The sequence below is a fragment of the Phoca vitulina genome, unplaced genomic scaffold (assembly GCF_004348235.1).
Source record: "Phoca vitulina isolate PV1807 unplaced genomic scaffold, GSC_HSeal_1.0 scaffold8, whole genome shotgun sequence".
NCBI lineage: Eukaryota > Metazoa > Chordata > Mammalia > Carnivora > Phocidae > Phoca > Phoca vitulina.
In genome coordinates this window covers 43,469,774-43,713,870 of record NW_022589711.1, presented here as the reverse complement: position 1 = coordinate 43,713,870, position 244,097 = coordinate 43,469,774, and the positions used below count along the sequence as shown (strand labels likewise).

General features: G+C 38.3%; 5 protein-coding genes across 8 annotated transcripts in view; 3 read left to right on the top strand and 2 right to left on the bottom strand.

Annotated features, from left to right (window-relative positions):
• The first annotated feature begins 16,602 nt into the window (after positions 1-16,602).
• On the top strand, positions 16,603-115,461 carry GOLGB1 (golgin B1). 3 transcript variants are annotated; one of them, XM_032406653.1, is made up of 22 exons: positions 16,603-16,843; positions 42,310-42,404; positions 43,217-43,369; positions 43,581-43,733; positions 52,409-52,537; positions 54,961-55,086; positions 57,327-57,431; positions 58,516-58,629; positions 60,262-60,664; positions 62,510-62,619; positions 72,040-72,154; positions 75,027-75,100; positions 78,180-83,368; positions 84,211-86,125; positions 99,496-99,674; positions 104,640-104,805; positions 105,007-105,144; positions 111,476-111,619; positions 112,428-112,525; positions 113,102-113,236; positions 114,585-114,690; positions 114,950-115,461. In XM_032406653.1, exons 2-22 carry the CDS (start codon positions 42,312-42,314, stop codon positions 115,082-115,084), a joined length of 9,780 nt encoding a protein of 3,259 aa, XP_032262544.1. In that variant the 5' UTR covers positions 16,603-16,843; positions 42,310-42,311; the 3' UTR covers positions 115,085-115,461. The 3 variants fall into 3 exon arrangements, with proteins under 3 accessions (XP_032262544.1, XP_032262543.1, XP_032262545.1); XM_032406652.1 differs by having other exon boundaries at positions 57,309-57,431; XM_032406654.1 differs by lacking the exon at positions 57,327-57,431.
• A 2,506-nt stretch (positions 115,462-117,967) lies between these two features.
• On the top strand, positions 117,968-145,543 carry HCLS1 (hematopoietic cell-specific Lyn substrate 1). Of its 2 annotated transcripts, none has more exons than XM_032406650.1 (14): positions 117,968-118,555; positions 121,107-121,190; positions 121,807-121,880; positions 132,956-133,085; positions 134,922-135,032; positions 136,762-136,816; positions 140,988-141,098; positions 141,935-141,990; positions 142,570-142,639; positions 143,290-143,501; positions 143,899-144,003; positions 144,522-144,732; positions 144,871-144,939; positions 145,139-145,543. In XM_032406650.1, exons 1-14 carry the CDS (start codon positions 118,538-118,540, stop codon positions 145,273-145,275), a joined length of 1,443 nt encoding a protein of 480 aa, XP_032262541.1. In that variant the 5' UTR covers positions 117,968-118,537; the 3' UTR covers positions 145,276-145,543. The 2 variants fall into 2 exon arrangements, with proteins under 2 accessions (XP_032262541.1, XP_032262542.1); XM_032406651.1 differs by having other exon boundaries at positions 117,969-118,414.
• A 2,038-nt stretch (positions 145,544-147,581) lies between these two features.
• FBXO40 (F-box protein 40) lies at positions 147,582-164,731 on the bottom strand. Its single transcript, XM_032406145.1, has 4 exons — positions 164,645-164,731; positions 154,995-155,027; positions 152,217-154,127; positions 147,582-149,778 (listed from the first exon to the last, which is right to left on the bottom strand). The coding sequence occupies exons 2-4, from the start codon at positions 154,995-154,997 to the stop codon at positions 149,563-149,565; spliced, it is 2,130 nt and encodes a 709-aa protein (XP_032262036.1). The 5' UTR covers positions 154,998-155,027; positions 164,645-164,731; the 3' UTR covers positions 147,582-149,562.
• A 52,078-nt stretch (positions 164,732-216,809) lies between these two features.
• The window catches only part of POLQ (DNA polymerase theta), a 126,132-nt gene continuing 98,844 nt past the window's right edge, over positions 216,810-244,097 (top strand). The window contains exons 1-12 of the mRNA XM_032406649.1: positions 216,810-217,095; positions 217,569-217,748; positions 219,719-219,849; positions 221,268-221,424; positions 223,312-223,420; positions 226,110-226,329; positions 228,797-228,944; positions 231,703-231,849; positions 234,773-234,985; positions 238,926-239,068; positions 240,634-240,838; positions 241,152-241,294. Coding sequence (XP_032262540.1) covers positions 216,918-217,095; positions 217,569-217,748; positions 219,719-219,849; positions 221,268-221,424; positions 223,312-223,420; positions 226,110-226,329; positions 228,797-228,944; positions 231,703-231,849; positions 234,773-234,985; positions 238,926-239,068; positions 240,634-240,838; positions 241,152-241,294 — 1,974 coding nt within the window. The 5' untranslated portion in view covers positions 216,810-216,917. The remainder of the gene's footprint in view (positions 217,096-217,568; positions 217,749-219,718; positions 219,850-221,267; positions 221,425-223,311; positions 223,421-226,109; positions 226,330-228,796; positions 228,945-231,702; positions 231,850-234,772; positions 234,986-238,925; positions 239,069-240,633; positions 240,839-241,151; positions 241,295-244,097) is intronic.
• LOC116633873 (60S ribosomal protein L37-like) lies at positions 232,099-232,416 on the bottom strand. The gene has a single exon (XM_032406648.1). It carries the CDS (start codon positions 232,414-232,416, stop codon positions 232,138-232,140), a length of 279 nt encoding a protein of 92 aa, XP_032262539.1. The 3' UTR covers positions 232,099-232,137.

Below are 244,097 nucleotides of genomic sequence, written 5' to 3'. Positions count from 1 at the left end.
ATGGGGATTAACATAACAATAAAAAAAATTAAAAAAAAAAAATCCTAGGATTCAGTGCAAGAAAAAAAAATCCTTCAGATAAAATTATGTTAAACTATGAGAATTATATAATTCACCGGTTCCCTTTGTCTTATCTCCTTTGACTCAGAGCTAAATAACAATGGTTAACTTCTGTTATGATCCTAGGTACCTATATATTTATTTGGTTCCAACCTAATACTTTCTGATTTTTCCTATTTAACTTTAATTGTGTTTTAATACCAGAAGCTGCTGCTTTTTTTTTTTCAGAAGCTACTTCTATTTGTGTTTGTAACAATATGGATTTTAAGTTAAAAACAATTAACAAATCATGGACTCAATACCATAAGGAACCTGGAGGGTACTTTTTGTATAAATGAGTGAAAATACCAGTATTTCTGGATGGGAAGACCAAATAGTATAACGTCCAGTCCTCCAAAATTAAGTTTAGTAAAATTCTAGTTAGTATCCTCATGTAATCATTATTCATAGTTGGGAAAGATATGTATATAATTCATCTGTGATAATCAGGTGGAAGTTCTGGTTTCACTGAGAATGTAAAAAGCTATGTGAAAATGTTGCTCCCATGTTAAAAAAAATGCCAGATAATCTACAAAAATAATTTTTCTTCAGCCTGATAGTTGAGGCCTCAAGACAGCCAAGTAAATTGAGATGGGACTCTATCTGTGAAATGAGCTATTTCATCTTTATTTTTTTAAAAGATTTATTTATTTGTCAGAGAGCACAAGCAGGGGTGCTGCAGGCAGAGGGAGAGGGAGAAGCAGACTCCCAGCTGAGCAAGGAGCCCCATGTGGGACTCAATCCCAGGACCCTGGGATCATGACCTGAGCTGAAGGCAGCCGCTTAACCAACTGAGCCACTCAGGCGTCCCAGCTATTTCATCTTTAGTAGAGCACAGGAGACAAAGGTAGCTGGATAAGAAATCAGTTAAAATTTTAACAAATTCTTAAAGGCCAAGTATGGGGTAGCATGTCAGTTTAGAATGTCTAAGAGCCTCAGACAGAATTCAGACCTTCACCAAATACAGGAAAGGCTGGGAGCAGGGCAGCAGGTCTGAAGAGACACCCTTCATGGTTCCGGCAAATGTGATCGGCTGCTACTGGGTGACATGTTTCTGAACATGGCTAAAAGCCAAAGTCCTGCCCGTTTTCCCAAACCCTTCTCTTAAAAGCCTTAGGCCACAGGAGCAGGGGCAGTAAGCCCTCTTAACCTCAAGGCTCAGAGAAAATTACACTGCATGTGAGGAAGAAAGAAAGAAAAACTATCTGCCTCTTGGGGTGGGATAGGAAACACTAGCCACAGACACAAAAGAAATCTAGCGTTGCTAAGGGAGGGAGGGAAACAAAATTCCCCTTCCGAAAGAGAGACAAGAAATCATCTTAGCCCCAGAAATCCTACACAATACAAAGCAGATGTCTGCTAATGCTGGGGAGGAAACTTGCCTGCCAAAGACCACCACAGATAATGACTGCCATGGGGTAGAAGGATAGAAACCCTGAGAAAGCCCCACCTCCAATCACAGGAAGAAGAGATCTGCTTAAGATTTAGGCTAGATCAAGACAACACAACACCCATGTCCCAACAACTAGCCTAGCACCAAGTAATAAGCAATGGCAGTTTATCACCAGCATGGAGAGAAACCTCTGTGGCAAAAGCATACAGGGACAGCTAAAAGTGGAGGGTGGAGTCATAACACTGAAAAACCTTCAAGCTACCCAGATCCCACTCTAAGCACAAGGTAACAGCAGCTAAAAAATAATTTTAAGTCTATGGTATATTGAAGATAAAAAAGAAAACCATGCTGGCTCCTGCAGGTGGCCATGTGGTTATGCTGGTGGGGTGGTTGGGTGAGGGAAATGGTGCCTGCCAACTCATTTGTTCCTGGCTAAGTCCCTCAGTGAACTCTGAGATCAGTATCTTTCCCATATACCCTGGGTGTTTTCAAAGGCTGCTTCAATGCTGTATCTCCATGGGCTGTTTGCTGTCTCTTTAAAGGTGGGGACTCAGCTTCCTATCGCCCTCTGGGCTCTCCTAGAACTGAGCTGATTTCTTAACAGTCCAGGCTTTAAGTCTCACTGGTTGTAAGAACTCACGGAATTCAGCCCTTTCTAATTTTCAAAGCCAAATGCTAAGAGGATTTGTCTTCCCTGTGCAGTCTCCTTGGTGTGATAGTTTGTTTCTCGCCCGTGCACCCACAGTTCCCTCCCTCCTGTGGCGGACCCACTGGGTTTAGCTCCCCACCACATCGCCACCCTTACTACCCACTTTGATGTGGCCTCTTCTCTACATTCAGTTGTCGAGTTTGTTCTGCCAGTCTTTGGGTTGTTTTCTGGGTTATTTACACTAATGTGTGTGTTACTTAGTTGTATCCGTGGGACAAGGCAAATTTAGGGTCCTCCTACTCCACCATCTTCCTCAGAAGTCTAATGTTCTGAGTTTTTATTGTGGTTTCATTAAATAGGGGATTGTTTGAATCATTGACCAGGTGACTGAACTCCATCTCCAGCCCTCCTTCACCTCCTCAGAGGTTGGGAGGTCAGGCTGATATGTGGCTCAAAGCCTCAACCCTTTAATCGCATAGTTGGTCTTTCTGACATGATTCTCCCCCTATTTTGCATCCTTTTCTTAGCATAAACTCACATGTGGTCCAGTGGCCTAACAGAACAAAATGCTCCTATCACTCAGGAAATTCCAAGGGTTTAGAAGCCCCATCCCACAACATGGGGCAAAGAGTAAACAAATTCCTTATTATAAAATAGCCCACACTTACTGTCTGATCTAAAAAGAGTTGTACTCTTATCTGGGCATAAGTAGTATCTTCCTTAGTCTTTTTATTTTATACATGTCTGACATTAAGTAAAAAATTGGGGCACACAAAAAATCTAGGGAAGAAAATAACATTTTTCAAGAGATAAACAACTAAACCCAGATTCAGAGATGACTCAGACATTGGAACTCACAAAAAGACCTCAAAAACGATTGTTAATATGTTAAAAGAACTCAAAAGTTGACAACATGCATAAACAGATGGGGAGTTTCACAGAGATTGAAACAATTTTAAAAAGATCAGTGGAAGTGCTAGAAAAAGGACTATATTAGCAGTTAATTCCTTTGAGAAATTCATTAGCAGACTAGAATTGGGCAAAGAAGACAAATTTGACAATGGATCAATAAAAATTTTCCAAACAGAAACATGAAGACAAAAAAGGAATAAAGAAGGGGTTGGGGGAGGAAGAGAAGAGAGCCTTCAAGAAATGTGAAACAATATCAAATAGTGTAATGTGGATAACTAGAGTACCATGAATAGAAGAAAGAGAAATGAGGCAGAAATAGTTGAAGTAAAAATGGCCAAGAATTTTTTTCAAATTAATGAAACCACAAATCCAATCCTAGAGAACCCCAAGCAGGATAAATAACAGAAACCTCACATTGCTTCAAATAAAAAATAAAGAGAATATCATAAAAACAGAAAAAAGAAATGTAGAAAAAAGAAAAATGATGTGCCAAGGAAAAAAGGTAAGACTTTCAATAAACTTCTTATCAGAAACCATATAAGCCAGAAGACAGTGGAATGACATCTTTAGAATGCTGAAATGTGGTATTTCTTTTGTTTTTGAAAAAATTATCAACTGAGGATTCTATATACATCAAGAATATCTTTCAAAAACTGAAGGCAAAATAAAGATTTTTTTTCCAGAAAAACAAAGCTGATTATATTCATTGGCAGTGGACCTGTACTATATAAGAAATGCTAAAGGAAGTTCTTCAGGCAGAAGGAGTAAGATATAAAATAGAAATTAGACCTACACAAAGAAATAATGAGGGAAATAGTAAAAATAAAAGTAAAATATGTTTTACTTTTAATCAATGTAAAATTGTCAAATTAGTAAGAATATATTTTTTTAAAGATTTTATTTATTGTATTTGAGAGAGAGCAAGCATGGGGGGTGGGGGGCAGAGGGAGAAGCAGACTCCCCGCTTAGCAGGGAGCCTGACCTGGGGCTTGATTCCAGGACCCCGGGATCATGACCTGAGCAGAAGGCAGAAGCTTAACCCAGGTGCCCCAGTAACAATGTATTTGTGTTGTAACATATGTAGAAGTAAATTGTAGGATAGTAATAGGCCAAAAAATGTTGAAGGAAATATAATTGTTAAGGTTTTAAAACTATAAATGGAGAGAGATAATATTATTTTTAGGTAGACTATGATGAATTGTGTATTATGTTTTGCAAACCTTAAAGCAGCCACAGATACAATAAAAGATGAGGTATAACTTAGAGGGCAGTTAAAATAGAATCATAAAACAACTAGCAAAATAATAGATTTAAACCTAACTATATCAATAATATATTAAATGTAAATAAATCATCTAGGTTTTGACTTGGAGAATCTTCTACCAAAAGGGTAGATGGGAGATGAGAAATGTTTTTTAAACTTGTCTTGGACCCTCTAAACTCCCTTTAAATTATGCTTTTAAATTGGCCTATTCTTTCATTAGCTCATTATTTTCTTATATCCTCACCTTGTAGAATATTTTTTCCTGAAAGTTTTATTTAGATAAACTTATTTATCTAAATTCAAAAGTTTGTTAGATAAATTTTCACTCTGCCAAGTTTTTGCGGGGATAGGTTTATAAATAAATAGTTTCACTACTACCTAATGTAAGTTGCCAGTTTTCCAGTCTCCTTGCAATTTTTCCAGCCTACCCCTGCTGCCTGGTCACAAAGCTAGTGCCACGTATTGTAGGTTTTTTTCATGGCAGTATCCCATATCTTGCTATCAACTTCAGTATCATTCATTACTGTATCACAAACTACCCCAAAACTTAGTAATTTAAAGTAACAACCATTCCATCCAAGATTGAGTGACATATTGACCCCCCACCTAAAATCTGCATTTGAATAAAAACCTTAGGTAATTCATATTTACATTAAATTTTAAGAAGCGCTGACTTAGGCTGCTTTTAAAAATTCAATTGTTGTGGCCCACCTCTAGTTTAATTATCCTAGGGTGAGTACCAACCATCAATGTTTTTTAAAAGCCCTTTGAGTGATTCTAATTTGCAGCCAGGGTTGAGAAACTACTACTTGTTGAGTTTTGGTATAGAAAGAAGAATATCCACAATTTTCTGAAAAGGCTATTAAAATGTTCATCTATTTTCTAATGACCTGAGGCTGTATTTTCTTCAAATGCTTTGAGCAAAACAACATATCACAACAGACAGAATACAGAAGCAGATATGAGAATCCAATTTTCTTCTCTTAAGCCGAATATTAAAGAGCTTTGGAAAAATGTAAAAAAGTGCCCCTCTTTTCTTCAAAACTTTCGTTGGGAAAACATACTTATTTTCATAAAAATATTTTTATGTTAGCATGTAATATTTTATTATTACTTTTTAATGCATCATTAAATAAGTATTTTTAATATTTGTGTTTTAATTCTTTTTTATTATGTTTTAATTCTAATATGGTAAACATCAAGAGAAATAAATAGTAGTTTTCTGGATCCTTCTCTTACTGGTTTTTACCAAAGCTGATTGTTAAAATTTTCAGGAATATTATGAGCTAGTTGTACCATAAGAATAAATTATATATAGAGGATTCAAAGAAGATGTTGGAGTAGTAAGCACCCGGAATCTGTCCACCCACCTAGACAACAATTGCACTGGCAGAATATGTGTCATGTGACTATTTTGGAACTCCCGAGTCTATGGAAGGTTTGCAACTTCTAGGGGGAGGTTTGGAAGATAAATTGTAGTTAATTTTAGTCAATTTCAGCTCTAAGCACAAGAGTAGCTACCTTTCCCTCCACCTCTGCTCCCCACCCTGGCACCCTGGCAGGTAGCTTTGCGCATTTCTGGAGCAGCTTGCATACAATTTGTCCGAGCCAGGGTGAGCAAGAAGGACCCTGTCCAAATACTGGTGACTTGTGCTTTGATCAATGATCGCTGCAGAGAGGCAGACAAAAAACTGGGTGGTCATTGTTGTTGTACCTACCCACATTGTTGCAAGTCACTCCCCCCTGGCGAAGTGACTTACAGGGGATTTAAAGGGATGGCACCCCTTTTTACCTTCCCCTCATTTTTTTCTTCTTCCCCTTTTGGAAGCCAGACATCAAAAACTAGGACATTCAAAAGCAACTATGCATGAAAATGGCCCATCCACTTTATGGAAGCCCTCTTGAGAGCTTATAGAATGGTGCCTTATATACTTTTTTAGTCTCTCCACTATGCATTATGCACTTTGAGGTGCTCAATTAGTAACTGTTAAATAACTGAGTTCTCAGCATTTGGCTAAATGTCTATTACGTCAGATGTTTAACCCTAAGATGCAGCTGTTCATTCAATGAATACCTTTAAGCATTTATGATATAGAAGAGGCTGCGCTGGGGCGCCTGGGTCGCTCAGCTGTCATGTTCCCAGGGGCCTGGGATCCAGCCCCTCATCGGGCTCCCTGCTCAGCAGGAAGCCTGCTTCTCCCTCTCCCACTCCCCCTGCTTGTGTTCCCTCTCTCGCTGTGTCTCTCTCTGTCAAATAAATAAATAAAATCTTAAAAAAAAAAAAAAAAAAGAGGCTGTGCTAAATGCAAAAGACAGATACAGTATCTGGTAATGGAGCTTGTGTAGAGATAACATTAAACAAGTAAATGATTTAAAGTATAAGGATGATTATTTTGCAGGGAGTAATGTGTACATGAGAGTCACTAACTTAGTCTAGGAGATGATCAGAAGAAGCCCCTCGAAGTGAACTGAAGAATAAACTGACCAGTTGGAGTAGAAGGGGAGTGTTCTAGGTAGAGGGAATGTAAAAATACCATCTATTCAACCAATTTATTATGAAGGAGGCACTCAGTAACAATTTGTTGAGTCTAGATTTATTTAGCACACATGGGCTTACCTTGGCATTAGGAGATCAAGTGCCCTGGGTGTTCATGTAATACACTCTCAAGAATAAATAATAAGCAGAATAGAAAGATTAATAAAAATAAAATTAAAGTAATAAATATGGAATGAATAAGTTAGTTTCATAGAATGCCCATACAACACAAAGAAGAGAGTTGGGGCAAGCTCTTTAGAATGTACAACTCTCAGCACTACACAGGCATAAAGAGGAAGTCAATATCTTAATGGAAAAGAGTCTCCCAGGGAGCAAAGACTCAACACCTGTGTCCCCATGGGAGTCCTGTGAGGTGTCTTATTACTGGGTCTATAAATTATGCAGCCAAACCCTTCATTCAGATTAATCAGTCTGTATTTCTTTTGTCTGTCGGCCTATTTGAAATGTGTGCAAGGAAAGTGAATGAGAAGGTTGGTAATCTGAGAGAAATAAGGCAGAAGACAGAGGCTGGGGCTGCATTTCCTTCAGGGATCAGAAGGGAGGCTGTTAATTGCTGTTTATACAAAACTTCTTAATAACTTGGTTTTGGTTCCAGAGTGAATACACCTTCCTAAATGGTATGCTTAGTACTATAAAGTAGTAAATGGATAAAATCTCTTAATTGTTAAGAAATCTGATAAAAAAATCAAGGGGGAGTTTATTGAGTAGGACATACCTAAGACAATTTAGAGATAATTAGGAAGTACCTGGGCACCTGGATGGCTCAGTCGGTTAATCTTCTGCCTTCAGCTCAGATCATGATCCCAGGGTCCTGGGATCAAGTCCCGCATCGGGCTCCGTGCTCCACAGGGAGTCTGCTTCTCCCTCTGCCTGCTCTGCCTGCTACTCCCCCTGCTTGTGCTCTGTCTCTCTCTCTCTCTCAAATAAATAAATAAAAATCTTCAAAAAAAGGAAGTCCATAAACTTTCTTACGATATTGCTATATATGCAAAGCTTGACATTTATTAGTTATATCTGCAATGGGGGGGTGACTTTGTTAATCTTGGTGATGCTTTAGTGATAGAGTCCTTGAAAGTACCTAGGAAACATCTCAGAGATGTCAGTTTGATATGTAACTTGAGTTCCAGTGGCCTTTTTATGTTAACATAATTCATTAAGTACAGCTGTATCCTGAGGAAATTTTATAGTATTGGGGAGTTCTCCAAAAGAGGGCCCTGCTACATCCCCTAAGATACATGATAAAAGGTTCTTCAAACTGATGGCCTGGAGAAGTCCACATCACAAAGCTTGCTTAGAGGCCTGGAATTCATTCTTAGATCCTAGATCAAAAATAAGCCACCTCAGTTCCTGCCTGGCACATGGTCTGTACTTAGTAAATATTTGTTGATTGAGTGTTGAATAAGAGCTTTGTGGTTACACCTCCTAGGAATTTTCCACACTTTGATTTCAGATTCCTTGTGCCCTTGGCTCTAGGTGCCTCAGGTTGAGAAAGTCACCATTTCCCCGCATATGACTTCCTCATGTATTTGTAAATGCTCAAACAATTCATATAGAAATGGGATCCGAGTTCCTGTGGCATGAATTCTGCTCCTTCTCCACAAAATACCATGACTTCATCCCCTGGAGAGAACAAGCCCACTTTGAGCCATTCCCCACCCTTTGACTACCACGTCTTTCAAGGTTTTCTGCCCGCCACCACATGTTCCATGAAGTACCCAGAGCCTGCTGATTCTGTGGGGGAATACTCTTAAAGTTAGAAGAAGCCTCAGTCAATTCTTCGGGAGCCTGGACTATTCAGGCCTTTGAGTCAAATAGCTCTAGGATCTCTAGACCCTGTAAGCACAATGGGAGTTTTAACAGTTGTCACTTCCTCAGCTGTCGAAGGAGCAGCTCCCAGCCAGACAGTGGCTGGGAGACAACCTGTGCCATCTCCAGGGTAAGGATGCCTGGCCTCTTTAGCTCTCCTGATCTTCCATGTGCCAGGGTTCCTGCAGGGTTCCTGCTTATTCCTGCCTGCCTTTGGGCAAACTGGGGCTGGTTGAAGATGCTTAGCTAGAGCTGAAAGATAGGCATTGGGACCTTGACCTCAGGTAGGAAAAGAAACTGGCAAGTTTCTGCATCCTTCAGGCATCTCTGATGTCTCTAAGAACACTGGAACCAGAACACCAGCTCATTCTACACTTACAGCCCTTCAAAGACTCAACCTGCCACCCTTGCTCCCCATCTCAGAGCTCACCCAGCAGGAGCAAGGAGGCACCTGCAGCTTCACAGATGGAACAGGCCCCAAATCTCAATCTCTTCCATCCTCAGAGATAGATGATATGCAAAGACCTGTGGAGACCAAAGCCTGGAGTTGGGCAAGAAAATACATATTAAGGGTTGCTGTGCATTCTGAGTTTTAAGGAGTACAGAGGATGAAACAAAAAAATCGTCAGATCTGGTCTCAGTTTTCCTAAAGCCAGCTCAGTCTCCCAGGGTCTAGTGCCTAGTCAGGAGTGTCAACATTCCCAGGAGGAAAGTCAGGAGAACAGAAGTCCTGATTCCCATAGAGTGTCATCTCTGGCATCTGTTGCTAGGAATCAATTTGTGTGAAGTTGTGTGAAGAATGACTACGGACAATAATATGGAGACAAATGGTCTGAAATCTAGGTCATGTCATATTGGCCTCCTTGGGATACAAGAACAGATCCCAAAAATTTCACAGAGGAGCAATCCCTCAGTCATCAGCATAGGTGGGACACCTGTTCCCATCTCCTGCAGATGCAGTCTGCAGGCCGGCAGGTTCTACTCAAAAAATGGACACTGAAGTATGAACAGGTATATCTGTACTTCCCAGAAGAGACACCCATGACTCATTACCTATGAGTGCCAGGAAATTCAGAGGAATTATCTTTTCTTAGGTTTTGAGTATGGGTCAGTATACTCTGTATCCTGCGATTTTTGCTAATGTAGGGGAATGTAATCAATAAAGACCCAGTGCTCTGCAGAGCAAGTATAAGCAGATATTTTCATACAAAATCCAAATCTCATAATTTAGACTTTACTTCACCCCTAGGGAATCCTGATTAATGAGGATTTTATTTGATGACTGTATTTAAATATAACTCACCAAGACCAGCTATGTGGTAGATTTGCAGATCAAGGAGAAGTTTCCGCCGTCGATGCAGGCTGCTGAACGCCTCCGCCCTAACCAGCTGCAGTTGGTACTCAGCAACATTCTCTTGCATAATTGGCCTCAGTTAGAAGATCTTGGAGAGACCGCAGAAGATGTTCTAAACACTGACTCGTGCGTGTTGGCCTCTGGAAGGGCTGTCCTGGCTCTGTGGCTCTAACTGGGCTCTTAGTTCCTGTAGCCTTGCCTTTGGACCAGCACTTGATTGCCCACCGTGGCTTTGACCCTCTTTCTCTTCAAAGGCCCCATGAAGCTCCCTTGAAAATAGCCTGTCATCTAGCACTTTTATGTTTGTAAATAGTAGCTTCAGCTAGAATAAATATGAGAAAGAGAAGTAGTAATAACAAAGATAATCATAATTAAACTAGAGACTTTTTTAAAGCCTCAGTTAACTGGATTATGCTAGGTTTTTTTTGTTTGTTTGTTTGTTTTACTTACTTGGAGTATAGTTGACAAAGAATGTTACATTAGTTTCAGGTATACAACATAGTGATTCAACAACTCTATATGTTATGCTGTGCTCACCACTAGTCACCATCTGTCACCATACAACACTATTACAATACCATTGACTATATTCCCTCTGCTGTACCTTTTATCCCCACGAATTATTCATTCCATAACTGGAAGACTGTACCTCCTACTTCCCTTCAACCATTTTGCCCACCTCCACCCTCCCTCCTCCTCTGGCAACCATCAGTTTGTTCTCTGTATTTGTGGGTCTGTTTCTGCTTTTTGTTTGTTTGTTCATTTGTTTTGTTTTTTAGATTCCACATACAAGTGAACTCATATGGTATTTATCTTTCTCTGACTTATTTCACTTAGCATGATACCCTCTAGGTCCATTCATGTTGTCACAAATGGCAAGATCACATTCTTTATGATTGATATTCCATTGTGTATATATATATATACATGAATTATGCTAGTTTTTAAAAATTAGCTAGAAGTACCATGTTTCTATACTCTGTGTAGATTATCTAGCATAGGAAGTATCCGTTCATTGGAAATCCCAAAAGCATTTCCCTGTAAAACTGTCTGGGCTGAAAAAGTATATTTATTTCAAGAAAAATTAACAACTTCTCAATTTTTTCTCTACGGTAATGGGCTGTCAGGGTTTTCTACTTTTGTTTTTTAAGCCAAATTTGGTAATGTGTACACTCACACACACACACTCCTTTATTTTTAGTAATTTTAGATGTACAGAAAAAATTGAGCAGATATACAGTTTCATATACTCACCCCCTCATCTTACCATCACCCAGCAGTTTCTCCTTTTATTAACATCTTGCATTAGTGTGATACCTTTGTTGCAATTGATGAACAAATATCAATACATTATTAACTAAAGTTCATAGTTTACATTAAAGTTCACTCTTTGTGTTATATAATTCTATCAATTTTGACAAAGGAATGTCATGTATCCACCATTATGTATCATACAGAATAGTTTCACTGCCTTAAAAAATCCCCCCTGTGCTCTACCCGTTAATTCCTTCCTGCCCCTCCAAACCCCTACCAACCATTGATCTTTTTACTATCTCTAGTTTTGCCTTTTTAAGATTGTTGTATTGTTGGATCATACAGTATATAGCCTTTTTAGACTGGCTTCTTTCACTTAGAAATACACATTTAAGTTTCCTCATGTCTTTTTGTGGCTTAATAGCTCATTTCTTTCTTTCTTTTTTTTTTTTTTTTATCACTGAATGATATTCCATTGTATGTATGTACCACAGTTTATCCACTCACCTACTGAAGGACATCTTGGTTATTTCTAGGTTTGGGAAATTATAAATAAAGCTTCTATAAACATTTATGTGAAAGTTTTTCGATGTAAGTTTTCACTGATAAGAGTAAATACTTAGGAGCATGTTTGCTGGATAGTATGGTATGGATAGTATAGATACTATGTTTAGCTTTACAAGAAACTGATGGGTAGTATGGATACTATGTTTAGCTTTATAAGAAACTGCCAAATTGTCTTCCAAAGTGGCAGTACCATTTTGCATTCCCACCAGCAGTGAATGAGAGTTCCTGCTGCTCCACATCCTTGCCAGCATTTGATGTTACCAGTGTTTTGAATTTTTGTGTTTCTAATAAGTATGTGGTGAAATCTAATTGTTATTTTAATTTGCAATTCCCTAGTGATATAGGATGTTCAGCATCTTTTTATATGTTTATTTTCCATCTATATACCTTCTTTGGTGAGGTGGCTGTTTAGATCTTTAGCTTACTTTTTAATTGGATTGTTTTCTTATTGTTGAGTTTTAGGAGTTCTTTGTATATTTTGGATACTTGTCCTTTACCAGATAGGTGTTCTGCAAGTATTTTCTCCCAGTCTGTGGTTTGTCTTTTCATTCTCTTAGCAGAGCCTTTCAGAAGATTTTCATTTTAATCAAGTCCAACTTATCAGATCACCCCCCCGCACACACACACACATACACAGCCTCCCATGAACCATGCTTTTGGTGTTGTATTTAAAAAGGCATTGCCAAATCCAAAGTCATCTAGATTTTCTCTTATATTCTAAAATTTTTATAGCTTTGCACTTTACATTTAGGTCTGTAATCCATTTGAGTTAATTTTTGTGAAAGGTATAAGTCCTATTTATTTTTGCATATGGGTGTCTAATTGTTCCAGCACCATTTGTTGAAAAGACATTTCTCCACTGAATTGCCTTTGCTCCTTCATCAAAGCTCAGTTGGCTATATTTGTGTAGGTCTATTTTGGGGCTCTCTATTCTCTTCTGTTGATCTATTCTTTCTCCATTACCACACTGTCTTGATTACTGTAGCTTTATAGTAAGTCTTGAAGTCAGCTAGTGCCAGTCCCCCAACTTTTTCCTCCTCCTTCTTCTCCCCTCCCATGTCTCTTCCAACTTTTTCTCCTTTATTCTGTATTCTGTTGGTTATTCCAGATTTTTCTTCCCATATAAACTTTAGAATTAGTTTTTTTGATATCCACAAAATAACTTGCTGGGATTTCAGTTTGGATCATGTTGAATCTATGACCAATCTTACTGTTCTTATCCATGAACATGAAATATTTCTATTTATTTAGATGCTTTATGTCTTTCATCAGTTTTATGGTTTCTCTCATATAGATTCTGTACATGTTTTGTTAGATTTACGCATAAGTCTTTCTTTCGGTCCTAATATAAATAGCATTGTTTTTAATTTCAAATTCCAGTTGTTCATTGCTAGTATATCGAAAAGCAATTGATTTTTGTACATTAACCTTTTATCCTGCAACCTTACTATAATTGCTTATTAATTCCAGGTGTGGGTTTTGTTGTTGCTTTTTATTTTTTAGTTTACTAGGGATTTCTCTACATATATAATCATGTTCTGCAAACAAAGAGTTTTATTTCTTCCCAATCTGTGTATCTTGTCTTACATTAGATAGGAATTCCAGTAAAATGTTGAATAGGAGTGGTGAGAGAGGACACCCTTGCCTTGTTCCCAATATTAGGGAAAGAATATCTTGTTTTGTTTTGTTTTTACCAGTAAGAATGATGTTAGCTGTGGGGTTTTTGTAGATGTCCTTTATCAGATTGAAGCAGTTCCCTTCTATTCCTAGTTTTCTGAAGGTTTTTTTGTATGAATGGCTGTTGAATTGTCAAATTTTTTCTTCTTTGATTGACATAATTGTGTGATTTTACATGTATTTTTCAAATTATTGTCCCCCAGAGAGGATTTTTAAAAATTTCTTTTATTTATTTGAGAGAGAGAGTATGAGCGAGAGGGAGAAGCAGACTTCCCACTGAGCAGGGAGCCTGATGCAGGGCTTGATCCCAGGACCCTGAGATCATGACCTGAGCCAAAGGCAGACTCTTTTTTTTTTTTAGAGATTTTATTTATTTATTTGATAGAGACACAGCAAGAGAGGGAACACAAGCAGGGGGAGTGGGAGAGGGAGAAGCAGGCCTCCTGCAGAGCAGAGAGTCCAATGCGGGGCTTGATCCCAGGACTCTGGGATCATGACCTGAGCTGACGGCAGACACTTAACGACTGAGCCACCCAGGCGCCCCCAAAGGCAGACTCTTAACCGACTGAGCCACCCAGGCACCCCAATTTTATATTTTTGTTTATATATTTATCCTATATTTCTCAAGAAATTTTTATTTCTTTCAGATTTTAAGATTGGCATAGTTATATATCAGATTCTTAAGAATTTAAACATTTATTCATTTAATAATTATTTATTGAACATGTACTCTGTTGAAGATATTACCTTAGGTATGGAGAATACATTAATAAATAAGGCTGTATGAAAGTTTTGGGATAAATTTGTATTTGGCGTAAGGGAAGGTGAGAATGAGGAGGAAAGAACTGGAAAAAAGAAGACCAAGAGGGAACTGGGCAATAGTAAATCAGAGAGGATGTGACATTTCCTGTCCCCCAAACTGTTCTCACTGAACTCTTAATTGAGGAATGGTCACTCTGTAAGGGACAACTAACTGAGTGATGATAGGCTTCTGTGATTTCTGCAGTCCCTAACTGCTCTAGAGTTCGAATAATATCCAAACCCCTTACCACAAAATATCACACACCACTTCATGACCTACTCCTTGTCTACCTGTTCATATTACTCATGTCGTTCCTCAAACAGTCCATGCACATGCTGCTCCATTTGCCTCCACTGTTCTTTTCCCTTTTATCTGATGGGTCAACTCCTAGTTATCTTTTATTATCTTGATCACTCTCTCAGGGCCTAAACTGCTTCCATTAAATTGCATTCTAAATAATTTCCAGTCTTTCAGTGCCCTTTGGAAAAAAACTCAGTTCAGCTCTTTAACCTCCACCCAGTACTATTATTCCTTCAATTGCCTAGTGTTCACTGTAATTCTCACTGAATGACCAGTCTGTGCTGACCCAAGAATGAAAGGCAGGGCCTTAAGAAGACCTACTTACTATATAGAAAATTTTCTAATCTCTTCTCCCATAAGAAAATTTCATTATGTTAAAACTGCTAGGTCTGTTCTGTTCTAAGGCTGAATGTGGAAACAAGGAAGTATGGAGAAAGACTGTTTGTGTAAGGGAGTAACTCAATAGGACTCCAGACAGATGGTTTCTATTTTCTCTGAGATAAAAGTAAATTCATCTGCTGGGAATGGGAAGAGGGTGTTAAAGGTTTGAATAACTGTTGTGGGAAATGGGAGAGGAAGCTGAATAAACACCAAAGATTTGGGAGTGTGCTGAGGACGGAGTGAAGATGGAAACTGAATGTGTAGAAGTAACCATCTCCCTGATGTCAAATTTTCTCCTGCAGCATTCTGCACTCCAAAGGTAGGAGCCAAGACTGGTGGTTGCACTGATTCAGGCTTTGCTGAGTGGGTACAATCAGGGATATGAGAATATAATGTACTGACGAAGTACTCAGCTTTGGCATTTGATAGTAACTTCAAATCCTGGCTCTGCCCCTCATTATGTGAATTTATGCAAATTACTTAATCTCTTCAAGCCTTATTGTCTTACTGTGTCCAATGTAAGATGGTGATAATCATATGTACTTCACAGATTCAAAAGATACTGAGTGCTCTACTGCATACTGTTCTTGGACCTGGAGATATAGCTGAGATCAAGAAGCAAAAATTCCTGTCTTTTGGAAATAATTATTTAGTGAGGAGAGAGAAAATAAAGATAAATGAAATAAAGATGGCAAAGTGCTTAGGGAAAACGTAAGCAGAGATAAGGTATAGTGCATGCAGGGAAATGCTATGAAAGGTGAGTAGCCAGCGAAGGCCTTAGTGAGCTGATGTTTGAATCTCAAAGAGTTATGTAAGCATTAGGGTGAGGATACATAGAGTGGGCTAGCAATAAATTCAAACTAACAGTCTTACTGTCCAGAGTGCCTTAAGTCAAGGGAGCTGGCTTTCCCCCCTTTCCTTAGGCCTTAAGGAGAGCATGCATGATTTCGGTGACTATTACTGGACCTTCTGTCTCCCATTCCAGACCTGCGCCCTCAAATCTCACCTTTTGCTTAAGTCCCAGCTCAAACGCCACTTCCTCAGAGGCACTTTTCTAGTAGTAGTCACTATTCTCCCACTCATGTCCTTAGAGACATCTCAGATCCTCTTTCATAAAGCCGCCAGGTTCTAGTCCGAGTTCTAATCACTAAGTCGCTATTTGTCTTTGGGTGACTCACTTTAATCCGGTTCTCATTTTTTATCACTAAAATGAAAAAATCATATTAGACGATCTACTTTCGGGCTCATAATATTTTACGATTCTAAGAGCAAAACCCATATCCCCACTCCCTTCTCACAGCTCATTCAACAATCTTTTGACACCTGGTACTCGCAGTACGGGGCTCCGCAAAAGCCCAAGCCGTAGTTTGGGTCAGTCACCATCAGCACCGCAGACGACCTGGAACCCAGCGGCCCAGCCACTTCACACTAACACCTGACCCACCGCAGAAGGCCCGCCCTCCCGGCATTTCCGGTTCTTCCGCAGATCTTCTTCCGGAACACTTGCTCACGTCTGACTCCGCCCCTCCTCCACTGTTAAGAGACCATTGGCTCTTTCTTTGAGGAAGCAGAGAATTTCCTGGCGTTGATTGGTTTCCGTCATTGTTGATGGGTTAGTTACAAACAAGGCGTGCCTGGTCTCCCTGGTGACGCTCTGCCGATAGCCCGGATTGGTTCATGTCCTAATCCCATCTTCCGTCCCAACTGCGAGTGGTTGAGTCCCTTGACGGGGCGCGGCGGTGGTAGGTGTCGCGGACGGGATTCCCGAGCTGACGTGGCTTAAATTTGGAAGGGGGCAGCTGGTGCCTCCGGCCGCAGCCTCTTCCAGGTGAGTGAGGGATACTCCCCAACTCCTCCCTTCCTTGAGTGTTTTAACGGTCACCCCCTGCGCAGGGGCTGCCGAAGCGGCCACATTCGGGTCCCCTCCCTGCCCCTCCTCCTCCTCCTGATTCGGTCCGGGATCCGGCCCTACACACGCCTCCCTTCACCTACCAGGCCTAGTTCTAGTTGCTCACAAGCAAGCTGGCCCCGTCAAAGGGCTTCGGGGTCTCCCTGCGCGGCCTCGGGGCACGTATGCGCGGTCCGCCCCCTGCCCAGGACGTTTCTTCTCCGGGAGCAACGGAGAGGGCTCTCGGGTCAGTCCTGTCTGCTCGGCCTTGTTCCCTGAGCGGCCTGCTCAGGCCGCCCTAGGTACGCAGTAGCTGACGTCGGAGAGAACCTGCCCGGCCCCTGCGCTCAGGCCCTAAACAAACTTTGTGTCCGGAAAGGGAGGCGGGACCCAAAGGAATCAATGTTCCTGAAGGCGGAGATCACAGAAACAGTGGAGTTATAACACAAAAAGGGGGCCTGTCAGACGATCCTGCTAATGAATTCCTGGTGAGATTCGGAGAGAGGAATGATCTTGGTCATACCATCAGCACTTAAATCCCAGGAATCAGAGGTGGACAGGCAGTTAGAGGAAAGGGAACCCTGAAGAAAGTTCTGGAGAAAAAGAACTTGATTTGGTGGTGTGCAGGATATTTATGTGCTTAACGGGAGTGCTGTGTAGTGGGGAAGGGGAGGGTGAGTCCCTTGACAAATGAGGAAAATATTTGTCTGACTTATTTAAAGAGTTCCAGTTGGTCTATGGGGGAAAGGACGGTTTAAGTGTGGGACAGAGATATTTAAAGTCACTGGATAAGTACTTTCACTTTTGGCGATAGTTGGAAGCTTTCCTAGCTTTTAAAGAATCTTACAGTTCTTTGCAAGATGGCAGTGGAGTGCTCTTTACAGAAAGCCTCCTAGGCCTTTCCAGAAACATGAAGTAATTAAATTTGTGTGGTCAGAATGACTATGAATAGTCAAACCCAGTAAATGTTAAGCTGAAAATGGCAGGATTTGGTCATGGAATAGATACAGGAAAAAGTTGAAGAGAACTAAAAAGTTGCAAAACATTAGACACTGATCGTTTCATAGCTTTTACTTTTCATCCCTTGACCATGGAATGAACATCTAATGCTTTCCTCTTCACTGCATTACATTTGTTTAACCATATCAGTAGTTCCCAAACATTTTTGCACACCCTATCAGTAAAACATTTTTGAGCAAGCGTATTGCAAATATGTTATATTTAATTATGTATAACGGTGTGCATAGCACAGTAAACATATACAAAAACATATTTAAAAGGATGAAAAATGAATTCTTGCCTACTCTCTATGACACTCCCAACCCAATTTGGGAACTACATAAAGTTGTTTACTTATTTTACAAGAAGGCTGTTTACATTTCTAAGGACCTTCAGGCTGGATGGGGGAACCTTTTTTTTGAGGACCCCCATTCTTCTGGGATAGAACCTCCTAAAACCCATCTTTAGGAGATAATTTTTTTTCCCTTCTGTTTGACTCTTAAAAGGCCCCCTCTCCTTTCCCCCCCTTTGCATTAATGGATTAATTAAAGGGATATTGATTTTACTTATTTATAAAAATAATAAATCATAAACTTCTCTTGGTTAAAAAATACTAGGAATGAATCACTTGGAACGCATCTCATCACTGATCATTACATACCAGTCTGTTGGTAAGAACCTGTACACAAAAGGAGGCTAGGCTCAATAATATTATATTTTTAATTAAGCCATGTAAAAATAGCAATATGTATTTTTGGTAAAATGAAATGCAATAAAAAAGGATATAATATAACAACAAAAATCTTTCTCCTCTAGCTACTGACCTTTTTCCCTATTCCCCACTTCCCAGAAGTAAAGCACTGTAGATAATTTCTTGTTTTCTTAAGAAACTTTCTGATCATACTCAAGCACTTATATATATCCTCCTTCTTTTTCTCTCCCACAAGTGGAATCATGATACACATATTGTTCTCCACTTTTCTTTTGCCACTTAATACTATATTAAGATATTTTTCTCTGTCCATAAGTATTAAACTACCTCATTCTCTTTTTTTTTTTTCAAATATCATCCCTTTTATTTTTTTTAAAAGATTTTATTTATTTGTCAGAGAGAGCGAGTGCACAAGCAGGGGGAGCAGGCAGGGGGAGAAGCAGGCTCCCTGTTGAGCAAGGAGCCCAATTCGGGACTCAGTCCTGGGACCCTGGGATCATGACCTGAGCCGAAGGCAGACGCTTAACCTACTGAGCCACCCAGGCATCCCTAAACTACCTCATTCTTTTAAAAAACTATACAGCATTCCCTGCAGAAATATAAATATGTATTTAGCGTGTCCCTTATTGGACATCGGATTGTATTGTTATTAACCATCACAGACACTGCTGTACATTCATGTACATATATCCTTGTGTCCTTGTGTGAACATATCTGTGGTATAAACGTGGGATTCTTTGGGCCATACCACTCTGAATCATTTTATTTTAGTTTATGTACTGCTCGAAAAAGAGTGCTTGTAGAACTGTATGTAAGTATATGAGTGCTCTCATGGCCCCAGCTCTATTTTCAGCCCCAGTGAAGAATGTTGGGTGATGAGGTTACTGAGAACATAGATTATCTTTTGTATATCTCTTCCAACCAAGAAGCTTTATGGAGCTCTGTTACTAGTCAAATTAATCTCCCTTATGTTGTAGTTTATTCATCTTAAAACTGGGGATATTGATAGTACCTCCTTGTTGGGTTTGTTTTAATAATAAAAAAAGTAATGAGATTAAGTTTTTATATGTAAAGCTATTGAAACAGTACTTAGTGCATAGTGCTGTGTATATAAATTATTAGCTACCATTTAGTTCTGAATTTGTTAATGAAAGTAGTTTTTTGTGTCATGAAAATTAGCTTTACATTTTGTAATTGTAAAATTATGTCATAATATTGGATATGATTTTCCCCTGCTATATAGTACCATTTCCTCTTAGCTCCTCAAACTGATTGAGAATCACATTGAGAATTAAGAAAAACTACTGCAGCTCAACGAAGTACGCATTAAATAAATTAGAGGAGTGGCTTGGAGATCTCACCATTTTCTGTGTTGTTTCTATGGGAAAATATGTGATATCAATTCCAAAGCAAACAGATGTGCACCCAGGCATGCACTGTCTTCAGTTATTTCCTTTATTTTTTTTTATTTATTTTTTTAAAGATTTTTATTTATTTGACAGAGAGAGAGACAGCGAGAGAGGGAACACAAGCAGGGGGAGTGGGTGAGGGAGAAACAGGCTTCCCGCGGAGCAGGGAGCCCAATGTGGGGCTCGATCCCAGGACCCTGGGATCATGACCTGAGCCGAAGGCAGACGCTAACGACTAGGCCACCCAGGCGCCCCAGTTTCCTTTATTTTTTCATGCCTTTGTACTACGTACTCTGTGCTTAGGGACATGCCTTATATTTCTTTTTATATTTTTGTGGCTCCTGGGATTATGCTCCATGCCAAGTGGGTATTTTGAAAATAATTATTTATAGCAAGCAGTGAAGACTGTGAGAAAATAATACTTATTAGATTCCAGGTGCCACCTCAACATACAAGTGTTGAGATCCTGTGGCAGCATTTGTGGAAGGTGTGGTCAGCAATGACTTTGGAAGATTGTTTTACTTGCCTAAGTGTTTTATTGAAGGTTGGCCTTGGCTTGAAGCCCTTTATTTTTTTCTTTTCCCAAGTTGGTACCCATGATTCTGTGCTTTATAAAACAGTAGCAAGAGCATTTTTTTGTCCAACAGTCACATATATTCCTTACATGAATTTACTACTGTGAACATGGGCATTTTTCCCTTTACTAATTTTTATATATGCATTTGTCCATTTCTGTCCTATAGTGAGCCTAAAAAGAGGGGGAGATCCATCTCTTTCATTTAGCTTAAGCATGGGTACTTAGTGTCTCTTTTGCCCTCTAGTTCTCAACCTTCGAATTACCTAAAGCACTTAACTGTGCTTGAGATGCCCTTCCCAAATGTAATTTCCATATTATTCCTTTTATGACAACAGCTATACAAATCACTCTTTTTTTTTTTTTTTTTAAGATTTTATTTATTTATTTGGCAGAGAGAGACACAGCGAGAGAGGGAACACAAGCAGGGGAAGTGGGAGAGGGAGAAGCAGGCTTCCCGCGGAGCGGGGAGCCCGATGCGGGGCTCGATCCCAGGACCCTGGGATCATGACCTGAGCCGAAGGCAGACGCCTAACGACTGAGCCACCCAGGCGCCCCTACAAATCACTCTTGAATCATGGAGTCATAATACTGGTCATTAGAGTGCTTCTTCTCAGTCTTCTTCATTTGAAGATAAGGAAACTGTAAAGTAACTTACGCAGCAGAGTACAGCCTCTTTCTGTTGGAGCCAGAACTGAAAGCTCAGTTCCTGGCTCCTGATTCGATGCTCTTTCCACTATACTACCTACTTTCTCATGGACCTCTTGGATTATTGAATCAATCTATGAGAAACCCCTTTTACTTTGACCTGAAAAGGTACATCCTTAACAGTGATCTTTCTTCAGATATACATATTTTTAAGCAGTTATGTGAGAAAATTAACCCATTTTTCATTTGAAGAGCTTTTTTATCTTATTCAGTAATGCTTATTTAGCAGACAGACTTTGAAATGTATTAATTTCTCTGAGTGTCAGTTTTCCTTATCTTAAAATGGTGATGATGATAATACTGATCTTGCAGATTTTGTGAGGATTATAGAGAAATGTATGTAAAGTGGTATGTATTGCTCAATAATTGTTACCATTAGTATTATCATTGTCCTTTGTTCATCTGTATGTGTCCTTCTTGTGCAGTAATCTTTGGTAGGATGCTGGTGGAGACACACACTCCTAGAGAGGATGAGTCAGAATCTCATGGATGGTAGTGGTGGATACCAGTGGTGGGGGGAGAGGAAGATGGAGTTTTAGTTTGAGAAAACATTCAGGATTTTAATTGTGTATTTGGAAAATGAAAAAATACTTTCCCAATTGAGATTACATAACCATAACAATGTTATCGGCTAATGGTGATGTACAAAAGATTTTATTTAGGGCATACCACCTTGGACGTGTACATATGTGCATATGTTTGCCCACACATGATAGTTTTACATTTCTCTAAAGGGCTATGGTTTTAAAATGATTAAGAACATTGCCACAATGTCTGAAATCTCAGTACTTTTCTATTTAGCCCTGAAGGTAGTAGCAGTAGGATCCAAACTCCTTAGAGCAGAAAGTGTGGGTGCAAACAGCAGGGCCATGATAGAGGAGAGTTGGGGGTTGGTTAGAGAATTTGAAGTGAAAATCATGGAAAATGGCCAGTGATTAAGGTTTTTGTAGGTAATGGTATGTGACCAGTCCAGAGGTTAAGTCCAGTAACTCCCTTATGGACAGCTCTAGCTATTAATTGATCTTTTTAAAGACCTTTTTATTGTAAAACAAAAATCAAGTACAAAAAACAGACCAAAAAATATATAGTTTGATGAATTATTAGGAGATGAGCATTCTTGTCATAACTATGAGGTCAAGAAATCTAACTTTGTTAGTCATCCGAGAAACTCCTCCATGTGCTCTCCCCTTCTTTTCATAGGAATCACCTCCTTGTGGTTTCTCTCTAGTTTTATCATCCAAATGTGAATCTTGCCCCCTCCTTCCCCCCTTTTTAACTTGGTATCTCTTAAGACTTTTCCTTACAATTTCTGTTGAAGAACTTAGACTTTTTGACCTGTGGAGTTTCCCACACTTTGAGAATTTCTCTTTCATGGGGCAATTCAGCATATTCCTGTGTCCTTTGCATTTCTTGCAAATTAGCAGCTGGATCCAGAGGCTTCCCCACCTAGACTGAGGTTTGATCTCGTCAAGGCTATAGGTGGTGGTATATTCTTTTATCAGAAGGCTCATAATGTTTGGTTTTGTTTTTTTAATGTTATCAGCTGTTGATGCTCAATGTCTACATCCATGAATTCACAAGGAGATGCAAAATAGTAGACTAAATATTCCAGTTCTACCATTTTGTTTTCATTTGTTAGCTGGAATAATTTTATAAGGAGATGGATCCCCTTATTTGGTTCCTGAATGGTAAAGTTCAAATAGAAAAGACCAGATAAATCCTTTACTTGGCTAGTTTTCAAGATACTTAGTTTAGATGATGACTAGTTTAATATTATGAACTTGTGGATTTAAATATTTTTCATGGGTTTCAATATATTGCAATTCATATTCCTCTTAGAAACTCACTTATTCCTTTGAATTGTGAGAACCAACCCAATTTGGCTCCCAGGTCTCTTGACATGACTCTAGTTAATTTTTGATAGCTTCCTTGCTATTTTGTATGACAAGATGTTTCAGGCTCATTTTATACATTTCCTACTTCAGAACTGGAATTAGCCATTTCTCTAAGAAGCTCTGCCATTTAAAAATTTTTTTTAATGGGAAATAGTATTGCAAGACCCCAATCTAGCACTAGAGATGTTCATGGCTTCTTAGTTTGTCATTATTTTTAAGCCTTTTCAGTGGACAGAGCTAGGAAAATAGATGTACTAAAGTAAAAATACCGTGTAAGTTCATACTGATACTTTCAACTCAAATTCAAGATCAGTTTTTATCTTTAGGTTCTTAATTTCTTCTGTTTTATACCTGTATTTCCTTTTTTCATACTGAAAATCTGATCTGATAGAATTACTATGCCCATTAATTGCTCATTTACCTTAATTCCACATGACACATACAAATTGTCAAGGAATAACAGTACTGATACAACCACCACTAATTTTGGTTATTGAAAACAGTTCTAAAAGGTTTTTTTTCATATGCTATTCACATTCTTCCCAGTTTTTCTTTATAGTAGCCCTGTGTATTGTCAGAGCATATAATCATTAAATATTATGTTCTCTCCATCCCAGTCTTAGTTCTACAAGTAACTATACTTAGTGCTTACCACCAGTCTTTATGATGATGTTTCTTTTTTTTTTTTTTGAAGATTTATTTATTTATTTGGAAGAGAGAGAGAGAGAGCATGAGAGCAAGAGAGCGCAAACAGAAGGAGAGGGTGAGGGAGAAGCAGATGCCCCGCTGAGCAGGGAGTCTGATGCAGGGTTCTATCCCAGAACCCTGGGATCATGACCTGCCCCAAAGGCAGATGCTTAACTGACTGAGACACCCAGGTGCCCCATGATGATGTTTCTTTAGTCATTTTGGTTGTCTCAAGCTTTCTTTTTAATAGATGCCTTAGGAAAAGCTCATGGGAAAATTGTTCATGAATTATCTTGCTTGCTTTTAACATTCTCTCTGTGCTTTTTATATCTGAAGGTCATTTTTGCTGAAAATAAAATACTTGGCTCACATTTTCTTTCCTTGAATATCTCAAATCTGTAACTCCAGTTTTTTTCTGGCAAAAACATTGCTGTTGAAAAGTCTGAGAGTAGTCTTTTCTTTCTTTCTTTCTTTCTTTTTAATTTTACACATGATCTTTTGGCCTAAATCTCAAAGGATTATTTTTAAGTCCATTAATTTTACAGGAATGTCTTGTTGATCATTCTAGGTTGATACTCTGCTACATGCTGGGCTTTTTCAATATGTAGCTTCAAACTTCAGGAATTTAAAATTTCAGTTAAGTATTCAATTTTGTTTTTTTGTGTTTTTTTCTGTAACTTTGCTTTGGTTTTCTTCAGGGAATTTGACTGTCACATTGATTATCATCAATCTTTATCACTTTCTCCTGATTCCTTTTTTATGGCCTGACTTTAAAAATTAAAAAATAATAAATTATTAAGAATAATTTTAGGTTTACTATAGAAAATATGCAAAGATAGTTTAGAGTTCAGTATACTCCTGACCCAGTATTCCCTAATGTTAACATATTACATTAGCAAAGTGCATTTGTCAAAACTAAGAAACCAGTATTGATTCATAGCTAAACTCCATATTTTCTTCAAATTCCATTAGTTTCTCCATTAACTATTCCAGGATCAAATTGTAGGACATCGCATTGTATTTAGTTCATTTCATTATCTTTCTCTTTCTTTTTAGAAATTGAGATGATTATAGAGTCATATGCAGTTGTAATAAAATAAAACAGAGATCCCTTGTACAGTTTGTTTTGTTTCCCTCAACGGTTAACATTTTAGAAAACTATTGAATAATATCACAATGAGGATACTAACATCAATATATTCCCAGTTTTATTTGTATACTTGTCTGTGTGTGTGTGTGTGTGTGTATGTAAGTTCTGTATAATTTTATTACTTGTGTACGTTCATGTATCTACCACCACAGTTAAGATATGGAACAGTTCCAACACCACAAAGACCCCTTGTGTTGCTTTTTTATAACTTTAGCCACCTTCTACCCTCCTACCTCCAACCCCTCCCTAAGCACTGGCAACCACTAATCTGTCTTCCATTTCTAAAATTTTGTGATTCCAAAAATATTATATAGGTATAGGACTATGTAGTATGTAACTTATAGAAAATTGGCTTTCTTTTTTTTTTATTCAGCATAATTGGAGACTCATCTAAGTTATTGGGTGTATCAGTTGTTTATTCCTTTTTATTGCTGTGTAGTATTCTGTGGTATGTATGTACCACAGTTTGTTTAACCATTTTCTTGTTGAAGGACTTCTTTGCTGATTACAGTTTTGGGTTCTTACAACCGAAGCTGCTATGAGCACTTATGTATAGGTTATTGTGTGAATTTAAGATTTCATTTCTCTGAGATAAAATTGTTGGGTCATAAGGTAGTTGCATGTTTAGCTTATAGGTAATTCCTTTTTGATTTGTAAAATTATCCTTTATCTTAACTTTCTATTTTTCTTAAGGCATGATTTATTATGACTATTCATTTTCCTGTTTTTTTTTTTAATTTTTAGTTTCATCTTCATTTCCAAAATGATTTTTTAAACTTTTCATTACTTCTTGAATTTCCTCTTCATTTCTGGGTTTTTCTACTGTGGGAGGTAAATTGATAAATTTGTTTTGTTTCAAATCAAAGAAAACATATGTATGTGTTCAGCAAAGTGTGTAAGTAAATATGATACATATCTATCATATACCTACTGTTAGATGGTATATAAAATTTATAGTTAGCTATTAATTTTTGTTAAGAATGTTTTAATATGGAAGCAGATACTGTCATTGTTTTGAGCTTTATTGAGGTATAATTGACAAAAATGTATATATTTAAGGTGTACAATATAGTGTTTCACTATACATATACTTGTTAAATGATTATCTCAGACAAGCTATTTAAAAAATGGAAAATGCCCATCACCTCACATAATTGCCCTTTTATGTGTGTGGTGAGAACATTTAAGATGTACTCTCTTAGCAAATTTCAGGTATCTAATGCAGCGTTATTAACTGTAGTCACTATGCTATATATCAGATCCCCAGAATTTATTCTTCCTGCATAACTGAAAGTTTGTATCCTTTGACAAACATCTTTTTATTTCCCTTACCCACTTTTCCCTGGCAACCACCATTTTACTGTCTGCTTCTACAAGTTTGACTTTTTCAGATTCCAGCATAAGTGAGATCGTGCAGTATTTGTCTTTCTGTATCTGGCATTTATTTCACTTAGCATAATGTCCTCCAGGTTCATCCATGTTCTCATAAATGACAGGATTTCATTATTTCTTTAGGGCTGAATGATATTCCATTGTGTATGTACAATATATTTTCTTTATCTGTTCATCTATCAATGGACACTTAGATGATTCTATATTTTAGCTATTGTGAGTAATGCTGCAATGAACATGAAATTGCAGATATCTCTTTAAGATACTGCTTTCATTTCCTTTGGATATATACCCAAAAGTGGGATTGCTGGATCATATGGTAGTTCTATTTTTAATTTTTTGAGGAACCTCAGACTGTTTTCTTTAATACCTGTATCAATTTATATTCCCACCAACAGTGTACAAGGGTTCCTTTTCTCCATATTCTGGCCAGTGCTTATTACTGGTTGTCTTTTTGATAATAGCCATTCTAACAGGTATGATGTGATATTGTGGTTTTGATTTGTGTTTCCCTGATGATTTTTGGTGTTGAGCATTTTTTCACATACGTTTTGGCCATTTATATGTCTTCTTTGGAGAAATGTCTGTCCAGTTCCTTTGGTCATTTTAAAATAAGATTTTCTTGCTATTGAGTTGTTTTGAGTTTCTCATATTTTGAATATTAATCCTTTATTAGATATTTGCAAATATTTTCTCCCATTCTGTAGGTTGTCCCTTTATTCTCTTTCCTTTGCTGTGCAGCTTTTTAGTTTGATGCAATCTCATTTGTCTTTTTTTGCTTTTGTTATGTGTACTTTTGAGGTTGTATCCAAGAAATTATGTCAAGACCAATGTCAAGAAGCTTTCCCCCTATGCTTTCTTCTACTAGTTTTACAGTTTCAGATCTTGCATTCAAGTCTTTAATACAGTTTGAGTTGATTTTTTTTATGTGGTGTGAGATAAGGATCCAGTTTCATTCTTTTGCATGTGGATACCGATTTCCTCAGCACCATTTATTAAAGGGACTATCCTTTCCCCATTTTGTATTCTTGGCACCTTTTTTGATCAATTGGCTGTAAATGTATGGATTTATTTCTGGGCTCTTTATACTGTTCCATTGGTCTGTATGACTGTTTTATGCAAATATCTTAATGTTTTGATTGCCGTAGCTTTATGGTATGTATTTTTCCCCATTTCATTTTATTTATTTAAAATTTTTTTCTAAATTTAAGTTCTAGGTAGTTAACATACAGTGCAATATTAGTTTCTAGAGTAGAATTCAGTGGTTCATCACTTACATACAATACCCAGTGCTCATCATAACAAGTGCCCTCCTTAATACCCATCACACATCTAGCTATGGTATATTTTGAAATCAAAAGTGTGATGCCTCCAGCTTTGTTTCTTGCTCAAGATTGCTTTGTCCATTCTGGGTCTTTTGTGGTTCCATATGATTTAGATTTTTAAAAAATTTTTGTGGAAAAAAAAGGCTTTGGAATTTTTTTTAAATTTAATTTTATTTTATTATGTTAGTCACCATACAATACATCATTAGTTTTTGATGTAGTGATCCATGATTCATTGTTTTTGTATAACACCCAGTGCTCCATGCAGTACGTGCCCTCCTTAATACCCATCACCGGGCTCAGCCATCCTCTCACCCCTCTCCCCTCTAAAACCCTCAGTTTGTTTCTCAGAGTCCATAGTCTCTCATGGTTCGTCTCCCCCTCCAATTCCCACCCCCCTCCTTTTTCCCTTCTTTTTCCTAATGTCCTCCATGCTATTCCTTATGTTCCACAAATAAGTGAAACCATATGATAATTGACTTCCTCTGCTTGACTTATTTCACTTAGCATAATCTCCTCCAGTCCCATCCATGTTGAGGTAAAAGTTGGGTATTCATCCTTTCTGATGGCTGACTAATATTCCATTGTATATATGGACCACATCTTCTTTATCCATTCATCTGTTGAAGGGCATCTGGGCTCTTTCTACAGTTTGGCTATTGTGGACATTGTTGCTATGAACATTGGGGTGCGTATGGCCCTTCTTTTCACTACATCTGTGTCTTTGGGGTAAATACCCAGTAGTGCAATTGCTGGGTCATAGGGTAGCTCTATTTTTAATTTTTTGAGGAACCTCCACACTGTTTTCCAAAGTGGCTATACCAACTTGCATTCCCACCAACAGTGTAAGAGGGTTCCCCTTTCTCCACAACCTCTCCAACATTTGTTGTTTCTTTCCCTGTCCATTTTTGCCATTCTAACTGGTGTAAGGTGATATCTCAATGTGGTTTTGATTTGAATTTCCCTGATGGCTAATGATAATGAACATTTTTTGATGTGTCTGTTAGCCATTTGTATGTCTTCTTTGGAGAAGTGTCTGTTCATGTCTTCTGCCTATTTTATGACTTGATTATTTGTTTTTTTGGGTGCTGAGTTTGAGAATTTCTTTATAGATCTTGGATACCAGCCCTTTGTCTGTAGTGTCATTTGCAGATATCTTCTCCCGTTCTGTAGGTGCCTCTTTGTTGACTGTTTCCTTTGCTGTGTAGAATCTTTTTATCTTGATGAAGTCCCAAAAGTTCATTTTTGCTTTTGTTTCACTAGGCTTTGGAGATGTATCTTGAAAGAAGTTGCTGTGGCCGATGTCAGGGAGGTTACTGCCTATGTTCTCCTCTAGGATTTTGATGGATTCCTGTCACACATTGAGGTCTTTCATCCATTTTGAGTTTATCTTTGTGTATGGTGTTAGAGAATGGTTGAGTTTCATTCTTCTGCATGTGGCTGTCCAATTTTCCCAGCACCATTTATTGAAGAGACTGTCTTTTTTCCATTGCATGTTTTTTCCTGCTTTGTCAAAGATTATTTGACCATAAAATTGAGGGTCTATATCTGGGCTCTTTATTTTGTTCCATTGGTCTATATGTCTGTTTTTGTGTCAGTATCATGCTGTCTTGGTGCTCACTGCTTTGTAATATAGCTTGGAATCGGGCAATGTGATGCCCCCAGCTTTGTTTTTCTTTTTCAACATTTCCTTGGCAATTTGGAGTCTTTTCTGATTCCATATAAATTTTAGGATTGTTTGTTCCAGCCCTTCGAAAAATGTCATTGGAATTTTGATCGGGATGGCATTGAAGGTATAGATTGCTCTAGGTAGCATAGACATTTTAACAATGTTTATTCTTCCAATCCATGAGCATGGAATGTTTTTCCATCTTTTTGTGTCTTCTTCAATTTCTTTCATGAGTGTTCTGTAGTTCCTAGAGTATAGATCCTTTACCTCTTTGGTTAGGTTTATTCCGAGGTATCTTATGGTTTTTGGTGCTATTGTAAATGGAATCGTTTCTCTAATTTCTCTTTCTACAGTTGCATTGTTAGTGTATGAGAAAGCAACTGATTTCTGTGCATTGGTTTTGTATCCTGCCACATTACTGAATTGCTGTATGAGATCTAGTAATTTGGGGGTGGAGTCTTTTGGATTTTCCACATAAAGTATCATGTCATCTGTGAAGAGAGAGAGTTTGACTTCTTCTTTGCAAATTTGAATACCTTTTATTTCTTTTTGTTGTCTGATTGCTGTTGCTAGGACTTCTGGTACTATGTTGAACAATAGTGGCAAGAATGGGCATCGTTGTCGTGTTCCCGATCTTAAGGGAAAGGCTCTCATCTTTTCCCCATTGAGGATGACATTCGCTGTGGGTTTTTCATAGATGGATTTTATGAACTTGAGAAATGTTCCCTCTATCCCTATACTCTGAAGAGTTTTAATCAGGAAAGAATGCTGTATTTTGTCAAATGCTTTTTGTGCATCAATTGAGAGGACCATATGGTTCTTCTCTCTCCTCTTATTAATGTGTTCTGTCACATTGAATGATTTGCGAATATTGAACCATCCTTGCATCCTGGGGATAAATCCCACTTGGTCGTGATGGGTGATCCTTTTAATGTATTGTTGGATCCTGTTAGGATTTTGTTGAGAATTTTTGAATCCATATTCATCAGGGATATCAGTCTGAAATTCTCCTTTTTGATGGGTCTTAGCCTGGTTTGGGGATTAAGGTAATGCTGGCCTCATAAGATGAGTCTGGAAGCTTTCCTTCTCTTTCTATTTTTTGAAACACTTCAGTAGAATAGGTATTATTTCTTCTTTGAATGTTTGGTAGAATTCCCCAGGGAATCCATCAGGCCCTGGACTCTTGTGTTTTTGGGAGGTTTTTGATCACTGCTTCAATCTCGTTTCTGGTTACTGGCCTATTCAGGTTGTCAGTTTCTTCCTGTTTCAGTCTTGGCAGTTTATAGGTTTCCAGGAAGACAGTCATTTCTTCCAGGTTGCTTAATTTATTGGCATATAGTTGTTGATAGTAATTTCTAATAACTGTTTCTATTTCCTTGGTGTTAGTCGTAATCTCTCCCCTTTCATTCGTAATTTTATTAATTTGGGTCCTTTCTCTTTTCTTTTGGGTAAGTCTGGCCAGTGGTTTGTCAATCGTATTAATTCTTTCAAAGAACAGCTTCTAGTTTCTGGTTTCCAATTCATTGATCTCTGCTCTATTCTTAACTATTTCTCTTCTAATGCATGGCTTAGGCATCATTTGTTGCTTTTTCTCTAGTTCTTTAAGGTGTAAAGTTAATTGGTGAATTCGGAATTTTTCTATTTTTTTGAGTGAGGCTTGAATGGCTATGTATTACCCCCTTAGAATCGCTTTTGCAATATCCAGTAGGTTTTGGGCTGATGTGTTTTCATTCTCATTGGTTTCCATGAATTGTTTAAGTTCTTCTTTGATTTCTTGGTTGACCCAAACACTCTTGAGCAGAGTGGTCTTTAGCTTCCAAGTGTTTGAATTTCTTCCAAATTTTTTCTTGTGATTGAGTTCCAGTTTTAAAGCATTGTGGTCTGAGAATATGCAGGGAATTATCTCAGTCTTTTGGTATCAGTTGAGATCTGATTTGTGACCCAGTATGTGGTCTATTCTGGAGAAAGTTCCATGTGTGCTCGAGAAAAATGAGTATTCTGTTGTTTTAGGGTGGAATGTTCTATATAGATCTATGAGGTCCATCTGGTCCAGTGTGTCATTCAAAGCTCGTTTCTTTGTTGATTTTCTGCTTAGATGATCTGTCTGTTGCTGAGAGAGGAGTACTGAGGTCTCCTACAATTAATGTATTGTTATCAATATGACTATTTTGGTTAACAGTTGGCTTATGCAGATGTCTGCTCCCATGTTGGGGGCGTAGATGTTTACAATTGTTAGATCTTCTTGTTGGATAGACTCTTTAAGAATGATATAGTGTCCTCCTGTGTCTCTAACTACAGTCTTTAGCTTAAAATCTAATTTGTCTGATATAAGAATTGCTACCCCAGCTTTCTTTTGAGGTCCGTTGGCATGGAAGATGGATCTCCATCACTTCACTTTCAATCTGGCTATATCTTTAGGTTCAAAATGAGTCTCTTGTAGACAGCATATGGATGGTCCTGTCTTTTTGTCCAGTCTGCAACCCTGTGCCGTTTTATGGGAGCATTTAGGCCATTCACGTTGAGAGTGATTATTGAAAGATATGAATTTATTGTCATCATGTTGAAGACCTTGTTTCTATAGATTGCCTCTCTATATTTCTGTTCTATATCACTCTTGGGGTCTTTCTCCTCTTATAGGACCCCCCTGCCCCCTTAATATTTCTTGGAGGGCCGGCTTAGTGGTCACATATTCTTTCAGTTTCTGCCGGTCTTGGGAGCTCTGCATCTCTCCATCCATTCTAAATGACAGCCTTGCCAGATAAAGTATTCTTGGCTGCATGTTCTTCTCGTTTAGTACCCCAGGATGTCTTGCCAGCCCTTTCTGGCTTGCCAGGCCTCTGTCGATATGTCTGATGTTATTCTAATGTTCCTCCCTCTGTACGTAAGGAATCTCTTCCCCCTAACTGCCCTTAAGATGGTTTCCTTGGTTCTAAGATTTGCAAGTTTTACTATTACATGCCGGGGTGTTGTCCTGTTTTCCTTGATCCTGGGAGGGGGTCCTCTCTGCCTCTAGGATATGAGTGTTTCATCCCCCAGATTAGGGACGTTCTCAGCCACGATTTGCTCAAATATATCTTCTAGTCCTCTCTCTCTCTCCACCCCCTCAGGGATCCCAATAATTCTGACATTAGAACATTTCACTGTGTCACTTCTCTGATTCTATTTTCATGGACTTTGGGTTGTTTTCCCTGGCCACCTCTTTTTCCTTCTTGTCTATTAATTGGTCTTCTAGATCACTAATTCATTCTTCTGCCTTGCTTACCCTAGCTGTTAGATTATCTAGATAAGATTGGATCTCAATGAAAGCATTTTTAAGTTCTGCCAGTTCAGCTTTCATTTCTGCCCTTAGAGACTATGTTGGCATTAATTGATTTCTCCATTCTAGCTATTGTCTTCACAATTGCTACCCTGAATTCCATCTCTGACATCTTTGTTATATCTGAATCCATTTGTAAATCTGTGGCAGAAGTCACAATCTCTGAGTCTCCTATTTTGGGGGTTCCTCCTCCTAGTCATTCTTTTGAGGAGTGGTTGAGGGAATGTACAGAGTCCAAATTATTGACCACAGCCCAAGCAAAATGCACCTGTTTTTTTTTTTGCACCTGTTTTATAGGGACCTTAGGGTTGCTGGCCTCTTGTTTTCCCAGCCTGTCTTCTGGGGGAGAGGCCTGCCACACTCTTACTCAGGCAACACTGTTTGGGCAGAATTGCCCTGCCCCCTGTGGCAGGTGATGGGCTCAGTGAAAACCAGTTTTTTGGGGGCTTTTGTTCTCTGGTGGCTTTCCCTGGCGGCTTTCCGAGTCTCTTCTGAGAGTCAGAGCAGAAGAGATTGTTTCCAACCCTCTGCCTCAGAGTAGAGAGATCGCAGTCTGTTCTTCAGTGAGCTCTCCAGGCCACACTATCTCCGTTTCTATCTGTGCTGCTATAAACTGCAGTCCTGGGTCTGTGCCCCTCAGCAGCACTCCCAGTCCTCGCCTCCAGGTTGGGGCATGTCTCTGCCCTTTGTGCTTCTAAATCCGCCAGCCACCCCCAGTTTGCACGCGTGGCCCCGCCACTCCAGGTTTCAGTCCAGGGGGCTGCCCTAAAGTCCTTTCCCCATTGCTACCAGTCTGCGAGTCTGTGCCCCGTCCCCGGGATGGGAGGTTTTTGCGCTCCTGTGTTATTTCACCTTCCCAGCACCAGTGCTTATGGCAGCTCCCTCCCCGTTCCGTTTCTCCTCCGATATCTGCCCACGAAATCACGGCTCCCTGCTTCATACCTCGAAACCAACTGCCTGCGATATTCTGTTTGTAGAGGTCCAGATCTATCTTCTTACATCTGAGGCTGATTTTGTGGGTGTTCAGAGTGGTCTGGTAGATATCCAGCTCAATTCCGGGGACCGGTTGGAATAGGGTCCCCTACTCCTCCACCATCTTTTCCTCTCTCCGAGGCTTTGGAATTTTGATAGGATTGCATTGAATCTGTAGATTGCTTTGAGTGGTATGGACTTTTAATAATGTTCTTCAAATCTGTGAACATGGATATCTTTCCATTTGTATGTTTTTTCCGAATTCCTTTTATCAATGTGTTACAATTTTCAGTGTACAGATCTTTTACCTCCTTAGTTAAATGTATTCCTAAGTACTTTATTTTTTTAAATGCTGTTATAAGTGGGATTGTTTTCTTAATTTGGGAGGGATAGTTTGTTGTTAGTATATAGAAACAGTGATTTTTTTTAAGGAGTTTTTTTATTTATTTGACAGAGAGAGACACAGTGAGAGAAGGAACACAAGCAGGGGGAGTGGGAGAGGGAGAAGCAGGCTTCCCGCTGAGCAGGGAGCCCGATGTGGGGCTCAATCCCAGGACCCTGGGATCATGACCTGAGCCGAAGGCAGACGCTTAATGACTGAGCCACCCAGCGCCCCAGAAACAATAATTTTTGTATATTGATTTTATGTCCTGCAACTTTATTGAATTCATTTTTTAGTTGTAATAATTTTTAAAGAAGATTTATTGATTTGAGAGAAAGAGAGAGAGAAAAGGGATAAGCAAGGGGAGGGGCAGAGGGAGAGAAACTCAAGCAGACTCCATGCTGAGCGCAGAGCCTGACGCGGGCCTTGATACCACACCCCTGAGAACATGACGTGAGCCGAAATCAAGAGTTGGACACTCATCCAACTGAGCCATCCAGACACCCCTAGCTGTAATAATTCTTTGGTGGAGTCTTTAGGGTTTCCTATATGTAAGATCATGTTTTCTGCAAACAGAGAACATTCTACTTCTTTTCGATTTGGATGCCTTTTATTTCATTTCCTTGCCTAATTGATCTGGCTAGGACTTCTAGTACTACATTGAATAGAAGTGGTAAGAATGGGCATCCTTATATCTGATTTTAGAGGAAAAGCTTTTAGCTTTTTTGCCATTGAATATGATGTTAATTTTGGGCTTGTTGTATATGGTCTTGATTGTATTGAGGTACATTCCTTCTGTACCTAATTGGTTGACAGTTTTTATCATGCAAGGATGTTGAATTTTTAAAATGCTTTTTCTCCATCTGTTGAGATGATCATGTGACATTTATCCTTCGTTCTCTTAATGTAGTGCATCACATTTATTGATTTGTGGATGTTGAACCATCCTTGCATCTTAGGAATACATCCTACTTGACATGGTGTATGATTCTTTTCATGTGATGTTGAATTGGGTATGCTAGTATTTTGTTGAGGATTTTTGGATCTATTTTATCAGGGATACTGGCGTATAATTTTATTGTAGTGTCCTTCTCTGGATTCAGTATTCAGGTGATGCTGTCCTCATAAAATGACTTTGAAAGTGTTTCCTCTTCTTCAGTTTTTTTTAGAATAGTTTTGAGAAGGATTGGCATTAATTCTTCTTTAAACATTTTTTAGAATTCACTTTAGTGAAGCCATCAAGTTCTGGGTGATATATGGAATTGTTGAATCACCATATTGTACACCTGAAACTAATACAACACTGTATGATTGTTAACTGGAATTAAATTTTTTTACATCTCAAAAAAAGAAAAGAACATAAAAGAAGAAATAAAATTACTATTAATATGCAAAAAAAAAAAAAACACCAAGAAGTAAACTGGAAAATTCACAAATATGTGGAAATTAAACAACATGCTCCTGAACCAATGAGTCAAAGAAAAAAGCCAAAAAAGAAATAAAAAATTATATTGAGACAAATGAAAATATGACATACTTATGGAAAGTTAATGAGATGCAGCAAAAGCAGTTTTAAGAGGGAAATTTATGGAGATAGACTCCTACATTAAGAAAAATGAAAGATCTTAAATAAATAACCTGTCTTGACACCTCAAGTAACCGGGAAAAGAACAAACTAAGGTGAAAGCAGAAGGAAGGAAATAACAAATATCAGAGCAGAAATAAAGGAGATGGAGATTAGAAAAATAATAGAAAAGACAAATAAAACTTTTTCAACAAAACTGGTTTTTGAAAAGATAAAATTGACAAACCTTTAGCTAGACTAAGAAAAGAGAGAAGATTCAATGAGTAAAATTATAAATGATGAAGGAGACACTACACTGATAACGCAGAAATACAAGGAATCATAAGAGACAACCATGAATAATTATATGCAAGAAATGGATGAATTCCTAGAAACATACAACCTACCAAGACTGAATCACAAGAAACAGAACACCTGAACAAACCAATAACATAAAGAGATTGAATCAGTAACCAAAAGCCTCTCAATAAAGAAATGCCCAGAACTTGATGGCTTCACTAAGTGAATTCTAAAAAATGTTTAAAGAAGAATTAATGCCAATCCTTCCCAAACTATTCTAAAAAACTTCTCTCCCTCTCATGACAGTTTTTGACTAAAAGTCTATTTTGTCTTTTAAAAATATAGTTACCCTTGCTTTCTTTTGGTTACCATTTGCATGGGATATATTTTTCCATCCCTTCACTTTCAGCCTGTCTGTAACCTTAGGACCAAAGTGAGTCTCTTGTAGTGGGCATATAGTTGGATATTGTTTGTTTATTTATTTTAAAGATTTTCTTTATTTATCTGAGAGAGAGTGAGTGAGAGAGAGCACTAGCAGGGGCAGCAGTAGAGGGAGAGGGAGAAGCAGGCTCCCCAGTGAGCAGGGAGCCCGATGTGGGGCTTGATCCCAGGACCCTGAGATCATGACCTGAGCTGAAGGGAGACACTTAACTGAGCCACCCAGGTGCCTGGATATTGTTTTTTAAATCAATTCAGCCACTCCATGTCTTTTGATTAGATAATTTAATACATTTAAATTTAAAGTAGTTATTGAAGGACTTACTATTGCCATTTTGTTAATAGGTTTCTGACTATTTTGTGGTTCCTTTGTTCCTTTCTTCTCTTGCTGTCTTCCTGGGTTTTTCAACTTCTGATGTATGGCTTTTCATGTCTTATATAATTTTTAATGCCTTTTAGTCCTTTTGGTTGATTTAGTAGGTTGTAGTTCTGAGTTATTTTGAGCATGGCTCTTTGACATGCTTCCATTTTCTGTATGGATATTATTTTGCTCTTTTTCTTATAATAACTTTGTATGGAAATTGTGTAACTTTTCAGGTGCTCATTTTTATGTTAATGTTGCTGAATTTTTAGAAGGAGATTTATTTTGGGTAGCTTTTCTAACTTTGCAGAGCTCCCTCTTACATTGTTTTCCAGTGTTGGTTCAAAATATGGCCATTGGATTTCTGAGATTTCCAGACTCTTTTTCCACTATCTCCAGCTCATTCTTTATCTGGGTCTTCCTTTGTTCTCTGTTGACTCTGACTTGATGAATCTTGATTCTACTCTCAGTAGAGGCCCTGTTCTGAAAGAGACCCCCGACTCTTTAGTTTTGAGTGTTCATGGGGCCCAGACTCTTTAGCCTTTTCAGACCTTGCAGGTTCCTTGCACTTAGGTGCTACTGGAGTAAGGATATACCTTCCTTTTTCAGTTGCTGTTCTTTAATTGGCTCAGCACATTTTCCAGTGAATACCCACTAGCTCTTTTGTGGTTCTCTTGGTATCCTGTTTGTCGCATTCTTATAGCTTCTGTAGGGGAGCATTATTTTACCTCTATCCCCTTAAGGTTTTTACTGGGCCTGAGAATTACATTTACATAGGACAGATTAACAGGGAAAGCATACAGATTTATTTAGTATAAATTTTAAGTGACACTGGAGCCCTCATAAAGAAATGAAGACCAAAAGAATCAGAGTAGAACACTTAAATATTGAGTTGGACAGAGAGCAGTAAATTGTGATAATGATACAAGGCAAAGGGATAGTTAATCATGGAGAAGTGACTAGGAAGATAAGGATTCACATACAAGATTTGTTTGTACAAATTCCTTTTGGCCTCAACTCCCCATTCCTGGAGATAAGAATGTTACTTTCCTCCTAATATAGGGAGGACATCTTCCACACGGGGTTTTATATCTTGCTTTCAGGAAGAAAAAGGGGAGGTCAGAGCATCCTTCTTGTACCTGCGGTTTTTCAAGTGCCTTTAGCTCAAGATAATCTTTATGCCAAAATGGCATAGTAGGGGTGGAACATTCTGCCCACCCCCGCTTCACTTCCCTCTTCCCACATGGACAGCAACGACATGCAGATCTTGTGGCTGTTGGTGGGTTGTCTATATCCATGTTTATTTTAGAGTTTGTGGAAAACTTTGTCACATAGTTTTTGTTTTTTTGTAAAGGCTGTATATAGGTTTTTAGTTTTGTTACCTAGTTGCTTTGTCAGTTTTTATGTGGGAATTCAGGAAGATCCACAATCAGTGATGTCTCCTACTGCCATCTTCTCAGAGTCCCATCAGTTGGTTGATATGTGTTGTGTGTGCTTGTTCCTAATGTAGTCTGAAAAATCTGAAGATAAAGTGAATCTTGATAAATTAGGTTCTGCTATGACTTTCTTTGATTAATGCAACTCTCTATGCCTAATGAAGACTCTTTAGTTTTGGTGTTCGTTTCCTTCATTAATGATTATTATAGAAAATTCAATCTCTAGAGTTGAAAAGAAAGTTTAGTCTATGTAATGGTGAGTTGTGATTTTTTTTTTTAAACTGACTATAGTTATGAATTTCACAGCTTGAATGAGTGGTTATATATGGTCCTATATACTTAAATGTGATCCTATGTTGTCTTTCTAGTAGTTATATATACTAATACATGGCCGTATGTTGCCCTTCGAGGAGTGGTTTTCTTTTTCCTTTCCTGTTTCACACATCTTTTCTAAATGTTATATGCTAGTTAGGTTATCCAAGATAACCTGTTATAGAAACAAACTCCTCACCACTTCTTTCTTAATTAAGGACCACGATTGCCCTAAACATTATTACTACTCAGAGTAGAAGAAAACTTTAGCAGAAATTGGTGTTATTCAAGTGCTTATTTTTTTTTTTTAAAGATTTTTATTTATTTATTTGAGAGAGAGAGAATGAGAGAGAGCACATGAGAGGGGGGAGGGTCAGAGGGAGAAGCAGACTCCCTGCCGAGCAGGGAGCCCGATGCAGGACTCGATCCAGGGACTCCAGGATCATGACCTGAGCCGAAAGCAGTTACTTAACCAACTGAGCCACCCAGGCGCCCCTTCAAGTGCTTATTTTGTACAAGAGCTCTTACATTTCTCCCTACTGAGGCTTTTAAAGGCCAAATAACATTTTATCATTAAACATAAAATTTAGCATAATTACTTATGCTAGTGCTATGCACAGTACAGTTCTGTTTTGATTTTTCCTAACAAAGTATTAATAATTTCACTTTCAAAGAGTTTATGGACTAGCCATTGACACTGATCTGAATGAATAAATAAGTAAAAAATAAGGGATGTGTGAGTATGTGTATATGTGTGTGTGTATTTAGGTTGTCTTTTTCTTCTATAATGAGTTTTGTTAGCTTGTATCTTTTAAGGAATTGTCCCATTTTTTCTGTGTTGATGAATTTATGAGCATAGAGTTATTTGTAGTGTTACAATATTTTAATGTATGTTATATTTTAATGTATGTTAGATCGATAGCGATGTCTCCTTTCTCATAATTGGTATTGATAGTTTGTGTCTTCTCTTTTTTTTCTTGGTCAGCCTGACTAGAGCTTTATCAATTTTTTTTTATCTTTTCAAAAAACCAATTTTTAAAAAGTTTATATTTTAATTCCACTTAGTTAACATGTAGTGTTATATTAGTTTCAGGTGTACAATATAGGGATTAAGCAATTCCTTACATCACCCAGTACTTATGACAAGTGTACTCCTTAATCCCATCACCTAATTAACCATCACCCCCTCTCCCCCACCTCGCCTCTGGTAACCATCAGTTTGTTCTCTATGATTAAGAGTCTGTTTCTTTGTCTCTCTCTCTTTTTCTCCTCTTTGGTCATTTGTTTTGTTTCTTAAATTCTACATATGAGTGGTATCATATGGTATTTGTCTTTCTCTGACTAACTTACTTCACTTAGCATTATACTCCCTAGCTCCATCCATGTCATTGCAAATGGCAAGATTCCATTCTTTTTTTATGACTGAATAATATTCTATTGTATATATATACCACATCTTCTTTATCCATTTATCAATTGATGGACACTTGGGCTGCTTTCATATCTTGGCTATTGTAAATAAACAAAGGGGTACATGAATCCCTTTGAATTAGTGTTTTTATATCCTTTGGGTAAATACCTAGTAGTACAATTGCTGGATTGTAGGGTAGTTCTATTTTTAACTTTTTGAGGAAACTCTATACTGTTTTCCAGAGTGGCTGCATCAGTTAGTATTCCATCAACAGTGCAAGAAGGTTCCTTTTTCTCCACATCCTTGCCAACAACTGTTGTTTCTTGTGTTGTTGATTTTAACTATTCTGACAAGTGATATCTCATTATGGTTTTGATTTGCATTTTCTTTATGGTAAGTAATGATGAGCATCTTTTCATGTGTCTGTTGGCCATCTGTATGTCTTCTTTGGAGAAATGTCTCTTCATGTCTTCTGCCCATTTTTTAATCAGATTATTTGGTTTTTGGGTGTTGAATTTTGTAAGTTCTTTATACATTTTGGATACTAACCCTTTATTGGATATGTCATTTGCAAGTATCTTCTCCCATTCTGCAAGTTGCCATTTAGTTTTGTTGATGTTTGTTTGCTGTACAGAAATTTTTTATTTTGATGTAGTCCCAATTGTTTATTTTTGCTTGTTTTCCCTTTTCTCAGGAGATGTAGCTAGAAAAAAGTTGCTACGGCCAATGTCAGAGAGGTTACTGCCTGTGTTCTATTCTAGGATTTTTATGGTTTCAGGTCTCACATTTAAGTCTTTATTCCACTTTAAATTTATTTTTTTGTATGGTGTAAGAAGGTGGTCCAGTTCGTTTGTTTCTTTTCAAGATTTTTTTTTCCTTTCAAGATTTTATTTAAATTCAAGTCAGTTAATGTATAGTGCAGTGTTAGTTTCAGGGTTAGAATTTAGTGATTCATCACTTGCATATAACATACAAGTGCCCTCCTTAATGCCCATCATCCATTTACACACACACTGTTACAGTGTGTCATTTAAAGCCATTGTTTCCTTGTTGGTTTTCTGTTTAGATAATCTGTCCATTGATGGGTTGTTGAAGTCCCCTGCTATTGTATTATTATGGATTAGTTCCTTTATGTTTGTTATTAATTGTTTTATGTATTTGGATGCTGCTAGGTGGGTGCATAAATATTTACAATTGTTATGTCTTCTTGTTGGATTGTCTCCTTTATTATTATATCCTGTCATTCATTGTCTCTTGCTATATATAGTCTTTGTTTTAAAGTCCACTTTGCCTGATATAACTATTTCCACTCCAGATTTCTTTTGACATCCATTTGCATGATAAATATTTCTTCATTCCCTCACTTTCAACCTGCATGTGTCCTTAGGTCTGAAGTGAGTCTCTTGTTGGCAGCATATAGATGGGTTTTATTTATTTATTTTATCCATTCTGCACCTTGTGTCTTTTGGTTGGAGCTAAGTTTAGTCCATTTACATTCAGAATAATTGTTGACAGATATGTATTTATTGCCATTTTATTACTTGTTTTGTGGATGTTTCTGGAGCTTTTCTCTTACCCTTTCTTGTCTTTCTCTTATGGTTTGCTGATTTTCTTTAGTGATACATTTGGATTTATTTCTCTTTATTCTTTGCACATTTATTAGTGTTTTTTGATAGGTCGTTTAAGATTGAACCCATTCTCTAAGAACCAACTTTTGGTTTTACTGATTTTCTCTATTTTTGTTTTCAATTTTATTAGTTTCTCCTCTAATTTTAATTTCTTTTTTGTCTGCTTATATTTGTTTTAATTAGCTCTTTTTCTGACTTCATACAGAAGCAGCATAGGTTGCGGAGGTAAATCCCTTTTCCTTCTTTTCTAATATGTGAATTTAATGCTGTACATTTGAACAAATATCATATTTAAATTTTAGCAAAACCACATGGTTTATCAGGAAACCCTCCTGAAAGAATGGGGTTCATGGGGCTGCATAAAAAGAAAAATTTTGCTGCATCATGGGTTTATTTGGCAAAGTAGAAGAGAATAACATTCTGGCTGGAGAAGGAATGTTAGAAGTTCATGTTTGTAAATGAAGTTATGATGAAAGAAAAGGGATTAAAGATAACTTTAAAAATATTATTTGCCACTAAACAATTATATATTTTATTTAGAAAATATTAGTGGTGGTAATTGAAGTGCAGTGCAGTTGCCACTGAAAAGAACATTGTGTGACTACACTGTACATACTCAAATGTATTTTTAAAGATATCGTCATGCTATTGTCTGTGTCTAATATATATCACCTGTACAGTTTATTTCACTTATAGATGATATAGTTACCAGTACAAGGGAAGCCTGTATCCATTTTACTGATTGTTATGTTTTCTTTTCTTGCAGAAATGCTGAGCCGATTGTCAGGATTAGCAAATGTGGTTTTGCATGAATTATCAGGAGATGACACTGATCAAAATATGAGGGCTTCCCTAGACCCTGTGAGTAGCTCTATTCTGAATTAAACTGATGAGACATATATTTCATGTTCTTCTGAGGGAAAGAGTTTAAGATAGAAGGTTTTGAGCAGCCTCCATTTTGCTAGGTGGAAGAGGGGATTAAGAAAAATATTGATACTTTATAAATGATCCTTCTCCTGTAAGTTTGTAGCGTATGAGCCACAGTGACGGGAATCAAGTCCTGGATGAGATTGGAAAGATCTTTTTCATTTGTCCCTTGAGCCTTGTTTAGTGGTAGATTGTTTTACCTTCTCCTCAGGTGTATATCCTGTTCCCTAGGAAAGGATTGAATGGTAAGTGGCAGAACTGGGGCACCTTTCAGGTTTGAAAATATGTTTGCTATTATAAATTTATTTACATTTCTCTTATAGTTTATATTGTATTTTTTGATAGCCACATGGGGAATCAAAAGAAGTCCTTTAGTTTTCTGAAAGACAAGCAGTATTGCCTAGTGGTTAAGAGAATTTTATTCAACTGCTGTCTTAAATTTAAATTTTGGGCTCTTCCACTTAATAGTTTGTTATCTTTGCTTCCTTTTATTTTTCTCTTTGGTAAAATTAGGATAATATCATAAGTGAGATAATGTTTTGTTTGTGAAATGCTTAACATTTCCAAAATACTCAATATATTTTAATGGCTATGATGATAAGAAATCTTTCCAACTCTGATCCAATAATAATTAAGAATGGAAATGAGATGGGCAAAAGATAAGATGAAGTTGGAATGAAGAAACTCTTTTTTGGACACTAGTATTTTTCCCCTGATGCATTGGTAACTTTTTGTCTAAATACTAGGCATTACCCCAAGAATCTGACATGGAATTTAACGATAGGACACAAGAGGATGTACTGGAGCGCCTGGCTTATGCTGAGCAGTTGGTGGTGGAGCTAAAAGAAATCATTAGAGAGAAGGACATTCAATTGCAGCAAAAAGATGAAGTTCTACAGGTACCAGGGTTTTTCTCCTTTCTTGCCAAGCATTTGATAAAAGATGGACACAATATTCACTTAGATTTTTCTTTTCACTTAGATTATTGGAGAGTGTGATTCTTATTTTCCTAATACTGTAAGATGATGCCTCCTGAGAATTAACTTTTGTTATGTATTAGGCACGTGATGAATAAACATTTATCTATTTACCGTCATTGTTCTCTGACAGGAAGAAAGAAAAGCTGCTGATAACAAAATAAAAAAACTAAAACTTCATGCTAAGGCCAAATTAACTTCTTTGAATAAACACATAGAAGAAATGAAGGCACAAGGAGGGACTGTTCTGCCTACAGAACCTCAGTCAGAGGAGCAACTCTCCAAGGTATGGTAATGGGAGACACTACACATTTTCTGAGTGGAAATGCCTCCCATGATAGCAGATATTCACTAATCACAAAAATTTATGAAGCTACAGTAGTACAGCACTAAATGCTGTCCTTTCTTATCGAGCTTGCAGTCTAGCCGGGCTCTGGGTCACACACAGAGAGAATAAAAGGCCAACAGAAAATGTAGAAATGAAATGTGACCTAGACTTTCAGAGAATTAAAAAAGGCTAACAGGATAAGTAAATACCGCAGTGAGGCATTTGGATAGGAGAGGCACATACTTTATGGAGGGATTTCATCTTTGGTTAGAAGATTAAACTAGGTGGTGTGTAAGGTTTCTGCCAGCTCTGAATTCTTTAATTCAGTGACTTGACACAGAATATTCTGTGTCCTCATATGGCCCCACAGTAGCAGATTAAAGTTTCATGCATTGTAACTGAATCAACTAGATTGCCTTGGGGTCCCTGTAAGGGGTGCTTTCTAGGTTTATGACTGCCACAGCAAAATAATTTAAGGTCGGGGTTAGGAGTAAGGAAATTGGTGCCTTTTGAGAAATAGAGTATTGTCCCAATACTCATTTTCATTAATTTCCTATATGGTTAAATCCCAAATATTCACAAGCAGTCAGCCATTTAGTGAACAAGAATCTTCAGTTTTTTGGAGTTTGGTATAGAATACATGGAGGCTGGCATTATCCCATGTGCATACTGCAATTGGCCTAGACTTAACTCTGCATAAGAAATCTATTAATTTTTATTTTTTTAATTATACCTTGTTTTACTCTTTGATTCACTAGTATTCTTTTTTTTAATTTAAATTCAATTAGCCAACATATAGTACATCATTAGTTTCAGATGTAGAGTTCAATAATTCATCAGTTGCATATAACACCCAGTGCTCATCACATCATGCGCCCTCCTTAATGCTCATTCACTAGTATTCTTATCTCAGTGTTTTTAGTTCTTGGGAAATAAGGTTGTAATTGATTCTGTAGGCACAACACTGGGGTCACTGGTTAGTTTCCTAGTACCCTGATTAGTCTTTCCATTCTGGGTCTAATGCTCAGAAGAAATTACTTTCCCTGATTAATAGCTTTATTTAACTTCTCAAAGTTTATTTTAGAAAGCTTATTTTAGGAGCTTTCTCATTCTTCTCAAATAACTTGTTCATCTTGATTCTTTTCTTATTTCTTGGTTCTTCCTCTGGTAATTCTTTTTTCTTGTAGCTGTGGTACCAGCCTGTCTCTCCCCATGTTGCTTTGTTTCTTCTAACTGTCCCCCTACTATGATTTTTAAATTATATATTTTATTTTATCTTTTTTTAATTTAAATTCAATTAACCAACATATAGTACATCATTAGTTTCAGATATACAGTTCAATAATTCATCAGTTGCATATATAACACCCAGTGCTCATCACATCACGTGCCGTCTTTAATGCCCATCACCCAGTTACCCCATCCCCCCACCCAACTCCCCTCCAGCAACCCTCAGTTTGTATCCTATAGTTAAGAGTCTTTCATGGTTTGTCTCCCTCTCTGATGACTTCCCATTCAGTTTTCCCTCCCTTCCCCTATGATCCTCTGTCTTGTTTCTCAAATTCCACATACCAGTGAGATCATATAATAATTGTCTTTCTCTGATTGACTTATTTCGCTTAGCATAATACCCTCTAGTTCCACCCACATCGTTGCAAATGGCAAGATTTCATTTTTTTGATGGCTGAGTAATATTCCATTTTGTGTGTGTGTGTGTGTGTGTGTGTGTGTGTGTGTGTGTGTGTGTATACACATATATATATATATATGCCACATCATCTTTATCCATTCAACTTTCTATGGACATCTGGGCTCTTTCCATAGTTTGGCTATAGTGGACATTGCTGCTATAAACATTGGGGTGCAGGTGCTCCTTCAGAACACTACATTTGTATCTCTGGGGTAAATACCCAGTAGTGCAATTGCTGGGTTGTAGGGTAGCTCTATTTTCAACTTTTTGAGGAACTCCATACTGTTTTCCAGAGTGGTTGCACCAGCTTGCATTCCCACCAACAATGTAGGAGGGTTCCCCTTTCTCTGCATCCTCAACATCTGTCATTTCCTGACTTGTTAATTTTAGATCTTGGATAATAGCCCTTTATCTGATATGTCATTTGCAAATATCTTCTCCCATTCCGTCGGTTGCCTTTTAGTTTTGGTGACTGTTTCCTTTGCTGTGCAGAAGCTTTTAACTTGATTAAGTTCCAATAGTTCATTTTTGCTTTAGTTTTCCTTGCCTTTGGAGACGTGTTTAGCAAGAAGTTGCTGCAGCTGAGGTTGAAAAAGTTGCTGCCTGTGTTTTTTAGGATTTTGATGGATTCCTGTCTCACATTTAGGTCTTTCATCCATTTTGAGTTTATCTTTGTGTATGCTGTAAGAAAATGGTCCAGTTTCATTCTTCTACATGTGGCTCTCCAATTTTCCCAACACCCATTTATTCAAGGGACTGTCCTTTTTCCATTGGATATTCCTTCCTGCTTTGTTGAAGATTAGTTGACCATAGAGTTGAGGGTCCATTTCTGGGTCCTCCATTCTGTTCTGTTGATCTGTGTGTCTGTTTTTGTGCCAGTACTGTATTGTCTTAATGATTACAGCTTTGTAATTTAACTTGAAGTCCAGTGTTGTGATACCACCAGGTTTGGTTTTCTTTTTCAACATTCCCCTGGCTATTTGGGGTCTTTTCTGGTTCCATACAAATTTTAGGATTATTTGTTCCAGCTCTGTGAAAAATGTCGATGGTATTTTGATAGGAATTGCATTGAATGTGTAGATTGCTCTGGGTAGCATAGATATTTTAACAATATTTGTTCTTCCAATCCATGAGCATGGAATGTTTTTCCATTTCTTTGTGTCTTCCTCAATTTCTGTCATAAGGGTTCTGTAGTTTTTAGAGTACAGATGCTTTACCTCTTTGGTTAAGTTTATTCCTAGGTATCTTAATGGTTTTGTGTGCAATTGTAAATGGGATTCATTCCTTAATTTCTGTTTCTTCTGTCTCATTGTTAGTGTATAGAAATGCAACTGATTTCTGTGCATTGATTTTATATTCTCCCACTTTGTTGAATTCCTGTATGAGTTCTAGCAATTTTGGGGTGTAGTCTTTTGGGTTTTCCACAGAGTATCATGTCGTCTGCGTAGAGTGACAGTTTGACTTCTTTGCCAATTCAGATGCCTTTATTTCTTTTTGTTGTCTGATTGCTGAGGCTAGGACTTCTAGTACCATGTTGAACAGCAGTGGTGATAGTGAACATCCCTGCCATGTTCCTGACCTTAGGGGAAAAGCTCTCAGTTTTTCTCCATTGAGAATGATATTCACTGTGGGCTTTTCATAGATGGCTTTTATGATATTGAGGTATGTTCCCTCTATCCCTACATTGCGAAGAGTTTTCATCAAGAAAGTATGCTGTACTTTGTCAAATGCTTTTTCTGCATCTATTGAGAGGATCATGTGGTTCTTGTTCTTTCTTTTATTTATGTAGTGTATCACATTGATTTGTGGATGTTGAACCACCCTTGCAGCCCAGGACTAAATAAATCCCACTTGGTCGTGGTGAATAATCCTTTTAATGTACTGTTGGATCCTGTTGTCTAGAAATTTGGTGAGAATTTTTGCATCCATGTTCAAATGGGATATTGGTCTGAAATTCTCCTTTTTGGTGGGGTTTTTGGTTTGGGGATCAAGGTAATGCTGGCCTCATAGAACGAGTTTGAAGTTTTCCTTCCATTTCTGTTTTTTGAAACAGTTTCAGAAGAATAGGTATTAGTTCTTTAAATGTTTGGTAGGATTCCCCTGGGAAGCCATCTGGCCCCGGACTCTTGTTTGTTGGGAAATTTTTATTACTGCTTCAATTTCCTTGCTTGTTATAGGTCTGTTCAGGTTTTCTATTTCTTTCTGGTTCAGTTTTGGTAGTTTATACATCTCTAGGAATGCATCCATTTCTTCCAGGTTGCCTAATTTGTTGGCATATAGTTGCACTTATAATTGTTTGTATTTCTCTGGTGTTGGTTGTGATCTCTCCTCTTTCATTCATGATTTTATTTATTTGGGTCCTTTCTCTTTTCTTTTTAAGTCTGGCCAGCGTTTTATCAGTCTTATTAATTCTTTCAAAGAACCAGCTCCTAGTTTTGTTGATCAGTTCTACTGTTCTTCTGGTTTGTATTTCATTGATTTCTTCTCTAATCTTTATTATTTCTCTTCTCCTGCTGGGTTTAGGCTTTATTTGCTGTTCTTTCCCCAGCTCCTTTAGGTGTAAGGTTAGGTTGTGTATTTGAGACCTTCCTTGTTTCTTGAGAAAGGCTTGTATTGCTGTATACTTTCCTCTTAAGACCACCTTTGCTGCATCCCAGAGGTTTTGAATAGTTGTGTTTTCGTTTTCATTTGTTTCCATGAATTTTTTTTAATTCTTCTTGAATTTTCTGGTTGACCCATTCATTCTTTAGTAGGATGCTCTTTAGCCTCCATGTATTTGAGTTCTTTCCAAATTTCTTCTTGTGATTGAGTTCCAGTTTCAAAGCATTGTGGTCTGAAAATATGCAAGGAATGATCCCAGTCTTCTGCTACTGGTTGAAATCTGATTTGTGACGCAGTATGTAATCTATTGTGGAGAATGTTCCATGTGCACTCAAGAAGAATGTGTATTCTGCTGCTTTAGGATAAAATGTTCTGAATATATCTGTGAAGTCCATCTGGTCCAGTGTGTCATTCAAAGCCCTATTTCCTTGTTGGTCTTCTGCTTAGATGATCTGTCCATTGCAGTGAGTGGGGTGTTAAAGTCCCCTACTATTATTGTATTATTGATGATGTGTTTCTTCAATTTTGTTATTAATTGGCTTATAATTGGCTACTCCCATGTTAGGGGTATAAATATTTACAATTGTTAGATCTTCTTGTTGGATAGTCCCTTTAATTACAATGAGTGTCCTTCCTCATCTATTACAGTCTTCAGTTTAAAATCTAATTTGTCTGATATAAGGATTGCCACCCCAGCTTTCTTTTGATGTCCATTAGCATGATAAATGGTTTTCCACCCCCTCACTTTAAATCTGGAGGTGTCTTTGGGTCTAAAATGAGTCTCTTGTAGATAGCATATGGATGGGTCTTGCTTTTTTATCCAATCTGATACCCTGTGTCTTTTGATTGAACTATTTACATTTACATTCAGAGTACCTGTTGAAAGATACGAATTTAGTGCCATTGTATTACCTATAAAGTCACTGTTTCTGTATATTGTCTCTGTTCCTTTCTGGTCTGTGTTACTTTTGGGCTCTCTCTTCGCTTAAAGGATCCCTTGTAATATTTCTTAGAGGACTGGTTTAGTGATCACAAATTCTTTTAGTTTCCATTTGTCCTGGAAGCTTTTTATCTCCTATTTTGAATGACATCCTATCTGTATAAAGTATTCTTGGCTGTATAAGTATCTGTATAAAGTATTCTTCTGCTGCTATATCATTTAGCACCCTGAATATATCATGCCAGTCCTTTCTGGCCTGCCAGGTCTCTGTGGATAGGTCTGCTGCCAGTCTAATGTTCCTACCCCTGTAGATTATGGACCCCTTGTCCCGAAATGCTTTCAGGATTTTCTCTTTGTCTCTGAGATTTGCAAGTTTCACTATTATATGTCAGGGTGTTGACCTATTTTTATTGATTTTGAGGGGGGTTCTCTGTGCCTCTTGGACTTGGATACCTGTTTCTTTCCCCAGATTAGGGACGTTCTCCACTATAGTTTGCTCCAATATACCTTCTGCCCCTTTGTCTCTTTCTTCTTCCTCTAGAACCCCAATAATTTTAATATTGTTTTGCTTTATGGTATTGCTGATCTCTCAAAGCCTCCCCTCATGGTCCAGTAATTGTTTATCTCACTTTTGGTTTTTTTATTCTCCATAATCTTATCTTCTCTATCACTTATTCTCTCTTCTGCCTCATTTATCCTAGCAATAAGAGCCTCCATTGTTGATTGTATCTCATCAATACAGTTTTTTATTTCAACCTGATTAGATCTTATTTCTTTTATTTTTCCAGAAAGGGATTCTCTAGTGTCTTCTATGCTTTTTTCAAGCCCAGCTGGTATCTTTATAATTGTTCTGAATTCTAGCTCTGACATCTTGCTAATATCCATATTTATAAAGCCTGTGGCAGTGATTACTTCCTCTTGTTCTTTTTTCTGGCAGTTTTTCCTTCTGGTATTTTTGTCCAGAGAAGAATAGATGAACAAGAGAACAAAAAAGAAATAAAAAATAAAAATATCAATCATGACCCCAGCGAAATATACACTAGGCAAATCAGAAGAGATCAGAAACCAAAAAAGAAAAAAAAAGAGGGGGCAGAAAAAGAGAGAGTATAATCAAACAGGTAGACAGTACAGGGTGATACATTTGGTCCTGGGTGTATTTTGGTCTGTTTGTTAGAAGACACTTGATCCCAAAATTGTAAATAAAAACATATATATATATATATATATATATACTAAAATAAAATTGAATATAGTAAAAGGAAGTAAAAAATGAAGAATATATCTGTAAAATGTAAATGTAAAAATGAAAATTAAAAAAAGATTTAAAGAGAGTTGATAAAATAAGCTAGTTGAAAAGGGAAAAAGAAAAAGAAAATTTTAAACTGAAAGACTAAAGAATTGTGAGGAAAAAACCTTGAGTTCTATATACTGTTTTCCCCCAGTGCAGGAGTTTTTCAGTTTCTGTGTGATTCGTAAACTTGGTTTTAGCCTGATGTTCCTGCTGGCCCTCTGGGGGAAGGGCCTTTTGCACTGATTCTCAGGTGTCTTTGCCTGGGCAGAGTTGCACCGCCCCTTGCCATGGGGCCGGGCTCAGTGTAAGCTGCTTTGGGTTGCTTTATGTGGCTTTTGTTCCTTTCAGGCTTTTCATGCTGCTTTAGAGGGTGAAAAAAAAATGGTGGCACCCCAAACTCCAGCCCCAGAGCTGAAGATCAGGGCCCCCACTCTTCAGTGTACCCTCATGGAAAAGCAGTCAATCCCTATTGTGTGTGCCAAACTGCAGACTCCTGCGGTGCACCCCTGCACAAATCCTCCCGGGGGGGGGGGGCGGCCCCACCAGGCTAGCTGCTTTCTGGGCCCCTGCTCAGGGAGCGGTTGCCCCATCATGCGTGCATCCGCGCTGCTCCTCCCTGGGGAAGAAGCAGGGTCTTTGCAGTGGTTTTGCAGCTTGCTGCACTCCTGCTTGGAGAGCGGTCAACCCACAATGCCATGGTTATGTTTATGGCAACACCGAGTTGAGAGGCCACTCTGGGGCTTGCTAATTGTAGCTGGCTTCCCTGCTGTAATGCTTGGGAACTCTGCTGCACACACCCACACCCATTCTTTCTGTGACCCTGGGATCCTGAGACCACACTGTCCCATCTAGGATTCTGTCCCACTTTGCCACCCGAGCACCTTTCAGGCAGGGACGTCCCTCACAGGAGCAGACTTCTAAAAGTTCTGATTTTGCACTCTGCTGCTATATCACTTTCCAGTAGCTGGCTTCCTAAGGCTTGGTTTATCTTCCCTTGGTTCCCTCTAACCCTTGGTTTATCTTCCAATATATCCCGATTCACTTCTCTGCACCTCCTACCTTGCAAAAAAATAGATTTTCTATTTGTAGAATTGCAGCAATTCTTTTCTTAGATCTCAGGTTGAATTCACAGGTGTTCAGAATGATTTGATAGATATCTAGCTGAAGTCAAGAGAACAGATGAAACGAGGGTCCTCTACTCTTCTACCATCTTCCCTCCTCCTCTTAAATTATCTATTTTATACTCTTTTTTTTTTAACGCCTGAGACCTTAAACAAATCAACACTTAGAGCTTCATTTCCTCCCTCTGTTAAATAAGAGGGTCGAATCAAATGATTTCTATGTTTGAGCAATGAGTCATGGCAGCTTTATACTCTTGTATACCCATCACAGAGCTACATATTCTCTCAAACGTATAGTTGAAGAGATGAGGGTAATTCTCAGATGCTTGACCAATATTACGTAGAAGAAAGTATAAAATTATTTTGTGTAGTTCTAATAAGCAGACTTGGTTCATTTGAGGGTGGTGAATTCAGTAGGGAGGGAGAGTCTGGTTCAGTCTGAGGAAGAGCTTTTGGGAAAAAAAAAATAGACTTGAAAGATTTGGATTTCCTCTTACTGGGTCTTGTATGATGTTTTGCTCCTCACTTAACAGCTCCTGTGCTTTCCTGAATTCTGTCCTCTGGTTCTTCAAGGCAGTGGGACTAAGTTTTCTATTAAGTTTTAGTCCTGTGTGGTGCTGACTGGTTTTGTCCTCAGACTAAAAACCATAAAAAAGGAAAACGTTGTGTCATTTCTTCCAAGTATTGACTCCCTTCCAGTATCTTCCTGCTTTTGGTTGCCCTCTAGCATTTTCAAGTAGCTATTTTTCTATCTTGGCCGGAGTTGATAGCTGTTAATCTGAGGGAGGATGAATCTAATAGGAGCTACTTGGCCATACTAAAATGGAAAACTCTTAAGATTCCTTCCTGGTTGTTAGGTCAGGTGTTATTTCTTGCTCCCATTTATAAAACTGTAATCAAATGGTTATATAGGGCAAGTTAGAACAAAAGATCGAATATATGTTAATTATAGTTCTTTTAAATAAATGACCTTATCTCCTTCATTTTCAGCATGATAAGAGTTCTACAGAGGAAGAGACGGAAGTAGAAAAGATAAAACATAAACTCCAGGAGAAGGAGGAACTAATTAGCTGTTTGCAAGCCCAACTTTCCCAGGCACAGGCAGAGCAAACTACACAGGTAGGGGTGTTAAGTCACCTCATAGTCATTAGGTTGATGAATCACTAAGTCCCAATGGATTATTATATGACAAATGCATTTTTTAGATGGCCAACAGATAGTTATCTATGTATGTATCAGTTTACTTTATTTTCCCCTTTCCTCCTCTCACCAACTTCCTTTCCTTCCTGCCTAAGTCTAGTAATTGGTGTTTGCCATTCTTGGTTAATATTTGTGGATACCCAGTATACTCTTTTAATATATGGTTTCACATATTTTTATTTCAAAGGAGTTTTTCTTAAATTATATAGCTTGTGGTATTTGGTCTGTTTTCTTCTCTAGGGACTTCCGTTATCTGTATGTTCCTTCTTTGATTATCTTTAATATTTGTCACTTACTCTCAATTCCTTTTTCTTTCTTTCTTCATTTTATAGTTTCTTCTTTTTGTTGTCCTTCACTTAAGGCGTTCTGTTTGTGTTTGTTTACTTTTGTGTTCCCTCTTGTTTAGACTTCTTTTTCTGAAATTTTTTCTTATATATCAAATTTTCTCTAATTTCAGTCACCTCCTTTCTGATTTTTCTGATTCTGATTATGCTGTTTCTCTGTGTCTCGTATAATTTTCTTTATTTGTTAACACCTTTTGAGATAGATTGCAGTTTTGATTTGTTTTTTGAACATGCCTCTGGTCTGTTATAATCACCTTTAAGCGTGTTGTTCTCCTTAGCTTTTGTTTTTATAGTAACTTTGTATGAAATTTGATCTTGATCCTTTTATGTTCCTTATTTTTGTAGGCAGTTAATTTTTCTAAACTTTTGGAAGGAGGCTTGGTTCAGGAAAACTTTTCTTTACTTAACAGACCTCTCTCTTTTGTTGTTTTTTTGTATTGTGTCCAAAGATTTGGCAGCTGGATTTCTGAGATTTCCTGGTTTTCTTCCTCCTGCCCTTCACTTTGGCCTATACCAACATTGTCCAATAGTAATATAGTGTAAGCCACAGGTATAATTTAAAGTTTTGTAGCAGAAACAGGTAAAATTAATTTTAACAAGTATTTCATGTAGTCCAATATAGTCAAAATATACTTGTGAGATTAATAGAATAATTATTTTTTGTGTTATTTTACTTTTTCTTTTTTTTTGCACTGTCTGAAATTTGGTGTGTATTTTTACATTATATCTCAATTTGGATTATTAAATTCTCATTGGAAATACTTCTTCTCTGTTTGGATTTCATAAAATTTCCAGTTGAGAAAATAGATTCATATACTCAAGTTCCAGACATATTTAAAAGCTTTCCAATAACTGAACTGAGGGCTGAAATATCATTTTTTAATGATCTACATAAGTATCAACTGTGACTCATGCTATCTGCATAAAGTATTCAGATAAATACATTACAGTGTTACATGAGTGTGTAGGAAAAAATCATTCAAACTGAATGAATCCACTGACACTGACTAGGTAGGCAATGTGTTTATTGTAATACTAGGAACAGCATGCATTCTTGTTACTTGTATAACAATTTAAGAGTATTTGACATTATACAATAAAGTGAAATATAGTAGTATTTAATGGGAAAATAATTTATAGTTCAATTAATTACAATTAAATAATATTAATAATTAAACTCCTCATTTGCATTAGGCATATTTCAAGCCCTCTGGAGCGACATGTGGCTAGTTGATAATGAATTATACAGCATGTGTATAGACCTTTTTCTTCTGTTTCTGTTACCTCTATTCTGCATAATTTTTATTTCACTCCTATAAGTTTCTTCTTATTTCTGGTCCATGTCTTAGAAGACAGTCCTGATGAGGCAGTTTTGAAAATTCAGAGGAACTAAGTTGTTGTAGCCTTTTAGTCCTTCTTACTGTGGACCCCTTGCATTTACCCAATATTGGAGAATGGGGAACCCCTGCCAATTTAAGCTGCTGTTCTAAGATTGGCCAGCCGTGCTTTCCAGTAAGAACTTGTTGGCTCTTTGGGGGTTTTCCTGTTCTCAAGGCCATTAATGTTGCTCTGTTGCTGCCTGCTTCCTCTTGCATAGACTCTAATACCATGCAGGTCTTGTGCCTTTTGGTGGTTTGCTCTACCTGCTTGTATTTGGGGTTTTGGGGACTACCTTCCTAATTTTTTTTTTTTTACCTTCCTAATTTTATTATAAATATTGTCCATGGGTTTTTGGTTTTACTATTTAGTTGTATTGTCTGTTTCTATGTGAGGATTCAGAGAAGTTGAAAAAGTGCTGCTATTGCTTCTGTCTTCCTCTGACAAATAATTCTGATAATTACTTTTTAAAAACCTCAGCACATGCAGTTCCCTTTTGTGTTAAGTGCAAATTAGAAGGATATTGGTAGGTATTTTGGGCAGTTGAGAAAGGGAGGTCAAAGAATTAGGAGTGCTAATTCTTTTGTTTAAATAAATATTTTTTCCCTTCTATGTCTTCAGTTTGATAAGAGTTCAACAGAGATGGAAGAATTTTTAACAATGAAGCAACAGCTCCAAGAGAAGGAGGAACTCATTAGCACTCTGAAAGCCCAGCTCAGCCAGACGCAGGCAGAGCAAGCTGCTCAGGTAGGTTGGAAGGTACCTCATAAGCATTAGAATAAAGAATCATGAAAGTCTAACGGTGACAAGCCAATTCAGACAGTCACTTTCTAAAACCTTAGTATATAAAAGTATGGTAGCTAGAATGTTATAGTAGGAATTAGGAGGGTGTAGTAGAAGAAGAAATTAGAAGTGTTATTTACCTTGATGAATTTGCCATAGCCTATTTTATGGCTGTTTCTTAGTTCTACAAGCCTGAAATTTGGTTTTAATAGCACACAGAAATTCAGTCTCTTAGGAATGGACTCACGTTGTTTGAAAGAGACTGGTAGATAAACCAAAAGAAATACAAATGATTAGGTCCATTCTTTCCCTATAGTAAAACCTTAATAGGAAGTTAAATTATAATCAGAAGATTACTTGTGAGCATATAATGAGAAAGTGGTGTAGGTTACGTGATTCAATGTTAAATGGCACTAGTATGTAATATTCCTCATATTTATTTCTGATACCAGGATCAGGCTGTTTGGACTGGCATTCTCAACTCCTTCTGTCTGGCTATTTTTCTAAATTTCCAGTTTGACCGCCCACCTCTCTATTTTTCCTTTGAGAATGCTTTTGACTTGTGAAACTTTTTTTCCCCTGAAGCATCTTTGCATGATAGCTATTCTTTTCCATTGAATGTTTCATTTTTTGATAACTTACGGTATTAATGATGTTTCCTGTCCACGGATGGCCTGCTGCTGTGTATACAGTTAAAATTGTATATCTTGAAATCCTTACTTTTACCTATTAGCTTTTATTGTGTTCTTTTTATGTATAAGCACTATCTACAATGTATGATGGAGAAATGCAAAATGTGATTTTTACCGAGTGGCTTAAAACATGGAAAGCCAATAATATAAATATATTAACAGATCCATCATAATGCAAGCCATTCAGAATAAGTGAATAGTAAGCATCAGCACAAATGGAAAGTATTTTGAGAGGTGAAGGAGGTTACCATGAGTGTGACATCCAAGGAAGGTATATAGAAAAAATTAGGATTTAGGCAAAACTGTGATGGATAGATAATAATCTCAACAAGATAGTTGAAAGTATTCCATTTGTGGGAAATGGTCTCAGCAAGATCACAGAGAGAAAAAAGAATATGGTACGTTTATAGGAAAGGATCTGTAGATGCATTTGGCTAATGAAGGACGCCAGTGCCTGTACACTTGCAACACAGGAGTCCAAATTCATAGTGACGTCAGAATTCAGATAATCAAAAAAATTATGTAGATTTTTTTCCTATGTAGAAGGAGAGCCGAGGTCAATTCAAGGTGTCACAAATTGAGAAATTAGCAATAGTTGAAGGACCAATACAAAATGGGCAAGCTAAGACCAGGTCAGCATGCTCAACTACAGATCTTAAGGAAATAAATCAGCAGGCATTCATCTACAGACACATACATCCTCAAAACAAAACTAAAACACTGATACTAAACAGCTCACGGTCAAATTTTTCCATTTTATTCTGTTAAGAGCCAGTTATAAGTGAGGGTGATCTAGAAACCTGCAAGTAATGACGACTGAAAATAGCTGGGGGAGGTGGTGTGGGTTTGGAAATACACCAAGTTCTTTGGTAGAAGCAGTTCTTTGAAGATAAGACTAGCCAATATCCCTCATGAATATGGATGCAGAAATTCTCAGTAAAATACTAGCAAAACGAATCCAGCAATACATTAAAAAAAAAAAATCACTCACCACAATCAAGTGGGATTTATTCCAGTTGTAGAGAATTTTGAATAAAAGATCTGTTAGTTTGAAGTTTGACTTATAGGGTATGATAATTTCACTGAAAGTTTTAGACCATGAGTGTGCTATTTATGTGCCTAAGATTTAAGAGAAATCTAATTTCACTTTGTAGTTTTAATATTCTAATCTCTGCAGAACTTTTGAAAGATATACCTCGCATCCAAGTATATACCTCTTGTATATTTAAACATTTCTAATAACCATGCAAATATAGTTTTTCATCAAAATTTATATTTGGGCTGATTTCTGAGTTTGATAATAGGATTTCTCTTATATTTGGAAATTCCTGTCAGGCCTCTCTTCCAACATTCTCATCCTTGACATTAAAAATTTAATTAAATTCTATTGTCTATCAGTTCTCAGTGTCCGTCTTTGGAGAATAGTGTGTGAGTTTTGTTCGTGCAATATTCGGGGAGTGTAACGTGTATAGTTTCTTTGGTGTGTGTCTTTAGTTGAGTTCCATGCAGCAGGTGGTCCGAGAGAAAGATGCCCGCTTTGAAACACAAGTTCGTCTTCATGAAGATGAGCTTCTTCAGTTAGTAACCCAGGCAGATGTGGAAACAGAGATGCAACAGGTGTGTTGCTAAAACTTAGTAGAATGACTGTCATTTGGTTAACATTTAATTAAATGATCACAGCCACTTTTTTACCTTTACATACTGCTTTCCACTTGGTCTTAGTGTGCTCCTTAATTGGCTTCTTTTTGATGATCTTGTCTTCTGTTGCATATTAATTATTTATTTTTTCTTGTCCTTACCTTGCCTTTTATTCCTCTAACCAGGTTGTTGGTACTGAAAAGCTGAATTTAATTGGCAAATGTATTTGGTAGTCAGAAATTGGTTTCTCTTCAGTTTGCCAATTGTAGCTTCATTAAAGACCTGAGCCAAAGCTTCAAATCAATGAAGCCAGTTTTAAACTTTGAAAAAATTAAAGATGAAAAGGAGTGATTTTGAAACCATAAAGTCTTTTACTAAATTGATTATTCTTAAAAAAAAAAATAATTGAGTATATTTTGGAAATTGGCTTCATTGTTTTTATCATCTACTAACTGAAAGGTATTTGTTTTTATTTAGTGTGTACTTCAGTGTGGTAACCAAAAGTGCTCCAGTGGTATTTCATGGTTGATCCATTTAATTGTTTTTGGGTGAAAACTTCTTCCAAGTCCTAAGTAATCCTTCAGAATATACTTTTTGAAGTAGAATATTAATGTATACACGTATTATTGATTTATTTATCCAACAAATGTTTATCGAGTGCATGTCCAGTGCATGAAGCTAGAAGAGAAATGGTTCTTGCCTGCAGAGAATGTTCTTTTTGGTGAGTGAGATATACATGTACTTATGTTACTTAGGTGTAGGACATTGACTCTATAATTTTAAAAGCGGATGTATCATTTTCTCGATTATTGAAAAGACTCCCTAATTCAGGGGCTTGCTTGTGTCTCAGTTTAGCTGTTGTCAGTGTACTGGAGAAGGCATTTTTGGAGATTCTTTTTTGCTGCTGGTTGGGGAGCATGGCATGCTGGTGTCCCACTCTTTAATCTGCCATCCTCAACATTCAAAAATCTTAAGTACACAAATCTACATGATCTTTTGAAAGGTAAACAGATAATGGTGCTCATTAGTTTAGCACATTGTATCTAAAACATTTCCTTCTCAGAAATTGAGGGTGCTGCAGAGGAAGCTTGAAGAGCATGAAGAAGCCTTATTGGGCCGTGCTCAGGTCGTGGGCTTGCTGCAACAGGAGCTGACAACCGCCGAACAGAAAAACCAGGTACTGCCTTGTGCGCTTTACTGCCTGCCTTGGGAGTGGAGTAACTCCATTTCCACTTTATTTTTATTTATTTATTTATTTATTTATTTATTTATTTATTTATTTATTTATTTTGGGGTGGGGCATGGGAAGGGGCAGAGGGAGAGAGAGAATCTTAAGCAAGCTCCCCATCTAGGGCAGAGTTCGACACGGGGCCCCATCTCACACCCCTGAGATCATGATCTGAGCCGAAACCTAAGAGTCTGACTGAGCCACCCAGGTGTCCCCATTTCCACTTTAGTTTCCAGGCAGCATGTATAAAATCATTAGGTCTTCTGAGAATTGATGCCATTTATTCATTCTTTCAACAAATACCCTGTGCTTAAGTGGTGGTGATAACAATGATGAGCAAAACGGATAACGTTCCTTCTCTCTATCTTTCATTGTGGCTGTTTTTCTTTGTGCTTTTAGGTCTAGGACCCTAGTTTCTCTAGAATGTCATACTGTCCTCTAGTGAGTTTCCTTTGCTATCTCAAATGGTTCTTGTGCTTTAGGTACTATCCATTGTTTTGGTTGATTCTCTATTCTCTCTCGGCTTGAAGTAATTCACCATGCAATATTCCCCGAATCTAAAGTGATCAGACACTGATGTTCCAAAATCTTAAGGTCAAGTATCTCCTCCCAGGCTGTAACCCATCCTGTTATTCCCTTTCTCAGACTGTCCTGACCTTCATTCTCATTGAGATCCCTCAATCCTTTCACTTTGTTCCTCTGGTATGTTAGTTCCTTCTTGGGCTTTCTCCTTTCCCCGTGTGCTATTGCCCCATGTTTGACCATTTGGACTATTCTTTTATCAGCCCTTGGATTCCCCGTGTCCTTATCTTACCACATCCAAGGAGCCAAGTACTAATGTGGAATCAGTGCTACAGTCCACATTCTCTGCTTGTTCATCTGGGTGCTGCATGCTGCTGGAGGAAGTCCGTCATCTCCTTCTAAATTTTCAACTCTCCTTGGGGAGGACTTTCTTGCATAGAAGCATTTTCCCGTATCTCCCATCCTAATAAAACCTATATCCTGATCCCAAGCCCCCTCTCTCACTGTCATCACATAGTTGGGTTCAAATCTCAGTTGTGCCTCTTACTAGATAGTTACTATATAAATAGTTACAGCTATGTGACTTTTGGCGAATTTCCCTTCTTCTCTGCTCCTGTTAATACCTTTTAAGTATCTCTCTCATGGCCTCTACCGTTTTTGTATTATAATTATCTGGTTAAATGTGACTGTCCCACTGAACTCTGAGTTCCATGAGGGCAGGGACTCCATTCATTCATTCAGTATGTAGTGAGCACCAGGTACTCAATATGACATGTACTGTGCTAGGTGCTGGAGAACAATGATGATAAAACAAAGTCCCTTCCCTTATTGAACTTATTTTGTAATGGGAGAGACAGAAAGTAAGAGATAATGGCACAAGTAAATGTGTATGAGTATAAATTGTTAGAAGTATCAAGAAGCGAAAACAGGGTCTTATGAAATTGTAGGTTAGGTCCTGAGTGTCTAGCCCCATGCTTCATCTAGAAGAGGCATTTCACTATGCGTATTGAAATGAAAGAATGAATTTATGGCTTATGAGGCTTTGCCTTTTTTTCTTAGATGCTCTCTCAGCAGTTACAGCAGATGGAAGCTGAGCATCATACTTTAAGGAACACTGTGGAAACAGAAAGACAAGAGTCCAAGATTCTGATGGAAAAGATGCAACTTGAGGTGGCAGAGAGAAAATTATCCTTCCATAACCTGCAGGAAGAAATGCATCATCTTCTGGAACAGCTTGAGCAAGCAGGTCAAGCTCAGGCTGAACTACAGTCCCGGTACAGTGCTTTGGAACAGAAGCACAAAGCAGAAATGGAAGAGAAGATCTCTCACATTTTGAGTCTTCAAAAGACTGAGCAAGAACTACACTCTGCCTGTGATGCTCTAAAGGAGGAAAATTCAAAGCTTATCCAAGATAAGAGTGAACAGGCAGTTCATTCAGCCCAGGCCATTCAGCAACTGAAAGGTCAGTATTTGATTGCCTTTCAAGTCCTGTTGTCTAGCACCTGAGTAGCTCCTATTTCCAAATTTCTGGGATCTGTTAATGACATGATTTGCTCAAATCAGTTGAATCAGTAGAAGAATTAAGAATTCATCTCTTCTGAATTCGTTGTCATTTCTCCTATCTCTGGCTGGAGTTATAAACTGGCTTAATATTATAATTATCATCACGGTAATAAAAACTATTGATAGTGATGTGTCATATATTAAAAAGAATGCTATGTGAAACATGACTTCCGTCTGAAGGGTTCAGTGACTGAAATGAATAGGATTTGAATTAATTTTTGGAAAACTCAGGCTAATTTGCAGTGACATGGATGGAACTAGAGGGTATTCTGCTAAGCAAAATAAGTCAATCAGAGAAAGACAAGTATCATATGATCTCACTGATATGAGGAATTCTTAATCTCAGGAAACAAATAGGGTTGCTGGAATGGTGCAGGGTGGGAGGGATGGGGTGGCTGGGTGATGGACATTGGGGAGGGTATGTGCTATGGTGAGCGCTGTGAATTGTGTAACACTGATGAATCACAGACCTCTGAAACAAATAATACATTATATGTTTAAAAAAAAAAAGAAAAAAGAAGATAGTAGGAAGGGAAAAATGAAGGGGGGAAATCGGAGGGGGAGACGAACCATGAGAGACTATGGACTCTGAGAAACAAACTGAGGGTTTTAGAGGGGAGGGGGTGGGGGGATGGGTTAGCCTGGTGTTGGGTATTAAAGAGGGCACGTATTGCATGGAGCACTGGGTGTTATACGCAAACAAAGAATCATGGAACACTACATCAAAAACTAATGATGTATGGTGACTAACATAATAAAACAAAATTAATTTAAAAAAATATAAAAATGGAAAACTCAGGCTAGATCTTGGTGCATAGGTAGGGAGACTGAATTGCATGGCGTCATCCTTACTTCTAAAGATGGATCTGAATACTTTTCTTATAGGTGATAAGCTCTTTCTAAGGAAAACTTTTATCCTGTAAGAAGGTTTAGTGAAAACTTATTTTTTAAAAAAGTGTTATTATTAAAGTAATACAGGGGCACCTGGGTTGCTCAGTTGGTTAAGCATCTAATTCTTGGTTTCGACTCAGGTTCTGATCTCATGGGTTGTGGGATCGAGTCCCACATTGGGCTCCACGCTTAGTGTGGAAACCGCTTGGGATTTTCTCTCTCCTTTCCCTCTGCCCCTCCCCCACCAGAGTGCACACACTTTCTCTCTTGCGCTCTCTCTCTCTCTCTCTCAAATAAATAAATAAATCTTAAAAAATAAAGTAATACACGCCTCTAATTTAATTTAATTCTAATAGAATATTTAAAGGAAAGATTTTAGAAAGACTTAAGTTTAAGATCTCTACTGAGGAACTGAACATTAACCAGAAAGCCTCCAGGGGTATTACATGGAAACAGTGTGTTACATGAGCACACTCTCCTCTTAACTGGACTATGTACATGTTTAGAGTTGTGCTATCTTACCTCAGTGGGATTCATAATGCTTCAGTGAAGAGTGAAGAAAATAAAATTTAAAAATACTAAAGGCATTTTCAAGGGGGAAAGGAAAAATGACTTTGTGAAAAATTCTAAGCCCATTTTATTTTACCTTTTAAGGAAGTGGTTTACTGAGATGCCCTTTGGTCCTTCAGAGCATTTAAACAGTTACAAACATGTTGTCATTGGTATCATAGTTTTAATTAAGATAACTGACCTAGAGTGAATAGCATGTGGTGTATCTCTAGAAGGTAATAGCTTACCAAGTTTCAGACTTGCAGCAGAGATCATTTCTCTTTACTTACTTTCTTTTCCTTAGATCAACTCCAGCAAAAATCCAAAGAAATTAGCCAATTTCTAAGCAGACCAACCTTGCAAAAACATGAAACAGCATCTCAGACTTCTCTCCCAGATACTGAGGATACACAGGTAATTAAGTGTATACTTCTAATGAATATGGTGTTTGTCTTTGCTGTATCATACTTGGGTGCTCTAATGGTCCAGAAAGTAATATAAGCTGTCTTTTATCCAGAAAATAATATAAGTCTTTTCTGCCTGATAAGATGCTTTTTTGGAGTTGATTCCATTTGAAAGGAATGATGAAAAACATTAATTTAGTGTCTCAACAATGATTAATGAGAAAATAATAGATAACAAACACCATGATCTCAGGAGCCTTTCTGATTCTAAGGTCTTAAAATTCTGTATTGAAAATAAATCATTGTTTTTGATTTTGTAATCAGTTTTCTCAGCTGAGAAGTCAATTTTGTTTTTGGTAGACTGAAATTTGATCAGCTTTAATGCACATAATTCAGTGTAACCAGACTTAAAAGTCTATTCTAGAAATCATAATCCTCCCATTAATTAATTAACAGTAAAAACTTTAATTACCAATTAGCTGTTGTTTGGCCAGTATATTCTCTTTGCCTTCTCTAAAAATCTCTATGGGAAGCTATATTATAATCACCAGAAGGCTGCTTATAGAGCATGATTATCAGAACAAGGAGAGTTAGTTTGATGATCTTAATTGGCTAGTGTCAAGCTGTGATAACTGGATTTATTCATCTCCATTATAAGATTATACCCTTCCAAACTGACAGACATTATGACCAGCAGAGTTCCATGGTCCCTGGGTAGTACTGTGCACTGATAAAAATTTTTGCTTCCTGGTTTCTAGAATGTAGGCTTTCTAATCTCTTCTGTTCTCAAAATCACAACTTTTTTCTCCAGTGTTTAAGAACATTTTTCAGTAATTGCAAAAAAGTTGAAAGAATTTGTTACTGAACACCTATATACCCACCATCTAGATTCTGTCAACATTTTACTATATTTGCTTTATCAAATATCCATTTATCCATCCACCAATTCATCTTAATTTTTTATGTGTTTCACAGCAAGTTGTAGACATGAGTACCTTTTTCATCATGCATATCATTGACTAAATTTTAATATTTATTAATAGTTCTTTTTCTTTGTAGTAATAAGTTTTACAGAACATGAAATGTATAAATATTAAGTGTACCAGTCATTGAGTTTTGTCAAATGCATACACCTGTGTTACTCAAATCCCTGTCAAGATATATCACTATCACCCTACAGAGTATCCTCATATCCTTTCACAGCCAATCACATCCCAACCTTCTAGGGCTGACCAGTGTTCTGTTTTTTTCACCATAGATTAATTTTGCCTGTTTTACAACATCATGTAAATGTAATCATGCAATATATATGCTTTTTTGTGTAAAGCTTCTTACACTCAGCATGTTTTGAGTTTCATCCAGATTGTTTCATATATCATAATATACTCTTTTATATTGCTGAGAAGTACTCCATTTTGTGAATATACTGCATTTTCCTTTTGCATTATTGTGCTGTAATTTCCTGTTGATGAATACCTGGGCTTTTTCATGTTTTGGCCATTATGAATTAAGCTGCTATAAACATACTTGTACAAGTATTTGTGTGGACATATGTTTTCATTTGTTTTCAGTAAATACTAGTTGAGGAATTGCTGGGCCATAGAATATGTATTTAGCCTTATAAGAAACGGCCAGATCATTTCCCAAAGTCATATTATTTTATATTCCCACCTAAGATATATGAGAATTATAATTGTTCCACATCTTCTCCAAGATTTGATATTGTCAGTTTAAAAAATTTTAGCCATTCTAATGGGTGCATGGTGGTATCTCATAGTTTTAATTTTCATTTCCCTGATGACAAATGATGTTAGACATTTTTTCTTGAGATTCTTGGCCATTTGTATATATCTTCTTTTGATGGAGTGTCTTTTCAAGTCATTCCTCCACTTAAAAAATCAAGTTCTTTGTCCTTTTATTACCAAGTAGTAGGGATTCTTTATATATTCTGAATGCCAATTTATTTTCAGATCTTTTTGGTGACTGTTTTCTCCCATACTATAGCTTCCCTCCTATTCATGTTCTTCATGATGTCTTTTAATTAGCAGACATTTTATAATTTTGATGAAATCTATCATTTATCACTTTTTTTATGGATATCATTTTCTGTCTCCTAACTATGAAACCTTTGCTTAATGCCAAGTCATGAAGAATTTTCTCTTATGTTCTTCCACAAGCTTTATGGTTTTAACTTTCCCAGTTAAGTCTCTGAACCTCACATAAATTTTTGTGTGTGGTGTAAGGTAAGGGTCAAGGTTTATTTGGATTGTTGAGAGTTTTTGGCTATTATAAATAAAGCTTCTGTGAATATTCTTTTACAAATATTTTTGTAGTAGAGACCTATGCTCTCTTTACTCTCAGTAAATATCTCGCAGTGGAATGCCTGGGTCATGTAGGTATTTGGGAGGTTTTAAGATACTGCCAGACTGTTTGCAAAGTGGTTTGTACCATTTTCCATTCCCACCATCAGTGTATGAGAGTTCCAGGGGTAAGCCTCGCTTGGTAATGATATATTATCCTTCTATTTTGTTGAATTACATTTGTTAAAATTTTGTTTTAAAGCTTTGCGTCGTGTGCATGAGGAATGTTTGTCTGTTGTGTTTTTTGTAATTTCTTTATCTGGTTTTGCAGTATGAGTAATGCTGGCCTTTTAGAATGAATTGGGAAGTATTCCTTCCTCTTCAGTTTTTTGGGGGAAGATTTTGTGTAGACTGGGTATTATATTTTCCTTAAATGCTTTGTGGAAATACACCAATGAAGCCATCTAGTCCTGGAGTTACCTTTGTGGGTGCATTTTTCTCTACTAATTCCATTTGTAGTTATATGGCTATTCAGGTTATCTGTTTCTTTTTTACTGAACTTTGGGGTTTTATATCTTTTAGGGAATTTGTCCATTTCATCTAAAGTGTCAAATTTATAGGACTAAAGCTGTTCACAATAGTCCCTAATTATCCCTTTTGATATCTGTAGAACTATAGTGATGTCAGCTCTCTTATTCCTGATATTTGTAATTTGTGTTTTCTTTCTTATACAGGTTAGACTGCCCAAAGGTTTACTAACTTTACTGATCTCAGAAAATCAGCTTTTGTTTCATTGATTCTCTTTTGTTTTCTGTTTTCTATTTTATTGATATCTACTTAATCTTTATTATGTCCTTTCTTTTGTTTACTTTGGATTTGATTTCCTCTTTTCTTAGCTTCTTAAGGTAGAGGCTGAGGCCACTGGTTTGAGAACTTTTGTACTTCTAACATAGGTGTTTTGTACTATAAATTTCTCCCTACAATCTGCTTTAGCATATCCCACAAATTCTGTTGTGTTTTCATTTTCACTTAGTTCAAAATACTAATTTCCTATTTGATTTCTTCTCTGCCTCGGGTTATTTAGTTTCCAGATATTTGGGGATGATGTGCTCAGAGCTCTTTCTATTTCTGATTTTTATTTTAATTCTATTATGGTCAGAACATACTTTGTATAACTTGAATCTTTTAGAATTGATTGAGACTTTTATGGCCCAGAATATTGTCTATTTTGTCAAATGTTCCATGTGTACTTGAAAATAATGTATAGTTTGCTGTTATTGACTGGAGTGTTCTATAAATGTCTATCATGTAAGGTTGGTTGATAGTATTATTCAAGTATACTATATTCTTGTTGCTTTTCTGCTTGTTCTCTCAATTATTGACTGGAGTATTAAGATCTCAGATTATAGTTGTGGATTTATCTATTTCTCCTTGTTCTATCAGGTTTTACATCATGTATTTTCAAGCTGTGTTACTATGGGCTTAAACATTTAGGATTTTTAGGTCTTAATTAAGTGACCCATTTATCATTATGAAATGACCTTCTTTATCCCTGGTGACATTTGTGACATTCTTTGCTTTGAAATGTCCTTTTGTTTGATATTAATATAGCTACTGGACTTTTTTTTTTTTAAGATTTTATTTGTTTAATTGAGAGCGAGAGTGAGAGCGAGAGAGCGCACAAGCAGGGCAAGGGGCAAAGGGAGAAGCTGACTGAGCCAACCAGGCACCTGGCTTTTCTTTATACTGGTGTCAAAAGATATATCTTTTTTTCATTTTGTTACTTTTAACCTATTTGTATCTTTGTATTTAAAGTGCATTGCTTGTATGCAGCACAGAATTTGAGCCTCCTTCTTATCCAGTATGTCAGTCTCTGCCTTGTAAACTGCAGTGTTCAGACCCATTTACATGAATGTTACTGATATAATTTCAAAAGTCTCTCTCCTTGCTATTTGTTTTCTATTTTACCAATTGTTTTCTTATCTTTTTTTTTTTTTTTTACTTTCTCTTCCTTTAAAAAACTAGGTTGAGTACTTTTTATGGTTTTGTTTTTCTCTTCTTACAGGTTATTAGCTATAATTCTTTGTTTTGTTATTCTAGTGGCCACATTATGGATTATAGTCTCTATCTTTATCATAGTTTACCTTCACATAGTATTATGCTGCTTCCTGTATAGAATAAGAACTTTATACTCACATACTTGCATTTCTTCACTTCTGGGATTTATGTTATTATTGTTTTACTCACATATATATTATAAACAAAAAATGCAAAAATATAACATATATAAACAAATTGTTATGTAAATGGTTATTTATTCAATTATTTTTTAAAGACAGTTGAATAATAAAATATTTAACTATCACTGCAGTTACCATTTCTGGTACTTTTTATTCTTTAGGGTAGATCAGGGATTGGCAGTCTGTTTCTGAAAAGGGTCAAATAGTGAATATTTTAGGCTTGTGAGCCATATGGTCTTTTTTGCAGCTCTTCAGCTGCCATTATAAAGCAAGAGCAGACATAGAACAAAGGCAAACAAATGGTTGTGACTGACTTCCAGTAAAACTTTATTTCCAAAAATAGGTAGAAGGCCTCAAAGTTGGTGAACTCTCGTGTAGTTTCATATTCCCATCTGGTATTGTTTTCTCTCTGCCTGAAGGACTTCCTTTAACTTGCCTGTGTGTGTGTGTGCATGTGTGTACATGTGCATGATTGTGCAGGTCCACTGGTGATTTCTTAAAGCTCTTATATGTCTGAAGACATCTTTATCTCTCCATTGTTGTTGAAAGATATTTTTGCTAACTACAGAATTCTACATTGATAGTTTTTTTTTCTTTCAGTGCTTCAAGGCTGTTACCCTACAGTCTTTTTTCTTGCATTTTTTTTTTTTTGACAAGAAATTTGCTATTATCCTTTCCTTTTTTTTTTTTCCTGGCTGCTTTTAGGGTTTTATAACTGGTTTTGAATACTTGGATTAGGCTGTACCGTAGTGTAGTTTTCTTCATGTTTCTTGTGCTTGGAGTTCATGAAGCCTTTTGAATCTTTGTGTTTATAGTTTTCATCAGTTTGGAAAATTTTCCACCATTAACTAGTCAAATAATGTTTTCTGATTCTCTCCCCTCCTTTGGGGAATCCATTCACACCTATATTAGATTACTTGAAGTTTTTCTAGAACCCACTGATGCTCTTTTAATGGTTTTGGATTTTTTTTCTTTTATTTTAGTTCATGTCTTCAAGTTCACTAATCCTTTCTTCCTTAATGTCCAATTTGTTGTTAATCCCATCTCATGTTTTATTTATCTGAAACATTGTAATTTTCTTTTCTAGAAGTTTGCTTGGGCTTTTAAAATATATATTCTATGGTTTTATTTGATCTTTTTGCATATACAGAATGCAGCTAAAACTTTTTTAATGCCCTTATTTATTTATTTATTTATTTATTTATTTAAACTAGGCTCCATGGAGCCCAGTGCGGGGCTTGAATTCGCAACCCTCAGATCAAGACCAGAGCTGACATCAAGAGTCAGATGTTTAACTGACTGAGCCACCCAGGAGCCCCAGCCTTATCTTTTTTTTATTGGAAATATAGTTGACACACAGTGTTACATTAGTTTCAAGTGTACAACATAGTGATTCAACAGTTCTGTACATTATGCAATGCTCACCATACAATGCTATTATAGTACCATGGACTGTATTCCCTATGCTGTGCCTTTCATCCCTGTAACTTATTCATTCCATAACTGGGAAGCCAGTACCTCCCACTCCCCTTCACCCATTTTGTCCCCCCCACCCCTCTGGCAACTATCATTTTGTTCTCTGTATTTATGGGTCTGTTTCTGCTTTTTGTTTGTTTTTTAAATGCCACCTAGAAGTGAAATCATATGGTATTTATCTTTCCTTGTCTGTAAAGTCCTTATCTTTTACTTCTAACATCTATGTCAATCCTGGGTCAGTTTCAGTTGCTTATTCTCTTCATTGTGGCTTATATTTTCCCGCTTCTGTGCATTCCTAATAATATTTGATTGGTTGCCAGACACTATGGGTACTGGGTATATTTGTATTCACATAAATATTTTAATGGGATGCAGTTAAGTTACTTGAAAAAATTTGATCCTTTTGGGTCTTGCTTCTTTGATTTATTAGGCAGGTCTCCATTAGTACTCAGTCATTCCTTGCTACTGAGGCAAGACCTCACTGAATATTCTACTCGATACCTTGTGAAGTCTAAGTTTTCCACATTTGGCTGTGGGAGCAAGCACTCCTCCAGGCTCTGTGCAAGCACCAAGTATTGTTTTCTAATCTCTTCAGATAGTTTTGGATAGTTCTGATAGCGTTGGATGATTTCCTCACATTCATGTCCTGCTCTGTACCCCACCAAATACTTGTTGTGGACCCTCTGCAGATCTCCAGGGTTTTTTCTGTATGCAGCTCTCTCCTGTCTGGTGCTCTGTTCTGAACTTCACTTACCTTGATTTCCCTCCTCAACTCAAGGATTCCACTAGGCTCTGCTTAGGTTTTCCCTTCTTGGGTCACAGCCTGGAAATTGGCTTAATGCATTAAGCTTGGTCAGGTGTAGGCTCACCTCATTCTTTCCCACCTCTTAGGGTTCACTCTTCTTAGTTGCCTGATCCCTAGTATTTTGAAAATTATTGTTTCATTATTTTATCTTTTTTTTTTTTTTGTCGTTGTTTCAGCTGGAAGGATAAGTCTGTTCCATTTTACTCTATGTTTGGCAGAAACAAAAGTCCTCTATTGGATTTTTAGCTATATCTTTTTACAAAAATACTTTTAAGTGGTTGCTCTAGGAAGTATGATACACATCTTTAACTTTTCAGTCTTCTTAGAGTAATTACTTTACAACTTCACCTAAAATGTAGAGACCTTGTCATCATAAATCCTTTCCCTATTCTTTATGCTGTAGGTGCTGTATGTATTATATTAATGAAAGTTAGAAATCCCATAACACAATTTTAACATTTATATTTTAAACAGTCATATGTATTTGAAAGAAATTAAAAGGAAAATATTGACTTTTATACTTACCCATATGTTTACTATTTGTGATGCACTTTCCTATCTGATATCAGATTTCCATCTGATACCATTTTCCTTTGGCCTCTAGAATGTCCTGTGGTATCTTTGTAGTGCAGGTCTATTGGTAAAAAAATTCTCTTAGTTTTCTCTTATCTAAAAATGTCTTTATTTTGCTTTTATTCCTGAATGATATTTTGTACAGGATATATAATTCTGGATGGACAGAATTCAAGACTTTAAAGATTCTGTTTTACTATTTCCTGGCCTACATTTTTCTCCCAACAATTGGTGAAATTATTCAAATTATTGTTCCCCTCCATGTAAAGTATTGTTTTTTTTCTTGGATGATTTTAAGACTTTTCTCCTTATCTTTGTGAATACTTAGTTGTGGTTTTCTTTGTAATTTTCTCACCTAGATTTTGTTGAATTTCTTATATGTATAAACTTATGTTTGGGAAAATTTTTGTTATTATTTCTTCAAATAATTTTTTTCTCTCCATTATGTCCTTGCTCTCCTGTGGTACTCCAATTACAAATATATTGAACCTTTTATTTTCTCACAAGTTCCTGAGGCTCTGTTCACTTTTTCTTTTTTTTTTAAATTTCAGATTGGATAATTTCTGTTGATTTCTCTTCAGGTTCACCAAGACTTTCTTCTTTCATCTAGATTTTACTATTAAGCCTACCCATTGAGTATTTCATTTCAGGCATCCTGTTTTTTAGTTCTAGAATTTCTGGGTAGTTCATTATTTTGCAGTTTCTTTGTACTACTAAGATTTCCTATCTTTTCTTTCCTGTCTTATGAGCATATTTTCCTTTATGTCCTGAGCATACTTATAATAGCTTCTTTAAAATTCTTTTTTTCTACTTCTAAAATCTGCATCATTTTGTGCTTGGTGTTTGTTGATTATGTTTTCTCTTGAGAATAGGTGACATTTCCTTGTTTCTTTGTGTGATGAGTGATTTTGTATTGTAACCTGAATATTGTGAATGTTTTGCTCATAAGATTCTCTTCTTTCTAAAACTCTTTTAAAGAGTTTTGATTACTTTTTAAAAGCCAGTTATTTAGATTCAAACCACAAACTCTGGCCTGTGATAGGCAGCATTCAAAACTCAGTTATTTTTGCCTTAGCTCTTCTGTTTTGAGTCAGCCCTGCAAATGCATGTTCATTCTTCAGCCAGAGATTGGGCTAAGTTTATACATAGAATTTAGGGCTCCCTCTTGCTGAATTTTTTCTCCTTTCTTTGATTTTGCCTCTCATAGTCTGGCAGCTGTGGTTCTCCCAAAGTCTGTCTTCTCATTTTCCAAGTTCTCATTCTGTGGCTTTTCTGTCAGTGTTTTACTTGTTCTGTGTAATGCAAACTGGGAACTTCCCTCAGGATAAAAGTCATAGAATCCTTAAACTCATCTCTTGCCATTTCTTTAAACATCAAATGAAGATTTAGGACTGAGTGAGCTATACAGACCTTCAGGGCTCAAAAATTTTGCACTTTTATGAAGAATTGTATAAATTAATCCCCTTGGAGAAGAAAAACATATAAAATGACATACAGTTAAGGATGTGTCATAATTAGATGTATGCCTCACTAGGAAAACCAAACCAATATGGATGCATAAATGAAGCACAAGATAATTTTTATTTTCCTTGAAAAAAAACAAAAACAGTTATGGCTCTTCTTCCTTTTTTAAAGGTTACATGTTAACTTTTGTTCCTGTCCTTCTATGGGAATCTCTGTTCATGTTTAGTCTCCTATACAAGAGTGACCTTATTATCAAGTGGCATTAATCAAACTTTGTAATATTACTTATGGACCTGAAAATCTTTTTTCATATGCAATAGACTTGAGATTTCTGTCTTTGTAATCCAGCGTCCATTTTTAAATTTGAAAGCCAATGAACTAGAAGTGTGTGTGAAAGATTTTTTATCTAAGGATAAAAAGCATTACTTTAAAGATGCAGATAAGTAGATGCCATTTTTAAAGTATTTTCATGCTAGAGAACTTGTAGAAGACAAAAATGCCAGAGCCTCTCTGGGCATTAGTGTCAAAGTTTTCACTGAGAATCATTAATTTGTTGTCTTTCTACAATTTAGGCAGTCACTGAGGAGAATATTGCCTTTTTGCAGAAGCAAGTGGTAGAACTAGAGAATGAAAAGAGAGCTTTGCTCCTTAGTTCTATAGAACTGGAAGAGCTGAAAGCTGAGAATGGTATGTATAAATGAAAACCATAATTCTCTCTTTTTAACCTACATGTGCCTCTACTTTTATCACTTACATATATAACATGTAGATTTTCTGATTCTATGACAATAAAGATCTTAGCACAGCTGGTAGTTATTAAAGATAGGATTAATACACAATAAACAATTAAAGCACCATACCAGTGTTTATGTAAGTATAACATTTTGCATTATGGGCTATAAATGCTGCAGGATATCTGTATTATATTTATTTTGGAGTGGTCAAGGAATCTTCAGGAGCATGGCTTGAATAGGACCTTAATAAGATGACGAATTTTTAAATAGGCAAAATGAAGAAAGAAAGTACATTCCTAGTAATAAATTTGGGGGATGAGGTAACACAGATCAGTATAAATAAAAGTCCAAAAGTAGAAAACATTTTTGGGTTTTGCTCATGTTGTATACTGCTTAGAACCCTATCCCTTTAGCCAGGCTAATTCTTACTCATCTTTCAGGCCTCAACTAGGGTATTATCTTTTTCAGGAAGTTTACCCTGATCCCTGTCAGTTGGGTTAAATTTTTGTGCCTCTATAACATTCTTACATTCCTTTAACATTGTATTAAAATCATCTGTTTATGTTTATATTTTATTCTATAAGATCTTCAGAGATAAAGTATAAGCCTTTCAAGTGTAGGAACAATTTTTCTTTTTCATCTTTGCTTTACTTTTTACCAAGAACTAGTATAGTCCCTGGCAAATAGTGGCTGCCAAATAAAGTTTTGTTGGATTGAACTAAAGTTAGCATTTTATTCTGGTAGACTGTATGAATAGTTAGTAAAAGTAAATACTTCCTTCCATTTATCATTTACTTGACAAGAACCTTGATGGTTTTAGTAACATGTAGTTAATAGTGCATTAATGATCTATTTTATCCTTGATAAACTGGACTACTGTGCTTTATCTTCTAAGAGTGAGAATGAATTTGTACCATTTCTTAAACTCTAAAGACAGTATTTCCACCTTAACCATTTTTCAGTTCTCCTTAGCTCTAAATACTGGGGATTATATATATTTATTAGCCCGTTCCCACCATTGCTGATACATAAAGAACACCACAAATTCAGCTCATTATTCAACCCACTTGAAGCACTTCTTTGAGACCTTATCCATGATGCTTACTTTGCAGTTTTGCAAACAATACCTATCACTGTCACGTAGCTCGTTACAGTTTAGAGCTGTTACACGAGTTCCATTCTCTTTGCTTTATCCTGCAGGGATCACTGGCCTTAAGATTTTCTGTATTAGTTTTTGTGTTTGGTCTCAGGTTATTTTTGCTTCATGTATCATATTCTATTCAACTCACCTTTTGTACTTCCATTTCTACCCCTGGTACCTCTTCCTCAAATAATCTTGTGAGGTATCTGAACGCATTATATACTGTGTTGAATTTATTTGTTTCATGAATTGTCATTCATTCATTTAGCAGATTTCTATGGTACCTATTCTATGTGCCAGGCAGTAATCTAGTTGCTGCGGATACTGCCCTGAGGATATTAGAGGGGAAGATAGGCCATAAACAGGTATATAAATAAGAACATTTCAGAGAGTGATAAGTATTATGATAAAAATAAAAAGAAAGTGCAGGTATGCCTGGGGGGAAGAGGAAAGCAGCATTAGAGTGGTCAGGGTAGGCCTCTCTGTTAACTTGAAACCTGAATGATGAAAAGGGGACGGCCATGCAAACAGGCTGAGCAAAGAGCATTCCAAACAGAGCAAAAAGGTAGGGCAAATAACCATGAGGTCTGAATAAACTTGGTATGTTTGCAGACAGAAGTAAGACCAGTATTTTGTGGAGTAGAGTGAACAAAAAAGGGGCAGTGCCCAAGAGGAGGTTGTAGAGTAAGTGGGGTCAACTCGTGAGAGCCCATGTAGGTCACATTAAGACATCTAGATGTAGTGTACAAAGTATGCTTTTTTTCCCTTTACTATATCTGTCTTAGCTTCTCAGAAAGAGTATAAACTTCTTGGAGGCATATTAATAATCAGTATTTTTATCCTTGAAGATACTACTACCCTTTTTATATATGTGCATTAAAATAGAACATGGGGTAGAACTTGGAAGACTGGATTATGATCCCAGCTCTCTCTGAACTACCTGTAGGTCATGTCATTCTTTGTTTCCTTAGATGGTCATTGAGGAGAATGCATAGCTCTGTTCTAGTGCAAAAATTTGCTGTCTTTATGAACATATGTGAAAGAACATTGAAGACATTTAAGTGCTATATTAACGTAAAATGTATAAATATATTTTTAAGATTTATTTACTTTAGAGAGGTAGAGAGCATGCGTGAGCAGGGGGAGGGGCAGAAGAAGAGGGAGAGAGAATCCTCAAGGAGACTCCCTGCTGAGCACAGAGCCCAACGCAGGGCTCAATCCCGGGACCCTGAGATCATGATCTGAGCTGAAATCGAGAGTTGGCCGCTTAACCGATGGAGCCACCTAGGCACTCCTAATATAAGATGTATATTATGAACACAGTAAGGTTATGGATAAACCAAGGCAAATTTATTGCCCTAGGAGTCCCAAATAATGCCACAGAAATAGCTGCTACTTGTTACATGCTCTGGCGTCCTTCTTCTTTAAAGCCCTCCACTATTTATATACTTCACTCAGATTAATTATTATCATCTACCACCATTCTTTTTTTCTTTCACCATTCTTTTAGCTCATCTTCTTGTGCCACTTCTTTTTAATAATATAAATCTTTTATCTTCCCAAAACTATTTTATTTCTTTCCCCTTGATGATTTCATGCATCTCCAGTAGCCTCACAATCATACCGCTGTTTTCTCAAACACTCTACATAGATCATCTAAGGATATTTATTTTGTGACTTTCAGAAAAACTATCTTCTCAGATTACTCTCTTGGAGGCTCAGAATAGAAGTGGAGAGGCAGATAGAGAAGTCAGTGAGGTAAGTGATAATGTTCGTAAAAGTAACCAGAATGTGAACTAGATCAAGAGGAGTTAGCTTCAAACCTAAACATTTCTGCAGTTTTCTAATGTTGACTGAGCATTACATTACCTAGAAAGTGAGATCTATTTAAGAAAGTCATAATGGTTATTATTTCCCATTTAGTCTCATTCATTTCTGAATATTTGGAGTTTTTAAATTTGTCCTGAAACAAAATGCAAGTACAGTAGCTATTTATTTGGGATTTGATAATCCATTTCTCATACTGGGGTTACTATTTATCTCAAATTCTTTTCCCATCTCAGAAAAGTTTCTCAGTGAGATTAGATAAAATCTCTAGTTCCCCTCCACTAAATTGGCCTAGGTTCATTTCAGATTATATTAAAAAGGGAATTTTTGAAGATTGGTGCTTTTTATAACCTGAAAATTACTATAAGAAATGTGTGGTTCTTTAATATTTTGTTGATTTAAGATTATTGTTAGCTGTATTGTGCTTAACTGGCTTTATTCTTCCAATCAAGAAGTCCATGATAGAGTCATAAATGGCCTTGAGGAATAATGTAACTTTAGTATCTGCTAAAAAAAAAAAGTATCTGCTTATTATATTAGAGCTCTTCAGAGAAACAAAATAGGGAGTGTGTATATATGTAGAGAGAGATTTATTTTAAGGGAATTGGTTCATGCAAATGTGGAAGCTGGCAAATCCAAAATCTACAGGTTAGGTAGGCCAGCAGCCTGGAGACCCAGGGAAGAGTTACAGTCTGAAGGCAGCCTGCGGGCAGAATTCCCTCTGTTTGGAGGTGGTCAGTCTTTTTTTTTTTTTTCTTGGTTAATGCCTTCAGCTGATTGGATGAGGCCCACTTATTTTATGGAGGGTAATCTACTCAAAGTGTACTGATTTAAATGTTAATCTAACCTAAAAAAATATCTTTACAGAAGCATCTGGAATAATGTTTGACCAAGTATCTGGGTACATGCCCTAGCCAACTTGACAATAAAATTAACCACTACACTTATATTCAGTATCTTTTGATGGGACTACTGATGCTCTGTTCACAAAATTGGCAAAAGGAAATTAAATTTTTTTTTTTTAAAGATTTTATTTATTTATTTGAGAGAGAGAGAATGAGAGAGAGCACATGTGAGGGGGGAGGGTCAGAGGGAGAAGCAGACTCCCTGCCGAGCAGGGAGCCCGATGCGGGACTCGATCCAGGGACTCCAGGATCATGACCTGAGCCGAAGGCAGTGGCTTAACCAACTGAGCCACCCAGGCGCCCCAAAAGGAAATTAAATTTTTGAAAGTTGTAGCATTGTATGGATAAGAGTCAAAGAGTAAAAATGAATCTTGGGCAAGCAGGTGCTTAATGTTTTAAGATGCTTAGCAGTAGTGTCTAGTGAAAACAAGATAACTTAGATCAAAAAAGAGGAACAGATAAGAAAGATGGTAAAAGAAAAAGAAAAACAATACCAGAAGGGAGAACAAATGAACAGAGAACAATGGAAAAGAAAGGGGAAAAACACACACACAGAAATTGCAAAAGGAAGGGTACCTAAGATAATCCTTTGGGATAAGAGAAAGTGAGTAGAAAAGGTTCATAGAATGTGTAAGCTCAACTGAAAGGGGAAGACTAGTATTAACAGAAAAAGTAATGAGAGTGGCTAGAAGAAGCAAAGTTCTCTGGTTCTCGTTCTCTCATTGTGGATAACATTGATTTTTCACTTGAGCCAAAAAGTTGAATTCTGTAGATATCGTAGGGAGCAACAGAGGATGTGACCAAGGGAAGGAGGAGAGTGAGTGAAGTGGCATGACAAAAAGAGGAAATAAGTATACTTAAGGTGAGAGAGAGAACAAGAAAGGAGTTATATTGAAGTCTTTTGGCAGAAGTGATACCTTGACTATATCAGGTGTTTAATGTGTATAGGGATGGATAAAATAGGAATGTGACATGAAGAAATTGTAAAGGAACTTTTTCTATGTGCTTAAATACTGTGTTCAGTTTTAGTCTCCAGAAATATGAGTATGAATAATGCAGAGAGCAAAGAATTTTAAGTGATTAAAAATAATGCTCATGAAAAATAACCTTTCTTAAAATAAATAATTTTAAAATGATGAATATTTTTTTCTTGTTCAGTGGCTGAGAATGTTATCAACATAATAGCAAATAGTCAATACTTGCTGTGTGCCAGCTTTTGCTAGTAAATGGCAGAGCGAAGGTGTGAATTTAGGCAGTTGGGCTGCAGAGCTTGTACGCTTGACCACTACATTATTTGACAGTCCTGTGGGTTTTTCTTTCTTTTTTTTTTTTCTCCTATCAAATTGGAATTTTTTCTGGGGAAAAAAAAAATGGTGCTGTTGGCAAAGGTAGTGATTTTCTTGTGTACACTGTCCCCAGACTCATTTAGTAAAATTCTAATGAAATTTATCAGGAGACTCACTGATTTTGTTTCCCAGGAAGACAATTATAGAAATAATGTATATGGGTTGAGCAGTCTAACAGAGTTACCTTTGTAATAATAGTATTTTGTCAAGCAAGTCTGTAATTTCATACCCAAGCCTCAGCAGAACTCCTTTTTGATTATGTGATCATGGCAATTTATCTTAACCTACTTGTTTGATAATCTACTTACCTGGTAATGGCTATCTTATCTAATAGTTCCCATTTCAATGGATAGTTTAGGAAAAAGAATTATAACTTCCTTTTTTGGTATGGGATGAAACAAAATTTAATGCATCCCACCTCCCTTTTTATTTTTAAGTGGTTCTTAAGAGAACACTTAGGAATTTTAATCCAAAGAAAACAGTTTCCCAAGTAAGGGATATCCAGAAAAGGAGTTCCAGGTTACCATAGGTCTTATGAATGTGGCTTGACCTATATGATTGACAGGGTACCCTCAGAGGTCCAATTTGGGAAATAAAAACTGACTTTAAAAGTATTTAGCAGTTTTATGGTAGGATGTTTTGACTAGTAAGTTGCAGGTTTTGAAAAATGCATGAAATATGAGTTTTTAGTAGGCTCTTTCTTATAAGACACCTGACTGAGGCTTTTCCTTTTTTTTTTTTTTTTTTTTTTTTAAATAGATCAGCATGGTTGATATTACGAGGCTCAATAGGAGCAGCTCTTCTGCCGAGGAGAGTGGACAAGATGTCCTAGACAACACATTTTTTCAGAAACATAAAGAACTGTCAGTTTTATTGTTGGAAATGAAAGAAGCTCAAGAAGAGATTGCATTTCTTAAGTTGCAGCTCCAGGGAAAAAAGGCTGAGGGGGACCCTGAGGTCCCTGACCAGAAAGAAATGAAGCAGACAGAGAGTGAAGGAATACCTACAGTTAGCATGAAAATACTGCCTGAAGATACAGGGCAACATTTTCCCTCGATGTCACATGAAGAGAGCAGTCTTCCAACAGTTGAAAAAGAAGAGCAGATGAGTACTAAACTTCAGAATAGAACATCTGAGGAAATATCTTTAAATGACACAGGAATGGAATTAAAATCAGTCAAGCAGGATGATATTGATAAACCCCCTTCTGCTGTACCAGGAATTTGTCAGTGTCACCAGGATGAATTGGAAAGGCTAAAAATGCAAATTTCGGAGCTTGAAATAAGCTTTCGTAAAGCAGAAGAAATCTATGAGGAAAATTTAGATGAGAAAGCTAAGGAAATCAGCAGCCTAACCCAGTTGATTGAAGAGTTTAGGAAAAACGCTGAAAACACCAACAGCGCATTCACCGCTTTGTCTGAAGAAAGAGACCAGCTTCTTTCTCAAGTGAAGGAACTTAGTGTGGTAACAGAACTGAGGGCTCAGGTACAACAACTGGAAGTGAACCTTGCAGAAGAAGAAAGGCAAAGAAGACTTGATTATGAAAGTCAAACGACTCATCACAACTTGCTTTCTGAACAGATCCACAGTCTTAGCATAGAAGCCAAATCTAAAGATGTGAAAATTGAAGTTTTACAGAATGAACTGGATGATATACAGCTTCAGTTTTCTGAGCAGAGTACACTCATAAAAAGCCTGCAAAGCCAGCTGCAGAAGAAGGAAAATGAAGTGCTTGAAGAGGCAGAACGTGTGAGGGATATCTCAAATAAAATGGAAGAACTTTCCCAGACTCTTTCACAGAAGGAACTTGAAATAGCAAAAATGGATCAACTCTTATTAGAGAAAAAAAGAGATGTGGAAACCCTCCAACAAACCATCCTGGAGAAGGATCAGCAAGTGACAGAAATCAGCTTTAGTATGACTGAGAAAATGGTCCAGCTTAATGAAGAGAAGTTTTCTCTTGGGATTGAAATTAAAACTCTTAAAGAACAGCTGAACTTACTATCCAGAGCTGAAGAGGCAAAAAAAGAGCAGGTGGAAGAAGATAAAGAAGTTGTTTCTGGCCTTAAACAGAATTATGATGAGCTGAGCCCAGCAGGGCTCCTAAGTAAAGAAGAGCTTAAGCATGAATTAGACCTTGTGAAGAAAGAAAGTGAACAGAGAAAGAGAAAGCTCCAGGCAGCTCTTATTAACAGAAAGGAGCTTCTACAGAAAGTCAGTAGATTAGAAGAGGAATTGGCCAAAGTGAAAGATGAGTCTACGAAAGAGATCCCGCTCAATGAGTGTGAGAAGAGGGAAATGGAGGAAGATGAAGAAAGCAAAGAAGACTCAGAAAAATGTATGACTGCTAAGTGTCAAGAATTAGAAATTTCTTTAAAACAGACAATATCTGAGAAAGAGGTGGAATTAGAGCATATAAGGAAGGATTTAGAAGAAAAGGTAGCAGCTGAAGAACAGTTACAGGCTGTGATCAAACAGATGAATCAGAACTTGCAAGAGAAAACAAACCAAATAGATTTGCTGCAAGCAGAAATCACTGAAAACCAAGCTGTTATCCAAAAATTAACCCCAGGTAACAAGGATGTAGGTGATGGAGACTCAGCAACACCTGTAAAAGAAACAGTGGCGATCAGTCCACCTAGTGCAGGTAGTGGAGAACACTGGAAACCAGAACTGGAAGAAAAGATATTGGACCTAGAAAAAGAAAAGGAACAACTTCAAAAGAAGCTACAGGAAGTGTTAACCTCTCGAAAGGCGATTCTACAGAAGGCACAGGAGAAAGAAAGACATCTTAGGGAGGAGCTAAAGCACCAGAAGGATGACTATAATCGCTTACAAGAACAGTTTGATGAGCAGAGCAAGGAAAATGAGAACATCGGAGACCAGCTAAGACAACTCCAGATTCAGGTAAAGGAGTCTATAGACAGAAAACTCCTGGGCATTGACCAGCAGGATCTAGGCTCTCCCACTCCAAGTTCAAAAGAGCCTTTATTCAAAACCACAGAGCAGCAACCTGCTCAACTTGTTTCAGAGTCTGACTTGCCTTCTTATCCTAGAGATGCAGATGCTCTGCAGGGCAGTACTTCTGTTGCCCAGATTAAGACCCAGCTGAAAGAGATAGAGGCCGAGAAAGAGGAGTTGGAATTGAAGGTTAGTTCTGCAACAAGTGAGCTTACTAAAAAATCAGAAGAGGTATTTCAGTTACAAGAGCAGATAAATAAACAAGGTTTGGAAATTCAAAGTCTGAGGACAGCATCCCATGAAGCTGAAGCCCATGCAGAAAGCCTGAGGCAGAAATTGGAAAGCAGTCAGCTAGAAATTGCCAGATTAGAACATCTAAGAGAATTGCAGCCTGAACTAGATGAACTGCAAAAACTCATAGGCAAAAAGGAAGAAGAAGTTAGATACCTTTCTGGACAGCTTAATGAGAAAGAAGAGGCCCTTATGAGAGTACAAACAGAGATAATGGAACAAGAGGATTTAATCAAGGCTCTGCATACACAGCTGGAAATGCAAGCCAAAGAACATGATGAGAAGATAAAGCGGTTACAGGTGGAACTTTGTGAAATGAAGCAAAAACCAGAAGAGACTGGAGAAGAAAGTAAAGCAAAGCAACAAATACAGAGGAAACTGCAAGCTGCCCTTATTTCCCGAAAAGAAGCACTAAAAGAAAACAAAGGTCTCCAAGAGGAGTTGTCTTTGGCCAGAGATACCATTGAACATCTCACTAAGTCTCTGGCAGATGTGGAAAGCCAAGTTTCTACTCAAAATAAAGAAAAAGATATATTCTTAGGAAAGTTAGCTCTTCTTCAGGAAGAAAGAGACAAGCTCATTACAGAAATGGACAGATCTTTAATGGAAAATCAAAGTCTCAATGGCTCTTGTGAAAGTCTGAAATTAGCTCTGGAGAATCTTACTGAAGACAAGGAAAATTTAGTGAAGGAAATTGAATCTTTGAAATGTTCTAAGATTGCAGAAAGCACCGAGTGGCAAGAGAAACACAAAGAGTTACAAAAAGAGTATGAAATACTTCTGCAATCCTACGAGAATGTCAGTAATGAGGCAGAAAGGATTCAGCATGTCGTGGAAACTGTGAGGCAGGAGAAACAAGAATTGTATGGCAAGTTAAGAAGCACAGAAGCAAACAAGAAAGAGGCAGAAAAGCAATTGCAGGAAGCTGAACAGGAAATGGAGGAAATGAAAGAAAAGATGAGAAAGTTTGCCAAATCTAAACAGCAGAAAATCCTAGAACTGGAAGAAGAGAATGACCAGCTTAGAGCAGAGGTACACTCTGGAGGAGGTACATCTAATGATGATATGGAAGCACTTCTTTCTTCCAATTCCAGCTTGAAAGAGGAACTAGAAAGGGTCAAAACAGAATATAAAACCCTTTCTAAAGAGTTTGAGGCTTTAATGACTGAGAAGGACTCTCTAAGTGAAGAGGTTCAAGATTTAAAGCATCAGGTAGAAAGTAATGTGTCCAAACAAGCTAGCCTAGAGGCTTCTGAGAAACATGATAACCAAAGGGATATCATTGAAGGGGCAACGCAGTCTGTCCCAGGTGAGTCTAATGAGCAGGATACTCGGGACATGAGCACAAGGTCCGAAGATTCGGAATCCATTCTGTCAGAGAACAGTGCCAAGAAGCCTGATGAAGGTGAGAATGTCAGCTCACATGATGAAATTAATAACTACCTTCAGCAGATTGATCAGCTCAAAGAAAGAATTGCTGAGTTAGAGGAAGAGAAGCAGAAAGAAAGGGAATTCAGCCAGACTTTAGAAAATGAGAGAAGTGCTTTACGGAGTCAAATATCAGCAAAGGATGGTGAACTAAAAATGCTTCAGGAAGAAATAACCAAAATAAACCTATCAAATCAGCAAATACAAGAAGAACTTGCCAGAGTTACCAAGCTAAAGGAGACAGCAGAAGAAGAGAAAGATGATTTGGAAGAGAGGCTTATGAATCAATTAGCAGAACTTAATGGAAGCATTGGAAATTACTATCAGGATGTTACAGATGCCCAAATAAAAAATGAGCTACTAGAATCTGAAATGCAGAACCTTAAAAAGTGTGTGAGTGAATTGGAAGAAGAAAAGCAGCAGTTAGTTAAGGAGAAAACTAAGGTGGAGTCAGAAATACGAAAGGAATATTTGGAGAAAATACAAGGTGCTCAGAAGGGACCTGGCAATAAAAGCCATGCAGAGGAACTCCAGGAGCTCTTAAAAGAAAAACAGCAAGAAATAAAGCAGCTGCAGAAGGACTGCATCAGGTACCAAGAGAAAATTAGTGCTCTGGAGAGAACTGTTAAGGCCCTAGAATTTGTTCAGACTGAGTCTCAAAAAGATTTGGAAATAACCAAAGAAAATCTGGCTCAAGCCACTGAACACCGCAAGAGGGCAGAAGCAGAATTGGCTAGCTTCAAAGTACTGCTAGATGACACTCAGAGTGAAGCAGCAAGGGTCCTAGCAGACAATCTCAAGTTGAAAAAGGAACTTCAGTCAAACAAAGAATCAGTTAAAAGCCAAATGAAACAAAAGGATGAAGATCTGGAGCGAAGACTGGAGCAAGTAGAAGAGAAACACCTGAAAGAGAAGAAGAACATGCAAGAGAAACTGGATGCTTTGCGTAGAGAAAAAGTCCACTTGGAAGAGACATTTGGAGAGATTCAGATTACCTTGAACAAGAAAGACAAGGAAGTTAAGCAACTTCAGGAAAACTTGGACAGTACTGTGGCCCAGCTTGCAGCTTTCACGAAGAGCATGTCTTCCCTCCAGGATGATCGAGACAGGGTGATAGATGAAGCCAAGAAATGGGAGAGGAAATTCAGTGATGCTATTCAAACCAAAGAAGAAGAAATTAGACTGAAGGAGGAGAACTGCAGTGTTCTAAAGGATCAACTTAGGCAGATGTCCATCCACATGGAAGAATTGAAGATCAGTATTTCCAGGTAAATGGGTAACTTTTTTGCTCTTCTAAAAGTAACTGAAGGCAAAGAAAGCCTCTAAACTATTTTTATTCCCTTTAATATTATGGGCCTAATTTTGGCTTAAATTTCCCTAGAAACTACATTCTCTCTCACTTCTGACTCTTTCTTTTTTTGTTAATGACTTTTGGCTAGTATTAGGTGAAAAATCCATGTCTGCTACTCTTCCCTTCTCTCTGTTGAGAGATCGCTTTGATTTCTCCCTTTCTTTTAATTTTCATTTCCACTACCTTTGTCTGGATTTTTACTGTGGTACTCCCAAATGATTGCTTTAGCCTCATAAATGATCTCCTCTTTTCTCTTCCCCGTATTCCAGATCAATTCATATGCATGAGAGTTATTTTCCTCTAACTTCAATTTTATATCATTTTTCAAGCTCAAGAACTAACAGTGTCCCCCATAGTGGGTACTCCTCCACTTTTAATAGGATTTTTCTGCTCTGAGACAGGTTTTGTCATTGTCTGTCATACCAAGATTATTCCTTTAAGGAGCTAGATGTGAGCTTGTCTGGAGCAAAGTAAAGCAAAATAGGAGAAAATACTGCTTTCTAGAGTGTACAAAGTCATGTCACTAAAATAAGCAACATGGCTTTGGAGTTTTATGACTTTTATACCCTTAGGTGCACTATACCTTTAATACAGAGCATCCAGTAGAGCTAATATCTCTTCATGGAAAGGATGAGCACCTTTAATTATGAATACTGATTCATCTTTAGATCTGAGTAGCATTGTCATATATGTTCCTTAGGCATCAGATAGTTTTTCCTGGAAATCTGTGATTAATGACCTTCTCTCTTTTTCTTCCAGGCTTGAACATGACAAGCAGATTTGGGAGTCCAAGGCCCAGACAGAGGTTCAGCTTCAACAGAAGGTCTGTGATACTCTGCAGGGGGAAAACAAAGAACTTTTGTCCCAGCTAGAAGAGATTCGACAACTATACCACAGTTCTCAGAATGAATTAGCTAAGTTGGAATCAGAACTTAAGATTCTCAGAGACCAGTCAACTGATTTAAATAACTCTTTAGAAAAATGTAAGGAAAATAAAGAAAACTTGGAAGGGATCATAAAGCGGCAAGAGGCTGATATCCAGAATTGTAAGTTCAGTTATGAACAGCTAGAGACGGATCTTCAGGCCTCCAGACAACTGACCAGCAGGCTGCATGAAGAAATAAACATGAAAGAGCAGAAGATTATAAGCCTGCTTTCTGCCAAGGAACAGGCAATCCAAGTAGCTGTTGCTGAACTGCATCAGCAACATAATAAAGAAATTAAAGAATTGGAAAACCTGTTGTCCCAGGAGGAAGAGGAGAATATTGTCTTAGAAGAGGAGAAAAAAAAGGCTGTTGACAAAACCAAACACCTTATGGAGACACTAAAATCCATCAAAAAGGAAAACTTGCAGCAGAAGGCTCAGTTGAATTCCTTTGTTAAATCCATGTCTTCTCTCCAGGATGACCGAGACCGCATTGTCAGCGACTACCAACAGCTGGAAGAGCGACATCTCTCTGTCATCCTGGAAAAAGATCAACTCATCCAGGACGCTGCTGCTGAGAATAACGAGCTTAAAGAAGAAATTCGATGCTTGCGAAGTCATATGGATGATCTCAATTCTGAGAATGCCAAACTAGATGCAGAACTAATCCAATATAGAGAAGACCTGAACCAAGTCATATCAAGAAAGGACTGCCAGCAAAAGCAACTCCTTGATGCTCAACTTCAGCAGAATAAGGAGCTGAAAAGTGAATGTGCCAAATTGGAAGAAAAGCTGAAGGAGTCTGAGGATGGAAAGGAGGATCTGCAGAGGTCCTCTCTTGCTCTAGAGGAGGAGAAACAAGGTTTGTGTAAAGAGATTGAGAGCTTAAAGATGTCTGTATCCCAACTAAAGAGACAATTGACAGCCTTGCAAGAAGAAGGAACTTTGGGAATATTTCAGGCCCAATTAAAAGTAAAAGAAGAAGAAGTACAGAAGTTAAGTACTACCCTTTCCTCCTCTCAGAAGAGAATTACAGAACTGGAAGAGGAATTGGTTCATGTTCAGAAGGAGGCTGCCAAGAAGGTGGGTGAAATTGAAGATAAACTGAAGAAAGAATTAAAGCATCTTCATCATGATGCAGGGATAATGCGAAACGAAACAGAAACTGCAGAAGAGAGAGTGGCAGAGCTGGCGAGAGATCTGGTGGACATGGAACAGAAATTACTTTCAGTCACCAAAGAAAATAAAGATCTCACAGCACAAATCCAGTCTTTTGGAAGGTCTATGAATTCCCTACAAAATAGCAGAGATCATGCCAATGAGGAGCTTGATGAACTGAAAAGGAAATACAATGCCAGTCTGAAGGAGCTGGAACAGCTGAGAGAAGAACAGGGCCTCGTACGCAGGGGGAGAGATGCTCTTGTTTCTAAAGTTGCCCTTTCAGGGAACTCCACTGAGGATAACAGCTTGCCTCACCTCGAGAAACTTAACCAACAGCTTCTGTCCAAAGATGAGCAACTGCTTCACTTGTCCTCACAACTAGAAGATTCTTACAACCAAGTACAGTCCTTTTCCAAGGCTATGGCCAGTCTACAGAATGAGAGAGATCACCTGTTGAATGAACTGGAGAAATTCCGCAAGTTGGAGGAGGGAAAGCAGAGGTCTGCAGCCCAGCCTGCAGCCAGCCCAGCTGAAGTCCAGAGTTTAAAGAAAGCTATGTCATCACTCCAAAATGACAGAGACCGACTAGTGAGTGTCTGCTTCTCTTTCTGATCTTCTTTTGAGAGTTTTTGAGACTTTCTTTAAAAATGTTCATTTCTATAGAAAAGGATGAGCACATTCTTACACATATTATCTGGGGACTCTGGGGCAGTATTATACATCCCACAGGTTCTGTTTGGTCTTAGAGAAACACACAAACATTATTTGAATTACTTTAAATCGGCCATTACCATTTAAAAACAATTACAGATTTTCTTTGCACGAAACTCTCCATTGGTTATAAAAGGACTAAGAGATGGAGGTTGTTTTATATATTTTATACACACATGTAAATAGTTCCAGAATTTGTCATAGTTTAATTGAACGAAGGTGTAGGGGTCATTCGGGGCCTTCTTACAGTGACAGTTTGGCCTTAGGTTATCTGGTAGAATTAAGGGTAGAGAGGACTTAGCTTATCCCATGTATATATCTCAACCCTAATTTGTCACAAAAAAATTTAAATGTAAAAAAGGTTAATTTAAAAAAGTTTAATATCCAAGTTTTTTTCAATCTAAGAGAAAGATAAGGAGGATCTCTCATGCTAAAATTTTGCTTTTAGTAGGATCCAGTAGTTTAGTCCAGGTCGTTTTTCTTAACTTCCGGGTTATCAAGATTCAGAAGCAAAAACTGGAACTACGAGCTAAGCCAGGTTCTACTTTGTGAGATTACTGTCTTCACTTTCATGACAGTTCTTAACTCTTTCAAGGCCATGTACTTAGGCCGAATAGGAAATAAATTGAGCTTCAAAAGGTTGGATTTTCCATTAAAAAGTGACCCATGTCCAGAATATGAAAATTCTAGTTTTTAAGATTAGCCTGAATAAAAAGATCGTAGCCCCAATTATAATTTTTTTTCTAATTTTTCTTTTTCTTTGTAGGCAATGTGTTCATTCATATTACACTTAATATCCAGCATTTATAGATAATTTTTTCACTTTTGTAATCTGAACAAAACCCCTCTTTACAGCTGTGATTTTGACAGCAATATAATGTACACATATTTCTTTATATCTTAAAAATAGTTTCAGTTCAACTGACTTTGTCCTAGGAGCTAAACCTTTTTTTGTTGCTTTCAGAATGCAGATGCAAAAGGTTTTCATCAGAACAGTATATACCTCAAAGTTGTAGTGTATAGCATCTAGGACTTGATTATCTTCAAGGTCAAAATCTTTTTCCTGGAAGCTATTAGGTTAGATTTTGAATACACAAGGTTTCATTTAGTGAATTGCTTTACTCCTCTTATCTGTTCTAAACACTGGGGACAAAACTTGCTATCTCTCAACCCTTTCTATCTCTCAATCCCCATTCCACATTTTTGTCTGCTGGATATGCCAAGTCAGCATGTTTTTACTTCTATATTTCTATAACCCATAGTAATGTTCTTCTGTTCCCTAAGGCTCATAACTGTCTATGATTTTATTTCATTTATCATCAAGGTCTGTCACTTTATTCACAATGGGCCTCAATTATCTCTTTTCCTTTCAGTCATCATCATCTTAGGATAAGCTCTTAACACTGTACACTTAACTGTTGTGATACTGCTTCTCCCAGTTTGTCACTTTCCAGTATATTTTATATACCATCGCTGAATAAATCTGAAGCTCTGCTTTCTTATTACTGTACTGCTCAAAAACCTTTAACAGTTGTATTATCTCTAGAATAGGCTTAGGATTCAAACCTCTTAGTCTGGCATTTGAGACCCTATAATTTGTCTAGTCCTTCTTTCCAGTCTTCCTTGTTACTGCTCCCCTACTCATACTCTTCATTGCAGCCAAACTGATCTACTCATTATGCAATAATCTTACCTAGTACTTGCATATTACCATCTCTGAACCAAAATGTCCTCTCGATTTTCCTTTTTTGGGCGAATATTTCCCGCTATTAAACATCACCCTGGAGCTCAAATTCTCTGGTTACATTTCTAGATCACTTAATTGTCTATTACCTTCTGTACTTCTCTAGTACTTTCATTTGTCCCATATTGTCTTGATGTGTATATGTATATATGTCTATGTGTGTAAGTGTCATGACTTATACTTGTTTGTATTTCCTATGATTTTAACATAGTAATTAATTATATGGTAGATAATAAACAATTGGTGGCCATTCCTTATTTTTGTGGTTGTTACTGAAAACACTCTTCTTTCCATTTGTGAAACTGTCATGTAGGGGAGTTCTGGAAACATTTGCTTTTACATCTGCCATAAATGAAAGCCAACGCAGGGTTATAAATCACATGAAGGCCTGACAGTCTGACTTGGTAATACTACATATGAGGTCCACTGCAGTCTGCTGAAGCCCTTCTGCATACTTTGGAATGTATTGTTAACTGTCCATCAGCTCTTTTCCACATACTTTGTTCTCAGTCTGTGTCCTGGGCATTGAAGTTTATAGTCTCTCAGTCACTGGCTGCATGTATGATAAATACGGGAGCTATCTTATATCAACCACTATCCGTTTAAACATTCAGCTTAGGCCAGCAGTTTATCACCTCTGCCTACACTACACTTCCTTTCCCTCAGGACCACCCCAGAAATGATTTAGATCTGAAAGGGATTTAGCTTGCTTTGGTTCTCTTTTTACTTAGTTATTCAAGGGGAAGTTTCTCAAAGTCTGAGGGTCCAAGTGGCAGAGAATAAGCCCTGGGGATTCTGCTATGGTGTCACAAACAACTCTGAAAACATTCTGGAGTTTTCATATCTGTTTGAACTTCCTTAGGACTTTCCCATAATCAAGTAGGTACTTAGGCAGTTTCTACCTAAAGGGTAGAAAGCAAATCTCCAGAGCTGTATGTATTTATCTATACTCATTTTGTTCTTTTTTAAAAAATTTTTTTGTTTTTAAATTCCAGTATAATTAATGTAGTGTGACATTAGTTTCAGGTATACAATATAGTGATTCAGCAATTCTATCCATTACTCAGTGCTCATCAGGATAAGTGTACTCTTAATCTCCTTCACCTGTTTCACCCATTCCCCATCCACCTCCCCTCTGGTAACCATCAGTTTGTTCTCTGTATTTAAGAGTCTGCTTTTTTGCCTTTTTTTTTCTTTGACTATTTGTTTTGTTTCTTAAGTTCCACATATGAGTAAAATCATACGGTATTTGTCTTTCTTTGACTGACTTATTCCACTTAGCATCATACACTCTATACCCATACAAGTTGTTGCAAATAGTGAGACTTCATTCTTTTTTATGGCTGAGTAATATTCCATTATATATATGCACCACATCTTTATCCATTCATGCTTCTATAGTTTAGCTATTGTAAATAATGCTGCTATAAACATAGGAATGCATATATCTTTTCTAATTAGTATTTTTGTGTTTTGGGGGTAAATACCCAGTAGTAGAATTACTGGATCATATGGTAATTCTATTTTTAATTTTTTGAGGAATTTCCATTACTGTTTCCCACCATGGAAGCACCAGTTGCTTCTAGTTACATTCCCGTCAACAGTGCACAGGCATTCCTTTTCCTCCATATCTTTGCCAACACTTGTTGTTTCTTGTGTTTTTTATTTTAACTATTCTGACCGGTGTGAGGTGATACCTCATTGTGGTTTTGATTTGCATTTCTCCCATGATTAGTGATGTTGAGTATTTTTTCATGTGTCTGTTGGCCATCTGTATATCTTTTTTGGAAAAATACCTGTTCGTGTCTTCTGCCTATTTTTAAATTGAATTTTTTTTTTTGGTGTTAAGTTTTATAAGTTTTTTTTTTTTTATGTATTTTAGGTACTAACCCTTTAGTGGATATATCATTTATAAACACCTTCCATTCAATAGGTTGTCTTTTTTTGTTGATTATTTCTTTTGCTATGCAGAAGCTTTTTATTTTGATGTAGTCCCAATAGTTTATTTTTGCTTTTGTTTCCCTTGCCTTGGGAGACATATCTAGAAAAACGTTGCTAGGGCCAGTGTCAAAGAAATTACTGCCTGTGCTCTCTTCTAGGATTTTTATGGTTTTAGGTCTCACAATTAAGTCTTTAATCCATTTAGGATTTATTTTTGTGTATGGTGTAAGAAAGTAATCCAGTTTCATTCTTTTGCCTGTAGCTGTCCAGTTCCCCATTCAGTTCCCATTTCAGCATTTGTTGAAGAAACTCTCCTTTTCCCATTGCATATTCTTGCCTCATTTGTTGTACATTAATTGATCAATAATTGTGGGTTTGTTTCTTGGCTCTCTGTTCTGTTCCAGTGATCTATGTGTCTGTTTTTATGTCAGTACCATCCTGTTTTGATTACTACAGCTTTGTAGTATAGCTTGAAATCTGGGATAGTGGGGGTACCCCCCTTTTCAAGATTGCTTTGGCTATTTGGGGTCGTTAGTGGTTGCACACAAATTTTAGGATTATTTTTTCTAGTTTTGTGAAAAATGCTGTTGGCATTTTGATAGGAATTGTGTTTGATTATGGATTGCTTTGGGTAGTATTGACATTTTAATATTTGCTCTCCCAATCCATGAGCATGTAATATCTTTCCATTTGTTTGTGTCATCTTTAATTTCTTTCACCAGTGTTTTATAGTTTTCAGAGTACAGGTCTTTCACCTCTTTGGTTAATTTTATTCTTAGGTATTTTATCATTTTTGGTTGCAATTGTAAATGGAATTGTTTTATCAATTTCTCTTTCTGTTGGTTCATTAAGTATATAGACATCAACAGATTTCTGTATTGATTTTTGTATCCTGTAACTTTACTGAATTCATTTATCAGTTCTAGTAGTTTTGGGGGGCATCTTTAGGGTTTTCTATATAGTATCATGTCATCTGCAAATATTGAAAGTTTTACTTCTTCCTTACCAATTTGGATGCCTTTTATTTCTTTTTCTTATCTAATTGCTGTGTCTAGGACTTCTAGTACTATGTTGAATAAAAGTGGTGAGAGAGAAAATCCTTGTGTTGTTCCTGACCTCAGGGGAAAAGCTCTCTGTTTTTCCCATTGAGTATGATGTTAGCTGTGGGTTTTTCATATAAGGCCTTTATTATGTTGAGGTATGTTCCCTTTAAACCTACTTTGTTGAGGGTTTTTATTATGAATGGATGCTGTACTTCGTCAAATGCTTTTTCTTCATTTATTGAAAAGATCATATGGTTCTTACCATTTCTCTTATTGATGTGGTGTATCATGTTGATTCATTTGTGAATATTGAACCACCCTGCATCCCAGGAGTAAATTCTACTGGATCATGGTGAATGATTTTTTTAATGTATTGTTGGATTCAGTTTGCCATCCTCCATTTTGTTGAGGATTTTTGCATCTATGTTCATCAGCTTTATTGACCTGTAGTTCTTTTTATAGTGTCTTTATCTCGTTTTAGAATCAGGGTAATGCTAACCTCATACAGTGAATTTGGGAGATTCCCTACCACTTCTACTTTTTGGAATAGTTTGAGACGAACAGGATTAACTCTTCAAATGTTTGTTAGAATTCACCTGTGAAGCTGTCTTGTTTGTTGCGAGTTTGTTGATTACTGATTCAATTTCTTTGCTGGTTATCAGTCTGCTCAAATTTTCTATGTCTTCCTGCTTCAGTTTTTTTTTTTTTCCTGCTTCAGTTTTGATAGGTTACATGTTTCTATGAATTTATCCATTTCTTCTAGGTTGTCCAATTTGTAGACACACAATTTTTCATAATATTCTCTTATAATCTTTGTATTTCTGTGATGTCAGATATTTCTCCTCTTTCATTTCTGATTTTGTTTGAGTCCTCTCTCCCTCTCCCCCCCTCTTCTCTTTTTTGATGAGTCTAGCCAACATTTTATCATTTTTGTTGATCTTTTCCAGGAACTAGCTCCTGGTTTCAGCAATTTGTCCTATTCTATTTTTAGTTTCCATTTTATTTATTTCTGCTGTAATTTATTATTTCCCTCCTTCTATTGGTTTTGGGTTTTGTTTGTTCTTTTTCTAGCTCCTTTGAGTGTAAGGTTAGGTTGTTTATTTGAGATTTTTCTTGCTTCTTGAGGTAGGCCTATATTACTATAAACTTCCCTCTTAGAACAGCTTTTGCTGCATCCCAAAGATTTTGGATTGTTGTGTTTTCATTTTCATTTGTCTCTGTGTATTGTTTGATTTCCTCTTTGATTTCTTTGTTGACTAATTCATTAGTAGCATGTTATATAATCTCCACGTATTTCTATTCTTTCCAGATTTTTTCTTGGGGTTGATTTCTAGTTTTATAGCATTGTCAGAAAAGGTGCATGATATGACTTCTGTTATTTTGAATTTGTTGAGACTGGTTTTGTGACCTAATATGTGATCCTTTCTGGAGAATGTTCCATGTGCACTTGAAAAGTGTGTATTCCACTGTTTTAGGATAGAATGTTCTGAATATACCTGTTAGATACATCTGGTCCAATGTGTCATTCAAAGCCACTGTTTCCTTTTTTCCTTGTTGATCTTCTGTTTGGATCATCTATCCCTTGATTTCAGTGGGGTATTAGTCTCCTACTATTCTTGTATTACTATCAATTACTTGCTTTATGTTTGTTGTGAGCTGCTTTATCTATTTGGGTGCTTCCATGTTGGGTGCATAAATATTTACAATTGTTACATATTGTTGATTATTCCCTTTATGATTATGTAATGTTCTTCTTTGTTTCTTGTTACTATCTTTATTTTAAAGTCTATTTTGTCCACTGTAAGTATTGTTACCCTGGATTTCTCTTGAAATCCATTTGCATGATAAATGTTTCTCCATCCCCCTCATTTTCAATCTGCAGATGTCTTTAGGTTTGAAATGAGTCTCTTGCAGACAGCATCTAGATGGGTCTTGTTTTTTTATCCATTCTTTCACCCTGTGTTTTTTGATTGGAGGGTTTAATTCATTTACATTCAAAGTAATTATTGATAGGTATGTATGTATTGCTATTTTTGTTACTTGTTTTACAGTTGTTTTGTAGATCTCTGTTCCTTTCCTCTCTTGCTCTCTTCTCTCATGGGTTGCTGGCTTTCTTTAGTGATATACTTCAATTCCTTTTCTTTATTTTTTGTATATCTATTACTGGTTTCTTGATTTGCGGTTACCATTAGGTTTATATATAACATCTTGTGCATATAACAATCTGTATTAAGTTGATTGTTGCTTAAGTTTTTTTTTTTTTTAAGATTTTTATTTATTTATTTGACAGAGAGAGAGAGAGCACAAGCAGCGGGAGGAGCAGGCAGAGGAAGAGGGAAAAGCAGGCTCCCCACTGAGCAAGGAGCCTCATTCAGGGCTCAATCTTAGGACTCTGGGATCATGACCTGAGCCTAAGGCAGACACTTAACGACTGAGCCACCCAGGCGCCCTGATTGTTGCTTAAGTTAGAACCCATTCTAAAAGTGCCAAAATTTACTCCTCTCCCCTCCATGTTTTAGGTATAGTGTCATACTTCACGTATTTTTATTTTGTGAAACCCTTGACTGGTTTTTATAGCTATACTTAATTTTACTGCTTTTGTGTTTCCTACTTTTCTTATTCCTGTTTATGGTCTTTCCTTTCCACTTGAAGAATCCACTTTAACATTTCTTGTAAGGCTGGTTTAATGGCGATGTATTCCTTTTACTTTCATTTGTCTGGGAAACTCTTTTATCTCTCCTCCTATTCTGAATGACAGCCTTGCTGGATAGAGTATTGTTGGTTGCAGTTTTTTTCTTTCAGCACTTTGAATGTATCATGCCACTCTCTTGTGGCCTGCGATGTTTCTGCTGAAAAATCAGCTGATAACTTTATGGGCTTTCTCTTGTATGTACTGTGTTCTTTACTCTTGCTGCTTTTAAAATTCTTTATCATTACTTTTTTTTGCCATTTTAATTACTGTGTGTCTTGGTGTGGACCTCTTTGGGTTGATTTTGTTGGGGGCTCTCTGTGCCTCCTGGATCTGGATTTATGTATCTTTCCCCAGATTAGGGAAATTTTCAGCTATTATTTCTTCAAATAAATTTTCTGCCCCATTTTCTTGGTCTTCTTCTTCTGGGATCTGTATAATGCAAATGTTGTTACTTTTGAAGATGTGGTTGAGTTCCCTTAATCTATTCTCATTCTTTATTAATCTTATTTCTTTCTTCTGTTCAGTTTGATTGTTTTCCCTTACTCTGTCCTCCAGGTCACTGATCTGTACTTCTCTTTTCTCTAGTCTACTATTTATTCTCTCTAGTGTATTTTTAATTTCGTGTCTGGATGTTAGGAAAGGCAGCAACATCAAGTCAGCTGTAGCAAGTAGCAGCCTTATAAAGAAGAGGTCCTATGGTGCTCTGTAGTGCAGTGTCCCTTGTTCACCAGCACCTGGCACTTCCAGGGTGTCTCATGGGTATTGTATATACCCTCCTATTGTGGCTGTGCTGGTTTGCCTTCAGTGTAGTCATCTGCAGTAGCTCTCTTTGCCTGTTTTGGGCAGAGTTGGGCCGCTGTATTGTTAATGGGCCACTCTGGGGCTGCCTTGGGCTTGAGTTGGGTCAGACCAGGTGTTTGCCGGAGTTGTGGTTGCACTGAACTTCAGGGTGCTTTCCCTGTGTTATCCCCTTGGAGACTTTTGTTGGTGGGTGGGGCCTGTAGTCAGACTAGATGTCTGCTCCCAGCCCACTGCTAAGGCTGCAGTTAAACTCTAATGTGTGGTTATCTTCCCCCTCTCCCTTGTACAGGAGTCACTTTAGAGTGGTACTGGTCCCTGTTGGGGCTGCTTGCACAATGCCACACCTGTGGCACCACTTTGGATATACTCCTGCTGAGGCCAGGTTGGAGGGGGTGAGTCTACAGAAGAACCCAGGGGTGGGATGCACTGTTAGCAATCCACGTGGAAAGTGTTTGTGCTGTGCTGGTTCCTGCAGGTGTCTGTATATGTAGGCTGAGGGGTGGGAGGGAAATGGTGCCCGCCAGCTCCTTTGTTCTTGGAAAAGTCTCCCAAAGATCCCTGACTCTCCAGCACACACTCTGAGATTAATAAATGAATCTCCTTCCTGTATACCCCAGGCATTTTCCAAAATGTTGCTTTTATGCTCTATCTCAGCGGGGCTGTTTGTTGTGCTGTTTATTGGCAGGGACTCAGTTTCCTCTTGCCCTCCAGCTCTCCCAGAGCCAAGCTGCTCATTTTTAAAATTCCAGGTGGTAAGCCCAAATGCTTGTAAAAACTCCGGATATTAACCCCCTCTGGCTCTCAAAGCCAAATGTTATGGGGATTTGTCTTCCCAGTGCAGGTCCCTGTGACTGGGATGCCTGGTGTGGAGTCTGCCCCTGTCCCTTCTCTGTGCTTGTAGTGCCCCTCCTTCCCATGGACAGTCTCATGGATCAGCTTGGTTCCCGACTGTGTCTCCACCCTTCCTACCATTTTTGATGTGGTCTCTTCTCTATGTTTAGCTCTGGAGAGTCTGTTCTGCCAGTCTTTGGGTAATTTTCTGGGTTATTTACACTGATGTGGGTTCATCCTAGTTGTATTCCTCAAATGAGGTGAGTTTAGGATCCTCTGACTCTGCCATCTTTCTCGGAAGTCCCATATACTCATTTCATTCTGAAAATCACTTGAAGTAGCATATCTTGAAATTGTTTTCAAGATAATATAATACAGGTAACTGGGAAGGAAGAGAAAATGAGGATAGAGAAAAAGATTAATCCAGGAATAAATTTAATGTCCCTAGGAGATATCAAAATATCTTTTTAGAAAGATGGGTCATCAATTTTTTTTCCCAGTTTTCTGGCAGCCATCAGAAATAAGGAATTAAAGAGCCATATACATGAATTGCAGTGTCCATATTTTAGGGAAAAGGAAGAAAGAAAAGCTATTTGTTTAATATAAGAATAGTTATTCTTTAAGTATTGAGGCCTGCAAGAAATTCCTTCTGTCCATAGAGAGGACTGTATGAAGTTGTAAAACATCCTTTACTTCTCTACAGTAAATACAATTGTTTTATAGGGTTTAGTTTAGCTGTTCCTTGCAGTAACTGCATAGCAAAAGAATTTTGTATAATTTCTGAAAGGTACTTACACAAATGGTTAAAATGCAGTCCCAGACACACAGCTTTTTGATGATTTGGTCTATTTCGAGATTAACATTTAGAGTATCTGGATTAGAGGAGTGAATAAAGAATATATTTAGTGCATAAAAAATATATTTTTGCTTTAAAACAAAACAAAATGTTTTATTTTAATTTTTGTTTAAAAAATAACGTTATGTACATATATATAAGTCCCTAAATTCTGCATGTCACTAAATTCTGCATGTTTGATGAGAAAAACAAACAGCACCTCCACTCCAACTCTCTTTCTCTTTCTCCCGAGGCAATTTGCTTTTAATTCTCTTATTATTTTGGTGTTTTCTCAGTGTCTACATATCACACTTATAATGCATCTTGGATTTTCATTCTTTGCATTAGCTATTGACTTTCTTTTATGCTAACAGGGTTTAGTTCTCTTACCTCCCTCTGCTTCTACAGTACATATGCACATATTCAATATATAGCCTCTTCCCCATTCTCCTGATGTAATTTAAATTTTGGTTAATTCAGTATTTTTGTTTATATCAGTGTTTACATTTTTATGACTACAGATGCAAGCTGAGACGTGTTATTTTTATTTTCCTCAGCATCTTTTTTCCCCTTAGAGTTAATAACTGTGTTTTTGTTGTTACTTACTTAGTTTTCTTTGTATTTATCAATGTACTTTAACTGCAGGTTTACTGCCATTTATCCACATCTCCTCTTAAGATGTTTATTCCTATCAATTTTGTATTTATGAAGAAAATTTGGAGTCTCTTTCTTACATGAACCGGGATACTGTTTTCATCCTAGGATATCTCCCTTCACATCTCTCCTATATTCCTGTTTCTTGTATTCCATGTCTTCCTTGTCTTGGTTTTGTGTCATCATTTTGTTGGAAGAAATCATTTAGTAGCTCCCTAAGAAAAGGTACAGGGGAGGTAAATTTATTGAAAATGTCTTTTCATCTCTCATATTTGATTGACAGTTTGGCTGGGTATAGAATTCTAGGCTGAAAATAATTCCCCTTCAAAACTGTGAAGACGTTAATCTGTTGCCTTTTAGTTTACATTGTGGTTCAGAAGTCTAAAGCTATTCTGTTTCCTGATCCTTTAAATATGATCTGTTTCTTGATCTCTTTCTCCTTCTGTCTCTTTGTCTCTGTCTCTTTCTCTCTTTCTGGAAATGTATAGAATTTTTTAGTCCTATGTATTCTGAAATTTCATGACAATGTACTTTGATGTGGGTCTATTTTCATTCATCATTGTGTCTAGTCCTTTGATTCTAAGAACTCATATTCATCAATTTTGGGAGATTCTTTTGAATTACGTTTTACCATTTTCCCCCATCCTTTTTCTTTGTTGTCTTTTTTTTTTTTTTAATCTGTTATTTAGATATAGGACCTCTTGGATTGGTTTTATAATCTTCTTATCTTTCCTATTCTTTTTGCTATACTTTGGGAAGACTTTCTCACCTTTATCCTTAGAGCCCAGAATTGAGGTTTTCATTTTTGCTATCATGTTCCTAATTTCTAAGGATTTCTCTTTTTTCTTTTTCTTGTCACATGGATATATGTTCTTAATTTATCTCCCCAAGAATAGTGGGGGTAATTTTGTTCTTTGATGTTTTTTCATAATGAACTTTTTCTTTAATATTTTTTCTCCTACAATGTTTCTAATTTCTAATATTCTCTCTTTAGTCTTCAAGTATATTATATTCTTTCCCCTGCTAAACTCTTTTGAATTACTTTTGTTCTAGTTCTTTTCATCCTAGCCTAATGATAGCCATTCTTTAGGTGAGGTTAATCCTTGATTCACTCTTCATGTTTAATCATAAGGTCTAAAAAGCTTGTGAATGGGGCTTACCAACTGTGAGGTTGGCGATTGCAGGGTGATCTTGCTGAGCTTTTTGTGGGTAGTCCCCATGTTGGTATCTTTAGTTCCTCTTGGGCTGGTTAGATTTTCTAGAGAAGACTTCTCATTTCCTGCATGGATGGCAAAGGCCTGGGTGCCAGCACTGTTCAAGTTGAGTAGGGGAAAGGCTTCAAGCATTCAGGAGGCATATATTGACTTGATCACCCTTGGTTTAGAGCAGTACCTTTACCTTCAGTTGTGCCTGGTATTTCATGATCCAGAGACACTTCTTTTACCTTCTCCAAAGAATAAAACTCTAGTTGTCAGAGTTAACAAAAGATGTGGAACTGAGGAGAGTATTTAGGGATGCAATTGTTTTTTAAGCAGCTTTCATCTAATCCTCCTTATTTCAGCTACCACCTTCTCCCTACCCCCATCACCATCTTCTCCAGAGGTACCTGGTGCTGTTAATTCCTGAGCCTTTTGAAGATTCTGCAGAGTAAGTTCTATTGGTTCTTGGCTTTCCTTACTGCCAGCTTAAGATTTGGCTTTCCCAGATCTGTTAAGTCAGTTACCACTTACGCATCTGCTTTTCAGCTTCCAAAATTAATTTTGTTGCTGCTGACTCCTCTCTTGTTCTTCCTGTTCTTGTGTTTTATGCTTATAAAATGATGCCTTTATTGTAGCTTTAATGATGTTTCCAAGAGTGGGTGAAAGAGATGTGTGTTCAAGGCCCCCTTTTAATCCAGATGTCCTAACATTATTTCTCTTTCTACCAAGTTTTAATGAGTACTGGGGATAAAGAATTTGAAGATGCACCTGGAATGTAGATAGGCAGTTTTGTTGGTTAAAGGCAAGTCCATCATCATTGTATTATCATCATCATTATTACCATCACCATCATCACCATCACCATTAATTTTCTCATTTAATTCTCATAATCTAATGAGAAGTACCATAAGGGAGGTAAGGGAAATTAAGGCTCAGGGGGTGTAAGGAATATGCATAGGGTCACACAACCTATGTGGGCAGGATGTTGGACCCCAAAGCCTAAGTGTTCTTAAACCACTGGGCCTGGGCCATTGCTGCCTTCTTTTTACAATCAACATCAGCTAAGCTAGATTAAGGTTGATATCCATATAAGAAAGTTTAAAAGCCTAAGCAGGGCACAGGGCTAAATAGAAATTCAATCTTTACATTTCATGTTTTGGGGAGTTAACACCCACAAAGAAACTGTAGGTCCTTTAAGTCTGTCCTGTGTCTGAGCTTTAGATCTAGAGTCAACCTAGGACCTTGGGAGCAGGGGCCTGGGGTACAAGTTTCAGGAATGGTCAGGCCCTGTAGCCTTGATGGTGGCTCTGTGGGGGTGATTCCCACCAGCTTGGCTGCCTTTATTTCACCATTTTAGAGATTTGTGTTGCAAATCTATGTTAATGAACTTGTTAGGTGCTGACAGTCTGTTGTGGTGTCTGACTGACTTAGTGGGGAGCTGTTGATGACTTACAGCTGGGTGAATGAGACATGCTAAATCACCCTTTTACTTTCCCTTTGGTTAAAGCTTAAGGAATTGAAGAATCTACAGCAACAGTACTTACAGATTAACCAAGAAATCACTGAATTACGTCCACTGAAGGCTCGAATTCAAGAGTATCAAGATAAGACAAAAAATTTTCAGATTATGCAAGAAGAGCTAAGGCAGGAAAATCTCTCCTGGCAGCATGAGCTGCATCAGCTCAGGTATGATAATCCCTGCTTTTTGACCCTTTTCTTTTAGTTTTCTTTTTTTTTTTTTAACTTTTTATTATAAAATAATTATAGTTTTATAAGAAGTTGCAAAAAACAGAGCGCTCCTGTGTACCTTTCATCCAGTTTCCACCAGTGCTAACATCTTACATTACTATAGTATACCAAAATCAGGAAATGAGGTGGGTGCAATTCAAAGACTTTTTTCAGACTTCATCAATTTTACCTTCACTCACGTATGTGTATATGTGTATAGTTCTGTGCAACTTTATCATATGTGTAAGTATGTGTAATCATCACGACAACCAAGATACACAAGTGCTCCATTATCACAAATAATACCCCTTGTGCTACTAATTTATAGTCATAATCTTCCCCCCCATGCCAACATCCCTAACTCTGACAACCACTAGTCTGTTCTCCATCTCTATCATTTTGCCATTTTTGAGAATGTTTTTTTTAAGTTTTTATTTAAATTCCAGTTAGTTAACATACAGTGTTTTAAGTGGAATCCTACAGTATGTAACCTTTTGAAATTAGTTTTATTCACACATCATAATGCCCTTGAGGTCCATCAACATTGTTCGTGTATCAATAGTTCTTTTTTATTAATGAATAATATTCCATGGTATGAATGTACTGCTTTAACCATTCACCCATGTGTGTTAGTTCTGATTTTTAGCTATTATTAATAAAGCTGCTATAAACATTTGTGTATAGGCTTTTATGTAGATGTTAAGTTTCCATTTCTCTGAGATATTTGTCCAGGAGTACAAATGCTAGATTGTATGGTAACTATCTGTTTAGTTTTTCAAGAAACTATAAAATTATATTCCAGAATGACTGTACCATTTTATATTCCTACCAGCAATATATGAGTGATCCAGTTTCAATATCAAATGCTATATCCTTGTCAGCATTTGATATTGTCACTATATTTTAATTTTTTAATAGGTACTCATGCTATCCCGTTGTGGTTTTAATTTGCATAATGGCTAATAATGTTGAACATTTTTTTATTGCTTATTTGACATCCATATGTCCTTTTTGATGAAACGTTTGTTCATGTGTTTTATCCGTTTTTTATTTGGGTCATTAATTTTTTTACTGTTGAGTTTTGAGGGTTCTTTGTATGTTCTAGGTATAAGTTTCTTGTCAGATAGGTGGCTTGCAAATATTTTCTCCCAGTTTGCAGTTTATCTTTTCATTCTTCTTAATTTTGATGAAATCCAATTTAATGATTATTTTTCTCTTTATGCAGATTCAATAATTTCTGTTGCTCTGTCTTCATACTCACTGATTCTTGATTCTTTCCTTCATTACTTCCATTCTGCTATTGAGCCCATTGAGTTAGGTTTTATTTTGGATATTGTATTTTTCAGTTCTAAAATTTCCATTCAGTTATTTATATCTTCTATTTCCTTGCTGAGGTTTTCTCTATTTTTTTAAATTGAAGAATAGTTAACATACAGTGTTACATAAGTTTCGCTCGCCAAGATAAGTGTAGTTACCATCCGTCACCATACAAAATAATTATAGTATTATTGATTATATTTCCTATGGTGAGCTTTTCATTCCTGTGATTTATTTATTTTATTTTATTTTATTTTAAAGATTATTTATTTATTTATTTGAAAGAGAGAGAATGAGAGAGAGAGAGAGGGAGAGCACATGAGAGGGGGGAGGGTCAGAGGGAGAAGCAGACTCCCTGCTGAGCAGGGAGCCCGATGCAGGACTCGATCCCGGGACTCCAGAATCATGACCTGAGCCTAAGGCAGTCACTTAACCAGCTGAGCCGCCCAGGCGCCCCTGTGATTTATTTATTTTATAACTGAAAGTTTGTACCTCTTAAGATCCTTTCACCTATTTTGCCCATCCTCCAACCCCCCTCTCCTCTGGCAATCACTGGATTGTTCTCTGTATTTATGAGTCCACTTCTTTTTTTGTTTGTTTGTTCTTTGTTTTTCAGATTCCACATATAAGTGAAATCATATGGTATTTGTCTTTTTCTGACTTATTTCACTGAGCATAATACCCTCTAGGCCCATCCATGTTGTTATGAATAGCATCTGTCTTTTTTTAGTTGAGTAATATTTCTGTGTGTGTGCGTGTGTGTGTGTGTGTGTGTGTGTGTGTGTGTACACCAGATCTTCTTTATCCATTCATCTATCGATGGACACTTGAGTTGCTTCTGTATCTTGGCTATTATAAATAATGCTGCAGTGAACATAAAGATGCATATATCTTTTTGTATTAGTGTTTGATTTTCTTTGGGAAAATACCCAGTAGTGGAATTACTGGGTTGTATGGTATTCTATTTTTAATTTTTTGAGGAACCTTCATACTGTTTTCCATAGTGGCTGCATCAATTTACATTCCCAACAACAGTGCATGAGGGTTCCTTTTTCTCCACATCCTCACCAACACTTACTATTTCTTGTCTTTATGATTCTGACTGCTGTGAGGTGATATCTTACTGTGGTTTTGATTTGCATTTCTCTGAAGATTATAATGCTGAGCATATTTTCATGTGTCTGTGGTCTATCTGTGTATATCTTCTTTGGAGAAATGTGAAGCTTTCTCTGTTTTCATTTATTTCCAGTGTGTTAGTAATTGCTTGTTGAAGCATTTTTGTGGTGGCTGCTTTAAAATCCTTCTATGATTCTATAAGATATAATTCAACATCTGTGTCATTTCAGTGTTGTAATCTGTTGATTTTCTTAATCAAGTCATGACTTCCCTGGCTCTTGGTATGATGAGTGATTTTCAGTTGTATCCTGAACATTTTGGAGATTATAAGACTCTCAATCTTATTTAAATCCTCTGCTTTAGTAGGCTTCCACTGATACTTTACTGTTAGATGATGGATGAAGTCCAGCGGGCTCCCTACTCGGCCTTCATTGATACCGCAGGAGAGGAGGTGCTTTGATACTGCCAGGAAGAGGCAGAAGTCCAGGCTCCCCACCTGTACTCCACTGATACTGCAGTTGAGGGAAGCAGTGCGTCATTACTGTTAGGTGAGAGTAGAAGTCCAAGCTCCATACATGGACTCCATTGATACCACTGGAGGGGTGTGGAGAAAGGCATTTCACTATCACTGGGTGGAGAGAAGAGAAAAAAATGATTTCTGGTCTATTGATTTTTATCCCCCCTCTCTCCCTGTTTACCTTTCTCTTAGCTTTTCTCTCTTTACCTCCACATTTGAGCAATTTTGAAGAAAAGTAGTTAATTATGTCTCAAGTGGGTGTGAGTAAATTAGGGGAAGGAAAGGAAGACATTTTACTTCACATTTAGAAGGAAGAAGAAGATGAGGACACAGGTTTGATTCCCTGACTTTTTTACCATTTTCTTTAGCTGAATATCTTCAGGACCTGTCTTCTGCTCTTGATCTACTTTGGGGAAATTAGCTTTTCAAACATGAAAAAGCTGGAACATCTTGTTCAAGCTTCTGTTAACCTCAGGGTTGGCTTATTAGGAGAGCCTGGATTTATACCATAACCTTTCTCTTCCCCTTGTGGCTATTGGTTTGCTTATTCTGCTCTGATTCCTGTGCTCTCTTACATAAGGTGGCGGGGGCAGGGGGTAAGTGAGGTATATCCCCGTTATGGCTGAGTTCTGTGAAGTAATCAGCTTTGTTCCTTAGGCCCTATTCTCCATTGAGCATCTCTTTCCACACCATGACCACCTTCCAGAAAAATGGCAGCTTGAAGCTTTTTATGGAAGATTATGATCTTTCTTCTGCATTCAATTTTTAAATTGTTCTCTCTCATTTTTCACAGATATCAAAGGAAGTATTGAAAATCCTGTGCCTTTTACATGTAGTGGCCTTGTAATAAAATTTTATTTTAGTTTCTAAGTTTGCGCTCTGCCTTTTTGAAAAACGTTTTGACTGTAATCGAACTCACTTCTTAGCAAAGCAGGATTATTTCATAACACATATGTGCCGTTTAGAAAAGAAGGGACCATTTTGCCTTATTTCTAGAATGAAAGACAAAAAAAAAAAGATACAATTCAAACAAGACCTTGTACTGTTGGAATATTTAAATAGAGACATGGGTACTATTCAAAGTGAAGAGATACTGCAGGAATGTGATTACAATCCTAATGAGTTCTTTTAGACAGGGAGAGAGAGAAGTAGAACTAAAGAATGTGGCAGAGACACAGTTTTTGCTAGTACTACAAAAAATGAGCTGGGGTCAAACAGAAGCCTCCCTCTTGGCCAAATTTGGGGAATAAATAGAAACAGCAGCTCATATTTGTTGGGTGATTATGATATGCCAGGCTCTGTGTTGGGTGCATGACATACAGTGTCTTATTTAATCTTTAGAATAATCCTAAGGAATAAATAGTTTATTCCCATTATACCAGTGAGGTTCAGAGAGATTAGAAACTTTACTCAGGGTCTGATGCCTAGTTTATAATAGAGCCAGTGTTTGAACCCAGCTCCTTCAAGACTCTACGGTTGCCCTGGGTAGCATTGCATTTTTGTAACTATGATGTTAGTCTGCATCTGGTACTACCTTTCTGAAGAATTACAGTGGTTTCCCATTGTTTACAGAATAAGGTTTATTTAGCATGCTACTCAGTTCCCCACATCATCCAACCTCACTTCTCTATCCTCATTTCCTACCCTATCCACTTTATATACTGTCTGCTACAATTCCAAAATTCAGTATGTATGTGTGTATATATATTCATTTTTGTGCCTTTTGTTCAGTATGTTCCCAGAACCTGGAATGCTTTTCCATGAAATCATCCTCAGTCCTGCCAGTTGAAATCCTTTTATTAGTTCAGCTTCATCATCTTGCTCTACAGTTCAATTTATAATATAAATTTTGCTCTGGTGATATATTTTGTTTACTACATCTCTGCAGCCCATAATACTGTTTTGAATATGTAATTATTCATCCATGTCTCACAAGTATTTTTTTGCCTGCAATTATTTCATGTGTTTTGTAGGATGGAAAAGAGCTCCTGGGAAGCCCAGGAGCGGAGAATGAAGGAGCAGTACCTTATGGCTATCTCAGATAAAGATCAGCAGCTCAGTCATCTGCAGAATCTTATGAGGGAATTGAGATCTCCTTCCTCCCAGACTGAGGCCTTCAAAGTACAATACCAAAGACAGGTGAGTAATTTCAGTGCTGATTGCTACTCAGAGGTAACCACAACCCAGGAAGCATCAGCTTCCTGCAAGCCAAATGCCTGTCTGCCACTCTTAGGCAAGCTGTCTTGTGACCTCCTGTGAGGTGGACAGAGTTCATGAAGGGAAGGAATTAAGCATGAACAGCATTAGGAGGGAATTTCATCAGTATTTTTACTCTGGCAGGCATCCCCAGAGACATCAGCATCCCTAGATGGATCACAAAACCTAGTTTATGAGACAGAACTTCTTAGGACTCAGCTCAATGACAGCCTAAAGGAAATTCACCAAAAAGAATTAAGAATTCAGCAACTAAACAGCAAGGTAAGTGTTTCCTGCTAGACTGGAATTCAGTTTCTTATTTCCATGACCAGAAGCCCAGGAGGTAAGTAGAAGCTGATTAAGCCTAGGTTCTAGCTGTAGTGTATCTCAGGATACAGAAGATCTACTTTTCTTGGAGTCTGGGTTGCTCACCCCAAAGCACTGGACATGGGGCCATTTCCTTTTCCTCATCCTTGGAGCATCCTTGGGAGTGATTTGGAGAAATCTATTCAGTAAGAATAAAAAAAAAAATCCAACTCTTTTAGGAAGCCTTGCTCCCCAGCATTGTCTCCCTCTCTGTACCCATGTTAGTAATATTAAGGGACCTCCCCACAAACCCTCCAATACCTCCTCTCTGTTTCTCACCAGTGTGCAACAAGAAAATGTCTCAGGAAGGAGGAAGGAAGCTTTCCAGATGTGATTAGATAGTAGGGATAGAGGTGAGAGATCTGCTCTTCATTCCACTTCATTTGTAGGCTTCCTCATTGGTGTCTAATGTTCTGGAACTAAAGAAGCCAGCTTTTCCCCAAACCCCAGCCATGCCAGTCCACATACTCTAAGGAAGCATACTGAGATAGATAGGATGTATTTCTTTCTTTCTTTCTTTTTAATTTTTAATTTTTTATTTATTTGTCAGAGAGAGAGAGAGAGCATACAGGCAGGGGGAGCAGTAGGCAGAGGGAGAAGCAAAAACACTGAGCAAGGAGCCCAATGTGGGACTCGATCCCAGGCCCCGGGGATCATGAGCTGAGTTGAAGGCAGATGCTTAACCAACTGAACCACCCAGGCATCCCTTAATTTTTTTATTTTTAATGTTTATTTTTTAAAATTTAAATTCAGTTAACCAACACTTAGTAATCATTAGTTTCCGATGTAGTGTTCAACAATTCATCAGTTGTGTATAACACCCCTGGGATGTATTTCTGTAGGGAAAAGCCACTTTGCCATCTGGTGCCTAGAGCCAATCTCACCAAGGCAAGATTAAAGAAAATTATTCTTGGATGCCTTCTCACATCTCTGTTCTCTCTCCTCATTCATTCTCTGGCTTCTCTTCCTTCTTCATCTGCCTCTCCTCCCCTACCTGCTTACAAATCATTATACTCCTGTTGCTTTCTGACTATTCAAAATATTCTTGAGTGGCACCTCTCTAGTTCTGCCTTCTTCAGAGGAACCCAGCTAGGTAGTTTATGTTAGAACTAGAAGGGATTTAAGAGGTCATTTAGACCCTAGAATACAAAGATTGGCTGTTAGGAGAGCTGTGAATGTCCAAAAATTTATATACAAATTGGTGTGCGTGTTTGTGTGTGTGTGTGTGTGTGTCTAAGTTTATCATCATGAGAACTCATCAGTTCACCAAGGGATCTATGATCCAAAAATGGTAAAGATAGGTAGGCTATATCACAGATAGGGAAACTAAGGCCCAGAGGTATCAAGTAATTTGCCTAAGGTGTTTGGAGGAGGTCATTCTGAGATAAATATGATAACGTATGTGGAAAAGCACAGTACCTAGCTTATGTAGAAGGTATTTATTAGACATTAAATTCAACTAACTGACATTAAAGTATCAGAGGCTGATAACGCTATTAACTTTGGCAGAAAATTTGCATTTTTAAAATTAGGTTTGTTAATCCAAATGAATGGGTAAAACTGTAGACCCTTTATTGGACTAATTATCTGGAAGTTTTCAAGGGGGCTCCAGAGCAGCTCCCATCCAATTCTCATTCTTTCCAAGATCCCATCTCAACCTTGTTACATTTGCTCTCCTGAAAATCACTGTAAATTACTCTGGGCATTTGTCTTTCTATTAATCTTTTTAAACCTGAGATTTAGGGCTATTAGTAGATAATGAGGTCATTTTAGTGAGTAGCAACTAAAAAACTTTTTTTTTTTTTTATTATGTTATGTTAGTCACTATACAGTAGTACATCATTAGTTTTTGATGTAGTGTTCCATGATTCATTGTTTGCATATAACACCCAGTGCTCCATGCACTATGTGCCTTCCTTAATACCCATCACCAGGCTAACCCATCCCCCCACCCTCTCCCCTCTAAAACCCTCTGTTTCTTGGAGTCCATAGTCTCTCATGGTTTGTCTCCCCCTCTGATTCCCCACGCCTTCATTTTTCCCTTCCTTTTCCTAATGTCCTCCATGCTATTCCTTATGTTCCACAAATAAGTGAAACCATATGGATAATTGACTTTCTCTGCTTGACTTATTCACTTAGAATAATCTCCTCCAGTCCCATCCATGTTGATGTAAAAGTTGAGTATTCATCCTTTCTGATGGCTGAGTAATATTCCATTGTATATATGGACCACATCTTCTTTATCCATTCATCTGTTGAAGGGCATCTCAGCTCTTTCCACAGTTTGGCTATTGCGGACATTGCTGCTATGAACATTGGGGTGCATATGGCCCTTCTTTTCACTACATCTGTGTCTCTGGGGTAAATACCCAGTAGTGCAATTGCTGGGTCATAGGGTAGCTCTATTTTTAATTTTCTGAGGAACCTCCACACTGTTTTCCAAAGTGGCTGTACCAACTTGCATTCCCACCAACAGTGTAAGAGGAAGGTTCCCCTTTCTCCACAACCTCTCCAACATTTGTTGTTTCTTGCCTTGTCAGTTTTTGCCATTCTAACTGGTGTAACGTGGTAACTCAGTATGGTTTTGATTTGAATTACCCTGATGGCTAATGATGATGAACATTTTTTGATGTGTCTGTTAGCCATTTGTATGTCTTCTTTGGAGAAGTGTCTGTTCATGTCACTGCCCACTTTTTGACTTGATTATTTGTTTTTTGGGTGTTGAGTTTGAGAAGTTCTTTATAGATCTTGGATATCAGCCCTTTGTCTGTAGTGTCATTTGCTAAAAAACTTTTAGTGTAAATGTTTTATTGAAATAAAATCTATTAAAAGCGTACAAATCATAAATACCCAGCATATTTTCACAAAGTGAAGACACCTGTATAACCAGCACCCGGGTCAAGAATCAGAACGTACCCAGAGCTCAGAAGTCCCTCGTGTCCTTTTCTGTTTACTACCACACCCTTACGACTACAGATACGTGGAATCATATCTTCTCTTTTATGTTACTGCATTTATTTTGTGAGATTCATCCATGTTGTTTTAGACAGTATGATTTTTTTCCATTCTCATGCTATTTAGCATTGCATTGTAGGCATATACTATAGTTTCTCTATTCTGTTGTTAAAGGACTTTGGGGTTTTTCCAGTTTGGGGCTATTGCAAGTAGTGCAAGTAATGTTTTTTCTAAAACAAAATAAAAGAGATTAGAGATATGTAGGGATTATGTAATATATAACAACGAGTCTAGTTTTAAGAAACTTTAGTTTCAGTTTTATATATTTATATACTAAGTTCTGGGTCATAATCAAAGTTATGTTTTCTTTAACAGCTTTATTGAGCTATACTTCATTTATCACTTAAAGTATGAGAAATACTACTTTGGGTCACTGTCATTCTGGGTGGGAAAGAGTTCTTCCTTTAGGCATCTCTATCACTAGTGTCATTCATTCATTCATTCATTCATTCATCAAGCAAATAACTATTATTTGCCTTCTATGAGCTTGGCCATATGTTAGGATACACAGTGGGCTCTCAGGGAGCATATCATCTGATGAGCTTAGAGCCTCACTCTAAATGGGTCCCAGCTAAGTAGGAGAATTGCTGCTTGGGCCCTAGAATGGGATTGTAGTAGACAGGCTATCAGCATAGAATGCTCCTCTCCAAGCCACTGCCCTAATTCTTTCCGTGGATGCTCAGACTTTATATATATTTCTGCCAACATGGTTGGATGTTTGTATGTATGTTTGTAGAAACTTAAAATTTGTAACCTAAAACTTAAAAACAGGAGAGGAATGACTATTGATATAATGTAGTCTAGATTATTCCCTCCTATTCTGTTTTTATAAGTATAGATACGATAAAGCACAACAGCTTAGGAGCTGGAGCAGAGGTCAGCAAACTCTTCCTTAAAGGTCCAGTGGTAAATATTTTCGGTCTGTAGATGATGCGCCTGTTACCACTATTCAGCTCTGCAGCTCTGTCACAAAAGCAGCCGTAGGTGGTACGTAAACAAATAGAGCAGTCATATTCCAATAAAACCTTATTTACAAAAAAAGGCAGTAGACCCTGGATCATAGTTTGCCAACACCTAAACTATAGGGATCTACATCTAATCCTAAACAGGATAATGCAAACAGTATAAAAGGTGGTTTATATGAGGGTGGCTTATAAGCAATTAGATTTCTCCAGTTAAGGGGGTTTTGCTTCCAATGAGCTTTACAGGTCTATCCTTTCTCCTCTAGATCTGTGAAAGAAAAATAGTGTTGTATTTTTCAATAGTGAGAGATTGTTTTTGTTTTTGTTTTGGGGTTGTTTATTTGGTTTTGGTTTTGGTTTTTTGGGACCATTTGGTGGCCAGAAAATTAACTTCCGTTTGTTAGGAGATCATATTACTCTCTGTCTCAGAACCCAGTAGTTGTCATCTACCCCTGTCTTCAGATTAGTATTGCTTCTCAAACATTTATATTCTTTTCTTTACTAACTGCTCCTACTCCCCCCCAAAACCCATAACCTGCTTCATTTCTCTTGCTGAACCCTAGTCGGGATGCCACCACATAGTAGGTAGAGCTGTAGACTTGGAATCAAGAACCATACTTGAGCCCGGGCCTGTCGTCTGTTAGCCACAGGATGTTGGGCAAGTCACTGCTCATTTTTTTGTTTGTTTGTTTGTCATTTGTTTTGTTTGTCAATTTCTCTTCAGAGGTAAGGTTACTCGTGATTTTCATTCTGGCTATGCAAATATTTTTGTTATACCATGTGGATTTCTTTTTTTTTCCTTTAAAAATTTTACTTATTTACTTGAGCAAGAGCGAGAGCAAGAGAGAGAGAGAGAGAGAGCAGGAGCAGGGGGGAGGGGCAGAGGGAAAGGGAGAAACAGACTCCCTGCTGAGCAGGGAGCCCGAAGCCCCAGGACCCTGGGATCATGACCTGAGTCGAAGGCGGACGCTTAACCCACTGAGCCACCCAGGTGCCCCCATGGGGATTTCTTATTCTAGTTTTCTGTATGCATCAGATGTCCTTCCCAGTCAATCAGAGTATCTCTAGAAAAATGTATCTTCTCCTCTCTGAACATTGAGTCAACTTTTTTTCTAATTTAAATTTAAGTTAGTAAACATATAGTATATTATTTGTTTCAGAGGTAGAATTTAGTGATTCATCACTAGTTACATATAACACCCAGTGCTCATTACATCAATGCCCTCCTTAATGCCCATCACCCCATTACCCCATCCCCTCACCCATCTCCCCTCCAGCAACCCATATCAACTTTTTTACACAAGTATTAACCCAGAATACTTACAAAAAGATACTCAGGAAAAGACAGAATATGCATCCAGTTACACCCGTTTCCCTTCACATAATGCTTACGGTCCTACAGTAGGTACTTCGGAGAGACATCTCTATGGTTGTTAATGTTTCCAGATGTTAATCGGAACTAGAACTTGAAACCCGACAGCCTGCAAGGGAGGTATTAGAATTCTAGTTCCAGGGGACTGAATTCAAATCACTGGATAGGAGCTACAATGGGTAAATTTTTTGCTCAATATAAAAAAAAAAATCTGTTTTTGACATGGTGAAAAATAGCTTGGGCTGCTTTGTCAGGAGGTGAACACCCCTGACTCTGGACATGTTACTCAGGTAGTAGAGGAAGGTCCTGCTTTGAGCGACTACAATATTTCCACCCGTGAGAGTGTACTGCACCCAGTGTCGTTTCTTCCACGTACACAGGCAATTTAGGATTTCTTCTGTTTCCCCCCCAACCACACGTTACAATTTCTTTTTCTACTTTCCTGGTAACTTGTAACTCTCTATTGAAGAGTCTGCCCAGTACTATGGTTGTATGAATTTCTAGGTGACAGCTCTATCTCATATTGAGTTCTAAGGATGATAGTCATTTGTTAGTAATTTCATCTTGGACCCACACTGCTGTCTTTTTCCTCTTACATACCTAGGATAGTTTATACTCTCGGATTGTTTGTGGGACCCTGCTTTCTGGTTTCCCAGTCAATGTACTAGGCATCACAAATAAAGTTTCCTACTACTCCTCCAGAATTGTCTTCCTTTTCAGTTGAAAAATTCTGAGTTTCCTCAGTTTGAAGGAACACACAATGCTGTTGTTACCATTATAGAAATAAAGGTCTTACATTAAAAACAGTTAGAACTTTGAAACTCAGGAGAGTCTTCCGAAGCACTGCTTGTTGGGAAACAGTCCTGTGGGATGGTGCTCATCCTCTCCTCTGTTTCAGTTCTCTCAACTGCTCGAAGAGAAAAATACCCTTTCAATTCAGCTCTGCAATACCAGTCAGAGTCTTCGTGAGAACCAGCAGCACTACACTGACCTTTTTAATCACTGCGCGGTCTTGGAGAAGCAGGTCCAGGAGCTGCAAGCGGTGAGCAAGACGGCGGTGAGAGGCTGGGAAAACGGTTAGGAACTTGAGCGCAGATGGCAAAACATAAAGAGCGGCATGGAAGAGGCCGGCGCTGTAGGCTGAAGATAATTAGGTGTCATGGAGGAAAGTCCGAGAGAAGAGCAGAGCGTTTGCTGAGATGGGAATAAGGCCTAGAAAAATCAAAGTGTGAGGGGATGAGAAGGAAAAACATCAGTGAAATGGTGGGAGAGAAATCAAAAAGTGAATGGGAAACAGTGATGACTGAGGCTTTTGGAACTCTGACACTAAGATGGTGTGGATTTTGCTTCAAGAAATAAGAAAGCCGTAGGAAGATTTGGCCCCGAGAAACGAAGCAGGCGGGGCTGTCGAGCAGCTGTAGAGCTGGGGTGCCCTGCCGCCGCGGAGGTGGGGGGTGAGAATTGGTGTGCAGATGACTAGGCCGGGGCAGGAGGAGGAGGTTTGGGAGGGGCAGTGGAACAAGGGAAGGATCACAGTAGCTTCTAGAAAAGCCATGAGCCTCCACTGGAAGAAAGCAGATAAGCTTTTAAGTGGTAAGCCTTTCAACTTCTAAGAGGTGAGATTCAAAAGTGAGAATCTAGGAAAAAAAATCTAATCCAGAGTTTTCAGTAGGAGATTCATCTCCTAGAGCAGAAGATTCTCACTTCTGACTCTGCTCTTGAAGAGGATGACAAGTGGAGCTGTTCCTCTCCGAGGTGTCTCATTCACTCTGGTGTTCAGTGTGTTCTCATTTTGCCCACGCAGTTTCTTAAGTGCTTTCATCACTGAATTACTAAACTTACTGTTCTAGGGGCCGCTGAATATAGATGTTGCTCCAGGAGCTCCCCAGGAAAAGAATGGAGCTCACCAGAAGAGTGATCCTGAAGAACTGAGGGAGCCACAGCTCAGGTAGGGGAGCAGCCCACAACCCTGGTGCGTGCACTGTGTGTACAGAAATGGGCCGTCATCCAGATAGACCTGGAGCCCAGGGTGTGGATTTAATATGTCTTCTTATTAGCCTCACAGGATTGATGTGAGGATTAAATAGTAACAATTTAATAAATCTGTAAAGTTGGAAAGTTTGTAAAGCAGAAGCAGCACAGCAGCGTACACACACACACACACACACACACACACACACCCCACACACACTAATCCTCTGGTATTCAAATGAAAGATACGCAGTCAATACACACACACACACACACACACTCTCTCTCTCTCTCTCTTTCTCTCTAATCCTCTGGTATTCAAAGGAAAGATACACAGTCAATCCCTAAAGTCTCAAGGCATTTTCTGCAGCTTCTTTCGACAACTATACTTTTAAAATGTTCCTTTTTTTATCTTTTCCTTTTTCTCTTTTTTGTGTTTGTATAAACTTCTAGACATTTTCCTGCTTTATAACCTTATGAGGACTTTGAATCCCTTGTATCAGCAACTGTGTTCTGCATCCACTGATGCTGTTTTTGTCCTTTCATTTTGAAGCTTTGCAGAAGCCCAGCAGCAACTGAGCCACACTAAACAGGAGATGAACGAACTGAGGAAGCTGCTAGAAGAAGAACGAGACCAAAGAGCGGCTGCTGAGACTGCCCTTTCCGTGGCCGAGGAGCAGATCCGGCGGTAAAGGGCTGTGGGAGATAGCCTAGCCTCTGTTCACTCCTGATCCTTTCTCGTTACACTGTGTGCATTTCAGTGGCCAGGCTTGGGAGTCATTAGGATCTGGCTCCCATCTTGAGATGGGTGCTGCAGTGCATTTGGGGTCAAGACAAGCCACACTAATCCAAGCTTAGCCCCTCCCCAGTGTCCTCTCTGGCCCTGGTGCAGAATGCAAACTTAGGTAGCTGATCACATGCTGCCTGCCTAGGCCCTGTACTTGCCATTCTCATGTTCGAGCTTCATGGTGTATGTGCAACTCAGTGGACTTGTTATTTAAAAGCAACCAAATATTCTCACCAATATTCCAGACATTTCATTTGTCCTCGGCCTAGCCTACAGAAGCTGACATACTGACCCGCGTCCTGCCAGACTGTGCTGTCCCAGGTCACGGATGCCCCCGAGAAGCTTATCATCTGGAGGAACAGACACAGAAGGTGTACTGTGCAGTCAGCCTGGCTCTCAGAGGGAAACTGGCAGGATGGAGCAAGGCTGTGAACCCTCAGTGTCTCCTTCCAGGCTCACAAATCAGATTAAAGTATTCTTTCTCTCCAGGAGAAAACTCTGTGACTTGCAAAGAGAGGCCAAGAGTGTTAGGCTAACAGACATCCCTTCATATGGAGGCGGGAAGAGTTCCATCCTCCCCAGCACAGTTAAAAAGTGCATCCCTGCAGGCAAATGTTTGATCAGATGTGCTGTGTTACCTGCAGCTCCTCTGATGCAGTTAATGCTCTTGCAAGAAACCATTGAGTGGATAGGGCAGCTTTTTCAGTAAGTGGAGAAGTTCCAGTATTAAACAAATCAGCAAGAAATGAAGAAGAAAGCAGTAGAGGCTGCCAGTTGAGTTTAATTCTAAGAACCCCAGAAAATGCGTTCTTGGATGCTTTTGCCTGTTAGCCTTTAGTAAATGAGAAAGAATAGAATGAGTTTCTCTCGTGTATTGGAAGAAAAGAACAAGAGGTTTAGAGAGAGACAAACCTGGGTTTTGAATTCTGGCCCTACCTCTTACTGTCCGTGCCACCGTGGGCACGACATCTCACCGCTCTCAGCCTTACTTTGAAGAAACGTACGTCCAGCACCCAATCCAGCATCTCTTACGTAGTAGGCATCCATTCCTAGTAGTTAGCGCCACCTTCTCTGCTGCAGAGAGAAACTGCTCCGCCTGCACCCTGCTTGTGTGGGGCAGGAACTGTGGGAGCAGCCTTTGCCGCAGGTCTCTCTTGCCACGTCACACGGCAAGATGACGCGGAAGACTTCACCTGAGCAGCTGCTCGTGCTGGGAGCCAAGCCATGCCTCTTTTCTTTCTCAACACAGGTTGGAGCACAGTGACTGGGACTCTGCCCGGTCTCCCATCATTGGCTCCTGCGGCAGTCAGGAGCACGCACTGTTAATAGATCTTACGAGCAGCACCTGTCGAAGGGTAAGAAGGGGAGAAGCGTGAAGAGAGGAGACTGTACTGTCGCACAGGGCTGGCTGCATCGAGGGCAGGGGGTCAAGGAAAAGGAAGGGGCAAGTCCAGGCACTGATGGATCTCAGAGTTGGAGGAACCTAGTGGAGCTGGCCAAGTGACCCTGAGGGGGACTTTCTCCCAGGATACCTCTTTCCCACAGTGTTTGGAGAAGGGAAAGGGACATATCCCTGTAGGGTAAAACTCTCTGACTTTCAAATTTTTCTTTCAGACCCGGAGTGGTGCTGGATGGAAGCGGGTCCTGCGTTCACTCTGTCATTCCCGGACCCGAGTGCCACTGCTAGCCGCCATCTACTTCCTGATGGTTCACGTCCTGCTCATTCTGTGTTTCACAGGCCATCTATAAACTGAATTCTTACCTTTTCGACCACTCCCCTCAGAACTTGGAATTCCCTCATCTCTAACATCAAAACCATCGATTGTAGTGGAACAGTCTTCCCACTTACAGGTCCTCTCTCCAACTCTCCACAGAAAGTGCCTGCACAAACAGAGGTGGATGTGAGCCCAGGGCGGAGCTGCAGGGACCAGCGAGTCTCCTTTCTCCTACTGCCCGGGGCCTGAACACTTCTGCGTAATCTGAGGAGGCCGCACAGTTGCTCGCTGAGCCTGGGATTTGTTCACATTTTCCAGGGCCCTGATTCTTTGTGGTCCTGTGAAAAATGCTGAGGACTGTCTCTCAGCTGAGAAGATGGTTGTAATAAACCTAATAATCTGTAGTCCAGTATCATTTCAACTGATACTTTCTTTGCCTCATTTACCTTACATTTCCTCCTGCTTCAGAGGGAAGGTAGACCTGCCATAAACGAAGTTCTAGGGAACAGGATCTCATAGAGTAGCTGATTAGGTCTTCTGCAAAATAGGGTGGGAGCTGAACAACTCTCCGGGGGTTTTGGCTGCCGGATCACAGGGTCGGACAGCGTCTCCTTCCCTGGCTGTTCATACATCACTGGAGTTAGATTTGTGGTCCTGGACTATAAGGATAGGATCCTATTGTGTATGCCCTTGATCCCATGTATCCTGAGGTAGTAACTGGCCCGTGCCTTTCCCTTCATTGAAAGGAAGAACTGGCTATGGACGGTGGGAATCAGATTCTTGTCATTCCTGTGTTGTCTGGGCATGCCTCAAATGCCGGCCCTGAAGCAGTATACTCAGAGCTAGTCCTGGGTGAGACACTGACTACCACTGGGGGGATCTGACTGGCCTGGCTTCTGGAGGTACCCAGCTACTCTGCTACTCGTGACAGTTATTCCAGTTTCTCAGCCCATAGTCATCCCTCTATGTAACAGAGCTGAGGCAAGTGGAGGGTGAATATAGAGAAGACAGCATTTCTAAACCTAAGCTGAGAATGGCAGCCAGGATTGAATTCCATTTATGCCTGTTCCTCGCCTCCCCTTCCCCCACCCTTACCTGCTGGTTATTTTCTCATTATGCACATGGTGTGTTCCCTGCCTGCTCTTATCACCCAAAGAAGAGAAAACTGGTGGACTGATTGATCTGCTGTGATCCTTTGTTCTGCGGTGACCAAATCTTGGTCATAGCAACCCAGGAATTTTCCTGAACAACTGTAAAATAATAAAATTATTTTCAGAATCAAAAATTGTGGTATGTACATGTGTATGAATGGATGTATACACGGGTGCTTATGTTCAAGTACTTGCATGCTGGAGAAGAAAGGTAGATAGGGGAAGGAGGGTGGGGCAGCCAGGAATGGATTCAGGGTTAGTAAACTCTACCTATTCAGGCTTCCTTCTCCCTGGCCAGTACCAGTTAATGGCTGCATGTGTCATTCTAAGTCTTAGCCCCTAGACCCCGGGGTGATGAAGTGGAATGAGGAAATTCATTCTAATACTGAGCCAAACAAACTGGGCCTTAGGGCCTGAGATTCATGCTGTTCATGCCTGGCCCTTAGAGAATGCTTATCTGTGTATACTGAAAACATTAGGCCCCTAAGGATCCCTCTGGGTGGGAGTGGGGGGAGGGAAGTCTAATAGGGTATAGCAGAATAAACATCACTGTTATTTTTATATTCAGTTGCTGCTTAGGAAAAGCTAACTTACTTTATCAAAGTATAATAAGTGAATTGAACTAAGGTTTTCTGGCTTCAAAGCCCATGCTATTTCTATGTTGTACACCTCGCTGTCCCATTAGAAATGAACATGGGACATTTGCTAAGGAAAGCTAGGGTTTCTTGGTGTCATCTCTGATTAAATTCTATGGTTTCTCTAGAGAATTGTGTCTGGATGGTGTGTCACAGTATCTGGTCTGATCATTCCCATTTTTGACACTGAATTAGGATTCCAAATGATCTAAAAATCCTTCCCCCCTCAAATTTACTGTTCCTTAAAATAATTGTGGTACTGCCATAAGTAGGTCATGAAGTAGGAAAGGTGAGTAAAGACACTACTACTGCCCCCCCCCCAAACTGGCAGAGAATCCTTAAGAAGTGACTAAAGTCTTATTTCTAATGCAGAAATTACTTCTGCTGTATCTTAGACCACTTTTATCTAGTCTCTGCTTGAGTCCATTGGGGAGGTTAAAACTGAGCAAATCAGGTCAGAACTCTGCATCATCAGGCTTAGATTAGACTAGGTCAGATACGGTAAAAAACACTCCCAATTTTTAGTAGCTAAAACAGCAAAGATTACTGTTTAGTCTACTTGTGTTGTCATCATTCTCAGTTGGGGACCCTGTCACTTGGTGACCCAGGCTGCCATAGGAGCCATTCAAGAACAGCAGTTTGCCTTGGTGAACAGTGGGCCAAAGAGCATGACAAAGCTTGCACTGGTCTTAAAGTCTCCACCAGAAAGTGATGTATTTCACTTCTCACATTTAATTGGCCAGAGTAAGTCACCTGAGCAAGTCTGACTTCAAGAGGGAAGGGAGGGGCAGCAAATCTTGATGAACAGTAATACCAAATGCCACAAAGACCTTCCAACATGTGGTACTATCTAGTTCTTCCAGACTTTCTTCTGCTAACTGGAACCAAATCTTTCTACTGGTTAGCTCAGATTCCTCACTATCCCCTAAACAATCTGAAAATTTCTCTCTCCATGTCTTCCCTTTCCCCTGCGACTTACTCTCTTCCACCATTCAACTGATCAATGTTTATTTGACTGTTGTATGCAAATCCCAGTTTTAAGTGCTATGGGTAATGTAGAAGTGAGTTTCTTTTTAAATCTTAACCTTCAAAATCCACATAAAAATCACTTCTCCCATTAAGCCTTTCTTGATTACTTCGCCCCACACCAAATTACTTTCACCACAAATTCCTTTACCGTACCAGATGTAACTGCCACCTATTTCGGACATGAATGCTGCTCTGCACCTTCTTTTCTGTGTTTTCTGGTTGAATGTTTTGCTTGCCCGACCACATATAAACTCTAAGAGTAAGAGCAGCATTTTTATAACTTCCCCGTGACTCTCAGAGCCTTGCAAAAGATTAGGCACAGAAGCATTTAATCCTTTTTTTTTTTTTTTTTTAAGTGCCTAAGCAGAAGGAACTGACTCAAACTTCAGGAAGTAGCTGTGAGGACAGGGTATCAGGAAATGACAGAAAACCTGAATACGGAACTGAAGCAGCAGCTCAGAGTCTCGCTCTGAAGTGGCAGCACAGAGCGGGAGCCCAGTGACGACGTGAAAAGCTGGGAGCTTAGAGCAGACACTCGCACTACCGGAGGTGGGTACTCTGAGCAGTGGGAACGTCGGGGAGCACAGGGCAAGAGCTGAATTAAGAGGAACCTACCTGGCTCTTAGTCCTCCGTGAGAGATGAAGTCCTTGCTAATAGGCTCTTAAGCTTTTATGGCCAGAGGCCTGGCGGTGAGTGGTTGTGGGTAATGAGCATCTGGGGATGGAAATGGAAATGAGGGTCTGGAGCCCAGGGCACAGGATTCAGCAGCCATCCAGGACCCCTAGTTTCTGCTGACAATCTACAACCCCCTCCTAAAGCCTGTTGCTCCTAGGCACTGAGATGGGAGGAGGACCACAGGAGATGAAGACAGAGTCTCTGTCCTTGGAGAGCACAGGGTCTAGCAGAGAGACAAAACTCACTAGGAGACATTGTGTCAGAGCAGGAAGTAGTTGCTTCTGTGCACCAGTGCTGAGCACCAGGGCAGATGGAGGCCCAGTGAAGGCATGACGGTTGGATGAGGGCTAGCTTCTGTGATTGTAGGATCACATAATCCCAGAATGTCAGAAATGAAGGGGACTGGATGGATTAGCTAGGTTAACCTCTTCATTTATTTTCCACTGGGGAAAACTGAGCATCAAAGATGTTCAATGATTTACCAAATTAGCATTTTAAATTGCCTTCCCTGGTACCTGACAAGTAAGTACATACCTTATGTTGATTCCCTTACCCCTGTTACCACAGGGGCTTAGTAACAGAGCTGTGGTGACCTTCTGACTCAAGGTCCATGTACTTTACTGACGCTATAGGGCAGCCTTGTGATGAGGCCCTTGATTGTGCCTGCAGTCCTGGGCACCGTTGCTCACCAACTTACTCCCCAGTCCCCTACTGCTAATAGCGCCTCTCGCTTTCCTATTTCTGGCCAGTAGCTCAAGGACACCAAATAGTCTCTGTATCAGAAACTTCCCTTTGTTTCAAAAATACATGAGGATGGGAGGTTTTTTTGGGTGAGTTAGGCTGAGGCCTCAGAGGATCAGCAGGAAAGAGGAGAAGACCATCAGTCCTAGTTGCTTCCTTTTTGATCATGAATATTTCAGAAACTTCTCCTTTCCAGTTTTCTGTGTGAAGTCATTTTGTCAAAAAGCAGCCCAGAAGCCAGGACCATAGGCCTTCTCTACCTGCTCTCCCATCCATAATTGTTGCCCCACAGGGGAAGGCAGAGCTGTTTTGGGCAGGGACTCATCCCACAGTGTAGCTGATTCACTGTCCTCTTTGCATCTTTTTAATCAACCTTCCCCCTAATTTCCCTGGGCTAGTTTCCAAGGGGATTCTCTTTCTTTTTTTTAAAAAAGATTTTACTTATTTATTTGAGAGAGAAAGAGAGGGAGAGCACAAGCAGGGGGAGAGGCAGAGGGAGGAGAAGCAACTCCCCATTGAGCAGGGAGCCCGATGTGAGACTTGATCCCAGGGCCATGGGATCATGACCTGAGCCGAAGGCAGACGTTTAACCGACTGAGCCACCCAGGCACCCCTCCAAGGGGATTTTCAAAGAGTATGGAAAAAGATGGAGTTTTCATGTAGAAAGGAAAATTGGAGACTCTGAGGGCCTGTATGGAGACACTATGGAGTCCTAGGAGCAGTTAAGAGGAACTCATTTAGAAGACAGTAAAAGAGCATAGGAAAAGACACCAGTGGAATGAGGAGTCCAGGGAAGGATCAGTAGGGGAGTTGCCAGCTAGCAAGTGGTATCAGGGTCAAGAAGTCTCAGTGTCCCCCAAGCAGATAAGCATTATCCATTGTTTCCTCTTCACGCGGAGATCCAGGATCCCACAGATGCAGAGCAACTTGCTGCTCCTCATGCATAATTGGCAGGGCCAATGGAAACACTGGGGAAGCCACAGTAGAATAACAATTTGGCTCCCCTTCGTACTAGTGTTCTCTAAATATTTCTTTATTGTTTACTTAGTTAATAAAAATCTAATAACTCCTAATGTTCAAAATAAGGGATTCATTACATGTTATCTTTTGAACCAGCTATCTTCCTTAGAAATATAATTGAACTGTTTTTAAAAATTAAAGAATAGGTGATTCATTCCCAGCAAATAATGCTTCCCTATGTGTTATTCAGGATAGGAGTCTCAGCTGACTGCCCTACTGACCTCATGCACCTGTTCAGTAGCTGCTCTTAGAGTGGAGATGGGACAGCAACTTGCACTGGAGTTGGGATTTTCTTGGTAGAATTATGCAGGTTGTAGAGAGGAGTGTAGGTTTTCACTTTTTTCAGAGCTGGACCGATACACATTTCAACAGCTATAACAGGAGTCATGAACAGAAACCTGAGTGGGATGGTGCTATAATTCTAGGGATGCCCTAGTACCCGTCATTGATTGCCACTTCAAGCCACTGCCCAGCTAGCCTTGGGACACAAATGAATGATCCCAGCACTTTATTTAACATTAAAGGTTATTTAACATTACCTACATTACCAACATTTAACATTACCTATACCCAGACTCAGTAGGCTTAGGCCATGTTAGTTTAGCTTGAATAAATCCTCCTCCCCACTCCTGTAACTGAGCAAAAGTATTTTCCTAAAACTTACATCTGCTTTGCCTCAGCTTCTATTTTATTCTAAGAAAAAATAGCAAAACCACTGGACTGCTCTATCATTGACTTCAGCATTCTTGTTTTCCCTCTTCTTGATTTTCTCCTCCTAATTATTCCCATCTCTGTCACCCTCAGATGTGGAAGTCTGTAGTAGGGCATGATGTATCTGTTTCTGTGGAGACCCAGGGTGATGACTGGGACACAGACCCTGACTTTGTGGTGAGTTTGGGAATAGCTTTGCTTGGAAAATCAATAAAAGGTGGAAGTGGGGGGATGAGGGAAGGGCATCTGGGCCACTCTGTCATCTTTGAGGGGGTTTAGAAAGGACAATCTGGGACTGAAATAGCCCTAATGGTAGAACTGACTGGTAGGACAGTTGGCTGTTATGAGTGGGGCATGCATGATAGTTGATGTTGAGGATGGAAGGGGACAGGGGCAGAGGTGTTTGACATTGTGACTGAGGGTGAACCTATGGTGAAGGTGAGGTTATAAACAGGCAGGTTAACCTGGGTCTCCTTTGGCCTGTGAGCCAGGATATGAGCTAGACCCGCGTAATTTGTGGGGATTCAGTAGTTGTAGAAGACCTGAAGGGAGCAGAAAGGGAGGTTTCAGAGCCCACCAGTTTAATGTTAACATTGTGGGGGGCAGGGTCGGGTAAATAGAGGGAGGAGTCTGAGTAAAGATCCTGAGTAAAGACCCTAACTTTACTTTTACAAAAAGTAAAAAGGAGGCAGGAGATGCAGGAGACCTGGAGGGCATGTGCGCCAGCTGCATGGCCTCTCTCCATGTGGCACATCTCTTGCCATCACTTATTGCTCAATGTTGTCTTTTGCAGAATGACATCTCTGAGAAGGAGCAACGGTGGGGAGCCAAGACCATTGAGGGCTCTGGACGCACAGAGCATATCAAGTAGGTACCAAAAAGACTGGGGAATGGGAAAAGGGTGTGGGAGGAGCCTGAGGAAAACTTGGAAACTCAGTGGAAGGTGAGGGAAGAAGGAGGAGAGGAGGGAGTTAATGTCTATGCATCTTTGTGTTTGTTGTTTCTCAAATCTGTCCCTGTGTGTCTCTATGTGTATCATTGTATATTTCTGTTTCATGTCTCTCCTCTTATCCCCTCAACCTTATTCTCTCTCTTATTTCTGACAACTATGCTATTTTCCCCAGTGGGTCTATTATAAGAGATTCCGAGAGGAAGTGGCTCATATACTGAGGTTGTGTCACTTTATATCCACATAAATATGTGTCTAGAATGTCGGTGACTTCAGATGGGACAAGAAGGATTCAGTAAAACATCAAGGTAAATAACTCAGAATAAATATTGTAAGAAGAGGACAATATTAGGTCCCATACCTGGCCTGGATGATTTTTAAAATAAAAATTTGTATTTGGCTACTTGACAGAAGCTGGAAACCATGAATGGTAATATGAAGAAATGTCACACTTGGAAAACCTGTTGATTAAAACTATTTTAGTAATGGTGTTTAGGGGTCTTAAAAGTCATAACCTAGTATTTTATCAGAAATAAAAGCAAACCATGGGGTGCCTGGGTGGCTCAGTCGTTAAGCGTCTGCCTTCGGCTCAGGTCATGATCCCAGGGTCCTGGGATCGAGCCCCACATCGGGCTCCCTGATCGGCGGGAAGCCTGCTTCTCCCTCTCCCACTCCCCCTGCTTGTGTTCCCTCTCTCGCTATGTCTCTCTCTGTCAAATAAATAAATAAAATTAAAAAAAAAAAGAAATAAAAGCAAACCAACAAAACACTCATACTGTAAGAGAGAAGGAACTTTAGACATATCCAAGGGTTTCTGTGGTATATATTGTATATTCACATCGAAAGATTCCCTCTTTTCCTCCATGGATTGTTCAGGATCATCTAACCAGGGCTGTCTGCTTTGGATTGTATCAGAATGTCAAAGGTAGACACAATCAACAGCATAACAAGAGCAAAAATAAAAAAGCAAAAATTAACAATTACACACAAATTGACAAAATTAATATAGCTTAAAACTCCATTTTAACTACCCACACACACTCTAACAGTGTTTTTACCTCTTTTCCCCCTAGATTTTAAAGTGTCAGTGGATGATCACATTGCACAAACAATGCACTATGAAAACTTGGCATATGTTTATATAATTTGATAATATTCAATACTATGCATTGTTGTTTGATCAGACATAATGACTTATCTTATGTAAATGTAATGAATATTGTTCTTAAACAAACCAGGCAATTCTGGAAGCAATTGGAAAGATGAAAAAAATGGAACAGGGACATGGAGGAAGTTTCTTGATGTTCTTTTGCAGGCTCATAGATTAAAAAGAAAAAAAAGATCCTTTCCTGAGTAAAGGCTACTCAGCCCTAATATCCTGAGACCTGTTAAGAGGAGGATACAAATCCTCCTTGTGCCTTTCCCCAACCAGTGCCTGTCTCATGCATAGTAGGAGCAGAACATTTTAAGGAAGACTCCTAAATCTTTGCCATGATCTTATAGAAAGACTTGAGTTTGGGTATCAGATAGATTTAGGTTCAGTGGACAGCCCAGCAGCTACAAGTGATGTGAATTTAGACATATAATGTCTCCAAATCTCAGTTTATTTATTTATCAAACGGGGATAATAATGGCTACCCTGCAGAATATGGTTAGAATTCAATGGGCTAACATGTCTAGTGCAGTATTTAGCACCTCTTAAGCAGCTCAATAATATGTCTTTTTCTTGTTACTATAGGTTAGTTTAAATCAGATTTTATTCCTAAAAACCTAGCATAAACTTGTAAAAAAATGACAGTCTTTCGTCTTCCTAAGTGGTGTTTACTTGGACTGTGGTGTTACACAATTCAGTATATCCATTACCCTGACTCCTGACTCTTGGAATTGTAAAATGTAGTGACTTTGGATGTTACCTTATTAGCCTAACTGGATCTCTATATGATAACATAAATGGTGGAGACATTTACACAAAAACCCACTCCCCTCCCATTTACCCACCCTACCAAGGTGTAAAAGCCCTATCTCTGCTAGTAACTAGCCAGGTAATAGTGGACAGGTCCCTTTTTCTCTCTGATTCTCCGTTTTCCCACTGGGATCAAAAAGACCTCTAGAGGACCTTCCATTAGTAAGTCTCTAATATTCTGGGACTCTCTCTGGCTAGTGTGGGCTAAGCCAATTTTTAAGGTCAAATGGGAATCACTAAGGGCTTTGGAAAGGAGGGGGAAGTTGGAGAGGAGAACAGTAGCTGCAGAGCTGAGATCACTCAAAACAGGAAAAGGAAGTGATTGTGGTTCTCACTAATCTCACTACCTTCCCCCACATCATAATCTTTCTTTTTAAAGTCTGCCTAAAGTATATTTAGTTTGGGGAGTGGCTTGGTAATTCAGTGAATAGCTCAAATGGTAGTTTCCATCCCTCATCTTTTGTATAGAGAAGTCCTAGGCCAGGCAGCTCCAAGCAACCTAGTGTTTGAAGGTCTCTGGCCCTTTCGTCCAGCTTCTTTCTGCCAGTCTTGCTCTCTCTTGCTCATGTGCCTCTTTACAGCCAGTATATCCCATGTCCATCCCTGGCTGGATGTAAACACTGAGCTGCTTCTTGTCACTATACATTAGTCTTGCCTGTTCCAGAATTTTATGTAAATGCAATAATACAGAATGTATTCTTTTGTGTCTGTCTTCTTTCACTCAGCATAATTTTTTGAGATCTATCCGTGGTCTTTGCGTATCAGTCTTTTTTTTTTTAAGATTTTATTTAAATTCACTTTAGTTAACATATAGTATATTATTAGTTTCAGGGGTAGAATTTAGTGATTCATCAGTTGCATACAACACCCAGTGCTCATTACATCAAGTGTGCTCCTTAAAGCCCATCGACCAATTACCGCATCCTCCCACCCACCTCCCTCCAACAACCCTCAGTTTGTTCCCTAGAGTTAATAGTCTCTTAGAGTTTGCCTCCCTCTCTGTGTATAAATAGTCTTTTTGTTCCTTTTTACTGTCAAATAGTTTTCCATTGTATGGATATACCATAGTTTGGTTTATCCGTTACCCTCCTAATGGACATCTGGGTTGTTGACAATTTGGGACTATTACAAATAAAGCTGTCGTGAACATTTGTGTCCAGAGCTTTTTGTTGACATATATTTTTATCTCTCTTGGAAAATAACTTGGAGTAGAGTTGCTGAGTTACATAATAAGTGTATTTATTTTTTTAAGAAATTTCCAAACTGTTTTCTGAAAGGAATTTACCATTTTTTTATTCCTACCAATAAAGTATGGATTTCAATTGCTCTGCATCCTTGTCTATTCTTGGTATTGTTAGTATTTTTAATTTTTACCACTCTTGTGGGTATGTGGTGATTTTAATTTTTTTTTCTGATGCCTAATTTTATTGAGCATCTTGCTATATGTCGTTCATGTATCTTCATATATCTTCATTTGAAGTGTCTGTTCAAATCTTTTCCTCACTTTTAAAGTAGATCATTTGTATTGTTATTGAGTTTTAAGGGTTCTTTATATATTCTGGATATGTCTTTTGTGAGATATGTGTTTTACAAATATTTTCTTCCAGCTTATAACTCGCCTTTTCATTTTATTAATGGCATCTTTTGAAGATCAGAAGATATTAATTCTAATAAAGTCTAATTTTTCAAAAACGTATTTTGACTAGCACTTTATGTATCTGAGAAACTTTTGCCTACTCCTTCAAATTGTGAAGATTTTCTCTTATATTTTGTTCTAAAAGATTTATAGGTTTAGCTTTTGCATTTAAATCTATGGTCTCTTTCAAATTAGCTTTTGGGTACAGTGTGAGGCAAAGATTGAGGTTCTTTTTTTTTGCATGGATATTTTATTATTCCAACATCATTAAAAGACTGTTCTTTTGGGGCACATGGGTGGCTCAGTTGGTTAAGCATCTGATTCTTGATTTCAGCGCAGGTCATGATCTAAGGGTCATGAGACAGAGCCCCATATTGGGCTCTTCCTGAGCATGGAGCCTGCTTAAGATTCTCTCTCTCCCTCTCCCTCTGCCTCTCACCACCCCCCCAAAAAAGACTGTTCTTTCTCTGTTCACTTACCTAGCATCTTTGACCATATATATACAGGTCTATTTCCAGACTGTTTTTTTATCTATATGTCAACCTTGAGCCATACCATATGGCAGTGATTATTGTAGCTTTATGATATGTTATAAAGTCACACCATCCTCTAAATTTGTCTCCTTAAAAAAAAACAAAACCTTTTCACTATACCAGGACTTTAATTTACATTTCTACATATATTTTAGAATAAACTGGTCAATTACTACAAAAATACCTGTTCATATTTTCGTTGAAATTGCATTGAATCTGTAGATCATTTTATTTTTTAATTATATTTTTTTAATTTTATTTTATTATGTTATATTAGTCACCATACAGTACATCATTAGTTTTTGATGTAGTGATTCACGATTCATTGTTTTCGTATAACACCCAGTGCTCCATGCAGTACGTGCCTGCCTTAATTTATGGACTCTGAGAAACAAACTGAGGATTTTAGAGGGGGGTGGGGGGATGGGTTAGCCTGGTGATGGGTATTATGTAGATCATTTTAGAAAAATTGTTAGTTTAATGGTCTTGAATTTTCCTGTCCATGAACATTTATTTAGATCTTCTTTAATTTTTTCAGAAATATTTTTCAATGTTCAGGTCTTGGACATATTTTGTTAAATTGATGCTAAAATATTTCATGTGATTTCATGTGATAAGTGGTACTTATTTTTAACTTTTAATTATTTCCAAATGTCCATGGCTAATATAGTCATACCTCAGTGATATTGCAGGTTTGGTTCCAGATCCTCACAATAAAGTAAATATCATAATAAAGCAAGTCAAATGAACTTTTTTTATTTTTCAGTGCATATAAAAGTTATGTTTACATCATATTGTAGTCTACTAAATGTGCAGTAGCTTTATGTCTAAAGAAAATATGTACATACCTTAATTTAAAAACACTTTATTGCTAAAAAGTGCTAACCATCATCTGAACATTCTGTGAGTCATAATCTTTTTGCTGGTGGAGGGTCTTGCCTCAATGTTGATGGTTTCTGACTGATCAAGGAGGTGGTTGCTAAAGTTGGGGTGACTGTGGCAATTTCTTTTTTTTTTAATCTTTTTTTTTTAAGATTTATTTATTTATTTGAGAGAGAGACAGATAATGACAGAGACAGCGAGAGACAGCACAAGCGGGGAGGAGAGGGAGAAGCAGGCACCCTGCTCAGCTCGATCCTGGGATCATGACCTGAGCTGAAGGCAGATGTTTAACTGACTGAGCCACCCAAGCGTCTCGACTGTGGCAATTTCTATGGCAAAATTTTCTGTGCCAAAATTGGAAGTTTGCTACATTGATTGACTCTTCTTTTTATCAATGTAGCATGTAACACTGATAGCATTTTCCCAGTAGAGCTTCTTTCAAAATTGGAGTCAATCCTCTCAAAACTTGCCACTGCTTTATCATGTAAGTTTATGTAATATTCTAAATCCTTTATTGTTTCAACAGTCTTCATAGCATCTTTACTGGGAGTACATTCCATCTCAAGAAACCACTTTCTTTGCTCGTCCCTAAGAAACAACTCTTCATCCATTAAAATTGTATCATAAGATTGCAGCAGTTCAATCCCATCTTCAGGCTCCACTTCTAGTTCTCTTGCTATTTCCCCCACATTTGCAGTTACTTCCCCCACTGAAGTTTTGAACTCCTCAAAGTCATCCATGAGGGCTGGATGCAACTTCCTCTAAACTCCTGTTAATGTTGATATTTTGATCTCTCCTGTGAATTATGAAAGTTCTTAATGGCACCTAGAATGGTGAATCCTGTCCAGAAGGTTTTCAGGGTACTTTGCCTGGATCCATCAGAAGAAACACTATCTATGGCAGCTATAGCCTCACGAGATGTATTTCTTAAATAATAAGACTTGAAACAAGAAATTACTCCTTGATCCATGGGCAGCAGAATGGATGTTTTGTCAGCAGGCATGAAAATGACATTAATTATGTAATCTCCATCAGAACTCTTGGATGACCACGTGCATTGTCAATGAGCAGTGATATTTTGAAAAGAATCTTTCTTTCTGAACAGTAGGTCTCAACAGTGGACTTAAAATATTCAGTAAACCATGTTGTAAACAGACATGCTATTATCCAGGCTTTGTTGTTCCATTTATAGAGCACAACAAAGTAGATTTAGCATAATTCTTAAGGGCCCTGGGATTTTCGGAATGGTAAATGAGCACTGGCTTCAGCTTAAAATCATCAGTTGCCTTAGCCCCTAACAAGAAAGTCAACCTGTCCTTTGAAGCTTTGAAGCCAAGCATTGACTTCTTCTCTCTAGCTATGAAACTCCTAGATGCCATCTTCTTCCAATAGAAGGCTGTATTGTCCACGCTGAAAATCTGTTGTTTAGTGTAGCCACCGCCATGAATTATCTGAGCTAGACCTTCTGGAGGACTTGCTGCAGCTTCTCCATCAGCACCTGCTGCTTCCCCTTACACTTTCATGTTACAGAGAAGGCTTCTTTCCTTAAACCTCATGAACCCACCTCTGCTAACTTCCAACTCTTTTTCTGCAGCTTCCTCACCTCTCTCAGCCTTCGTAGAATTGAAGAGAGTTAGGGTCCTTCTCTGGATTAGGCTTTGGCTCAAGGGAATGTTGTGGTTGGTTTGATCTTCTATCCAGACCACTCAGACTTTCTCCAAGTCAACAATAAGGCTGTTTCACTATCTTATCATTCATGTGTTCACTGGGGTAGACTTAATTTCCTTTACAAACTTTTCCTTTGTATTCACAACTTGGCTGTTTGGTATAAGACGCCTAGCTTTGGGCCTGTCTTGGCTTTTGACATACCTTCCTCATGATGCTTAATCATTTCTAGCTTTTGATTTAAAGGGAGAGATGTGATTCTTTCTTTCAGTTGAACACTTAGAGGCCATTGTAAGGTTATTAATTGGCCTGATTTCAATACTGTTGTGTCTCAGTGAATAGGGAGAACCAGAAGAGGGAGCGAGATAGGGAAATGGCTGGTTGGTGGAGCAACCAACATTTATGAATTAAGTTTACCATTTTATATGGGTGCAGCCCATGCTGCCGCAAAGCAATTACAATAGTAACATCAGAGATCACTGATCACAGATCACCATAACAAGTATAATAATAATGAAAAACTCTGAAATACTATGCAAATTATCAAAATGTGGCACAGAGGGCGCCTGGGTGGCTCAGTTGGTCAAGCAACTGCCTTCGGCTCAGGTCATGATCCCGGAGTCCTGGGATTGAGTCCCACATCGGGCTCCCGGCTCAGCGGGGAGCCTGCTTCTCCCTCTGACCCTCTCCCCTCTCATGCTGTTTCTCTGTCTCTCTCTCTTTCTCTCAAATAAATAAATAAATAAAATCTTTAAAAAAAATGTGGCACAGAGACATGAAGTGAGCAAATGGTGTTGGGAAATGGTACCAGGGGACTTGCTTAATGTAGTGTTGCCACAAATCTTCAATTTGTTAAAAACACAATATCTGCGAAGTGCAATAAAGTGAAGTGCTCCTAAAATGAGTTATGCCTGTATGTAGAAGTGAAATTGATTTTGATCGTGACCTTGTATCCTGTGAACTTGCCAAATGTACTTAATAGTTCTCGTAGCACATTTGGTAGATTCTTTAGGATTTTATAAATCTATGAACATAGCATCTGTGGATAAAATCTTAGTCTGTGTGACTCACCTTTTTGCTTTTACTTTTGTAACAAAACCAAAAAGATCTGTTCCTTCTCTTAGTTCATCTTTAAGGTCCTGGATTTCACTTGGCCATGAACTGCATTGCTTTATCAATTCCAAGTTATTTTAAAATTTAAAATAGGCATCTGAGAGTTAATGTGTCAAAAGTTTCTTATGTATGCCACTTAGCACATTGGATTGTAACTTTTTGCATCTCTTCCACCTGACCATTATCTCCATAGTGGAGTGCCTTACACTCAAAGGTTTAATTAACATTTAATATTTATTGAGTGAAGGAGTAATATAATTAAGACCTATTTAGAGTGGCTTCAGCTATATTCTACAGAATTTGATAAGAAGTTGGTCTTCTTTGGCCCCAACATTTTTATTTAAATTGTATTATCTATTGGTGTGATCCTCTGATTAGCCTTGCTGTCATCCATGAGGTGGAAATTCCTGAATCTCACTTTTTCCCTTTCAAAAACTTGTTTTAACTATGATATAGTTATGACCTATGTGGCAATCATTGGACTCATTAAAACTTTGCACATTTTCCTCATTTGAAAGTAATGCTTAGCCCCATTTTCTTCATTCTTCATCTGAATATTTTGGTTGGGAAATAACAGCTATTTACATGTTCTTGGAACCAATCGCTTTTTTGACACAGACATTTCTAAAGTGTCAAGAGTTGTTGAACTAGCAACACAGGATCTGTGCCTCCACTGCTGCCAGACTGTTTAAAGCAGACATGGGAACAGATGGTTCTTCCAGCACTTGGCTTATTGCATTTGGTTCAAAGCCAGCTTTCTAAAATTAACTGTGACTAAAGCTGAGAAGGCTTTTAAAAAAGACTTTTGGTGGGCTTATCCTCCAAGGCCACCAGATGGATCTATTCTCCCATGAAAGAGGAGAATTTCTGCTGTGGGGTGGCCATTCTACCTGTAACCAATGTATCTGGTTTTCCGGAGCTAGTGAAGCCCCAGTAACATCACTGTCTCAAATGTCTAAACCTCTCTTCCTTGCTGCAGGAAGTCAAATTTTTTTATTAAGGGTTCTCTTGCCCAAATGTTTCTAAGAATCCCCAGAGGTGCTTATAGGTGTCCAGGTATCAGTCCTGATTGTCACTCACTGATGCTGGTGCTAGCGCTGAGCTATCACTTCATACCCTCAGGGCAAACAGATATTCAGAGAGGCTCTCTACCCTCATGGTGTAGATGGAAGTGAAGTAAGAAGGAGAATGCCTCCTTTGGGTGTTACATTCTCTTAGGGATAGAGGTGTCCCAAATCAAGGTTATTTGGGCCTTAAAGTGTAACAACATTTAGTGATAAGAGTGAATTTTATTAGTTTTTTTTAAGTCCCTGATAATGGCTTTATATTTTACTTATTCCTGGTGCAGTTACTTTTTTTAATTTTAATTTTTTATTTAAATTCCATTTAGTTAACATATAGTATGTTATTAGTTTCAGGGGTAGAATGTAGTGATTCATTAGCTGCATGTAACACCCAGTGCTCAGTACATCAAGTGCCCTCCTTAATGCCCATCACCCATTTAGCCCATCCCCCACCCCCTTCCCCTCCAGCAACCCTAAGTTTGTTTCCTAGAGTTAAGAGTCTCTTATGGTTTGCCTCCCACTCTGTTTTTATCTTATTTTATTTTTCCTTCCCTTCCCCTATGTTCATCTGCTTTGTTTCTTAAATTCCGCATATGAGTGAAATCATATATTTGTCTTTCTCTGACTTATTTCACTTAGCATAATACCCTCCAGTTCCATTCATGCTGTTGCAAATGGCAAGATTTCATTCTTTTTAATGGCTGAGTAATATTCCAGTGTGTGTGTGTGTGTGTGTGTGTATACATCTTTATCCAATTACACTGTTGGTGGGAATGTAAACTGGTGCAGCCACTTAGGAAAACAGTGTGGACGTTCCTCAAAAAGTTAAAAATAGAACTACCCTACGCCCCAGCAATTGCACTACTATGTATTTATCTAAAGGATACAAACATAGTGATTTGAAGGGGCACATGCACCCCAATGTTTATAGCAGCAATGTCCACAATACCCAAAATATGGAAAGAGCCCAAATGTCCATTGAAAGATGAATGGATTAGTTTTTATTAGCTTTTTTTTTCATTTCCGTATAGCTGATATATAATGTTACATTAGTTTCAGGTGTACAACTTAGTGATTTGACAAGTTTATACATTATGCTATATTCACCACAAGTGTAGCTACCATCTGTCCTGTTACATCACTATTATAATATCATTGACTATATTCCTTATGCTGTGACTATTATTCTTTTTTATTATTATTATGTTCAGTTAGGCAACATATAGTACATCATTAGTTTTTGATGTAGTGTTCAATGATTCATTAGTTGTGTATAACACCCAGTGACTATTATTCTTGTGATGTATTTATTCCATAACTGGAAGCCTGCACCTCCCCTTCATCCATTTTGCCTAATCCCCATCCCCTCTGACAAACAAGTTTCTTCTCTGTATTTATAGATCTGATTCTGCTTTTTATTTGTTTTATTAGATTTTACCTTTAGGAATTATCAGATTTGGGGACAGAGGTGAAGGGCATTCATTTTTGACAAGAATATACACAAAATATTTAATGTATAGATAAATCTCCCAAGGGTACATTTTTCCTAACCATCATTGTTAATGACTTCCTAGTATGCCATTGAGAGGTAGTATTGCAATTTACTTAATTATTCTCCAAGTATTGGCCATATAAATTATTTCTTAATTTTGCTATTATATACAGTGTTTCAGTGCATAGTATTAGACATTAAAGCTTGCCATGTTTAAAATTATTTCTTTGGGGTAAACTCTCAGGACTAGAATGTGTGGGTAAAAGGGTATATAAATATTCCTGTGCTTCGAGAGAGAGAGAGAATATCTAATGCCAGAAGGAAAATAACTTCCCAATTACTAGAATATAATTGGTGTCACTCTCCTCTAATATTCAAGAGCATGAAAAATGAGGCAAATATCAGAAGGTTATTTAGTGGAATAACTGACTAGAGGAAATATTATTGGCTTATGGAGAGTTTAAATCAGACTATGGTCTGAAGGCCACACTAATCTCTTACTCTCAGACCCAGTATTGATATACTTTGGGGGCTCAGATTATTGCTAAAAATAAACAACACACCTCAAGATTTCTATTTTTCTGGGAAGGAGAATTCATTGACTTCCCTGTGCTAGATGAGTCTCTGTCATGTGGTTACTTCCAGCATCCACCAGCTGAGGAACAAAGTGTCAGAGGAGCATGATCGTCTCAAGAAGAAGGAGATGGAAGCAGGGCCCAAAGCATCCCATGGGTATGGAGGTCGGTTTGGGGTGGAAAGAGACCGAATGGACAAGGTAAGTTGAAAGGAAGATATTTGCTTAAAGACAAAAGATAGATTCGTTTATTGGTATTATGGTCTAAAACTTGTTCAAAAGTACAGCATTCGTTTGGGCTTTAAAATAGAATGTCCACATATTATTTGTATCATTTTTTTTTCCTGATTTCAACACATAAAATACAGATGGTGGAAAACAGGTTTCAAAAATTTGAAAGGGGTGGCCCACAGTAGACCCAGCCATACGGTAACTCCTAGACTGAGGAGACGGGGTCACAATTAGAGAAGGAAAAAATATGTTTTAAAATCATTTACTGCTTTTGAATGTTTGTATATTATGTCGATGTTGCAACTTCTCTTATTATTTTCTTTACTGTGTACTTAGTGTTCTTTTTGTATATATATTATATCTAATATGTGCACATGTGAAAAATATTGATGTGAATTTATTTATTAGATGCCTTCAAATATGACTATTGTTTTCCTTTATCCATTAGCTACTATAAAAGTATATAATAAAAAATGCTTGTATTATAAATCATAGTTTCCACTGATTTTCCTAACCTCAAAGATAGTGATATATGCCTATAACAAAAAACATTTTATCTCCAAGGAGAAAAAAATATATTCAATAAAAGCCATAGTTCACCCTCAAGAAGTGTTTTGTTTTGTCATTGTGTTAAGTGCAATATAGGCTTATATTCTCCACAAAATTCCTAGGAAAAAACTAAAATAGATAAACATTCATTCATTCTTAAATTCACAAGCAAATTTGACCTACACAGACCTAAAAATACTGCAAAATGAGTTCCCGGGAGCTCATACAGGGCAGTGTTTCACATCAGTCTCTGTATTGATAATGTTTGTCCCAGCATGAGCTTGGAAATACAGGAGGAAGGAGAAGCTTTTTAATTTCTTCTTAGTTGAGACTCTGTAAGGTATCATTATTTGGTTTGAAATATTACTCAAGTCCCAGATTATTTAAGTATCCATATCTAAATATTGGAAGAGAGATAGTTTTCAAAACCGAATAGAAAGTAAAACAATACATGGAGTAAAAAGTGGAGGGGGATAGGAAAGTTATACGCCCTCTTGGGCTACTTGCAGTATTATCTGCCAATGCCCTTTGGTGTAGACTCAGTCACTGTTAAATATCAGGGCTCGGTTGGCTCTTCTGAAATTTGATGGACACCCAGGCACAAAGATCCAGAACAAAGCATCTGGCTGTTTTTGTGAAATATGCTATCTCAGCTGCAGCATTAAGTCAGTTCCCTTTGATCGCTCTTCAGTAACTACCTCATTCTATTTTGACCCATAAATCCCTTGTTTTTAGCTTTCTTTTTGTTTCTACATCTCTATTCTTGGGGTTCCCAGTCCATCCTATAGGAGTTCCCTGAATGATGGGTTCCTAATGGTATTAAAGAAGACTTGGGATGTGCAAGCCTCCAGAAAAAGTAACCTTGCTCTCCCTGTATCACATATTGCTTATGTGATATACTGGTGGAGGCTGTGAGACTGACCCAGAATGGAATTTCTGGTATTCTTACATCCCAACCCATGTCTGCATCATTTCTTTTCTTTTTTTTTCCCAAAACTTTATTTAAATTGAAGTTAGATCACATATAGTGTAGTATTAGTTTAAGGGTAATGTAGTAATTCATCAGTTACATGTAACACCCAGTGCTCATCACATCACGTGCCCTCCTTAATGCCCATCACCCAGTTACCCCATCCCCCACCCCGTCCCCTCCAGCAACCCTCAGTTTTTTCCCTATAGTTAAGAGTCTCTTATGGTATCATTTCATTTTTTTATGGTCATTTTTGTCTTTCACTCATTCCATCTGATTTTTCTTAGAGTGCCGTGGGCCATGAGTATGTTGCTGAGGTGGAGAAGCACTCTTCTCAGACTGATGCTGCCAAAGGCTTTGGGGGCAAATATGGAGTTGAGAAGGACAGGGCAGACAAGGTAAGTCTCTCCCTGTGCTACCCAGCTCAAATCATGTGGGATTTACCAACACTCACCATTGAATGTGGGTCTACACTTCTCCTATGGAAAGACAGGGTAGTGGACTCAGGAGAGTCCATCATGAGGATAGCCCCCATAAACTTCCTTAAAAGTTCTTTGGTTCCACTTTGGGAGACCACGTGCTGAGCTGAATAGTGTTAATTTAAATGAGACAAAGATTCTCAAACTCTGTTTAGATAAGGAATCCGTCAAACCATTGGTTTTTATTATATCTGTACGCATGAAGAAAGAAGAGGGAAATTTCAAAGCTCCTCTTTTGGTCAAATATCAAAATGTTGTAATTATTTATGCCTTTCAGGAGAACACAGATGTTGGCTTAAGTATTATTACCACAGCAGCAAACAATCAAGTATAATGTTTTTAGAAGGTAAAGGTTACATTTCACAGGATTCAGCACCAAATCTCTGAAGTCCAGAGGTTTTAAAGACTCCTTTTTACAAAAAAAAGTAGTTTTAAAGAGAGGAGAATGCCCAACCAACAGCACCACCCAGGCGCCCCAGATTAGACTCTTTGATCTTGTTTTTTATGGTGCAGAATAGTGTCTCTTCCCTTGCAGCTGCATACAGACAGGACATTTCCTTCACAGCTAGCTGAGATTTTCTTTTTACCTGCAGTTGTTAATTAGGTGGGTCTGAATCCTTAAAGCTAATTGTCAAAATGTTATTTGCATTTTAGGGGGGTGGGCATAAAAGTTTCAAAATTACTGTAAAGAAAAGGAAAAACATAGCAGGTAATTTTTTAAGGCAGTAATGGAGTATGGAGCATGGAATGTTCTCTAACCTTCCATCTTGCCTTTGCCTGATTTCTCATCGTTCTTTCTTTCATCTGCCTCAGAAGCCAGAAACTGATTCACCTAAACAATCAGTGTGTCATGTAAATTAAGAAACAATACAAACTAATAGCTCTTGAGTTGCAAAATCTAGTCTTGCTTAGAGACCAATAGGTACTGAGCTAGATGGGGATGCTGCTGTGTGGTGATGTTAGGTATTAGCCAGCGTGTCCAGCCCTGGAGCGGTTAGGATCTCCCAGTTGCCTCTCCTCCCATCAAAACACATCTCTGGGTTTCTGCTGCCACTTAAGGAAAGAGAAGAGGCATAGTATAATCAGTTAGGAATGGGATAATATTTCTTAGATGTGCATAGTGCTTTATAGTTTACAAGGCACTTTTCTAGCTATTATCTCATTTTAGTTTCAAGAGAGTTTGGAAGAAAAGCACTAATTTCCTGAGTGACACAATGCAAACCCTTTATACACCTTGCCCCATTTAGTACTCACAATATCCCAAATAAAGAAGGATCATTTCTCCCACTTTATAGTTGAGGTTAACAAGGCAGGTTTACCTATTTTCATTTCATATTTGAGGAGACTGAGGTTCAGTAACGTAAAGGACATGCCTAAAGTTAAACAACTATAAATAGGGAAGGTTGGGGTTGGGGTTTGCATCTGGAGCTGATGAACATACAGAGCCCATGTTCACTGCACTGTAGCACACTGCTGCTACACCAGCCTGTTAGGTCAGTGTGCTCATCTGTTTCTAGGGTAAATTCCCACTCTCAGCCCTGAGCTCTTGTAAACTAGCTTCTGGCCTGAGCTAGGGGTAAAGGTGTGTGAGGGAGGGGAAAAGTTGTCAGCTCCAATTCTAACCAATGCACTCTCCTTTTCTCTGTAGTCAGCAGTTGGCTTTGATTACAAAGGAGAAGTGGAGAAGCACGCATCTCAGAAAGGCAAGGACCCTGCGCTTCAGCCTTAGCAACCTGATTGACCTGTTCTGCTCAGACTTCACCTCGCAATAGCTGTCATCAACTCCCTCTAGTTCCATAGTTGTTTCCCCACTATTTTATTTATTTTTAAATCCAAGCATGTACTTGCTTCTTTCTTCTTTATCTCTTTCTAGGAGATTGGTCAAGTTTTCTTTAGTTCCCCCTTTCCCTCCAGTGGATTGAAAATAAGGTATTTTACTCGTTTATTTTAGGAAGCAATCCCTGTGTTAACATTCATCTTTGACTTAAGTTTAAAATTAATCACTGTCTCTTCCTAGTAATAAAGGAAATGTAGAATAAGTTAATTATGTTCCTTCTACATCCTACATTCTTTGTGCCAACTGGCCAAATGTTGTTGCTCAGGATAAGGATTCCATGTGTTTTTAAACTCCACAAAAATGAATCATTATTATTATGTAGTGATACTTTTTTAAATTGACCAACGTATTTACCAAGTTCCTGGTGCATCACTGTTTATTGTATCTCACTGTTTCCTCCTTTCTTCTATTTCCTTCTTACTAGAGTATATCCTTTGATAATTCTTTCCATGAAAGCCTATGAAAGAACTTCCAGGCTTTGTCTAAAAAATACATTTTGTTCCATTCTTCATTGTTATTTTCCCTTCACCTCTTTGAAGGTATTATTTCAGCCCTTTGACATCTCTCTTGTGTAGTCTAATGATCATTCCTTTGTAGGTAACATGTCTTGTCTCTCTGGTTTTTTTTTTTTTTTTAAAGGTTTTCTTTTTGTCTCTGATATTCTCAAATATCATCAGGATATATCCAGGTGTTGGATCTATTTCTCTTATCCTACATGAGACTTATCGATCCTCTTCAACCTGAGAAATAACTTCCATTATGGAAAGTTCAAAGGCATGTTTTCTTTGGATAGTGCCTCTCCTCTTCTCTCTTTTATTCCTTCTTCAGGAACTCATATCAATGCATATTGAGAATTCTCATTCTCATTTGGATGTCTCTCTCTTTTTAATTTTAATTATTATTATTATTTTTTAAATTTTATTATGTTATGTTAGTCACCATACAATACATCATTAGTTTTTGATGTGGTGATCCATGATCCATTGTTTTCATATAACACCCAGTGCTCCATGCAGTACGTGCCCTCCTTAATACCCATCACCGGGCTAACCAATCCCCCCTCCCCCCTCCCCTCTAAGACCCTGTTTGTTTCTCAGAGTCCATAGTCTCTCATGGTTCATCTCTCCCTCTGATTCACCCCCCCCTTCATTTTTCCCTTCCTTCTCCTAATGTCCTCCATGCTATTCCTTATGTTCCACAAATATTCCATGCTCATGGATCAGAAGAATAAGCATTGTTAAAATGTCTATGCTACCTAGAGCAATCTATACCTTCAATGCCATCCCGATCAAAATTCCAATGACATTTTTCAACGTGCTGGAACAAACAATCCTAAAATTTGTATGGAATCAGAAAAGACCCTGAATTGCCAAAGAAATGTTGAAAAAGAAAAACAAAGCTGGGGGCATCACGTTGCCCAATTTCAAGCTATATTACAAAGCAGTGATCACCAAGACAGCATGGTACTGGCACAAAAACAGACATATAGACAAATGGAACAAAATAAAGAGCCCAGATATAAACCCTCAACTCTATGGTCAAATAATCTTTGACAAAGCAGGAAAAAACATGCAATGGAAAAAAGACAGTCTCTTCAATAAATGGTGCTGGGAAAATTGGACAGCCACATGCAGAAGAATGAAACTCGACCATTCTCTAACACCATACCCAAAGATAAACTCAAAATGGATGAAAGACCTCAATGTGAGACAGGAATCCATCAAAATCCTAGAGAAGAACATAGGCAGTAACCTCTTTGACATCGCCCACAGCAACTTCTTTCAAGATACATCTCCAAAAGCTAGTGAAACAAAAGCAAAAATGAACTTTTGGGACTTCATCAAGATAAAAAGCTTCTGCACAGCAAAGGAAACAGTCAACAAAACAAAGAGGCAACCCACAGAATGGGAGAAGATATTTGCAAATGACACTACAGATAAAGGGCTGGTATCCAAGATCTATAAAGAACTTCTCAAACTCAACACCCAAAAAACAAATAATCAAGTCAAAAGATCGGCAGAAGATATGAAAAGACACTTCTCTAAAGAAGACATACAAATGGCTAACAGACACATGAAAAAATGTTCATCATCATTAGCCATCAGGGTAATTCAAATCAAAACCACATTGAGATACCACCTTACACCAGTTAGAATGGCAAAAATGGACAGGGAAAGAAACAACAAATGTTGGAGAGGTTGTGGAGAAGGGGGAACCCTCTTACACTGTTGGTTGGAATGCAAGTTGGTATAGCCACTTTGGAAAACAGTGTGGAGGTTCCTCAAAAAATTAAAAATAGAGCTACCCTATGACCAAGCAATTGCACTACTGGGTATTTACCCCAAAGACACAGATGCAGTGAAAAGAAGGGCCATATGCACCCCAATGTTCATAGCAGCAATGTCCACAGTAGCCAAATGGTGGAAAGAGCTGAGATGCCCTTCCCCAGACGAATGGATAAAGAAGATGTGGTCCATATATACAATGGAATATTACTCAGCCATCAGAAAGGATGAATACCATGAATCAACATGGATGGGACTGGAGGAGATTATGCTAAGTGAAATAAGTCAAGCAGAGAAAGCCAATTATTTTTATTTTTTAAAGATTTATTTATTTATTTTAGAGAGTGCAGGGGTAAGGGGCACAGGGAGAGGGAGAGAGAGTCTTAAGCAGGCTCTATGCCCAGTGCAGAGCCCAGTGCAGGGCTCGATCTCACGACACTGAGATCGTGACCTGAGCCGAAATCAAGAGTCAGATGTTTAACCAGCTGAGACATCCAGGTACCCCAACCATATGGTCTATCTTGGTGAATGTTCTATGTGCATGAAAAAAGTGTATTCTGCAGTTTTGGGATATAATATTCTGTAAATGTCAATTAGGTTTTGTTAGTTGATAATGTTGTTTGGACCTTCTATAATTTTAGATTCTTTTTGTCTAAGCATTCTATCAATTAATGTAAGAGGAGGGTTAAAATTTTCATCTAGGATCACAGGATTTTCTATTTCTCTTCCTGTTTATGTCAGTTTTTGCTTCATGAATTTCGATTCTGTTAATAGATTATACCGGCATAGGTCTTCCTCATTAATGATGATTTGTTTTCTTATTATTGTGTTATATCTCTTTCATCTCTTATAATGCATTTTGTATTGATGTCTACTGTTTCTCATATTCCTGCCATCTTTCTGATGCTTATTCTTTCTGTGGTATATATTTTTCTATATCAGCATTAATTTCTCAGCTTAGAATTCCTGTGTAATATAAGTGGTATAAAACTGGATATTTGCATTCTATATACTCAGGGTAGGCCTGGAGTTTCCAAGTCCCATAGGTAAAACTTCCCCCTATTAAATGCTGAACAAACTACAACCCCCCTCACCATTTCCCTACATAAACGAGTAGAATTTTTCTAGAACTCTTTTATAGGAGTGAGCAGACTGCCATTTCTTGTTCCCCAGTCCCCTGTTCTTGTATAAGAACACCTGACCCTAGATCCTAATCCCTAGGTACTAAATTTGGGACTTAAAACACCCTTGGGTTTTCTGAGTCAGCTCATAATTACCCTCGTCTGTACTGCTTTGATTTATCTATGGTTTCTGGAGCCAGGATTTTTTTTCTTTTTTCTTGAGCTTTACTATTAAAAAAAAAAAAAAAGATCGTTATATTTTAGCAGACATTTCTAAGTGTTTATATGGGAGTAGGAACAGGCATAAATTTCATATGTATCTGCCTTCCCCCCCTAAAAGTCTCTCCTTACATTCTCTATACTTTCCCCTTCCTTGAAGAAGGGAAAAAAATGAAATGATCTTCTCATCTTGGGATAGAAGTAAAGGAGGAGAGGAAAGGAGTGAACAATGTTGAATTAAAGCTTACACAAGATGGCTTAGGACACTGTTTCTCTTTAATCCACCTCGATTCTAGCCTTGCTGCCTTCCCAGGTCCCTACCCCTCTGCACCCACTCCTCCTGACTTCTCTCTTCCACAGCACCTTCCTGTGGGCTGAGAGTGGGCTCTCATGACTACTCCTTCCACCATAGATTACTCTCATGGCTTTGGAGGCCGCTATGGGATAGAGAAGGATAAACGGGATAAGGCAGCTCTGGGATATGACTACAAAGGAGAAACAGAGAAACACGAGTCCCAGAGAGGTGAGTTGGGGTTGGAGAGGAGGGAGGTCACACAGTAGCAGAGAGCCCTCCTTCCTTCCTTTCTGGAAGCTGACACAGAGAACCTAGAATACAGAGGTGCAGATGTACAGTGGAGGTGGTGGTATAAAGGGTAAGTGTCTGTATGTGTGTGTGTCGGGGGGAGAAACCAGGAGGGTAGAGAGGAATACAGCAAGATTAGGAGCAGGACAGAGGAGGCCAAAGAGAAGGGGTCACTGAGAAAAAGGTAAAGACAGGCTGGGTGATGACACGTGGGTGATTTGGCTATGAGCCTCACAAGGACAGAGAGATCTCTCTCTGCCCTGGGACACATAGGGGATGGCTGGAGGACTCTCCTTATTTTTTCCAATTTCTTCCTTTATATTCCTTCCTTTTCTGTCACTTCTCTCTTTTTATATTTCCCTCTTCACATCTCTCTCCCATCCATTCTCTCTCAATCCTTTTCTGCCTCTTCCCATCCATGCTTCTCTCTATCCTCTGATTCTCATTCTTCCTCATCCATCTCTGTTTTTCATGTTCCTGTCTTCTGGTCTTTCTTCCCGTGATTCCTCTACCTACACATTCCTAGCATATACTCTTCTTATGACTCTCAAAACTTTTTTTTTAAGATTTATTTATTTATTTATTTGACAGACAGAGAGACAGCAAGAGAGGGAACACAAGCAGGGGGAGTGTGAGAGGGAGAAGCAAGCTTCCCTCTGAGCAGGGAGCCCAATGCGGGGCTTGATCCCAGGACCCTGGCATCATGACCTGAGCCGAAGGCAGAGGCCTAATGACTGAGCCACTCAGGCACCCTCTCAAAACTTTTTGTCCTGCAGATTATGCCAAGGGCTTTGGTGGTCAGTATGGAATCCAGAAGGACCGAGTGGATAAGGTAAAGCACCAGCACACCAATGTCTTGAGAAGAGGTCCCTAAACTGCACCTGAAGTACATTGAGATAGGAAAAGCGAAGTGTCCTGAGGCGTCTTCCTATGCTCCCCATTGACTGCCTTCGGTATCTAATGGGCAAGTCTTCTGCAGCCTAAGCTTTAACTAAGAAGAGTGGAGGGAGTCAGAGAGACAAAAACACATAACTTCCGGGAAAGGTGATGTTTGAAATTTCATTGATTCCTAGGTGTTGCTTAATTCAATCTATAATCTCCTCCCACTCCATTCACATTAGTTCTTCTTCATGCATTGGCTGGGGCCCTGCTGCATTCTAGGCAACTGCACTTAGAGATGTGAGATTCTAGGCACACTGAGCTTTCAAAAAGGGGATCTGAGCCCACCAGTTTAGAACTTCTTTACTGCTCTCTCTGCCACAAAATAACAATATTGGAATATCCTGTTTAACTATTGAGCGTCAGATGGTCAGGGATACCTCCTAGAAGGCTCCAAACCCCAATACTGACTTTGGGTCATTACCGTTCCCTTCTCCTCCCCACACTGCGCATACTCTTCTCCTCCCTGCAGAGTGCTGTTGGCTTCAATGAAATGGAGGCCCCAACCACAGCTTATAAAAAGACGACACCCATAGAAGCTGGTAAGTCTTAACAATTCCTTTTCTCTATGTTCCTCAACCACCTCCCCCTTCTTGTTCTTTCTTATGCCTAGACTACCTCCTCCATGCCTTTAACTACCTAGACTAGCTGAGATAGACTTGACCCTGCCCAGGTATTTCTAGATTCATTCTCCTAAAAAACTAGGTTAAGTGGATAGAGAGATAGAGTGACATTGGGAAGGAACCGTAAGGAGAGAACACAGGGAGGGAGGGATAGGGAGTCATCTGGGAAGAATACAGAAAGATAAGAGCTTGGGATGGGGGAGAGAGGGTAGGTGGTGGTTAGAGGGCATACAGATTTAAGGAATGTGGAGAGGAAAGGATGCTAGTTAGGGGAACAAGGCTTATAACTTAGAAAGGACAAGAGTCTGAGACTGCATGGCCTGGCTATACGGAAATCTGGGCTTTATGTCTACATCCTCCTCCTATAATCCCCTTGTTCCTCCATTAGTACCTCTTTTCCTTTCCTCCCATGAGTTCCTCTCCATCTGCTCTCTGCCTGGATATTTAACCAATTCCTTTTCTTCCTTTGGTGGTCAGTATGGAATCCAGAAGGACCGAGTGGATAAGGTAAAGCACCACCCCGACCCCTGACTCAAGACAATCCTAATTCTTCTTGCCTGTGTCTGCAGCTTCTAGTGGTGCCCGTGGGTTGAAGGCAAAATTTGAGTCTATGGCTGAGGAAAAGAGGAAGCGGGAGGAAGAAGAAAAGGCACAGCAGATAGCCAGGCAGCAACAGGAGAGAAAGGCCCTGATAAAGATGAGCCAGGAGGCTCAGCAGCCAGTGGACACTGTGGGAGAACCGGAGGTGCCAGCCCCATTGCCCAAGAAAATCTCTTCAGAGGTGAGTGCTTGGCCTTTTGGGGTTCACATCCAGGATCCCTTGCCCAGATAGGAGACTAAGGAGTCCAAATCATTGATAGAAAATAAGGCACAGGCCTCCCTGGTGTAAGGCAAAGTCTAAAACTACTATCTCTGTCTTCAGGAAGATTTCAGTCTGAGTGATTGGGCCTCATATATACCAAAATATTGGGGGGGGGTGGGAATCCCAGATTTACATAAACCAAATTTGCATGTTTTGCTGTGTAGCCAGTAATTGCTGCAGGAACTAGAGGAAGGAGCTATCACTTCAGGTTGGAGCCCATCTTGAGGGGTGGTTGATTTGGATTGGGTGGGTATTCCAGACAGTAGAGAAGAGGGAGGTTTGCATACTTACAAGAGAGATGCTTTATTCTCCCCAGGCCTGGCCTCCAGCAGGGAGCTGTCCATCATCAGAGCCTGAGCCTGTGAGAACCAGTAAGGAACAGCCAGTGCCTGCCCTGCCCTTGAGGCAGAATCCCCCAGAGGTAAGTAGAGCCCCAAAGATTCTCTGCCTCTTTCCCATCTCCTCATGTCCTAGGAAGGTGGGCCATATGAAGTGACCAACCATCCTGGTTTGTCTGGTACTGTCCTGGTCTTAGCACTGAAAGTCTTGCATTCTGGGGACCACCTAGTCCTGGGCAGACCAGGACAGTTGGTCATCCTGCCTGTGGTATTCCCAACAATGTGTTTTTGCTTCAGTGTTTTCCCGGTCATTCAAGGAATCAGACTTGCTTTCCATTTCCCTCTCCTCACACCCTTTACATTTCCCTCCTATCACCTCTTGATAGGTGTTTTGAGTAGGTGGGTATGTGAGGAGCTCGAGGAATAAAGATGGATAAAAGACTGGGTTCCCTAGGGAAGGCTATTAGATGGAGGCAAGGATAGAGGGTAGAAGTGGTAGGATGGTGATGGGGGGCGGTCTTAGTAGTCCTCCACTGGGAGGTTGTAGAGAGGTAGCTCCTGGTGGGTAAAAATCACTCTGATCCACACCGTCTCTTCACAGGACGAGGAGCCCCCAGCTTTGCCTCCCAGGACTCCGGAAGGCCTGCAGCTGGAGGAAGAGCCAATATATGAAGCAGAGCCTGAGCCTGAGCCTGAGAATGACTATGAGGATGTTGAAGACATGGACAGACATGAGCAGGATGGTGAACCAGATGGGGACTATGAAGATGTGCTTAAAACTGAGAATCCTTCTTGTCCCTCCACTCTGGCCGGTGAGTGGTGGGGGAGAAACAGCTCCTGAATAGGTCTAGTCCAGGGGAGGGCAAGAGGAAGAATTGTCCCATTCCCTAGAAGGACCTGTTTTCCTTCTCCATGTTGGTGAGACCATGTTTATATCTCTCATTATGCAGAATCATCTGGCTACCCAGCTGGGACTGGAGCAGGGATCTCAGCTATAGCCCTGTATGATTACCAAGGAGGTAGGTTTGGAGTGGCCTGAGGGGTCTGGTGCCTGGAGGCCCTTACTAGGAGAGAGGGAGATGGATTCTGGGGGTCAGGGAAGGACCAGCCTTGGCATCAAGAAGAACAGCCCCTTTCCCTCCCTGAGGTTTACAGTGGGCACAGGAACGGAAGGATTACTGTTTGACCATCCTAATATTCCATCAATTGCCTCCCCAGAGGGAAGTGACGAGATTTCCTTCGATCCTGATGACATCATCACTGACATTGAGATGGTGGACGAGGGCTGGTGGCGGGGACGTTGTCACGGCCACTTTGGACTCTTTCCTGCAAATTATGTCAAGCTCCTCCAGTAAATGGCCCTCCCTGTCTTCTGCACTGTGACTTCCCATGTCCAAAGTTGTTCTGCCTCCACCCATGCCCCATTCCTGCTGCAAGTGTCATGAGTTGCCTGATATTCTAGACAGACTTTCTTCTCCCTCTCCACTAGGGGTTGGGGCAGAGACAACATGAAGAAGGGGTCTCCTTCCACTCAGTGTCCTCTCTACCCTAGATGAGCTTATGCACGTTCTTCTCTTCTGTTCAGTTAAATCAGAAATAAAGTGGGACTATGATTCATGTCTATGCTGAGGTAAATAGTACTTTTTATGCAGCCCTTAATGGCCCTTCTCTCACGGCTCCAATTCTCCTTCCGTCTTTCAGGCATATCTAGAAGACTCCCTCCTACCACTGCCCATTGCCCTGCACCCTGGATATCAAGGGTTGGGCCTTTTCCTTAGACTGTACCTAAACCCAATCCAAAACACATTGACCTGGAAAATGGCAGTAAGGTGGGGGGCCAGGGGACCAGGAAGTTCAACTTTTTTGGCTTCAGCAGTTGTGAGAGGCCAGCCACCTTCTTTCTGGGAATAATGAGTACATTCTTTTAGGACATGATTCTTGAGGAAGAAACACAAATTGGGGGATTGAAAGGAGGAAAAGGGAGATTTGGCCAATAAAAAAAGACTAAAGCTAAAGGACCACAGGCTCTGATGAGGTATTAAGAGGATTTAGGGTCAGAGACAATGGCCTCTACTAGAGAAAGTTCAGGCTTCCTTGTAGCTGGATGACTGAAATTGATGGCCAAGTAGAGCAGATAGAGGAAACTTATGAGCATTTTTTCTATGGTCCAGGGCCAAGGCTGATAGGAAAAGAGGTGAATACATTTGGATAACTAGTGGTGGGCAAAAAGCAAATCATCAAGCAAATTATGGGGATGAGAAAGAATGAGAGGCCCAGACCACTGGGTTCAGCAAGGTCTGATAGGAGATCCTAGGCAAAATCAAAATAAAAGTCAGGGATTTGGGGCAAAGATGAAGAAAACAGTGGGATCAAGGCGCAGCTAGGATTAGTGACTGATATCCATAATTGCTCTAGGACTTCATAAAGTTGGTGAGCTCCTCATGTGAGCACTGCATCCCTCAGGCTCGTTCCTTGGTTTTTCTTTAAGACACACACTCCTTTGTTTCCACAATGACCTCTGTGCCAGTGAGTCACAAATCTGTCTTTAGACCTAACTTACAAGACTCACCCAGGTAGCCTTCCAGAGTGCAAAACAGCTTTTATTTCTGCTTCTAGAGACATTGGAATTTCCAGCATCCGGGGGCAAGTCACCAGACATATACGTAATCTCATTCTTCACTTCAGCTTGACTTGATATCACACATAGATCAGACTTTGACAGTGGTTTTCCTGTTACATCTCTAAGTCCCACATTGTTTTTCACTTTTCCCTTCATTATAAGACAAAAACTTCCTTTCTGCTTCAGTGCCCAGACTTCACCCTCCACGTCTGGCTGATCTCTACTCTGGATTGACTTCTTGGTGGTGATACTTATTAAGGAGTCTGTTCATAGACACCTCCCTGTCCAAGCTCCTATTCCTATTCCTTTTCACTCTGCTCAGCTGCTTCTTAATCTGAGGCCATGTCTAGCTGTCTTGCCTGTCAGGTAATTCTGCTGCTCATGCTACTCACCATGGCCTCACCTCATGAATCCAGTCAATTTTCTGTCTGATCCACAGTCTCTCTAAAAGGCTTCCTTTTTGCTCCAACTGCCCTCTCACCATAAAATGTGCTTGTTTGTGTAGACCGGTGGACACCTGTGGTACTCTGGTTTCCTGCAACATATTCAATTAGATATCTTACAAATTGTGTTTGATGATGTTGATCAATATTGTTCCAAAGGCAGCAACTAGGAAAATAAAGATGGACTGCAAGTGTGCAGCCCACCGAGCCATACGGGCAGTCTCCTGGCTGCTCTCCTGAACCCTGATCTGCCCAGGTTGTGAAGGAAAACCCTCTGCTCTCTTCCTTTCTCTCTATTTCTCATCTGCCTAAGAGCAGCCCCTGATTTTCATCTCCCTTGGTCAATAGCTCCCCTTTCTCTCTTTTTCTAGTAAGAGAAGAGACCCTGAGTGGATATCAGGAGCTTTCTTTCTCCAGATAGGAGGGAACTAGATTCAATAGGAGAACTTTTCCTTTTTTCCCGCTTCAGTGTTCAGTTGTTTCCAGTTACTCATCTTCACTGAATAAAATCATAGCTCACACTCTAGTTGTATTTTTAGAAAATAATATATACAAATGTGAAATATAAACCAAGAAAAAAGGATTAAGAAACATAGAGTTACTTTACCAACTAGTACCAAGTGGTGCATGATAATGAAAAGATGAGCATATTTCTACTCTGGGACTTGCTCTAATACCTCCTTGACTCTTCTCACAAGTGTCTTCTACTTCATCTATACCAGCTCTGGACCATGTTCAGAGAGAGACCCAGGCAACAAAAAGCATCCATATTGACTAGACTCTTCTTTTTTGTTGTTGAATTCTTTGTTCTCTGCTTCCACATAATACCTGTCCCCCTTTTCCCTTCTTTCTCACTTGCTTGAGGACTGCTGGGAAAATGGCACTGATTCAGGTGAGAGGGAAAGAAACATAAGATAAATAGCTCAATATGCCCTGCTTCTGCTACATCTGGAGAGAGCTGAAAGGATGTATTTTTTTGCACATGACTTAAGGACATAAAGCCACACCAAACAATCAGCTCCATCTGGCTCCCAACTTAAAATCACATCTGTCTAAAACTTATCTAGTAAATAAAGAAGAGCTACATAAAATCATAACCATTGTAGATCATTATGTAAGATTTTGTTGTACTAAAAAGCTTATCCTAAGTTACTGCCACTGGTATGACATTGTTTAGGGTGGTTCTCAACCCAGAATGATTTCACTCCCAGAGGATATTTGGCAATGTCTGGAGACACTTTTGGTTGTTACGGCAGTGGGAGTGCTACTGGTATCTATTGGATAGAGGCCAAAGATGCTGCTAAATATCCTATAACACACAGGACAGTCCCTTACAACAAAGAATTATTCAGTTCAAAATGTCAGTAGTTCTGTGAAACCCTGCTTAAGGGGATGACAGTTTCTATTATGTATTTTACTCTTGTTTTCATGAGTATTCACTGTTTGTCACCCAAGACCAATGTATCACCCATTTCTGACAGACTGGAGTCATGAACAACAATAGGTAGGAGCAATTACAAGGAACTACTATGTTCAGGAGTGTTCCTTCTCATGGTCCCCCACCAGGTACTCGAGTGGTGTCTGGGACCTGGTGGCTGGTGCCGCAGGAACTGCAGTGGGCCTTGTCTGGACTTTGCTGAACGTGTGATCTCTCCGGGCATGCATTCTTGCATGACGCTGAAGTTGGTGTTAGTGTCTTGTGGTCATCTCAGCTAGCTCAGGCTGGTGCCTATGCTATCCCTAATCCACACCTAGAATATAATTTTAAGAAGAAAAGAACCTTGACTCTTAGGTCATTTTTGACATGTTTAAAAGTAGGCTTGTGGCTTTTGGTGCTAGTTTTCTCCATTAATACAATGTCTCCTTTGGATTCTTCCTCATTTTACAAGGCTGTCCTTCTATATATTGCCAAGATTCTCCACAACAAACTCTGCGACCTCATTTCTGCCTCTCATTCTTTGGCCTGCGGTGCCCTTGAGGCTGCTGTGCTCAGCCAAGGTCTCCATTTTATAGGGCTGTGCTGTGCTTGGACTTCCTGGGCTTACAGGCGGTGGAGTGACTAAAAGAAGACCTGGACTTAACCATCAAGATAACCCCAGCTCCAGAACTATCAAACCATGTGCCCTTCACCCTGGGTGCCCTGTGACGCACCTCAGTACCCACTCCTGCATTACCTGCCCCCTATATTTGTAAATGCTTATCAACTAAAATGTTCTCCACAAAAGCACAGGCCTGTGCTCGTTATGGAATTTCACTGCTCTCTTGTTTCCTAAGACTTGGGCTCATTTTTCAAGTGGCCTCAAGTTATCTATTTTCTCCTCAGACGGATTTGTTTTAGGAAAAAAAAAAAAGGGTGTGGGAAGGAAATAAGTTATCAGTATGGCCCTTATAGCAAGTGTACAAGCCATGGCTTGGGAAATTCTTAGACCTTGTGCAACTGCTCAGGTTTAGGGCAGTGCACGCTCCAATACACCTAGATAAGCACGTATGCAGTTTACAGAAGAAAGTCCTCAAAATCACACTCTGTCCTACTTTCAGTAACCCAGAGGGTGAATCCAAGAATGGTGGCATCTGAATCTTTAGCAGGTGTGTCTTCCTCGTGGTCTGGCTCTAAAGGTGGTGACTAAGCTCTCTCGGGCCGGCTCCTGGAGCTGACACATGCTGGTCAAAAGAACTGGGTCAGTCTTATGCTCTACAACATTGAAAGGACAGGCCTTCAGGTGTTCAGACATAGAGGCAACTTCATTAAACTCCCAGCTCTTGATTTTGGAGAAGAGGCTGCTGAACTGCCAGATCTGTTAGGAAACACGGAAGTTCAAAAGTGAACACTGGGGCAATACCCTCGGGTTGGCTTTATTTGAAGAGTATAATACCTTTCTGTTCTTCATGTTCTTAGCTTCCAGAGAGTGTTTAGCGGCTGCTGCAGACATTTGTTAGCTCCTTCGTCAGCATCCAATTCCTAGTTCACCCTTCCAATTGATAATCTTCCCAGCCAGCCATGTAATTGGGTGGGAATGCCTACCACACACCCACCCCCTCCCACCAGCCACAGGGATCCATTCTAGAAAGACACATGGTTCACATCAGGACAATTCGTGTCAATGAGACTCTACCCTAGGACTTTTGCTTGAGATATCAAGAAGCAGATTCTCTTTTTCCCTCTGCACTTGAACTGTGAAACTTCAGTCTTGGGTGCTGCTGGCAGCCCCCAGGGACCACCAAGGGAGAGCTGTTGTCTTAGAATGGAGTCACTAGAGAGGAAGTTGAGGTAAGAAATAGAAAGTAAAAAGGTCATTTGGGGGCATTTTTGAGCTGCTAGATCAAACTTTGCCTGAGCCATTGCCTTTGGGAGAAAGTTCCCTTTATTATTTATGCCATGTTAAGTTGGTTTTCTGTTGCTTAAAACTGAAAGTATCCTAACTAAGAAGAGTCACACTAGAATAGAAACCTCAGGAGAAATCTAAGTGTCTGGTACAAAAACCCCTTTTGGCCTTTCCACCTAGGATGTGGTGGCAAAGTCACTAGTTTTAAAATCTGGCTATGAGGGTAGGCATAACCTAATACCGTACTTTCAACTTGACACTTTACCTTCAGTTTCTTATCGTTGTTCTAATATAAGAAAAATGTTTCCGGAGATCTTAGGACTATTTCTGTTTTTACTTTAAAAAAGCCATTTTAATATAAGCATCCTTTAGCTCCAACTAAATTCTCTTTTTTCCTTTCTAAAGGAAAATTAGTTTGTCTCAAATGATATTCTGGAGTGGTCAGCAATCACTGAATTGGGAACAAACATGAGCCAAAAAATAATGGAATTTCTAATATGTAGATTATTTGCATCTGATTTTATGGAGGAAGATATTAGACGTTCTAGACCATACAGTTCCTAAGGGCAGGATCTCAGTCTTATTCATGTTTATCCCTAACATGTGGATGGGGGGCAGTCAGTGTTTAACACATGGGTGCAGGCCTGGATACATGAAGGAGAGTCTCATAATTGTTTTTTGAAGAAGACTGCTCAGGGAATAAATAATGGAAAACATTTAAGATGTTTTAGACACAATCAGTGAAAATATGTGTAAACAACTCTAACTCTCCAGTGCCAGTTTGCACACACCCACATTTTGGGAAGAAATTCAACAGTGAGATTATGGAATTATTGACCTAGATGGGTACTGTCAATTTGTGGTTCATATTACCACATATTTACCATGGGAAAGGATGCTAAGGTCATCTCATAAATGATGAATTAAGAGTTTCACTTTTGTATGGTATAAGCTAATAGAAGTTATGATGCAGTTCAGCAAGATTAGGAAAAAGGAATAAAATTTTTCCAAAGGGAAAGATTCTTTGATTTATACCGCATAATTTTTTGAGAAAGTAAATAGATATTTGAACCAGGAGAGATCAGTGGACCGAATTATTTTAGAATTTCAAAATGTCTTTAACAAAGGCAAAAACTGTTTCGTTGTTTTTTATATTAGTTGATATGGGACTGAGGAGAATTTGTTGGCATACTGTATCAGACTGCAGGCAGGAAACAGATGGCACACTTAAACTGGGTAATTTGAAGAGAATTAAAAAAAAATAACGATATACAAATGTGTGGGCAGGGTGTAGGAAAGCCACAAGATATAATGCAGTACCCGGGCTAGTAACAATCTAGAGTGTTAATACCCTGGGCCTGAAAGGGAAGAAGAAAGGAGGTCATTGGAACCAAGAATGAGTAATTGTGAGGAGAGAGTGACCTGATACACTCACCTTCAGTGGAGGGACATGGTTAGTGCTAAGTGTCATGGAGGGGAGAATGAATGCAGGGAGGAAGCCAGAAGAATAGATTTGTCAGCTCACTCTTCCTCCCTCCAATTTCCCACTGACACACTCCCATGAGATTAGCCCAGCTGGAAGCTGGAGGGTAAGGTGGCTGATGGAGGCAGTCTGTAGAGATCAGCCTCCTGGGGGACTGATCACAGTGGGCCGGGTTGAAGAATGAATCATGTGAGCAAACAGAAGATATCCAAGACACATACCCTGAGATACACAGGTACTACCATCTGTATTGTCATTTATATGTCAATAGGTCTGTCTTGCCTCCTAGAAGGAGCTCCTTGAGTTCAGGGATTATGTCGTCTTCCCAGGAACCTAGGACAGTGCCAGTGCCTAGTACAGTGCTTGGCACATAGAAAGCTCTTACTAAATAGTTGTTGAAGGAATGAATGAATTAGGGTTTACTTGCCTCTCTGTGGACTCTCCAGGAGGTGCCTCCGTGAGAATACCTCTTCTTCTTCCACTGCAGGAGGACCATCCCTCTCTCTTGTAACAAAGTAGCACAGATATTTCTCATCAGCACAGACACCTGGGAAAGCTGGGACAGGCTGATGCTGTCCAAGAACCCAGCAATGTACTGCAAAACCTCCAGTGGCAGGCTGGTTAGACAATTCTGGCTTTTCCCTCCATGGCCTGAGAGATGGTTCTTCTTTGTCTCACTCAGCTCTGAAGCAACCTCTGGCTTGATGGCGAAGGTCTTGAGCTCCTGACTATAGATCACTTTTGCCTTTTGCCCTGGGGGACGGAAATGGTTTTGAATAAATGTACATCCCAAGTAGGCGAGAGGGCATCGATGCTGGAACCAGCCATTGAGACATGACTGAATGTCTGTGTGGACATTCTTGAAATGTAGGGGGAATTCATCCCTCCTGAAGAATTTGTTGCAAGTGAAAGTGAAGGCAGAGCTGCTCTTGTTGTGTCTCCTAGTCACACACTCACTGTGGAGTTCCACATGGAGCCCCCCTGGGTTGACAGTGGTTAGGAGGTCAGCCAGCACTGTACCAGAGGAAAATTGTTCTGGCTCAAAATTGTATGTCTGTGTAGCAAAATCCATGAACAGCCCATCAATGCTCCTGGATTCAGAGATGACATGACCTTTAAGTTCTCTTTCTAAAGCACACAAGAGCGTGGTCTTGATGAGATCTGATTTGGGTAGGTCCTCCACTGTAATCCCTAAATCCGAAGTGTCTACTGCCTTGTGTTCACTTGGTTTACAACTCAACATGGCATCTCCGACACGAGCCCGCTTCCCACAGTAGCTCACAGGAACTTTGAAGGTATAAACTGTCTTCACTTCCTGAGCCTCAAGGTTGCCATAAACAAAGTCTCTCTCCTTAGGTGTGCAAGCGGGCATCTGACCAAAGTGAATAAGCATCCTCCCGTTGTGCACCAGATACATATTATAGTCTTTTGCATCCACAGCTGTTTTCAGTCTTTCCAGAACACCATCCTGCCAAGGGGCGAGCCCTGTCGTTTCCAGGGCTGCATGAAAGTCCTGCTGCTTCTGGTTTTCCTGCAGTTCTTTCTCTTTGAGAGCATCCTCTCCTACCATGTTATTGTCGCTAGAAATCTGTTCTTTCCCTGGGCTGTTTCCACTCTTGCTCTCACAGCCTACTGATGAGCTTGTTAAAGCAGAGGCTGCATGCTCTTTGCTGAATATGTTTTCCCACTTGTCAAACTTGGCTAGGTCCATCCCTTTTTTGGTTTTGGCTAACACCTCTCGTTCTTCTTGACTCAGTTCTGCCATCTCTCCATTAGTTGCTGATAGAGATCCATGTGGTACCAAACTGGCTTCTGCCCCACCCACTGCTCCTCCCATTTCCTCCCAGCTGGCTTCACCATTCACAGTAGGTTCCTCCTCAATGGGCTCTCTAGTTTCTGGGAAAAGTTCTACCATTTTCAAAGATCTGAAAAGGACCTTCTGGTCCTGGAGGGCCAGAGCTGTATCCAAACACTCCTCACTGGGGGTCTCTTTCATGATGTTCTCGTGAAGGGTTGTTTCAGAGTCCACATTTGGCCAGCGATTCCACTCCATGGAGCAGCAGACCACACTGGCAGGGCACACTTGCAAGTGCTTGGCCAGCTTGTGGCGGGACATGGAAAGGGGGCAGCCATATTCGGAGTTGAGGCACGGAACCTCCTCTAGAGGGCAGAGGAGCTCATGCTCTGCCTCTTTGCACATGTGGAAGGTGGCACCACAGGATAGGTGGCAGTTTATCACCAGACAGGAGACATCAGGCTCCACAGGAATGTGGCAGTGACGGTTAAAGCATTTCTCACAATGCCTGTGCTGCCCAGGTAGAGGCCTGCGTGCCCTGCCCTAGAGACATCAATGGCAAGGAGAAAGAGAAAACAAATGGGGAAGAGAAGTTCTATGCATGTCTGTGACTGTGTTTTAATTGACTTATTTCCTGTTTATACATGCTTATTATGGGAACCTTGGACAATCTAGAAAATCATAGAGAAGGAAGCAAAATCACTCATAATCCCACAACCCATGAGTAACAACTACCAACACTCTTTTCTTCATTTTCCAATAGTTTATTCTATGTATATAGTAGATGTGTTTAGAATAGAAAAAGAAAAAAGCTGACTGTAATGGACTACACTGTTGATAATCGTTTTGAGTTGTGGATTATGGGTGATTTATATGACCCCGTTAATACTATGAATACAGTTCTGCATCCTGCTTTGTAACTCTCTATTATAAAATGAGACCATACTGTTTTATTAATGATTCTTTGCGAACTGTCTTCTTAATGGTGGTGAACATTCCAGAGTGAGTGTGCTGTCATTCATTTAACCAGCTATCTCCCCAGTGCTGGGAAGACAGGGGCCGTGTCTAGTTTTGTTCACATCTGTGTCCCAGCACCTGGACCATCATAGGTACTCAATTTGCTGAAGGAAGGAATTATCAGCCATTTAGTATATTGCTGGATGTTTGGGTTTTTCATTTTTAAAGTTTAACTAAAAATCTCTGCTCACAAATCTTTCTCAGCTCTCTGCTTTTCCCCTACTCCACGTCAATTTCTTCTAGGTTCTGCTCTAACATCGCTGGTTTGGCCTAAAGTCAATAAATATCATCAAACCATTAGGGCAAATCTGCCAGCTGTTGGGTACGGTTAAATGAAGCCAGCCAGATCTGGACCCCTGAAAGACGAAGATCCAATAAGCACCTGGTACTTACCATAGCTTCCTAATTTCTTCTTGCTTTGTAAATCTAGGAGAAAACATGAAAATATAAATGATTAGTAAGAAAAGTATTTTGGTTATGTATATGAACAGGAGTCAAAGAGACTTTGCATACTCTTATTTAAATCCTTTCACCACCCTGGAGATAAATGTCATTGCCCATTTTATAGTCCAGGAAATGGAAGCTGGAGAAGTTAAATAACTTGTCCAAGGTGATAGAGCTGCTAAGCGATGGAATCATGGGCAATATTGGCCCACACTCTTCTCACTGACCCACACTGTCCTCTGATGGGCATCTTACCAGCCATGGGATGTATATCTTCTGCTTCCTGTAACTTTTCTTCATTGTCTACCAACCATTATCCTGACATTCCACCCATCCATACATCCCATCACTGCCACATGCTCTTCCTGCCCAAGTTAACCTTCTAGCTTTCTCTCCCACTAGAGCTTCATGCCCACAACCTGATATCCAGGTTGGTCTGGGGCAGTGTACAAGTGTCTGTGATATATCTACCAACTGTCCTTCACCATGGTGAATTCAGCTGTGCCATGGCTACAGCGGGGTCAGACCTCAAGGGCCCAGAGTCTGGCTGAGTGGGGACTCTAGCAAGCAGAAGAGAAGATGCCCTGCCTTCAGGAGAATCTAGCTCCTTGGCTCTGGTCAATTGGTCCCATGTGGGAATTTGTTGTCAGATCATCTGATTTTTCCAGAGAAACTGGGGATACAGATTTTTGTGAGTGGTGGGATGGTGTAGTGATTAGGAGGCAGACTATACAAAATTTAACCCAGCACCAAGAGTCAGTAGTTGTGAAACTTTGAAAAAGTTACTTAATGTCCTTGTTCATAATTTTCCTCATCTGTAAAGGGAGAATAATAATAGTACCTATCTCATAGTGCTATTGTGGGGAGTAAATGATTTAAATACCTGAAACTCTTAGAATGGTACTTGTCTCATAGACTTGATGTATGCATGTTTGCTATTGTAAAATAAGTGTTTTATATTTAATTGTGTTGCAAAATTTTTGTTACATAATGTATCAAGGTAAAAATCCTTGGAATTTTGAAGTTGGCAACTAATTTAATTTTTCTAAAAAACCCCTCTACTTGGGCCAAGGAAAAACATGTATGCAAGTTACATAGGATCTGTAGCTTGCCAGTTTGCTGCACCTGGTCTAGAGAATTTGTAGCATAATGTCGGCACGGTGTTAGTCTGGGATGGAGTGGGGTGGGGTGGGTAGGTGGGGTGGAGTTAGCACCCAAAAGTCAGAAAATGCAAGTATTTTGTAATTTTATTTTATTTTACTTTAGGATTTGTTAGTTCATTCTGGGTGAATTTTCCTTCAACTTTTTAAAAAATTTCAAATACATAAGAAAGGTGAAAGAACGTATACAATGAACACCCATGTACTCTACCTAGATCCAAAAGTTAACATTTTGCCACTTTTGCTTTCTCTCTCTCCCTCTCTCCACACACACACACACACACACACACACACACACACAAACACACACACAATTTTTGCCAAACCACTTGAAAATAAGTTGCTGTTATCATGACACCTCATCCCTAAGTACTTCAGCATGTATTTCCTGAGACTAAGTACATTTTCCTTTGTAACTGCGATAACATTATCTCACCTAAGAAAACTAAAAAATATTTTCTAATATTACGTAATCTGCTGTTTGTGTTCAAATTTATTCAATTGTCCCAAAAATGCCAAAAAATATCTTCTATACTTTTTTTTTAATTTTTAAACTTTTGAGCCAGGATCCCTTTAATGTCGATTTATTACGTTTGGGTGGTTAAGTTTTTTTAAACTCTTTCAATTTGGAAAAGTCCCCTCAACTTTTTTTTTTTTCAGAAGAGACAGCCTTAAGTCTCAAGGAAATTATATTCTGATTTGTTCATATATTCGTTTGTTCATCCATTCCTTCAGGAAACATTTGTTGATTACCTGCAGTGTGCCAGTAAGGGAGCAAAAGCCTCACCTGGCCTGCTTGTTTAAGTAGTTCTTAAACACCTTTGCTCAGTAGAATCAGCTGTGATGCTTGTTAAATCTATAAATCTGCACTATAAAAATGGCAGCCACCAGCCACATGTGCCTACTTAAATTTAATCAAAATGGAATAAAATTAATAATTCAGTGCTTCAGTCATACTAGCTACATTTCAAGTTTCAGGTGCCACATATGATTAGTAGCTACTCTATTGGACAACACAGCATGGAGCATTTCCATCTGCATCGAAAGTTCTATTGGACAGCACTGCCATGCTGGCTGTGCCTCTGACTTAAGTGAGGGGTGTGTCTGGAATTCACATCCTTAACACCTTACCCATCTGATTCTTACGCACTGGGACTACTGAGTGTGAAAGAGGATTGTGGCAGAGAGTTCTATATCCGTAAAAGCCTGAATCAGGAGGCAGGTGAGAAGTTGCAAGTGAGAACATCAAGCAGATTCAGGGCCCAGGAGAAGATAAATGCAGGTGTTAAAGCCAGAGAGGGAATTGAGCAGAGCAAAGGGCTGTGAGGGCAGGACTGAGATGGAGCAGAATAGGATCGGGCAAGAGGACATCTTTTGGATGCAAGAGTCCAGCTACTGGACCTTCTAACATACAACTAAGCATTCAGTTAGGCTCCTGCTATATTCTAGATTGATCACTCCTGGGCGCGGGGGGTGGGGAGGGGAGTCCACTGAAGACCTACTGTGAAAATTCATAAATGAGAGGCTAACGCATCTGGAATTATTTGGTGCTCAATAAGGGACCATTTAACACTGTGACTGGGGTGTTAACCAGCAGTGGAGGGATGGCATGGAAGGACTTAGAGCAAGAAACTACTTCGTGGACAGTGTGATGAAGCTACAGGGGTAGGACTGATGGTAGTGGAATTAGGCAAGATGAGACAGAGGGCAGGCATCACAAGGAAATCACAGCATTTTTGTTTCTGGCTGGAGATGGAGAAAAAAGAGTCAAATTTGATACTAAGATTTTGAACTAGGAATAGAGAATATTGCATGTAATTCTGAGAAAAACAGAAGTCTGAAGAGGGAATTGTTTTTTTGGGGGAAAGATGAGCCCCACAAGTTTAATACAAGTTGCTTAAGGTGATGACAGACCATGTGGATGGTAAGATGAGGATAGAATGGAAAGATGCAGATTTGAGAATTATTCACTTAAAAGTGAGAGAGGAAGCCATAACTGGGGAAAGAAGAACACAGGATAGGCATCTGAGCCATGAAGTACATAGCTGAGTATGACCACTTTCAAGACAGTAGGGAGAAGTAAAGCTGGAGGAGAGACCAGAGAGGGAAGAGTTAGAACCATGTGGCCTGACGTAAGGGAAAGTGTGAGCAATAGCCTGGAATGCTGCCTCAAGATGAAGAACAATGCTAACAATGCCACTGCTCATGGCAGGTCCCCAAAGAGCTCTTGCCAGAGCAAATGTGGCATTTCAGTTGTGCAATGGGACCCTTGCCATTCAAAATGTGGTATTTGCTTAGAGGGGAGAGGGAAGCCATTAAACACACATTCCAATATGAACAGGGCCTGTGCCCTGGCTGGGAGAGTGTGCTCATCTGCTTTCTATGCATAAAAGACACTCATGAATAAAGATGGAGTCTGGATGATTCAGAGTCCCCTACTGGTTTTTAGGTGGGAAAGAAGAGGCAGATCCCAAATGGAATATAGCTACAAGAAAGAAGCTACCAGCAGCAGGAATGTTCAACTTCTTATTTGCCAGCCTGGCTCTGTCACAAAGTTGAGCCTAGTTTCTGGGAAGGGAAAAGCAGGTCTAGCTAGTTCTGTGTGCTCTGTAAGTGTGTAGTGAAAACTCTGCCCCAGCTGCAGGGATATGTCTGGCTGGAGGGACAGCGGTAATGAACTCTAAGCCTAATCATTTCTTAACCTTCAGCATTATAAAGAATGGTTCTTGTGAACAGTGCTATTGAAGCTGGAAACATTTGTGGTGGAGCCCTGTTGCTCTCCATGTCTTTGACGTTATTTGAAAATATCCCTTTAAGAGAAAAGAAAAACAATGCACACAGGCAGCAAAGATGCTGTTTCTTTCGTTTGTTTTGTTTTGTTTTGTTTTTAATTATGCTATTTAAAGATCTTCTGCCAGGCTCTGGAAATACACCAAATAAGTGACTTTGAGAGAGGACCTGTGCTGAGCAGAAAGACACAGTAAGTGGAGACCACTCTTTGGAGAAATTTGACAGTGGAGGGGAGGATAAAGATAAACATAACCTAAGGGCACAAAAAACCCATATCTGAAGCTTTTGTTGTATATGTAGGGGAAACTGTTCCCACTGAGATAAAGGACGATCTAAAATTCTTGATTGTCTAGTTATTGCTGGGTAAGCAATGTGACCATTGCCCTGGTTTGCCTGAGACTCTTGGTTTTAGTTCTGAAAGTTCCAGATCCCAGGAAACCTCTTATTCCCACACAAACTTAGATACTTGATTGATCATCTTAGGTTGTAGCCAGTTGGTCTTGCCCCAAGATGATCAAATTATATATATCATTGGTTATCTTGTGACATAAGATGCCTTGTTCTCCTAATCTCCATTCTAGTGCAGTGTCTGGGTCCCTATGCTCCACAGTGTTTGTCTGACTTTCCTAGATTGAGTGATTTTTCTACATTTTGGATGTCAGGGAGAAAGAGTAGTAAGATTTTAGTGCCTACCATGTTCTTTACATAACATCTCACTTAATCCTCACAATGGCCATGAGACGTGGGTTTTACCCTTTCCGTTGGAACACAAAGATGCCTACACCCCAAAGTGGAACACAAAGACGCCTAAGTTTATCTGGTTTCAAACTCTGTACCCTTTGCTATATTATACTGCATCCCTCAGAGACCCGCAAAGACATGTAGTCTATCCCCATGATTTGGGAAGAAAGCAAGCCCATGACTAGAGCCCATCAGGCAGAGCCTCTCTTCCTCTAGTTGGGCACAGAAAGGTATATACACCTATAATCTTTCCGGATTGTAGATGATCTGGATGATCTTCATACATAGGAAGTTCATAGAAAGCACCTTCATCCCCATGATTTTTTGTTGTTGTTGTTCTCCTCTGGGCCACATCCCATACGTGCCCCATCTGAATAGAGGAAATACGAAAAGTACCCAGGTCCCATGGCTTCGCATTGGAGGTAGTACACATATGAAAGTAAAGTTTTTAGGGTTAAAATCTCTAATATAATACAGATTCTGAGATTTAAACTGAAAAACCTACTAAATTAAAGCACGTACATTATAGAAACTCTTCACTGTGGAAAAAGTTGACAAAATTCTATGCCTGAAACAACATATTTTTATCCAGGTGCCATTTCCTCCTTTAGTTTCTATGCCCCTATGTTCACCTTTAAATTCTTACTTCCTGTCTGAAAAGGCAATACATTCCCTCCTCTTAAAAATGAACTTCAATAAAGTCTATGGTCAAAACACTCTCTGAAACACTCTCCCCAAAATATGTTTTAAAGTTCCCCTGGATAGAGGAGATAGCAGTCAAAATAATAAAATTTAAACTTAAATAGTTTTAAAAATCTACACAGAACTAGATTTTACTGGTTGTACTGGATGCAGTTTGAGTGGAATATGAGTAGATGGAAGGACCAGGTACATGAGTTTAAGGGATGGATGCTTCTTTACAGAAATAGGGGATACTTTAGAACCTAGCAAGAGAGAAACATCTGATACAGGTTGTGGTGCTGTGTGGACCACTCAGAAAGGAGTAAGGTAAGTGAAAGAAAGGTGAGTCAGCTAGAATAATGGCCCTTAAAGTGTGATACCCTGACCCACAGTGTCAGCATTACCTAGAAACGGGTTAGAAATATAAATTATTGGACCCTACCAAATCAGACCTACTGAATCAGAACAACTACATCCAACTGATGCCGTTGTAAACTCAAGATGCCTACACCCCTGAGAACCACTGAGCTAGAAGCTGGTTGATTTTGTGCTCCCAATCACAAAGGAACTAGCATAAGACCCTACACAGGAAGGGTCTTCCTTCCTACAAGTTAGGTAGGAAGGCCAGTTAGGTAGGAAGGCCTTGGGGAAAGACCCAAAAGGGCATTGGGCACTTCTGTCCATTTCTTTCCATCTCCACCACCACTGCCTGGGTCCCAGCACCATCATTGCTTATCCAGTCTGGTGCAAAAGACTATAATCAGCCTCACCCCTCCCGTCTGGTGCTCTGTACTATATTCACCAGCAGAAAGAGTGATTTCAACAACTTTTTTAAAAAAAATTTTAGTTAACATACAGTGCAATATTGGTTTCTGGAGTAGAATTCAGTGATTCATCATTTACATGTAACATCCAGTGCTCATCACAACAAGTGCCCTCTTTAATCCCCATCACCCATTTAGCCCATCCCCCACCCACCTCCCTCCATCAACCCTCGGTTTGTTCTCTATCATTAAGAGATTGAGGCATCTTTATTTCCTTGGTGCAGGTTTGTCGTTTTTATTATTTACCTATATACATTATTCTGTTCATTAAGGAAAAAAAGAAGGTGTCAGTTGAAATTGGCTTCTCTCTTGCAATGGGCTGCAGAGTCAGTTCCCCTTAAGGGAGGTTGTTGGGATGGTGTGCTCAGGGATGAAGGCCATCAATGAAGCAGAAATTATCTGGCCAGGAAAGTGTGTTCAGGCGGGAAAAGAGCTCTGACTGGAATATCAAGGGAGAACAAAAATGTTCCCCAAGGAATGTACAAAATAGTTTCTGAGAGACTGAGTACAGCTAACAGGCTCCAAGCACTGTTTATTCAATAGGATTGAAATGAATGAAATTGAATAGAACCCTAAAGAAAGCAGCATTTTGAAAGAGCTGTGAGAGCAGTTTGAAACAAATTTAGGAGGAAAGTGTAATGATGTCAAATGTATGCTAATTTGGGGCTTTTTTTTTCTTTTTAGAGAGAGAGTGCACATGCATGTGAATATGGTTGGGTGGGCAGAGGGAGAGAGAGAATACCAAGCAGGCTCCATGCTCACTCAGCACAAGCCTGACCCTGATGTGGGGCTCAAGCCCACGGCCCTGAGATCATGACCTGAGTAGAAATCAAGAGTCGGAAGCTTAACCAACCGAGCCACCTGGGTGCCTCCCTGGGGCTTTTTTTTTTTTTTAAGGAAGAACGAGAAATGTTTTCAATGTTATTAGGTGAATGTAGCCTTAACTGAATGGAAAAGACTTCTTCGGGCTTGAGCTATAATAGACACTCAGCTGCCAGAATTGTTTTCAGGAGGTTGTAGTACTTGTTCTAAATCCTTACAGTCATAAATCAGAAATCTGGATCAGGCACAGAACCATAAATCCTCTGCTCTGCAGCTCCTGAATCTTCAATGTGTATAGGAATCACCTGGGCAATCTTCTTAAAACGCAGATTCTGATCTGGTAGGACTGGGGTGGGGCCTGAGGGTCTTTCCATATATAACATGCTCCAGACAGTGCTGATGGTCCGAGGACCTCCCTTGGAAAGGAAAGTGTCTAGTTTAACCTCTTCATTTCCTGCAAGGGAAACTAAGGCCCAGAGAAGTAAAGCGTCTTGCCCTTGCTTCTCACCTTGATGTAATAGTGAGAATTCCTTGGAAACCACATGCCACACAGAGCTACCTGTGAAGCGGTGGTGGCCGAGGGCATGTGGGCAGCCTGGATGGCACCGAGGGCAAAACAGGACAGAGTCTGGAAGAATGAAGAAGAGGTGGAGCCTGAGTGTCACCGGCCAACAAGGTCACGAGAAGGCCTATAGCAGGTATATTTAAATCCCTGACACAAGCAAAAGAGAATGGGATTAACAGATAATGGCTTTAACATTCGTTACTATAATTTTAAAATTAGTAGGCAAACAGGGTTGATGTCAGGGAGATATTTTTAGGCAAGGGGCCCTTTCAGCCCCCCTCACATGATGTCAGCAACTAACTATTTTGCCTCCTCATGTGGCTGGCCCTGGTGATAATTATTTATTCCTGAGCTTTAACTTCAGTGGAAGTGACAAGGTCAAAAGTTAAAGATCAGAGATATTCTTTAACTCTTAATCTGTTACCCAGCCGATTAATTAGTTACTTTAATTATATATTGTTAAATTGTTCCCCTGTTATGGAGATATTTAATTCTAAGGAAAGAAGATGTATAAAGTGAAATACTAAAATAATCCCTTTGCCTGGAGATTTTAACACAACCGTTTAGCTGGCTGACGATAATTCCCACATCTGGGTCCATAATCCGGGGCTTCTGGGCTATGATTCCAGCATTTTCATTATACCCTAGTTAGTTCTCCTATCTGGTGCTTCTGATATTAGTATCAGTATTTTAAATTACTGCTTTGTATTGGCCACAAAAGTGCTAATTAGCCAGATTATCTAGGGGTAGCTGTAAGTCAGCCTGTCTGCTTAGCTATCCTAAATCAACATGCCCCAGTCTCACTAGGACAGCATCCCAGCATATACCTTGAAGACCTTGTGCCACGGAAACCCTGACAAAATGACGTGAGGCAATGATACACAATGCACTGTGCCTAGCAAACCAGCATAAGTGTAACCTAGACATCAACAGCGCAGTTACGGGATACGTCTGGAGGTTACAGAGCAGGAAGGAAGGAATCCAGGTGTTAGGGTATCTGAGTAGCTCTCCTTTTACTTGGCATTGGTGGCTTTAGCCTGTAGACCGCAAAGTTCAGGGTGTACAGAATCCCTTTTGCTGCATAGGCCACTTCCTAGGATGTCCTTAGCTGACCTATGAACACTAAAGCGAGGCCCAGAGAGAAACAAAAAAATAAACACTTTCCGCTTATCCCTGACAATTTATTTGTGCATGCAACACTACGCAGTTATTTCAAAAACTAGAAATAACCTACATTTTAAAGCTTTCCATACCTCAAGTATCGTTAATCATTTTCCTTTTGTCCCTCTGGACGTGCAAGCTTCAAGTTTGTAACAATTTTTTGGTTTGCATGCAAAAGCCTGTATAAGTTTTTCAACTTGCAAAATATTTGCACTTCTATTCCATGGGTGCATTTTGGATTCAAGAGATTTGGGGAGGAGAGAACCACATTTAGGGAATATTGTTAGAGAAAAACAGGTCTTAGGCTCTACAGGCAGAGTTTGAATAGCACACGCAGTGAATAAAACTGTGCTCCGTTAACCAGTGGCGTGACACAGGGGATGGAATTTAAGGTACATAAAATGGTCAACGTACGCAAGAATGACTTGCAGTTAACACAGCCAATGTTGATTGGTGAAAAGATCACAGCATTTGGACTTTAAAAAGTAGAAATCCTGGGTTCTAGCCCTTCCATCTATTTCCTCACCACCTCCTCCACCCTCCCCTAAGCCCCCACCACCACTGGGTAACTGCAGAGATCCCACATAACCTCTTTTGTTGGTTGTAAAGGAAAGAATGTAAGCTGCCCGAAAGCAGGGGATTTCTTCCTGCTCCAAGATTTTAGATTTAAAACAAGAGTTTACATATGGCTGGGTCTCATTCTCAGAGCCAACCGCTTTCTCCACCACAGGTAACTAATTTGCTTAATCATCTTCTTGCTCAGAGCAAAAAGGTGACGTGCAGCTCAGCCTCTGTCTCCACGTTCACCACTCCAAATGTCTCCTTGGCTCACCTGCTCACGTTTGAAAAGCTTACCTTAATGGCACGGCTGAGTCAGCATGTGCTGCACCTTGTCCCTTGACTGAGCAAGCCGATTGCAGGAAGCAGCTGGGGGTGCCTCAGTCTGCTGCAGCAGAGGACAGAGTTCTGTTGAGGAGGCAGGGGAAGCAGAGAAAACTTCAACAGAAATAGTTCAAGTGTTTCGAAGTTAAAAATAAAACTATATCACAAGGGGCAATGTGACCAGGCTCAGCTTACGATTTTTTTCTTTCCCCCGTATTTATCAACACTTGGGTCTCCACTGGAGTAGCATTTAGCCGGGGAAGCCGGAAGGGAAGTGAGCTTTTACATCAATAGGGTTTCTTTCCCTTGAGGAAGGGAGAAAATCCATTTAGGAAGGATCATTTTCAAGGCCAGAGTGGCCTCTCAGACTCTTGTGCGTGCAGTCAGCAGATCCAGCTGTGCTCGCTGTGGCTGGTGGAGCCTTCAGGCCAGGAGGCTGCTCTAATTATAACCATGCTTTTCACCTAAACCCATCACTGGCTGAAGCAGCAACTTGTGCAAGCGACATGCGGTCCTGTTTCTGTTTCTCCTATTTCTTGTCATGACAAGTAAGTGGCTGTCCTCTCCTGGCCCTCTGCTTCCCCCCGTTGCAGGGAAAGGGAGGGTTTGTAAACCAGAAATCAGGCGCAGAGTGAGTCCAGTGTGAGAGAATTAGAGGCAGTCAGCTTTCACTTAGTCCAACTGCCTTTTTTTACAGATGAGGAGCCATAGGGTTTAGAGAAGTAAATTGTCCATTCAAGGTCACACAGCTGGCTAGTGGAGGAGCCAGGGGAAAGACTTGGGTCTTTTTTTTTTTCTTTTTTCCTTCTTCTTAGAGAGAGGAAAAGAGGGAGAGAGAGAATCCCAAGCAGACACCCCGCTGAGCGCGGAGCCAACACCAGGCTCAGTCTCAGGACCCTGACATCATGACCTGTGCGGAAACCAACAGTCCGATGCTTAACCGACTGTGCCACCCAGGCACCCTGCCTCGGTTCTTTTAACTCCGAGTCTGGTGCTCTTCTTTACCTCCTCTTCAAAGAAACTCTTTCAGCTATCTTTTGAGGAAAGAAAATATATAATCCTGGCTTTGCTAATCTATGTATGTGACCGAGTTAACTTACCCACTCTCTACCTCAGTTTTCTCAGTTGTGAAAGGGGATGATAATACTTGGTGTGACTATGTGTTAATAAGCTAACACATTAACGCTTTAATATATGTAAACCACATGAATGATGTCAGCACATACCAAGTGTTCACCAATGCTGTTATTTGAATATATGGACTGAAAACAGGTACTGAATTCTGGTGCAGTTAACAGACACTGAATTCCCCTTTTCCCTGGATTCGTCCATGCATATATGTCTATGTAGGTAAACTTGTTTGGGGTGAACAACTAGCAGTTGAAAATTATAAAAATTTTACATGTTGATCTTGTATCCTGACACTTTGCTGAACTTGTTTATTGGTTCTAATAGTTTTCTTATGGATTCCTTAGGATTTTCTATATACAGAATCATGCCATCTGTGAATAGAGGTATTTTTACTTCTTCCTTTCTAATTCAGATGCCTTTTATTTCCTTTTCTTGCGGGACTGCACTACCTAGAACTTTCAGCACCATACTGAACAAGAATGGGGAGAGTAGCCATCCCGAATTTGTTCCCTGTTTTTGATCTTCGGGGAGAAGCATTCAGTCTTTTGCCATTAAGTGTGCTGTTACCCTTGGATTTTCCGTAGATGGCCTTTATCAAGTTGAAGAAGTTAGAAAGTTTGTCCTAGTTTGTTGAGTGCCTTTTTCATGAAAGGGTGAGGAATTTTGTCAAATGTTTTTCTGTGCCTGTTAAGTGATCCTGTGGTTTTGCCGTTTATTCTATTAATATAGCATATTACTTTAACTGATTTTTGTATGTTGAATCAACTTTGCATTTCTAGATCAACCCCACTTGGTCTGGCATATAATCCTTTTTATGTGTTCCTGGATTTGGTATTCTAGTATTTTGTGGAGGATTTTTACATCTTTATTCATAAAGGATATTACTCTATAATTTTTTTTTATGATGTCTTCCTTCAGCTTTGGTATCAGGGTAATGTAGTCTCATAGCATGAGTTAGGAAGTGTTCTCTTCTGGTATTCTTTGGAAAGTTTGTGAAAGATTGCTGTTAATTCTTTAAATGGTAGAATTTAGCAGTGAGGCTATCTAGCCCTGGACTTTTCTTTGTGGGAAGTTTTAGATTATTAATCTCTTTACATGTTAAAGCTCTGTTTACAATATTTCTATTTCTTCTTGAGTCAAATTTGATATTTTGTGTCTTCCTAGGAATTTGTCCATTTCATCTAAGTTATCTAATTTGTTATACAAATTATAAAAATTACACAATTATTCATAATATTTCTTTACAGTGCTTTTTATTTCTGTAAGGTTGGTAGTTATATCTCATCTTTAATTTATGATTCTAGTAATTTGAATGATTCTAGTAATTTGAGTCATCTTTTTTTTGGTCAGTCTAGCTAAAGGTTTATCATTTTGTTGATCTTTTCAAAGAACTAGCTTTTTTTTCCTTTCAATTATTTATACATTTTTTATTTTAGTATAGTTGACACACAATGTTACATTAATTTCAGGTGTACAACATAGTGTTTAACATCTGTGTATGTTATGCTATGTATGCTCGAGTGTAGCTACCAGGTCTCACTCTCCTATGCTATTACAGTGGTATTGACCATATTCCCTCTGCTGTGCCTTTTATTCCCATTACTTAGTCATTCCGTAACTGGAAGCTTGTATCTCCACTCTCCTTCACCCATTTTTGCCCGTGCCCCTCCTCCCTCCCCTCTGGCAATCATCAGTTTGTTCTCTGTATTTATAGGTCTTATTTGTTTTTTGTTTGTTCCTTTGTTTTGTTTTTTATATTCCACATACAAGTGAAATCTTACGGTATTTGTCTTTTGCGACAGCATGGATGGGCCTAAAGGGTATTATGGTAAATGAAACATCAGATTGAGAAAGAACTAGCTTCTGATTTCATTGATTTGCTGTATTGTTTTTCTATTCTCTATTTTTTTTATTTCTGCTCGAGTCTTTATTTCCTTCCTTCTGCTTGCCTTGGGCTTAGTTTGCTTTTTCTTGTTTCTTGCTTAGCTGCTTTTTCTTATTTCTAAAGGGATAAATTTATTGGTTTGAGGGCAAATCTATGGAGACTGTAAAAGGTTCAGTGGTTGCTAGGGTTTAGAGGAGAGGGAGGGATAAATAGGTAGAACACAGAGAATTTTTAGGGCAGTGAAATTATCCTATATGATACTATAATGATGGATACATGTCATTATACATTTGCCAGAATCCATATAATGTACAACACCAAGAGTAAGCCCTAATGTAAGCTATGGACTTTTGGTGATGATGTGTCAATATAGGTTCATCAACTGTAACAAACGTACCCCTCTTGACAGTGGAGGAGGCTATGTATTTGTGGGTGCAGGGAGTATATGGGAGATCTCTGTACCTTCTGCTCAATTTTGCTGTGAACCTAAAACTGCTCTAAAAAATAAAGACCATTTAAAAAAATCAAAAGTAAAAAAAAAAAAGACACAAAAAAAGTCACAACCTGAAGGCCAATGTTTCTCTCTTAGGTCTGCAGTCTTGCCCTGCAAAATCCCTCTGCGATGACCCAGAATGTGATAGGTAACAGAGATGTGCAAACCTGCTACGCTACCGTCTCTGTTAGTTTTCCCGAGTAAATATAAATCCAGTTATTATTATTGTTCTATAACGTGTACTACCAGGTTATTCACATAATTTCTTCCATGATTTATTAATTACTTAGAAATGTACTCTTTAATTTCTAAATGGAGACAGACGTTGAAGTTTCTTCTAATTAAATTGCCTTATGATTTAAAAAATGCTGCTTATATGGTATTGATTAATTTGACTTTGTTAAGCTATGCTCTGTGGTCTAGTACATGATCATTATGTGCTTGAAAATAATGTGTATTCTCTGCCAGTTGGACGAAGAAATCTACTTCTCTTAAGTTAAGCTTCTTAACTGTGTAGTTAAAAACCTTCTCTATGCATATGGAATTTTCATCTGTTTGACTTATCAATGGTTGAGTGTTGTATTAAAGTGTTCCATTATGATTATATGTTGGTTAAGTTTCCCCAAGAATTTTGTTAACTTTTCTTCATATGTCTTGGGAATATGTTGTTAAATATATATAAATTCACAATTATATTTTTCAGGTTAATTGTTCCTCTTGTCCTTGTCTAATATACTTTTACTTCTAACAGTGTTTTGCCTTAAAGTTTAACCTGGTAGATATTACTATAATTATGCCAGCTTCCTTCCTATTTAAAAAACAAAAGGTTATTGATTTGAGATTCCAGTTTTTAAAACCTAGCCTTTTGCAATTATAAATTTCTAAGTACTGATTTAGTTTTGTCTCATAAGTTTTTGTATGTTGTGTTTTTGTTTTCGTTCATCTCTGAGTATTTCCTAATTGTCCTTGTGATTTTGTCTTTACCTATTGGTTATTTAGGAGTGTGCTTTTTAATATCCATGTATTTGGTAATTTTGTGAATTTCTTCTCTTTTCTTCTGCTATTGATTTTTATTTTCATTCCATTGAATTTGGAGAATACACTTTATGATTACAATCCTCTTAAATTTATTATTTGATGGCCTCAAAAGCCTTTTATCCACAACATCTCCTATGTCCTTTATTCAATTCCTAGGTACTTATATATTTTTCATTGAGAGGTTTTGTTTTATTATATTTTATTTCATTATTGATTTTGAGAAATGCTATTAATTTTGTAAGTTGATCATGTACTGGAAAATTTGCTGAACAGTAATTCTAAAAGTTTGACAGTTGATTTTGTCAATTTTCCTAGATGATCATCTCATCTTCAAAATGTTTTATTTCTCTCTATGCCAGTTCTTACATTTCTTACTATTTATGGACTCATACTATATTAAAACTAATGGTGATGGCGATTTCCCTTTAAATTTTGACTGAAAATATCTTTTAGAAAACCCCAGTCCCGAAAGATTGGGAAAAAATATGACTTTATATCCTGTTCCCATTAAAGGTGGATGACCGACCCCAAACCCTGCTGCTGGCCCTCTTTTAAAAAGTCTAAGATAGGACTATTATTCAGCTATAAAAAAGAATGAAATCTTACCATTTACAACAGCATGGATGGAGCTATAGAGTATAAAGCTAAGTGAAATAAGTCAGACAGAGAAAGACAAATACCATATTGTTTCACTCATATGTGAGACTTAAGAAACAAAACATACAAGCAAAGGGAAAATAATAGAGTCAAAGCAAGAAACAGATTCTTAACTATAGAGAACAATCTGGTGGTTACTTGAGGGGAGGGGGTAGGGGGATGGATTAAATAGGTGATGGGGATTAAGGAGTGCATTTCTTGTGATGAGCACAGGGTGATGTATGGACCTGTTAAATTATGATATTGTAAACCTGAAACTAATATAACACTGTATGTTAACTAGAATTAAAAATTTGAAGGATGCCTGGGTGGCTCGATCGGTTGTGTCTGCCTTTGGTTTAGGTCATGATTCCAGAGTCCCACCCAGGCTCCCTGCTCAACTGGGGGTCTGCTTCTCTGCCCTTCCCCTGCTTCATGTTCTCTCTCTCTCACTCACTTGCTCACTCTCTGTCTCTCAAATATATAAATAAAATCTTTAAAATAAAATAAAAACGAAGTATTCTCCTCTAGGATTTTTATAGTTTCATGTCTCACATTAAGGTCTTTCATCCCTTTTGAATTTATTTTTGTGTATGGTGTAAGAAAGTGGTCCAGTTTCATTCTTCTGCATGTTGCTGTCCAGTTTTTGAAGAGACTTTTCCCCACTGATTATTCTTTCCAGCTTTGTTGAAGATTAATTGACCTTATAGTTGTGTGGGTTCATTTCTGGGTTTTCTATTCTATGTGTCTATTTTAGTGCCAGTACCATACTGTCAAAGATCACTACAGCTCTGTAATATAACTTGAAGTCTGGAATTGTGATACCTCCAGTTTTGCTCTTCTTTTCGTTTGCTTTGGCTATTCAGGGTCTTTTGTGGTTCCATACAAATTTTAGGATTCTTTGTTCTAGTTCTGTGAAAAATACAGTTGGTATTTTGTTAGGGATTGCATTAAATGTGTAGATTGCTTTGGGTAGTATAGACATTTTAACAGTATTTGTTCTTCCAATCCATGAGCATGGAATGTCTTTCCATTTCTTTGTATCATCTTCAATTTCTTTCATCAGTGTTTTATAATTTTCAGAGTACAGGTCTTTCATCTCTTTGTCTAGGTTTATTCCTAGGTATTTTATTGTTTTTGGTGCAATTGTAAATGGGATTGATTCCTCACTTTCTCTTTCTGTTGTTTCATTATTTGTGTATAGAAATGCCACAGGTTTCTGCATGTTGATTTTGTATCCTGCTATGGCCTAACTGAATCCATCTATCAGTTCTAGCAATTTTTTGATAGAGAACACAGGTAGTAATCTTTTTGACATTGGCATAGCAACTTCTTTCTAGTTATGTCTCTTGAGGCAAGGGAAACAAAAGCAAAAATAAACTATTAGGTCTTCATCAAAATAAAAAGCTTCTGTACTGTGAAGGAAACAATCAGTAAAACTAAAAGGCAACCCACTGAATGGGAGAAGATATTTGCAAATGATATCGATAAAGATTAATATCCAAAATATATAAAGAACTTATAAAATGCAACAACAAAAAAATGAATAATACAATTATAAAATGGGCAGAAGACATGAATAGACATTTTTCCAAAGAAGACATACAGATGGCCAACAGACACATGAAAGGTGCTCAACATCACTCATCCTCAGGGAATCAAAACTACAGTGAGATAGCACCTCAAACCTGTCAGAATGGCTAAAGTCAACAACACAACAGGTTTTGGTGAAGATGTGGAGAAAAGGAAACTCTCTTGCACTGTTGGGGGGAATTCAAACTGGTGGAGCCACTGTAGACAGTATGGAGGTTCCTCAAAAAGTTAAAAATAGAGCTACCCTACAACCTAGCAATTGCACTACTGGATATTTACCCAAAGGATATAAAAATACTAATTCAAAGGGATGAATGCACCCCAATGTTTATAGCAGCATTATCTACAATAGCCAACTTATGGAAACAGCCCAAATGTCCATGGACTGATGAATGGATAAAGAAGATGTGGTATATATATACAGTGGAATATAACTCAACCATCAAAAAGATGAAATCTTATTTTCAATGGTGGGTGGAACTAGAGGGTATTATGTTAAGTGAAATAAGTCAGTCAGAGAAAGACAAATACCATATGATTTCACTCATATGTGGAATTTAAGAAACAAAACAGATGAACATAGGAGAAGGGAGGGAAAAATAAAATCACATATTTAAATTATATATTTCCAAACTTAAAATATCTATTTTGAGGTTCATATATATGTATTTGAAATCAAATATATAATATTACTTCCAATTAAGCTGTATGTGATAAAGCAGTTTTGGAATGTGTTTATGGAATGTTATTACTGGGAATTTTGTTCTAAGTTACAAGAATATAATATTAAGATAACAGTTTTGCTCTCACATTCATCCTGTAGGGGTGCATTCATAATCTCTACAACATTCCAGTTGCCTTTAAAACAAGAAAATAGTTTACTCATTTATTTGAATAAGTCATGTACAGACACTACAAAATTGAAAACATCTTTGTTCCTCAGCCACCCAATTACTCTCTTAAGCTGTCTTGTTCAATAGGGTAGCCACTAGACATCATGGCTGTCAAGCACATGAAATGTGGCTAGTTCCACTGAGTTATTGAATTTTTAATTTTATTAAAATTTAATTTAAATTAAAAAACAGATAATCCAGTTACTGGTAAACTTTATTATGTTCAGTTAGCCACTGTATAGTACAAAATTAGTTTTTGATGTAGTGTTCAATGATTCATTAGCTAAGTATAACACTTAGTGCACAAAACAGCACGGTAAACTCTTTAGTATGCTTGGAACAACTTGGATCCTCTTTCTCAAGTAAGTTTTATGAACTCTAAGAGCATATTAAGTATGATGAAAATTTAGCATCTAGATTGAGATATGCTATTAAGTGTAAAGTATCCATTGGATTTCAAGGTCTTAATATGAACAAAAGAATGCAAACTATCTCATTGGACTGTGTGTTGTCTGTTTAGCAAAATGTTACAGTTTAAGATATTAGATTCTATATTACATATACATTGTCTGATTTTATTATGTATTAAAAGTAAAGGTAAAGGCTTTGAATTAGTATCTATTTGTGTATGGTGAAACACACATATAAAAGCAAATTAAATAAAAGCTTAGTGATAAAAAGAAGGAAAAGATTGATCTTTGTGTATATATATTTTTAAAGATTTTATTTACTTATTATTTATTTATTTAGAGGGTGCACATGAGTGGGGAGGGGAGGGGCAGAAGGAGAGGGAGAGAGAGGATCCCAAGAAGACTCCATGCTGAGTGTGGAGCCTGACACAGGGCCAATCCCACAACCCTGAGATCATGACCTGAGCCAAAATCAAGACTTGGACGCTTAACTGACTGAGCCACCCAGGTGCCCCCTTTGTGTATGTTTTTAGCTTTTTATATACTCTTTAATCATTATTGGCTTGCTTATGTGTTTATTTGAAATATTCCTTTTAGTAAAATTGTAGCAATTTTTTTGCATCTAAGTTTTATGCCCATATCTTGGTGTAATAACCAGTCTCTTCTGATATCTATTCCTTGTGTTTTTCAAATGGGTCTTGGAACTGTTGATTGTGACTTCCCAATTATCTGTGCACAAAGATGCAGAAGAAAGACAACAGGGAATCGTCAGGACTTAAGAAGAGGAGAACCCTCAAAACATCAACACATATATATTGGAAAGTTCAGGAGATCATTCTGAGAAAAGCATCTGAGAAAAGATGCTTTTGGACATACAAAAACTGAAAGAATCCATCACCAGCAGAGCTTCACTATAGGATATGTTAAAGGCCATCCATCAGGCAGAAGGAAAATATCATATAACTGATTAAGGACTTGCATATGGAATATGTAACAAACTCTTAATAAATAAGAAAATATTTCTCAAAAATAAGAAAAATGTTCCAATTAAAAATCTTTTGATCCTAATTAAAAGATTTGACGAAGCATTTCACCAAAGAAGATATATAAATGGTCATGTGAAGGAATATGGAGAAATTGGAATTCTCATATACCAATTGGAGATTACTGGTGGGACTATAAAATGATGTTGTCACTTTGGAAAACAGTTTGGAATTTTCTTAAAGAGTTTATCAGGGGCACCTGTGTGGTGCAGTCAGTTAAGTATCTGACTCTTGGTTTCGACTCAGGTCTGATCTCAGGGTTGTGAGAGTGCTTAGCATGGACTCTGCTTGTGTTTCTCTCTGTCCCTGTGAGCCCCCCCACCCCCGGTGCTCACGTGCTCCCTCTCCCCCTCTCTCTCTAAAATTAAATAAATAAATAAATAAATAAATAAATAAATAAATAAATAAATTTTAAAAAGAGCGAGTTTAACATAAACTTACCATACAACCCAGCAATTCCACTCCTAGGTATCTACCCAAGACACATGAGAATATTTATCCATTCATAGATGTATGCACAATTACTCATAGCAGCATTGTTCATAATTGCCAAAACGTGGTAACAATCCAAATCTCCTTGTTGTTGAATGGATATACAAATATGGTATATCCATACAGTGGAATACCATTCAGCAATAAAAAGGAATGGACCACTGATACATTTTACAACATGGATGAACCTCAAAAATATGCTATGCTAAATGAGATATATATTTGCTAAGACTAAATGATGGACTCATGGGAATTTATTAAACTATTCTCTGTTTTCGTTTATATTTGAAATTTCTTATATAATGTTAAAAATAAGTAAAATGTAATCTTTAGCAATGATTTTTTCCAAAAGGAGAGAGATCCACCCTGAGATGGAACTGTTATGAGCAGGGACTGTGTTCGGCAAGATGAGTGGCTAGAAGAAGTAGAGTGGAGATTCAGTAATCTCTGAATCACTTATGTTTAACAGTGGAAATTTTGTTCAGAAACTGTGATTATCTAGGAATGTGGTGGGAATGGATTACTTAAACTCTTCACCTCAGTTTCATAAATAATAAATAAGTGATGCTAATAGTGCTGTTTTATAATAGGGTTTGTAAATGTGTTACACAAATGTATCAATGTCAAGCATCAATACACACAAAACACTAGAATGTATGGCATATCATATACACAACATAAATGTTTTTCTATTAAAATTTTATTTTAGAATATATGTCATTGAAAATGAAGTCTGTTTACTTGAAGTTATAAACTATATTTAACATAGGCTATGCAACAACCTCATCACATTTCTCATAATCAAATCACTGCCTCTGAACCTACTGATCTTATAATAATTAACTACCTCAGCATATCAAGTGTAAGTTAGGAAAATATTACCAATGACAATAGTTAGTTTGTAGAAAACAAATTGAAAAACCATATTACTAATTCTTATTATTTTCCAGTATAATGTGATATAGGAAATAATACTTTTATTTTTTTAAAGATTTTATTTATTTATTTGACAGAGAGAGACACAGCGAGAGAGGGAACACAAGCGGGGAGAGTGGGAGAGGGAGAAGCAGGCTTCCAATGGAGTAGGGAGCCCGATGCGGGGCTTGATCCCAGGACCCTGGGATCATGACCTGAGCCGAAGGCAGATGCTTAACGACTGAGCCACCCAGGCACCCCGAGGAAATGATACTTTAAAAAAAACTCACAAAATTATAGTTTATGTATAGTATGTATAGAGTAGACTACAAAAATTATACCAAACCTATTTTAGTGACTGCCTCAGAGAAGAAAGAAGGTGAGATACAACTGTTAGGAATGGTTGTTAAGTAAGTACTTTGGCTTAATCATTATCATTGTTTTTTCATTTTAGACCCAGAGACACCTGCCGATTGAATATCATTTTTTTAATAAATGAGACTAAGTTATATATTTCTCGTGTGATTTACTTAGAGCATAAAGTTGGAAAATCCAACTGGAAAATGTGTTTATATGTTAACAGGTTTTTTTTTTTTTTTCTTTTTGGTGGTGACATTATGGGTATTTGTTATAGTATTCATTGTTCTTATCTGTAATTTAAGGAATAAAATTTTATTAAGACAATCAGCTACATTAACAGAAAATTTTCATGATCATATCAAAAGATGATAGAAAATTATAAAACATCCAATGGTCATTTCTGATAAAACTTTGGCCAAGGTATGAATAGAAGGTATTTCCTTGACCAAAAGAGTTCTACATCAAAAAGGATAAATACTTAATGAAGAGACAGTAAGAGCATTGCTATTAAAGTAAATGCAAAAAAGGCCCCTAACACAGGTACTGTGCAGCATTGTACTGTTGTACTTAGCAAATGCAACAAAATATTAAGAAATAAGTAGTATAGGAGGAGCAAGTTGGCACAGGAGTAGGAGACCAAAATTTCGTCTGGTCCCAGGAATTCAGCTAGATAGCTATCAAACCATTCTGAACACCTACGAACTCAACAGGAGATTGAAGAAAAGAATAGCAGCAACTCTGAAAAGAGAAGCGACCACTTTCTGGAAGAGTCATATTCTGTCCCTTCATAGTAGTTAACCTTATTTTTGGTATATATATAAGTTGTTCTCTCTTTAAAATTTTGGGATACAGTTGCTTCTAACAGACCAAAATATACTCTAAATATCTAGTGTATGGCTTTGTTCTAGTCTCCTGCCTGATCACATTCTCTCCCCCTTTGTTTTTGTTTTTTTAAATTTCTCTTCTTTCTTTTTTCAACCAACTTCTTATCAATTCCTTTTATAAAATCTTTTATAATTTTCATCTTTACAGTCATATTTCATCCCTTCATCGTATTTACCCTTATTTTTGTACATATATAAGTTTTTCTTTCTTTAAAATTTTGGGAGACACTTTCTTCTAACAGACCAAAATACACCCAAAATCTAGTGTGTGGCACTGATCTATTGACCAGCCTGATCATGTTTGATCATATTTTTTTTTATCTTTTTCTTTTTTCTTCCTTTCCCTTTTTTCCCCCCAGTTTCAGGTCTCTTCTGATTTGTTTAGTGTATATTTTTCTGGGGTCGTAACCCTATTAGCATTTTGTTCTCTCATTCATCTATTCTCCTCTGGACAAAATGACACAATGGAAAAAATCACCTCAAAAAAAGAACAAGAGGCAGTACCGACTGCCAGGGACCTAATCAATAAGGACATTAGTAAGATGTCAGAACTAGAGTTCAGAATGACGATTATAAAGATACTAGCTGGGCTTGAAAAAAGCATTGAAGATACTAGAGAAACCCTTTCTGGAGAAATAAAAGAACTAAAATCTAACCAAGTCGAAATCAAAAAGGCTATTAGTGAGGTGCATTCAAACATGGGGGCGCTAACTGCTAGAATAAATGAGGCAGAAGAGAGAATCAGTGATCTAGAAGACCAAATGATGGAAAATAAAGAAGCTGAGAAAAAGAGAGATAAACAACTACTGGATCATGAGGGCAGAATTCGAGAGATAAGCGATACCATAAGAAGAAACAATATTAGAATAATTGGGATCCCAGAAGAAGAAGAAAGAGAGAGAGGGGCAGAAGGTATATTGGAACAAATTAGAGCAGAGAACTTCCCTAATTTGGGGAAGGAAACAGGCATCAAAATCCAGGAGGCACAGAGAAGCCCCCTCAAAATCAATAAAAATAGGTCAACACCCTGACATCTAATAGTAAAACTTACGAGTCTCAGAGACAAAGAGAAAATCCTGAAAGCAGCTCGGGACAAGAGGTCTGTAACCTACAATGGTAGAAACATTAGATTGGCAACAGACCTATCCACAGAGACCTGGCAGGCCAGAAAGGACTAGCATGATATATTCAGAGCACTAAATGAGAAAAATATGCAGCCAAGAATACTATATCCAGCTAGGCTGTCATTGAAAATAGAAGGAGAGATAAAAACCTTCCAGGACAAACAAAAATTAAGGAATTTGCAAACACAAAACCAGCCCTACAAGAAATATTGAAAGGGGTCCTCTAAGCAGAGAGAGCCTAAAAGTAACATAGACCAGAAAGGAACAGAGACAATAGACAGTAACAGTCACCTTACAGGCAATACAATGGCACTAAATTCATATCTTTCAATAATTACCCTGAATGTAAATGGGCTAAATGCCTCAATCAAAAGACACAGGCTATCAGATTGGATAAAAAAACAAGAACCATTGATATGGTGCCAGCAAGAGACTCATTTTAGACCCAAAGACACCTCCAGATTGAAAGTGAGGGGGTGGAAAACCATTTACCATGCTAATGGACACCAAAAGAAAGCTGGGTTGGCAATCAGACAAATTAGACAAATTAGATTTTATCAGATTTTAGATTATATCAGACAAATTAGATTTTAAACCAAAGACTATAATAAGAGATGAGGAAGGACACTATATTATAAAGGGTCTATCCAACAAGAAGATCTAACAATTGTAAATATCTATGTCCCTAACATGGGAGCAGCCAATTATATAAGCCAATTAATAACAAAATCAAAGAAACACATCGACAACAATACAATAATAGTAGGGGACTTTAACACCCCCTCACTGAAATGGACAGATCATCTAAGCAAAAGATCAACAAGGAAATAAAGACTTTAAATGACATACTGGACCAAATGGACTTCACAGATATATTCAGATCATTCCATCCCAAAGCAACAGAATACACATTCTTCTCTAGTGCCCATGGAACATTCTCCAGAATAGATCACATCCTAGGTCACAAATCAGGTCTCAACCAGTACCAAAAGATTGGGATCATTCCCTGCATATTTTCGGACCACAATGCTTTAAACTAGAACTCAATCACAAGAGGCTAGTCGGAAAGAACTCAAATACATGGAGGCTAAAGAGCATCCTACTAAAGAATGAATGCGTCAACCAGGAAACTAAAGAAGAATTAAAAAAATTCATGGAAACCAATGAAAATGAAAGCACAACTTTTCAAAATCTTTGGGATGCAGCAAAGGCGGTCCTAAGAGGAAAGTATATAGCAATACAAGCCTTTCTCAAGAAACAAGAAAGGTCTCAAATACACAACCTAACTCTACACCTAAAGGAGCTGGAGAAAGAACAGCAAATAAAGCCTAAACCCAGCAGGAGAAGAGAAATAATAAAGATCAGAGCAGAAATCAATGAAATAGAAACCAAAAGAACAGTAGAACAGATCAAAGAAACTAGGAGCTGGTTCTGTGAAAGAATTAATAAGATTGATAAACTCCTGGCCAGACTTATCAAAAACAAAAGAGAAAGGACCCAAATCAACAAAATCATGAATGAAAGCGGAGTGATCACAACCAACACCAAAGAAATACAAACAATTATAAGAACATATTATGAGCAACTCTATGCCAGCAAATTAGATAACCTGGAAGAAAAGGATGCATTCCTAGAGATGTATCAACTACCAAAACTGAACCAGGAAGAAATAGAAAACCTGAACGACCTGTAACCACTAAGGAAATTGAACCAGTCATCAAAAATCTCCCAACCAACAAAAGCCCAAGGCCAGATGGCTTCCCAGCGGAATTCTACCAAACATTTCAAGAAGAATTAATACCTATTCCACTGAAACTGTTCCAAAAAAAATAGAAATGGAAGGAAAACTACCAAACTCGTTTTATGAGGCCAGCATTACCTTGATCCCAAAACCAGACAAAGACCCCATCAAAAAGAAGAATTACAGACCAATATCATTGATGAACACGGATGCAAAAATTCTCACCAAAATACTAGCCAATAGGATCCAACAGTACGTTAAAAGGATTATTCACCACGACCAAGTGGGATTTATCCCTGGGCTGCAAGTTTGGTTCAACATCCATAAATAAATCAATGTGATACATTAATAAAAGAAAGAACAAGAACCATATGATCCTCTCAATAGATGCAGAAAAAGCATTTGACAAAGTACAGCATCCTTTCTTGATCAAAACTCTTCAGAGTATAGGCATAGAGGGTATATACCTCAATATCATAAAAGCCATCTATGAAAAACCTACAGCGAATATCATTCTTAATGGGGAAAAACTGAGAGCTTTCCCCCTAAGGTCAGGAACGCGGCAGGGATGTCCACTATCACCACTGCTATTCAACATAGTATTAGAAGTCCTAGCCACAGCAATCAGACAACAAAAAGAAATAAAAGGCATCCGAATTGGCAAAGAAGAAGTCAAACTCTCACTCTTTGCAGATGATATAATACTTTATGTGGAAAATCCAAAAGACTCCATCCCAAAACTGCTAGAACTCATATAGGAATTCAGTAAAGTGGCAGGATATAAAATCAATGCACAGAAATCAGTGGCATTTCTATACACCAACAACAAGACAGAAGAAAGAGAAATTAAGGAGTTGATCCCATTTACAATTGCACCCAAAACCATAAGATACCTGGGAATAAATCTAACCAAAGAGGCAAAGAACCTGTACTCAGAAAACTATAAAATACTCATGAAAGAAATTGAGGAAGACATAAAGAAATGGGAAAATGTTCCATGCTCATGGATTGGAAGAACAAATATTGTGAAGATGTCAATGCTACCTAGAGCAATCTACACATTTAATGCAATCCCTATCAAAATACCATCAACTTTTTTCAAAGAAATGGAGCAAATAATCCTAAAATTTGTATGGAACCAGAAAAGACTCCTTATAGCCAGAGGAATGTTGCAAAAGAAGACATGAACAGACATTTTTCCAAAGAAGACATCCAAATGGCCAACAGACACATGAAAAAGTGCTCAACATCGCTCGGCATCAGGGAAATCCAAATCAAAACCTCAATGAGATATCACCTCACACCAGTCAGAATGGCTAGAATTAACAAGTCAGGAAAGCACAGATATTGGCAGGGATGTGGAGAAAGGGGAACCCTCCTACACTGTTGGTGGGAATGCAAGCTGGTGCAGCCACTCTGGAAAACAGTACGGAGGTTCCTCAAAAAGTTGAAAATAGAGCTACCTTACGATCCAGCAATTGCACTACTGGGTATTTACCCCAAAGATACAAATGTAGGGATCCGAAGGGGTACTTGCACCCCAAAGTTTATAGCAGCAATGTCTACAATAGCCAAACTATGGAAAGAGCCAAGATGTCCATCAACAGATGAATGGATAAAGAAGATATGGTATATACATACAATGGAATATTATGCAGCCATCAAAAAAAATATGAAATCTTGCCATTTGCAACGATGTGGATGGAACTAGAGGGTATTATGCTAAGCAAAGTTAGTCAATCAGAGAAAGACATGTATCATATGATCTCACTGATATGAGGAATTCTTAATCACAGGTAACAAACTGAGGGTTGCTGGAGTGGTGGGGGGTGGGAGGGATGGGGTGGCTGGGTGATAGACATTGGGGAGCGTGTGTGCTATGGTGAGCGCTGTGAAGACTGATGAATCACAGACCTGTACCTCTGAAACAAATAATACATTATATGTTAAAAAAAAAAAAAAGTAAGAAGGGAAAAATGAAGGGGGTTGGAAATTAAAGGGGGAGACGAACCATGAGGGACTATGGACTCTGAGAAACAAACTAAGGGTTCTAGAGGGGAGGGGTTGGGGGGATGGGTTAACCTGGTAATGGGTATTAAAGAGGGTTCGTATTGAATGGAGCACAGGGTGTTATATGCAAACAATGAATCATGGAACACTACATCAAAAACTAATGATGTAATGTATGGCGATTAACATAACATAATAAAATAAAATTTAAAAAAAAGAAACAAGTAGTATAACAAAAAAGCAAAAGTGTCATTTGTGAAAAAAAGTACATTTTGAAAAATCCACTGGAAAAAAACCCATAATATTGTATAAAACATTTCAACACGCTGGAAGAATATAAGATTAAGATGCAACCATTGAATATGTTTTAAATCAAATAAATGTAATGTCAACATTACATTTTAAATGATCCTATATATAAGATCCTCAAAATATACAGAATGCCTAAGATTATATCTACATGAAATGTGTAAAAACTGTATGAAATAAATTATAAAAGTGTGCTAAAGGGCATAAATGATCATTTCACTCATATGTAGAATTTAAGAAATGAAACAGATGAACATAGGGGGGAAAAGAAGAGAGAGAGGCAAACCGTAAAACAGACTCTTAACTATAGAGAAAAAAACTGAGGATTGCTGGAGGCGAGGTGGACAGGGGGATGGGTTAAATGGGTGATGGGAATTAAGGAAGGCACTTGTTGCGATGAGTACTGGGTGGTATATATAAGTGATGAGTCACTAAATTCTACTTCTGAAACTAATATTACACTATATGTTAACTAAAAATTAAATAAAAATTGAAACTAAAAAAGAAAAGCATTATGTTCTTGAGATAAATGACTGAATATTAGAAAAACATTAATCTCCCCTTCCAAATAACTGTATAACTTCCCTTTAATCCTAATCAACATTCTGTTTTTGTTCTTTCAGCCATTTCTTTTTTTTTTTTTTAAAGATTTTATTTATTTATTTGAGACAGAGAGAATGAGAGAGAGAGCACATGAGAAGGGGGAGGGTCAGAGGGAGAAGCAGGCTCCCTGCCGAGCAGGGAGCCCGATGCGGGACTCGATCCAGGGACTCCAGGATCATGACCTGAGCCGAAGGCAGTCGCTTAACCAACTGAGCCACCCAGGCGCCCTCAGCCATTTCTTTTTATTTACAGTTTGTGTTCAATGCAAATCAATTCCAAAACATGAGAAATTACTCAAAGCATAAATACACAAACACAATATCCAATCCAAACTAGATGTACAGCATTCAGGTATGAAACTATATAGAATGTTCATTCACACACAGAGTAGCTAGAGATCTGTTGATTATGGTTGTTCCAGTATAGGTTCCTAAAGATGGGAAAAAATGACTTTGGTTATCAAGACTACTGTGGCTATATTAAATATTGGAATAGCTAAGCATCAGTGTGTGGCCATGTGAACAAAAGACTTTAGAGTGTCTATTTTTAAAAAGCTTTCTGTGCATCTAGGCAGTTGTGAAAAGATTTACTTTCCTGAATAAAGCCCACTTTAGGCTTAGGACCAGGTTCTAATTATCTAAAAATATTGACTAACAGAAAGTGTTCCAAATGTGGTTATTCTGATTTTGAGGTGTGTTTTTCTTTTAAGTATTTGAAGGAACAGTATAGAAGTTTTTCTAAATTTAATGTAAGCTTCCAGTCTTCACTTCCAAAATACTTGATTTACAATTTTGGCTCCTGTACATATTTTGCCTTTTTAATTTCAAGATTTGTAAATTTTACCTTCAAAACAGATCACTTTTTATTTTTATTTTTTTAAAAGATTTTATTTATTTATCTGAGAGACAGAGACAGAGACAGAGACAGAGATAGCAAGAGAGAGCACAAATGGGGAGGAGAGGGAGAAACAGGCTCTTGTTGAGCAGGGAGCCCGAGGCGGGGCTCGATCCCAGGACCCTGGGATCATGACCTGAGCCAAAGGCAGACGCTTAACCAACTGAGCCACCCAGGCACCCCAAAACAGGTCATTTTTTAAAATGTAAAAAGTATTAACATATGCAGAAATAAAAAGCATTTTGAAATTAGCTGAGGTCAATGTGGTTCTACTCTTTGGAATCAGATTAGCTAAATGAATCTGGCACTCTTGTTGAATAAGAATAGGTGATAAGTATATAAGCAAAATTTACTCATTATGCTTCAATCTGGTATAGATTCCAATCCATCATTGCCTTGGCACATATCAATTACTATATAAAAAATCACGTGCAATGTCAAATACAAAGCCTCAGAGGAGAGTTCAGTCCCAAGAAACAGTGATAGCTTAACAATGTAAAACTTTATCTAGAGTACATAAGCATTAAGCTAGGACTGCTGAAACAACACACTGAGGATTGACATAACACTGGAGGTTCCTTCTAATGTATGTATAAACAGAATCATGGAAGCTTTTTGTATTACCTGCCTATTTTATGGCTTTAAAGATTTAATGAACCAAATGAAAACTGAATCTGTTCATATCCCAGCCTTTATATCTAGGTAAGGTGAAATCTATTCTCATTTTCAAGGCAGAATTTTACGTGTCCATACTTAAGCCACATTTAAAAAAAATCATGTCTTAACTAATCTTGGATGTTGTCTCTTCATCGTGTACATGAAGCTCCAGTATATTTATAGACATTCATCTTCTAAACAATAGACCCTTCATATGTTCTTCAAACCAATCAAATTTGGGATCCTCAACATTTTCTGCGTCAATAAAATAAGGTATGGAATTAGCAGATTCAACGAAGACTTATGATTTCCTTGTCACTGGGTATCTAGATATCATTTGGATTGGGTTTAGAAGATGGGGATATATAGATGTATAGATGTTTCTTGTCCTGAGTCTCTTAAGAGTAGAAATATAGAAGGGAGAATGAGATCAAGAAGAGTCTGGCTGTTGACTATAGAGTACCACCAGTTGCCAAGGTAGTGGTATTAACTGGATTTGGGGCAGTCCAGGTATTCTGGGAGGAGTTACTTGAAAGTGTTACAACAGTTGTTTGATTTGAATAAATCTGTGTGTGTAGGAGCAGCACCAGAAGCAGCAGCCCCCATCCCAGCCTGGCCACCTTCACTCTGCCCAGATCTGCTCCATTGGCGCTGGTGTACGGCGCACCTCCCTGGATGCCAAGGTGAGTGGAGAACTGCTGGCTTGGGGTGGGTGCAGGCAAGGTCCCTAGTCAACATCTTTTTTTTTTTTTAAGATTTATTTATTTATTTTAGAGAGAGAGATAGGGTGGGGGGAGGGGCAGAGAAAGAGGGAGAGAAAATTTCAAGCAGACTCCCTGCTGAGCGGGAGCTCCTTATGGGCTGGTTCCCACAATCCTGAGATTACAGACCTGAGCTGAAATGGAGAGTCGGTTCCTTAACCAACTGAGCCACCCAGGTACCCCTTAACCAAAACATTAATAGAAATTTTTATGGAGCTTGACAAGATGGTTCCAAAATTGAGAAAAGAAATATCTAAAGATATCTGAGAAATTTCCTTTGATTTTTATTTTTAAAAGGAAGCAGAATGGGCTGGACTGCCATTTAACATATTCTAAATAGGTAACATATGGAATGAAGCAGTATTGGTGCCAAAAAGGCTAATTTAGCACTACAACAGAAAAGAGTATAGAAAAAACCACTATGTTGACAATATTTTCATGTGCTTGTTGGCCATTAGTATAACTTCTTGGAGAAATGTCCTTTTATTATCAGATTTTGTTATTGTTGCTATTGTTGTTGTTGAGTTATAGGAGTTCTTTATATATTCTGGATATTAACCCCTTATTAGAGATATGATTTGCAAATATTTTCTCCACTTCCATAGGTTACCCTTTTACTGTTGATTCTGTCCTTCGGTGCACAGTTTTTCATTTAGTTTTCATTATAGTTTTACCTCTTACGTTTAGATCTTTGATCCATTTTGAGTTAATTTTTATATATGGTAAGTTAAGGGTCCACATTCATTCTTTCACATGTGGATATCCAGTTTTCCCAACACCATTTATTGAAGAGACTATGCTTTTTCCAGTCAATGGTCTTGGCATCCTTGTCAAGAATCGGCTGACCATATACATGCGAGACCATATTTCTGGGCTTTCTATTCTTTTTCATTGGTGTATGTCTGTGTTTATGTCAGTACCACACTGTTTTGATCACGTAGTTTGTTTTGAAACCATACAATTTCACTCGTATGTGGAATTTAAGAAACAAAACAGATAGGGGAAGGGAAGGAAAACTAAAATAAGATAAAAACAGAGAGGGAGGCAAATCATAGGAGACTCAACTATAGAGAACAAACTGAGGGTTGCTGGAGGGGAGGTGGGTGGGGGAATTGGGCTAAATGGGTGATGGGCATTAAGAAGGGCCCTTGTGATGAGCACTGGGTGTTATATGTAAGTGATGAATCACTAAATTCTACTCCTGAAACCCATACTACACTATATGTTAACTAACTTGAATTTAAATAAAAACTTGGAAGAAAAAAAAAGAAAGAAATCAGGGAGTGTGAGACTTTGCTCTCCAACTTTTTTTTTTTTTTTTTTTTAAGATTGTTTTGGCTATTTATGGTCCCTTGAGATTCCATATGAATTTTAGGATGGATTATTGTATTTCTGCAAAACATACCATTGGACTTTTGATAGGGATTGCATTAAATCTGTAGATTGCTTTGGGTAGTATTGATATCTTAACAGTATGAAGCCTTCCAATCCATGCTCACAGGATTTCTTTCCATGTATTTACGTACTCTAATCTCTTTCAGCAACATTTTGTAGTTTTTAGTTTACAAGTCTTTTGCTTCCTTGGTTAAGTTTATTTCTTAGTATTTTATTCTTTTTGATGCTATTATAAGTGGAATTATTTTTCTTTATTTCCTTTTCATATAGTTCATTGTATATAGAAACTTAAATATTTTTTGTACAGTCATATATTTTTTAAAAGGTAGACATTATGAACACAGAAAAATCTCTCAGATACATTACTGAATAAAAACAAGTACATATTTCAGAATTCAGTAAGATACAATATATGAAGAAATCTCTTTATACATTTATATACTACCACTCTATAAGTGAGGTTTTTCTCACATTTGCCCACAATGGTGGACCACAATATTCCTATGTGATATTGTGATTTATAATAAATATATATTTTGGTCTTTGTCCATGGTTCCTGGCTCACAGCTCCCAAAACCCTTGGAATTTCCTAATTGATGAGAGGAATGGGAGCATCTTTTGTTATAGTGTTTGGTCTCTTGATCTCAGTTCTTGAAATTTCTTCAGTCATAAAGGTGAAATGGGTGTCTTGATATTTATAAATGCCCCTTTCAACCACAATTGAGTTTATGTTAATAAGGTGGCTTTTGGAACTCCTCTAAAGATGGAGGCAGGGGGCTGTTTGCCAAGGGAACCAATCCTGCTTAGAGGGTTAGAAGTTTCAGCCTACCCCTGATTTTGGGAGATGGAAGAGGAGTTGGAGGCTGAATCAATCACCAATGGGCAGTGTTTCAATCTATCATGCCTATGTAATGAAGCCTCCATAAAAACCAAAAGGACAGGGTTTGGACAGCCTCCACGCTGGTGAACCAGATGCAATGACATGCTGTTGAGCCAGGCCCAATCAGATTCCAAGCAGATAAAAGCTCCTTTGGAACTTTGCCCTATATATCTTGTCATCTGGCTATTAATTTGTGCCCTTTAATATCCTTTGTAATTAACTGGTAATAATCTAGTGAGTAAACTGGTTTCCTGAGTTCTGTGAGCCACTCTAGCAAATTAATTGAATCCAAAGAGGAGGTCACAGGAACCTCTGACTTGGAGTCAGTTGGTCAAATGAGAGGTGACAACCTGGCCTTTTGATTGGCATCTGAAGTGGGGGCAGTCTTGTAAGGCTGAGCCCTTAATTTGTGGAATCTGACTGAGGCTGTTTCTGGATAGAGAATGAATTATAGGACACCTAGCTGGTGTCTGGAGAAATTCTTGACATGGTTTTTTCCACCCATAAGACTTGGTGTCAGAATTGTATTCTGTTTTAGAAAAGGGGCTTTCAGTCTTTTCCTGTTTCAGTCCTTCTCTCCTAGAAAAACATTCCCACTTGCTCTGTATCTTGTGTTTACAGCTTATCTATTGTAATTTAGTCAAGCGTGGGCCAAAGGCACTTGACTTTGATTATGAAATTTATAACTTCTTCTTATACGGTGGGGATATTTTGTGAATAGGTTTTTGAAAAGAAGATATAACAATCAGTAGCTGCATTATTTATTTTTTATTTTTTTAAAGATTTTATTTATTTATTTGAGAGAGAGAGCAAGCACATGAGTGGGGGTGAGGGAGGAGCAGATGGAGAGGGAGAGGGAGAAGCAGACTCCCGGTTGAATGGGGAGCCCAATGCAGGGCTAGATCCCAGGACCTCGAGATCATGACCTCAGTCGAAGGCAGATGCTTAACGGACTGAGCCACCCAGGTGCCCTGAGTAGCTGTTTTAAAATAAATGTAAATACAGCTATAGGCCCCATGTGAAGTGGGCAACAGTGGAGGAGGAAGGGCAGAGGAGAATTGTAGTCATTGGGACCACCTATATTTAGTGGTATCAAGTTCATGATGGAATCATCCATGTTGATAGAAGGGTCTGACTGGGGATTCTCTGGGGCCATTCTGTTTATCAGGAGTGCTGACATCTGGGAAGGAAAACCTATATGAGAAAGGGGATACTGATGAAGTCATTCATTCCCTGGGAAACAATGTTTTCAAGGGGCTTGGGTTTGTTGTAACAATCTCATACAAATGAGGTTAACCCTAGGAGACTCTGCCTCAGCTGGAAAGTGATTCACATTGTATGTCATAGAAAAATACTACAGATGTGTTAGTCCAAAATGAGACTTTGGTAATATTAAGAGAAGTTATGTGTCAATATCTTAGTGACTCAGGGGGATTTTTAAAAATGAGATTGTTGAAACACAGTCTTTACATCAAAAGATGGATAAATTAGACAATTAGACTAGATCAAATTTTCATAGATTTCTCATCAAGAACCAAGGAAGACTGACAGTGGAACAAAATCTCTAAAGTGCTAAAAGAAAAGAACTGTCAACTTGGAATTCTATATCTATATCCAGGGAAAATATCCTTCAAGAATGAAAGTAAAAGTAAGCCATGCATTCTCAACTAGGGCAATAATTGACCCCAAGAGGGATAAATAGTTCTGTTGTTTTGTTTTGTTTTGCGGGGTGTGGAGAGGCACAAAACATCTTATTATAATGGTTTGTGGCCTCTACAGCTCAACCCTGCCCTACAAAATCTTATTTATTAGTATTTAATTTCCCTTATTAGCAAGAAACTAAATTACACTGTAATTACATAAGCATGATATATGTATATTTGTATGCAATTAATTATTTAGTTTTCTCTTTGAAGGGGCAATAATGAAAAAAGTTTGAGCAACACAATAAACTATATAGAAAGGGCCTTAAAACCCTTTTGCGCTATAGTTTAACATTACTCTCTAGGGAAGAATATGGGATTTGAGTTTGAAGAGGAACGTTAAATTTTTGTCTTATTTATCTTACTATTGAATATTTTACATAAAAAATTTATTCTCGGGACACCTGGGTGGCTCAGTCAGTTAAGTGGCTGCCTTCGGCCCAGGTCATGATCTCAGTGTCCTCGGATGGAGCCCCACATCAGGCTCACTGCTCAGCGGGGAGCCTGCTTCTCCCTCTGCCTCTGCCAACTCCCCCTGCTTGTGCTCATGCTCTCTCTCTCTCTGACAAATAAATAAATAAAATCTAAAAAAGAATGAAGGTAAAACGAGGACATTCTCAGATCAAGGGAAATACAAGACTCTGTGGCCAGTAGTCCTATTCTATAGAAATGTTAAAGAAAGTTCTTCAGACTGAAGGGAAATGGTACAGAGGGAACATTGGAACTTCAGGAATGAAGGAGCAGCCACAGAAATGGTAAATATCTGGTTAAATATAATAGACTAGTTTTCTCTTCTTAAGTTATTTGAAATATATACAAATACTGAAAACAAAAATTATCACATTTTCTAGGTTTTTTTTTTTACTTTTAGTTTTGAAATAATTTCAGGAGCACAGAAGTTGCAAAAAAACATGTACAAGGTGGTCCTGTTTATCTTTCATCCAGCCTCTCCCAATGGTGACACCTTACATAACTGTAGTACACTATCAATATCAGGAAAATGACAGTGGTACAATCCATAAAGCATACTCAGATTTCACCAACAGCATTACTCAATTTAGACTGCATGGTGGGTGGTCTATGATGCTTCTACCCAGTCTTCCCTTCTCCTTCACTAGGGGTCAGATTTGTGTTGTGGTCTGTAGCTCTTTCAGCCTTCCCCATTTTCTCCCACAGGCATTTCCCCTAATAAAATCCTGTAGGTTTAATCCTACTTGACATGTGCTTCTTAGAGGACCAGACTAATGCATCCTATTTTTGTGTGTTATTAGTTAATCCATCCTGGACAATGGGATTCAGCCTGAGCCAGAAGCATTTGGGATTCATTTGACTGTTGTAACTGTCCCTCCTTCAAGGAGTGCTGTGGGTCCCCAGGAGAGGGGGTCAGGCTGGAAGGAAGGCTTACTGTGATCAGCTTTGCTTGCTTTATCATGTCAATGCTGTAATCACTCATGCAGATAAAAAGGGTGGGTCTGGGAAGTTTCAGGGGCTCCTCTGTTCATCTGGTCACCAGAGGGCTGCATTGGTAAGTTTGTGGAATAGAGTTGAGCAGGGAGTGGAGAGTGATGAGCTCATTCATTTCTTGGGATGCAGTGTATTGAAGGCCACTGGGCTTAATCCCAGGTCACTCACATAGTACCTCTGTGAATTTAAAATATAAGTGACTTCACCTTCCTAAACTTGTTTCCCCAGTTGAAAAATAATAATAATCTCTACCTCACAAGGCTGTGGTGAAGATTCACTAAAAGCTTATCTATAAACCACAAAGCTTGTTGCAATGTAATGTTCAAGGGATGGGAACTGCTGTTATTTAGAAAAGTAATTCAGACCATGTAACTGTACTGCTCAGAACCCTTCTATGACTCCCCAGTGCACGTGGGACAAATCCCGCATCCTCAGTAACCCTGACCTAGGGAGACTTCTAGGAACAGGTATTACCTCTTATAGACCTGGCAAAAACAGCCCTTGTCTTGAGTCCCTTCATTGAGTTCTGCACCTCTCAAACTTTAATAGGTATACAGTGATCTTGTTAAAATACAGATTCTGATTCAACAGGTTTGGGGTAGGGCTTAAGATCCTGCATTTCTAACAAGCTCCCAGATGATGCTGATATTACAGGTCTGTAAATAAGACTTAGCAAGCCTCTAAAAGGGTCTCTCTTTTGTTCTTTTGTATGTGCTCCCCCACTGGACATGGAGTCTGCAATTCAAAAGTGTCATGACCATCTAGAATATGTGCCTAGTTCCAAATCATACTCCATGTACCAGGGACCACACAATTTTCTAACACATGGCCCTGATCCTGCATGGCCCCTTCCCTGAATTCATCCTCCTTAGGGCAGAATGTGCTGTCAATGTGCACCCCTCCCTGGCCCAAGAGGTGACTGTGGGTCAAAAGGGTGTCAACAGAGCCTGGACCTAGGCATGCAGACAGGGGTGCAGGGGTGAAGAGGATGGAGGGGGTGGGACTAGCTCTCCCTCCACTGCCATGTTCTGTGGAACTTCAGAGAACTCAAGAATTCAAAATTTGCATCTCAACTTCCAGGAAAATATATCTGTCAAGGTGAGCAAATAGAACTAATATTTTACTTAAGAGTTTGATAGCTTAATTTACAATTTTTAAATACTTAGATATATGGTATGTGGGCCTCCATTGGTATTCTTGTCTTGGCCTTGAAAATGGCACCTGCTGAGCTCTCCCCTCATCTTTGCTGTCTGTGTTCTGGCCATCCTAGGTTTCCGTCAATTCTTTGAGCAAGTAATGAGCTGCTTGTTTCCAGGTGTTTGCACCTGCTCATCTCCACCATTATCTCCTACTTAACACTACTCATTACCCACTGCCTGTCTTGTCTCAGTTTAAACAGGAACATGTAGAAGCTGACTTCTCTTAACAAACAACTTCACAGTGTTACCTTAGCTCTTTTTTAGCACGATGTGCTTTTTCTTTTAAAAGCAATTACAATTTTATTTACCCATTTCTTTTTTCTTTTTTTAAATTTAATTTAATTTTATTATGTTATGTTAGTCACCATACAGTACATCATTAGTTTTTGTTGTAGTGTTCCATGATTCATTGTTTTCATATAACACCCAGTGCTCCATTTATTTTTCTGCTCCTGCTTTATTGTCCCTTTATTTCACCTTTGGAAACAATTGGCTATGAGGAGGTGATGTGTCAGTGGGAGGAGAATATAGATTAATTTTGCTTTTGCTTGGAAAGGGTTTACAAGAGAGGGAAGGAGGGAGGGAGGGAGAGACAGGGTAAGAGACAGAGGCAGTTACTATGAAAGGTTGGATAATCTAGGGCAACAGTTCTCAAAAAGCATGATCTGAAGGCTCATGGGGGTCCCTGGGATCTTTTCAGGGGGGTTAAATAATATAATAACATCAAGATGTTTACTTTTAACTGCCATTTTATCACAAATGTACAGTGGAATACATTTAGAAGAACTTCATGGGGTACCTGGGAGGCTCAGTCAGTTAAGCATCTGACTCTTGATTTCAGCTCAGGTCGTGATCTCAGGCTTGTGGGGGGGCGGGGGGTGGGGGGCTTACAGGGTTGTGATCTCAGGGCTGGGCATGGAGCCTGCTTAAATTTTTTCTCTCCCTCTGCCCCTCCTCCCCCTAACAAAAAACAAAAAACAAAAAACAACCTTATATTTGGGCGCCTGGGTGGTTCAGTTGGTTAAGTGTCTGACTCTTAATATGGCTTAGGTCATGATTCTGGGTCATGCAATGGAGCCCTGCCTGGGGTTCTGCGCTGGGTGTGAAGCCTGTTTAAGATTCTCTCCCTCTTGCTCTGCCCCTCCCCCCTGCTCTCTCTCTCAAAAAAAATTACATACATAAAAAATAGAAGGACTTCATGACTCCAACTGATTATTTGTAAACCAATATTTTACAAACAACCAGTATGTGCTGTTACAAAAACATGTATGGGTAAAAGATCCACTCAAAGGACAATGCAGACCAATGGATTTTAATATGATAGTTTATGCAAACTTCACTGATATAATTTCAAGTATCACATAGCAACTAATTTTTTTTTTTTAAATTACCACTTGTTGAGATTGTCTGGTAGTTTCAAAGAATATCCACAATTAGACTATTAGAATACTATTAGACTATTAGAATACTCCTTTCTTTTCTAACACCATAGACTATTAGAATACTCCTTTCTTTTCTAACACCATAACTGCATAAAGCCAGATTTCAACATGAGGTACATAAGGCTAGTTTCAACAAAAACAATATGTCATAAAAGGTAAATGCAAAAGCAGAAGAGAATTGGTGGTTGTCAGAGGGGAAGTGGGCAGGGGGATGGGCAAAATAGGTGAAGTAAATTAAGAGGTATAAACTTTCAGTTATAAAATAAATAATTCACGGAATGAAAAGTACAGCATAGGGAATATAGTCAATAAAATTGTAATAACATTGTATGATGACTACACTTATTGTGGTGAGCATTAAGTAATGTATAGAATTGTTGAATCACTATGTTGTACACCTGAAACTAATATAACATTGTATGTCAACTATATTTCAAAAAAGAAAAAAAAGTAGAAGAGAACTCTGTCTTCTGTTAAGCCAAAGTTACTATAATGTACAACAATGACATTCTTCTTACTTTTTTTCTGGAAAATATAATTAACTTGTAATGCATTTATCATTTTATTCTGAAATGAATAAATATTTTTTAATTTCTCAATTTTAATTTCTAAAGTGGTAAATGTCTGTAGGTATAACCTACAGCAACAAAAGCTCCTTGGAGTCCTCAATAATTTTTAAGAATGTAAAGAGGTTGGCACCAAATGTTTGAAAAGCAATAATAGAGGGTGGGCCAAGGACTGACATTTAATTGAAGGAAAATTAAACTTAGCTAAACATCAGTTCTTTAATATAATCCTCAGAGTAAGTGCAGTAATACTTTTATGCACTAACGTATAATAATAACATTAGAATGTTACTCAATATAATAGTCATAAAAATGATGATATTTGGAGATGTTTTCTATGTATCAGATGTTTTTTATTTATTTATTTTTTAAATTTAGTTTAATTTAATTATGTTATGTTAGTCACCATACATCATTAGTTTTTGGTGTAATGTTCCATGATTCATTGTTTCCGTATAACACCCGGTGCTCCATGCAGTACGTGCCCTCCTTAATACCCACTACCGGGCTAACCCATCTCCCTGCCCGCTTCTCCTCTAAAACCCTCAGTTTGTTTCTCGGAGTCCATAGTCTCTCATGGTTCGTCTCCCCCTTGGATTTCCCCCCCTTCATTTTCCCCTTCCTTCTCCTAATGTTCTCCATGCTATTCCTTATGTTCCACAAATAAGTGAAACCATATGATAATTGACTTTCTCTGCTTGACTTATTTCACTTAGCATAATCTCCTCCACTCCCATCCATGTTGAAGTAAAAGTTGGGTATTCATCCTTTCTGATGGCTGAGTAATATTCCATTGTATATATGGACCACATCTTCTTTATCCATTCATCTGTTGAAGGGCATCTTGGCTCTTTCCACAGTTTGGCTATTGTGGACATTGCTGCTATGAACATTGGGGTGCATATGACCCTTCTTTTCATTACATCTGTTTCTTTGGGGTAAATACCAGTAGTGCAATTGCTGGGTCATGGGGTAGCTCTATTTTTAACATCTTGAGGCACCTCCACACTGTTTTCCAAAGTGGCTATACCAACTTGCATTCCAACCAACAGTGTAAGAGGGTTCCCCTTTCTCCACAACCTCTCCAACATTTGTTGTTTCTTGCCTTGTCAATTTTTGCCATTCTAACTGGTGTAAGGTGGTATCTCAATGTGGTTTTGATTTGAATTACCCTGATGGCTAATGATGATGAACATTTTTTCATGTGTCTGTTAGCCATTTGTATGTCTTCTTTGGAGAAGTGTCTGTTCATGTCTTCTGCCCATTTTTTGACTTATTTGTTTTTTAGGTGTTGAGTTTGAAAAGTTCTTTACAGATCTTGGAAATCAGTGCTTTGTCTGTAGTGTCATTTGCAATTATCTTCTCTCATTCTGTGGGTTGCCTCTTTGTTTTGTTGATTGTTTCCATTGCTGTGCAGAAGCTTTTTATCTTGATGAAGTCCCAAAAGTTCATTTTTGCTTTTGCTTCACTAGCCTTTGGAGATGTATCTTGAAAGAAATTTCTGTGGCCGATGTTGAAGAGGTGACTGCCTATATTCTCCTCTAGGATTTTGATGGATTCCTGTCTCACATTGAGGTCTTTCATCCATTTTGAGTTTATCTTTGTGTATGGTGTTAGAGAATGGTCGAGTTTCATTCTTCTGTATATAGCTGTCAAATTTTCCCAGCACCATTTATTGAAGAGACTGTCTTTTTTCCATTGCATACTTTTTCCTGCTTTGTCAAAGATTATTTGACCATAGAGTTGAGGGTCCATATCCGGGCTCTATGTATCAGATGTTTAAGTGCTTCATATGCATGATTCATTGAGTACAATTGTTAACATCTTCTTATAGATGAAGAGAAGTAGAATCTTAAAGTTTTGCCAGCTAAAGTAGCATAACTGGGAATGAATCAGGTCTTTCCAACTCCCATATGCACCACCTAAACCCCTTCCCACTGTCCCTGGAAGGGCATTGAGAATCTATAGCTTAAACTAGGATATTAACAAAGAAGGGTAAGTTTCAACTGGACTCAGGTGTTTTCCCAGGTCAGGGCTATGGAGAGCACAAAAAAGAATTGCCAGCAGGGCACTGCATATACTCAGCAAATATTTATTACCTGTCTCCCACAAGTGATCACTTATTTAAGTCTGGTGATTCTGCAGTGAACAAAACGCCAAAATTGCTGCCATGATGGAGCTTGTTGTGATGGATATTCTCATGAGGATTTGCAAAAGCCAGACCAGACTAGACTGGGAAAGGATGGGAGCCCTGCAAAAGCAGACACCCTCTGTAACAGGAATCTTACATTCACCCCATGACTTCATGAGGTAATCAGACCTTCTGATCTGACTTCTGTTCTCAATTTACAACCTTCTCTCTGTTATCTCCCTCCAATGGGAATGGAGCTGAGTAATTTGCATCCTTTAATCTTTCTCCTTTGATCTTTTGAATCCTTCTAGACCAGTTAAACCCCACATCCTGGACCCCTATTGTTCTTCCTTCCACTCCCCTGCTTACCTATGATGAATCCCTTTGGAGAGCCCATTTTCAAGCCGGCTTGATGCTCTCTCTGGAAATTGAATTTTTTTAGTGTGTCTTCATGATGAAATTAAATGTAATTTTTGATACAATCAGACCCTTGCATCACCCATATACACCCCTAATATCCCACCCTTCATCCATTCATTTAGTCATGTATTCATTCATTCAATAATAGTGTTCTTAGAGACTAATATAACTGTTGCTGGAAATAGTCATTCTTTTTATACTCAAACTCTCTACTTTTGACTGACACTTTAAGCTGGCTCCAGCTCTTTTAATACCACCATCTCTTTATTTTTATACTTACTCTGTCTAAAGTGATAGTTGTGTCTCTTTAACACAACAATCTAACCTGAGAATTTTAATGTGGGCTAAATTCTGTTTATGTTTGATAGGATCATGATGAGTAATATGTTTGGACTGGTTTCTACTTCTTCTTTTTTTTTTTTAAAGATTTTATTTATTTATTTGAGACAGAGAGAATGAGAGAGAGCACATGAGAGGGGGGAGGGTCAGAGGGAGAAGCAGACTCCCTGCAGAGCAGGGAGCCCGATGCGGGACTCGATCCAGGGACTCCAGGATCATGACCTGAGCCGAAGGCAGTCGCTTAAGCAACTGAGCCACCCAGGCGCCCTGGTTTCTACTTCTTTATCTTTGTGTTTTTGTTTTTTCATTTTTCCTGCCTTCTGTTGAAATGGTTATGCTTTCTTCCCTCCCCCCTTCTTACAATGGTATGTAATTACATGCAAGGTTTAAAGTTAGCATTAATTCTTTCACATACATACTTGATTTTAAAAATTCAAAATTAATCTGTTTTTCTGTACTGCTCCCAAATATAATGCTCTTTGGATTTTTGACAGTGAATCCCACTCCTTCAGGCTTTCATGTTATTTTTGCCTGCTATTTTAGACATAAAAACTTGTTTTTATGCCCCTGAAAGTGGTCATTATTATTTTTTGTCATAAATATTTATTTAGATTTAACCACATGTTTATCACGTACTTTGGTCACCATTGCTTCTCTCATCCTCTTTTTTTCTCTTGGACACAGTTTTATTCTTCCTGAAGTACAATCATTAGAAATTTTTTTAGTGGTGATCTATTAATTGTAAAGATTTTCAAATGATCTTGGACTGAAAATATCATTGTCAATCCTGCATAATAAGTTAGATGAGTTTAAACTCATTTATTTGAGAAGTCTGCTGGTAGTGAAATTTTTATTCCTTTATAGGTGATCTTTCTCTACTCTCTAGTTGCTTTAAAAAGATTTGTGCTTTGTCCATAGTCTATGCATTTACCTCTAAGTGTCTAGGTAAGATTTGTTTTTATTTATATTGTCCATGTCTTGCTTTATGTTTTCAATCTAAATACAGTGAATTTCTTCAAGTATGGACATTTCTGAGCCATTAGCTCTTTGCATATTTTCTTTTTTTTTTCAATTATCTCTTTGCATATTATCTTTCTTCCATTATCTCTACTAGCTTCTTTGGGAATTTTCATTAGATTTATATTAGACCTCATTCTGCTCTTCATATTTTTCAACTGCTGTTATCTTTCTTCACTTTCTGAACTGCAGCTTGTTTAGCCACAATGCTAAAAGCCTGATATTTATATTTTATCACTCTTGGCCAGGTGGGAAAATGCAGATGTCTCCATTGCAGACAGAAGCCAATCAATGAAGAAGTAGGACTTTAGGGTTGTGCTGTAGCTACTGAAGGAAAGAGAATGTGCTGGGTGATGATGCCCTACAGGATGATGGCAAAAATTCCCAGTTTCAGAAGTGAGCAAGAAGAAAATTGTTGGCAGGGGTGGAAGCACAAAGCATATGTTGAGAGGGTGGGAAATCGTCTGGTACCCTAGGGACACAAGCTTATCCCCTGAGTAGGTCCTGTTTTGGAAAATCTGAATGGCTCATTCTTCCTCAACCCCAAGATGGCTTTATTCCCACTCTTTCTCTTCTTGGGCTGGGCAGGGATCTAAAACTCCTCCCTAAGTCTTGCTTGACAGGGTCCTTGTTCAAATGTAGAGAAATAATAGAAGGCAAAGATGTAAAAAAGAATTTTGGCAATTCCTCCAGGAATCAAAATTACCCACAAAGTTGGGAGAGGGTGCAGAAAAAGAAGGAAAAGGAGAGTGAAAATGTAGAAAAGGGCCAGAATGTATGCATCTAGGCTCCACTGGGCAAGTTGCTTACTTCTCAGGGTGGTTCTGAGGTTAAAGTTGTATGCAACTGATGAATCACTGAATTCTACCTCTGAAACTACTAATTAGTATATGTTAATTAAATTGAATTTAAATAAAAACTTTTTAAAAAAAGCAATTAATGTCACCAAACAATTAAACAAAATGGTTAAAGTAGTGGCTACCTCAGAGTAAGCACTCTATACCCCACGAAGACAGTAGGTCTGGAAGGAGACAGATAAAATAATAAATAAAAGCTTTTATTAATTGATTGATTGATTGCCCCATTCTCTCTTGATGGATAAAATCATCCTTCTTAAAGGTCTTCATAGTCATTCCATTCCTCATGCCAGGAGGAGGAAAAAGAACAAATTAGATTGAGGAGAGTAGGACCCACGTATCAAACTCCAGGAGATTCAAAGTTTAAGAATCCTTCTCAAATGCTCACAATTGATGTCCCTTCTATGAGCAGTTAATATTTACTTCTCAGAGAATATGGCACATTTAATAAAGGTTTCCTGAGATTAAACCTCTATTTTCCAAAGCAAATAACAAAACTGAAAAATTTCAGAGAAGAGGGACAGATGAATTAAGATCTGAAACAGAGAAGACTATGTCTTTCTTTCATCACTATATTCCAGAACCCAGCAAAATGCTTGACATAGTTGTCATTCATCTAATCCTCAAATATTTTGAGTGTCTACTATGTGTCACACATTGTACAAAATGCTGGAAATAAACAGAAGATGGCCAAGTTCTGCCCTCATGAAGCTTACATTCTGGTAAGGAGATCATTCTATAAAAATGTAAACAAATAATACATTTTGTAAGCAGCAAGAGTTAGGGATCTTAGGAAAAAGAAAGATAAGACATAGATTTAGGGATTAGAGAAGTCATTTTAGGCTCCCAGCTATCTTCATGATCTGTGCCCTAGGCTCTCCTTGCCCAAGCACACTTCTTGCAGAACTTCCTAGGAAGTGTTAGAATTGAAAAGAGAAAGACATGTATCATATGACCTCACTGATATGAGGAATTCTTAATCTCAGGAAACAAACTGAGGGTTGCTGGAGTGGGGGGTGGGTGGGAGGGATGGGGTGGCTGGGTGATAGACATTGGGGAGGGTATGTGCTATGGTGAGTGCTGTGAATTGTGCAAGACTGTTGAATCACAGATCTGTACCTCTGAAACAAATAATGCAAAAAATGTTAAGAAAAGAAGAAGAAGAAGAAGAAGAAGAGGAGGAAGAAGATAGCAGGAGGGGAAGAATGAAGAGGGGAGAATCAGAGGGGGAGACGAACCATGAGAGTTGATGGACTCTGAAAAACAAACTGAGGGTTCTAGGGGGTGGGAGGATGGGTTAGCCTGGTGATGGGTATTAAAGAGGGCATGTTCTGCATGGAGCACTGGGTGTTATGCACAAACAATGAATCATGGAACACTACATCAAAAACTAATGATGTAATGTATGGTGATTAACATAACAATAAAAAAATTAAAAAAAAAACCATTTTAACTAGAAAAAAAAAAAAAGAAAGAAAAGAAATGCAAAAAGCCGAGTAGGTAAGGATTTAAGGGAACAAGAGGAATGCAAAAACTAAGTCTCTACCAGGCTGAGAAATAGCCTAACCACATCAGAGGTAGTAAATTGATGGTAAAACTCATAGTGCTGTTTCAAAAGTAAAGATAGAGCCCAAGTGTCCATCAACTGATGAATGGATAAAGAAGAGGTAGTATATACTTACAATGGAATATTACTCAGCCCTAAAAAATGAAATCTTGCCATTTGCAATGACATGGATGGAGCTAGAGTGTATTATGCTAAGTGAAATAAGTCAGAGAAAAACAAATACCATTCCTATGTGGAATTTAAGAAAGAAAACAGATAAACATATGGGAAGGGGAAAAAGAGAAAAAGGAGGAAAACAAACCATAAGAGACTCTTAACGATAGAGAATAAACTGAGGGTTGATGGAGGGAGGTGGGTGGGGGATGTGCTAGTGAATAATGGGTATTAAGGAAGGCACTTGTGATGAGCACTGGCTGTTGTATGTAAGTAATGAATCACTGAATTCTACTCTAGAAACCAGTATTGCTCTGTATGTTAACTAAGTAAAATTGAAAAAAAAAGTAAAGATCAACTTAACACATGTTCTTGAGTTGTTTCTGCAGGATTTAAATCCCTTTGAGCGCTCAAACACAGGACTATGTGCAGACTGAGAATTGATGATGCTGACTCTTGCTGGCCCTTGTGACTTCAATCAACTAGGACCTTGACTCTGGTCAACTTTTATCCCAAATCTATACTGACCTTTCCTTTGCCAAGCCCTTCATGAATATGCATGCACCTTTAGCTTAAAACTCCCCCAATTCTAGACTTCATCAAGATAAAAAGCTTTTGCACAGAAAAGGAAATAGTTGACAAAACCAAAAGACAACCTATAGAATGAAGATATTTGCAAATGTATTCTCAAGTAAAGGGCTAGTATCCAAGATCTATAAAGAACTTATCAAACTCAACACCCAAAAAACAAATAATCCAGTCAAGAAATGCGCAGAAGACATGAACAGACATTTCGCCAAAGAAGACACACAAATGGCCAACAGACATATGAAAAAAATGCCCCACATCACTTGTCATCAGGGAAATACAAATTAAAACCATAATAAGATACCACCTCACACCAGTCAGAATGGCTAAAATTAACAAGTCAGGAAACAACAATGTTGGCAAGGATGTGGAGAAAGGGGAACCCTCTTACACGGTTGGTGGGAATGCAAGCTGGTATAGTAATTCTGGAAAACAGTATGAAGTTTCCTCAAAAAGCTAAAAATAGAGCTACCCTACAACCCCGCAATTGCACTACTAAGTATTTATCCAAAGGATACAAACATAGTGATCTAAAGGGGCACATGCACCCCAATGTTTATAGCAGGAATGCCCACAATAGCAAACTATGGAAAGAGCTGAGATGTCCACTGACAGATGAATGGATAAAGAAGATGTGGTATATATATAAAAAATGGAATATTACTCAGCCATCAAAAAACTCCGAAATCTCACCATTTGCAATGACATAGATGGAACTAGAGGGTATTATGCTAAGCAAAATAACTGAATCAGAGAAAAAATTATATGATTTCACTTATATGTGGAATTTAAGAAACAAAACAGAGGATCATAGGGGAAGGGAGGGAAAAATAAAATAAGGTGAAATCAGAGAGGGAAGCAAGCCATAAGAGACTCTTAACTATAGGAAACAAACTGAGGGTTACTGAAGGGGAGTTGGGTGGGGGGGTGGGGCAACTGGGTGATGGGCATTAAGGAGGGCACTAGATGTAATGAGCACTGGGTGTTATATGATGAATCACCGAACTCTACCTCTAAAACTATTAATATACTATACGTTAATTAATTGAATTTAAATTAAACAATAAATAAATACTCATAAAGATGGGGAAAACAACAACAACAACAACAACAAAAACCTTCCCCAATTCTGTTGTTCAGGGATATACTGCTTTGGGCAATATCCCCAGTGTTCTCCTTTACTTGTTGCAAGTAAAATCCTTCCTTTTCCTATTCTTTGGTTGGCAAATCCAGTTTTGGGTAACAATTTTAGAGAGTTGTGTGTTATGAAGGAAGTAAAGCAGAGGGAGGGAAAAGAGATTGCTGGGCCAGTGGATGAAATTTAGAAAGGGTGGTCAAGGAAGGCCTCTCTGAGAAGGTAACTTAGAATGCAGACAATTGGTTGAATAACTGTAGGGATTAATGTAATCTTTTTCCTTTCTCTCATTTATGAAAAAGATGAATGGGCTTCCATCAACCAAAATTTGGGGGACAACAAAATACTTTAGGAAAACCTTAAATCAATGTTTAAAGATGACCCTGAATAACTGAATGACTCAAAATTTTCAAGTCCAAACAGTTTACTAAAAATTTTTCTTAAAGGACACGGGATAGTTTATCAGAAGAGAAAATTCCAAGATCCTATTGTGTCATCCCAGCTAATGGAAATATCCTTTTCTCAGGGAGGGAGGGAGTAGGGATTAAGAGACAGGGAGAATAGAGTGGGAAAGTCTAATATACTTCTAGTTGGAGATCTGAAGGAGAGAGACAAAGTATAATTGAGCAGTATTTTAAACATAATACCTAATAATTTTCCAGAATGGATTAATTCAATACTTAGATTCTGGAAACCTATGAAGTCCCAAGAGAAGATAGGGGAAAAAATCCTCATGTAGATGCATTGTGAACATCAAAGTGCTCATTGGCTTTTACCTAGTCACATGCCATACTTAAATGCAAGTAATTAAAAGAAATATAGTCTAAATAGTGGATTAAAATGGGTACAGATTTTTTTGCTAGTTTTTCCATCAAGAGGAGGAGGCAGTAAGAGACAGATGAGATTTCTTGTTTGTACTTACGGACTCCATTGAGTCTTGGCACGTTCCAGTTTATCCTCGATTTTCCCTGTTTCACACCCAGCCTTCTTTCCTGACTGCCAGCCCTACTGAACTGTAGTGACTTCAAACCCACCATCAGAAGCAGAGGTAAAAGCAGCCTTCCCCATATCCCACAATCAAGTCTAAGATCTGTAATAGATCTCTCATTCTGTATCATTCATACCATTCTTCCTTCTTAATCAAACTCTAATTGACAGTCTGTTTTGGATGACCATGGGCCTAGGTAAAATTTTGGAGTTTTGTTACTGTACCAGAAGATGTGAATAGCTTTTAGGGGTTAACAATTGGTTGCAATATCCAAGGAAGAAAACTATAAAGAGTTTTCATAGTCCCCACTCATTGCACCTTACTCATTTATGCTATTTTTCTGGCCTTTATAGGCATAGAAATGTTTAAATGTAAGCAAATTAATGTAAAATGTAACAGCTCAGGGGCGCCTGGGTGCCTCAGTCAGTTAAGCATCCGACTCTTGGTTTCGGCTCAGGTCATGATCTCAGGGTCTTAAAATCAAGCCTGAGTCGGGCTCACACTGAGTTCGGAATCTGCTTAAGTTTCTCTCTCCCTCCCTCTTTGCCCCTCCCCACCTCTCTCAAATAAATAAATAAATCCTTTAAAAATTGTTAACAGCTTGGCAGACATGGTAAGATCAAAATGGCATGGTCAGCTGAATTATGCTAAAGGCTCCAGATTTCTTTTTAAATTATCTTTTTAAATTACCCTCAACATCCTCAACATCTCTCTCTTTCTTACAGCCTACATTGACTCCATAAGCAATCTGCCTTCAGTATAGATGTACTACATAGAGGCATAATTTTCACCATTACCAAATTTTCACCATTACCAAAAATCACCAATATTTCTTGAATAGAGGATGGCAATAGTTGTACAATCCATTTCCTTCCTTCTGCTTTTGCTCCTTTACATTCCTTTCTTTTTTCTCCTGCATAAGATCCAGGCCCATCTTTTAAAAACATGAAACTGAAATGTATTTTTCTTCCACTCTTCAGTGGTTTTCCAATGTCCAAAGAATGAAAGTCAAACACCAGGGCTTGTAAGGCTATGCATGATGTGGCCCTTTTCTACTTCTCATGTCATCCTTTGCCAAGTTCTCCCACCACTCTCCAACATGTTGGCCTTAAGTTTTCTAGAATTCTTCAAGGTCCTTTTAAAACCAGAACCTTTGCTCACACTGGAATGTTCTTTTCTCCTCCAATATCTTCTAATGAATTTATACTAATCCTTCAGGTTTCAGTTCAAATGCTTCACCACAGAAGCCTTTCCTGATGGGTTTCTCTGTTATATGTACTCAAATATATGACCCTAAACTTTCCTTTCTCAGCGCATAATGGAAAACAACTGCTTTGTTTATGTGTGTCTGTGTGTATATACTTTCCAAACACAAAACATGCATTTTTTCTAAATGACTTATGTCTGTGGAGTGTGTCTATGTGTTTTGTTTTCCCACAAAATTTGTATCATAGTTCCTATTAAATTTTATAGGCCATTTTGTTCACTTTAATATCAAATATGAGAAATTTTGCTGTATTTTGAAGTTAATTGCTCATAAGTCTAGCTCCAACTTTCCACTCTCTAACCTCTCTAAGGCAAAGGAAATACAAGCCATCTGTACACATCATCTCCATCTCTACCACAGAACACTCAGAGCAAACAGAATTAAGCATGAGAATTACCATCTTATTGAAAATAGGCACAATGCATTATCTTTTTACCATGATATCATGTAGCTGATATCATGAATCTAAAAATTGCACCTGTCCCAGAATAAAATGCAAAGGTAGAAAGTGGCATTTTCATTGCTGTCATGGAACATCGTCAATCAGATAACCATGAATCATCATAGATCCCAATGAATCACCATGCAACCACTAGTAATGGGTTACCATGGACCATCAACATAAATCATTATGGAATCACCATGAAATTACTTTGGATCACCATGGGTCACATTGAGGAGACCCAGGGATCACCATATGCACCACTGAGCAATAGCTTTTATATAAAAATGCCTAAGAAGATCAGAAAATGGGGGGGCGAATGTCTCTTCCAACCTCAAATTTATTCTCCTCTCTTTCCTTCCTCTCAACATACAAACTAACATTGCCCATAGGCAGGGATAATGTCTTGTTCATCTTCTAATGCCTAGCATATATTACAGGCCTGCCAATATATATTTTTTGGAGGGAGAAAGAATATAATTAGGAATGGAGATGTTCAGAAGTGTCAGTCTTGAAATCCTGGAACCATCATGGGTTCTTGAGCAGAGGAGAGATGAAATGGAAGAGGTATTGGGTCATTAGTATGTCTCACTAAGATTTTTAGGAGTGGACTGGGTTGAGGTTCCTCAACATGAGGTGTGGTGTTATGAAGATTAGGTCACTGTGTGGTAAAGGAGTGATTTTCTTTGCTGGATGGAGACAAGTGTGGAATGGTGATCAGGGATGAATAAATAGGCAGTTTTTTAGATCCAGAATGGAAGACACCATAATACTCAAAGAGGCATAAAGGCTAAAATCTTTGTATATAATATTGAGTAAGTTTCACTCTTGTATACCTCAACTAAAGATTTAAGCCCTTTATCACTGGCCCTTAAAAATCTCTAATTTTTTTGTAATGCCCCTGTACACACCCAGGTCCCAGCCTCTCCCACTACCTCTCCAAATGCTTTCTACCTACGAAGAGAGGCAGAAGAATATGGTAGTTAAAATCTCTGGACTCAAGTAGATCCAATCACCTCCTTGTTGAGTGATTCTGAACAAGTCATATCAACTAGTTAAGGCTCAAATAAAACTAGGATAATAACTTCCTCAGAGTACTCTACCTTCATTCATTGAACAAATATTTATAGAGCACCTGCTATTTGCTAAACACTGTTCTAGGCAGTGGGAGTACATCAATGTACAAAATACACAAAGACTTTGTCCTTTTGGAACTTATGTTCTAGTGGAGAGCTGGAGTGGAAGAAGACAAACAAAGCAGGACTTATAGTAGTAAAGTACGAAGCACAGAACCTAGCCCACAGAAGTCCCCAGGAGTTATGTGTAAGCATTTTTATTCAAGGCTACTGCTCCACCTCCAAAAATCTTTCTCAGGTAATACCAACCTCATTCTCATTTATTTAAATTTGGATATTGTTTAGAGAAAACCTCAGGGTGCTAAGTACATGCAAGTTTACCACTTTATCCCAAATGGTCTCATGAAACTATGCCTAGTGTTTAAATCCAAAGATGCTTACTTGAGCAAGTTCCAGAACTTCTCTGAAATGTAGCTTCATTTTCTTTCAATAGAAAAAATATATATTACTAATAAACTCTGTAAGTATTCTTCCTTTTAATTACTTAGTTTCTTTTTTTCTATTCTCTTTTTTTCTTTGAAAATCTTGTTTACTTTATTGTTCTTTTCAAAGAACTATTTTTTTTGGTTGGTTGATCTCTGTTGTTTCTTTGTTTTTGCTTTATCAATTTCTCCTTATCTTTACCATGACTTCTTACTATTTCTTTGAGCTTATTTTGCTGTTCTTTCTCTAAATCTTAGGTTGGTCATCTGGATGTAGAACCTTCCTTCTTTTCTATGATATATGTTTAAGGCTAAATCTTTAGCTTGGGTACCACGGTAACCTCATTTCACACATTTTGTTTTCGGTATAGATCAACGTTCTAAATATAAGTGTCTTGTATTTTCCATTGTGGCTTTTTCTTTAATCTATGACTTAAAGAAGTATGGTTTTACTTTCCAAATATATGAGTTTTTTGGGAGGAGAAAGAAAAGGTTTTTTTCCCCTTTACTTCTTAACTTATAGCGTTACAGTCAGGGAATGAGATCAGTGTGATATATTTTCTTTGGTATTTGTTGAGCTTACTTTTTGGGCTTGGTTTATAGATAATTATTATAAATGTTACATTGTTACATGCATGTTTGAAATCAAAGTGCACTGCTAGGTATTTACCCAAAGGATACAAAAATACTGATTTGAAGGGACACATGCACCCCAATGTTTATAGCAGCATTATCAACAATAGCTAAATTATGCAAAGAGCCCAAATGTCCATCAACTAATGAATAGATAAAGAAGTTGTGATACACACACACACACACAAAAACCCCACCACAAAATGGAATATTACTGAACCATAAAAAATAACAAAATCTTGCCATTTGCGATGACATGGATGGAGCTAGAGTGTATCATGCTAAGTGAAATAAGTCAGAGAAAGACAAGTACCATATGATTTCACTCATATGTGGATTTTAAGTAACAAAACAGATGAACATAGAGGGAAAAAGAGAGAGGCAAATCAAAGACTCTTAACTATAGAGAACAAAGTAAGAGTTGATGGAGGGAGGTGGGGAGGATGGGTTAAATGGGTGATGGGTATTAAGGAAGGCACTAGTTGTGATGAGCATTGGGTGTTATATGTAAGTGGTGAATCACTAAATTCTACCCCTTAAACTAATATTACACTATATGTTAACTAACTAGGATTTAAATGAAAACTTGAAACAAGTGTTTTTCTTATTATTTGGATGCAGAATTACATATGAAGTTTGTTCATTGTGTTACTCAAAACTTTTATATCCTGATTATTTTGTCTGTTTGATCTATCAGTTTCTTAGAGAGTTATAATAAAGTCTCTTAGTATATTGGTGGATATTTTTGTTTCTCCTTTTAATTCTGTCAATTTTTGTTTTACATATTTTGATTCTTTGTTTAGAGGCTCATACTTCGTAGACATTGGTAAAAATAATTTGTCCTCCAACTCCCTTTCTTTCTCTCCAAGTCTCTCAGTCCACCCATGGACTTATATTCCACAAGAGGAACTTTCACTATTTCTCTGCATGTCCCCCTCAACCCTCACCCCAATTTTTCTCTAATTCATACTTGGTCTGTGAGAGTGTCTCACCTAAGATTTGAGCATTTTTCCACAGGAGAGCAAAACAGGGATATATAGTCCGATGGTAAGAGGAACCAAGGTGTGGCTGAGAAAGGTGAGGGAGAGACATGGAGAATGTAGTTGAAAGGAGTGAGATGTGCTCTGACCTGAATCAGGTCAAGAGGGAAGGAGGTAAGATGGGAGGTCCAGGGACCAAAGGAGGGCAGACAATTCCTGGCTGTGTTGTAAGTAGTATTTAGACAGAGAAAATGATGTATAATTTGAAAATTTATTTATTTGTTTATTCATTTTTAATTCCAGTATAATTAACATACAATGCTATATTAGTTTCAGGTGTACAATATAGTGATTCAACAATTCTATACATTACTCAGTGCTTACCATGATAAGTATACTCTTAATCCCCTTCACCTAGTTTACCCATCCCTGCCCCGACCCACCTCTCCTCTGGAAATGCAGATTAAAAATTGCTCCTGTCCATGGCTTCTCATTAGATTCCAAACCCTGTACCAGTGTCTGTAAGTGTGTATCCTTGCACTACCCCCACTTTGCTGATGAAGTCGACAAGGCTCAGAGAGCCGAAGTGAGTTGAAATTCGTTCTGCCTACCTTGACATCACAGTAACAAATTTTAAAAATGGAAGTAGTAAAAGATAAGAATCAGAGATGATTAAATAAGAAAAAGTTTGTGGGGAGGTGAGAGGAGGGATGGGGATAGCAAATATTCAAACAGTGTTAACCATAAAAGAAAAGATGTACAAATCAGAAAACGTAAACATCTTGAGTATGGTCTCGGCTGCAGACTAGCTGCATTCTCATGGGGGAAGCCTTAGAGCACAATTTTGCAACATTGGCAGAGCTCTGGCCCTGGCAGGAAGCAGGGTGGGGGTGTACAGGGCACACTTGGACAGCTCCCATTTGCCCCAGGGCAATTCTTCAGAGAAAGGGGCAGCTGTGAGTTATCCAGGTAACTGGGGATTGGGTAAATTACCTAGTTAAAGGGATCTGGGTAGGGCAACGACAATATACACTATACATGTCTGTTTGTACAAAGATCATTAAAAGAGTGTGGTGAGGCTTCTACTTCTGGGAAGATGAAGTAGATTTATTTTTCCCTATTCTCTCTGCTAACTAAAACAAAAGCTCTGAATATTACATATAAACAATCATAAGAAGATTCTGTAAGGTGGAGAGAAGGCAGATCAGCTAAGGACCTGGGTCCTCCCAAAATTCACTATTGTGAATTTCTGGTTTTGTTTTGTTCTGCCTTATATGTCCGAAAGTGGACACTAGAAAAGCCAGTGACTCCAACATCCAATAGGCACAGACCAAACAAATACCCCCCTCCCCCAAGCCTGCTCTCCTGTTGAAGGACCAGGAAAGGGGCAGCCAAGCAAGACAGACTTTTAGACAAAATGCGCTCTACAAAGAAACTACAGCCCCACCTTTACCCTAGCCAGCAAAGGCTGAGTGAAAAGCCTAGACTTCCACTTTTGCCACACTGTAAAAATGTATACCCTCCCTAGCTTCTTTGCACCTCGGAGCCATCATAGAAGGCTGGGAGGAGACCAGGACTTCCATCCCTGTAGGGTAGTTATAAGCACATCTCCTCCCACACAGTGTCAGTTGAGACCAAGTGGGGAGCCTGGAGTTCTAAGCCTACCCAGGGTTAATGCAGTGTTCCTCCCCCTCCTTGCTGGGGTGGTATCAGATGAGATTTAGTAAAGAATAAAGACTTTCATGACTTCTCAATAGTAGCAATCCCTCTTCCAACCCCCCTCAACGGAGGTGTCAGTGGAGGCCACGTGGGGAGCAGTAATGATGTGTCCCTCCCCTTATCCAGGATGGAATTAACAAAGGCCCACTGGGGAACCTAATCTTCGACTCCCACCCAGTTGTAATAAGTCCCTTCCCACCCTTCTCCATGCCTCTTACCCCAGTGTCACGGGAAGCTGAGTGGAAAACCTGGACTTCCACCCCCACCAGACAGTAATAAGGTGGTATCCCCTCCAACCACCAGACTGGTGTCAGAGGAGGCCTTCTAAAATACAAGATTTAAATAAAATCCTGAGTCTTTTTTTTTTTTTTTTTTAAGATTTTATTTATCTATTTGACAGGGAGAGACACAGCAAGAGAGGGAACACAAGCAGGGGGAGTGGGAGAGGGAGAAGCAGGGCTCCTGCTGAGCAGGGAGCCTGATGCGGGGTTCAGTCCCAGGACCCTGGGATCATGACCTGAGCTGAAAGCAGACATTTAATGACTGAGCCACCCAGGCGCCGAAGATCCTGAGTCTTATAACACAATGAACAAAATGTCCAAGTTTTAAGTGAAAATCATGTCTTACCAAGAACCAGGGAGAACTCATACTAAGTGAGACAATCAACAAATGCCAACACTGAGATGACACAGGTCTCAAATTATCTGACAAGAATTTTGAAGCAGCCATCATAAAAAATTCTTCAACAAGCAATTACAAATACTCTTGAAACAAATGGAAAAAATATAAAGTTTCAGGAAAGAAATAGGAAGACTAAAAAAAGAAATAAAGATATAAAGAAGAACTAAATGAAAAATTTAGAACCAAAAAATACAACCAAAAGAAAGAAAACTTGGGGCACCTGGGTGACTCAGTCGTTAAGCGTCTGCCTTCGGCTCAGGTCATGATCCCAGGGTCCTGGGATCGAGCCTTGCATCAGGCTCCCTGCTCAGTGGGGAGGCCTGCTTCTCCCTCTCCCACTCCCCCTGCTTGTGTTCCCTCTCTCGCTGTGTCTCTCTGTCAAATAAATAAAAAATAAAATCTTTAAAAAAAATAAAAAATAAAATAAAAAATAAAAAAAAAGAAAGAAAACTCAATGGATAGGCCCAATAGCAAAATGGAGAGGACAGAGGGAAGAATCGGTGAACTTAAACAATGAAAACTATGCAATCTCAACAGCAAAGAGAAAATAACCTGGGAAAAAAATGAACAGAACCTTATGGACCTGTGGGACAAAAAGAGATCTAACATTTGTGTCATCCGATTCCCAGAAGCAGAGAGTTGGAGAGAGGGCTGAAAAGTATTTAAAAAATGACTAAAAATTTCCAGCATTTGGCAAAAATCTACATAAAAACCATAAATCTACAGGTTGAAAAGCTGAACAAAACTCAAATGGATTAAACCCAAAGAAATTCATGCAAAGACATACATAATCAGTCTTCTAAAAACCAAAGACAGATTTTATCTTGAAAGTAGTCAGAGAGAAATGACACATTATTGAAGGGGGATTAAAGACATTCACAGATGAAGGAAAACTAAGAGAATTTGTTACTGGCAGACCTACCCTAAAAGAACGGCTAAAGGAAGTTCTTGAAACAAGAAGGAAATGAAAAAAGAAGGACTCTTGGAAGACCAAGAAGTCAGAAAGAACACAGAGATAAAAATATGGGTAAGCACAATACATTTCCTTCTCTTGAGTTTTGTTTGATGGTTGAAGCAAAAATTATAATACTCTTTAGTGTGGTTCTCAATGAATATAGAGAAAATATTTAACATAATTATATTATAAATGGGGAAGGGTAAAGGAACATAAAGGGGATAAAGCTTCCACAATTCACTCAAAATGTCAACACCAGTTGACTTTGATAAGATATATCTATAACATACTATACGTTAAGAAATTATATAAAGTGTTTAATTAATTATAATTAATAATTATATATTATAAAAATTATATCTTTATATATAATATAAATGTATCATATTACAATATAATACGATAAAGTAATTTCAAATGTAATTATATTAGTAGGTTGAAAATAAAAGGATGAAAAAGATAAAATGCAAACATTAATCAAAAGAAAGCTGGAGTGCCTATCTTAATATTAGACAAATTACAGAGCAAAGCAAATTACCAAGGACAGAGAAGGACATTACATAAAGATAAAAGGGTCAGTCTACTAAGAACTAGTCATCCTAAATGTGTATGTACCAGACAACAAATACATGAAGCAAAAACTGATAGAACTGAAAGGAAAAATAGACAAAACAACAATTTTATTTGGAGACCTGAACACCTCTCCATCAGTAATTGATAGAATTAGATAAGATGATTAATTCCCTCAAAAAACTGCAGTCAAGATTTAGAGAAGGAATGCCTGAGAAGCCTTCAATTGTCACCAGCAGGATATGCTGTGTCAATCATAATAGTCATGATCTCTGACTCTATGGAGCTTATGTCTATGGGGGAAGACAGGTTATTACAGAGTCATGCTCAAGCATAGGTAAGTGGAATAATAAGAAAATTCAGGGTCCTATCGGAGTCAGAAAAGGCTTCTTTTTGAGGAAGCATCATTTAAGCCAAGCTCTGAAGAGTAAGTAGAAACTCTTCAAGTGAAGAAATGGATAAAAGTGCTTTAAGGAGAGGGAATAGCATTCAGCTATCCAAGGTTTGAGAAAACTTGCTCATCAAAAATAATAGTGAATCTGAATATTACAACTTGTCTTTGTCTCAAACAGCTAGACTTCCCATTGATTCTAGGGTTTTCTATGTTAAAGATACCTCAGGGGAAGATTAATCATATCTATCAATTATTGGATGCCTACTCCATGCCAAGTGTGATGCTAAGCACTTCATATGTAATATAATTCTCACCACAAGCTGTGATAGAGGCATTTTTATGAATTCAGTTTTAGAAAAGGAAAACTGAGGTTGAAAAAAGTTAATTTTGCCTAAGGTCAAAGTGTTATAAAATGGTGGCTCTGGGGTTCAAACCTAAGTCTGCCATCTTTAGCGCCTCTAATTTGCCTCTAGCTTAGCTGCCTGACCTGCTGTGTTGGACTGAGCCATATAATTTTCATATTGAATAGGCGACATGTTACCTTCTGTTATGGACTCCAAACTCATATGTTGAAATCCTAACCTTCAATGTGATGGTATTTGGAGGTGGGGGCCTTTGGGAGGAAATTAGATCATGAGGGCGGAGCCCTCATGAACAGGATTAATGCTCTTATACAAGGCTACGCAGAGAGCTCTCTTTCTTTCTCTCTCTCTTTCGGCTATGTGAGGATACAACAACGAATTAGCACTCTGCAACCCAGAAGAGGGCTCTCATTAGAAGCTAAACATGCTGGCACTCTGGCCTTGGACTTCCAGTATCCAGAACTGTGAGAAAAAAATTTCTGCTATCTCTCTATTTTGTTATAGCAGCCTGAACTGACTAAAACACCTATACCTCAACAATATGTCATTTGCCTTAGAAAATGGTCCAATCCAAGTCATATCCTCCAGAGATTTTCTATCATGTTCGGAGTATCTCAGATAATGAGATAGTCATGACACTGCTGAACCAAAAGAAACACTCTTGCTTTGCGCTTGCAGGTGAGGTGATACAGGAGAGGAATATCGGTGTGTCCTTATCCTTTAGGTTTGCCATTGATGTAACCAAGGCTGTGCACTCCATGAAAATGTGCAGTGTAGATGTGATCTTTGTAAATTGGTCCCACCTTTGGAAAAAATGAGATGGAATCCTAAAATATATTTATTTAGCAATTCATGCTCAAAAGATTGTATAATATATAATAAAAATTACACTTAAGGACATCTATGAATCACTTTAATGGTCTTTTTATTAAGCTGAGAAATACAGGTAAGTGTAAGATCCCCTTTATCATAAGAAAAGTCTTCCCATGGAGGATTCTGAGTTTATTAAAAATAAAATTTTCATTGTATTATGCATAAGAGTATTCTATCTTCATAGTGATTAAATGTAAACAGAAAGGGAAGAGTAGAAAAGCAAATAAAGTGAAAATGAGGAGAGAGAAAGAGGCAATAGGGAAATGCAAAAGGAAGACAGGAGCACAAATTCACCCCCACTAGGCCTGCATTCTCTACACCAAAGCAGCTGGCCATAAGCAAATCTTCACTCATTTTTCCCATTTGTTGCTTTTGATTTGGGGAAGATTTTGTCTAAATAAGAAAAGGGGCAGGGTTGAGGGTATCAAAGAAAAAACAAAGTAGCCTCTGGAGAAGTCCTCAGAATCTATAAGGGCTAATTTTAAAACTGTACACTCCAAGAGTCAAATGGTAAGCCTGGAGTGCTTGCTTCTGTGTGATCTGACTCCCTGCCCCCATCCCTACCCGAACCAATCTGGAGGTTGTCCCACTAGGGTCCTTTGGACAACTTTTCCCCAGCAGAGTACTCACCCCTTTCCCCATTTAAGCAAAGGCTCTTTCTACTCCAAAAATCATACCCTTAGGATTCCCAGTTTTACTGCTTATCTCTCTTCCTCATAGTGTGTGCTTGGTAATTTACTGCACAAGCAATCAATGGTATTGCCATGTGAGAAGTGGGAGAACAGCTATATATAAATTTGGAAGTTATAGCTTGTGTACTTACATATTCTAGTGATTTAGTCTCTTTTAGGCATTCACAGTTTAGTTTTGCCACCTTTAAGTTGGCTTTCTGATGTTTTAACCCGGACCTTTGAGATTATTTCAATTTTGCTTTTCTCCCTACCTGTAAGCAAGCTATTTCTACTAGTTCTTTGGGACACTGTGGAGAAATAGGTCTTTTTCAGAGTTTCTTGTTGATTTAAGCCTCTTATTAAAACTTTCTCGTGGAAGCCACCTGAATTCAAGTCTGCAGCTCCCCAAATTACACCGGGATTACACCCGGGGTTCTCAATTCCAGCAACCTTTTAGGAACACCTGGGGAGCTTTTAAGGCATTCCAGTGCCTAGAGTCTATCCCAGACCAATTATATCAGAATCTCTAGGAGCAGGATAGTAGTTTTAAAGCTCCCCAGTGGATTCTCAAGTGCAGGCACTGCACTTGTTCAGTTTAGAACCACTGAACTTCAAGCAGAAAATCCTCTTAATTGGCATCTCCTTTATTCTGAACACATTAGCTCCAATTAGCACCACTTGCATCCCATTTCTGATCTTGTGTATTTTCTGGTTCTTTCCTTTCCTTTTTTTTTTTTTCCACAAATCACCTCCATTCATGTGAGAAGCACAGAATTTCTTCAGTGTGAGTAGATGACTTTGTTTTAGTCAATTCACAAATGTAGTTTGAATAAATTTTATTTTTCTATACAGCCTCTGCAATGGAAAAATCACTTTGTTATTTGTGCAAACTTATTAAAATCATCAGATGACACATTTGAATGTACATCTATTGTTATTTGAGTTTCCTTTGCTTCTGTTTTCAGCAATATTAGGCTGAACAAGAAACCACTTCTAGTACAGCACACTTTTCTTAAAATTCTGGATGCTATGTAACAAATACATTTAAAAAAATTCATGACTAAACTGGTAAAAATCGAAGAATTCCTTGTAGGACAGAAATGTCAATCGGGCGCCTGGGTGGCTCAGTTGGTTAAGCGACTGCCTTCGGCTCAGGTCATGATCCTGGAGTCCCGGGATCGAGTCCCGCATCGGGCTCCCTGCTCGGCAGGGAGTCTGCTTCTCCCTCTGACCCTCCTCCTTCTCATGCTCTCTGTCTCTCATTCTCTCTCTCTCAAATAAATAAAATCTTTAAAATAAATAAATAAATAAATAAATAAATAAAAAAGAAATGTCAATCAAATAATCAAACATTCTAAAAGAGTAGGTGAAGCACTAGAACCAAAGTTTCCCATAGTGATGTCTTCTGATCCCTGGTGGTCTAGAGTGTGGATTTTAATGGATTATATATTCTGGGGGATAGGAGTCTGGGACTCCCAACAGGTGAGAGGTAAGATCTAAAAAATATAAAGCCAAAACCCAAGAATGGAAGCGCCCTTGGTAAGTAAAGCAGAGAAATACCCGACCTGCAGACGGAGACGGTAAGGCTGAAGGCTCGTCTAAATCTGGCTCTGGGTGTCCAACAGCCAGCATTCTACTACTTCTCCATCTTTAAAAAACATCAACCCAGAGATTAAGTTTAAAGTGGCCCATACCATACCTGGTATGTCTCCCAGGTAACTGGAAGAAATATGTCCAAATATTTTTCTTCCGGAAGATTTTGTTTATTTTATTCATTTTTTAAATAAACCCTTATTTTTAAGTAAACACAACGGGGCTCAAACTTGTTACTGGGAGATCAAGAGTCACATGTTCTACCAACTGTGCCAGCCAGGCTCCCCCTCTGGAAGATTTTAACTCAGACCTTGAAGAATTACCACAAATAAGATCCCAAGGAACACAAGCTCAGACACAATTAAAAGATGGGAAATACTTCTGGTGTATTAGCATTAATTATTACAATACCTGTTAGCATAACAAAATTGTTAAATATTTTTGAAAAGTAGCTTTCTTTTCTCTATTTATCTGAGTTTTTTTTTTTTTAATTAGAAATAGATGTTGAATGTTTGAAATAAACTGTAAGTTTGAAAATATTCTCTTGGATTTTTACTGGGATGACATAAACTATTCCCTGCATTTCCTTCCTAATTATTTTCCTCATTTGATCATAGTTCACGTAATAAAAATAGTGTGAGATTTGTGAGAGATTTTTTTGGTTTATTATTTTCCCTTAAAAATTGGAATCAGTATTAGAACGCTTAAATATCACTTTCTTGGAATAGTAGTTATTATGTGGAGGGCACTGTTCTAAGCACTCTACCCATATTGACTTATTTAGTGCTCATAATAACCAAATAGTTTGCTATTATTATCCTTATCATACACACACAAGAAAGGAAGCACAAAGGGGTTAAGCAAGTTGTCCAAAATCATATAGCTATTAAGCCTTCAAACCTAGACTGCTGGCTCCAGAATTTCACTCTTGACCTCTATGCTATACTGCATCTCAGGAAGTTCTTCCAGGACTACAGTGTAAGTTAGGAGTTCTTCCATTTTTTTGACAGCACTGTTCATTTCTGCCTGAACATTAGTACAATTTTAAATTATTAATTAGTTTAATGTCTGTCTCCTTCTCTAGGCTCTTTCTCTTTGAGAGCAGAAACCATTTAATGCCATTTCCCTGCCATTTACCCAGATGGCTAGTACACAGAAGGTGCTCAATAAATGGTTGAGTGAATGAATGCAGAGAACGTGCATAAAAAAGAACGAGGAAAAATGTTTCCTTCATGGAGTAATGTCTCCATCTTGTGGAATTTTAGAATATTGCCATTCAAAAACATTTTTTAAATAAGATAGGGTTTTCACAGAATTGATTCTCAAAAGCTATTTCCCAGACTTGTACTATATGTACTTGCACACATAATCTGTAATTTTTTTTTTAATATCAATATGTTAAAAAGAGTTACTTCCCTGAGCTACCTATTACGGGCAACTCATGACGTTAGCAAATCTTGCTATTCAAACAAGAAATAGACAAAAAGTGCTTAGGCCAGGCTGATTATAAATACAGGTTATACGTACAGAGTCGTTCCCTCGCCCCCGCCCCTTGATGTAGGTGCAACTCGGCTTCTCTGACCCTAACCTACAAGCGAGGCGAAAGGCTGGAGGTCTAAGACACCAGCGAAGCCGCTCCTTCCCCACGACTCTATGGTTCTCAGGTTACTCTCACCACTGAGAACTCTATGGTTCCGGGGGCGGGCTGGGAGGCCTGAGTTTGAAAGCCGAGGCGGGAAGATGGAGGCTGCACCTGTCACCAGGCCCGGTTTCTCCGGAGCGGGAGGACGCTGGGACTGTGACTTTCCTTGAATCGCCGAGAAGAGTTCGCGATGAATCTTCCTCGCTGGAGTGGAAAACGGCGGCGTTCAGCATCAGGCTCGGACTCCTCGGGAAGCGGCGGTGACGGCAGGGACAGCCCCCTGCTCCCCTCGGGGCCCGTGCTGAGTCCGCCGCCGGGTCTGGGACGCTGCTTGAAGGACCGCGGCCGAGCGCAGGCCGCAGCTGCAGGTACTCGCAGGCGCTTGAGGGGCCGCGGGCGAGGTGGGCAGCTGTGCCCAGCCACGTGCGGGGAGGTGTAGTTTCAGCACAGAGCTTGCGTGGTTTGCACAGCCCACTAGACTTCTACTCCCCTTTTCAGTTTGTGACTCTGGCCTAGTGTGGCAGGCCACTTTGTTAGGACAGGGACGTGCAGATTGGGCGACAGCCTGGAAATGATATTCAAGTGGTTTGTGGGTCTTTAGACCTTTACAGAAACAACTTCCTCGTCGGCCAGATCTAATCACCTGTCGGGGGCTCACGCCTAATAGTGCCCAGTACTCCTTACAGATCCTGATGTAGGAAGTGCTTTCTGTCAGGATGTGCTTTACATAGATAGCCTCAGGCCAGCACGTGGGAATCCCAAAACACAGTGGAAGACGAACAGCTGAAGTCATATGTTAGAATTAGGTTCAACTATTAATTACTTTTTTCTTTCCTGAAAGGGGAATGCAAGCAGACAATTCCTGACGATCAAATAGACAAGTTGCTGTTGGCAAACTGGGGACTTCCTGTAGCGGTTCTGGAAAAATACCACAGTTTTGGTGTAAAAAAGATGTTTGAATGGCAGGCAGAGTGCCTTTTGCTTGGACAAGTCCTGGAAGGAAAGAATTTAGTCTATTCAGGTATTCAAATTTGTGCACATTAATTTCTGTACTACTTTATGACATGAATAGAAAGGATACCCTTGAGGTAGTTATGAAGTAATTTAAAAGGTAGTAGTTATGAGGTAGTTTAAAAAGTGAATGACACTGCTTCATAACTAGAGAAAGTCTTAAAATAGGAAAAGTGGAGTCTCATCATATGCGTATTTAAATTATGCAAATTCCATTATATTGGTGAGTGTGGGGAGCGAAAAAGCAGACGATTTAAAGAGAGCTATTCTGCTTGTCTTTCCTCTTAACAACCATGTCCCAGGGTGAGAGTGTAAGGGGAATGTAAATCTGCTCTTCCCCTGGTTGATCTCAGTTGCTTTAGAGTGTGTGAACATTATACATTATGTATTATGTATATTATAAATACATAATGTATAATGTTATATACATTGACCTGCTTGTACAAGGTTGTATACACAAAAACATATGTAATTTACCATATAGAAGACTTATATAGGCTTTCAGGGGCAACTCTGACATTCATACTTTTTAACCTTTTTACTCACTGACTTTAGAACTTACCATATGATAAGATGCACTTTCTTTGTATCAGTTTTTTCTGAAGTTGTGAGTCATCCAGATTTTTAATTATGGCTTCAGCAGATAGTTATCATTAGGAACAATAAGTTCAGGCTGTGGAGTCAGATTGGTTGGGTTTGAAAACTGTTACAGTTAATGCCTGTGGTAATTAATATAGAGCATATTAATAGAAAGCATGAGAGAATGCTTAGAACAGTTGTTGGCATGTAGAATGTACATAATAAATACTAACTGGTGGCAGTGGTAGAATGGCCTGACCATTTCAACTGCTTAAACCAAAACTTGGGTATCATTCATATTTCTGGTTGCCAGCTTACATCAATTAATCACCAAGTCCAGTGTATATTATCAAGTATCTTTTTTTTTTTAAAGATTTATTGAGAGAGAGAGAGTACACACGAGAGCGTGAGTGCGTGGGGAGGGGCAGAAGGGGAGAGGGGGAGAGAAGCAGACTCCTCCCTGAGTGTGGAGCCTGATGGGGGCTCAGTCTCACCACCCTGAGATCATGACCTGAGTGGAAATCAAGAGTCAAATGCCCCACCGACTGAGCCACCCAAATATCTTGATTTTGACTACTCTCTGTTTTTAGGTACACTACCTAGTTTATTATCCTCTTTCTTGTAGATTATGCTCATCTTCTAGATTATGCAATAGCCTTATAACGAGTTTGTATTTTCTCTCTGGTTTTATTCTGCCTCTGCTTGCAAAGTGGTCTTTATAGAGTACGAATATGATCTTGCCACTCCTTTTCATAAAACTCACTAGTCACTCTACATTGCTTTCAGGATAAATTCTAAATTCCTTATGTGGTGGGATTATAAAATTCTTTTTCATGTGACATGTTCATATCTCTTCTCTTACTCCTCCTGGTTTTATTTCAGGCTTACTAAATCGCTGCCCTCTGAACTTACCAGGCTTTCCTCCAGGCTTCTGCACATGCTGTTTCTTTTGCTTGGCATTCCTTTCCTCTTCCCTTCTTGTCTCATAAGTTGCGTTTCCTTTCCATAAACTTCATTATAGCTCTTCTCTCTCAACTTCTATCATGGTTCCTACCACAATATATTAAACTTGTTTATCTCCTTCCTCAAAGCATGGCTTTTAATCATTCAGCACTTAAAGGAAAGGATCGGTACATACAAGCTAGGGACTAAGTATTCATCATTTATTGTTCATAAAAGGATTTGTTTAATAATTTTCTGTTTTCAGTGTGAGGCTATCTAGAGTGCTGGTTTGAAGTCAGGGTCATGTAAGTGAATAAAGTTTTCAGATGCTAGTAGGGGCCTTAGTGATAGGCTAGTCTAAGGCTCTGTAGTTACTGGATATGGCTTAAAACGTTAATTAATGCAGTATATCAAATATTACTTCTCTTTGTAATAACCTTGTGGAATAATATGTTTTAGCTCCTACAAGTGCTGGGAAGACTCTTGTTGCTGAATTACTTATGTTGAAGCGAGTTTTGGAAATGCGGAAGAAAGCTTTGTTTATTTTGCCCTTTGTCTCTGTGGCTAAAGAGAAGAAATACTATCTTCAGGTAATGTTCTTGTACTAAGAACATTATTGTAATAAGACCTATTATTGGCAGCTGTGTTAATAAAGGTTTCTTTTATTGCATCCCAAAGTAGCTTTAAAAGTTGACCATTTATGAAGAGAAACTTTTTTATTATTGCATAAAGGAGAAAGGGTCATTAAATCAAAAGAGTAATTGAAAATTGTGTTAAAATTTATGAACTTTTCCTTAGGAAGTAAACAGAATATTTCAATTAGTATTTAAACATATAAATTAAAAAACAGCATTTTAACTGAATAGTAGAATTAGAGTGAAGCACGGAAAGGAGAGTGTTTAAAGAAACATATCCTATCCTAACTGAGGGCCATTTGGGAGTAGTTAGGGGAAGAAGAACAAGATCCATTGGTGTGTAGGTAAAGCTTCAGGCCTGTGGTCTGTTCTGCAAAAATGAATAATAACATTTTTCATTTGTATGCTACTCACTGGTTTTTAAGGCATTTTTACAAATAACAGTGTTTCATTAAATAGAATACATTTACTGTTGTGATTTCTGCAGTGAAAAAATATGTTGCAATGGCAAGACTATTATACTGGTAGTCAAAAAATCTGGGTTCTAGTCCCAGTTTTGCCATTAACTATATCTTCAGGCCAGGCACATAATCTCCTGGACCTCAGTATTTTCATTGGTAAAATGAGGATTTTAACCCTAATACTATGGGTTAACTCAATAACACTCAGAAACATTTTATTGAATGAACAGCTCTAAAGTTCTATGGTTCTATAAATCTTTTTAACAGTTATTTCAGAGGCCAAATAGCCAACAAAGCTGGTCCTACATGGTAACATCCTCTCAACTTAGACCAAAGTAACAAAATGATGAAAGGATCCTTTTTATTGAGAAGGTATGTTAGTTAAAGTTAAACTACAAAAAAAAAAAAAAAAAAATTAACATCAAGGTCCCACTGCATTGGACTTTTGAAAACTTCTATTGTATAAAAAATTGTGGGATAATGAGAATAATTTTTTCATGAAGTATAAATTTGTTTCTTAAAATGTTACATTTGTGTTTTTAAAAAGAGCTAGTTTCTTGCATGTTCATTAGATTAAAAATTTAGTGCTTAAGGTAGTTTTCTTCCAATTTTAATTTCTATAAATAACTCTTGGAAGTGCTGTATTAATGTAATCGTTAAAATGGCATACTTCTATTGGACTCTGTCTTAACAGAAAATCTCTGTTCTGAGTTTTGTCAGTTCTAAACTTCATATTTTTAGCATGTGATACTAAAAAAAACCCCAAAAAACAGTGTGTCCTGGCCAGGAACAACCAACAGTAATCTAATAAATATCTTTGGATACTTATGTCTGTATTCTGGGATAGAACCAATCTACAATTCATGAATTTCAAGTATTTTTACTTGTATTGTTCCTTTTCACTCAATTCAGAGTCTGTTTCAGGAAGTAGGAATAAATGTGGACGGTTATATGGGCAGTGCCTCTCCAACAGGGCATTTCTCTTCCTTGGATATTGCTGTCTGCACAATCGAGAGAGCCAATGGTCTGATCAATCGCCTCATAGAGGAAAATAAGATGGATCTATTAGGTAAGAAAAGTAGGAAATAAGCAAATATTTTCTGTTGCTAATTTTTGATGGAATGGAGTGGAGCTGTTGTGATTTCTATATGTCCCATTTTTTTCTTATTATCTGTCATCTGCTTATGGAGTTGAGAATTGGCATCTGTAATGTTAGGAACTCTGTGTTTAAAAAAAAAAAAAAGTTTTTTGTCCTGCTTGCTGTTATTGACTATTTCCCTGTATGTTTGCACTTTACAAAACACAGAGGATATCCTTGAGCCCTCAAGTCATTTCTCATTGCTTCTTTTCTGTCTAAACTTTACTGGGAATAGAAGGAAGCATGCTGGGGCTGTTTCTGCCATATCTGCAGTTAGTATGTATTCATTATCATATTCTGGTGCTAGGATATCTAGATTTGGCCTTTACTTAGAGGTTACCATTTAGCAGGGAAATGGTATGGAGCTATAGAAGCTGACACTGTATATGAGTTTGGAACTCCGGGAAGGTTTTCTACCTTAATACTTTTTGTTTTTTTTTTTGTAACCACTTAGGAAAGTCTATGTAGAGGTAGCAGCAGGAAGAGAATGGTTGTAGCATCAGCAGAAGCGGCAACTCATATCAGTTAGCTACTCACTGGGATCCTGGTGAACTTAAATGGTAAAGTTGGGTAGGGTAGGAGTGGGGAATGAAATCAAAGATTAATAAGACATGGCTCTGCTCTGTAAAGCTTAGAGAAATCACATTCATCAATTTGTATCAGAATTGTCTTATCACTTGTAACCCCCTTGGATTTTAAATATCTCAAGGATTGCAATAGAATCTTATTAAATGTGATATCCAATATACCTAGCACAGTGCCTGGCACAGATATTTTTTGAATGACTGAGTGAGTGAGTAAACTGAAATAACTTACCATGCCATATGATTTTTGAGATAGCTTACTGATGAGGAAAAGGAGCATCATGTGCCATTAGGAAATGGGTCTGAAAGATCTTGATTTAGGTGGGGAGGCTTTGTCGGGGGGGTACCAGCGCCTGTGAAAACCATGATCTTATGACTGTGTTTAAAGAAGGCATTGGTTGGTACTAACTTTTCAGTAATTCTTGAGCATTATTCCAAGTGCACAGACTGGTTTAATTCTCCAAATAGTGGAGAAGAGGATTCTGGTAGACAAAACATACTTATGTTTTGTAGTAGAGTGACTCATTACCTATCATCATCAAACAAAAACATCCCTTAAAATCATTTCTTTCTTCTTGATCTGATTTTGTTTTTCTTTTTTTTTTTTTTAAAGATTTTATTTTATTTATTTGACAGAGAGAGACACAGCGAGAGAGGGAACACAAGCAGGGGCAGAGGGAGAGGGAGAAGCAGGCTTCCCGCCGAGCAGGGAGCCCGATGCGGGGCTCCATCCCAGGATCCTGGGATCATGACCTGAGCCGAAGGCAGATGCTTAATGACTGAGCCACCCAGGCGCCCCTGATTTTGTTTTTCTAAGCAACTTTCTAACATCAGTATTGTTGGTTGCCCTGGTTGTTTTCCCCCATAGAAAAGTCAATACACTGAATAACTGTCCTAGCATGTGTTTGATATCTCATTGTACATGTATTTCTACAAGGTTGCCAATAAAGAAGTATCTGAGTAATGAGAGGCAGTTTCCTCTGAGTTAGCTAATCATTGATTTTTAGATCCAGAATACATTACAGTAGGACCACTTATGATGTCTGAAATGTCTTGAGAAAGGAATGTCTATTATGTGAAATCTGATTTTTGTTTTATGGTTAGAAATTTGTATCACCTGCAATATACTGTAGTAATGACAGCTACTTACTACTATATAAGATACTGAGTCTTTTAAAATTTTTCTTGAAATTGTGAAATTTTGTAAAACCTAGTATCTGGATAATCTCTTTAGGACTGGTGGTTGTGGATGAATTGCATATGCTGGGAGACTCCCACCGAGGGTATCTGCTGGAGCTTTTGCTCACTAAGATTTGCTATATTACTCACAAGTCAGCATCTTGGTGAGTACCTGAAATAACTGAGTTCCTGAGATTCTAAGCAGTGTCGAGAAAGTGTTTGCAGAAGTGCGTAGTAAGTATGAATTAAACAAATTAAAGAAGGAGAATAATACCTATTTAGAACAAACTCATGTACAGCAGTTCATTTTTGTTCCAAAAGAAGTACTTAAGACTGAGTGATTTTAGATGATTTTGTAAACATTTTAAAATTTTGGATTGTTCACCACTTTTATGGTAAAATTTTAAAAATCCAGTTTTTGTATTTGTCAGTTATACATCATTCTATTTAAGCAGTCAAGACTAATTTTGAAAAATAACATTTCTTCATCCCCCCCTTTCCAGAGGCAACTACTTTCAACTCTTACAGCTTTTAAAAAATTTATTTACAGTGTTATTTCTAAATGTAGCCACTTGTGTTTTTAGTTTTACACATTGTGTATTGACTACTTACTATGAAAGATGAAGATCTAGCTCTTCTTTAAAATCTTTACTCACCCAACCCAATCTCCTCCCATCTGACCCCACAGTCTCTCTTTGTCCTCTCATCATCTTCCCATTCTCCAAATACTGTTATGCCATAATTTTGCTCAGATCAGTATTTAATGTTACACTGTTAGGACTATATAAATGCCTTTGCCAACCGAGTCATGTAGTGTATTATGATTACTTTTACCTTCTAAATAACTTTTTGTTTTCTCTGAAATTAATAAATATCTTTTTTGTTTGATGGCTTGGTTTTCTCTGTCCTTTTCACTGATTGATCCCCAGCCTCTTTCCCCCTTATGTAAATCTCCATCCAATATGTTCTAACACATTTGCTATTCTACCAAATTCATCTTCTTTTTTTTTTTTTTTTTTTTTAAAGATTTTATTTATTTATTTAAGAGAGAGAGAATGAGAGAGAGCACATGAGAGGGGGGAGGGTCAGAGGGAGAAGCAGACTCCCTGCCGAGCAGGGAGCCCGATGCGGGACTCGATCCAGGGACTCCAGGATCATGACCTGAGCCGAAGGCAGTCGCTTAACCAACTGAGCCACCCAGGCGCCCTACCAAATTCATCTTCTTGAAGTTTCTCCAAAAGACTTCTGAATTGTTCTAATCTGGTTATGTGGGTAAACTATATATGTGCTGCATAGTACTTATTTTAGGATCTTTCTTTATCATTTATTCCTATTGCTTTTTGCTTGAGTCAGAGTCCCCCTTTTTTGGATAACATATTTTTTTCTTGATTTACTTCCTCATTTTGGTGGGGACATCTTCCAGGATGTTCCACTTTATTTTAGTGTACAGTCTATTCATACGATTTTTTTTGAAAGTTTGCATATCTGAAAATGCCTTACAGTTATTTCATAGATTGTCCAGGTATAGAAGTCAAGGTTTTAAATATTTTTCCTTTAGAGTTTTTAAGACCTTACTTCATTCTCTTGTTCCTGTTGAGAAATCCAATGCCATGCTTATCCTTTATCCTTTGTATGAAATTTTTTAATTCTCTCTGGGAGTTTTTAGGGGCTCCTTTTCTTCCTCAGTGTTGTGAAATTTCACACCAATATGTCTTGGTGTTTCATTTTCGTTCATTGTGCTTGTTGCTCAATAGATTCTTTCAATCTGGGAGCTCTTATGTTTCAGTTTAGGGAGATTTAACACCTCTTTTTCAGTATATGAGAAAATATGGAGATAATTATCTATATACCAAATCAGTAGGGATATAGAAGATATGACTAATGCAATTAGCAAATTTGACCTAATGGATGTATGTAGAAGAATTACCAAATAAAAGCAGAATATATGTTCTTTTCAGTGTGCATAATAAAACGTTGCTCTATGCTGGGCCATAAAGCCATATATTTTAAAGGATTTAAGTAATTTAGAATATATTCTCTGACAAATGGAATTAAACTAAAAAATAAGTATAGGAGAGGCATATGTTCCCTGGAAATTGGGAAATAGACTTTTACCCATTTTTGGGTCAAAAAAGTAATCACAGTAGAAATTGGAAGATAGTTTGAATTGAAAGTATATCTCCTAACAAAACTTGTGAAATGTAGTTTAAGTTTAAAGGGGAATTGATAGTATAAAATGCATGTATTACTGAAGAAGAGAGACTGAAAAATTAATGTATTATTCATCTCAAGAACTTAGAATAGTAAAATAATGCCACAGAAAGTAGAAGGAGAGAAATAATAAAGACAAGAGCAAAAATTAATGAAAGAGGAAAGTCATTATCCAGAACATTCAAACAGTTCTGCAAATCAAGAAGAAAAAACTCAATATATCAATGGGCAAGCACCTTCAACAGGCATTTATAAGATGGTATCCAAATGGTCCATAAACATGAAATGATACTTAATCTCATTAGTAATCAAGGCAATGTAAACTACTTCTTCAAAGAGATATTACCACACACTCTCCAAAATGGCTAATGTTAAAAAGATTGGCAATACTAAGTGGTGACAAGATGTGGAACAATAAAACACACATGGATCATGGAGCTACTTTAGTACAGTCTCTTTGGAAAACAGTTTGACATCAATAAAATTGAAGATGATCTATAACCCAGTAATTTTACTTCTAGGTGTATACCTTAAAAACGTGTGGGTGTATGGACCAAGGACATGACCAAAAATACTGTTAGCAGCACTATTTGTAACTAATACTATGTATCTCTGAACATCATTTTCATTTGTTTTCCACAGCCAGGCAAATTTAGCCAGTTCTCTATCTAATGCCGTGCAGATTGTTGGCATGAGTGCTACTCTTCCTAATTTGGAGATTGTAGCTTCCTGGTTAAATGCTGAACTCTACCACACCAACTTTCGTCCTGTACCACTGTTAGAGTCAGTAAAAATTGGAAATTCTATATATGACTCTTCAATGAAGCTTGTGAGGGAATTTCATCCCAATCTACAAGTAAAGGTAAGTCAGTATTTTTACATCACTACTCCTAGTATTTTGTGCTTGATTGCATTTTCTAGAAGTTAACATTTTTTTGAGTTATATAAATTAGGGGTTGCAATGTAGTTGAATATGCTTTACATATCCATTAGAAGGATTATTAATATTAAGCTAATGGTTTCATCTTAAATAATTGGTGGTGATGGTGAGAGAAGAAATATAGTTGTGCCTTCAATTTATTTATTTTTTTAAAGGTTTTATTTATTTATTTGACAGAGAGAGAGAGAGAGCGCACAAGCAGGGGGAGAGACAGGCAGAGGCAGAGGGAGAAACAGGCTCCCCGCTAAGCAGGGAGCCCGATGCAGGGCTTGAACCCAGGACCCTGGGATCATGACCGGAGCCGAAGGCAGATGCTTAACTGAATTGAGCCACCCAGGTGCCCCAGTTGTGCCTTCAATTTAAATGATTATCTTTTCCAATAAGTATAATAAAAGATACTATAAATAATAAAAAATACCTAATTTTGTAGATTTTTCTTTTTAACTGGGAAAAGATTTTCTTATGGCTTAGTTTACACTAAGCACTAATGTAGAAAATTAACTTTTGTTAAGTAGTAGGTATAATATATAGTAAAAGGGAAAAACATCATTTTTAGAGTCAGACTTACCTCTGATACATAATAGAGACACTTGATATGGCTGATATTACTTGAATCACAAAACCTCTCTGAATATACTATCTTTATCTAGACAGTGGGATGTAATACTTATTCTAGGAATGAAGGATGGTTTTGTCTGGCATCTAGGAAGTGCTTGATAAATTATAAATTCTCGCACACACCCGTAAATACACTTAAAAAATTTTAGTTCACAGTGTTTTTTTAAGTCTGATTCTTCAATCCTGAGTTAAAAACCTGACTCATCATCTGTGGAGTGGGACATCTTCTCTTTTTGTGTAGAGCTGTGCCTCCGAGTATGGAAACCGCTAGAGCTGGGAATAGGAGTAAATTCATGTGTTTCAGTCCTCTCCTAGATAGGCATTTGTAGTCTCTGTATGTCTGGCATGGAATCTTCCTCAGTTGCTTTGCTCTGTACCCCAAATTTCATCAGACTGTGCCTTGGTTACCTCAACAAATATGTAAACACATTCATTTGCTCTCTTGTTAATCTTTTTCTGTTGGTATGTCTCTGCCTCCACCCTGTTTGAATCACTTTCAACTCTTACCTGGATTATTGAAATAGTCTCCTAATTGATCTCTCTGCTTCCCACCTTCTCCCTTTCAGTCTATGCTTAAATCAGGAGCTAATGATCTATTTAACATGAACATCAGATAACATAACCATTATGTTCCCACCCTTGAAATGGTTCCTTGTTTTGTTTAGAATGAAAGCCAGCCTCTTTTTGGTAGGCTATAAGACCGTACATGATCTGTCCCCACCCGTTAGTGCTCTGACCTCACCTACTACTTTCCTTCTCATTCCCTCCACAGCCTATTTGCTGTTCCATAATATGCCAAGAATCTTCCACCTCAGGTTCTTTCTTTCTGGAATGCCTTACCCCCGAGGCATCAGTATGGTTTACTCTTTCACCTTTGGACCTTTACTCAAAAGTCACTTTCTGAGACCTTCCCTGGCCACCTTGTCTAAATTACAGTGTCCTCCCATTCCTGGTCCCTATTTTCCATTTTCTTTTTCTCTTTATCACTTTTCAAAATTCTGTGTTTTACTTTTCTTGTTTTTGTTCTCTCTCCCTTCCTACTGGCGTAGTAACACTCTGAGGAAAGAGCTTTTTCTCTGCTTTATTCTTTATCCCCAGTACCTAGGACAATATCTGGTACATAGTAAATGTTTGTTCATTGGGTGAATGGATGGATGAATTAATTAATCCAGTTAAACACCTCTTCCAGTTTTGGGAACTCACTGGGCTACCGCAGGGCATTTACATATGCTTTGTTCTGCCTGAAATTTTTCCACTGTCTGCCAGTTACCTTTCATTGAAATAATGCCTCCCCTCCTTTGTATTTCAGCTAAATAATTTTTCCAGAGAAACCTCTTTGATTTTTTTCTGTCAAATTTATGTCAAATATGAGGCTTCAAAATATCATAAAATTCTTTTATAGTACATCTAATAATTGTACTTTACATTTATTTGTTTTGTACCTTAATATGTTTCCCCAATGAGACCTAACCCCCTTAAAAATAGGACCTTGACTTTCTTTTGCTTACCATTATATCCCCATTGGCTGAGGGTTCAAAGTCAATAAATACTAGTTGAATTAATAGAAAATATTTCCTTTTCACCTTGCATTATAAGGAAGTTTATTTCTCTTTTTCTCTTGCTTTTTCTTTGTTATTGACTTTGTAACTGATTTTTATTATGCCTTTCAGTAGAAAAAAACCTTCCCCATGAAGCAAAATGAGTGACTTTAAACTGATGTGAAAATGTTTTGAAAGGACCATTAGAGTGACTATTTCTCTTTCTTTCTTAGGGAGATGAGGACCATGTTGTTAGTTTATGTTATGAGACCATTTGTGATAACCATTCAGTATTACTTTTCTGTCCATCAAAGAAATGGTGTGAGAAGTTGGCAGATAGCATTGCCCGTGAGTTTTATAATCTACACCATCAAGCCAAGGGTAAGTTACTGATGGAAATGAAAGCTTCTATACTTAGTACACTTGCTTGAACGTAATGTTAATGAGTATATAAATAAAGCATGACTCTTTTCGATCATTGAGCCACCTGCCCACTGGTTTACATAGTTTACAAAACTATGCTTTTGTGACTAATCCTCTCCTTATCCTCATTATAGACAATGTATACATACACTCAGGCTAACCTTAAGATTTTTAAAATACTGGATTTATACAGGCACATACTAAGATTCTTCATCTAGGATCCATGGGCTTTGAGATATTGATCTTTGAAGCCTCTAAATTATATATAGAACTTCACATATATACATTTTTCTGGAGAAATCAGACATATCTCTCTTTATATTTCCAAACTCTAAAAAAGAATCACACACATATACATATATATGTATATAAACACATGTATTTTAAAATTAGCTTTATTGGGGCACCTGGGTGGCTCAGTCTGTTAAGTGGCTGCCTTCGGCTCAGGTCATGGTCCCAGGGTCCTGGAATCAAGTCCTGTGTGGGGCTCTCTGCTCAGTGGGGAGCCTGCTTCTCCCTCTCCCTCAGCTGCTCCTTCTACTTCTCCTCTCTTGCTTGTGTTCTCTCTCTCAAATAAAATAAAATAAAATCTTAAAAAATAAATAAATAAAATCAGATTTATTGAGGTATAATTTATATATAATAAAATGTACCCATTTGAAGTGTATAATTTAATGAATTTTAACAAAGTATACACTTGTTTAACCCCCACTATAATGTACCTATAGAACATTTCTGTCACCCTAAAATGTAATCTTTGCTCTTTCGCTATCAATCTCCTCTCTAGCCCCAGGCAAGTGATCTGCTTTTTGTTACTCTAGATTAGCTGTGCCTTTCCTAAGAATTTCATATAAATGAAATCTTATAGTAAATACATGTGTTGTATGTTTGGCTTCTTTCAGTATGGTATTTTTAAGATTCACCAGGTTGTTTATCAATTTGTTTTTTATTGCTGAGTAGTGATTTAGTGTATGGCTATAAATATTAGTATATATTTTACTGATTCTAGGGTGAGCACTGTTCCCTCACCACTTTTGCCAGTCTATGGTCCCTTGGGGCCCAAGATAAGTGTAGGGAAGACAGAAACCAACCAGTTCTGGTCACAGAATATTAGGATATTTTATGATTTCATTGGAATCCTGAGGACAGGTGATAGATGCCTCAAGCTTAGCTCCAATAAGTAAACTTTGCTTGAAGTTTATATTTGATAGGCTCTGGCCCAACATTATAATATCTCTTTCATTTCCCTCCTAATTGATGTTTTCTATACTGTGCCATTTATATTCCTTATGTTGTACCATAATAACTTAAATTCCTTTAATAACCAGAAAATTATTATCTACTTTGCTTCAGATTCTGTTACTTTTATTTATAGCAAGGGTTCCCAAATCCTAGTGCTTGGACTAGAGTCTGGGCTATGGTGAAATTATCACCAGAAAAATAAAGATAAGACAGTACATTTTTTGTAAAGCTGAAGTTTAAATTCTGAAATTATCCCTACTAATTTTTTTTTATGTTAAAATGACTTTTCTTTTGAAATAAAGGTATTGATCAATGGTAGTTTTTAAAAATTTTAAATTGTCCTTAGCATAATAAAACATTGGTAACTTCTGTGGGTTCTTAAAATTTTAAGAAAATTTTACCTAAAATATTTTTAAAAATATATATGTTAAAGGGGCGCCTGGGTGGCTCAGTTGTTAAGTGTCTTCCTTCGGCTCAGGTCATGATCCCGGGATCCTGGGATTGAGCCCCACATTGGGCTCTTGCTTGGCGGGAAGCCTGCTTCTCCCTTTCCCACTCCGCCTGCTTGTGTTCCTGCTCTCACTATCTCTCCCTGTCAAATAAATAAATAAAATCTTTAAAAAATATATATATAATATATGTTAAAAATATATCTTATCAGAGGCTTACTAGTTCAGAAATCCAAGATTTTGGGAAATTCTTTAAAGAAAACATAGTTCCTGCATCTAAGAAAGTTGAGATCTTACTAGGGGAGCAGTTTACACAGAGAGGCAAAGACAGAAGATAATGGGTGACTAATTACCACACGGGTAGCAAAGAGGCTAGAAAAATTATCACATAGAAATAGGCTCCTAGGGGCGCCTGGGTGGCTCAATCGTTAAGCATCTGCCTTTGGCTCAGGTCATGGTTCCAGGGTCCTGGGATCGAGCCCTACATCGGGCTCTCTGCTCGGCAGGAAGGCCTCCTTCACCCTCTCCCACTCCCCTTGCTTGTGTTCCCTCTCTCGCTGTGTCTCTCTCTGTCAAATAAATAAAAATCTTTAAAAAAAAAAAAAAAGAAATAGGCTCCTAGGTGGTTCTGATGCTGCTGGTTGGTGGGACACACTTTGAGCAAGGATTTTGATTTTTAGGCTCTGAATGGTAGTATCTGTAATCCTCTCCTTCCTCAGCTGTGTCCTTTGATCACCTCTTGTGGGCCTGGTCTCACCCTAACACAGTGCTTCCTAAACTTTGGTGCACATTAGAATCATCTGGGGAGATTTTAAAATTCCTTATGTCCAGGTTGCATACTGTTGCATCACAATGTCTAGGAATAAGAGCCAGGCACAAGTATTTTTAAAAGATGTCCTGCTAATTATTATGTATAGTAGTTTTAGAACCATTGCCCTCATATTTAGCTCTGTCATGACTTAGGCAGATAGCATTTAAAGAGGTCCAGCCAGAGGTGAACAGCGTTGATGTTTTTTCTGTGACAGGATTGGTAAGATCATCTGAACTTCCGCCAGTGACACTGGAACAAAAGGGTCTCCTAGAAGTGATGGATCAGTTAAAACGTTCGCCTTCAGGACTGGACTCTATATTACAAAAAACTATACCATGGGGAGTAGCATTTCATCATGCAGGTATCCATATTTATAATCTGTTATTAAGAAGTCCCCTCCAAAATCCTTATAATTTCTTCATTTTTATATTTTTGTGCATTTGATTTCTTGTCAACCACACTGCTTTTAGATTTCATTTTAAGAAGTGTGTGATTAAGATTAAACAAGAGTAAAACACATTTAGTTTACGTATCTGTATAGTATATATATACTAGATAAAGGTTTTTTTGTACCATGGGGGAAGTGAATTCTTCTTTTTTTTTTTTTTTTAAACCAGAACGTTTATTGTGTGACTAATCATTGAAATCCTTAAGATGAACTGGATGCTGCAACAGCTGCCCTCTTGGGCTTAGGTGTTGTTCCTTCACGGAATCCATGCCTGAATCTGTGGAGCCTCATTCGACCGGTCCCAGTGGTGTTTTGTCTTTTAGCCTTGGCACTCCAGTTATACTTGCTCTTGCGCTTGGCAGGATAGCCGCATTTGCCACAGGTGGACTTCTGAAGGTGGTAGGCCTTCGAGCCACAGTGGCGGCACAACGTGTGCGTCTTATTGTGACGCTTTCCAAACGATGACATCCCCTTCGTCATCTTGTTTCCGTGGCAGACTCCCGGGGAAGTGAATTCTAAAATTATTACCATTCTACACTTTGTTTCCTTAAAATTCAGGTTAGACAGGTACTTGATACCCTAATTTTATGCTACTCTGAATGTTTCCTTTTATCTTACAGGGTATTGAAACATTCTTACAAATATGTCAAAATCAAATTAATTTTAGAAATTATCATATTGTATTTTGAGAGGGCTAGAGGTGTTTAAAAATCATCTGGTTGTCAAAATTGCAAGGATTATACAGTCACTAAATTAAATAACTTCTTTTGGGGAGTGGTCTGTCCATGATCACATGTGCTAAGGATGTGGTTAAGAATATATAGTTTCTTCTGCATCCAGAAGAAAGAAACTTTCTTGCACAATACACAAAAATAAATTCAAAATGAATGAAAGACCTAAATGTGAGACAGAATGCCATCAAAATCCTAGAGGAGAACATAGGCAGTAACCTCTCTGGCCTCAGCTATAGCAACTTCTTACTAGGCATGTCTCTGGAGGCGAGGGAAACAAAAGCAAAAAATGAATTATTGGGACTTCATCAAGATAAAAATCTTCTGTACAGTGAAGGAAACAATCAACAAAACTAAAAGGCAACCTTTGGAATGGGAGAAGATATTTGCAAATGACATATCTGATAAAGGATTAGTATCCAAAATCTAAAGAACTTATCTAACTCAAAACACCCAAAAAAACAAATAATCCAGTTAAGAAATGGGTAGAAGACATGAACAGACATTTTCCCAAAGAAGACATCCAGATGGGTAACAGACACATGAAAAGATGCTCAACGTCACTCATCATCAGGGAATTACAAATCAAAACCACAGTGAGATGCTATCTCATACCTATGAGAATGGCTAAAATTAACAACACAGGAAACGACAGATGTTGGTGAGGATCTGGGGAAAGGGGAATGCAAACTGTTGGTGGGAATGCAAACTGGTGCAGCCCTTCTGGAAAAGAGTATGGAGGTTCCTCAAAATTAAAAATGGATCTAACCTATGACCCAGCAATTGCACTACTAGGTATTTACCCAAAGGATACAAAAATACAGATTTGAAGGGATACATGCACCCTGATGTTTATGGCAGCATTATCAACAATAACCAAACTATGGAGAGAGCCCAAATGTCCATCAACTGATGAATAAATAGAGAAGGTGTGATACATATATTACTCAGCCATCAAAAAGAATGAAATCTTGCCATTTGCAATGATGTGGATGGAGCTAGAGTATATTTGCTAAGCAAAATAAGGCAGTCAGAGAAAGACAAATACTGAATGATTTCACTCATGTGGAATTTAAGTAATAAAACAGATGAACGTAGGGGAAGGGGGATAAAAAAAGAGCGGGAAGGAAACTGTAAGAGACTCTTAGCTATAAAGAACAAACTGAGGGTTGGGAGGGAGTTCGGGGGGGGGGGGGGCTAGATGGGCAATGGGGAATAAGGAGGGTATTTGTTATGATTAGCACTAGGTGTAATATGTGGCTGATGAATCACTAAATTCTACTCCTGAAACCAATATTACACTACATGTTAATTAGAATTTAAATAAAAATTTGAAAAGAAAAAAATACATAGTTTCTAAAATTAGGAATTTAACCTTTTCGATTAAAATTTTTATTATGCATACATGAATACATTTTAAAATATATGTATATATATGAACATACAGAAGAATATTTTTATTGTATATAACTTATGATGTATACTAATAAAATGACCCATCACCTAAATTACAAACTCAGTCCTTTTGATTTTTTTAATAAAATTAAAAATAAGCCAAGTAAGTATATATTCTTTATGTTGTTTTTTATTTACTCGTGTATTTATTCTTCAGCATTTATTTATGCTGAAGTGTGATGCATAAGCCATATCTCTACCTTCAGTGACTTCATTGTCTAGAACAGGAGTCAACAAACTACAGTCTGCTGGTCAAATCTAGCACACCATCTATTTTTGTAAATAAAGTATTGCAACACAATCATGACTGTTTGTTCTGTGGCTGCTTTCATGTGACAGTTGTAGGATTGAGTATTTGCAACAGAGACCATCTGTCCTGAAAAGCCTAAAATATTTACAGAAAAAGTTTGCCAAACCCTGGTCTAGAAGATGAGATAAAAGTATACTAGGGGTGGCAGATTGTACCCTTAAAAAGAGAGACCATGGTCACTTCTTTGTTTATAGTCATAACAATAGCTTGAAAAAATCTTTGGAGGCTTGTAGTAGATTCCCAGATCTATTTGTAAGTGATCAAGTACGGTATTTCTGTTATATTCATTAATTCACATATTCATTAGTAAATATATGGTATTATTACTTCCTTTTGTTAGGTCTTACTTTTGAGGAGAGGGATATCATTGAAGGAGCCTTCCGTCAAGGTCAGATTCGGGTTTTGGCAGCAACTTCTACTCTTTCATCTGGGGTGAACCTACCAGCACGTCGTGTAATTATTCGGACTCCTATTTTCAGTGGTCAACCTCTAGATATTCTTACTTATAAGCAGATGGTTGGTCGTGCTGGCAGGAAAGGGGTAGACACAGTAGGTAAGTGAGTTTGAATTTAATTGTAATAGCATTGCTGAAGGACAGTGTCAGTCTACTTGAAATTTGACTAGTGCCTGGCAACTCATTTCTTATCATGCGGCATTTCTTTGTTATCCAAAGCACTAATGTCATGTTTTGATTTACTTAATATTTATAATGAATGTAAGTTATAATTTTCATATATCAGCAACCATTGATTTTCTACTAATGTAGAATCAAAATATTCTTTACATTTTATACAGTGAAATGACTTAATATTTTAGTCAAAATGACTTATCACGTTAGCTAGAAGATGATTTCTAATTTTCAGCATAACCTATCTAGTGCTAATGAAGGGAATCATTTTCATGGGTTTTAGTTCTGCTTAGGTGACTGGTCTAAGACTTCAAATAAAGATGCTGAGAGCTGGGAAATACTCTCACAGTTTGGGAATAGGAACTTTACATACTATCGTTTTCTCTCTAAATTGGTGCTGATTCTGAAAACAACTTTTTAGTTTCTTGTGTCAACAAGTAATGATAACCTTACCACAAACCAGACAGAAGTTTTGTCTTAAGCAATGAGGAAGAGGTTTGTTTAATTAGATATCAAGATAGCAGCAAATACTATTTCCTACCTGGTACATTATTCTGGGTGTGACAAAATTGTTTTAAGTCTTCTAACATTAAAGAACTTTCAGGGGAACATTCTCTGTCATTCCATCTTCTCTGGGATGTAGTTTATTGACTCCAGTATTACACTATATGTCAAATAAACAGATAAACAGTTCTGTGGCTGCTGAAGAGAAATTAGGGTACCTAGGAGAAAAGGGAAAGTCTTAATGGGAAAATAAGTGGGATATTCTGGGCACAAAAAGCTGGATAGTATCCGAGGAAGTGACTTTTAGAATAACTTGGCTTTGTCATCACATCTTCATTTCAACCATCAGGAAGGAGAGATGAGGAAGTAAAGTGCACAGCCTACCCTTTAAGGGCACTTCTCAGGAGTTGCACGGAATATTTCTCCTCACATACAATCAGCCAGAACTTATCACACAGTTACTTTCCCCAACTGCGAGGGAGACCATATGCCCAACTAACATGTAGGGATTTTATTAAAGGAAAAATGAAAGAATGGCTCTCTGTTTCAGCTCCAGTAACAAATGACTCATCCATCTGTAATCCCTGCAGGGTCATTGGGCTGCCTACTCTTTAAAGCCTAAAAATTCTAATGATTAAAAAAAAAACAAAACTTCCAACTCATTGGATTTCCCCTATTATAGTCATCAAAGAAGTTTATCCTGCTTCTGTCTCTTACTTTGCCTATAAAATATGCAGGTTACATGTGTTTAAAGAAGGTTAGGGGAAGAGACTAAAATACTTCCTATTCCTACTTGCTTCCCTCTGACCTTTCCTCAACTCTGATTTCTTAGTAGACTCATAACTCTGGAGGGTGAAGGATAAGTTCATCTTACACAGCTGCTTTCTTTTAGGGTCAGAGGGTCTTTAAGGTAATGCAGAAGATAAGGAGGTTTTATTTGCCTTGCTACATTCTTAGATTGTACTTCTCTTTCTCATGGGGAAGAATGATTGGAAGGTTGGTGCCCTGGCCAAATTATCAAGCCTTAAATTAGATAACATTTAAACAAAACTAAAATATACCACAATAACTTTGTTTTTGAGGTCTTGTAAACTTCTGAGATTTTGACTTTGTATAATGCTCCATTTCAGGATGGCATATGGCTTGCTCAGAACTTCCAACAAGTGGGGAATGTGTGAATATAGTGTTTCATATCAATTACAAAGATATGCATACTTGGTCATGCTTTTTGGATTGTGTAGCATCTTTGTACCTTCTTTGCATTTGATAAATGATCTTAATAGACCTTGAGAGCTTGTTTGGAGGTTCTAGCAGGGGAGCGCAGCTACTCGTATACCCTTGACCGAAGAACGGTCCTCCTCTATCGGGGAAGGTCGTCCTCTTCGACCGAGCGCGCAGCTTCGGGAGGGACGCACATGGAGCGGTGAGGGAGGAAGGGGACACCCGCCTAGCCAGCCAGATCAGCCGAATCAACTCTGGCGATCAATGGGGTGACAGATGTCGCAGCCAGATCGCCCTCACATCCGATAAATGATCTTAATATTTCCTAGACAGTTAATAGTGTTTTATTTAGATGATATTTTAATCTTTTTGTGGAATTCCTAGAACCTTCCAGTATAAGACATTGGTGCTTTGTGCAAAAATAGTGACTTGTAAGTTAAATAGTAATAATTGGTTTGATTCTAATTGACTTCTCTATTGTGGTATAGATAGAACCTCCTCAGATGGGTGGGAGCAGGAACCTGGACTGTATATATTGCCATTAATTTGGGCATTTTCATAAATCTTGCTTCATCTTGAAAAAGGGTTGTCCATTTTGTTGAAGAATCAAAACCTGAAAGTGGTTTGAACAGCCCTAGATGACATTTTTACTTTGCTGCTAATGCTAGTTGTTACCTTTTGTAGATAATTTTTTGTCTTATGCTGGGCTATTTTGTCGTGCTTGCAAGAACCTGGTGAGACATTTTATTTACCTGTTTTTTATTGTTGTTTGTCTGATGATACCATCTTTTTGTAATTATATCTGGGATAAATAATCAATAGTCATTAAGTTTATAGTCCCTTATCTTTATTCTATCTTGGTTCTCAATTTGGCAGTCAGTGTTAGGAAAGCAGCACTTTCTCTCTGCCTAGAATGGTTAGTATACTCCACCACAATGCCACTTTTGGCTTTCTCTAATGCAAGTGGCCTTCCTTTTGCCCCTTGAACATCTTACTTACTTGCTTCTTTTCCCCTACTATTGGATTCATTTCTGAAAAAAAAATTATGGTTTTCTCTAGTTGTAATTGCTGTAATAGTATTTATGTTTGTATAAGTTGTATATTTGTATATGTTTATAATGTGTAAGTGCTGTCACATATTTTTATTCATTTGATTGTCACAATAACCTAAAGTGTTTAGATTAGTGAATGTTATAATGTAATTTCTAGGTTTCTATAAATATTTTTGAATTTATATTATCATATATAACTAGTAGTATTTTGCATTTGCATTTTTCTTTATAGTTTTCAAAATACCTCTATTATTATTATTATTATTATATATTTAATTAGTAAGAATAGTTACTTCTGTATGGAAGGAAAAAATCTTTTCCTGTGCCTGCTTAGGTTCTATGGCTAGTGCCTACAAATTAAACTGACAAATGACAGATTAATTGGAGAGAAGGCCTACATATTTTATTTGATATTAATGTTTTCATTTTTTACATACACAGAGGCCTTTATAGAAAAACAGTGAAGATCCAAAGAAGCAGTTAGATGTTAGAGACTTTATACCCTTTTAACAAAAGGCAATAGAATTGAGAAGTGACAAGGCAACAGAAAAGGGATTTGGGCTTTGAGGGGTGGTAAACTGTAGGAAGGTAAATATATAGTGGAAACTAATGGAAGTTAAGGATTATTTTTTTTATTTAAATTCAATTAGCCAACAAAGAGTACATCATTATTTTCAGATGTAGTGTTCAACAATTCATCAGTTAAGGATTATTTAGAAAGGATTACGCAGACCCACCTTGGTGCTCACTTTCTGTTCAGTAGTAAGTGATAAGAGGAACACCTTCACAAAGAGAAATTTATATCTTGCTTCTAGGCAAGCAGGGTGAAGGCAAAGAGCTCTTTCTGTTTCCTAAGTGCCTTCAGGTCAAAATAATCCTTATGCCAAAGTGGCATATTTTGGTGTGGCATATTCGGATCCCCTTCAATCCAGAGTTCAGAGAATGAAAGCATCAGCAATAATTCTATGACCATAATAACCACTATCATCTATTACGTTCTTTTTAAGCAAGACATTTGAAATTCTCTTTGGCAAGTATCTTAAGGAAATATGTTGGGAATTTGCAAATGTATGGTTTTTTGGTTATAGGTGAGAGTATCTTAGTTTGTAAGAACTCTGAAAAATCAAAAGGCATTGCTCTACTTCAGGGATCTCTAAAACCTGTTCGTAGCTGTTTGCAAAGACGAGAAGGAGAAGAAGTAACTGCGAGCATGATAAGAGCTATTCTGGAGGTAAGAAAGAGTTCACTAAATTTCCATTTGTTCTTTTGTGCTTATAATATGATGGTAGTACTTAAATATGGGAAGAAAAATCTTATCTTTGTGTTTCTTTATGAGATTGTTTATAGTCTCCCCAAGTCTGAATGTCTTCTATTTAAGTTATTTCCTGGAGTTTAATACAGCTAGTGCTATAGCAGTACATTTCAAAACAGTGGATTAAAACCCAAATGCCAGATGATTTTTAAAAATTTTTTTAGATATACTTTATTATCTATGACCTGAGCTGAAATCAAGAGTTGGACACTTAACCAACTGAGCCACCCAGGTACCCCTATTTTCTGAATTTTTAAAAAAGATGACAGAAATGGACTGTAGTTCTTTCATCCAGATAATACCTATGACATTAAAATAAAATCAAATTAGGGCACCTGGATGGCTCAGTCGGTTAAGCGGCTGCCTTCGGCTCAGGTTGTGATCTCAGGGTCCTGGGATCCAGTCCTGCATCGGGTTCCCTGCTCAGTGGGGAGCCTGCTTCTCCCTCTCCCTCTGCCTGCCACTCTCTCTGCTTGTGCTTTCTCACTCTCTCTCTGTCAAATAAATAAATAATATCTTTTAAAAAAATAAAAAATAAAATTACAAATAGATATGCTTAGAAGTTTCAAACAACATGGAAAGATCTAAAGTGAAAAATAAAACTTTCTCCTTTGTGTCCTCAAAGGTAACCAGACTCTTTATTTTAAGTGTTTTGTGTCATCCAGAAAAGTTTTCTGTTCATATACCAGCATGCCTTGCTCTTGGCTTCAGTACTGGTACTGGGGTTACCAATACCTGTGCTCATACTTCCCCCCCCGCCACTTAGCTCTCCATTTGAAAAAAAAAAAAAAAGGAAAACAATAACATGGGGTTGGTAAGGATAGAGAAAGTAGGCATTCTCATATACTGCTGAAACTCTTTTGGGAGGGCAACTTGGACATACCTACTAAGATTAAAAAACAAGCAAGCCCCAGAACAAAACACATAGCCATTTAATCAGTAAATGGTAAATGGTAAAACTATGTTTTGTGGTCATTAAAAAGTGTAGGGTAGCTCTGTTTAGGATGATTTGGTATGTTTCAATATGTATTAAATGGAAGAAGGCAAGGGAAAAATTAGTGCATTTAATTAATTAGTATATTTAACATAGTTGTGGGAAGATGATTTCCACAGGACACAACTGACTTCACTTTTTCTATACCCATTCCCATTCCCTTTCTGGGTGGGAAATATTCAATACTAGCATTCCTATATGCCCACACATTTCAGAGGGAACTGTTGTTGTTAGTTCCTACATTTCAGATAGATAGTGATTCATTTATTTTCATTTATGAGAAAATGTTGTATCTACTTTTAAGGAAATTTTTGATGTTGTCAGTAAATGTTATCTACATGTATAATGAATGATGATGGAAGAGTTAATTAAGAGTCTCTACATTAAGATGCTGAGAATATTTTAAGAGAACAAAATCACTTCTTTTATATCATGAGGGCCTGCATGTCTTGTTAAATAGTTACAAAAAATTTCAAACCTCTTTTATCAGATAATAGTTGGTGGAGTGGCAAGTACATCACAAGATATGCAGACTTATGCTTCTTGCACATTTTTGGCTGCAAGTATGAAAGAAGGGAAGCTGGGAATCCAGAAGAACCAAGATTCTTTTCAACTTGGAGCAATTGAGGCCTGTGTAATGTGGCTCCTGGAAAACGAATTCATCCAAATTACTGAAGCTAGTGATGGAACAGAAGGTAAATGTGACTTCTTAATTGCAGTTTACTCACTTTTTCATCTTTAGTGACTTAAGACTGCCTAGTAAAAGGAAATTGACTTTTCAAACACTCTAAAAGGAAACTGGTTTTTCAAGTGGTATATGAATCAATTTTAATGTCAGTGTTGCATTTAGCAACATCAGATAATTAGCATAGAATCTGCTCATAAATATCCATGCATTGGGCAAAATTTATCAGAGACTAAAAGGTTAATTACAGAATACAGAAAGACAGTGTTTTATTTTATTTTTAACACTTGGTTCATTATTTCCCTATTCCCGCCCCCAACCAGGAAAAGTGTATCATCCAACACATCTCGGTTCAGCAACTCTTTCTTCTTCACTTTCTCCAACTGATACTTTAGATATTTTTGCTGACCTCCAAAGGGCAATGAAGGGCTTTGTTTTAGAGAATGATCTGCATATTGTTTATCTGGTAAGTTCTGTTTTCTTCACTATTGTGTTTGTGAAGTTGGGGAGAAAATGCATATATAGAATCCTGAACATTAAAGATACCCTAAGGGAACATCTTGTTTGTTTTCTTTGACTAAGGTAGTAGTGGTGGGAATAGACACTAGGTAAGAAGAGAGTTGTTTTAAAGTAATAAGCTAAATGTTACAGTGGCCTTTTAATTTATTTGCCTACTTATCAATTTTCTCTAAACTTCTTTCAAAAAGGATTTGAGGTGCTTTATAAAAAACATATTTTATAATGTATAAGAGAATAGTAAAGGACAATTGAGATAATGGGAAATCGAAAATAAGATTATAATGTAAAACTAAAGCAAAAGTTGGTACATAAACATGCATGTCTTTAAGTCATGTACAGTTCCTGTAGCCAACTTTGGTTCTGAGTTTTCTAGCAACTACAGCAAAAAGGAAGGCTTGATTAGTCCTAATATTGATAGGAAAGAAAACAAAACAAAACAAATTAGGAAAAGTGGTACCTGGTTGGCTTAGTCAGTAGAGCATGTGACTCTTGATGGAACACTATCAAGCAAAACAATGTATACATATTGGAATCCAAGATGGAGAAGATAGAAGGTGGCAGAAAGTCTCTTTAAAGAAATAATGGCTAAAAATATCCCAAATATGGGGAAAGATATGGACATCTATGTACATGAAGCTAAAGGGGACCCCAAACAGATATAACCCAAAGAGGACTTCACTGGGACACATTATTATCAAACTGTCAAAAATCAAAGAATCAGAATTTTGAAAGCAGCAAGAGAAAAGGTGCTTGTCGTATACAAGGAAACTCATGAGGCTTCTGGTGGATTTCTCAGCAGAAACTTTGCAGGCCTGGATTAATGGTATGATAAATTCAAAATACTGAAAGAAAAAACTGCCAGTCAAGAATACTATGTGTGGCAGTGCTGTCCTTCAGAAACAAAGAGTGAAAGACTTTGCCAAACAAAAGCTGAGGATGTTCACCACCACTAGATGTGCTTTCTAAGAAATGGTAAAGGGAGTTCTTCGTGCTGAAATGAAAGGATGCTAATTAACAATGTAAAAATACATGACTGTATAAAACTCACTGGTAAAGGTAAATTTCTAGTCAAATTCAGGTTTCTGAATGTAATAGTAGTTTGTAAATCACTTTTAACTTTATATAAAAGCTAACGAGAGACATATTAAAAATAACTATACCTAAGAGTTCTGTAGGAAGACTCAGAACTCACCTCCTACATGGAACCCACAATATTACACCTATTAATAGAACAATTCCTCCTGAAGAAGAAATGTGGGCTGACTGAACAACTACCAAACAACCAAAGAGAACAACAAGAGAGATAGAGATATGGTAACAAAGGGAACCCCCACCCCCAATGCTGCAATGGTGAGGGATAGTATTGAGGGACCTAGAACAGATCCCTCTGTCCTTGTGCACAGAAAAACCATGGTTTAAAAGAGTAACTAGCATATAAGAGACAACACTAGAACTCTGCCAAGTGGTGGAGGAGTTGTGAGAAAGCTCTCCAGGTCAGAGAGACTAGAGAACAACATGGTTTATGTTCTCCTTGGAAGCCTGGACTGGAGCAGTGTCCAGACACCGTGGTGGGCATGTCTGGTCATCTCAGTGGACTTGTGACTTCAGTGAGTCCAGGGTCCACAGACCCACCCCAGCCCTAGATGCCCTGGCATGCAGAAGAAAAGCCACAGTTTTAGAGGGGAGAGAACTGCAGGAACGCTCCCTCCTCTTCCACCTTGAGGGTCCAGACCAGAGCAGGGTTTGGCCACCATAAGGGGCAGGGTTGGGTGCTGTAATTGGAGGGTTCTGACTCCATAACTGGTGGGTCAGATCATCAGAGAGACTTTGTGACCTCAGTAAGCCCACAGTCCTGAAGGCCACACCAGCCCCATTTGCATTGCGGCACAGAAGAAAAGCTACAGTTTAAAAGGGCTGAGGAGTTGTGGGAGCATACTCTTCCCCTCCACCTTAAAAGCTCAGACTGGAGCACGGTCTGGCTCACTGTGAGCTTGCAACCTCAGTGAGTCCAGGGTCCGTAAGCCCATACCAGCTGTCCTGTGGTGCTGGGGCACCGAAAAAAGTTGCAGTTTTGTGTTGTTGTTTTTTATTTTTTTTAATTTTTACTTTTTTTTTTAACTTTGAAAAGTTTGTCTTATTTTGTTCCAATTCTTTTCCTTTTCGGTTTCATTTTTTTAAATTTCGCTCTGTAAAAAGTCAAAATTTAAAAGAGTAACTAGTGTATACATCCACAGCTTGAGCCAGCCAACAAAGTCATCAAGGACACACAGTCTGTATAGGGGTCACCATACACAAGACAATTCCTTCAACTTTAGGAGATGTAGCAAGCCATTTCATCTAATCCATAGAAACAGACACAGAAAATCAAGCAAAATGAGAAGACAGAAGTATATGTTCCAAAAGAAAGAAAAAAACCTCAATAAAAGAATTAAATGAAACAGAGATAAGCAATATGCCTGATAAGGAATTTAAAGTAATGATTGTAAAAAATACTCCCTGGGCTAGAGAAAAGAATGAAAGAATTTAGTGAGACCTTCAATAAAGTATAGAAAATATTGAATGAATCAGAACTGAAGAATACAATAACTGAAATAAAAAGCACACTAGAGGGAATCAACAGTGTTTAGAGGATGCAGAAGAAAATATCAGTGATCTGGAAGACAGGGTAATAGAAAACACACAAGTTGAACAGCAAAAAGAGAAAAGATTTTTTAAAAAGGAGGATAGATTAAGAGATCTGTTGAATAACA

What these genes read in the sequence shown, in the direction of transcription:
- GOLGB1 (XM_032406652.1), top strand. Translation starts at nt 42,312, where the DNA reads ATGCTGAGCCGATTGTCAGGATTAGCAAATGTGGTTTTGCATGAATTA. An exon ending in TGGAAACAGAGATGCAACAG is followed by an intron (nt 57,432 to 58,515) that starts GTGTGTTGCTAA and finishes TTTCCTTCTCAG; the next exon opens with AAATTGAGGGTGCTGCAGAG. An exon ending in TTCAGCAACTAAACAGCAAG is followed by an intron (nt 105,145 to 111,475) that starts GTAAGTGTTTCC and finishes CCTCTGTTTCAG; the next exon opens with TTCTCTCAACTGCTCGAAGA.
- HCLS1 (XM_032406650.1), top strand. An exon ending in GGACGCACAGAGCATATCAA is followed by an intron (nt 121,881 to 132,955) that starts GTAGGTACCAAA and finishes GGTTACTTCCAG; the next exon opens with CATCCACCAGCTGAGGAACA. An exon ending in AGAAGGACAGGGCAGACAAG is followed by an intron (nt 135,033 to 136,761) that starts GTAAGTCTCTCC and finishes TTTTCTCTGTAG; the next exon opens with TCAGCAGTTGGCTTTGATTA.
- FBXO40 (XM_032406145.1), bottom strand. An exon ending in CCTGGAGAGTCCACAGAGAG is followed by an intron (nt 149,779 to 152,216) that starts GCAAGTAAACCC and finishes GTTTCCTAACAG; the next exon opens with ATCTGGCAGTTCAGCAGCCT.
- LOC116633873 (XM_032406648.1), bottom strand. Translation starts at nt 232,416, where the DNA reads ATGACGAAGGGGATGTCATCGTTTGGAAAGCGTCACAATAAGACGCAC.